The sequence below is a fragment of the Phodopus roborovskii genome, unplaced genomic scaffold, assembly GCF_943737965.1.
Source record: "Phodopus roborovskii unplaced genomic scaffold, PHOROB, whole genome shotgun sequence".
NCBI lineage: Eukaryota > Metazoa > Chordata > Mammalia > Rodentia > Cricetidae > Phodopus > Phodopus roborovskii.
This window is the reverse complement of record NW_026126517.1, coordinates 3,676,943-3,965,300: the sequence shown is the minus strand read 5'-3', so window position 1 is coordinate 3,965,300 and position 288,358 is coordinate 3,676,943. Positions and strand designations below refer to the sequence as shown.

At 39.7% G+C, this 288,358-nt stretch overlaps 1 protein-coding gene across 1 annotated transcript; it reads right to left on the bottom strand.

Moving 5' to 3' along the window:
* Positions 1 to 53,940: 53,940 nt before the first annotated feature.
* On the bottom strand, positions 53,941 to 243,172 carry Npsr1 (neuropeptide S receptor 1). The gene is made up of 9 exons (XM_051196923.1): positions 243,004 to 243,172; positions 207,574 to 207,706; positions 106,010 to 106,113; positions 80,939 to 81,032; positions 78,973 to 79,174; positions 66,667 to 66,743; positions 58,762 to 58,848; positions 55,202 to 55,382; positions 53,941 to 54,271 (listed from the first exon to the last, which is right to left on the bottom strand). Exons 1-9 carry the CDS (start codon positions 243,124 to 243,126, stop codon positions 54,181 to 54,183), a joined length of 1,092 nt encoding a protein of 363 aa, XP_051052880.1. The 5' UTR covers positions 243,127 to 243,172; the 3' UTR covers positions 53,941 to 54,180.
* Between the last annotated feature and the right edge of the window lie 45,186 nt (positions 243,173 to 288,358).

Here is a 288,358-nt window from a genome sequence, read left to right as displayed (position 1 = left end):
TATAATCTGACTCATACTTCAAATTACACCAAATAACCCATATTCTTCCCTAGTTCTTGAGAACTTCAACTCTTGTTTGATTGACCATTTTGCTTAAAACTTAGCATGTAACCATATATAAGATTTAATTTTCCTAGCTGCATGTATGACATTTTTCTTGTGAAGCTACCAAACATTTACCAAAGCAAGTGCATTACCAATCATCTGGAATAGGTGACTGGCAGGTGAGGCATGGATATTCTAGTGTCAGAATTCTGGTTTTTGACCACCAAAGGCTTAAGCCCTAATCTGAGGCATGCAGGTGCTTACAGCTCTGAGTCCCAAGAGCTACAAACAGACTTGTGGTCCCAGGCTCTAAAGGACTGGGAGTTATGGATTCAGATATTTAGGCTAGAGGCTTGTTCTGAGCTGTGATCGCCAGTGGCTTGGCAGTTCACACCCAGTGTAACATCTCAGCTCTTAGCAGGATGGCATCATTGCCAATTCTTCTACCATAACTCAGTGCCATTGCCACTGCTACTGTGTGGCTATTGCCTCCTTCTCATGTCACCAGCACAGCTTATGGCAACTCAAGACAAAAATCACAAGGTACACAAGAAAAAAAAAACATGCAGAAGAAGCCCAGAGTGACATAGTATACCCACAGGAAGCTGGGGAGGCTGGTTGATGTCAAAAGTAAACCAAATGAAGAATTGCTATCTACACCAATCCCGTTAAACCAATCACTTGGTCTTATGAAAGGACTAACTATAGTCCCTTTGCACTGCACCTGTCACAGTCTTCCACTGGTTCACCTGGGCCTGAGTGAGACAATCTAGAGGGAGCAAAGTCACCTGGAGTTCATGGAAGCTTGTCTTATAGGGATGCCTTCCAAATCTGGGATGGGTTTCCTAACTGAAGCCAGACCTGGGAGTTTGTATCAATAGTGATGCTTGAAATAATCCCCTAGGCCTGCTGTGATGTTCTCAAAGTGATCATAAAGTGTTCAGAGCAGCTCATTCCCTGGGGTAGTCTGTATTTTGTTTGGCTGGCAGCTCCTGCTTTACAGGGCCAGGCTTCAGACACCTGGTGTTCAAACAGTTGAGTGACTTGTTCCCAACAGTCCAAACTGTCCAAAGGACAACAATCAAGGGGCGTATATGCATCCAAGAAGTGCCACGGGAATGGCATTTTTATTAATAGTGATTTAACAGAGCTTAGCTGTGCCTAACTTCCTGCCAAATGCCCCTAGGAAGAGTTGGAACATTCTAATCTGACAGGAGAACAATTAAATGAACCACTTCATGTCTATACTCAGATTCGGCAGAATATTCACTCTATATGGTGTCAGGCAATCCCAATCCCTTCTAACCACTTGTATCTATTACTCTATCTATTATAATTTTTCCAGAAACTCTTTGAAGTATATGTGCACATTGTGTATAGGTATATTTATGTAAAAGCACATGCATTGTAAAGATAATGCAATGCAATTTTCATAACCTGAAGGATAACACCCACATTGCCCACCAACATCCCTTTGCCCCTGACTTGAACATGTTGAAAGCAGCATTTTCTGCTTAATATAAATGGAATCCTATATAGTTTGTATTATTTGAAAGTAATTATTTTATCCATAAATATTTTAGCATGTGTCTCTAATAAGCAAGAACTTTAATAGAACTTCAACAATTCTTCTATATAACCTGTTTTTTTTTAAGAGAAAGGTTGTTGGGCCAGCACAATACCTCATTACCTTCTGATGTGAGAATACAGCTGGGAGGACTACACTGTCCCCAGCTGTGATAGCAGTCTTTTGCTCCTGTCTGCCCCTTTGTTAGGTTTCCACACAACCACTTCAATGGTGAGGAGATTCAGGAACAAATGTCTCTGCTCATAATTGTACTGGTGACTTACACTTCTCACATGCTGAGTGGACCCTGGGGTAGTTATAGAATGTCCTCCCTGGGAAATCAGAAGGGCTGGAGTCAGGAGAAGCTTGACTACCTCAGCCACTTCCAGTGAGTTTGAACCTGCCTGCTCTGCTGTCCCCAGAGACACAGTCATAGAGGGAGGAAGAATTTATCCTTTGTGAAAGTTAAGGATTCCAAGATGACATCTTCATTGTTAACCCAGATAAAATTAGAGCTGAAAGGTTGTGAGGGGGTGAGAGCTCAGGCCTGCCTCTGCAATAAGTGCTGTCTTAGGACTTGGTAAAAGCCCTGGATTCCTCCTTGTGCTGCCTGATGCTCACGATTAGCTGGCCTGCCAAGAATGCATAGATTCCTCTAAAAGAGCTTGTGTTAAGCAGTCTGTCTTGTTAAACAAATCAGTCATCATGCCATGGACAGAACAGTTCTCTAACAAGGGCAGGGCTACTTAATATCAACTCCTAGACCAGAGAACTTTCTATCAGATAAAGAGCTCCCTTTTTGCCTTGAAGAAATTTCCCCAAACTTCTAGAATATAATCTTATTTATAGTCACACGTGTACCTAAATTACAGTACATTGCATATATTCTTTAAAACTGTCATCTAATGGACACACACACACACACACACACACACACACACACACACAGGCACGCACGCATCAAGGGTTAGCTTAAAATAAGTATAATTTGGGAAGCATTCCCTTGTCTTCCTTAGCTCAGCAGCTTTAAGTGTTTGCCTCACAGATGTTTGACTAGAGAACCCCCACAGCTGCTTTCAGGACATCTTTGGTGAAATGTGTGTCAGGGGGTGTGCAAAACTCATTCACCTCTTAGAGACTTTAAGTCCATGTTACACAAACCCTCTGCCCCCAGCCTGGAAGTATACAAAGCTCTCATCTATCAGCACTATTCTGAACCCACAAATGGAATCTCTTTTGTGTCAGTCAATTCGTGGAACTCTGACCTGCTGGTTTCACTGAAAGTGCAATGCACTGTTGCTGTGTTAGCTACTTGACTGAAATCCCAAGAGGAAAGTCAAAAGTCCCTGGGCTCACAGTACAACATCCTCCTGGAACCCAGCTCCCTTTACTTTAGGAGATGATGTTGGAAACCTGCTTCCTCAAAGAATGCATCAATGTAATACATTAAGTTATTATGAAAGAAAACTGTTAAGAGGGGTATCTCAGTTGCTTAAGTGACAGATGTTACATGCTTCTCCTGTATCTAACTATAGCAAGAGTTGCTTGAGAGGCAGAAGTCCAGGTGACTTCCCTAAGGCAAGTGGGGCCAGTGGCTGCACCAGGACTGTTAACAGGTACTTTTGTGTACAGTGGGGTCTATGAATGAATGGTTGCAGCTGCTGAAGATTCCTTTGGTGACACAGCCTTGACTTCAGCACTGCGGTTTTCCCAGAAACTCCAGGAGCTGTCAGTGAAGCAGCCACTTCCCTGGGATTCTCCAGCTTTCATCAGCAGGCTATGGCTTCTCTTGAGAAAACTGGTTTACCTGCAGATGGCCAGAGGAGACAAGAAACCAGTTCCTGACTCCTGGGAGAAATTTTGGTCTACTTAGGTGAACTACCACAGCTGCAGTGGCAGCTCAAACCATGGCTTTGGTTCAAGAGTCTGTGTTTCAGTCACAGATACTCTGGTTTGGAAGTCACTTGGGCTCTGTCTCATTTAGATGACCCAACTCACACCAGCTCTAGATCACCTAGGATCAGCCCCCAGTCTAGTCAGGAAGTAGTTGCTCCCCTGCTTGCCCATGGCAGCTGGTATGCTGTGTAACCAGCTGCATGAATAGCAGTTCTCTTATGTTTGGGGAGCAGTCTGGGGAGACCACCTTCCTACCTGTGTCATCACTCCTTTGTGCTGTAGTCTACCATGGCGGGATGAAGGGGACTGGCAATAGAAGGAGTGGACAACCATTACCAGATTTAGTGTCAGCTGGCTGCTAGAAGATTGTGAAAGAATTTTAGGAAAGTGAAATCACAGACTCAAGAGGCCTCCTACTTTGAAGAATTAGAGCAATGTTGAGGATAGAGACAATGGAGCTCTTTCGGAGTCACAGAAGGTAAAGGGCCATGAAGGGTTCCAACTACAGAATTGGTTGCTGCAATAGTTCAGAAAAGCTATTGAGAAATACAAATCCATAATACCCAAGATCTATATAGCACTGAGGGTTCCCAGATCCAAGGCTTGCAGCTGGTGAACTCAGAGAGTGGCACTTTGCCTATTCTCAATGTCCATCCAAACCAGTTGTTCTCAGCCTTTCTAATGCTGTGACCCTTTAATATAGCTCATCATGTTGTAGTGATCCTCAGGCACAAAATTAATTTCATTGCTACATCATAACTGTGATTTTGGTACTCCTGTGAATCATAATGTAAGTATCTGATATTCAGGATATCTGGTATGTGACCCCTGTGAAAGGGTCATTCACTTCCCAAAGGGGTTATGACCCTTAGTTTGAGAACCATTGATCTAAAGGTATATGAACTTCACTCCCTACATCTTAAGCCAGCCAGCTTGGGAACTCTGTGCACTGTGCTTCAGTGTTGGCCCAGTAATCCCTGGTAATGATACTGGTTTGTCTTGTTTTGATTTCTGCATGGAACTGAGCAGAAGGGCCTATGGTGGAATGGGTAGCACTGAGAATCAGGAGTGCTAAGAGCTGTGAGCACAGACAGCTGCTGACACTTATGAAGCTACACTTGGTCTTTTCTTAATCTCTATTCAAGCCATCAGCAAAGGCCTTATTACCACACAAGGATTCCTTATTTCTTAATACTATTATATGACAGGTTAGGTTGCACACATGAATTTTAGGGCATACTATTATTTAGATCACAGCAAGGGAACAAACAACTTGACCAATGTCACTAAGTAAATGATGAAGGGAGATGAGAACCTGAATATTTGCCTTCAAAGTCTAAGCCCAGGATTCTTGAGACACCTCCCCAGCATCCTCTCTGATGACTGTATCTGTGATGAGGGAGGTTTCACTCATTTGGAAAGTTCCATTACACTTTTGAGAGGTCTGTAGTTATAACTAAGTGATTTATACTGAGATGAATTATGTGCCTTTGAAACACCGATAATTTGTTCCTCATCTACTTTCAGGGGGCTGTGCAGGAGAAACTGAATCTCTTTCCAATGTGGAAAAAGTCCTGTGATCTTGAATCCAAGATGACCAGTATTTAAATTACACTCACACTTCTAAGATTTATGTCTATGTCACATGTGCTAGTTCTGAAGGTCTGTTAATTAACTAAACAATGATTACAGAAGGGAATTCTTCATTAGATGTCATGGCAGACAAATGGGTTTTGTTAATTATGAATTCTTTTTATAAAATGAATATATGCCAATTTAGAAGAAAAAGAAAGCCCCTCTTTCCCACATAATGTGGGGTTAATGAACCTGTCAGTCATGTGAACGTGTCTCAGGCTGCCCATTAGGAGTACTCCCAGCACAATCACAATGCCAGGAGGTAAATTTTGGAGTATCTCATGCTCAGATCTATTCCATTTCTTGTGCCACTTACAATTTCTAGGTGATGTCACAGGTGTATGTGTGCACTGGTCACCTAAAGAGCAATTCTTACAATGGTGTGCTTCACCCTCAGCCAATTCCCTGACTTGTATGTGTAATCATTGCTCTGAATACTTTCTCTTAGTTCTTTCTCACATGTCTACAAGTAGTCTCAAATACTCTACATTCAGCATGTTCTCCTATTAGCTATGGCATTTATTTTTATTTATTATTTTCCTTAAATTTCTGCTATCACAAAAATCTGAAAATATTTATGTTTGAAAGAGCAATGCCACAGGCTGTTGAGCTTCGAGAGATAAAATAGTAATGGCAAATGTTACAGACTGTCCTGAAGAAACAGCATCCCTCATGCTTTGGGCCTGGGGGTGTGTCTCTCACAGTAGGCTGACTCCTAATTCTTTCAATATTGATTAGTCTGGCACAGGAAGACAGAAAGCCACCAAGAAAGTTGTAAAGCATCGGAGAAGGTAAGTCTTCGATGCCCACCTTCACTGTGCCTTTCCTGAGACTGTAGGTATAAACAGGAAGCAGTGCTGCTCCAGGTGCAAAGCATAACATACAGGCTCACATTTTAAGGGTCACATCCTCTTCAGGCAACACTCCTGAGTCGGATGCATCTTCCTGTATTAGTGGAATCTTCTGATTGAAGCTGAAACTCCACTTTACTATTCACACAATACATTTTCACCTGTCTTCTTAAGTTCTTTTTTTTTTTTTTTTCAAAAATTTTCTTGTTTAGTCTTTGAAAACTTCACACATGTATAATATGCTCCAACTGGGGGCAGCAACTCCTCCCAAAATAAAACATGAAACATTTCTGATGTGCCCTCTTGTGTTTCTATTCAATGATCTAGTGGGTTTAAGTGCTGCTCACCTGTGCACCGATGTGGGGCTGTCCGCTGGGGCACGTACAATCAATAGTGGTAGTTGAATAGGAATGCCCTCCCCAAAGGCTCATATGTTTTCATATGTTTGAAAGTTTGGTTGTTAGGTAGTGGTGCTACTTGATAGGGATTAGGAGTTATGGCCTTGTTGGAGGAAGTGTGTCACTGGGGATGGGTTTTGAGGTTTCAATTGATCAAGCCAGACCCAATGTCTGTTCTTACTGCTGCCTACAGATCTGGACATAGAATTTCCAGCTACTCTCTAGAACCATGTCTGCCTTTATGCAACCATGTTCCACCATAAAATACACTAAACCTCTAAACTTTAAGCAAGGCCCAATTAAATGCTTTCCTTTATAAGAGTCACCATGGCTGTGTTGTCTCTTCACAGCAACAGAACATTGACTAAGGCATATCCTCTCCCCCAGCAGCTATCAACTTCCAACAGCTCCTCATTTAGGGGTGGGACTGTGTGAAGTCTTCCCGAAACTATTCTACAGTTTTGGCTGGTTTTATCTTGTGTAGACTTGTGCAGGTAACCACAGCTGCTGTGAGTTCATGGTGTGAAAGCCACACCATATCCCAAAGACAGCACTTCATAGCAATCCTCCCCATCCTCTGGCTCTTACATTCTTTCTGCCCCATCTTCATGATGGTCTTTGAGCCTTGGATGGGAGAGAAAGATTTAGATATAGATGTCTCATCTATGGATGAGCACTCACAATAACTTATTCTCAGCTTTGTAACTTTATTGCATTTAAATAAATGCAACTCATTTCTTCATTTGAAGACCCTTAATATCACCTTAATTTATTGTGTTTTTTCACACAATTATAAATTTTATCAGCCGTACTTTAAAAATATGTCCTGAATTCTACAACTGTACTTGAAATGTTGTTGTCTTGATAGGAAGCCTTAGTTCCAACTTTCAATAAACCGTCTTTGATTTCTTTATGCTCCCTTGTTTCCAGAAGAAGGGAAAAGCAACACTTATAGCCAGGTTCTTCCCAGGAGTCATTGGTGGACACAAAAATAGACAAGACCAGTCTGTGATTGCAATAGATCAAAACAAAATCAATAAGATGCAAGAACACACGAGATTGTACCTCATCCTAGCCTGGTTAACATGCACAACTTCTGCTTCTTTCTGTAAATCACAGAATTAGCCTCCTTTTACTATCATATGTGTGAGAAGAATTATTATTATACTTAGCCAGTGGCTAGCCTGACAGTGTCTAATCCAGAGCAAATGCAAGGGCCTTCTTCCTAAACTACAATACATAGCACTAATTTCTGTAGCAAGCCCTTTCCTATAACCGTTTACTGAAATGACACCTCCCCCTTATCCGTGCTGCAAAAGACAACAAAACCAACTGTAGATGGGTGGTATTCAGCTAGAGGATGCTGGTCCCCTCTGTAGAATTACCTCTATGTAGAAGCACATGGATCCTTCTGAAGTGATATATTGTATCACTATTCAATTTAACTATCCTATCAGCTGCTGGTCTTACATAGAGCAAACCCCTCAAAGCCTAAGCTCTGGCCATGGCCTGTGGGATGCTGTGTGATAGTCATCTAACACAGAGATCCCATTTCCAGCAACATGATCCTCTGGTTCATCCACACTAGATGCAGGGCTTTCATCGTAGTTTTGTAAACACAATGAACATCTTACTCTTCTAGGGTTTCTAAAATTATTTTATCCTAAATTTGTATTGCTCCTTCCTACAGATAAGACTTTCTTTCTGATATCCTTTAGGTATTTGTTCAAATATTACTTCATCAGACACACTTCCCCTGACATTTTACATAAAATAGAACCCTTGTGATTACATTTACCCCTCTTATGACATCTTTTCTTCTTCGGGGAATATTAACTTGTACTGTTTGAATCATCAGTGTCCACTACAGACACATAAGTAGAGAAACTGTTTCCTGGACTGAAATAGCTGTGAAGTGGGAAGTGGAACCTGGATAGTAGAATATGTCTGTTGGGGAAAGGCATTGGTTATATATGTTTCTGTTTCAGCCACATCCTTTCCTTCCTAGTCTGCAACATATGGAGAAGCCACTGCTGTATTCTCCTGCCACCACAGATGGAGATGTTCCTGCTGACTTGCCTCCCCAACCATCATGAATTGAAACCCTCTGAAAGTGTGAGCCAATCAAACCTACCTTCTCATATGTTCTTTTGGTCAGCATTTGGTCGAAGCACTGTAAAAAGTAACTAGTACAAGAACCACATACTTTTGACCTCAAGTTCTTTACTAAAAAATACAGAATACAGAAAAGTGTCTTTCCCCCACTGGTGCACCCTTACTAAAACAGCGCATGACACATATTCAGTATGTGTATGTTTGACAAATGATGGTGTAAATGAATAAATGAAAGAATATGGAGATGGAAATGTGAACCAATGAGGTCAACGGACACTGGGAAAGGAACATATCTTTTCTTCTTCAGTCACAAGCTAGTGTCTGACTTACCTGCCTGGTGAAGAAACTTCAGCTAAGCCTGAGGCCAATTACTGAAAGCAGGAGGTGAAAGGAGATCTTGAGAGAAAACCTGAGTGGTTGGATCAGAGCTCCTGGGTGCAGCCAGGAGCAGGACAGCTCTACTGAGCTGTAACTGAGTCAACACATTCTATTGTTTTTAATGATTTTGAGTTGGGTCTCTGCTACTTGCAGAAGGAGACCTGACTAATAAAGATGACCTCTTTGGCTTATCTGTTAGCTTTTATAGTATTTCAGGAGCTTCCATATGACAGCATAGAACATTACAGCATACCCTTTCCTCCTCCTTAGGGGCTCTGAGATTTCATACTTCTCTGTTTCACAGCCCAAGATGGTATTTTGTCCTTGGCTTAGAGACCATAATGTTGATGGAGCAGGTTTGTTTGATGCCTTGCTTCCTGGGCAAACTTCAAGCTCCACTTCAGGTTCACTGTGTGTGTATGCTAGAATGTTCTCCTTTCCTGTTTCAGTTACTTTGTTTCTGTGAAAGGATGTTGTCACCTGCAAGACTGTCCTATATTCTATAGAGAAGTAGAATCAGTGTGCTGTATCCTTATCTGCCAGAACAAACTTACATAGTGTCTTAGTTAGAGTTTTTATTGCTGTGAAGAGACACCATGATTATGGCAATTCTTACAAAAGATGACATTTAATTGAGGTGGCAGCTTACCGTTTCAGATGTTTAGTCCATCATTATCACGGCAGGGAACATGGAGGCATGCGGGCAGACTTAGTGCTGGCTACCTCTTGATCAGAAGGCAGCAGGAAGGAGACATTGGCAAGTACTCTGAGTGTAGGAAACAACAAAGCAACAAAGCCTACCCCATAGACAAACTTCCTCCAACAATGCCATATTGACTCTTACAAGGCCATAGTTCCCAATAGTGCCACTTCCTATGAGATTACAGGGGCCTTAGAAGCCTTGAAAAGACATGCTAGTGTCTTCCCTGGCCTGCCTTGGCCCTTCCGTGTGTGTGTGTGTGTGTGTGTGTGTGTGTGTGTGTGTAAGTTCAGAGGCATTATTCAGAGGCATTGTCAAGTGAGTCCTCATGCAAATCATGGGACTTTGGAAAAGACTAGCAGTATATTTGTCCAAGGAATTTGATCCATTTGCAGCAGGATAGGTGACATATATAAGTTCTATAACTACCACTGCCTGCCTAGGGCAAGACCTGTTCATGACAGCCCCACAATCTGTTGAGGCCCTCTTGAGGGGAGCACCCTAACCAAAGCTCCCATCCATGAGATTGGCCACAACCAGCACCAAAACAGTTATCAACCTAGGTGCCACTGGCACTGGCAAATTCTATATTCTCTACCTTTGACAAGGTTCACCATTTGCTAAATCACTCCCAGTGGGAATATGTCAGCATTGCTGACTGTGCTTTAACACTCTTACTACACAGGGCTAGGGAACAACTGGGCAAACAGTCCACCAGCAAACAAACACAACTGTAACTGGGAACAGCTTAAGCTACAGTGATAGACTTGCAGGGAGCTAGAACCTGCCTGGTGTCCAGGATGTCTGACGTAGACATCCGGCTTTATTCCAGTGCTTGCCATTCCAATTTCCTGCACCATTATCCTGTGGGCCCTGAGACTACTTGATGTGCACACACAACTAAATGTGCCTCTTCAGAGGTATTCCAGAATGGTAAGCCACTCCAGTGTGTCCTAGTACACACTGTGTCCCCAGTATACTGTAATGAGAAAGAAGGAAGAGCACACTTTAACCCCAAGCTACAACAGGAAAAGTGACCTGCACCCTTCAGCATTCCATTTCGTGTTGCTGGGGCAACAGCTATAGGAACATTGGCTGTCATGGTCAGCAATAAAAATTTGAGAGACTTTCATATACAAGAGGACCAGGACTTAGAGGTATTAGAGGACTCCATATCCAGACTAGAGAAGCAAGTTGACTCCTTAGCAGAAGTGGCTCTACAAATCACAGAGGCTTAGATCTTTTCTTTACTTTTTTTGTTTTTCTTATTGTTTTTTATTTTACATGCCGATCCCAGTTCCTTCTCCCTCCCTCCCTTTCTCCTTCTCTCTCTCCCTTCCTCCTTCCCTCCCTCCCTTCCTCCCTCCCTCTTACCCTTTCTCCCCCCTCACATGCATCCTGACCACCCTCCCCTCCCATCCCCCACCCCAATTCCACATGTAGGGCAATGCCATCCAGGGGGGCATTCAAATCTGTCAAGTCATTTGAAGTAGGGACTAGGACTTCTCTCCTGTCTCTAGGTTAAGGGATTATCCCTCCATGGGGGATGTGTTCGCAAGGTCCTTTTGTGCACCAGGAATACATCCTGGTTCCACTGTCCGAGGTCCCTTAGACTGCTCAGTCCTTCTAGCTGAGACCCATATTTAGGGGTTCTGAGTTATTCCAATGCTGGATTCCCAGCTATCAGTCCAGGGGCCCGTTGTTCAGGTCAGCTGTCTCTATGTGATTCTACAACCTGGTGTTGTCCTCTCTGTCTGCATCTGGATTCTAGTTCGACTCAGTGTTCAGTGTTTAATTATGGGTGTTTGCTTCTGTTTCTAACTGGTACTAGATGAGGGCTCCATGATGGTGGATAAGTTAGTTGTTGGTCTCACTATCAGGGAAGGGCATTTATGGCAGCCTTTCCACGGTTCTCAGATTGTTAGTTGGAGTCAGTCTTGTAGGTATCTGGACATTTCTTTAGGTTCAGTTTTCTCTTCAATCCTATAATGGCTTCCTCTTTTATGTCCTCTCTCTCTCTCTCTCTCTCTCTCTCTCTCTCTCTCTCTTGTCTTCTACTCCTACCCTGACTCAATCTTCCTAGTCCCACATGCTTTCCTCTCCTCCCCTTCTCTTTTTCCTACTTCTCTCTCCATTCACTGCCCCCCCCCAATTCCCATGTGCTCTGGGGGACTTGTCCCTTCCCCCTTCTGTGAGGGACCTTTTATGAATCTGGTCTGTTAAACCCAGTTGAGACATAACTTCTGTTAGTTCTTTTGTTTCTTTGTTGAGTTTCTGATTGGTGGTCCTGTCTAGTGTTGAGAGTGGTGTGTTGAAGTCTCCCACTATAAGTGTGTGAGGTTTTATGTGAGGTTTGAGTTTTAGTAGCATTTCTTTTACGAATGTGGGTACCTTTGTATTTGCATCATAGATGTTTAGAATTGAGACTTTGTGTTGATGGATTTCTCCTGCGATGAATACGAATTGACTGTCTTCATCTCTTTTGATTAATTTGGTTTGAAGTCTAACTTGTTAGATATTAGGATAGCCACATCTGCTTGCTTCTTGGTTCCATTTGATTGGAAGATCTTTTCCCAGCCCTTTACCCTGAGGCAATGCCTATCTTTGAAGCTTGGATGTGTTTCTTGTATGCAGCAGAAGAATGGATTCTGTCTTCGTATCCATTCTGTTAGCCTGTGTCTCTTTATACGTGAGTTAAGATCATTAATGTTGAGGGAAAGTAAAAGGACCATAGATTGTTAATGCTTGTTTGTTTTAGATTTGTTGTTGTCAGTGGCATTGTGAATATAATTGTCTTGCTTTACCCTTGGGTTCTGATGAAGTGAGATTATCTATTGCCTATGTTGTTGTGAGTGTAGTTAAATTTCCTTGGGTTGGAGTTTTCCTTCCAGAACTTTCTGTAGTGCTGGATTTGTAATACGTATTGTGAAAATCTGGCTTTGTCATTAAATATTTTGATTTCACCATCTATAGTGATTGAGAGTTTTTCTGGGCATAGTGGCCTGGGCTGGCATCCGTGGACTCTTAGTCCTTGTAGAATATCTACCCAGGACCTGTAAAGTGAAATCTCAAAGAAAGAGAAGAATGTAGATCAAATGATTGGTATCAGACTATTCACCTGGTCCCCATGGCTGACCACCTTACTGTTAGCAGTAGCCAGATTATTGATATTTACCCTGATCAGGCTAATGGTAGAACCTCAACTGCATAACTAAATCATAGAATACACTCAGGAAGCAAATGTCAGTGTGTCCTAGCTAAGTTTTCATAGCTTCAGTTCAAGCTGGTTTCTTCAAACTGCTTCCTTCTGTGACTCTCCCCTGCAGTTGCCAAACAAGATGCCAGGAAGTGGCTTCTTTATTTTAAAAAGGCCATGTTCTAGAGACTCTGCTATATCCAGGTCTCTGAGCACTTGACTGTGATTTTAGCTGAATGGAAAACAGACTTTCAGTGGTCTGCAACCTGTGTCTGAGTGGTCTTCTCCAGTAAGCTCCCTATAACAAAAATGTATTCAGCCCATCTCCAAACGTCCTCGTAACCCTTCACCCTCAATGGCGATCTAAGGTCCAAAGTCTGGAGCCTCTTTGGAGACTCAAGGAAATCTGTTAACTGTAAGGCTTGCAAAATCAGAATAAAAAAGCACACCACATGCTTACAGCACACAGTGTCACAGGATATACGTTATTGTTTCTAAAGGGAGTAAAGGCATGGTGAGGAAATACTGGACCAAAGAAAGACTCAGTTCATGCAGGGCAAACTTCAAATCCTATATCTTTGTGTAATGTGAAAGCATTCTTCAGATCTCCAACTCCTAGCTTTGATGACAGCAATACAATTCTCTCTCTTAGGCCAGTTTCATACCTTCAGAGCAGATCTCCTTGCCAGGTATCCCACAGCTTTGGCATAGCCAACATTTACATCTCCACGGCTATCCAGGTTTCACCTTCACAGCTTCGGGTAATGGTTTCTCTGGGTCTCCGTGAAAGGACTCCCCTGCCAAATGCCTAACCTCACCAGCTTTCCTTCCCTTTGGAAGGAAATTTCATAACCTGTTTCCCGTATCCTTGATCTTAAATCTAGAACCTTGTGGCCTAAGCTGCCAAGTTATTCTGCTTGCTGTTACTGAAATCTGGCCTCATTCTTGAAGTACAATTACATACACTTTTTATTATTGTTTGTGCCTAGAAAACTTCTCAAACCTTGTCCTTTCACAGGTAGCATGATTGCCCTTAATTCTATTTAATATCATGCTTTTCTTTAAATTTCTCATCTCCTTGAGCACACACTTGGCTCCAATATGACATTTCCTGGCTATCTTTTGTTGGAAGGTTTTTGCTGACTAATAGAAATTGCAGCTCCCCATGGCTTAGCAGCTTATCTCAGTAGCTCAGCAACATGGGACTCTTTCCCTCCCCAGCAGAACTTCCTCCTCTCTACCTTCCCTTATCTGGACAATATTTCTGGGCCTGGAGGACCGACACTATCTAAAAGATGTCTCTAAACCAGATGCCCGATTCATCATTAGCATGACTGTTGGCACAGGGAAGACTTATGCTAGGAGCTCTGTTATAGGACCCTACTGCCACACACAGTCTTGTGACAGCAGCATGCCACATAATGCAAATTAGGGTCTGTCCCCAGGTTCCCCAGTCCTATTTATTCCTTATACTTTGGAACAAAATTGAGCTGGTTCACTGAAGTCTGTCTCCATTCCTGCTCACAGCTGTCTTGAACCCTGCTTCTGGCTTCTGCTCCTTCCACCCTCATGGACCAACACAGGTAATGGTCTGGAAGAAGAAGCAGAGCCACACTCTTTCTTCTCAAACTACATTTTGTGTTTCTTTTTGCCCACTTTCTCTTTTTTCTTGTAGCTCTTCATAAGAGTGATCACTAATAACCACATGGCATAGTCAGTAACAGACTTTCTTGAAATCTCTCCTGTAGAGAACATTAATCCAAAATTCTTCAACTTATCCTCTAGCAAAATTTTGGGACAAGGGGAAAAAATAACCATATGTTTTGCCAAAACAGTACAACAATAATGTCTAGGCCACTTGCTAGTATTTTCCCCCTCTGAATCCTCTTGAGATGGGCCAGTATAGTTCACGTTGCCTTCAGCACTACTCTCTTTCATGATCCTTCTTGTATGGTTCATTAAGTTCTGCTTAAAATGTTTAACTACTTTTTTATTCCAAAGTCTTTCATATTCTTCCAAACAGCAGCATAATCAGGATTGTACAACATCTCACTCTCTGGCATCAATGTCTGTCTTAGTTACTGTTCTATGACTGTGAAGAACTTATGGGAATCATTCTCATTCAAATCACTACACACAGGTTCTTAGCCCCACAATGGTTCCAAGTATGAGTTTCATCTTGTGGGACAGTGTGGGAAGCCACACTGGCTTCGTCAGGCTTTGCCACGTCAGCTTGTTTACTGCTTTTGTATCCTAATCGTCTGCACATGAGCATATGGCATTATCCTAATATGGCTGCTCATCTATCCCGATGGGGTGATGCATAATCGTCCGATGAGACCTAAGCCAATCAGATGGCGTTGCACGTCCACATCATCATGAGTATGTAAGCTTGGCGCTCTGTAGGGTCGGGGTCCTTCTCTCTTTCAGCTTGGAGCTCCCAATAAAGTGTGCTTGAGAAGAATCATGTTGTTGTCGTTCTTCCTGCTGGTGGGACAGGCACAACAGGACAGGATTTTAATCCAATCAGAAAGTGGTCTACTACTCAGTGATGTCCATACCACTATTGCACATGTGGGCTTGTCTTGCTGGCCTGTTATTACTGTAACTTCCAGTGTTCACAGCTGAGTAAGTGTGATAACCACTTTTCTCCTACAGAAGCATGTATAGCACACATAGCACATTATCCTCCCATTTGTTTTGCTGTTGCTTTGTATGCTTTTAATGACTGTTGATTGCAGCATTCTTTCAGATTTTTCCTCATGACTGTTACCTTTATAACAGTAGCCAGAGAGATGCTTGCCCATGCCAGTGGCCCAGACAATCATACAGGAAAACATGTGGAAATTTCCTGGGCAAAGAGGATAGAGATTATTCTCTGGTGTGGTTGTCTAGTTAATTAGACTGTGAAACCCTCAACACCTTGCTCCTGTCAAGTGACAGGAAATAGATGACCTATTTAGAGAACTGTCTTCTTCCTCCCTCTCTCTTCCCTCTGTGCTTTCCTTTCTCTGCCTATTTTTCCTCCAAGTGTTTTGAGGAAGGAACACACACACACACACATACACACACACACACACACACAGAGGGAGAGAGAGAGAGAGAAAGAGAGAGAGAGAGAGGGAGGGAGGGAGGGAAGGAGAGAGAGAGAGAGAGAGAGAGAGAGAGAGAGAGAGAGAGAGAGAGAGAGAGAGGAGAAAAGAAAAAGAAACAGCAGAAGACCTAATTTCTCAAGCAACTGTTTTCTGGAAATTCAAAGCCCTTTGATCCACTTTCCAATAGCCTTCTCCCCGCCCTACCTCTCTTTTCTCCCCTCCCCTTCCCTCCCTCCTTCATTCTCCTCCTCCCTCTCTTCTCATTGCACATGGCTGACAGATTGATAAGTAACATTTTATGTTTTAAAGTCCCAATCACAAAGCCTTTTGTCTGATTTTTCCCTATTTGGTTTAGGTGACCACACCCTCCTCAACTGCCAAGATTTTAGTTTGTTCATTTATAATAGGAACTAGATGAATAGTGAAGTTGGAGGCAGGAAACCATTTTCTGGGTAGTAAAGCCTGCAGACTGTGATAGGAAAGCCATGGCTGAGAGCTGGGCTGGTATCATGTGGTAACACCTCTGATGCCCTGCTTTTGAGCCAGTTGCTTGTCTCTGAGTCCTGGGTTGATCATTCATATGATGGGGGTGGCAATTGGTATAAAGTTTCATAAACCTAAAATATCTTCTGTAAAGACTAAATCTAGACTGACACGCTTCTGTTATCTATCTCTAGCTAAATATATAAAAGAGAGATAGAAAGAGATAGCCATAGGAAGCTTTTATAATAAAACATAAAATGCAATCTATTTCTGTTCACTTGTCAGTCACCTTTCTCTGATACACACATTCACAAGACACTGATGAGGGTCCAAGGACACAGCAGACTTCTCTACAAGAGACTTTTTAACTGTCCTTCAACTCTCCACCTAAAGACTCTCCCTTTGAAAATAAACTTTTAATTTTAGAAAAGCACTGGACTTATGGAGTAAGTATGAGGAGGGCACAGCATCCCCATGTTCCCATGTGCCCACTTCTCATCACCTGCATCTTACTTGTTGTAGTTTGCTTGCCAGAACTCATGAACCAATAGTGATGATGTTATTGACTGAAAGTTCTCTCTATGTTCTTATTTATTGATGTTTCCTTTATATTCATCAGGATATCCTCTTATCTTTTGTTGTCATGTACTGAATTTTGTCCTCTGTATCTATTAAAAAGAAAATATGTTGATTTATCTGGGAGTGGGAATACTTGCTTATACAAGGAATCTGGGGTTTACTGGAGTAGGGTGGTCCTTATTCCAGTGTTACTGGTGTCCTCTAGGATGAGGGAAATGAGAACACAGATACACACAATCATGTCCTAAAGTGTCACAGACAGAGGAAAATGTAGAGACAGAAGCAGATGCCAAGGGATATCTACAGAAACAGTGCGGCAAGAGGCCCAAGATGGTCCTTCCATAGACACTTCCCAGGGGCCTGGGCCTTCTGCAACAGCATCAGACCTGGATGATGACAATACACCTTTGTGCTTTAAGTACTTGGTTTGTGGTGAGTGTCTGTGGCAGCCTAAGGAATACATGCAGTAATTGTGTTTCCAGAGTTTTCCCTGGGTTGCCAGGACTGTGGGTGGGGTAGTGTCTTAGCTTGTTCTGGGATGAAGAGATAGTGATTGGATAGGGGTCCTTCCTCAGTGGAATTCATCAAATTGCTTACTGAGACTATGTAAGTATTTGTATACATGCTGAGGTTCACTTAAATTTTTTTCTTCAGAAGTACTTTTCATCTGGGCAGATCTTTAGAACTTTGTGTCAGTGACAGTTTAACCAATCATGATCCTAAGAACTAAAATTTATTCTTCTATATTAGCTAACGTACATTTTATGTTAAAAAGTGGCCAGCTCAAACCCAACTCAAAGTGATTTAAAGGACTTGATTACCCTAGATATTTTTGAAGCAATCAGACCAATTTCTGGCATGGTTGCAACATAGAGAACCCAGTTCTTACTGTCTGCTGAACTCCATCTACAGTCAGCTGAGCATTTTCAGGTGTTAGTCTGGACTTTCAATGCCCAGTGTCCCCATGAACTATGGTTTGGATAAAGTTTTATTGTGCCTTCCAGCTTTTCTTGCGCTGGAAGCTTGGTCCCAAGTGTGATGGTACTGAGATGGTGGGACCAAAAAGAGATGACAGGAAGCACATACCTGAGTGGCAAGCAGCACATTCAAACTTCAGGGGAAGTCCCAGATTCACAGTATCCTGTTCTCACGGGAACTAACCCAGCCCCGTAGGGCCTGGCCTATTCCAGAGAGAGCATTGATCAGTTCACAGGATAGAGCATCTGTGACCTCAAACCTTATGCTTTCACCGGAATAGAGCCAGTGCTACACCTTTGAACCTCCAGAACACCAAGCCAGATTAAACTCTTTCTTATTTTGATTTTTGAGACATGGTTTCTCTGTGGTACAGTCCTAGCTGTCCTAGAACTAGCTTTGTAGACCAGGCTGGCCTCGAACTCACAGAGATCTGCCTGCCTCTGCTTCCCGAGTGCTGGGATTAAGGGTGAGCACCACCATCATCCTTGAACTCTTCCTTTATAAAACATGTGACATGGACTATTTTAGACTATGAAATGGACTAGAATATTGTGATTCTGTCACAGAAGCAAGGAGCCATTTCTAGTGGCTTCTCCTTTGCAACCTGTCCCCTTCATATGTTCCCAGACAGAATTAAAGAAGAGAATGAAGAATATTGCTGTTGGCAACAAATATAATTTTAGTGACTGAAGTGAGAAGTTTTCCTTCGCAGGCCCAGTTCTTTAGAGCAGGTTGTGTTGTTACTCTAGCCTGAGGAAGCAGGGTGGTGATGGACTCTGCCATAGGCAGACAATGGCTTTAATATGTTTGGCTAAAGTCTGTTTTCATACTTCCCTTTAAGGCCCTCTATGGTTATAGTCACTCTGTTTCCAATAAACCATACTTAGGCTCTTACCTGTTCTTTATCCATTCATTTTAGAGAAGGCCAGTTTCATATTGAGCGTGCGTGTGTGCATGCTTGTGCGTGCACGCACACACACACACACACACACACACACACACACACACACAGTCACACAGAGGAGACTCTTAGGAGAAGGAACATTTCTTTTCAGGTTTTAATCTAGAAAAGAGACCATATTGGGTACCTGGTCTAATTCAATAGACTCTGGCTTAAAATTCCTGGCCCAGGCATATGGAGGTCGTCTCACACAGTGTCATGGAAATCCTTCCTCAAGTACTTAGCATAATATGATTTTTACTTTTGTTGTTAACTTACTATTGTATTTTTCTCCTCTTCTAGTCTATGAACTCCCTAAGGGGAGAGGGCATGCTTTCTTTGCTCAGCTTTTGATTTTAGAGTTTCTGGAGTTCCAGGGCCAACATTATTGCAGTTTGAGAAGTATTCAACAACCAAGTTAAAGGAAGTGTGTGTTTGTGTGTGTGTGTGTGTGTGTGTGTGTGTGTCTGTGTCTGTGTGTCTGTGTATTGGAGGGAAGATAACTTGTGTGAAGAGTCACCATGACCACGGCAACTCTTATAAGGAAACCATTACCTGGGGTCGCTCACTTACTGTCTCAGAGGTTCAGTCCACTATCATGGCAAGGAGCATGGCACTGTGTAGGCAGACAGGGTGCTGGAGAGGTAGTAGAGATGCTTACAGCTGATAGGTAATAGGAAGTAGACTGTGATACTGTGATATGGAATGAAGCTTAAGCAAAAGGGTCCTCAAAGCCTGCCCCCCACAGTGATGTGAATCCATTTCATCAAGACTACACTTCCCAGTAGTGCAACTCTATGAGCTTATGGAGGCCAATTACATTGAAAGCATTAAAAGCCCGTTCCTTCCTTTTTCTGAGAAAACACAGGGTGGCAAAGCTACCTGCCTCAAACCTTGGTGACCTGGGTTGGCTCTCCTGACAAAACTGTGACATGGCCAAGTTGAAGGATTTCATTGTTGGCTAGAGAATAATGTCTGTACTCCAACAGATAAATGCAACAAATATTATTTCCTACTCTAGTTTCTAGACTCCAGAGTCCAGAGAATACACTACTATCGGATATGCAGTAACTGTCTCTCTAATAGTAAAAGAGGAAGAAGAAAAAAGCTTCATTTAATGTCCACACTGTACCCTGTATGAGGAATTGGAAGATACAATTTAAGAATGTTGGGCAGACAAACCAGTGTATAAAAGATGAAATCTCTTGTCCCGCTTATAAATGATGAGGTGAAATCTGATGCATGAGTCTTTTGCTCACAGTTTTCCTGACTCCAGCCTGTCAGACACATATCCGGGGCAAGGGCAACTTCAGGTTACAATAGTCTTTCAGGGTAGTAAAGCAGGGAGGGAAACAAGACATGTTTGTGAGGGACTGAGTCACTGGCATGTTCTCATTTCACAGACAATTCGTTAGTTCTACCAGGCAAAAATAGGAGCATCACCACAATTTTGAGCCAAATTTAAAGCGAAATTTATTATAAAGTGGTCAGGATGAGGGACATTGACTAGGTCCAGTATGGGGTTCCTAGAAAATGGCAACAGCTATGTGTTAGCTAGTTGTTTATAAAGGCTATATACTTCCCATCTTCAACCAACTGGGAGCAAGCATACATCCAGATATACTTCCTGCCCATGTGCCTTCTCCCTACATCTGATTAAGCATATTTGTTTGGGTCAACTAACTTGTTTAGGGAAGTGAAAACATGTGGCTTGTTATCTTATATGAACAACAGGCTCCAGTATCTTAGAAAGTGTCTGTCTTTGAGCAAGAGGTTTAGTGGTTAGTGGCATGTTAGTTATACGGATTTTTCAGGCACCATAATTAAAACTTAAAGCACAATTTTGACTTTCACAACTTTGTGTCCTTTCCCCTGACACTGCACCAAAGACAGGAAGGTACACAAAGCTCCTGTTCATCATGCTCTGTCTGTGCCTCTCCCAGATTCTCTGGGAGAGCTCTTGGTGCTTGCCCATGCAACTTCAGCCTTCAGTAGCTTGGGGCTGGAGATCTTTCCCATAGTGTACATTCTAATGCTTTGTCCTCAGCTTGGTGCTACTGGGAGGTGGCAGAAACTTTCAGAGGTATGGCCTACCTAGTGGGAGGTCTACAGGTCATTGGGGGTGTACAGGTAGAATGTATTGTGGAACCTGTTTGTTCCTATTCTCTTTCATGTTCCTGTCATGAGCTGCACAGCTCTGCTGGGCCACTTACATTTACCTTGATTTGCCGTCTTGCTGCAGGCCCAAAGAAATGTGACCATCAGTTATGGACAAATACCTTCCAAATGATGAATCTGAATAAAACCTTTTCCTCTGTAAGTTGATCTGTCTCAGTGTATGTTAAGGAGACAGAAAACATAGAATAACAACCCCTCCTGTCCACCAGTCCATTACTTATGCTTTTCTGAATGATAGGGAAGGAAGGGATGTTGTGGAATGTTATTTTAACTATGTAAAAATGTGTTACATTTGTTTATGCTGAGGAATATTGCTTTAACTATGTGAAGGTATATTATTACATTTGGTGTTGCTGCCTTTGTTAATGTTGTAAGATGTGTTATATTTGTTTAATTATGTAAAGATTTGTTGCTGTTTTGCCTTGCCTGCCTAAGGCACCTGGCTGGTCTAATAAAAATCTGAGCCCCCAGTAGCTAGGCAGGAGACAGAAAGGCAGGGCTGGCAGGCAGAGAAAATAAACAGAAGGAGAAATGTAGGCTCAAGAAGAATGAGAGAAGAGACCAAGGGAGAAAGAAAGGGGCATGTCCAGGGCCAGAAGCCAGGCAGCCTGCCAGCCAGCCAGATAGCAGAAGTAGTGAAAGTAGACCAGAAAGAAAGGAAGAAAGTAAAAAGAAGATAAAGAAAGAAGGAAAGAAAGAAAGGAAGGAAGGAAGGTAAAAAGGTCCAATGTAAAATGTAGATAGAAGAAACGTTAAAACAATAGCTAAGATAAGGCTGAGCATTCAGAACTAATAATAAGCCTCCCACTCATGATTTGGGTGCTAGTTGCACCTTTATGACACCTTGTGATCTGTCACCACTATGGATTTGAGAGGGGCCTTGGTGAGAGCATATAGGTAAGACACATTCAGCTGGCCACCGTGGAGGGGGAAACCACTGGGAAATGCTCCAGGCAGACTCACTGCACACCCCCTGTACTCCAGAAGAAAGAACAGCTGACACTCAGCCACAGCCTGGCTGGGCTCTGGCATGAGTCTCTAAGGCATCCCTGGAAGTCTCCCTAGAAGAATGTTGCCCTTCCTCTCCATCATGTTGATGTTGGTCTTAGTTTCCCTGCTCATGCCTTCTTTTTTTCTGACCACTATACATTTGTCTCAAATGTACATCCAGGACCTTGGCCTCCTCCTCACCCCCTGTTAAAAACCAAAGTCTATGCATTCACTTGATACTGTGAAATGAGGGTTTGTTCACAGAATTGAGCCATACAATCCAGGAGTCCTAATGAAGAGAATGTTGTGAAGTGAATATAAGTGAACACACTGCAGGAGTGAGGCAGGGACTGTTTGTGTCTGGGGACTGTGTTCCTGGAAGCATGCTGAGTTGTAGATAAGCCATGTTGCAGCTCTGTGGTCACAAATTTATCAGGATTTGCCCCTTAGCATTCACAAAAGAGAGCTTTATTAGAAGTGTTATGTAAACAAGTTCATTATGGAACATCTAGGAAACAGAAAGGAATTATGAAGACACCTCTATTAATATCATTCCATACCAGTGAACATATGTGTGTCTGACTGTGCATTACAAAATAAGATTCTGTTATTTATCATATACCACAATACAGAGTTCTATTTTTTGTAACCCTTAGCTTTCTGTTAAATCAGTTTTTCTTGTTGGCCGGTGGTCCTACTTGTGTCTATCAGGACTTTCCAAATCCGGCTGTATTCCATAGTTACCTGGCAGCTAAATAATACCATCTTCCTGCTGCTTCAGAAGACATCTGCCCAACTGTGGCCCATCTTTAGATTCAGTACAACTGTAAGCAGTGGGAAGTGGCCCGGGGCACAGGACCACCTCAATACGTCACAATGAGGACAGGACATAGAAATAGTTTGGGCAGTTTAGCAGGGACAGCAAATGAACAATTGCAATTCCCCTCCTTGGTCAGAAGTAGGACATAACTTGAGTTCTATCCTGGCTGATGGTGCTGTCAGGAGGAGGCCCTGATCCTTTATCTCCTCCTAAATGAGCAACTTCACCTGAAGACTATGTGTGGAGGTGTGGCTGAAACACCAGACAAGAATCCCTTATGGAGAACAGCTTTGGAACCATGGAGGAAATTTGCCTCATCAGTTCTCCATTTTTAGCCCATGTCCTAAGCAATCGAAAGGTCTCTGTTCTTGATGGGGCAATGTTATAGCATCCTTCCAGGCCACTGTGGGTGAATATCAGTGCTCTCCTGAGGCCTATAGAGTGGAAGCTATTTCTTCCTGGTCAAAAGTATGAGAGCTGATATACTCTAATGATTGAAGCTGTGCATACCATGTTCTCTTCAATTCCCAGTAAACCAGCTGAGCCTGTCAGGCACCTGGCTAGGAGACCACCCCTCAAGAGGTGAATCACAGAAAGGGAAACTAAGGAGATGAAGTAATAATTATTCTCTAAACGATACAATGTACTTTTCTCTCACCCCTACCCCACTATGTATCCCTGGCAGGCTTCTGCTTTTCCAAATTACCCAGAAAAGCACAACTGTTTTTCCATCCTTTTCTCCAAATTCTTTCCCTAGGCTTGCTTTTCTAATTCTCTGGACTTTCGTACTCTAGGTCTGAAGCTACCCAACACTTGAATCGCATGGGTGCTTACAAATTGTACTTTTTCTCTTTTTCTTCTCAGTCTCCCTCGTACTAACAGCTGCCAAGATTTACAGCTTGTCTGGCCTACATTTTTTGTGCTCCAGTATTAGGAAAATTATCTCCAAGCTCGTTTTCAAGTCTGAGGACTCAAAGAGGGAGCCCCACTTTTTCTAATAGCATATGGTGATCAACATAGAGTTTATGATAACAACATGGTGGAGCCAGCTATGCTGTCTTCTGAAGCTCACGTTGAAGAGAAATAACTGAGTTGGATTCTCAAGCAATCATGAGATGAGAAGGAGGCTCATGGTAAAGAAGATATGCTGTAGAATATGCTGTGAAGATGTGTCACTCAGACTGGTTTAGTAAAAGGCTGAATGATTGATAGCTAGCCAGGATTTGGGGGCTATAGAGGACACTGGGAAGAAGTAGGTGGAGGTGCCAGAGAGACGCCATAAGATATGGAAGAAAGAAGGATGGACAGTACAGAGATGAGATAAATGAGTCTCAGGGTAGCACATAGATTAATAGAAATGGGATAATTGAAGTTATAAGAGCTAGATAAAAACAAGCCTAAACCATTGACTGAGCTTTTGTAATTAACAATACATCTCCTTGTTGTGATTTTGAAGCTGGCGACAGCGAAAGACTCCTTACAAACTTGCTATGCTTGTGTCCAGTGTGATGCTGATTAGTTCCATATACCTCAGTTAATTTTATCTCAACATCTATTTGCTCATGTGATAAATTAAGTGCTGATATTTTTGCAGATCATGGAAACCATAAGCTGGGTAAGCAGTCAGTGAACCTGACAAAGATGTTGAACTGCCCATGGGCATGGGCAATGTTGTATTTCTCTGCCCACTTCCTTCTCTACTCCCCTAAAAATTGTTACAAAACATATAATGGGCCTTGCTATCTGTAATGCTCCTTGAAGAACCTACAGAACTTCTGAGGAAAACAATGGGTGATCAGAACACTGGCTATTTAAATAAGATTTGACATTCCCAAGATGCCTTGCTTTTTGTTTCTTAGTCATTTACTGGTCCATTTGACAAGTTCATACCATAGAAATTCTATAATAAAAGGCTATTGTGCTTCTTCAGACAAAATTGAGCTTGTCATTGCTATGGGTGACCAGAAGAGCTTTGTCTTTTCAGTCGACCGTGGTAGCATCACTGTCCCTGCTGGTCCTTATTCTCCATTAACAATAGCAGCTGGGCACTGCTAAAGGCATTATTTGGTATAGATGGAGGACACAGGGGACCCTTACTTGTGCAAGAAGCTTAATTTCTTGTTTTAACTTGGGGGCCTTTAAGCCAGTGTGGAGTGTAGGTTAGATAGTTATGGGGTGTAGGTTACATAGCTGTGGAGTGTAGGGTAGATAATTATGGAGCTAGGGTAGATATGGGGTATAGGGTAGATAGTTATGGGGTGTACAGGAGATAGGTATGGGCATAGGATAGATAGTTATGGGCTGTAGGAGCTCTCTTTCAGAGGCATTTGTACTTCCAGTTCATTTGTTCCTTTGGATTTGCATATTGTGCACAGGAAGCACCTGCTCTCTTCAAAGGATGCTACCCTTAGAATAGGACTTCTGAAACTTTAGTGGATGTGGGACCCAATGCAGGGATCTCATTAGTGTGCAAGGTTTGTTACAGCCTGAGAGTACATTTGTAATGAGCCTCCAAGGGAGATTAGTCAATGTTCCTGATACATGGACAATGTTTTCAGGGCTGGGGCTCATCCAGTCACTCTGACCTTTAATTGCTTATTCATGGGACTAAGCATGAATTACATTGTCAAGAGTTGCGCTCATTCATTCATTTATTCATTCACCCAAAAAATATGCAAAAAGATACATTACTGTAGAGAAAGGAGGATGCCATGGGGATGAAGATGGAAGTCCTGCCTGTAGCTGTAGGGAGTACATGTTGGCAATTAAATAGATAATTAAGGCACAGTGTGTCAAGCCAGATAAAAAGATGGCAGAGGGAGTAGTACCCAGGACTGAATTTTTACCAAGGCCTCTAATGCTGAGAGAGGAGCCAGAAGAACAGAGGAAAATCAGGCCTAATAATCTGCTTATCCCTGAAGGCAGCATCACCCAAAGTGTGGGTTGATTAGCTACAATCTGCTCCCACTCTGCTCCCCATGGAACATGGGTCTCGGTAGGTCAGAGGCAGACAGAGTGCTTTCACCTGCCTCTTTATAATTCCTCTCCTACTCTGTCTCCCCTATTCATCATTCCCAGGGTTTCTAGAAACCGTCACGAGGAGTTCCATGACTAGGTAGCTAAAGTCCTTTCAATTTTCATGTGTTTCAAGCAATGAGACAAAATAGTCCAGTCTTCTGCTGAACTGTCCATTGGACAATCCACCTTTGATTTGGGTTCTTGTGTAATTTCAAGCATCCAATCTGGGGACAATATGAGTGACACTTCCTCAACTCAACATCCTCTTTTAGGCTGTCTCCCTATGTTTGCTTTCATGCTCCCAGAAACAGCCCTTTAATAGGAAAGATTTTAGGGTAGTCAGATTTCAGATATGACACCACTCTACTCAACAAATTAATCAGCTTAATTACTACTAGAAAATCCTGGTAGGCAACATTATTGCTTCTATAATATGCATGAGCCAAACCAGGCACAGACAAACACTATCACTTCCCTAATGCCACCTTGCTGGTTGTGGCTAGAATGCCTACAGACCCTCAATGAAAATGTTTAGTACTCTATCAAATTCAGTCTTGGGACTTGTGTTTCTTGGAAGTTCACTCACAACTCAGTGAAAAGAAGTCTAGGGGCATTTGGACCTTTACCAGCTCTTAACAATGGGCTTGCTTGGTAGAAGTTGTAGTTTTAGCTTCTCATTTGTCATCTGATGGCCTGGGCACAAATTCTGGTTGCTGTGCTCAGGGGAAGTTAACTGATGTGGAACAGGTTGTGCTTTCTGCTGCTTCCTATAGTGCCCTCTTCCTGCTCCTTTTCCGGGTGTGTTGGAAGCTCTAGATGTTGGTCTTGGCCTGAATCACTTCCATGAAGCCATTCACAACATTAACATCTGTCCATCTATCATATTGTTTTCTGACTAAGTTGTCAACTGGGGACTTTAGCTCTAGGAATACATTTGACCTTTTGATGTTAACTTGAGGTAAATCTGGCTTGTTCTGGCTTAGATGAAATAACCTTTGCCATGATGACTTTGGAAGCTCTTCTGACCCATACCACAAGAATCTTCAGGTCTTTCTGATACCTAGGACCACAATGGGGAAGTGTTGTCTTCCTTCCTCAGTCTCAGCTTATTCCAGAAGGGCACTGGTATAAACTAAAGCCTCTATAAATTCCCAGGGAACTTATGATTTGTGATGCCACCTGTCTCTTGGCTTTTTATTCCATTGAGTGAATTCAGTCTAGGGATGTATTAGCTACTTTTTTTAAAAAAAATAACTGCTCTGATAAAACCATGACCAAAGCAACTTACAGAATGAAGGCTTTATTTGGGCATACAGTTCCAGGGGGGTGAGAGTCTATCTCCATAACAGCAGGGAAGCCTGGAAGCAAGCACTAGGCATGGCAGCAGAAGTAGCTGAGAACACATAACAGAAACTACAGTCAGGAAATGGAAAAGACAATCTGTGGGTGGATAATTTAATCACAAAGCCATGCTCCACACCTGTTGACTTGCATCCTCCAGCAAGGCCACACTTCCTAAGCATCCTCCCAAATAGCAACACCTTTTAAGAATTACATATTGAAGTGCCTGAACATAAAGCAAACATCTCAAATACCTCAAAAGTCACCTTGAATGTTTATCATGTCCTCCTCGGTCTGTACTCATAACTCAGGATTCAGCCATGTTCCTTAGTATCCCCCAAGTCTGTCACTCATCATGCATGCAAGCATTCATATTGTGTACTTTTCATAGACATAGAAAAAATACAGCACAGAAAAGAACAACTTAATGGTTCATAGTCCTATACTTTATAAATATCATAGTAATTTCTACAATTTGGGCTCTCAGTCCACAATTGATTCCTAAAATGAAGTCTGAAGAAAGCTGCTAAATAAGATAATTTCCCTCTTAGCTCCCCATTTATTCAATAAGAATTTATTTTATAGTGCTCCAAAAGCTTGGCCAGGATATTTGTGGTTTGGAGTTTTGAGAAATGTACAGTCTAGCAGAAGGCGACCACATGAGGAGGTAAGTGTTGAAGAAGTCCCAGGTCTGTGCAGGCTGTAGAGAAGTCAGTTCTGTCCCCAGGGCCAGAGCTGCTTCACACAGATGGCATTTTCAAACCTAAGGCTTGAAGACACATGCTTAGCAGGTAGATCAGGAGGAGAAATTTTGTGTACAGAGCTCTTATGTTCAGGCACATGGAGGCATGCATTCATTGGGGAGATAGCACTAGGGAGGCAAAGACAGGTGGATCTCAGTGAGTTCTGGGTGAGTCTGATCTACAAAGTGAGTTCTAGGACAACTAGGACTGTAACACAGAGAAATCATGTCTAGGAAAGCCAAAGCCAAAAAGGGGAAGTGGACATGCTAGCAAATGTTTAGTGGCCTTTCACCATGACTGACATCAAGATACAATGCAATGGTGTTGGATACAGGTTGGAAAGAGATGGAGTGACTGGTCCCCAGAGTTGATAGAAGCCAATTGCTACCCCGGTAACCACAAGGTATCCAAGAAACTTCAGAGTCAGGGTAATGACTTTGTGCCTAGAAAGTGACTTTGGTTTTGTGTTTTACTGTCATCTCCTCAGAACTTTTAGTAGTAGTCTGGTAGAGGAAACAGCCTTCAGAGTCCTGAGACTTTTGCCTCCAGGGTGACAGAAGCTGAGGAGTATTTCTAAAAGTGGGAAGTGCAGTGACAAGTTTGAAAATTTATAAAGGAAAACTGTTCTGAAAGCAATAAGGTAGGGAAGTGTAAGGTGAGATGACTGTTTGGAAGCCTCTACAGCAATTTGGTAGTTGATAAATTTATGAGCTGAGGCAGGCTGTGTGAGGCTGAGGAACGGGCAGAGGTTTTAATGGGATCTGAAGTCATCAAATCTGCATTTCAGAGCAACTGGTTTGTTTAAAGCATTCTCAATAACAGGGCCTGTGTTTTCTCCCTTTGAATTATTTTCTTGTTTTACTTGAATTGTTGCATTGTCTAATCCATGCTTCAGTGAGTTTTGCTCCACCCAGACATGCAAGATGCTTTCTCGCCAATGCTTTCCAGACGGTATGGTTCATCAATGCTGTTGCATTAAGGTAACCCTGGTTTGGAAGATGGTGGGATGGATCATCTTCCCAGGGCCATAGTGGATCTCACTTCCTGGGGAACTTGGCCCATGAGTAGGCTATGCAGGCAAAGTTTCTCCAGCATTTCTTGTGTGTGTTGTTTCCTTTTTATACATACCTGTGAGAGGCATATTGTGCATGGGACTGCTCTCTGTTCTAGGTCATTCTGCCTAGCTCTTTGGTGTCTGGAGACCAGGCACCTATTTCTTCATTAGTGTTAATTTTGACAGAAACAGATAAAGCAGTCCTGCTGCTTAATAGACACAGAGGGGTCTCCCCAAACATGGATTAAACCCAAATTTAAATGAGTTCATGGGAACTGGGTCAAGGAAAACAACAACAAAACCACATGGCAGATGCTGCCCTGTGCTCACAGTTGCCTGAAACCTCTGTGGAGGTTGGCCCAGTCTTGTGCCCCTCCTCCTCTTCCTATTTTCATCACACTGAACATATCATCTTTTCATAGTATCCATATGCTAGACAAATGTGGACAATGATGTCCCAATGGTGGGTGCTGCAAAGATTCATACTGTATGCCAGTGTAGCTATGTAGCCAGATCCCAGTCTCTGCTGTTTTGGGAGTTGGCAGGGTATGCACACCGGCATTCAGGCATGTACTTAGAGAGCTCAAAGGGCTTTGTGTTGTGTGGCTATGCCATGGCTATGCCATGTGTTCCGTGGCCGCATAAGGACTTCATATGCATGTTCAAGCTTTCCCTTTTAAGTGATCACCTCCTACCTGTTTGCCCCTTCTTCTTCCTCCTTCTCCTCCCTTCCCTTTGTCCCCCACCCCTTCCCCTCTTCCAGCTCTGTTTCCTGGTTAGCCAGCACCTATCCTCCAATAAACTCCATATGGTTTCTTGAGTTTCATGGTTCATGTTTCACAGCCACAGACATAATTGAAGAAAAATAACCTTTGTGGAGTGATGTCACTTCTCATGAGTGAAGAATGCTGACACTTTCCAACTTCTTTATTCCATTTGTGTCAGAGTTCCTAAGGTGAGGCTGTGAGACAGTGATAGGCTAGATGGTCTAAGGCACTCTGTGAGATGGGAGAGGCCCTGAAAATCCCCTAAACTGCATACACAGTAGAAGAAGAATGGTTTCTACATCTCTCCTCATGTGCTCCTCCAGACATTACCAAGAGAACAAAAACTTCCCAAACCCACTTTTTTTGCTCAGGACTCCTAGCTCTGGAATAAAAGAAACTCATCTTGGGGTAGGTGAGTAAATGTTTCTCAGCTCCCACTCACTGCATGTTCAGATATGCAGATTCCCATGCTATTAACATCAAAGATTTGAAACTTTTGATTAACAAATGGACTTGCCCCATTTCAGATAGGTATGTGTCAGTTGTTCAATTCCTATGCAGACTCTGGATTGCCTCCTTTTTATAAAGTATTGCTGACTGAAAGCCACACTGTCTTGATTGTATTCTGAAACATGGGCTGGAAACTGCATGGCAAAGCCATTGCTGAACAGGTGGACTATTTGTTTTATAATCCCTTGACTCGGCTTATTGAAAGAGTCATATTTCTGTTAATGTCCTGAATAACCTTTTCCATATTTCCAGAGGAGATCAATCATCCTTGTTGCTCCTGGCGTAACAGGGAAATCTTTAGGAAGAAAGATGACTCCACTTCTCAACTGACTCATTTGGGTCATGGGTACTTGTATGTGTCTCTTCACTGGGACATGGACACTGCCCCCATATCTGCATTGATTAAGCTAATGGATTAAGTGGCTGTCCCCTTCAGCTTCTTCTGTTTCCCAAATTGTGTCTCTGTGTGTATGTGTTCTTGAACCTAGAGACAAGAGATCAGCCTTGGATTTCTTTTTCCTCAGGATTCATCCACAATTTTTTTTGAGATAAGATCTCTTGCTGAGACCTGGGGCTTGCTGATTAGATTGGGATGGCTGGTCAGTGAATTCTGGGGATCTACATGTCTGGCTTTTAACAAAGGTGCTTGGGATTGAACTCAACTTCTCATGTTTGCATGAGGTTGGCAAGCTTTGTTGCCATGGACTGACCCAATTGGGGGTCTCCTCCATGGGAGAATGAGGGCTTCAGTAATCAGGTCAGTAAGGATTAGGTGAGTGACAGGCACAAGACAAAGAGATGGGGTTTGAATCTGCTGCAAGTTTACTTCAGTGAGAGCATCAGATAAATATACATAATTTAGGAACTAAGATTTGACCCCATGCCAGGTTATATATAGTAGCATCTGATGAGTGGTTACATGTTGACAACTTATCTTGAAACTAAAAGAACAGAGCAGGAAGTACCCTCTGGCCTCCAGACAGTGGTTAATAGGCTCCCATATGAGGACAATTTTATTCTTAGAATCCTGCAAAGCTGACTCCTATGTAAAAATGCAGAAGTTTGTAAAGCTTAATATTTTTTGTGGCCAGTCAGGACAATTTGGCTGTTTTAAAGCCCCTTCTATCAATCTTTGGGGGAGGTGAGTATATAATTTTTGCAACTGCCTTGTTAAACTAATTTGGTCCCTTTTTGTCAATAAGCACCAAGGAGTCCTTGCTCTAGCTAATCTGTCCATAAAGTTAAGTGTGTAATACACTTTCTCTTCATCTGTATTTACCTATCTATTTCCCTGATCATCATATACTCCTGAGTCTTTATGGAGTTTCTGTTTACTGGAGGCTTCCACCATCATCTTCTGAGTGAGTAATGCTTTCTACCATAAATCATAGTAGTAGGAATTCCTAGACTGTTCTTCCTAACTCCTGGTGAACTCCCTGGCTCTTTTCCCTACGAGTCTCTGAACTTTTATCCTTTCATTATCTACTATCCACCAAGACTTGGCAAGAACCTGTTATATTAATTATAGCCATAAAAATCAAGAAAGATAAGGTATAGAACCCAAATCCACAGAATTTGATCAGCGTATTGGAACAAAGCTTAGAGGCAGGATGCCAGGGACCTTTGGCAGACTAAGTTCCGCAGAACACATGCCTCTGGTCCGAAAACATGGTTTCTACCATGTCACACAGACTCCACCGGAGTTGGTGTGGCACTTTGTACCAACTTAACTATCTCTGAACTTCACCCAAGGTAATTTCATTAAAGGCATAGGAAGGAGGTGTTTGAAGAGTCTGTTGCTACTGGCTGGGTTTTTTTTTTTTTTTTTTGAGGCATTATATGTTTTATGTTATCTTAAGTGGGGTCCACATCTCCTAGTCTTGTCACCTAGTATTTTGTCATCCTTTCCAGGGTGTGGCTTATGAATATGTTTTCTTACTTGGCCTTTTTCCATTTTTCTCTGCTTTGGGGGTTATACACAAAGCCTCTTGCCATTACAGCTCTGCCATAACGTCTACTTTACTTAAGGGAATCAGTCTTGATGATCATAGTTATGGGTTCCTAACTCACATCATGTCTTCTTTATGGGCTCCTGTACTCAGGAGGGTCTCATACACAGTTCTGCATCTCAAAATATAAGCAATCGGTTTTCTTCCCAGGTGACAATGAGGATAGCTTTTGTTCTCCCTTTCCTGGCAAAAGACAAAGAAAACTCACTTTCCACTAGTGTGGTGTTCTTGAGGAAACTCATTCATTACCTGGACTGGAAGCCTCTTCAGTCTGATGTGAGTTTGGCTGCAGTAAACATCTCCTCTACAGTAATCTCTAAGCCTCTGCGTATTCTGAAAAATATGTCAAGCATTTCCCTGTTTTAATTGACTTTCTCTCAAAGTGCAAAACTTCTCAAGGGCCACCATTTATTCATACCTTCTCCCATAGTTTGTAGTTTTAGCCATCTGATAGTTTAGTTAGGAAAGAGAAAAGCCAGTCTAACCACTTTCTAGGGGATTTCTACTGCAGTCTGATGATAGAATGTAGAAAAGAACTTGGTGTTATTGCATCCAAGCAGTAACTCATGTGATATGGGTCCAATAAAAGGCTGTTATTATAATGGTTGATTAGAACACTGTTCAGGAAATGGAAACTACCAAACAGCTGTAGGATCCATGATACCTTTTGTAGTTGTGTTCCTCCAAACTGCCCCCCTCTTCCTTTCTCTTCTCACATTTGTGCTTTACACACTGCCCTATTGTCTTGTCTCCACCAGCTGACCTCCTCTGCTTACTCATGAGTCCTGATGACTTAAGGGTTGAGAGGATTCATTGTGCTCACTCCCATTTGAATTCCCTGTTCCTGTTAATCGACTAGGTCTGTTAGTCATAGTTTGCTGACTAGTCTGTGGATGGGTACCCATCTACCTGATCTGCTTTGTCCAGGAGGTGCTCTACCACATGGCATTGGGTCACCAGCAGTGGTAGCACAGTGCCACTCAAAATATATTTTGTGCTTGGCTATGACAGGGCCATTGAGCACTTTTTCTGCCTCACAATTATTCTGACTCTTTCTTATTTATTTTCAAATAAAGGCAAGGACAAGAAGGTTGGTTCGTAGTGGATGTGGACTTTGGGAGCTAGAAATGGGAGAGGACACACATGTCCCTTAAGAAAAAACAAATGTATGTGAAGAACAAAGAAGAGCCTGCCAATTAGAGTGTGGAGCATGTGAGAAATGTCATCCAGAACTGGTTCTCTGTCACCTCTACCAATCTTGCTTAGAGGGGACTGTCTGGCTGGCCTTCCATGCTTGGACAGAGAAGGAGGAGTGTGATTCTTTTTGCTTTGCACCTGCTCAGGAAGCTAGAGGTGGGTTTGGGGAAGTAGCAAATAGAATCTGGGATATAGTGGAGCAAAGGGAAAAATCTCCAGAGATCAAGAAAAGAGGCACATGAAATGAAAATACGCTTTTTGTGGAAAAGTTATTTTTTTTACAGCTAGAGGTTTACTTTTGCTTCTGATAAAAATGTTTCCTCATTCCTAACTTAGGAGGAAATAGACTGATTATTTTTAATGTGGGAAATAGAATTAAGCATGCTCAATGCTGAGGATGCTCAGTGCAGACATACTGTCTCTGTTTTGGTCTTGTCTGTCCACTGGGTGAATCAAGACTTCTAGGTCTTTGGCTGTCAGTCAGGGAAGTCAACTGTTATACTGTGATTTGGATGTGTGATTTGTTCAATAAAACTTTACAGTGAAATCCATGTTCCAATGTAACTATCCTAAGGAGCTCTTAAGGGATGATAAGTCTTTGAGAATGAGTAGACTCTTCTTGAGGAATAAGCTGTCATTTTGGTAGGACTATGCTGGATTAGTTACCACTGGCTGTTACAAAAGGAATTAACTTTCTTTGCATCCTCCCTCGCTTCCATGTTTGTTACATCTCCCACATGAGAAGCAAAGGCTGGCGACCTGCTCTTGAACCTCCAGAACTGTGAATTAAAAAGAATAATCTCTGCAGAAAAAAATCTCAGTATAAAGTATCCTGTCTTAGTTGTTTTGTTATAGTAATAAAAGATAAATTATGACACATTACAGCAGACCACTTCCAGAAGTTCAGTGGCTTACCAAAAAAAAAAAAAAAAATCTTTGTTAACCATGTCTCTAATAGGAGTAATGTTAGAGAAGTGGGTTCTGTTATACACAATTTTTTAGACATTTGGTGTCTTCCTGTCTATGAGATTTCTAATGCTACTACCCTCTCTATTTAGCTTGTAAACATGAAAGAAATACTCATGAGGAGTTTGGGGGCACATTTGAGGGTGCACCTCACTTCCCACATTCATTTGCCAAAACTCAACCCATGCATGTAGCTGTTATTCCAGTCATATGACTTTAGGTAATTGAAAGACAGGCTGAAAAATTATAATACAAATGTCACTAGAAGAGAAGTAGAATGCAGTTGGTGGTAAATAGTAGATACCAGGTATGAGGAAGGCCAGACCAGATTATTGCCCATAGACTCTCTTAATTGCAAATATAAATGGTATTTGCTGATGGTAAAGGTGTTATTTTAATTCTCTCCTATAATATATTATATCACTCATTCAAAAATCTCAAGGGTGAAAAGAGAATTTATTTTTTTAATATCTCGATTCTGATATTTTGTTCATAGTCTGGGAAAATTAGGAAAAAATACATAGGAATGAGTTGAAAAAGAAAATCAGGGTTGATCTTGGACATCAATTTTCTTTGAACTTCAAACCACATGGGGAAAAGGGAATGTTAATTTGGACTTTACTATCTTTGTACTTTAATCATTGAACTGTGTTTTTTCCAAGAAAATTTGTGATGGGGAGTAGTTTATCCTCAAATTGGGGTTTCTTCTAATTGGTATTTCATTGCTGAAGACTCGTAATGTTGTCACTGAATTTCATTGTACAAATATAGGAGTCTATATTTAGAGTAGCTGTGTGATCTATCACCCAAAACAGAATGGTTTTGACAAACGAAAGCATTTATCAATAGTTATATAGGGACAATAGGTACAGAGAGTGACTATTTTGGATGAACTGAGATGTATACTCACTCTAGAAATAATGGACAACCTGGAAGGATGTAATTAGAGAAGAACAATAGAATGGGAAATAGATTAAACTTGTAAAAGACTTGACCAATCAAAATTTCTTATCCACATAAGACTTCTCTGGATAACTTCAAACTTCTGTAGCAATGGTCACCAAAGGACCCCCCCCCCCCACACACACACACAAAGTAAGTGGATTAAGGTATATCCAGTCAGGAAATCAGAAGCAAAGGCCAGCATTTCAGATTGAAGACTCTCAATGTGGGATTGTTTGCCCACTAGATAGACAGCTGAAATTTCAAAGAGGAATGTTGCACAGAAATTAACTATAAAGGTGCAGTGCTTGGCTCTGGAGGAGTGCCAGGAGATGGGAAACAGAATGTCCAACCTGGAACTGTGAATCTCCTCTCTGAGGCCACACTCCTGGCTGATCACAGATGTATGGATAATATACTGTTCAAGCTTGTTATTGGTGGGCACCTTCTCCCTTCCTGAAGTTTCTTTTCATTGTAGAGTTGTTACATTCCCATTGTACATTTGTCTACCAATGACCTGGAGGAGGTGAAATGGATTAACATGTGTCCTGAATTTGGGAATAGTAAATTGGCATGCTTGGCTCTGCCACCCCCTTCCCTTGGGAGCAAGCTCCATGTACAAAGTCAATGCTTCCCACTGACTCTTCAATGCAAACCTTACCTTTGAATTCCTTTAACTACTATGTGTGAGCACTTCCTCTTTCCTGGCCACTGTTCTGACCTTGGGGACATCAGATTGAGTAGAAAAGATAGTGATGCTTGTGTTATAGGAGATACAGACAAGGAGCAATACACATAGACAATGAAAAATCATGTTAAATAGAGAAAAAATGAAATAAACAGAAGTGATTTCTATTCTCAGCCCCACAATGTGGAAGGAGAGAACCAATCCCATGAGGTTGTCTTTTACCCTGTACATACTAGCATGTGTGAATACACATGCACCTAGTATTTATTATTTAATTCCAAAGTAGGATATTCTAAATAATATTCTCACATTTTATGTTTAAATAAAAATTGTAAAAAGGCTTTAAAAAAAAAAAACAAAATCAGAAGATTGTTGTGGGGGATCAAGATGGCCAAGGTGGCAGCGGCAAAATTAAGCAATGTAGTTGAGAAGAGTCTCCTGAAGAAAACACAGACATTGGACAGGTGGTTTTCTGGGAGAATTATGTCTGAAAAAGACCGGTGTGTATGTTCAGTGTATGTGATGAATGGAAGGAAGTGACAGAGTCCACAGGAAGAAGGGAAGTCTAGAAGGACAGGGACAGGCCCACAGGCCCACACCATGATAAAGCATAGCTGACCAGTGTTCAGGACTGAAATAGCCATAGGTTTCTGAGGTGAATCCTCATAACTATTCATCTTCCGGTTCTGATCAATCTCTTGTTTCCAGTCCTGAACAGTTACTGAACAGCTAGCACAGGCACAGCCTATGGGCCCAGGTAACATCCAGGTCTCTCATTTGAGCAAAGCTGTCAACTGTGTTCATACTTAGCACCTTAAGGAACTTTGTGAGTATGCGGAGGGACTCTCGACTTATTCACCTCCCTACATGAGCCTCATATCCAAAACAACAAAAATTACAGCAGTAGCTGAATAGCTGTAACAAATGAGCTTGTTGGATTTGTTTTGCTTTCTGCCAAAGGAGCATTCAGAATCTGCTGCTCAACCCTCACCGGGGAAGACTTGGAGCCTTTCAAAGGGTCTGTGAAGGGGCAGGCATTTGCAAAGCAATAAGCTCTTACCGGCCATTTTCATTTTCATCCTCACCATGTAAATTTTTTTTTTCTGGTGGAATTTTCCAGGAGTTATTTGGCATGTCACAGAAAAATAGATTAAGTTTGGAAGCAAATTGAAGACCTCTCCTTTCGAGCTACACATTCAAGTGAGTCATGATTCTCTTTATATATTTCCATCAAAATAACATATTACGACAGATTGAATGCAATAGTGTGGGAATCCAGCTGTCATCTATTAAGCCAAACTTAAAGAGATTTGCTGAAAGTTAGAACATGTCACTCTTTGCACTAAATATTGTTTGAAAATGAAGTTGCTTTTCATATAAGGCAGATTTATGTTAACATAGAAGTTTGTTTTACTTATAAATAATTCATAAACATTACATTTTTCCACAATTTTAGTTTTTAATAAATTATCAACACATATAATTCACATAAACAAAAATGGGGGCTTGTTTGGTATTTAGTGGTTCTGAAATGTGGGGATGAGTGACTTGGAAGATTTGGATGCAGAGCCCCATGTCATGCTATGAGTTATCTTCCAGGAGGCTGTCTTCAAACTCTATTTCCTTGTTGTAAGACATCACATAAGCACTCAGCCATCTCACAGCTTTCTTGTCTTTGGGGCATCTACACATGTACAAAAGCAACTTTAGATTAAGGTCTACCATCAAGGAAAAATACATTTTTCAGGTGCAAGGGGGGAATCTTGCTCAATATAATCAGGTACTCTACCCCCAACTCACATCCCTAACCCTCCCTCCACAAAATGCACTTTTGTCTACAGGTATCTGGAGAATTGTTGGAGATAGGATGTTGCACTGTTATAAGAACATATCCATGATGAGAATGGACAAGGAAACCCTGTGGGTAGGAGCAACCTGCAGTGAGGAGACTGGCCTCTACCACCCAGGACATTTGATAACTAGCTCCCAAGCATCAGCCTACTAAAGAGCTGTGGCTGAGTTATTCACCTGAGCTGGACAGTACAGCCATAGATATATGTGCTCTACTCAAAATCCAATGAAATAAAACTTCTTGACTGGTACCCAGAAACCTTCATGTTTTCCACTTCTAGAGTGATTTTTGAAGCAGTCAGGATTGGGACCTTTAGATCAGCCTTTTAAAACTCTGTCAAATAGTTATGGACATGTGGGATTTGTTATTTGTTATTTGCAGATAGTATTACTCCCTGCCATCTACTGCAGGATTTGGTGATTAGGTCTCTTGGGTTAGGGAGGCTGTATGTCCCATGTTCCCTATTCACAATAACCCTTCCTGAGGGGGCAACATGCTCCCTATTGCTCAGGGATATTATGTCAACAGTCTATGATTATTCTGCTCTACCTTCAGGGTGAGGAAGTATGGAGTAAATGGGAGTAAGGAAAGAGAGATCTCTTGGATAGGCCTGGACAGGAGTGTATAGCAGCACATACCACAGGGATGCAGGCCACTGTATAGAGCAAGGAAAGAACAAAATATGGGTACCGATGTCTGCTGAACTAACTCATAAGGATCTGTGGAGAATCCTGGTTGCTTCTGTCAACTTTGAAAAATGTTGGCATCAGGGTGCATTTGTGTTTGCTTGTGCAGGCCAGAGTTGTCATTTGTATTTCCTTGACTGTTACTTACCTTAGCTTTCTCTTGGATTGAGCTTGGTGAGTGAGCTCCAAATATCCTCCAGTCTCTATCACCTCAAAGCTAGGATTAGTAGCATATACCATCATGGCAAGCTTTTTAGATGGCTGCTGGGGACTCAATCTTAAGTCCTCATGTTTGCAGGGCACATATATAATTGTTATACATGAGCTTGAAAAGCAATGTCTACTTTTAACAGTCAACACCCTACCCATTTAATTATAGCATTTGACTTCTCCAGGTCATTGATTTTTGATTAATTTTTAATCATTTGAGGAGTTCACACTATATGTTTTGATAATACTCACACATACCCTTAACTCCTTCCATGTCTATGGTGGTTTGAATGAGAATAGTCCATAGAGGCTCATATATTTGAAAACTTGATCACTAGGAAATGGCACTGTTTTAAAGGATTAGGAGGTGTGGCCTTATTGGAAGGTATGCCCTTGTTGGAGCAAGTGTGTCACTGGGGGGGGGTAGGAAATGATTTTAAGAACCTAAGACAAGCCCAGTGGCTCTCTCTTCCTGTTGCCTAAAGGTCCAAATGTACAACTCTCAGTTACTTCTCTAGCACTATCTGCCTGCATGTTGCTGTGCTTCCCATAATGATAATGGGCTAAATCTCTGAAACTGTAAATAAGCCCTAAATAAATGTTTTCTCTTATAAGAGTTTCCTTTTGGTCCCTGCTCCAAATGACATGATGAACTTTGAAGACTCCACATGGAAGGCCTAACCCTCCCTGGGGAGCAAAAAAGGAGATTGGATGAGGATAGACATGTAAAAAAAAACTTGTTTCAAATTTAAATTAAAAATTATAAAAAAGAGTTACCTTCATCCTCCCTTCCCTACCCACTTGATTTTGTCTCTTTTCCCTTTTTTCAGATCCATAAAATATGGTTTGTGCTACCCATATAGTCTTGGATGTGTGGCCTTGTACTGGAGTGTGGTCAATTTACCAGTGTCAATATTCTTAAAGAAAATGGACTCTTCCTCTCCTAGTAGCTATAAATTATAAAAGCTTCTCTGATGAGGGTTAATAGATACACTGATTTATAAATATAATGATAAGTCAATAGGAGACAGTTTAATACCACAGACATTTAGCAAAGTATTAGATTCTCTCCTAGGACATGTGACCTGCTTAGTTATAGGCTATTAGCCTTCAAAGCAGTTCAAGGGTGTGGATTCCAACTTAAGCAGTGGGCTTTAAACACAACCAAAATGTAATTTCCTACTCCCATGATTTTATGTCACTGTTGTTCTAGTTGACATGTCTGGGCAGGATATTCACTACAATAACTTGCATAATTCACATATGGGTAAGTGCGATGATAACTTTCCTCCCTCTGGTAGCATCCATAACCCCATCTAGCACCATGAAATTTAACCAGTACAGATGAAGTTTCTAGGTCAATACTAACTTGATCTCTTTATGTTCTATGAATCAAGCATGTGTCATCTTCAGCAATAGAGTCTTTCCAGTAAGTTCTGGAAGGTATCCAAGAATGACAATAGCCTGTAATGTTTGGGGGTCAATGGAACCATTGGCAACAATCCTAAAAGAGGTAACCCATTACTGGTACTGGATTTTTCTTTTATTTTCTAGTCTTTTGTGTCTAATAGGAGCATTGTCACCCAATTATAATATAGCTTTTTATATATGTATCTCTCTGCATGTATATGTATATACACATACATTTCTATAGTAGTAATTTCCATATGAATTTTAGAAGAAACTATTTGTGCAAATTAGTGCTTAGCTGCATGTATACACGTGTAAAAGAATGCGTGGTACCTGTAGAGATCAGAAGTGTTGTATCCCCTGGAACTGGAGGTATGAATAACTGTGAATCACACATGGGTACTGAACTAAAACCGGATCCTCTGTAAGAACAACCAGTATTCTTAACCACTGAGTCATCTCTATAGTATCTCTACCCCATGCCTTTTTTGAAAGATATTTTTTGATAGTTATCCTTTTGCATAGCCCATCCTTTACCCTTGTCACCCCATTTAACCCTTTCTATTTTATCATTCCCTTTAACATTTTAGGCCACTGTGTTCTATCTTTCTTCCTTTGAAAGCCATGATAACTTAAACAATACTAGACCTGCGTGGGTATTTCAAATGAAAGACACGTTTGAATATTCATAGCTAAAATGCACAACTGAGAGAAAATCTGAAACATGCAGTATTTATCCTTTCATATATGGTGGCCTCATGCAGAATTATTATTCTCTATATTCAGATCTGTCCATTTGCCTGTGAGTTTCATAATTTCAGTTTTCTTGAGGGCTGGATATTATCCATTGTGTAAATGTACCACTCCTACACTGATGGACATCTGAGTCATTTCTGTCTTCTGGCTATTGTGAATAAAGAAGCAGTGAATATGGATGAGCAGGTATCTCTATAATAGCATACAGAGCCCAAGAGTATACCTAGACCACGTGATAGGTCTGTAGCTTTGGAGGGACCTTGACACTGATTTCCAATGGGCACTGATTTTCTTGGAGTCTGTACCAGTTGGCACACCCACCAGCAGTGGATAAAAAATCCCCTTTCCCCACAGGGACACCAGTATCTGTTGTCATTAAGGTTTTTGATCTTATCCATTTTGAATGGGGTAAGGTGAAATCTCAAAGTAGTTTTAATTTGCATGTCCTTGATGGCTAAGGATGCTGAACATTAAAAAACGGTTCTCTTTTATTTATATTTCATTTTTGAGAACTCTTTATTTAGTTTCATGTCCTAGTTTTTAATTGGGCTGCTTGTTTTTTCTTTTTTCTTCTTTTGATGTTTAGTGTATTAAATTCTTTGTATATTCTAGATAATCCCATGCCGAATGTATGATTGATAAGGACTTTTTCTCATTCTGTATTCTTACTCTTTGCTAGAATGACAGTGTCCTTTGCTATACAGAAGATATTAATTTCATGTAGTAAATTTATTATTGTTGGGCTTGATGTCTGTGATACCTGGGTCCTATAGAGAAAGTCCTCTCCCATGCTAATAAGTTTAAGTGTATTTGCTAGTTTATTTTTTAAATTATTTACCTAATAGATCTTACGTTGAAGATCTTGATCCACCTGGTGTAGAATTTTGTGCAGAGTGAGAGATAAGGTAAGGTTCCATTCTTCTGCATATAGCCATACAGTTTTACTAGCACCATTTGTTGAAGATGTCTTTTCTCCAGTGTATATTTTTGGCCACTTTGTAAAAAAATCAGGTGTCTTTAGTCTTATGTGTGATGCCTCAATTCTACACTATTAATTGATCAATGTGTCTGTTTTTATGAATGTATTATGCTGTTTTTCTTATTAGAACTCTTTAGTATAACTTGAAATCTTGAAAGGTTGTTGTTGATACCTCTAGAAGTTATTTGTTTATTTATTTAATTTTTAGTATCTTTTGGTTATTGTGGTATTTTGTATTTCCATATGAAGTTTAATATTTTTTTAATTGCTGTGAAAAAATATATTGGAATTTTTATAGATATTGAACCTGTAGATTCTTTTGGCAAGATGGCCATTTTCACAATATTAATCCCACTGATCCATGAGCAAGGGGTCTTCTCATCATCTTTTGATGTCTTTTTCAAATTGCTTTTTCAATGTATTAAGGTTTTCAATGTACATTCTTTCACTTCTTTGGTAGATTTACTCTAGTATATTTTATTTTATTTTCTGGGTCAATTATATGTAGTATTGTTTTCTAGATTTCCTTCTCGCTATGTTTGTCACTATGTTGTCCACTTCTGGTGGAGTCTTTAGGGTCTTTTATGTACAAAATCATATAATATTCAAATAAAGATATCTTGACTTCTCCCTTTTCAATTTGTAGCCCTTTTATCTCCTTCACTTGTATATTGCTCTATTTAATACTTGAAGCACTATACCAAACAGAACTAAATTAAATCTGATTTAAGTGCAAATGCTTTTTCTCCATTTATGCTTTTCTCTACTTATGATGATGTTGGTAGTGGGTGTCCTGTACATTGTCTTTATTATGGTGGGATATGTCTTCTGTTCCCCTAAATTCTCCAGGAATTTTTATCATGAATGGATGTGGGATTTTGTTGAAGGATTTTTGTACATTTAGTGAGATTAATTTGATAATCACATGGCATCATAAATAAACTGGCTTAGTCTATTTATGAAGTGATCTACATCTATGGTTTACATATGTTAAGCCATCGTTACATATTTGAGATGAAGCTGACTTGATTGTTATAGAGGATCTTTTGGATGTGTCATTGGATATGACTTATTAGTGTTTTATTTAGATTTTTGCAACTATGTTAATCAGAGCTATTAGACTTTAATATTATTTTCTTGTTGGATCTTTGTTTGGTTTGAGTATCAGTGTGATACTGGTTTCATAAAAACAATTGGAAAAGTTTGTTCATTTTCCATTTTGCAAAATTGTTTGTGTTAGTTCTTTGAAGGTCTGATAGAATTCTGACTTAAATTGATCTGCCTTTGAGGAATTTTTAGTTTGGAGATTTTTAGTTATTGCTTTTATCTTATTCAATGTTAAGAGTCTATGTAAATTATTTACTTCGTCATTATTTACAACTTAAGTTTTGTATATTGTATATATCTAGAAATCCCTTCATGTCTTTTAATATTTTCAGTTTGATGAGAAACAGATTTTTAAAGTATATCTTTATGATTTGGTTTTCCGCAGTGTCATTTTTAGTAATTCCCCTTTCACCATTAATTTTATTAATTTTGATTTCCTCTCTTTTCCTTTTGGTTAATTTGAATAAAAATTTGTTAATCTTTACAAACCTTTACAAACAACCTTTTGTTTTATTGATTCTTTGTATTTCATTTTATTCTATTTATATTTCAATAATTTCACCTAATTTTTTGTTAATTAAATTTACTTATTTATTTTTCATCCTGACCACAAATTCCTCTCCTCCTTTTCTCCTATTCCGACTTTCCACCTCTTCACCCCCATCCATTTCTCCTCTATTCTGTTATGAAAGGGCAGACCTCCCAAGAAAATCAACAAACATGGCATATCAAGTTGTAGTAACACTAAACACCTTCCTTTGTGTTAAGGTTGGGTAAGGCAACCCAGTTTGAGGAATTGTTTCCCAAAGGCAAGCCAAAGCGTTAAGGACAGTTCCTGCTCCCATTATTAGGGGTACCACACATAAATCAAGCTACACAACTGTCACATACATGTAGAGGGTCTAGGTCAGTCCCATGCAGGCTCCCTTGGCTGCCAGTTCAGACTCTATGAGTTCCTATTAGCTGGGTTAGTTGATTCTGTGAAAATTTTTTTTCTATATCTTTGATCCCCCCCCCCCCAGCTGGTTCAATCTTTCTTTCCTCTCTTCAGCAAAATTCCTTAAGCTAAGCCTAATGTTTGGCTATGGGTCTCTGTATCTGTTTTCATCAGTTACTGGATTAAAGTCTCTCTGACACAATTGGGGTATTCACCAATATATGACTATAACAGAACATTGTTAGACATCTGTCTTAGTTAGGGTTTACTTTTGCTGTGAAGAGACACCATGGTTATGACAACTCTTATAAAGAAAATAATTAATTGAGGGTGGCTCACTTATAGCTTCAGAGGTTCAGTCCCTTATGATCATGAAGGGGAGCATGGCAGCATGCAGGCAGATATGGTGCTGGAGCTGAGAGTCCTATATCTTGCACACAGCAGGAAGTCAATTGACTGTTGCATTGAGGGAGGCTTGAGAAAAAGACCTCAAAGCCCACCCTTACAAAGATACACTTTCTTCAACAAGGCCACACCTCATAATAGCGCCACTCCCTTTGGGGGCCATTTCCTTCAAATCTCCACAGCATTATTATGTTGATTTTTTTTCTCCAATAGTGTTTGGTTTTATTCTAGGTCTCTGGGCCATCCATCCTCTGGGTCTGGCACTCCAGGCATGGTCAGAGGTAGGCTCACTCTCATGGTGTCAGGCTGGACCAGTCATTGGTTGGTCACTCCCACAATCTCTGAGCCACCCTTATCCAATCACATCTCATGTGCAGGACAGACTTTAGGTCAAAGATTATGAGGTTGGGTTGGTTTCCCAATCCCTCCACTGGAAGTCTTGCCTGGTGATAGGAGATGGCCATTTCAGGCTATGTATTTGCTATTGCTAGAAGTCTCAGCTGGGGTCAACCTAGTAGATTTCTGGGAGTTTCCTTTGAACCTGGTTTCTACCTGGCCCTCACTAGTCACCCGTTTACAATCATCTCTTTCAGTCCTTTTTCCTACCACTCATCCCAAACTAGATCCCTCATGTTTCCATACATACTCACCCCTAGACAACCCTTTAAATATCTTCTATTTCCCATTCCCAGGAAGATCCTAGTGTTCCCCCTTGAGCCCTCCTTGTTACCTTGCCTCTCTTGAGTCTGTGGATGGTAGCATGATTACCCTTAACAACTAATATTCACTTATATGTGAGTACATAGCATACTTGTCTTTCTGTGTCTGGTTACATTGCTCAGGATATATTTTTTTTCTTTCCCTAGTTGCATCCATTTACCTTCAAATTTCCTGATGTCATTGTTTTTAACAGCTGAGTAATACACAGTTGTATAAATATACCACATTTGCTTTACTCATTCTTTAGTTGTGGGACTTCTAGTTTCTGGCTGTTATGAATAAAGCTGCTATGAACATAGTTGAGCAAGTGTCGTTGTGGAGTGATTGAACATCCTTTGGGTATATGCCTATGAGTGATATAGCTGACTCAGGAAATAGATAGATTTCTAGTTTTCTAAGAAACTGCCATATTGATTACCATAGTAGCTGTACAAGTTTGCACTCCCAACCAGCAATGGAGGGCTGTCAATTACATTTTTGATCTTAGCCATTATGACAGGTATAAGATGGAATCTCAGAATCATCTTGATTTGTATTTCCCTGATGGCTAAGGGTGGTGAATATTTCTTTAAGTGTTTCTTGGCCATTTGATATTCTTCTGTTTAGAATGTATCCCATATTTTAATTAGATAATTTAGTTTTTTGATATCTAGTTTCTTGAGTTATTTATTTTGATATTAGTCCTGTGTCAGATGTGAATCTGGTGAAATCCTTTTCTATTCTGTAGTCTGTCATTTTGCTTTTGTCCTATTGACCGCATCCTTTGCTTTATAAAAGTTTTTCAGTTTCATAAGGTCCCATTTATTAATTGTTAATTTTAGTGTCTGTAATTCTGGTGTACTATTCAGGAAGTTATCTCTTGTGCCAATGCATTCAAGGCTATTTCCTGCTTTCTCTTCTACTAGGTTCAGTGTAACTGGATTTATGTTGTGGTCTTTTATCTATTGAACTTGAGTTTTGTGCAGGGTGATAGATATGGAACTATTTGCATTCTTCTACATTTAGTCTATATTTAGTTATGCCAGTGCCATTTGTTAATGATGCTTTGTTTTTTCCATTTATAATTTTGGTTTCTTAGTCAAAAATCAAGTGTCCATAGGGGTGTGTGTGTGTGTGTGTGTGTGTGTGTCAGAAGCCATGCTGTCACTCCTGGGAACAGTGTATAAATATTTTATGAATGAAACTCCTTATTGCAAGGCCCTTACAGGAACCCCATCCACCTGGATGGTACCTGTGGAAGTGATGCTGCATACCTTTGTACTGATCCCAGGGAACTCATGGGCTCTAACTTTAGCTATGCTTATTCTTATAGTAATTGATAGTTTTGCTTTGTCAGTTGTGATTGTAGCTGAGTTTACTGGGAACAAAAGCTGATACTTTTTTTTTAAGTTTCCTTAAAAATAATTAAGCCTCTCACAGAAACAGTTCCTCTTATTGCCCCTGGATGCCTTTGCAGTCACCCTAAGTAAGCAGCAGGAACCCACTAAGGTTAATTATTCTTGCTTGTTTAACTATCCTAAAGAAAAATAACTATATTCCAAAGAACTTAAGAACATATGAAACAGATTCTTAAAAGATGACATTAAAAATTTGTAGGGACACATAAGGAGAAGATAAAGGATGTGAAAGGTTAGACATCTCTCTGGTGCTAGGACATGAATTGCTAGATATTTTTTCAAGTAAAACTTATAGTTACCTTGGATGTAAAAAGTACATAAAGAAACTGAGAAATAGAAACTTTGTCCAAATAGGTAATCATTCCTATTTTGAGAATTTATATTTATAAAGAATAGGTTGTTGTCCACATAAAAATGATACATAGATTATTTAGAAATTGACTTACACCTGAAAATTATGTGCTAGGTATGAAATCATGCTAGGTATGAAATCATACAGTCAGTTGATTACAAAATATAAAAGTTGCCCATTTTTAAGGACTAATAATAAAGTTTGAATCTCTCTCTCTCTCTCTGTAACTGTGTTTTGCTTCTGGCTAAGTCACAGTATGAATAAGATGTGCCTGGATAGATATAAATGTTTGGCTTGCAATAAAAAAAAATAATAAGGGTAAAGGTCAGTGATGTCAAAGGAGTGGGGAAGAGGAAAAGAAACTACAATGGGTAAATGTTAATGATTGGAAAATGATCAAAGAGAAATGTTTTGCAATTGCTCAAGCTTGAATGCATTAGAACTTGTATAAACAACAACAGAACTGCTTCAGTTATTTGATGTCATCTGTTTGAAAGACATCTAGTCAGACTTTATTTTTTGCCAACTTTGCACCTCTGTCCTGTGGCTCAGAATCCCGCTGGAGCTGGGCTCTGGCACAGGTGGATTTATGTTTGGGTCTTCAATTCAATTCCATTTATTCATATACCAGTACCACATTGTTTCTGTTATTTCAGCTCTGTGGTAAAGCTTAAAATCAGGGATGGTGATACCTTTGGAAGTTCTTTATGGTACAGTATTATTTTAGTTAGCCTGGGTTTTTGTTTTCCATCTGAAGTTGAGTATTGTTCTTCCAAGGCCTGAGTGTTAGAATTTTGGTGAGGATTGTATTGAATCTATAGATCTCTTTTAGTAAGACGACTATTTTTACTATGTTACTCCTACTGATCCATCATCATGATGTCTTCTCTGATTTCTTTCTTCAAACACTTGAAGTTCTTGTCACATAGGTTTTTTTAATCTTTTGAGATATTTTATATTGTATGTAACTATTGTGAAGACTGTTGTTTCCTTGATTTCTTTCTCAGCCCATTTAGTATTTTTATATAAGAGGGATACTGCTTTTTCTTTTTGAGTTAATCTTGTATCCAGCCAATTCACTAAATGTGTTTATTAGCAATAGGTGTAACATAATAGAATTTTGGGGGTTGCTTATGTACACTGTCATATCATCTGCAAATAGAAATTTGACTTCTTCATTTACAATTTATATTTCCTTCACCTCCATTATTTATTTATTTATTTTTATTTATTTATTTTTATATTAAATTCTTGTTTTATTTTTATTTTACATATCAATCACAGTTCCCTCTCCCCCCTCCTTCCCTCCGTCTCTCCCTCTCTCCCCCCTCATATGCACCCCAACCACTCTCCCCATCCAACCTTCCCACTCCACATGTAGGGTGATGCCCTCCAGGAGGGGTCATCTAAATCTGTTAAGTCACTTGGAGTAGGGACTAGGACTTCTCTCCTGTCTCTAGGTTAAGGGAGTATCCCGCCATGAGGGATGTGCACGCAAAATTCTTTTGTGCAACAAGAATACATCCTGGTTCCATTGTATGATGTCCCTTAGACTGCTCAGACCTTCTAGCTGGGACCCATGTTCAGGAGGTCTGAGTCAGTCCTATACTGGATTTCCAGATGGGGGGCCTGTTAGCTCCTCCTTATTAAGGTAAGCTGTCTCTATGTGTTTCTGCAGCCTGATCTTGTCCTCCCTTTCTGTATCTGGATTCCAGTTCTGCTCAGTGTTTAGTTGTGGGTGTTTGCTTCTGTTTCCATCAGCTACTAGATGAGGGCTCCATGATGGTGGATAAGTTAGTCGTTGATCTCATTATGAGGGAAGGGCATTTATGGTTGCTTTTCCCACTTTTGCTCAAATTATTAGTTGGGGTCTGTCTGGTAGGTCTGTGGACATTTCTTTAGGTTCAGTTTTCTCTTCAAACCAATAATGGCTCCCTCTTTTATGCGCTGTCTCTGTCTGTCTCTCTCTCTGTCTGTCTGTCTTTCTCTCTCTTCTATTCTTCCCCTGACTCAATCTTCCTACCACGTGCTTTCCTCTCCTCCCCTTCTCTTTCTCCTAGTTCCCTCTCCACTCACTGCCCACCCCACACTCCCCATATACGCTGGAAAACTTGTACCTTCCCCCTTCTGTGAGGGACTTATATGAATCCCTTAAAATCTTCCTTATATCCTACTTTCTCTGGTGGTGTCAATTATAGGCTGGTGATCCTTTAATCTATGTCTAAAATCCATATATGAGCGAGTACATACCATGCTCCTCTTTTTGAGACTGGGTTACCTCATTCAGGATGGTTTCTTCTAGTTCCATCCACTTGCCTGTGGATTTCAAGGTTCCATTGTTTTTTGTTTGTTTGTTTGTTTTTTCGTAGAGTAGTTTTCCATTGTGTAAATGTGCCACATCTTTTTTATCCATACTTCAGTTGAGGGGCATCTAGGTTGCCTTCAGGTTCTTGCTATTACAAATAATGCTGCTATGTACACAGTTGAACAGATGTCTTTGTTGCATGGATGTGGATCATTTGGGTGTATGTCGAATAGGGGAATTGCTGGGTCCTGTGGTAGACTGACTCCCATTTTCCTGAGGAACTGCCAGGTAGTGAACATGTGGTACTTAGGCAAGTTTCAAGAGTAGGTTGGGTAGACAGTGTGAGTTTGGGGTCCTGAACTAGAGAGGGTGAGTGGAGGACTGGCTGAAGAGATGAATGGAGTTAGTGGTATGAATCTAGCATTTCTGCTTGGAGAATAATGACCCTCAGTCCATGAGATGGGTGTGGTTAGAGGGAGAGACTCTAGGGTTCCAGCCAAAAATGGAGCTCAGGTTAGTGATATTAGTCTGTGGTCCCTTCCTGAAGGGGAAAGGGTAGAAGGAGAGTCTAAAGGCAGGCACAGGGCATGTGGTCCACAGGGAAGTGGAACGGGGAGATGGTTTGTCCAGCCTATTCTTGAATTTTGCCTGCTTGCAATTATTGGAATTAAGTGAGATAAAAATTTTCATTATAATAGTGCATTTTGTATTCCATTTTCTCATATTTCTGACACTCCTTCAAAGCATACATCCTGAGGCTATGTTTTTTAAATGCAGAGAAATTTAGAATTATTTTCCATCTAATTAAACTAAAACACTTACCATTATGAGTTGTCTCTGTTTAGCTCTGCCTACTGTTAGCCTTGATGTTTGATTCATCTTTGCCTGTGGAGTATAGTACCTTTCTTTTAGTTAATGTTTCCATGGCCTCTCTGGGTTCATTGTTTTATTTTCAAATTTGTTGAATCCTTATGCTTTGGGCATTTCATCATCATCATTATTATTATCATCATCATTGCTATTTTATAAGGAACAGATAATTGTACATTTAAAATACCTGACATGACTTTTTTATTACCAAACAGAGAATTTATTTTCATTTCCTGTAGTTGTTAAATTTGGACGAAAATCCATCATCTTACTCTTTCCTTTCTATCTGTCCTACCTGTTCTATAATCTTCTTATAATTCCTGTATTCATTACAACCAAGATGTGTAATCAAACAATGTGTTCCTTGACATGGAGATGTATAAAGAAGTTATGGTTTTCTGCACTCTAGAGTAAAGAGAATGCAATCCTGAACTTAGAAGAAACACAGGGAACCTACAAAACACCAACTTAAGTGAAATGAGCCAGGTACAGAAAAGCAAATGTCTCTTTATATCACTTGAATACATTTTCACAAAGAAAATATTGGCTACCCAAGGCTGAAGAGATGCTGGGGTGGGGTGGGATGGTGAATAGGGAGAGGAAAAGGATTTTCTCTTTCTGCACCCTTTCTCTCCTTCAGACAGGGATGGCCTCCCGCTCTATATAGATGAAAATGGTTTTTAATCCTGATTCTCATGCCTCTATCTTCCAAGTGCTGGGCTTGCAGGGGTCTGCCACTAAGTCAAGCTTTATCCTTTTTTAATGTAGAAGTTATATATTGCTTCTGTTCTTTTAGCAGTCATCCTGAAAGCTTTATGCATACTCTTGATATATCAATGTGTAATCCAAATCTACATTCTATGCTTATTTAAAATAATTCAAGGAGCTTGAAATACTTTCACTGTATTTAATCACCTTTAGGTTCATAAGCAATGGTGTTAGGAACTTTTGGTTACCCATGTGACCTTTTTTTTTTTTTTTTTAGCAATCTCTGAGAAGACTTACATTCTGTACGGATGGAATTGCATGTTGAAAACGTTAACTGTTCCAGCCCTATTGTGGATAATCAATTCCTAAATGAGGCATAGCTGTTTCATATTTCTCCAAGCAAGAAGGTTGGCAGCTTGGTAAGGCCATCACCTTTTACGGGAATGGAGGTTGCCAGGGTATAAAGAATGTTGATAGAGCTGCATACACAATGAGCTATACTCAAATGATGACTGGAACAAAACAAAACAATATACAAAACCAGGCTCAGGCTGTCAGCAGCAGGTCTGTGGTTTGCTTGAAATGTCAACTAAAACACAAGACTAGAATTAGTTTATTTTCTGACTCAAAAATATTTTTCATATTCTTGTTTTCTCATCAAATGGAGGCCTACATCCATTTTAAATCCATACTGTGAATGTAGAAGGAAGAGACAAGGTCATTGCTGAATGTTTCTATGCAGAGTTGTTGGAATGAGACTGGGGAGAAATCCTGAGATATCTGTTAGACTAGTTCAAAGGTGCTTTATTCTCATTATTATCACGGTGGAAAGTCATTCACAAGGTACTAGGGCATTGGGGAAGGGGCAGGGTGGCCTGTGGGAGCCTTTAATTTCTTGATAAAATTAAACCTTAATTATACTGTGTTGAAATGTGCAAATATGCCCTGAAAGAGGAGACCCTTTAACCACATTGAATTTATTTCAGTAAAAGCAGAGACATTTTCTGTAATGTGACTGAATATATTAAAGACAGCTACTCTGTTAACCTAAACCTTTACCTGTCCCTGAAGCTGTGCAATAATGTATACACACATTCTTAACATCTTAGTGTAGAAAGTGGACACTTTCATTTTATATACCATGGTGTTGCCTTTTTCTAGTCCCATGGAGCATCAAAGGCTACAGATAGCAATGTTGTGGCTTACATAGTAATTTTCTATATAGCATCACACTCCTTCCTGGTTGGGTTGTTATATTAGTTTCTGAGTTCTTGTGGTAAGGATAAAAGTTACACCTCCAAAATGCAAATGACTCAACCTTGAGTCACTAAAGTGTTAGTCTTGAAAGGGAAGAAGCCTAGCAGCATTTTCTGCAGGTCTAATTTAATCCATCACAGTCTTCAGACCTTAACACCCTCTGCTCCAGTGTTATTTTGGCCCCATGTTACAAATAGAGGAGTGACGCCCAGAGACAGGAGATGATTCACCCAAGGTCATAAGACGATGACTAACATGCTTAAACTGTCTCCCAAGTTTGGAAAACAATGTCAATGAAGATTTCAGACTCTATATCAATGTAAAACAAATTCTGCATAAATGGCAACTTCCTTCAGGAATCTGTCCCATTGTCTTCTGATCTCCAGGCTGCTCTGTGGATGAAAGGTACACAACAGCTACCTCACAGTCCACAGACAGCACAGTGGCTTCACTGCACTCTCTTTTTAACTTTAAGGATCAATTGATGGATGGTGTAGACATGTGACATGTCCTGAAGACCAGAACCTGACAGAGATTGAGAGCACCTATCAAGAGCTGGGGCCTTCTGTTTTGTTAGCCAGGACACCTGCCAGATTCTGCTTGTTAATTGGCTCCTTCCCAGGCAGCTATTTCGGCAATAGTCCAGTGAGTCCTCTGTGGCACATCTTGATTTAAAGGGAAATGTTGAAAAGTACATCTAAGCCACTCAGAGCTTCTGCCTGCTCATGTTTAGCTGATTGGAGGAAGAGTGAAGCAGCCTTCAAAATTGTTGGGTGGACAGAAAGGTAAATTATTCTGGCTCCTCAAACTTAGGGAATGACTTTTTTGAGAGACACTTGATAAAGTGTCTGATTTCTGCCCAAAGAGGTGCTTTCCATAATGTCAGATGAAACTGACCTTAAGCAGGCGGTCTCTGAGCTGATGCAATAATGAGGAATGGGGTGTTGTTAAAATAGACTGAATGTATTAATGAGTCTATCCAGTAGTCAGCCAAAAGGACAAGAAAAGATTTAAACTCTGGAAGGGAGGATTTTGCCAAGGAGATTTCAATGTCACAGACTGTATGAGAATCTAAATATAGAATGCTCATGCGCATCACAGGGCTGTGGGTGGAGATGTACACACAGTCAAATGATGCCATTTCCACTTCTGGCAAAATCTGAAGAAAATTTGACTAGAAAACATTTAGTCATATTTCATTTGAGTTATACTTATAAATACTGAATTGCAGACCTGTCAAAATAAGCCCCACCAGCACTTTCTTGCAGAGGTGTCAGATAGACAAAGGCTATGGCACACAGGCAGCAAAGAACTTTCAAGAACATTATGTTGGGAAAGCCACAAAGTTAACTTCCCAGCTGAGGAATATTGTGAGAGTGACAGTGGACATACATGTCCCTGAGGTGTGTGTAAAGGATCCCATAGCAGCCCGAATGTTGAATACAGGGAGGGAAAAAGTCTTCACATGGCCTCCAAGAGTCTCAGAATCCACATCTCTGCACTCTGTGGGATTCATGGTCAAGGGTCTATCATTATTTGGTGTGATCTTTCTGCTGGTGAGAATGTGCCTACATGGTGACCTTGTTCAGCAGAAAGCTAAGCTCACCCTTTCAGAAATCACAATTCTATAGGCTTCGGAGCTTGCTCTTGCCAACCCCTTTTGCACATAAGGATGTATACAGTACCAGGCTCTGCAAATGAATTGCTTGGCACTTCAGAGGCAAATCTCTCATCTATACCCATAAAATTTCCAATACAAAACTGATGGAAAGATGTCTAATCTTTGTTAAGTCTTGTATTTACTTTCAAAACTATAATTAGATGACTCAGGGATAGCCTTCCCATATCTTTCTGCTTGTCTGTGTTATCAGTTCACACGGACCAAGGACTACTGTGGTGCAGATGCTGAGCTGTGGGAAGAAGGGTTGGGAGAAGTGTTTTTTCTAGCTGACATAAAGGGGTGATGGGTTCATGTTGGCTAGTGCTTGCATTGCAGCTGGTATGCTCTCACTTTGGAAGTTTGCCTCATGCATCTGCTGGGTGATGCAGGAGTGGGGCTGGGCTGGCTCAGGATTCATGCACATCCACTAACTGGTAATGGAGCTCCAGGAGGGCTGAATGTGCTCAGCCCAGCAACACTGCTTCAGGGTTTAGATGAATTCTGGCTTGGAGAGAATCTGCATCTCTTGCCTCTCGCTTCTTTCCCGGTATGTCATTCTGGGGTCTTGTGATCTCTGCTCCCTAGCAAATGTCAGAATAAAGAAGCAGAGAAAACTCATTTACCCTGATGAAAAGGCAGCAGAGATGCTAAAAGGTAACAGGTAAGAAAGGTCATTAAAGAACAGACACCTGTTAAGCAATAACAACTGAACCTCTTCCTCCACCACTTGTCATTACAGCCCAGTGGACAGAGACATCATCTGCTTTCTGATGTTCATAGCCCAAGTTCACACGTGGCTCTCTAGAAGAAGAACCTGAACCTTAGCTGCTGTCAGTAAGTGAAGACTTAAACCAATGTTTCTCAACCTGTTGGTTGTGACCCCTTTGGGAGTCTCATATCAGATATTTATGTTATGATTCGTAATAGCAGCAAAATTACAGTTATGAAGCAGTGATGGAATAAGTTTATGGTTGGTGGTCACCACACCAAGAGGAATTGTACTAAAGGGTAGAAGCATTAGGAAGGTTGAGAACCACTGCCTTAAACTATCCTATTATTATTCTCTGTGCTATGAGTTTCTCTGTTTACTCCATATCTATGAGAACAGATGAAAAAGGGCAGAATGATAGTAGTTGTCAGGGGATTAAATTTCAGTTCTGCTACTAATGATCAATATAAGTTCAATGATGTTACTCAGTCTTGTGAGCCTAACTTTGTAAAATTTTACCTCTGAAGTACTAAAAACATTCCACATCATATGCTCAGCAGACTTATGCTGAAGCAGTTCAAGTGCAGAAGCTTCCATCAAAATCAAGGGTTTGTACATGTGTAGCACTGCTGTGGCCTGAGCCTGAATTTGAACTCATCAAAGTAGCTGGGAGTTCCTAACCTTTGAGTACCTCATCTATGAAATGGGAGTTCTGTAGCCCACTGATGAAATTTGGGAAGACAACAAGAATTAGATGTAAAAAACTGCTGGTGTGTTGGGCATAAACAAGTACACAGCTTACTTGCAGGGGAAGCAGACGGAGTTGCTGAAGATGCAGTAGATGAGGGGATTGATGGCACTGTTCAGGGCTGGTAGGTTCTGGATGATCACGGAGGCATAGAAGCGCTCCTTGGTGTCCGGAAGGAGGTTGAAATTGTCCAGCATGTCAAAAAGGAAGTATGGGCTCCAGCAGCAGACGAAAGCTATGGAGAGGAGAGCCATTAGCACCATCGTGGCCATACCTGAAGCATTGCTCTTGGCTGGCCAGACTAGGATTTTAACCAGGAAGTTCTTTGGCACTACAGCTCTCTCAGAAATACTGGCCTGGGTGTGCTTTTGTGATCAGTCTTGTGTGTTTACATGACTATTGTGTTTGCTTAAACATGTGTATGGAGACAACATTCCTGGGTTGAGGTTTCATAGATCCCCTCTATTTAGAAAGGGAGCTCAGATTTCCACTGGTGAGGACTTAGTGAAGAAAGTCTGGGATTTGTTAGGTACAGCCAGAGCCTCCCACCCCACAGTGCTTATGAAAAATGATCAAGACTCTTTAGAAATCCCCTGAAACAAACAGAATAGGATGGAATCTGACCACATTGATTACTAGTCCTAGTACATAAAGCAGGAAAAAGTGAAGCTGGTATTTTAAAAGTATGGACCATAAATGAGATCATTATGATCTCATTTCTTTTCTATGTCTAAGTTAACCTCTCCTAAAAGTACTCACCCAATACTCTTGTCCAAATCACTGTATGTGAGTTCAACATCTCAAAAGATAGAAATGGAATGTGGGAATCTCAATTGTGATGATCAGTTTATGTGTCATCTTGCCAAGGATCCAAGTTGCCCAGACATTGGTTAAATATTACTCTAGATAGGTCTGAGGATGTTTCTGAGAGAGATTTTTGCCTTCTGCTGGTGAATAGGCCTTATATGGTCTATTGACGGTATAAATTTAACAAGAATGACCTATGACAATTCATTTTCTCTGCTTGATTTTCTTTGAGAAGCAAGTGTGGAACAATGGCCCAGCAGGAACATAAAGAGTCAATTTTATTCCAACCTTTGGGTTCAGATCTGGACTTGAATTTACATTAGTGGCTAGCCCAGGTTTCCAACTCCACCATGGAGCTTGAGATTTCTTGGCCATCATGAGTCAGTCTGTCTGTCTGTCTGTCTGTCTATCTATCTATCTATCTATATATCTATCTACCTATCTATCTACCTACCTACATATCTGTCTGTCTATTATCTATCAGTCTCATAGAGCTATCTATCACCTATTTATCTGCCATTTCTCTGGATAATACGGGCTACTTGTACACAAACCTGCTCCCTTTCTGACTTGTTACCTCATTGTAACTTTATTTCCCTGACTCTTTCTTCCCCTGAGTTTTTCCCAGAGTAGGAGTCCAGCACCCATGGACATCTACATGTAGGGACAACTATGATCCATTATCATTTGATAGGAATTCAGGAACTTGATTTCAAATTTGGAAATTAGTATTAATTTGTAATTTCCTCCTATAAATGTTGTTGATGTCTTAAATGGGAGTTATTAAAAAACTAGGATTACCTTCTTCTTGCACTCTGGGTGGTTAATCCCATTACTGGAACAGTTCTTATGCACCAAGGACAACATTGCTTCTACACGTTTGTGTGTGTGTGTGTGTGTGTGTGTGTGTGTGTGTGTGTGTTTTGCAGAAATGTCAGTCCTCCTACATGTTAGAGATTCTTGCTCAATGATTCAGTATTGTATCATACATGTTTTGAATGGTCAACTTGGCATTTATGTATCAGAGGATCCTGCATATAGTTACTGTAGTTTAGAGAGCTAACCAGCTAACCATTTTTAATAGGCACACCTGGATATTTTTAATAAATGTTGAAACTTTCAGCAATACAGTTCCCTTGTAGACAGGTTTTGTTTAATTTGAAGCCTTCCCAGGGTTTCTTTGCCTACTTAGAAAATCAGGTTAGCAACAGTAAACCTGCTTATATTTGTGTGTCTCCAAGAAAATATCTCTATCTGTTGTCACTTGTAGCTATACAGGTCTGATTTCTTTATTACTTTTCCAGTGTAGTTGTGCCCATATAGTTACATATAAAAATTGCTATTGCTCTATTGCTATTGCTCTATCGTAAGGTTTTTTTTTTTAAATTTCATTTACTCTAGCTAATTATTAGAACAATATGCTGACTTTAAAAAATGTAGTAGTTAGTATTATTGATACTTACCATTTTAGGGTGGTAAAAGGGTGTTACAAAAATATTTGTTATAGATAGGCCATTTCATTATGACAGCATGCTGACCTTCCTATGGGCACCCCTGCCTGCACACTGAAAAGACCTCATATGGCTTGAATACAATTTATGATTACATGGGGAATACACTAGCTCGAGAATTCATGTTTGAGCATTCATTTCCTCTCTCATCATCCAGAAAAATGGGCATCTGTGATTCCAGTTGTGAAGGCAAGGAATCTTTAATCTCCTCTAAAAGCCTCCGAAATAGTTCTTAGAGCCTTGGTGAGCTGTGAATATATCTGTAGCTCAGTCAGCAGATACTCTGATGACCGAATAAAGCTGAGTGTGGTCTATTTGGCATTTTGTATTTTAGAAAGGGAAGAAGAGCTATTCTTGTGATTTGACACACAGCTAGGGCCTTCTTGGGGACTTCTCGGTGCTTCTAAAGAAGCAGAATTGGGGTATATCAGTTAAATAAAAAGAAAACAGTACAAATTCTTTTCCTTCTCCTGTATCTGCATCTGTTTGTTCATTACACAAATATTAACTCAGCAGTGAATGTGTAACCTAATTTTAGGCTTTGGGATAACATGAGTAACTTAAAGGCAAGTCATTGACCTCATAGATTTATAATTGTGTCAAGAAAGGTAGACTTAATAAAGAAAAATATATATTCTCTATATTAAGATACATCTCAATAAAACTCTATTTATGAACAGGGAAGAATCACCAAGTTGGATTGCAACTAGGGAAGAGTTATTTGGAAAAAGTCCGGTCAGGTAAGCCAAAGGAGGCATCAATGTTGGGGAACAAAATAAGAGGAAGTAAGCTATGCATCTACCTGACCATCTTTGACAGATAGCAGTGCAAACTGATTTTATGGATTCTAAGTGTAGGAAGAAAAGAACAGACGACAAGAAAGGTGAGGGATTTAGCCTGAGGTTATAAGGGATGTATTATTGACTCTGAAACTAAATATCCTGAAGAAAAAGAATGAACATCTACTTCTCCTTATTTGTGGGGGAGACAGTGCCTTAAATGGAGCAACTTAGTCGATGTTGACTTGTTTATAATCTCCAGGTAGTTCCATCCTAATCAGATCTTCTCTGAGTGATCCAGCCCATGATTTGGGGGGGGGGCAACTATATTCACAGAGAGAGATATTAGGAGCCAATTATTGGCTCTTGGCAGCCTGACATGCTGTGAATCCTGTACCTTTCATTCCAATGAAAGGTAGAAATGCCTGCACCCATTCCTTCTCTGCATGGCCTGCTCACTGCCAGCTTGTCTGCAGAATGATGTACAAATTTGTAACACAGGAGGGACATTGCTTACCAAGGATAATGACTATGCTATACTTGATGGCCTTGATTTTTGCTTTTGAGATGAGCCCTCGGTTGTAGCTGCTGCATAGTTTGCCATCTGTAAATAGAAAAAGGGGTCAGTAAAACAGACAAGATAATTTCTGTCAACAGGAGGACTGAAAGTTAGACTTGAAGACTTGCTTACATCCTGCTCCTCTGGGACAGCTTTAAACTAAGATGGCTCAGCGATGGCTGCTAGGAGATGTTCAATTTTCAAACTATTGCAAATGTCCTGGATGCCCAACTTCTCTTAGAAGGTAAGGTCAGATTACCTGAATCAGCCATAGCTGGAATTAGATCACAGAGCTACAATGGGTGGATCCTGCTTGTTGAGGGCTACTCTAAGGCTTGAGGGTTGCTGTGACACCCATGTAGTCACTTTAGCTAGAATGGCTTCTTCAGACCAATTCACTGATCTCCCCATAAAACTCTGCTTTCTGTAAAGCTCAAATCTATCGCTGGACACAGCCATATCTGAACCTGCACATAAACTCTAATGGTATGACTGTCATCTGAGGGGTAGATAGTCAAGGGCTGATTATGAGAAGCTGTGGAGAGGGGCTTTGCCATAATTCAAGTCCAATGGGTTGAATAAATCAACACCTGCTTTTACAATCAAGAGTAGTTATTAAAAACTAAGGTTGATGCGCCGAAAGTGCAGCAGACCTAAAGAGAACAGAGGAGGGGATTGGGAGATGGAACTTGGGCCACAGGACCCTTTGCCTGAAGCACTTGTTACTCTCAGAGATCCCCATCTCACAGGACTTGGAACCTTCACACAAACACTCAGGGAATAAGCATTGGAAAACTTGAGAAAGTTGCCTAAACTTCCCAGCCTTGGTTTCCTAATTTCGTAGATAAAATAAAAATGTATTCCGGGTGTCAAGCTCTAGGCGGACATGCCAGTCACCTTGCCACTTGGAATTAATTACGTTTTCATAGTGCTTTGGGATGAATGTGAGGTGTCTTTGTAGAAAAAAAAAACTGACAGTATTACTATCCTAGAGAGTCTATTATACAATGGTGTTGCCATAGACTGCAGGAAATTATCAGGGTGAGATTATCTCCACAGGGGCAGGGAAAGATGATAAGCAGATCAAATTATGTCCTTTCAAAGTGTCCCCACATGCTGGCCCAAGGTAACAGCTGGTCCCTAAACAGTGTGGCTTTGAAAACTTAATTTGTCTTTGAGAAAGTTTTTGAGAATGACATTTGTGCTCTGAGATCTTTTAAAACTGAAAATCTCAACACTTTCCACAGGGTGACTGGATGACAATATCATCAACTCCCTGCCCTCTGGATCTCCCAATGAGATCAGTGAAAATCATCTTTAATGTGACCACTCCAGGAAATGCAAAGCCTCCAGCTCCAAAGACAGCTCTTCAAAGAGAGCTGAGTTACAGAATACAGGTAATTCCCTTTTATTGGGAGATAAAAGGATTATTTCTACTCAGGACTTGGCACTCACTGAGCTGTTACTGAAAGCGGTGAAATTCAGCTGTCACTGAATGAATGGCTTGAGAAGCTGGGAGGCAGAGGGCTCATTAGATCTGAAGCGGGAAAAAGCATGCTTGCTAATACTGCTTTAGTTCCAGGGTGCAACTATAGTGGGGTCATGCCAGAGATTTGGTCTTCAAAGGGTCAACTCCAGTTTTCAAGTTTTCCAAGGATTCGGGCTTTTTTCAGAGTTAGCAGGATCTTGTTATTTTTTATTTGTTTGTGTAGTTATATAATTATTTTTCTCCTTTTTCTTTGAAGTTTTATTTTTATCATTTTAATGTATGAGTACTTTGCCTGCATGTGTATCTGCAAGCCAGAAGAGGGTCATCAGATCCCATTATAAATAGTTGTGAGCTAACATGTGGTTGCTGGGAATTGAACTCGGGACCTCTGGAAGAGCAGCCAGTATTCTTAACTGCTGAGCCATCTCTCCAGTCTCTAATTATATAATTATTATTGTGGAGAACAGAATACGAATGCCACGATGAATGTATGGAGGTCAGGGGACATGTTTGTGGAGTTGGATGTCTCCTTCCACCTGTATTTGGACTCTAGGAACTGACTCAGGCTTGAGCAGAAGGCACCTTTATCCACTGAGCCATCTTGCTGGCACAGGATCCCATTCTCCATGGGGGCTCAAACCATGGATCTGGGGCCTTGTCCTCTGGAACTTTAACCACTATGCTACAGAAATGCCACATACTAGAGAAACACCACCCTCTGGAACTTTGAATTGAGGTGAATTTCATTCCTGTTTCATAGGGAGACTACCCCCTAAACATACATCTACACCCCTCTGTAAGGACCTGGAATGTGCAGGTGGTTTGTTTGAAACAAAGAAGTCTATCTGGAAATATTTTATGACAAGTTTCACATGGAATTTTATGTACTTTCAGGTTCATTTTTTAAAATGCATTTTGAAGATTTTAGAACTTATAATTAATTTTGATCAATAAGAACTTTTCATCCACAAATAAAACCCAGCTGCCCCTGTAGCTTCTCAGTTAACTGCTTTTGTCTCATTAGGCCTGCTTTGCTCATCTTGGGGATGGTCCATCCCATTCCCAGGATCCCTCTGGGGCTAGTTTTTCTGGCAAACTCAAGAGTACATTGCAGAATATCCCAGTCTTCCCCAGCTACCACTTTCCCAGGCTACCACTTTGTCTTGACCAGGTCTAGATTATTGCTGCTGCTCAGGGAAACCCTTGCCACCCCCATACCCCCACTGCCAGCCACCCATATGGAAGCCCTGGCTTGGGCAACATCTGTGCAACAGCTGCAGCCCCTTTAGAACCACCTCTGTGAACTCTCTGAAGATGCTCTTGTCCATGTGCAGCTGCTCTGCTCTCTGCTTGAAGACTCTCGGTCTTCAATCAGTCAGTTCCTTGGTTGAAGATGGGTCAGCATCACTGACTGACCTGGGGCTACCTGTTCTCAACCTTCTGCTACTGGGACTGGAGCAATGGCTTTACTCTCTGTGCTGTCTCAGCAGGAGCCTGAGCAGAGCTGGCAAATCTTCCAGGACTTCTTTTGGCATTTTGAGATTCACATCCAGTTCCCCAATCCCTGTCACTACAAGTAAGGAGTGTAATTGTGCCAGAATATTCCATTTGACCCCAAACTTACATAGCTCCTTGACCATAAAGCAGTGGGAGAACCCCCTGTCCCTTTCTAGTATTGGGGTGTGCCTGCTCAACCCATTAGCTTGCCTATCTGATGCCTTTTCAAAGTTTACTTCTATCTATCTATCTATCTATCTATCTATCTGTCTGTCTGTCTGTCTGTCTGTCTGTCTGTCTGTCTATCTATCTATCATCTATCTATCTACCTATCTATCTATCTATCTATCTATCTATCTATCTATCTATCTATCTATCTCTTATCTCAGTGCTAACAGGAGGTAATAGCAGTGTCTGAATAAGTGTCAACAAATTCACAGGTTAGTTGTTTTTGTACTTTGCCCTCCAGTTTAGCAAAAATCTCCAGTTCCAAGGGATTCATGCCCTCTTCCAACCTTCCTGGGTACCAAGCATGTTCACAGTGCATAACAAACATGTGGGGAAGTACTCATTCACATAAAATAAAAATTAACAAATATTTAAATCCTTCAGTTTTGTTAAGGGTACTCATGCTTTAGAGTTTATATAGCTGCTAGAGTTTCCCTTCCCCTAGCAGACATTGATACTGTACATGTAATGCTGTCTTAACAGAAACAAAAAACACAAGTCTGAGCAGGCAGGCAGCCAGTGTCACGAAGCTGGGATGCTGGTGATCTGTTTGCTGGATGAAGCCACATGTTGAGCCTGGCCAGGAGATCTGTGAGTCCACTCTGTCAGAGCCCAGGAGATGAGGGTGGTATACTGAGTGCTAATAGTGTATTAGTTTGATTGTTACTGTATTGATTTGTTACTAGCCATGTTCAGGAAGGAACTATAGAAAAAGAAATGAGCTTCGATTGGAGTTGGTTGACTTAACAAGGACAATAAAGGAGTTAGAGAAAGTCTTCAAATTTCTTTTGGAGAGCTGTAAATACCAACTGCTTCTGGCCTACACTGGACATATTTCTTGTTTGGCCTATTCTGTAGTGAAAATACAAAGCAACCTTGAATCAGCTGGGTGCCCTTTCTAAATGTGCAGATCCAATCAAGAATAGCCCATCTTCCAAATGAAGCTATTAACACTGAGACATTTTAACCAGAAAATACCCTTTGAAGATTTGTCATTGAGGCAAAGCTCAGACCAAGGGCATGGCTTCCCACTTGTTGCTTCAGAGGCCTCAGGATGGTCTCCACTGAGTGGAGGGGTAGAGACTAGGAAGGGAAGAAAAGCAAGGTTTAGATCTGGGCTTTGGGAAATTGGCCATGGTTACCAGCCTGTGAGACAGACTAGAAGCAAACAAACCAGCAACACGATGCAAGTGTGAGGAATGTTACTGCCAAGCAAACAGAAAACCATAAGATTCTTGTACAAGCCAGTCGTTAGATTTATCAGATCATTTCTAATTTGGCCAATTCTGTGAGTGGACAGTTGTGTCTACTTGAGAATTAAACCCACACTTCCCTAATTATTGATGGAGCTGTGAGTCTGGCTTTCCTTTCTGACAAATGTCTCTTCATGTTTTGCTGAGTTTTGACATGTGATTGTCTTTAAAACCCCCTTTAAAATTGATCTTTAGGCGTTCTCCATACATTCTCTGTGTTCAGCTTTTTCTGGGCCACTCCTAGAATGTGCAGATTGGATTTTACAATGCTGACACTGTCAAACGAATGCATTTCACTTGCAATTTAATGTAGCATGTCTTGTCTTAAAAATCTTTTCCAGCATCATAAAGATATTATCTAACTTTTGATTAAAAGTGAACAAAAATATTTTTACATATAAGACCCATTTCTCTGGAGTTATGTTTGTCTATTGATTGAAGGTTTTGATTTCTTTCCCAGTGATCTTCTGACCTATGTCAAATCCTTATGTATGTATAGATTTGTTTGGGGCCACATTATTTCCTACTGTTATCTATTTTATGTCAATGATATTCTTCTAGCAGCTCTGACTTTGTAATACACTTATGTTTGGCACAGGAAAAAAAAAACATATCTACTTTGTTGGATTTTCTTGGCTCTTGAACTTTTCTATCTGTCTTAAAAATATCTACCAGACTCAATAAAATGTTTTAATTCTTCTTTGATAGAAATTGTATTAGTTTACAGATCGGCCAAGTCAAGCCAGCATATTAATGCTATGGAATCTCCTCGATAGATAGAAATTTCCACAGTATTAATTTTCTCATCTCTTTGTATTTTTTTCTCTCAAGCATTTTGTTAGAAATGGGTAAAAGGGCAGTTTATCCTCAGCTACTGAAGAAGCTGGTGTTGAGAGCACTTCATGGGCTCAAGGTAAAGCTGTCAAGCCATGAAGCAGAACTTTAACCTACTTCCTGGCCGGATGCTTGTTTTCCTCTACCTCACTCTGCCTCATAAAACTTGAAACATGCAGCTTGATAGAGTATTGACCACATCACTCCAGCAAAGCCATGATGGTGAGACCCAGTTCTCATTTGTCATTTTCATGGCTTTACCTTCCCAGCCTCCTATCCTTTGCAGTAAATGCCCTTACCTAAGATATAGCTCCTCCTAGACTTCAAACACATGCTGCCTTGTGAGAGATAATGTTTGTGGTCTATGACATCTGCTTGTGGGAAAGCCTTTGGGTCATTTATAAAACAGTTCCTTTTCTTTTTTTATTGAGTCAGCCTTTTGGTGGAAACAGTAAACACACTTGCAAGAAGAAAGGCTCCACACTCAGGGTGACTTGGGCTTGACAGTGTTTACAAAGTGAGCTTCTGTTCTCACTAGTCTTAGCCAATGTACCTTGTTGATGAGCAATAACCCTGGCATGTCAGCTTCTCTGGAGACCCCATTACATGCCAGCTCCTGAGAGGGTTGGCTGTTCTGTCACATGGGATGTTGAGGAAAGTCCATTGATGAGTAAAATGCAGACAGGATAAAATACTCTGGGGATGGCAGCTAGACTCATTTTGGACGGAGGTCACAGGTAGTGACAAGCGAAACACAGGTGTAATGGAGACTCAAAATTATACTAAGTAGTGAAAACTGACAATAGCCATTTGTAATTTAGGACAAGGCAATGGTGTGACTATTAATAGATGCACATCTCTAAGTGGCTTTGCATAGATTTAGTCTTGGAGGTTGGGAAAGTCTAATGTTGTGATTAAAAAAATACAAGAGAGGTGAGATATAAGGGACTCTACAGAGAAAGGAGCTAGCCCACAGTGATGGGGAGGCCTGCTGAAGATCACCGCAGATATCTGGCTATGTGTGTCTTGCTCCTCTTTCTAACTGGTGAACTCATGGAAAATGAGGTAAGTGTCACCATAGCTCACTGGGTGAGAAGTGTGGGCAGTAGAAGAGCTGTTGGGGGGAGGAAGGGAGGGTGAGAGCTCAGGAGGATAGGCAGGGAAGAGAAGACCAGCCTTCTGCAATGGGCAGAAATCACAGGACAGAGGATTGAAACCTGGAAGAACAACAGGACCCTAGGTACCTTAACCAAACCAGACTCTGAACCTTCAAATAGAGAACAGATGATTTAGAAATAGACCAGCGAGGCGGCTCCATTGGAGTGGTGTGGATGACATTCTGGGCTAAAGACCTAGAGTTTGGTTTATTAATAAATATGTTTTTTTTTGTGGGGATGGGTTAATTTGAGCTTTTTGAAAAGTTATTTATCCATCTCTTGCTATAGTTTCATTCCTCGTGAGTGGTGGACTGGCTTAAGGGGAAAATGTGGGTAGTCTCATCAGTCCTATGCCCTTGAGTCCTGGTCATGTCACCATGTGCTACATATAGAAGTTACAAGACACTTGCTTTCAAGCCTGTCTTTTATCTGCAAACTACCACCCTGGAAAGTTGGGCAGTGATTAGAGTGGTAACAAATGGAAAGGATGCCCAGTGGCCAACAGAAGATTCTCTGTTTCTCCATTTGTCCCATTTGTGTCACTGGGACATGGGCCTGAGATTTGTGCCCATTGCCCTATACTGCCTCCAGCATGCAGGAGAGAGAACACAGCAGAACACGAACACCCCTGTTGTAAGATGGAGATTCACATACCAATCTAAATCTCTAGAGAAAGAGACACATATGCTCACACCCAATAAACCTTGTGGATCCTCTTGTATGTCTCATATCACATGGGGAAAGAAACTTCCAAAATGATAAACCAAGCTCCATCTATGGCTGGTGCAGACTTACAGTGCTGAAATCCAAACAAAGATTAGAAAGAATATAACGTAGCTACTCATTTAGCTCACAGGACCCCAGGAAAGTCACGTGACTTTGTAAGGCGACATAGCTCACAGTGACAGTTCTAGAGCAGAAACCAAGTTCTTTCAAAGTTTTGTACAGTACTATGTGGTCCTTGTCTGAGTGTAGATGGTGTGTGTGTGTGTGTGTGTGTGTGTGTGTGTGTGTGTGTGTGTGCTTCAAAGCCTGCTTCAAGGGACTGTTCTTGTACAGTTGAACAAGCACAAAGTGCCCTCTACCTACTCCCATGCTTGTTTGGTTTTATTTTTTTGCATTTTATTTATATATTTATTCTCTTTCTACCATGTGAATTCTGGGTGTTGCACTCAGGTCCTCAAGCTTGGGAACAGTGCCTCTACATTCTCAACCATCTTGCCAGCCTCTTCCCCTAGTTTTCAGAGAGGCCAAATGGAAGACAGGGCTCTCTAGGAAGATTTGGTACAGGGAGCTCTGTTGTTGTGTCCTGCTACAACCAAGCAAATTTGTAGATCCAGGTAGTCCCAGCTTGTACTACTAGAGGAGAAGTTCTGCAGGAGAGTTGAGAGAATCAGGACCTTACCTGAGCAGTTAGAAATCACTGTCTCATGGGCTTTGCTTTTAATCCAAATAGTTCGGATCACAAGGCCATAGATGACACTGCAGAAGAACAATACAGAACATTAATATTGATGATAAGTCCCTAGTGTGAGGATCCCGAGGGTCTACCACTCCCATTCCCCATGGGAAAAGGTGCATCGCAGGGATCTCAACCATCCCTGCCATCTGTGCTTGCTACCCTGAGGGATGGATGATGAGGGTGAGTTGGATGGAGCTGCTAGTGTCCTAAATGAAGAGATGAAAACCTGGAGGAGTTAAATAATCTAGATATTCAGCAGTATAGTTATAATTCAAACAGCACAGCCTTTGGAGGAAGAAGACCTAGGAATATGTATGGAGCATGTATTCATAACTATGTATATGTTATTTGGTTTTAGTTATATTTTACATTTTCTTTTATTTAATTTTATATAACAAAGTCCAATTAAATGAAAACAAACATTTATACACAATATTTGGGAATTTGGGCGTCGTTCTTTCCAAACTACTTCCTGCTGGTAAGGGGCGCTGTCATGGGGGATTCGAAGAAGTTTCAGATATCCTGGCTGTAGTCTGTAGGGCTGTTTTGTCCGGCTGTTTTGAATGTAGGATTAGCTTGTACTCTTGTTTCAGGCGGTTTGGTGTGATCAAACCACATTAGTCTGGAAGGAATTCACATCTTTTCATTTTCTGTGGAAACAAAAATAGAAATCCTTTTCCCCAGTAACTTGTCCTTCAACTTAAATTTTGGAGTCAAAGCATTTTTTTAATTTAATTTATTGTTTTACATGTCGATCCCAGTTCCCTTTCCCTCTCTCCCTCCCTCCCTCCCCCCAGCCTTCCCTCCCTCCTTCCCTCCCTTTTACCCTCTCTGCCCTCTCACATGCACTCTAAACACCCTCCCCTCCCATCCCCCACCCCAATTCTATATGTAGGGGAATGCCATCCAGTTGGGGTCATGTAGATCTGACAGGTCCTGTGAAGTAGGGACTAGGGCTTCTCTCCTGTCTCTAGGTTAAGGCAGTTATCCCTCCATGGGGGATATGTTCGCAAAGTCCTTTTGTGCACCAGGGATACATCCTGGCTCCACTGTCTGAGGTCCCTTAGACTGCTCAGTCCTTCTGGCTGAGACCCATATTCAGGGGGGCCTGAGTCAGTCCCATGCTGGCTTCCCAGCTATCAGTCGAGTGGCCGTTAGCTCCTCCTTGTTCAGGTAAGCTGTCTCTATGTGCTTCTGCTGCGTGGTCTTTTCCTCTCCATCTCCAAAATACACAAAGAACTCAAGAAACTAGACAACAAAACACCAAATAACCCTATTAAAAAATGGGGTACAGAACTGAAGAAAGAATTCTCAATTGAGGAAATCAAAAAGGCTGAAAGAAAATGCTCCACATCCTTAGCTATCAGGGAAATGCAAATCAAAACAACTTTGAGATACCATCTTACCCCTGCCAGAATGGCTAAAATTAGAAACACCAGTGATGACTTATGTTGGAGAGGATGTGGAGAAAGTGGAACACTCATCCACTGCTGGTGGGAGTGCAAACTCATACAGCCATTTTGGAGATCAGTAAGGAAAATGGGAATTAGTTTACCACAGGACCCGGCAATCCCACTCTTAGGCATATACCCAAAGGATTCGCATCCATGCAACAAAGACATCTGTTCAACTATGTTCATAGCAGCACTATTTGTAATAGCAAGAACCTGGAAGCAACCTAGATGCCCCTCAATTGAAGAATGGTTAATGAAGATGTGGCACATCTACACAATGGAATACTACTCTGCAGAAAAAAATAATGGTATCTTGAAATTCGCAGGCAAGTGGATGGCACTTGAAGAAACCATCCTGAATGAGGTAACCCAGTCACAAAAAGAGGAACACAGTATGTACTCACTCATATATGGATTTTAGACCTAGATCAAATGATCACCAGCCTATAATTCACATCACCAGACAAACTAGGATACAAGGTGTATTCTAAGAGATTCATATAAAGTCCCTCACAGAACTGGGAAGGGACAAGTCCCCCAGAGCTCAGGTGAAGTGGGGGAGGACAGCAAATGGAAAGAGAAGTAGGAGAAAATGAGGGGGAGGAAAGGAAAACCTGTGGGACCAGGAAGATTGAGCCTGGTTAGGAATAGAAGATAGGAAAGAGAGAAAGAGAGAGAGAGAGACAGAGACAGAGACAGAGGCAGAGACAGAGAACATAAAAGAGGGAGCCAATATTGGTTTGAAGATAAAATTGAACACAAAGAAAGGTCGAGAGAATTACAAGACTGCTCCCAACTAACAATCTCAGCTTCCGTGGACAGGCTATCATAAATGCCCTTCCTGGAGAGTGAGATCAACAACTAACTTCTCCATGGAGCCCTCAACTAATGCCTGTTGAAAATAGGAGCAAATACCCATACATAAACACTGAGTCGAACTAGAACCCAGAAGTATATTTTACATTTTCAAGTGAACATGTGTAGAGGGGAGGTACGTGGAGGCCTGTGCTTGACATCAGAAGTCATCCACCATATTTCTCTTCTGCTTTTTCAATGAAGGTGTGTTTCTTAACTCCAGATTAAGACATGGTTTGTTTTGATGGCCAGATTGCTTTTGGGATCACCTGTCTCTGCCTTAGAATTTCCAAGGCTGGATTTACAGAGGGAGCTTGAAAATGCTAGGAAAATGTCCATTATGTAGCCCAGGCTTGCTTCAAGCTCATAGTCCTCCAGAAAACAACTGCTAAAGGGCAGGGTTACAGGAATATGCCACCAACCCCCCTCACTATAGGACAGCCTCTGTGTCCCTCTATTGTATTAGTGCTGTAGTGTGATCTTGCCTTACACTACAGGAGGCAAGCAGGATCTATTACTTGCCTCAGCTTAGCTTGTTGCAGTCCCTGAGGTTACATAGAATGGAATGACTATTTAACTGTATATTTCTTAAGGCAAGGCTGACTAATCCTGAAGCCCCAGTGAAATTAATTCTTCAAATTATGAGGGATCTTGGGAAAATCTTTCCCCAATTGTGCCCCTGGGGACCTTCCACACCTACTTAGTCCCTTGATGACCACTTTACCCAAATGCAGCTGTGGGCTTGTCCAGGCCCCAACAGGGAGACACTATAGTTTGGAGATGTACATTGTTTTAATGCACCAAGTTTGTGATAATTTGCTATACAGTAATTGATAACCAACACTCAGAGCCTAAGTTAAGATGCTGTAACACAAACCTCTTGAAATTTTGAGTGTCAAATGGGATCATATTTAAAGAGCTAAGCATGCAAAGTGGACTTCTGAGTCTAATTTTCCTTCTTTTTCCCTCTCCTGGTTTTTCCACATTTCCACCACACCCACTTCTTCAGTGATGAGGCCTGTGCCAGCAGAATGTTAATAACATACACACATCAGCAATTTTTGTATTTCCTATCTCCTTTTATAAATACAAAAAAATTCAACTCTTCTCAATGTTATTTGACACTTAAAGTTTACTGAATACTTCAACTAAAAACGTTGAGAAAACACTGCCATATTTTTAAACTGCATAATCTTTTCTCCTGAGAATTTGAGTTAAAAAACAAAAACAACCCCAAAAAACATAGTTCCAATTTGTAGTAGCTGACAAAGCACTAATGGATTCTAATGGGCTTTAGACTATAACTTAATGGCTATGTTAAAACTTGGTTTTTTGTTTTTATATTCTTGCTCTGGGAGTGCCTGTTAGTGCCCCAGGGAACCTCAGACCTTGGTGGGTGTTCTCTCCTTTATACTCCCATCTAGAAACTTTCCTGTAGGAGGATATATATATATATATATATATACCCCATTAAGGAAAACCATGAGAAAAGGTTAGCAGTGAGGCTTTTCTTTGGTCTAAATGGAACATGTTTTATATCAGAACTCACTTCCCACATAAAGGAGACACAAGGTGTATTGGTTACCTTTCTAGTTGTTACTAAAGATGTGGTAAGAAATAGCCTCAGGGAAGAAGAGCAGATTTGGGCTCTCTGTTTAAGGAGAAGGCGTGGAGACCAGAATAGTTCCCAGCTATGTCAGCTGTCTGCTCACATTTGGATATTTAAAGATGGAGCAGGAGATAGGGTTGGGTTCTTAATCTTAAGAATCCCCACTTTATCCCCTCTAATGTCCACTTCCCCCAGTCGAGGTTCATCTGCCAAAGGTTCCACAAAGAACAGGAGACTCTATGAGCCTGTAGGGGACATTGTGCATGCAAACCATAGCACAAGGTAAGGTCATGACAACCATGAGACATTAATGCTACCTGGCAATGATCACAGTATTTAACTCATTGCTAATTCAAATGTTATTGATAATTAGTTATATACATGGTGTAAAAGTTAAGAAAGATCTTATGCATTAAGGACTTGGGTCTAATTGGCCCCTCTTCTACTTATGGGCAATCAGAGGAGCACAAAGCCAGGCCATCCCTGACAGCCGGGTAAATGGAACCACTGTGTTTGTATGTTGGTCATTTACTGTTCCAGGCAAGCTGATTCTTAGGAGCAACACTCACTGATCAGAAATGTCTTCTTTGCATTTTCCTCATTTTTTCTCAACTCTTCCATCTAGTTGGTGAGAAAAGCTACGGGCTGTCCCTTCAAAACATCTCCAAAAGCTACACCTTCCTTTCTGTCTCTTCACCATTAGTACAAATCCTTGAAATCCCTCCTTTTTTTCTTTTAGGAAAAGTTCTTTTACTGTGGTAGAATATATACATATTACATTTTATTCCTTCTAATTAAATTGTTCTGTAGCAATAGGTGTAGTCAAAGTGATATGCCATTGTCACCACCACTTGTCTGTAGATCTTGTCATCTCTGATGTCTTAGTTGCTGTTCTATTGCTGCGAAGAGACATCATGACTAAGGCAACTCATAAAGAGAAGCATTTAACTGGGGGCTTGCTTACAGATTTAGAGGGCTAGTCCATGATCATCATGGTGGGAAGCAGACATACATGGCAATGGAGTAGAAGCTTTACATCCTGATTCACAGACAGCAGTCAGAGAGAAAAACACTGCCCAGAGTGGGCTTTTGCAACCTCAAAATTCACTCCCCAGTGACACATATCCTCCAACAAGGACACTCTCCCTAATCCTTCCCAAAGAGTTCCACTAACTGGCACCAAACATTCAGACACATGAGCCTATGCCTTTCTCATTCAAACCACAACCTCTGTCAAATGAAAGAAGTTGATGTTTCATTTAGTCCATATGCTCTAGAAATAGATGAACCTTCTATTTTCTTTTCCAGCAATATCATAATCTTTAAATGCCTCTATTCTACTGCTGTAGCCAGATCCTACAGCCCCATTAGTGATGATTATGTAGGATAGATGACTGGTCTCTAGCTTGCCTCTTGGCCCCACCTGACAAGCCTGTTTCCATGAGAGGCTATCACTGTCAGGGCATCAAATCTTCCCACTATTTCCTCATTTCATTACACCCTTCTGCCTCTTTCCTCATTGTTTCTTGACATATGTCCTGGGTTTCTCAGACAATGGGAGCAGGCCAAGCAAATGAGTATGGGCCCTCCTTTCCTGAATAGTGGACTCTGGTAAGAATGAGTTCCAGGATTTTCTACCCGTCCTTGTTTTGTTTCTGGCTTACCTTTTCTTTTTGTCTGTTTATAGTCCATCATTAGCTACATGCTACTTTGCAGGGAAATACTTCTTGCCCTATTCTTTCACAGTAAGCTTATTTTTCATGGAATGCCCTGTTGGAAGAGCACAAGCTGTGTAGAGCCGTGTCTATGGCAGTCTGGTGCTGAAGGTCACAAAGCACAGACAGAAATGTCAGTCTTTGATATTTTGAATACAGCTACTCCTGTGTCTTGGATTTCAGTAACTTTCTCAGGAGACTTAAGCTTCTTGAAAACATGATCACTGAAGGATTTCTCTGCCTGAGAGCACCCCTGCCCTGTAACTATTTACTTCCTGACCTTATAGAAGGCAACCAGAACAGCCCATTCTTCTTTACTCAACTCAGAGGCATTTTACAATTGTGGATGTTCTAGTAGGCCCCTCTCTGGACAATGCCAGGGATAGACCATGTGCCTTCATTCTGAGTCAGAATGATTAGCAGCATCAGAAGCAGGGTTTGTGCCTTCACAGTTTGATTCTGTACTAAAATATATAAACTCTGTGCTCCCAGGGAAGCAGCAAACTGAAATGGCTGCTTACACTTTTAGAAATTTGGATTTAGTTCAATATATAATTTGTTTACATTTGTGCAAACAGATGAAAGAAAGGAACACATATACATATTCTTGTCTATGTATAATAAAGTCCTGGAATGGCACAGATCAACAGTATGCATGTGTGCTTCTGAGGACAAGGGGTTGGCTAGAAGAAGATCTCTACTTTTTATTTCACACCCACATGTGCTTGTGAGAAATGTAGAAGGAATGTACTATCTTTCCTATAAAAGGGGTATATAAGACAAAATTCCATTTAAATGTATTGTGAAGAGGCCACTTGGCAGAAATTCTAATCCCTCCTGTCCAAGGATTCATTTGGTGATCTGAATTTTATTTTACATACCAACTGTACAATTTTGAATTAACCAATAGTGTAAGAATGTAAGGCTGAACTCTGACCACTGAAAGTGATGTACAGGACACCATTTCTTTTAGGAATAAAAACCTAGTGGTTCCTCACTGGCTGTGCTTCTCTGCTAGATTTGATGCAGTTAAGCACCCTCTGCAGAAACAAAACTTATTATCTTGTCAAAACACTTTGGTTTGTGTGCCCATTTCCATCATTTTCCAGACTCATTTTAACTTGCTGAACACTAAATGCATGGTCTTGTTTGTTAATACTGAGCAGCAGTCCCAGCTATGGTGTGGAGTAGAGATTTAAAAGACGTGCACAATGGATAGGAAGTTTTTGTACTAGCCTGGAGAAAGAAGTAACCATCATGCCAGTGTTGCTCACTTGTCCTTGATTTGGTCACCCTGTTTGGAATGACCTGATGCAAGGGAGAAGAGAATATACCCAGGAGAACCCTTGTCATTTACCTCAGGGATGTAGAGTTGGGGAAGAAGTCATGGTTCTTACTTCATGTCTCAGCATTCTACCATGGTGCTAAGCAGTGTGTGGTGAGCCTGCTGAGCCTGTCTCTCCATAAAGCACTCCATATCTCATCAGCCCATCTCTTAATATGGTTCTGGGAACCATATAATGACAATCTACGCCAATTGTATTATCTTTTTGTTTCATATAAGTTTGTATTTTATGATTTCTTATATGAGGTATGATAAGAAAAATGTAAAGCCCCCACTTTATGGATGGTAAAGCTAGGGTTCCACATGCTGGACATGTCAGAGAGATTAAAACTAAGGTCTATATGCTCAGGAAGCTGCGAGTATAGAAAAAGAAGCTCATATTCTGTGTATTAAAAATGTTAACCTCTCATATGCAAAATCCCAATTTCTGTCACCAATAACATTTTGTGGTTAGCGCTGGTGGCTATTTCCATACACAGGTAGAGAATGTCAGAGCTGAACCACAGCCTGAGCCATTAACCATCATGTGGTATAACTGTCTCACCAACGGAACACCTAGGCTTCTCTTTGAGATGCATAAGAACTACCTGTGCCAATGTAGTTCTAGACTTCCTCCTGGTGTGTTCAACACACAGATCTACAGACCTTCTGTAGATCCTATGGAACTGCCCACCTTAACTGGTCTTAACACTCACCATATTATTTCTGTTATGTAGTGTGATGGCTGATCCTGATTGTCAACTTGGTAATATCCAGAATCACCTAAGAGATGGCCTCTGGGCATGCTTGTTGGGATTGTTTTAAGGAGGCTAGTAGAGATGGAAATACTGGTCTACTGTGGGTAGAAACATTCCCTGGGCTTAGATCTTTGGCTGTATGAGATGAACATGAAATGAGCATAAGCATTCACCACTCTCTGCCTTTGTAAAACATTTATTTTATTTTGTGTTTATGGGTATGGGTGTGGTTCTGCTTGTGCACCTGTGTATGTATCACACATGTCTGATGCTCAAGGAGGCCAGAAGAGGGCCTAGTGCTACAGATGGTTATAAGCCCCATGTCGGTGCTGGGAATTGTACCTTTCCAATTGTGACCATGGCTCTCTTCTGTCTACAGCTTTGTCTCTGGGAGAGTAAATGATAGGGAGGTGAAAAATCAATTAGGTCATAAGAAATTAAACATAGTGAAATCAGAACAATTACACCAAGGCAAACAGCCTTGCTGCAACAATTAGACAGCTCCAGCAAATAGACTTTGAAACCACAGGAGTTGTTTTGACCCAGAAAAGCAGAGTGTTGCCTTTGCTGTCAGTCATGGTGACATCAAGCCTGGGGAACTGATTTAGTCAATGATGGAACTTCGACATCTTTATTCATGCATAGCTCTCCAGAGAGTTCACTGCAGGTGACATGCTGTCTAGCCTTTTCTTTCCTTCTTTCCTTCCATATACACTAACAGATGGTTTAATGTACAACCCAAACTGATGTAGGCACAAAATAATCTGAAATTTTCATGTTAGGAGCATACATGTGAAGTGTATATGAGAAATTTTCATGTTAGGAGCATACATGTGAAGTGTATGTGAGAAATTTTCATGTTAGAAGCATACATGTGAAGTTGTGTGTTGTGTGTGTTGTGTGTGTGTGTGTGTGAGAGAGAGAGAGAGAGACAGAGACAGAGAGGGAGAGGGAGAGAAGGGGAGAGAAACAGACAGACAGTGAGACTGACAGACAGAGACAGAGATAACAGAGACCATGACACACATGTGTCACATGTAGTGCAGATTGCTATTGGATCTGCATTGCTCACTTATTCCAACATTTACCAGATGTTCACTGTATACCAGACTGGGGACTAAGAGAACAAAAGATAACAATCTGCATTCATTAGATGCTGCCAATTACATTACCCCAAACCTCTAAAGATGACTAGAAGAAAGTGAGAATGATGCTGGAGAAGTAGAGATTCTTTGTCTGGGCAGAGACAACTCTCCAATGAATTTGTTGGAGAGGAGAAATGAAGGCCGTGAAGGAGTTTGGACTAAGCAAGACAGGCTGATCCCAGAATTGCCATGTGTTGTGTGGAATGGTTCTCTGGGGCACAAGGTTGACAGAAGTGGGGTGTGCCCTGAAAATGGTTATTACGGGGGAGCAGAAGACACAAGGTAGGCACAGTAGCGTTCTGGTGTGGCCAATGCCAAGTCCTTCAGAGCACATTAAAAATGAAAAAGCCTGTTTGTAAAAGAACATCTCTAAGGGTGTAAAATGTAGAAAATGAAACCTTCACACATAACTGAGTAGTACAATATATTTTGCTTGAAAAACACAAAAGCGGAACAAAGCATGTTTTCACCTTACTTGTAATGAAGGAAATGCAGTCTAAAAAAAAAAAAGAACAGTTAAATGTGGTGGCTCACTTCTGTACTCCCACCACTTGTGAGGCTGAAGTAGGCGATGCAATGAGTCCTAGGTTGGCCTGGGCTCTGTAATGAGTTGGGGATCATCTGCGTACAGTGGCATTTTCTCAAAGTTCCCCTTGTTATCTTGGAGGCTTCACCCCAGCATCTGGTATCCATGTACCCAAAGTTTCTGGGATGTTATAGTGGAAATTCTATCCAACCTTTTGTGTACACACACACACACACACACACACACACACACACACACACACAAACAGAGGGTATCTAGCCAGTTCAGTTTGTGCTGGAGGATGCCTTGCCTTCAAGACAGAGAAGCCAAGTTTTGGTCTAGAAAGTAACAAAGCTGGTGGCTGACCCTCTGACTTCCTGTCAGGCAGGAAATGCTTCCAAGAAGCTCAAGGACATGGGAGGTCACCAACAGCCAAGAAGCAAAAGTGATTCTTATGGGGTCCCTGGGGTGATGAGAGCTGAAACTATTTCCCAAACAAATTCAGTCTTTGGAAGCACACTAAAAAACTACTAGTTAAGCAGCAGGCAGGCTGGAAGAGCAGTCCTAGTGCAAAAGCAGCCTAATGAATGTGGGGAAGAAATTTCAAAGGCTCAGATTTCCTGGCAAAACTGCCAGGCAAGGGCCACCCAGAGCTGAAGAGCTGTACAGGTCTGCTCCTGCAGACTCCTGCCTGGTAAGAAGAGAGCTGGAGGAGTGGCTTGGTGAAGGAAGGGAAGTCAATCAGTAGTGAAGCCCCACCCAAGTCCAGCCCCTGGAATCTGCACCTGTTACTGAGCTCTGCTGGATTCTCCTAAAAGCTTTTGTGCTTTTGTGCCCAGCCTCTCTCCTTTCACTCAGTTTCTTCCAAAACAGTTGCTAAGACTTACCTTTGGTGGTCACATAGAATTAGACCTTCATCTTTCCACCTCATCTTCTCTCATCCAAATTGGTGGAGAGGACGGCAGGAAGTTGAAAAAGCTGTGAATGCTTTTAATTTGTCAGTTCAGCAGAGATGACTGGACAGCTACTGACCTCAAATGAGCTAGTGACCTGGCTGTCCCATCACTGCCACTGCCCCCTTTAACTTCCTTTTGCTGTGAGACATGCCTTGAGAAAATGTCAGAGCTGGATGGTGATTCCTTGCATTCCTCTCAGCCTTAAGGTGCCAGGAGACTAAAGATGAGCACTAGCACAAAGCAGGCCCTTTCCCATAATGTCAGGAGACACTTAGGAATAGCCAAACCAATTGATAAGTAAAACAGATACACATTAAAGCAATGCGGTCAGTTTTCCTAACTTCCAGTTTCCTAACTTACAAATAAAGCAGTGGCACTACCTTGCTCTGGGCTGGGAGAAGAGCCAAGAGCCTCCACATTGTCCAATCTATAGAATGATGGGTGCGTGCACCAAAATCCCTAAAAGTGAGCCATCTTTGCCCTGGAAATCTGCTATATGAGTTCCTAGGCAACAATCAGGGATGCATTCCAAATTTTAATTAGAGGAAATTTATTTTTTATTATTTCCACTATCTGTGTACTACCACAACCCAAAGGCTGACCTTCTTTTCCTATGGCTTGATGTGGCTCATCCTGGTAGGTAGGGAACACTCAAAAAATGCAGGACTACCATGGTCCTTATGCGCATGGGCCATGGGAGTTCTCTCTATGAACCCCATCCCCACAGGTAGGTGATGGGAGGTAGATGACAGGTAGGTCATTCTGTATATATGTTTCTCATACTGGTTAATGAATAAAGCACTGTTGGCCAATAGGAAAGGAAGATAGGAGGGACTAGGAGACAAGGAGGAAATAGGAAGTAGTAAGGAGGAGTCAAGATGGAGAGACTGGGGAGACAAGATGCTGGCCCCTTTCCCCGGTAAGAAGACCACGTGGAAATACATAGAAATGGGTTAATAATTAAGATAGAGCTAGCCGATAAGAAACTAGTAACTGGCCAACAGCATTATATCAAATACAGAGTCTCAGTGTGTTAATTGGGGCTAGAGCAACGGCGGGACAAGACCAGGCGGTGGGTGGAAAAACCCATACTCTTACAGGTAGGGCAATTGTTTCTCTGGCATCTTACTGGGTGAACAGGCTTCTATGGTCATGTATGGTCTCAGGACCAAGGGACTATCCGGTTACTTAATTGCAAAAATCTTTTGCAGTAAACTTCCTCCTCCTTCATCTTCTAGCCAAGGAGAGGAGGTCATTATTTATTTCCTTCTTCCTGGAAGATGCTGTCTGCCTGCTTACTTATTGCCTCCACCCCATTTCTAGCCTTTGGTCACCAAAGAACTTGCTTCCTCTTTTACATTTTCCTTCTCTTCCTGGAGTCCTTTAGCAATGATGTTCAAGAAGTGTTAGTGAGATCAAATCCCAATGCCCATCTACTCAAGCGTGCACTAATATACTATTGCAGTCTTTGTTCAATTAGTTTTAAGTATGTCTGTCTCTTATTTCTAATATCCCTAAAGCTAAAATTTGTGTTTGAAAGGTTATATAATATAGGAGAAGGAACAGGATGTGTAATCAGACAGACCAGGATTTCAATCATGTGTGGTTAAGTTCCTTAACCACTCTGATCTTGAACTATCCTTTTCATAAAATGGAAGTAATTTTTCTCACAGGATGGCTCTGTGAAAGATAGGATCAACCACTTGTCACTTTGCATGTGTCTGAGCACGCCCTCTATAAATGTTCTCCTTTCTTAAACTCTGCTGCCAAAGACCTGGGCTTAGCCCATGTTAGGTAGCATTAGATAGAATCCTAACAAGCTCCCACAAGGACTTGGGAACAGTGACTGATCTGAAGATGCAAAGAAGAAAACTGCCCTGGCAGGGTTCAGCCCGCTGGCCTCTCACCTGATAATTGTCAGTGGGATGAAGTACACCAGAAAGGCCACAATGGTCATGTATGGGGTCCAGTAGGAGTCATCAGGCCACAGTGCCCAGCACTGCACCTCACCATTTGAGAGTGTCCTTTTCCCAAAAATGATCAGTGTGGGGATGGAGAACAGGAACGAGAGGCTCCAGGCTATGCCAATGAGGACTTTGGCTTGCTTCTCTGCTTAAAGAAAAGAGAAAGACATCTGGGCACCTAGGAACACACTTGGGGAGCACACAGGGCCCGCTATAGAGACTGATTCTGAGAACCACTGGGGCCTGTCAGTGGTCCTAGAAGGCTGTGACCCTTCTGCTGCAGAATATGGCTCCCACACAGGGATGCAGGCCCACCTGCATCTCATTATACACAGCTCCAAGAAAATTCTTCTTTCAATCTCATTTAACTGGCTGGTACAATTTCCTCTCCCCATGTTTAATCTTCCAATTCTTTAATTAGCAGTCAAAATGAACACTTCTGTGTGTCTCCTAATTATTTCTTTGTTTCTTGATCTATGTTCATGCCTTTTCTATTTTTTCAGTTGATGTTCTTAAGTCCTTGACAAAATTGTCATACAAAAGATATTAGCTCTTTGTCTTTTTTTTTTTTTTAGGTGCAAATTTCCACTTGTTCTTTTGACGGTGTTCATGATTTTTATTTGTATAAATTGCTTAAGACCTTGATGAAGTGACAAATGATTTCCTTTATTGCTTCTGCTTTCAGTTTAATTCCTAGAAAGACCGAAGGTTTGTTATTATGTTCTCCTAGTCCTTCACGTTTGAATGACTGGCTTTCCATCCCAACGTGTTCTGTTTTTAATTAGCTGTGACATGGGGAATTAATGTTTTCAACTGACTATAGAGCTCCCTCCCTCCTTCCCTTCTTCCCTCCCTCCCTCCCTCCCACCCACCCATCCTCCCTCTCTTTCTTTCTCTCTCTCACTTTCACTCTCTATTTTCTCTCTCTACATTCATTGGGATGAATTTAAATGCATTATTTATTTTATCCTGTTAAGCTTATGTCACGTTTAAAAGATATGTTATTTCTCCCTTTCTTTCCAGTGAAATTTCAGTTTCTATGAGTATATGAGAAAGATAGGAACCCATGAGACAAGTCCTGCCTGTGTGCAGAGCAGAGCAGAGCAAAGCAGAGCAGAGCAGAGCAGAGCAGAGCAGAGCAGAGCAGAGCAGAGCAGAGCAGAGCAGAGCTAGCTGGTCCTATACAGTGCTTATCGCCACCAACCACTGATGGTTCCTGGGACCTCACAGTCTCTTCATCAGCAGCATCTTCAAATTACTCCCCTCCCCTCTATCCTTCCCATCTGGCCAGAGACTGCAGAAGATAGGAGCTGGTTGTGGTTGAACTTTCACGATGCTGATGCCTCCATACCTCAGGAACTCCCAGCTTCCTGAGCTCTGCCTCCCCTCCTGCACTGTGCACTGGACACCAGCAAGCAATACTCCCAGCACCACCCAATACCGTGAGCTTCAGCTGGGGGGTGGGTGTTATGTGCCATCTGCTTCTTTCTTTCAGGGATCCTGGATGAAGGAGAAGTTCCTTTCTTTTCAATAAATTAAAACTACTTTTCCAGTTTTGTAGGTTTGAGGCAAGGAGGGCCAGGTGTTTGTTTCTTGGCAATGAATAATGTGAAGAGACAACATTAGGGTGTGCTTATTGGCAGGGCTGTAAGGACTAGGTAGAAGCACTTCCCAGTAGTGAACAGCCACAGCACAGCGCCACCAAGGGTTCTCTTATGAGGCCAAAATCAGGTAGCATTCCCCAATAATTTTGGACAATCAGACCCATTAGGCAGTGAAGGAAGAGAAAAACAACAAAGAAGGGAAAGAGAAGAAGGGCGTGGTTGGAACAGAGAACCATATTGATAAGAAATCAATAAAAATAATCGCATCCCCCAGAAAGGACCTTTATGAAAGAATGCTTGCTTACCTCCTTGAAGAAACTTCATGGGATAGACGATGGCATGGTATCTGTCTATGCTGAGGGACACTAGGACGTAGGTAGAGGCATACAGCATGACAACCTATGGACAGGAACCAGAGGACACGTGTGACTTCACATGGGAGAGGACATGCATACGCATAGTGTTCTTGCTATTTAGAAACCAGGGAACTGAACCAAGATTCCAGTGAGGTTTGAGGGAGAGAGGCACTGTCTGGCCCTGCCTGCTAGAAGCAGATCCGAGCTTTGTGGCTGGATTTTGAATTGCTACTAGTGATGGGGTGAAAATGGTCATAGCTCCCTGCATGCATTCACTGGCTTCTTGGAAATCTCATATTCCCAGGATCAGTCTCTCTTGACATTTGCATGGTACATTTATCTGTAATTGAATTTTAAAGCTAACCTAATTTTCTCTGCCACAATTGACATTCCAGAACCATTAGAAAGAAAAGTTCATTTGCTTTTTATCAGTGAGAGTAGTTGAGAGGTGGAGTCCACATGCTGGCCTTTTGTCCTAACATCACCCTCAGAGAGCTCAGTCCTTCTTCCAGGGCTCTAGCAGAGCAAATGAAATCATCTCACACACATTGTATCTCAAACAACAGAGTTGGCTAGCTCCTGTGCTGCAACAGTCATGGTGCTGTACATGAAAATGATGGTTACAAGGGTGTCCCATCATGCAATATAAAAATTACACACTGGGTCATAAGAAGTCAGGGTCCATCTGTGACATTCTTTATTTTGATCTCTATAGCATAACCACAACTGCATCCCAGTATTAATGTTTCAGGGAGAGGGTTGTAAACAATGATCAGAGATGGATGACCCCTCCCCTGAGGGACATAAATGAAATGCTCCTGTATAAAAAATAAGTAAGGGAGTAACTGAAAGAGTTTGATTAAGATTAAAGAAAAAAGTCAACCCAATGCCTCCTTGGAGAGAACGGGTGTTTCTGTGTAAACCATGGATTTTGAATGGCTCGGGCTGACCACACAGTGCTGAGAAGGTGACACCAAAAGATAGGCAGGGGACAGGGCAGCAGGGAAGATCATGGTGGAAAGTTTCTGAGCTGTCTCCAGTGAGGTGATGACACTCTAGTTCAGAATCTGGGGCAGGAGGAAAAGTCACCGGAAATAGATTTTCAGGGCTTCAGGCAATATTAATAAAGATGAGACGAACGCTGAGACACAGACAAAAAGAGGATTTAAGTTTGGAGATGAAACATCTTCAAACATCTATGGGGGGGGCAGCAAAGTAAAATAAGCATGTCTAAATACATTGCAAATTATCACGCTTCTCCATAAAAAAGTAAATGCCAAAGAATATGCTCAGGGTTTTGAAATAAAAGTTGTGATCCAAAAATTTTGTAAATTTCATTTCAGTGCCAATGTACAGAATAGCTTTTTTTGGATATGTAAAAGGAAGGAAATATAACATCCCACATCCTCCTCCAAAGTCCTCATGAGGAAACACTGAATAAGAATAGTTTCAAAATTAAGAAGAAAAGCAATAAAATAACAATGCCATGTAAAGAAGGCATCAAAACACAGATTGTTTACTAGAGAGTAATGCATTGATAGGGACATCCAGGGAAGAATCTTGGGAAATGTGTGGGGAGAGATTAGAAGAGAGGTATTATTATTAAGTCCCCACTTTGATATTTAGTTTTCTGCCTACCTTTGAGAGAGATATGTCTAAAGATGAAAGGCAAGTTATAATGAAGTGAACTTAAAATTGAGAAAAACAAATTCCTCTGTCTTCAGTGGCTACAGTGGCAAATAGCTACAGGCTTGGTGGCTTAAACATCAGTTTATTCCTTCACAGTTCTGGAGACCAGAAGTCTAAAATAATTCTACTAGCCCCATACCAAGGTATTTTTCAGGGCCTTGTCACTTCTGCAGACTTTATGCAAGACTCCTTCTCCATTGGCTGAGCTTCGGGTAACTGCCAGCACCCTACTTTTGTGTTCAATGCAACCCTTTTCCTGGTACTCTTCTGCTTGTGTGTCAGATCTTTATTTTACTCTTATGATTAAATTTTAGGATTTCCTAAACTAATTTAGGATAATCCCACATTTCAAACCCTTTTTTTCATCACATATGGTGGGTAACATGCATAGGTCAGGGTTAGGGTGCAGATATCCTGGGAGAATAGTTTTTTTCAGCTTCCCACAGTTTAAAACTACAGATGAAACAAATACTCATAGAGAAAATTTCAAAGAGAACAGTGACAATGAGGTACTGGAATAATAGTAGACACACTATTTTCCATTATAAATATAAATGGCTTGATCTCGTTCATCACAACAAAGCTATTTAAAACAAAAACCTTCCCCATGGTCTAACTGTGTTCTATACATAATAGACACACACATACTCAAAAACACAAATAACACTGAAACTTAAAATTAGAGGACTGGTCTGGGGCATATCATACAACTAATGCAATTTAAAAGGCCTCTATTAAAATACTGCATGATACCAATCAAATTCAAAGCTAACTGCATTCCATGTGACAAAGTGATAAAAGATATAAAGCCATACTGTCAGTAGAAAACTGATAAAATTAGATGTAATAAGTGGTGTAACACTAAATATATGTAAAAAAATATTCAAGGTTTACAGGCAAAACAGCCTATAAAATGTAAATAGGAAAATTGAGCTCTGTAGTACAGAATGCAAAAATCTCTAGACAACATACAAAAGTTTGGTCAGATACTAAATTACCAATAAAGGGAAATTCTCAGTAGAATCCAAAAAGTTGGCCATATTCAACTCACATATCTCAAGCAAGTGATGAAGCTGAAATAAGTAACATTTAAAAACTTCCACTCAGAAACTTAAACATCTTCATAATTAACTCAAGCAAAGAAGGAAATCACAGTACAATTATAGTCAATTCATAAATGTCAACAATGGGAACGCTACACACCAACAGCATATGGGGTGCCATTCAGAGAGCAGATGGCAGTCTGAGGACAAGTCTGCCTTTCCACAACCCCACTCCCATCTCTGACAGACATGACCCAGGGAATGTGAAATGCAAGAAAATTCTGCAAAGGGGAGTGAGACTTAATTGCTGGAGGCAGAGTGATTTTATTCAGAAAAATGCCAGATTGTGTTAATGTAAACTACTATTCTTGGGATGGCTTTACAATCGTGCATTTTATGTTTTAGAGAATGTTTGGGCTATGAAATTCTGACACATAACTCCTGAAATTAATATCTGGCATTGGTGGGGTATTAAACTGATTGATCACTCTTGATATGTTACCAATAACTAAGGTCCAGTCTTTGTCACTACATTCTGTGGGCTGATAGTGACATGATGGCACATATCCAGATGAGCATCACTGATCTAGCAATGCCCTATGTGTGTCTAGTCATTTTCTTAAAAAAAAAATCTGGAACCACTGATTTATTCTTTGACATACAGCTTTGTCCTTTTGAGTCTGTGACATGGCTTAAGTCACATGGTATTTAGCTGACCAGATTGGCTCCTTTTGTGTAAATATGTGATTTACTATTCTTTCCCATGCTTTAGCAGGTTATTTTTCTGTACTTTAGAAAAAATATTCATCGTAGTTTTTAAGGATATGACATGCTTTGTTCATCCATTGAATTGTTGATGGACATCTTGGGTAGTACCAGGTTTTGGTGATTATTATTAGAGATGCTAAAACTATATTTATGCAGGTTTTTGTGTGCACACAAGTTGTCCACACACATGCGCAAATATCTATGATCATAATTGTCCAACTGTGTAGTGAGATTATGCTTAATTTTATAAGAATCTTTCAAATTGGTTTTCATTTTTATTTCTAGCAACAGTGAGTGCAAGTTCTTGATAATATATATCCTTATCAATGTTTGGTATTGTTAATTTCTCTTAAAGCTGGCCATTGCATAATACAGGAGTACCTTGTTGTTCTGATTTGCAGTTCCCTAATGAGATGCATGTTTGCCATCTTTAATGATGTTCCTATTTTTCTCTATTTTAAGAGAGTTGTTTTTATATTGTTGTCTTTTAACTTTTCCAGTTATCCCATAATAGTTTTATAGTATTACATGTATGTTTGTGACCTTGACTACTGAGCCATCAATCTAGCCTCTCCCTCTGGCATTCTTACCTGTATGGAGCATCTACTTGCCACATAGGAAGTGATTTCATCTATCCTCTTCCTGGAAACTTAATTGCTCTGCATAAGGACATTTTGGTCACCTGCTCATCCCCCAAGGACAGAGGTTACCTCCTCTATCTTCTGGCTGGTACTCAAAATACGGCATGCCAGGACTGTCATGGAACATCTGCCGGCTTCTTTAATCAGAAGCTATACCTCCAGTGCCTGAACCTCCCAGGCCCTCTGGTTTAGCAGTGCCTGGGGTAGTTGCCTCTCAGATCAGAGTACATTCCCTATCAATCCTACAGTTCACTTTCCTCTGTACTAATCAACACAGCACCTGCTGGGCAGGTAAGAGACTGTGGCTTTCCCTAACTGAACTGGAACTGCCTCAGCTACCCGACTCACAAATCAACACCAACTGACCACAGGACTGTATATCCTATCTATTCCAAGCCCAGCAAAACCAGAATAACAACAACAACAAAAATACAGATCCAAATACTAATTCAACACAGATGATCCCGAAACTCTTATCAAGGTACAACACAGTTTGATTGAAGAGCATGAAAGTCTATCTCAAACTAGCCAGGAAAGTTCTTTCATGTCATGATGTTGGAAGGCACTATGGGGATTGTTGGGAAGAAAACACATCAGTGGTTGTATTCAGCACTGGACCCTGCATGCTGCAATACTGACTTGCTAGGTAATATGTGCCTACCAGTACAATAGTGGCTCAAAAGTTATGGGGATTATTAACCACTTTCTTACTGGATTTGATGTTTGATGTCTGCTCAACAGAAGGAGATTCATGTCTCAAACTGTAATCCTGGTCAAAAGGCCATGCCTGTGGACCACATAAACTCCAGGCTAGAATCTGCTATTGTTATTTTTTGTTAAAGGCTATAGTATTAAATCCCCTGACAAATATTTGTGCTTATATATGCAAATGTAGGCTGCTCTCAACCTTGGTCAGTGAAGCTTTTTTTTTTTTTTTTTTTTTTTTTTTTTTTGCATTGGGCAGCAATCAATGGAGTGATGCATGACTTTTACAGTATTGACAATAAGAGACTTTGTGCTCAGCCCCAAGAGGCCGTCTATGTCATCCCCTCAGCTAGCCCCCATCCAAGCCTGAGGGAAGGTCTTGTAAAAGGAGGAGAATGAAAGTTAGGCCTAGGGGGAAGGGGAAGAGTGCTGCAAAGTGCTGTCTTTTGGATGTAATATGGCTATCATGTCATCAGCAGACTTACCTATACAAGATCTGATAAATCAGTCAAGTCCCACATAGACATGGCAGATGATCTCAAGGACCCACTGCTTACTGAGGATTATTTACAAGAGATAGTTTCTAGGATAGGAAGGGTCATTCTTTTCAAATGTGTGATCCCTGATGGGGTTCCAACACTCCACATATGTATATGGGAGATAAGAAATAAAGTCCATCTCTCTGTTTTCAACAGGAAACAAATCTTTCTTTTTTATATAAATTTCTATTCTTTTCCATATTTTTGTTAATAATTTTAATTTATTTTATATCCTGGGCACAGTGTCCATTCCCTCCTTTCCTTCTGTTCCCTCCTCCTACTCCCCTGTAACCCCCCAAGCACTCTTCCTACATCTCCCTTGAGAAAATGGCAGGACTTTCATGGGTGTAAACAAAGCATGGCACACCAAGATGAGGTGAGATTCACCAAGCTCTTCCCCGCACCCCAGGCATCAAGACTGGGCAGCACAATCCAGCATGAAGAATAGGTTCCCAAACCCCAGCTCAAGTTCCAGGGACAGGTCCTGTCCTGTACAGGATCCTGGTTCATGTCACTGATGAACTCCACAACAGGCCAAGTTACAAGGCTGTCACACACATGCAGAGGGCCTAGTTTGGTCCTGTGCAGACTCACTAGATGTGGGTCCAGAGTCTGTAGACTCTCATAAGCTTAGTTCAGCTATCTCTGATAACAATGCACTAATCTGTTTAAATCAAATGGCTAGTTCAGGTACCCTCTCTACCTTTAGTAGGAGTCTTAGCTGGGATCATCCTGTGGATTCTTTGGAGTTTCCTTCATACCAGGCTTCTCTCTTATTCTGAAATGCCCCCATCAAGATATCACTTTCATCACTCTCCCCTTCATTCTGGCCACCAGGACACCCAAGCCAATCCCCCCATGTTACTAGTCCCTATTTCACCCCTTACCCCTAGTTTACCCATGAAATATCTTTATTTCTTCTTCTCAGGAAAATATATGCATCCATTGTTCCATCCTCCTTGTTACCTAGCCTCTCTGGGGCCGTGGATTGTAGCCTGGTTATCCTTTATTTTATACCTAATATCCATTTATGAGGAGAACATACCATGTTTACCTTTCTGGATCTGGTTTACCTCACTCAGGATGATTTTTTTCTACTTCCATTCGTTTGCCTGTAAAATTCACAAAGGATCACATTTTCTTTATCCATTATTGCATTGTAAGGCATCTTGGTTATTTCCAGGATCTGTCTATTATGAATTATGCTGCTATGAACCTACCAAGTGTTCTTGTGGTATTATTGAACATCCTTCGGGTATATGTTCAAGATTGGTATAGCTGGGTTGTGAGGCAGATTGATTCCCAATTTTCTAAGAAACTGCCAAATTGATTTCTAAAGAGGCTCAGCAAATTTGCATTTTCACCAGCAGTGGAGGAGTATTCCCTTTATTTCATATCCTCTCCAATGTAAGCTGTTATTAGTGTTATTGGCCTTAGCTATTCTGACAGGTGTAATATGGAATCTTGGAGATGTTTGGTTTACATTTCCCTGATGGCAAAGGAGATTGAACAATATTTTAAGTGTATGTGGGCCATTTGAGATTCTTCTGTTGAGAAGTCTATGTTTAGATTTATATCCCTTGTTTTAATTGGATTATTTGGTATTTTAATGTCTAATTTCTTGGGTTCTATAGATATTTTGGAGTTCACTCCTCTGTCAGATGTAGCATTGGTGAAGATCTTTCAGGGAACATATCTTATCTTTAAAGACAGGTACCACCTTAGAGTAAAAAGATGGATAAAAATACTTCAGTTGAATGGTACCATGAAGTAAGCAGGCATCACTATCCTGCTTACTATCCTGACAGAACAGACTTCAAACTAAAAGTAATTGAAGAGATACAGCTAGACACATCATTCTAATCAAAAGAAGAGTTAACCAAGAAAACGTTGCTATAACTAACAACAAGCATAAAAAGAAAAAGGTCATGTGCCAACATCCATTCACAAGAGACTCAAAGCAAATAAAAAGAGAATAAACAAAACCAAGAGAATGAATCACCTCTCCAGTGAAAATGTTAAACAACTGAAGAAAGACATAGAGAAAAGCGGAGAGTATCTCATGCTTGTGCATTGGTAGAATTAATATTGTAAAAATGACCATTTTACCAAAAGCTATTTAGAGATTCCCAGTCATATATCTCCATATAATTTTTCACAAACTAGAAATATCTATCCTAAAATTAATATTCTTTTCAGATTGCCATTCCAGACCTTACAATGTAGTATGCACTATGTACTTATTTACATATATAGTATATACCATACTATATATATGTGTATATATATATATATATACATATATATAGTGCCTTCTGAATATTGAATTATTTTTGTAGCTTTGAAATACATTCCATTTGTGTAAGATGCACAATCCTCTATGTGTTATGAAAATTGTTGCACTAGAATCTTTTTGATTTTCTTGCATTTATGCTAATAAGGGCTATTGGTCTCTTGGCTTTGTTTCTTGCAGTCCTTAGCTTTGGCATGAAGATGATTCCAGTTTTGTAACATGAATTTGAATGTGTTCCCCACTTTCCAAAATTTTGGAAGACTTTGAGCTAGACGGGTGCTAATTCTTTTAAAAATATCTTGGAGAATAAATCAATAAAGACATCTGGGCCTGGGCTTTTCTTGGTAGGGAGTTGTTTGATTACTATCCAATCTGGTATTCATTACTGCTCTCTTTAACTTTATATTAATTGATTATTTCACTTTTTTGTAGCTTGTGCTTTTCTAGGAGTTTATCAGCTTCTTTCATGTGATCTGATTTGTTGGCATATACTGATTAATAGTTGTCTCAGAATTGCTGGTATTTCTGTGATGTTAGTTTTAATGTTTTCTCTGTAACTTCTAATTTTTGATTTGAATTTCTACTTTTATAAGTGAAAATTTGAATTTAGTTTGTCCTTTCACAAAAATGCAACGTGGTTTCATTGATCTTTCTTACATATTGTTTACTCTCTTGTTTCCCTCTCCCTATTCTCTCTTTTAGCTTGAGTCCTTCATTGTGCTGTTTGGATTGTTTTTGTTCCTTTCTTCACTCCTTGAGGCATGAAGCCAGGGTATGATTTTGTTTCTCTCTTCTTTCTTAGTATAATTTATTGTTGCTAACACTCTCCTCACTGGTTTTAAAATGACCTTATATATGTATCCAATGCATTTTAATTCATTTCAAAACCTTTAAACTTTCCTTTGAAATTTTAAAAATCCATAGGTTATTTTGAAATTTTTGCTTATTACCGATTGCCTTCTAGTTTCCTACAAGTGCATCTGGGAAAGTTGTGTGGTTTCATTTAGATTTTTAATTTATTAAGACTTGGCTTATCATGCCTGTTCTTTGAAAGTGGTTAATTTTGTGATTGTTTTCACACTGCTAATGAAATTTTTCTTTTAAGTTTTGCCTTTCTCTTCTCAGATTTCTGTATGATCCAGTTTTAGCATTCTGAATGTTTATTACTATTTACCACTCAGCAAAAACAACAACAACAACAACAACAAAACAAACAAACAAAAAGGCTTATGTACTTCAGTTCACCAGCCATTTTTAAAATAGCTTATCTAAACCCTTCATGTGACTCACTCACTGGCTGGAAAAAATCAGGAATCATCTCATGCCTTGTAATGTTTCCTATAAATGAGACATTCTCTCTTGTTTTTACATATTTCATATTTTTATGAAAACAAGCAGTTCTAAAGTCACCAAAGTTTTGTTATTACTTCTTTAGTTATGTATTGAAATTGACAAGCAACACTTTTGTAAATGTATGGTTCACAGCAAGCTATAATGCCTGCGTGCACCAAGGGTTGCCTAAAGCAAGATGTTAGTGAGTCTTTTATCACATGCTTATTTTTTGTGGTAAGAGTGCATCAACTCCAGTCTCTTAACAATTGCCCAGTACGCAAATGCAAATTACTTTGTCAACTTTGGGCATTATGACATGCAATAATAGCTCTCTTGAGCTTATTCCTGGAGATGTAATGTCGTGACCTTTGACTAGTATCTTTCTAGTGTTTTCATTCTGTATAATCTGCTAAGAACTTCGTTCTGTTTACATGGTCTTAACATAAGAGAGATCATATTATATATTTCTATGCCTGGACTTTTCCACTTAAGGTTCAGATGGTAAGCTTTCTTTCCTTTTAAATTCTGAATAATACTTTACTGAGTGTGTGTGTGTGTGCGCATGTGCACATGTGTGTGTTTTTGTTATACAGATGTGTTTGTGTATATGAGTATATGTGTGTGCGTGTGTGTGTAGCAATATGTGTACATGCATGTGTGAGTATATTGTGTGTAGCGGCGGGCCAGTGGCGCAATGGATAACGCGTCTGACTACGGATCGCGTCTGACTATGAGTATATTGTGTGTGTGTGCGTGCGTGTGTGTGCGTGTGTGTGTGCACATGTGCACGTGTCACATTAATTTACCCACCCATTTCATGATGAATTCTTAGGATGTTCCATGCATGGGCTGTCAATAATGCTGCAATGGGCATATGAGGATCAGTATTTGTTTGGCATATCAGTTTCATGTGCTTAGAATATACATTTAGAAATAGTATTGCTAGATCATATACTAGTATTCCTTTTCATTGTTTCTGAAATTCCCACAGTGGTCTCACATTTTACCATCCCTGCTAATACCTGGGCATTAGAGGCACCAGTGTTGTCTCTTTCCTATGCCCTTGCCAACCTTTGTTAGGTTTTGCCTTTAATAACAGCCATCCTTATCTAAAAGGTCTAAGGTTATATATTACTACAGTTTCTATTTGCATTTCCTGATGATTAGGGAGGCTGAGTGTTTTTTAATACCTATTGGCTATTTTTATGCTTCCTTTTGAGAAATGACTATTCATGTCCTTTGGGTTTTACTGATTTTTTTTCGACTGTATTAGTCAGATTTTCATTGCTACCATGAAATGTCCAACACTGACTAACTTTTTAAAGGTCTGTTGAGCAGAGCTTGGGTTTTGACAAGGACTCCATAACTGATGGCCAATGGTGGAGCATGGGTACGAGGACTGGGTGCGAGGGCGGGGGTGCGAGGGCGGGGGGAAAGGGGGTGCGAGGGCGGGGGTAAGGGGTGCGAGGGCGGGGGGTAAGGGGGTGCGAGGGCGGGGGTAAGGGGGTGCGAGGGCAGGAGCGCAAGGAGGACCACAGGTGGAACAGGAAATAAGAATGGGACCTGTTTTTGCCTTTGTCACAGGAGCTACCTTCCAAGAGCACACTTCTAGCAACTAGGGACTTTTCACTGAGCTGGCCCCAGCTCTTACAGGTTCTGGCACTTCCAATATCCCCTCCTTCATGGCTCAATTCTTAGTCACATAAATCCTGGAAGGACACAATCAATCAGACTAGACATAAGCTGTAGCATCTGTTATTGGCTTGCTTTGAGTCCTTATATACTTCCGTAATACTTTTTTCTTTTAAGATTTATTTTTATTTTATGTGTATGTTTTGCTATGCTGGATGACTGTATGGATCCTACATACGTGCAGGCCCCATGGAAAACAGAAATGGGTGTTTTACTCCCTGGAACTTGAGGTAGAGACAGCTATGAGCTACTGGGTGGATGCTAGGAACTGAACCATCTCTAGCTCCTGATAATAATACTTTTCTTCCTTCCTTCCTTCCTTCCTTCCTTTTTAAATCAGAATTTGGTTTATGAATATTCTCCCACCTTATAGGTTGTTGCCTCACTTTATTATTTCTTTTCATAGGCAGACACGTTTCCTAGGTTGATATGTCCCCATGTATCTGTTTTTCTTTTGTTACTTTTGCTTTTAAGATCATATTGAAAAATTTCTTGCCTAGACAAATCCCTTGAGAGTTCTGTTTTACATTTTATTTTGGTAGTTTTACAATTTTAAGTCTTGTGTCTAAATTTTTAATGTATTTTGAGCTTACTTGTGTATTTTATGTAAGAAAATGACTGATTTCGCACTTGGAGTTCCTGCAGGCAAGATCCTTGACCCCCAAATCCGGGCCCCTGCCAAAGAACGAGGTCTCAGCTGGAGAGCACCAGTTTCCAGTGAGATCCCACTACCCTGCAAAACCTTCTCAAGTTCCAGTCCAGCCGTCGTCCTCTTCTGCCGGCTATTGGCCAGAGAGAAGCCTCCTAGAGAGCTTGGACCACACAGAGATACAGACATTGAATCTTTGATCCACATAAGCCCATCTGGGAAGGACCATAGAGAGAGGGAAGAGACACCACCAACACCTACAGGAAGAAACTATGGGAAGAAGGCAATACAAGAGAACACCTAACAACAGAAAGACAAACATGACACCACCAGAATCTAGGGAATCTACACCAACTAGAATGGAACACAACAACAAAGCAGAGGAAGCAGAAGGGTACGACTTAAAAATCACCATCATAAAAATGATAGAGGCCCTCAAAGAAGATATGAGAAAATCCCTTAAAGAAATAGAGGAAAAAACAAACAAAAAAGTGGAAGAAATGAACAAATTCCTTAAGGAAAGTACAGAAAGCCAAGAAAAAACAATTAACCAGGTGAAGGAAACGGTTCAAGATTTGAAAACCGAAATTGAGAAAATAAAGGCAACACAAATGGAAGGAAAGCTGGAAATTGAAAAGCTGGGCAAAAAATCGGAAACCACGGACACAAGCATAACCAATAGAATTCAAGAGATGGAAGAGAGAATCTCAGGCGCAGAAGATAAACTAGAAGAAATAGATTCATCGACCAAAGAAAACCATAAATCCAACAAATCCTTAACACACAATATCCAGGAAATGTGGGACACCATGAAAAGGCCAAACCTAAGAATAATAGGCATAGAGGAAGGTGAGGAAGCCCAGCTCAAAGGTGCTGAAAACATATTCAACAAAATCATCGAGGAAAACTTTCCAAATCTGAAGAAGGACATGCCCATGAAAGTACAAGAAGCATACCGAACCCCAAATAGGCTGGACCAAAGAAAAAAGACCCCTCGACATATAATAATCAAAACACCTAGCATACAGAATAAAGAAAAAATATTAAGAGCAGCGAAGGAAAAAGGACAGGTAACATATAAAGGCAGACCTATCAAAATTACACCTGACTTCTCCATGGAAACCCTCAAGGCCAGAAGGTCCTGGATAGATGTTCTAAAAGTATTAAGAGAACACGGATGCCAGCCTAGGCTACTATATCCAGCAAAACTCTCAGTCAATATAGATGGAGAGAACAAGATATTCAATGACAAAACCAGATTTTCCCAATATGTATCTACAAATCCAGCCCTACAGAAAGTATTGGAAGGAAAATTCCAACCCAAGGAAGGTAACTACGCCCACAAAAATGTAGGCAACAGATAATCCAACTACACCAGAAACCTAGGGTGAAGCAGAACAAATATATTCACAATACCACTGCCAACAACAAACCTAAATCAAACAACCATCAACAATCAATGGTCCTTACTCACCCTCAACATTAATGGTCTTAACTCACCTATAAAAAGACACAGATTAACAGAATGGATACGAAGACAGAATCCATCCTTCTGCTGCATACAAGAAACACATCTTAGCTCCAAAGATAGACATTACCTCAGGGTAAAGGGTTGGGAAAAGATTTTCCAATCAAATGGAAATAAGAAGCAAGCAGGCGTAGCTATCCTAATATCTAACAAGCTAGACTTCAAACCAAAACTAGTCAAAAGAGATGAAGACGGTCATTTCATATTCATCTCAGGAGAAATCCATCAACACAAAGTCTCAATTCTGAACATCTATGCCCCTAATACAAAGCCACCCACATTCGTAAAAGAAACACTACTAAAACTCAAAGCTCATATAAAACCTCACACACTTATAGTGGGAGACTTCAATACACCACTCTCAACACTAGACAGGACCACAAATCAGAAACTCAACAAAGAAACAAAAGAATTAACAGAAGTTATGTCTCAACTGGGGCTAACAGACATCTATAGAACATTCCATCCAAAGACAAAAGAATATACCTTCTTCTCTGCTCCACATGGAACCTTCTCTAAAATCGACCACATACTAGGAGACATAACAAACCTCAACAGATACAAGAGAATAGAAATAGTCCCCTGTATCTTATCGGACCACCATGCTTTAAAATTGGAATTCAACAACAATACAAATAGCAGAAAACCTGCAAACTCATGGAAACTTAACAATGTGCAATTGCACCACTCCTGGGTCAAAGAAGAAATAAAGAAAGAAATTAAAGACTTTCTAATATTCAACGAGAATGAGGATACAACATACCCGAACTTATGGGACACCTTGAAAGCAGTGCTATGAGGGAAGTTCATTGCACTAAGTGCCCATATGAAGAAAACAGAGGATAGTCACATAAATGAATTAACAGCGCAACTGAAAACCTTAGAACAGAGAGAAGCGAATTCACCCCGCAGGAGCAGACGCCAGGAAATAATCAACTTGAGGACTGAAATCAACAAAATAGAAACAATACAAAAAATCAATGCAACAAAGAGTTGGTTTTTTGAGAAAATCAACAAGATTGATAAACCTTTATCCAAATTAACGAAAAAGCAGAGACAGAACATGCAAATTAACAAAATCAGAAACGAAATGGGGAACATAACAACAGACACAGTGGAAATCCAGACAATTTTCAGGTCATACTTCGAAAATCTGTATTCCACAAAAATTGAAAATTCAAAGGAAATGGACAAGTTTCTGGATAACTATCACTTACCAAAATTAAATCAAGAACAGACAAACAACTTAAATAGACCTATAACCCGAAATGAAATAGAAGCAGTCATCGAAAGCCTTCCAACGAAAAAAAGTCCAGGGCCAGATGGATTCAGTGCAGAATTCTACCAGACTCAAGGAAGAACTAATACCACTACTCCTCAAACTGTTCCACAAGATAGAAACAGAAGGTTTATTGCCAATCTCTTTTTATGAGGCCACAATAACTTTGGTACCCAAACCTCACAAAGACACAACTAAGAAAGAAAACTACAGACCAATATCCCTGATGAACATCGATGCAAACATACTCAATAAAATAATGGCAAACCGAATTCAAAAATACATCAGAGAAATCATCCACCATGATCAAGTAGGCTTCATACCTGGATTGCAGGGATGGTTTAACATACGAAAATCTATCAACGTGATCCACCATATAAACAAATTGAAAAAGAAAAACCATATGATTATCTCCCTAGATGCAGAAAAAGCCTTCGATAAAATTCAACACCCTTTCATGATAAAGGTATTAGAGAGGTCAGGGATAACAGGAACATACCTAAACATAATAAGAGCAATATACAGCAAACCAACTGCCAACATCAAACTGAATGGAGAGAAACTTAAGCCAATTCCTCTAAAATCGGGAACAAGACAAGGCTGTCCTCTCTCTCCATATCTCTTCAATATCGTACTAGAAGTTCTAGCTAATGCTATAAGACAACAAAAGGAGATCAAGGGCATCCAAATTGGAAAGGAAGAAGTCAAACTGTCTCTATTTGCAGATGATATGATAGTTTACATAAGCGACCCAATAAACTCTACCAGGGAACTCCTACAGCTGATAAACACCTTCAGCAAACTAGCAGGAAACAAGATAAACTCAAAAAAATCAGTAGCCCTATTTTTTTCAGACGACAAAGAGGCAGAGAAAGAAATCAGAGAAACATCACCCTTTACAATAGCCACAAGCAACATAAAGTATCTTGGTGTAACGCTTACCAAACAAGTAAAAGATCTATATAATAAGAACTTTGTGACTCTAAAGAAAGAAATTAAAGAAGATACCAGAAAATGGAAAGATCTCCCATGCTCTTGGATAGGTAGGATAAACATAGTAAAAATGGCAATCTTACCAAAAGCAATCTACAGATTCAATGCAATCCCCATTAAAATCCCACCACAATTCTTCACTGACCTTGAAAGGATAATAATCAACTTTATATGGAAAAACAAAAGACCCAGGATAGCCAAAACAACCCTATACAATAAAAGAACATCAGGAGGCATCACCATTCCTGACTTTAAGCTCTACTACAGAGCTATAGTTCTGAAAACAGCCTGGTATTGGCATAAAAATAGACAGGTAGACCAATGGAATCGAATTGAAAATCCTGATATTAATCCACGCACCTATGAACACCTGATTTTCGACAAAACAGCTAAAATTATACAATGGGGCAAAGACAGCATCTTCAACAAATGGTGCTGGCACAATTGGATGAGAGTGTGTAGAAGACTGCAGATAGACCCATGTCTGTCGCCATGCACAAAACTCAAGTCCAAATGGATCAAAGACCTCAACATCAATCCAGCCACATTGAACCTCTTAGAAGAGAAAGTAGGAGGTACCCTTGAACAAATTGGTATAGGAGACCGCTTCTTGAACATAACTCCAGGGGCACAGACACTGAAAGAAACAATTAATAAATGGGACCTCTTCAAACTTAGAAGCTTCTGTAAGGCAAAGGACACAGTTGACAAGACCAAACGGCAGCTCACTGACTGGGAAAAGATTTTCACTAATCCTATATCCGACAAAGGGCTGATCTCCAAAATATACAAAGAACTCAAGAAACTAGTCAACAAAACACCAAATAACCCTATTAAAAAATGGGGTACAGAACTGAAGAAAGAATTCTCAATGGAGGAAATCAAAAAGGCTGAAAGACACTTAAGAAAATGCTCCACATCCTTAGCTATCAGGGAAATGCAAATCAAAACAACTTTGAGATACCATCTTACCCCTGCCAGAATGGCTAAAATTAGAAACACCAGTGATGACTTATGTTGGAGAGGATGTGGAGAAAGTGGAACACTCCTCCACTGCTGGTGGGAGTGCAAACTCATACAGCCACTTTAGAGATCAGTATGGCGGTTCCTCAGGAAAATGGGAATTACTTTACCACAGGACCCGGCAATCCCCCTCTTAGGCATATACCCAAAGGATTCACATCAATGCAACAAAGACATCTGTTCAACTATGTTCATAGCAGCACTATTTGTAATAGCAAGAACCTGGAAGCAACCTAGATGCCCTTCAATTGAAGAATGGTTAATGAAGATGTGGCACATCTACACAATGGAATACTACTCTGCAGAAAAAAATAATGGTATCTTGAAATTCGCAGGCAAGTGGATGGTACTTGAAGAAACCATCCTGAATGAGGTAACCCAGTCACAAAAAGAGGAACACAGTATGTACTCACTCATATATGGATTTTAGACCTAGATCAAATGATCACCAGCCTATAATTCACATCACCAGAGGAACTAGGATACAAGTTGTATTCTAAGAGATTCATATAAAGTCCCTCACAGAACTGGGAAGGGACAAGTCCCCCAGACCTCAGGTATAGTGGGGGAGGACAGCTAATGGAGAGAGAAGTAGGAGAAAATGAGAGGGAGGAGAGGAAGGCATGTGCGACCAGGAGGATTGAGCCTGGTTAGGAATGGAAAATAGGAAAGAGAGAGAGAGACAGAGACAGAGAGAGAGAACATAAAAGAGGGAGCCAATATTGGTTTGAAGATAAAGTTGAACACAAAGAAAGGTCGAGGGAACTACAAGACTGCTCCCAACTAACAATCTCAGCTTCCGTGGAAAGGCTATCATAAATGCCCTTCCCGGAGAGTGAGATCAACAACTAACTTCTCCATGGAGTCCTCAACTAATGCCTGTTGAAAACAGGAGCAAACACCCATACATAAACACTGAGTCAAACTAGAACCCAGAAGCAGATAGAGAGGACAAGACCATGCGGTAGAAGTACATAGAGACAGCTTACCTGAACAAGGAGGAGCTAAGGGCCACTAGACTGATAGCTGGGAAGCCAACAGGGGTCTGACTCGGACCCCCCTGAATGTGGGTCTCAGCCAGAAGGTCTGAGCAGTCTAAGAGACCTCAGACAGTGGAGCCAGGATGTATCCCTGGTGCACAAAAGGACTTTGCAAACATATCCCCCATGGAGGGATAACTGCCTTATTCTAGAGATAGGAGAGAAGCCCTAGTCCCTACTTCACAGGACCTGTCAGATCTACATGACCCCAACTGGATGGCATTCCCCTACATATTGTATTGTGGTGGGGGGTTGGGAGGGGAGGGTGTTTAGAGTGCATGGGAGAGGGTAGAGAGGGCAAAAGGGAGGGAAGGAGGGAGGGAGGACTTGGGGGGAGGGAGGGAGGGAGGGAGAGGGAACTGGGATCGACATGTAAAATAAAAAAAAAAAAAAAAAAAAAAAAAACGCTTTGACTCCAAAATTTAAGTTGAAGAACAAGTTACTGGGGAAAAGTATTTCTATTTTTGTTTCCACAGAAAATGAAAAGATGTGGATTCCTTCCAGACTAATGTGGTTTGATCACACCAGACCGCCTGAAACAGAGTACAAGCTGATCCTACATTCCAAACAGCTGGACAAAACAGCCCTACAGACTACAGCTAGGATATCTGAATCTTCTTCGAATCCCCCAAGACAGCGCCCCTTACCAGCAGGAAGTAGTTTGGAAAGAACGACGCCCAAATTCCCAAATATTGTGTATAAATGTTTGTTTTCATTTAATTGGACTTTGTTATATAAAATTAAATAAAAAATACTCTATATGCATAAAAAAAAAAGAAAATGACTGATTTCATTCTTCTTCACATACATCCACTTTTCCCAGTGTCATTCTCTGTAGAGCATTAACCTTTCCCCTTTGTGTATTCCTGGCATCATTCCTGAAAATCAGTTGAACACAAATGCATTGATTTTGATAATTTCTACTTGGTTCTACTGGTCTATACACCTGGTATTACTGAAGCACAGTGTATGTATTTTGGTTCTTAAAGCTACATATGAAATTTTTAAAAACTCAAATGTAATGTTGTCATATACCCATTCCTTTCCTCTCTCTTCTCTCTCCTCCTCCCTCTTCATTCTCTCCTAAATTCATGGCTTCCTCTTCTTTAACCACTGTAGTCATGTATATGTGTTATATGTATATATACACACACATATGTATATACTATATACTATATATATACTTGTATATAGTATATACATATGTGTGTATAATATATTACATATGTGTGTAATATACTATATATGTATATATGTAATATTATATGTGTATATGTAATATAATATATATTACACACATATATAATAACCTATTCATATAACTTTCTGAGTCAGTTCAATGCTGCCTGTATATATATGCTCCCAGGGATGCCTACTTCTTATTGAATAACCAATTAGGGAGCACATCACTGGGGAAGAATGATTCTCCCTCTCACAGCAGTTGTCAATTGCTTGTAGATATTCATTGAGGGTGGGATTCCCATTGGAATTCCTTCATCTATGGTGTGATGTCAACTATTGTTGGAAAATTCCAGGTCTTTTTCAGGTAGTCATGTGGCTCAAATTTCATGGGTGTAACTTCCCTGTCTTAGGTATAATGCAGAATCTCACATTAGACTACCTGGTTCTCTGTTTCTACCTATCTTCCTGCTTCCTCTTCGAAAATGTGTATGAGCCTTAGTTGTAGAGGTTGTTTTGCAGATGTATCAATTGGGGCTGGGAACCCACAGTCAATGTTCTCTGCATTTGATTAGTTAAGCATTTCTATAATAGTTTCTTTATGACAGAAAAGAAATTTCTTTGATGAGGCACACTTATTAGTGGTATAAGGATAAGTATTTAGAGTGTAGTCAGGCTATTACACTGACTTAGCAAAGTTGCAACACTTGGTTCTCATCTCAGGTCTATGACCTCACTAGCCACAGGTCATTGGCTAGGCTTATAATACAATGCATAATTTCTCTTTTGTTGAGAAGACTTTAAATGCATTTAGACAGCCATTGGTAACCCCTAAGATGAAAATGCCACTATTACACCAATGTGCAAATGTTGCCAGCACAGTCCTTGGTGTAGCTGATATGCTTGACAGAAGAGTAGGACTACAGAATGTTTTTCTTCTTTGGCAAATTGCATAACACCTCCTGAAACTATGAGAGCCAATCATCAGGGATGAGGTTTCCAGCTTAGTTACACACACACACACACACACACACACACACACACACACACCACCACCACCACCACCACCACCTGTGAAGACATTTCCCACAACCTCACCAGCATTTCTTTTCAGTTGTTTTCTTAATATTCGCCATTCTTCCTGGAGTGAGATGAAATCTCAAGGTTTCCCTAATTGCATTTCCATAATTGCTAAGAATGATGAATACTTTCTAAGGTATTTATTAGTCATTTTAATTTCTTCTTTTGAGAACATTCTATTCAGCCCATTGTTTAAACACAGAAGACTAGATGAGACATCCAGTTCCCAGTCCTTCAAACAGGAGTTGCTGTTGTTAAATTAGCTGAACCAAATCCTGTAAGCCAATCTAATAAATCCCATTTCATACACACACACATTTATATATACATATACATATGTACATATATATACACATATATGTACATATGTATATATATATGTACATATGTATATATTAATTTATTCTTTCAGATCTGTTCCTCTAGAGAACTTTTAAGCTTATGTGAAAAATGTTGTGGGGGCTTTGTTTAGGATTGTACATTGCCCTTTGTAGAATTGTCATTTTCACAGTATTAATTCCAGGAGACCATGAGCATAGCCTCTTTCTTCCATTTTCTAGTGTCTTTCTTTTTCTTCATTTAAAGTTTTTACTATAAAGGGCTTTTACCTCTTTTGTTAGCATTATTATTAGATACCTTCTGAAGCTACTGTGAATGTTTTGTACACAATCTATTTCCAGCATGTTTGCATTGCTGTAGAGAAAGGCTATTTATTGACTTTTGTAAGTTGATTCTGTATCCCATCATTTTGATGAACAAGTTGATAGTTTCTAAAAGTTTTCTGATGAAAATTTTGGTATTTTTGTGTTTAATATATCATTTGAACACAGGGATAGTTTGAATAGTTCTTTTCCTACTTGTATCCATTTAATTTTCTTCTCTTTTCTTATTGCTTTAGCCAGTGCTTCAAGCATTATATTGAAAATGAGGAGTGACAATTAGTGGACAGCCATGTCTCATTATGGATTTTAACGGCACTATTTCGGGGTTTTATTCATTAAGATGCTTTTGTCTGTGGGTTTGCCATATACAGCCCTTATGATGTTGAGCTATATTTCTTCTAGCCCTACTCTGTTGAGGACTTTTATCAAGAAGGTATGTTGGATATGTTGTCAAATGATTTTTCTGCATCTATTGATCTGGCCATGACTTTTTGTCTTTAAGTCCATTATATGATTTATCAAATCTTTTGACTTATGTACATTGAACCATCCCCAAATCTCTGAAATAAAGCTAAGTTTATCATGATGCATAATCTTTTTCTATGTGCCTGCATGAAATTAGCAAGTTTAAAATCTTAGATCAGACATACAAAGAAAGAAGTCTGCATGGCCAGGTCTCATCACAAAAACACAAACAATGAAAAAGACCAAGACAGTATAGATCCCTCAAATCTATCATTCCTACAGAAATTTCTCCAATGAGAATTACCTAAACAAATTAGATGAAGCAGAACTCAAAAGAACAAGCATAAATTTCATCAGATAATTCAAGTAATTAAAAGAAGACACAAATAGTTTAAAGCTTAAATAGAATAGTAATAAATGTCCAAGGGATTCCCGAGAAAATACAAATATGTAAAGGAATGAATTGATAAAGGAAATCCATGATTAGACAACTGAATTCAATAAAGAGATAGAAATACCAAAGAGAACGCAAATGGAAACGAAGATGGAACTCAAAAACTCAGTAACCAAAATGGGGGACATAGCACCTGAACCAGCCATCTTCTTTACAAGGCAAGGCCTTGACCTACAGTTTGTCCTGCCTGTACAGTATTCTAGAACTGCACCCCAGTAGAATTGAATTATCACCAAATAGATCAGAGAGACCAACTAATGATGGGAACACACAGGGAGTCCTGCAGGAGGGGGAGGAAGGGTCTGATAAACCAGAGGGATCATGGACACCATGAGAACATGGCCCACAGAATCATCAACTGAGCAGGGCTTTGGGGCTCACAGAGACCAGGAAGCCTATAAGGGTCTGACCTATGTCCCTCTACATGTATGTTATGGCTGAGTAGCTTGATGTTCTTGTGGAATTATCAACAGAAGGAGTGGAGGGTGGGGGGCTGTCTCTGATTCTTTGGTCGACTTGCCTCTTACTGTGTTGTCTTGTTCAGCCTTGATGTGCTGGTATGTGCCTGGTGTGATAGTAGCTTCTGATGCCATGTTTGGTTGGTGTCCCTGGGATGCCTGTTATTTTCAGAGGGCAGGCAGAGGGTGGGGTGGGTCTGGAGGAGAGGGAAGGTGGAGGGGAGAAAGAGGAAACTGTGCTTGGGATGTAATATATGAGAGAAGAATTTTTAGAAGTGTCACAGAAAATAGAATTAGAAAGAGAGAGATTCAAAGAATTTTAAAAACAGTTTTTCTGGCAGCTTATTTGACATAAAAGTGATTAGACTCAGTGTGGACACCCTTCTCCCTGCCTCTCATACTCTTTAACAGCTATTGTGAGTGCTTCACAGGTAAGATTGTGGGTGCTGTCTCCAAGAAGCTTTGGTGGTTTGCAGGGTCTTTATTCTTAATTAAATATTGTTTTTAAATATTAAAAAGGAGAAATAGTATTGAGTTACTTTTTTCCTATTCCTTATTTCTTGAACACTTCAGACTGAAGAGAGGATTAAGTGAAGATACTCCAGAAAGACTAATGAAGCCATGACTACTGAAACATTAAGTACAGTCAAAGACACAAACAACAAAACAAAATAGAAACACTTTTCAATAATATTAATGGCTTCAACTCTTCAATCTTAAAACACAAGCTAGTTGAATGGCTTGAGAAACGAAATCTGTCTTCATATTGTCAAGAAGAAACTCATCCTACTTGAAAGACAGGTACCACCTGAAAGTGAAATGATAGTTTAAAAAGTATTCCAAGGGAATGGGACTGGGCTGCAGGCAGATGTTGCTGTTCTAATATTTAACAAAATAGACATTAATCTAAAAGTAACCAGGAAAAAATACAGATTGTCAGTTTATTCTAATCAAGGGGACAGTTATCCAAGATACACACACACACACACACAAACACACACACACACACACACACACGTCAAACTCTGGTGCATCCAATTTCATAAAAGTGCAATATTGGAATTAAAAATACAGATTAACACTAACCCAATAATTGTAGGTGACATTATCAAGTATTTTCCAAATCAAGCAGTGTGATGAATGATAAAAGCAGCTTTTATCTCCTTTTTCAATGTTGATTCTTCTATTCAGGGTCTTTGTAATTCTATATGTATTGTAGTTGTGGCTCCTATTCATGTGAGGAATGTGGTTGGAATTCTACTTAGATTACATCTGTAAAATATTTAAAGCAGTTTGAGAAAAAAAAACTTTTTCTGATCCATGGGTGTTAACTAATTTTCAATTTACTTGTGTCTTATTGAACTTCCTTTTTCTTTAACTTACTTATTGCAGATTAGTTTGTAGACATGACATATTTATTCAAACATATTCCTCGGTGTTTTATTGTATTATTGTAGTTATTATAAGTACAGTGGTTTTCATATTTGTTTTTCTCAGTAGTTTTGTATGTAGATATGTTCTATAGTTTTGTGTTTTGATTTTATATTCTGCAAATTTTTGGCTTTATTTATAAATTCTATCTTTCTGGCAGGCTCCTTAGTGGCATTTTTACTTCTTCATCTCTAATTTGGAAGCTTTTATTTCTTTACTTTGGCAGCCTTTCCAGTTGAGTAGAAATGACAAGGATGGCATCCTTGTCTGTTGCTGATCTTAGAGAATGAACATTGTACCATCATTATTGTTGAGTGTGGTGTTAGCTGTGGCCCTGCCACACACAACACTTCTTGTGTTGTGCTGTTTTCTTCCTATTTCTAATTTATGGGACTTTTTTTTTTCAATCATGAAAAGATGTTGACTAAGTCTGATGTCTCAGTTAAGGGCAATTGCTTTGGGCCATCCCCATTTCTTCCTGACAATTGTACAGTTCAAGGAATGTGTCAGAGATTCTTAAGGCTCCTATTAGTGCATTGCTACTCTGCTTATGTTTTAGAATTTGTTTCATTTATTGTTTTCCTCAACAGAAATTATTTTTGACAAATACCCAGAGGTTTTACAATGGAAAAGTTCTGAGTGAGTCTTGAAAGCCCAGTTGTTCAAATGACTACCAGACACTTGGAATAATGGCAACTCATTGGGAAAAAGGTTTGCAAGGCTCTATCCATGATCTACTCTCTCGATGACTAGCAGACTTTTTGTTTTCCTGTGAAGGAAATCTGTTTACTTTCAAGTAAACACAGGAAGATGCTGCATGATGGGAATACTGAGGCCTAGAAAAGCACAAAGCTGACTTTTACTCCAGTCAGCTGGTCTCTCTTGTAAGTGCTTCTTGGTTGTTGCAAGCCTTTGGTTAATCTCCAGAACCCTACAAAACTTCATTCTAGCCACTTTCCAACATTTTCTTGTTGCCATCATAGGAGAGAATCATTGGCGTTTTCCTGCCAAGATGGTTCTTATATACAATTATTTAGTACTTGTTAAAAATATAATTGGAAGAAGTGTTTCTGGTATGGATGTTTATTGGTCACAGTTTAAGTTGGTAAATAAGGAAAACAGCATGGATTACAAATGCACTTTTGGAAAGCATGATGGTATGTGCAGTGGCCAGTGTCCAACAGGTCCCCAGTAAACTTTTTTTCCTGTTTACTCTCTCTCTAGTGGTTCCCTTCTTCCACACAATAAATCAGAGTTGACTTATATGCCCAAAAGAAAAAAAATTACAGCGGCCATAGTGTATAACTATTGAGACTATTTCATGAAATACATTGGTACTTCTACCTTGGCCACTAGGACAATTTGTTCTTGGGAAATCAGGCTGTTGAATTGTGAGGATACTATTGAGTACCCATGCACAGGCCCGTTGGAAAGAAAGTGCTCAGAGCACCCAAAGGTTGCTTGAGTGGCCACGTTGGAAATGAATGTCTGGTCCCAGATCTGCCCTACAAAGGCCCAATGCCATGAATCATGTGATGGATCCTTGTAGTTAGCTTACATCAAGGCCAGACAACCTATTCCTAAATTTTCAACTAAAGGAACCATGAAAAAATAAATACAACATATTGCTTTATGTAACTAAGTCTTATTATAATTTGCACTTTATTAATCCATTGCTATTGTAGTAATACAATAATTAAAACCAGCTCTCTTCACAAAAATATTCTCAACAAGAAGGTAGAAGACAGTTTTCATATAAGTATTCCATGTTGATGACTGTATCCCTGGCATGTTCAAATGATCTGTAACAAATTCATTCTAACAAAATATTATCCTTCTGCAATGACTCCTTTTAAAGTTATATTCAGAGCACAAAGAATATTAACATCACAACTGTTCTCATTTGTTTCCCGACAATGAAACACATGTTACCAAGACCCAAATGTAATAAAATGAAGGAAACCATAATCTTACTTCTGACTATATACAGATATCCTAAAATCCCTAACAAGTGGACTCTAAGAGGGCAATGTTTTCCAGATGTGCTGTTATACTTCCGTAAAGCTGATTTCCATACCTGCAAATAGCGGACTACTCTGCAGACCAGGTCGGGGGCCATGAAATCTCCTGTAAATCGCCAAATGATGTCTGTCAGGATGTTGATCAGTCCTGTGAAGGAGTCTAACAAAAACAAGTACTTCAGTCTCTCCAGAATGTGTGGATAAACTGCAGTGAAAACAAATTCCTGGGGTGGTTTTACTTTCTCTTAGCATAGCAGATGACTGCAGAGGAAAAGGGAAGCAGGAGAGGAGTGCCTTGTCTTTAAATACCAGAGTTTGTTTTCACCTAGAGAGGATTTTAACTGAGGAGGAATCAATAGTCCCAGGAGAGGGGCTTCCACACTAATACAAGTGCTGTGAGACAACTCAGAAGAAGACAAAACTGAAGACAGCAAGTGCTTACAGGATTTATCTCTGTCTTACACAGGGCAAACCATCATATCTTTGTCTAACATGGCTGAAGACAGACTTCTGCAAGTTTTGAAACTTGGTTTGTGTCATAGAATATTTTCCTTTGAAAATAAACTTTATTTCCAGAAAGTTAGCACATGAATATTGTATTTACATTATTTAGTCCCCCTGTCCTGTCCAACTCTCTTTATTTGCTTACCTACCAAATTCATTGCCTCTTTTTAATTCTTACTGTTTTAGGAGCACACACACATCCTACTTAGTGCATTTAGTGTTGTTTGGATATATATGTATAGACATGGTAACCTAACAGAGGCCTCATCCCTAGGGAAAACTTATTTTTCTCTCAGCAGCCATTTATTGCTACAGTGTTGTAGAATTAATATGCCTTCTTAGTGATAAATCGTTCCACACAATTGGAGATTAGTTAAGAGAAAGCTCTTTAATAATAGATTGACCCCCACCCCCGCGCTCGTGCAGCCTGAGACAGACTGGGGTGGGGGGTTAGGGTAGAGCTGGCCCTATGGTTATAAGAGTGGGAGAGTTGTCCCTGACCGGAGTAAATCTAATACACAGGAAAGCAGGCCCTGCAGGCCACCAGGGCAGCATAGTAGAACCAACCTTGCTAGCAGAGCTGTGTGTGAGCCAGCCCCAAAGTTGTGCGCATGGGAGAGATGTCCATTACCCATCTATCATGTGGCAGCATGGGCTGGGAAGAGTTGCCCCTCCACCTCCCCCACCATGCCATCCACATCTGACAGAGACAGCTGGCCCATCCTCATAACAGCAGGAGCGCGGGCCCTATTAGCACAGGTATGGGTGAGACAGCCCCAAAGTTGTAAACATGAGAGAGCTATCCCCAGATCTTATCTGGTGGACCAAAGCTACAGCTGCCCAGGCCCTATCGTAGGGTTATGACTTGGCCTGCCCCAATATCCATCCCATCTATGACTTTCTGGAGCATGGTAAGGAACATGACCTGCAGACCCAAAACTGCAGGATCTCCATAACCCAGAGCAACAACAAGAAACCCAGCATCCATAACGTAATAGAAACCAGGGTCCTCAAAGGAGACCAATGACTCTTTAAAATGAATGCTTGCAAGTATATGGACAAGGAAGTTTATAGAGTGACTCATTGTGTTACACAGCATCTTTCATGATGAGAATTTTAATTTTTTCCCCTTTTCTCTTAAATGTTGTTATATGTGGGGGGTGGCATGCAGGGTTTGAGGGAAGACAGGAAGGAATGGGGGAAATGAATGGGATCAAGATACATGATGTAAAAGACACACAGAATATTCATTTTTAAATATGGTAAAAAAATCATAGCACATACAGCTCTGGCTAATACTCAGAGGAGTTGACCTTGAACAGAAAGTTCTACTAGCTTACATAGGCCTTAGATTCACACATTCACCACACTATCATCTTTATGTCTCTTTCAGGTCCAGGCCCCTCAGATTTTACACTTAAACAGAGTTTGGCACTTAGACAGATGGGATATTCACATAGCAAATTTATTTCCATAATTACTGAAGTGCATCAGAATTGCTCTTTTCAAATAGTTGTTATCCAGGTTTATTCTGCTCACTTGACAGAATTATGCTTTGTCTGATAGGACACAGGGGACTTAATGGGAGACAAGGACTTATTGGTAGTTGTGAACCTGAGCTGCCTCCTTATGCTGATGGTAGAGCAATATTCTTTGGTATAAGAATGGGCCTAATGGTCAAAGTTATCTCCTTTTGTTATGGGATGGAGTCTAATTATAAGTCAATCTTGGTAAATAAAAATTACCAGAAACTGCTGGGCGTTGGTGGCACACTCCTTTAATCCCAGCACTCAGTGGGAGGGAGAGGTAGGCATATCTCTATGAGTTTTAGGCCAGCGTGGTCTACAGAGTGAGTTCCAGGACAGGCTCCAAAGCAATGCAGAGAAAACATGTCTCAAAAAAACAAAACACCACCAACAACAAATTACCAGAAAACTTTGCAACACCACACTTCCATTATTCTACAAAATACTCTTTCTTATAGTTTCTAACAAGCCTGACTAGTAATGATCATTGCAGGTAACACTCCTTTAGCTAAACTCTTTGTATAATTTAATGTTTCCTAAGCAAGTGTGGTGGTTTTAAAGATAATGGCCCCTAAGTTAGTGACACTGTTAGGAGGTGTGGCCTTGTTGGAGGATGTGTGTCAGTGTGTCACTGTGGGGGATATGCTTTGAGGTCTCTTTTGCTCATACTTTCCTCAGTGTGACTTTTAGTCAACATCCTGTTGCCTTTGAGTCAAGATGATGTGGAATTCTCAACTCCAGCACCATGTCTGCCTGCATGCCACCATGGTCCCCATAATGATGATAATGGGCTGAAGCTGTAAGTGAGCCACCCCAATTAAATGTTTGCACTTATAAGAGTTTCTGTGGTCATGGTTTCTCTTCACAGTAATAGAATCCACAACTGAGACATCAAGTTTATGAGTAAATCCTTTATAGCATTAATTTTACTTCCTCGAGTTTTTCTGCATCACTAGCTCTTTATCTAGGTGTGGTAAAATACTTGAAGAATTTTCACTTAAACCCAAGACTTCACAAATGCCTGGAATGTGCTCTAACACTGAGCTCCATACCAGGTACTAATTTACTTTATGTTAAAATATATTAGCTGTTTAAAACAATGGGTCTCATCATTTCATTTTCAGACTTGTATATGCTATATTTAATATTCATACCTGTTACCATCTCCTGTCACATCCCTCTATGAAGTTTATTTACATTTTACAGTTTCTTATTTAACTTATCATTATATGGTCATACCCTCTTCAAATACAGACTTGATATATGAGAGAAAACATGGTATTTGACTTTTTGAGTCTGGCTTATTTTACTTAACAGGACTATTTCTGGATCCATACATATTCCTATAGATGATGTTTTTTATGGATAGACTTATACTGGCATATATAATATGTACATGCATCATACTAAAAAAAAATCCAGTTATCCATTGATAAGCACAAAGCTTTTGCCATAATGGGCTTTGTGCATAGTGTCACCATAACATCTGCTTATCTCTTCCATATGCTAACTTTGATTCCTTTAGGTATATACTTAAGGCTGGCAAAGCGGGTTATATTATGGTTTTAGTGTTCTTCTTTCATTTACATGGTATTAAAATATCTTAACAAAGAACAACTTAGTAGAGGAAGGGTTGATTTGGCGTCAATTCCATGTTCAGCCTATCTTTGAGAGGCAATCAAGGTAGAATTCATGCAGCAAGTCTAGTCATATCCACAGTCAAGAGAAGAGAAAGCATGAACACAGGTCTGCTCTCTTTCAGCTTCTGCTCAGCTGGTTTTCTCCACTCTTATACCCACTCTTATACAGAGCCTAGCCCATGAAAAGAATCCTCCTACATTCAGGGTGGGTCTTCCCTCCCCACTCTTAACCATCCACACAATTCTCCATAGGTGCTCACAAGTCTACCTGACAATTCCCCATCCTACACTCCCTTATCAAGTGGTTCTAGGCTATGGCAAGCTGTCTTATAAAACCAATGATCCCTGTGGAATGGGGGAAGGATGGGATGGGAAGGTGGTGGTGGGGCATGGGAGCGAGGGAGAAAGGAAGGGAGGAAGAGAGGATGGGAGCGAGGGAGGGAGAGGGAACTGAGATCGATATGTAAAATAAGAAAAAAATAAGAAAAAAAACTAATGATCACATTTAGCTTTTTGAGGACTTCCACATTGATTTCCTTAACAGTGGAACTAATTCATATTCCCAGCCAAAGAGTATAAGGGTCTCCTCTTCTTGAATCTTGGCAGCATTTATTTTATTCTCTCTCTCCCCCCCCCTCTCTGTCTCTCCACCCCTCTTGTTTTCTTTCGGTTTTTTGAGACAGCGTTTCTCTTTGTAGCCTGGAACTCTCTCTCTAAATCAGGCTGTCCTCCTGGGAGTGCATCACCACTGCCCCACTTAAAGGGTCCCTTTTCCTTGACTATTGGGAGAATTTATTCTCTTTTGGTTTGCACTTCCTTCCTTCCTTCCTTCCTTTCTTCCTTCCTTTCTTCCTTCCTTCCGTCCTTCCTTCTTTCCTTCCTTCCTCTTTCTTTTTAATTAATTTGTTATTTGACTACTTCATAAATGTTTATAATGTACTTTAACCCCTGTGCTTCCCTCCTCAAACTTTCTCAGATCTTCTATCCATTCCCGTTTCATGACTTTTGGTTTTATTCTGTAACTCATTTAAGCAGGATCATATATGTGACAATTGGATTAAAACCACCTATTGGAGTATGTCTGGGACTTCATTGGGTGTACCATAGAGACAATGACTTCCCCTATCTTTTAATTTAACAGTAGTAAATAGGTCAACAGTAAGGGGTAGGGACACTTGAGCTCCACCTTCATCCTTGCTTGACTGTAGATTGGGCCATTGTTCTTTTTATGCAATACAAACATCCATGGTTGCTGTGAGATTATGATTGGAATGCCTTGTCTTGCCCAGAAGATGCTACTTCCCAGTCCTCATCCTTATTTTCAGTTTTATGATCATTCCAACCCCTGTTCTGCAATGTTCCCCGAGTCTTGGAGAGGGTGTTATAAATGTCTTTTCAGGGCTGAGCACTCATTCATCACTTATACTCAGCACTGGAAAGAGAGGATTTTCTGATTAAGGCTAATAGTAAAGTTTATCTATTGGTACAAACATAAATATTCAGAGAGCAGTGTCACATTGTATCAGTTTAGCTAACCAGCTAAACAGCATTATTCAGTTCTTTCCAGAACCTATGGTCTCTGCTGCAATGGGTTATTGACCAGGTTTCCAGTACCTCAAATCCAATCAGAAAACAATTTGAATTTGTCATTCTCATAACTGTAGAGCCACCATTACAAAATTGGGCCCATCCTATATGGCACATTGGTCTTATACCTCATGGGATTAACACCTGAGTAGGGCAATTGATGGCATTTCCACCCCCAGAAACCTGCATAGCACCTCCAGGGACTATAAATCGCAAGCATATGGGAAGGAGGACAATGGGAGCTCCATTTCACTTGTTTTCTCTCTATTACACAGGTGAGGTATATTAGGTCTTGTCATCTAGTTCTGGTGGGACACCAAAAGAAAATGGTAGGAAATGGAGGATGGCCCAGCTTTTTGGAGTACTCAGTTCCAAGCACCCATGTACCCATGGGTAGACTCGCTCATAGCTGTCCATAATTCAGTTCCAGAGGGCAGGGGACCCTCCTCTGAACCCTGTGGTCACCAGGCACATATATGTTATACACACTTAAACACACAAATAAATCATTTTTTTTTGAAGGAAAGGTAAGAGCCTTTATTGTTTAGAGGGCGTCCTTAACCAGACACCTAAAAGAAGGTGTCCCATCTCTGTCACTGGGCCTTTGTTCAATAACTCAGTAAGGTTTCTGGCAAAATGCTTTGCCCAGATAATGCATTTGTTCATCATTTTACTGTTGCTTCCTGTTTTATTTTATTTAGTTGTGTTTTTACTGTTTTGTCTGTTTTCTTTATGATAACTTTTTTGTTGGGGAAGACAGACTCTTAAAATACTTTTCATTATTTTTAAAGAACGGTATCTTGAGAATAAGTAGTTACTTGGCATCAAATTGCTCTTGGGCACTTTCTGTCCTGGAAGAGCTGTGCAATAGCCACCCAGGGGGCAGTGCACACCTTCTCTGCCCCTCACCTTCTCTGACCTCTGAGCTGGTCAACCCCACTCACCACCCACTCAGACTTTCATGTGGGAACTGCTTAGAAACCTGGCTTCATAGCGCAGGCAGGGAGCATATGACTGGGCTCATGAACACAGAACTCAGTTCAAATCATGTACCTCAGAGCAGATGCTCTTGAAGAGTCCTGGGATGGACTTCTAAAGCAATATAGAATAAAGAGAGTGCCTCTAAAGGACAGGATGATACCCTTTGGAATGCATCTCATGGGATTAGATACCTCTCTCTGGTATGTGTCTTAGAACCAAGAGGTAGAGGGATGACAGCCTTAGTTAACCTCATTCATGCTGGCACAACTGTGAGCCTCTGAGTATCATGCCTGTCTTTCTGTTTGCCATTTTATTTCTCTGTAGGTGACAACCATAAGAAATATCGAAGACAAGTACTTAGGTACTGCAGAGAATTGCTGCAGTCTGGGAGACTATAAATCCTTTGGCCATTTTGAACTGTAAGAGATATCCTTTTCCTTTCCTTCCCTCTCTATTTTCATTTCCCTTCCTTCCTTTCATACTTCTTCCCTCCCTCCCTTCTTTCTTCCTCCCTTTGTCCCTCCCCCATTTCCTTTTCTTTTCCCTCTTTCCCTCCCCTTTTCCTTCCTTTTCCCCTCTCCCTCCCTCTGTCCCTTAGTCCCTCCCTCTCTTCTCCTCTGTCTCTCTCTCTCTCTCTCTCTCTCTCTCTCTCTCTCTCTCTCTCTCTCTGTGTGTGTGTGTGTGTGTGTGTGTGTGTGTGTGTGTGTGTGTGTGTGTGTGGTATATGAATGTGTACAGATCCATGTGCCCATAGGAGCCAGAGGGGTCTATCAGGTACCCTCCTTAATCACTCTTTACTTCGTTTCCTTGAGAAAGATCTCTGACTGACTGAACTAAGCTTGCCATTTTTGGCCATTTTTGGCCATAACTAGCCAGCCAGCCTCAAGAATCCTCATCACTATTCTTCACATAGCAACATCTAGCTGTTTACATGGATTGTAGTGGTTCAAATTCAGGTTCTCATGCTTGCTCAGCAAGTGGTTTTACCCATTGAGACATCTCCCAATTATATGCCTCTATGAGAACAGTTGCTACTGATCAGGGCAGGCTTATGAAACACCTAAGAATTGTGGGCTGTGACCAACCAAATGGAAGCTAAAAGGAGCTTCTCCTAAGAAGAATGGGTGTGCTAAATGGGTGGAATAGATGGTGGACTTATTTGGATATTCTCTGTTGATTTACTTTTTCCCTAGTTGAAAAATAATGGAAAAATACTGATGCTTCTGTAGATCTAAGTGGCTATATGAACAATTATAGTGTATTCTGGTAAAATCTATTTCTCCCCTGGAGCTTAATTTTAAATAAGCCTGTTTCTGGTACTGTGGTAGCTATGGAACTGTGCTATAGCATTTGCTAGTTGCTATTAAGCAAATGGTGCTACCTCTGATCAGTAAAAGCTATTTAGTTACCTTAGTAATTGAGTACATTGCAAGTAAAATGCTCCTAAAAGGTAATTAATAGAACCTTGGGAACAAAGGGTATACTTTTAAAGACCTAATCATGTGTATGGATTGCCCATTTCCTCCAATTTATTACATAAAGATACTAGAAAATAGTGATAGACAGAAAATCACAACAGATTATACTGGGCATTTTTGCTTCCTTATGGGCATCTTGTAGATGTAAATGTGGGTTCTAAAACAAAGGCAAAAATATGGGTAGAGTGGAGAGAAGTAAAGGGTGATGCCACAGTTTGGTGAAACCCAAAGGATAGGAAAGGTCAGATAGGTAATAGTATCGTAGGGATGGTGGCTCTGAGTGAGGAAAGGAATGACAAAGAGGAGGAAGTCTAAATGGCATGGTGTCTATATATAGTGACATCAGTTTGCTGTTTCTAAAGTTTAAAATAGAACTTCAATCCTCTCTAAACAGAGGCGATAGTAAACACTGTGTTATAGGTAGATTCATTTCCATATTGGGGAAAGAATCAGTTTTGTAGGTGAAGGCCAGCTACTGGAATTGATATTGGACTAGATGGAGACTGTGTAGAACTCCAAGAAACAGATCATTCATCTCATGTTTGTAAGCAGAAGTGAGGATGTGGAAAAGGGTGTATACTTGGATAAACTTTATGTGGTGAAATGAAGATTTAGTAAGTGACCATTAATGTTTGTAACATTACTTCCATCAGTATCATGGGTAGATGAGAGTGCCTTCAAATTAATTCTGAGAATGCCAGAGGATAAACTCATTAAGATGGAACATCAATGAGTTTGGGCTTTCCGAGGACATTAGACAATTTCCCAGCAGTGCTATCACTGATGTAACTGTATTGATATCTACCATTTTTTTAGTTTCTTATATTTTCATGTACTTCCTCTGTTCAGTTTCTTCCTGTCATAACTGATCTTTTCATTTCGTTTTTCTGTCTGCTACTATCATGGTTTGAAATGTATAGCTTTAATTTTTCTTGATTTGCTTTCATCTAGGATTGTATTCATTTTTTTCTATAAAGTATAAGCTGCTATGGCCAAGTCACTCACTGTTAAGGTATTTGGGTTTTACATGCATTATAAAATGTACTGTTACAATTTTATTATAAAATTACCCTTTACAGTTGTTATTTAAAAATATGAAAAATGGTCCCCTGTCTGCAGCCTATCAGATACCTAGTCTACTGTTCTGCTCAGCACAAGCATTATGTAGAGCCTGACCCTCAACTCCAGATAGATTCCCTAAACTTATTTCCCTGCCCACCTGTCTGATAGCCATCTCACACACTGCTTTGCTTAGCACATGAAGTCTGACCCAAAAGTGATGGACCACCTTTAGAACTTGGAAAGGCCTCTAAAACCTTCTCAGTATTGACAGACACAATCTTCAAAGGCTGTAGTAGGTTTACTCCTAAGCTCAGAAGTCGTACCTATCCCCAACTGAGCAGAGACCATGTCTGACATCCCAGTTGCACACCAACACAGAGTAGCCCCAATACTGAACACTAAGTACCATTTAGCTTGCCCACAGCTTAACAAGATGAGGGTAATACCAAACAAGGCTCCAAACAACCACCCAACAAAGGCATTAGAGCCAGATGAAGACACTACCAATGACATAACTCCAGATGCCTAGGTTCCACTTCAAAAATAAATAAGTAAATAAACAAACAAATAAAAGAAGCAGGAATAAACAAAACAATATATTTTTTTCCAAAAATTCAGCACTCCATTCACCCCATGTAATTTCCATTGGGAAAAACAGCTAAGCTTGTGTGCAAAACAGTGATTTCAAAATAGCTGTTACATGTTCAAGAAACCAGAGAAGAAATGAACAAATGGCTGAAGAAGGTCTGTGAAAACACAGGCACTTGAATAAACTCACAGAGCTCCACTTGCCTATGCCTCCCAAGTGCTGGTATCAAAGGTATGTGCCACCATGCCTGGCCACAAACCCAGTCTTAAGAAATTCAGAAAAATTGAAATAGCACTGTGCATACTCTGACCACAAAGGAATAAAGTGGATATCAATAATAGAAATGACAAAAAGTACACAAAATCATGGAAACAAAGCAGTACACTTTTTACTGAAGATTGGATCAAGGGAAGAATCATGAAGGGAACTTAAAACATTCTTAGAACTGAAAGAAAAAGAAAACACAACTACCAAAATCTAAAGGACATATGAAGGTATCCTAAGAAAGTATTTATAATACTAATTATCTACATAAAAAGAAAGATATCATATTGATAATTTAATGCTGTACCTGGAAGCCTAAGGAAAACAAGAACAAACAACATACAAAAAAAGAGTAGATAAGAGAAAATAATAAAAATCAAGACTGAAACTAATATAATGGAAATTAAAAATATGTAAAGATAGAATGAAATAAAGGGTTGGTTCCTTGAAAAGATTAACAAGATTGATAAATCTTTGGCCAAATTAATCAAAAGATAGGAGAGAAAAATAAATCAAAAGAAAAGCAGATGGCCCAAATTAATAAAATTTGAGATGAAAAGGGAGACAATATAATATATATGAAGGCAATTTAGAGAGTTGTAAGGACATAATTAAAAACCCCATTCTTCACTAAACTAAACTAGGAAAGATGGATGGATTTATAAATATGATTTGTTAAATCAAGATGAAGTAAAGGATTTAAGTAGATTCATAACAAAAAATGAGAAAAAACAGTAATTAAAGATTCTTAAACCTCTGCCCCTGCCCCCCACCAGCTGCAACACTCTGGAAAAGCAGGCATTGCCCCTCCCCCCACCCCCCCCCACCCCCCACCCTGCCTCCCCCGGGCAGCACAATAGAGTCAACCCTGCTGGTGAAGGCATGGGTGAGACAGTTTATGTTTTGTTTGTTTTTAGGATTTCAACATTTTATTTAACTTCTACTTTATCTTTCTTTGAGACCTGATAGTCTCTCCTCTACTTAATTAAATTTTGATAAAACTTTGCTAGGAGCTGTTCATTTGACTTCCTACAATTTTCATTTCAATTTTTATTTCATTTTGGTGCTCTTTTCCCAGAGAGTCTATCTCTTTATTAAATTCTGTTTTCATATTTTGAATTGTGTTCTCTCTTTCATTCAAGATGGTAGTCAGCTCTACAGTGGTGTATCTACCACATACCTTTCCCAATGTCTTCTTTGGGGGACCATGTATCTCTCTCATAGGATTCTCCTTTTGTCCTAACTTCTCTGGGGGTGTGAATTATAGGCTGGTGATCTTTTGCTCTTTGTCTAAAATCCATATATGAGTAAGTACATACCATATTTGTCTTTTTGTGACTCGGTTACTTCAGTTAGGGTAATTTCTTCTAGTTCCATCCATTTGCCTGCCAATTTCAAGATTCTATTTTTTCCCTGCTGATTAATACTCCACTGTATAAAAGTACATTTTCTTTATCCATTCTTCAGTTGAGGGGTATTTAGGTTGTTTCTAGGTTCTAGCTACTACAAATACTGCTGGTATGAACATAGTTGAACAGATGTCTTTGTTGCATTAATGTGCATCTTTTGGGTGTATGCCTAAAAGTGTAATTGCTGGATTTTGTGGTAGACTGATTCCTACTTTCCTAAGGAATACTGATTTCCAAAATGGCTATATAAGTTTGGACTTCCACCAGTGGAGGAGTGTTTCCCTTTCTCCACATCCTCTCCAGCATAAACTGTCATTGGTGTTTTTGATTTTAGCCATTCTGATGGGTGTAAGTTAGTATCTCAGAGTTGTATTGATTTGCATTTCCCTGATAGCTAAGTATGTTGAGCATTTTAAGTGTCTTTCAGCCATTTTGGATTCCTCTATTGAGACTATTCTATTTAGTTCTGTATCCCACTTTTTAATTGTTAACTAGCTTCTTGAGTTCTTTGTATATTTTGGAGATCAGCCCTCTGCCAGATGTGGGGTTGGTAAAGATCTTTTCCCAATCTGTTGGCTTTCATTTTTGTCTTGTTGACTGGGTCCTTTGCCTTACAGAATCTTCTCAGTTCCAGGAGGTCCCATTTATTAATTGTAGATCTCAGTGTCTGTACTACTGGTGTTATGTTCAGGAAGCAGTATCCTGTACTAATTCCTTCAAGGGTACCTCCCACTTTCTCTTCTAAGAGGTTCAGTGTGGCTGGATTTATGTTGAGGTTTTTGATCCATTTGGACTTAAGTTTTGTACATGGTGATAGATATGGACCTATCTGCAATCTATACACCAGCATCCGGTTATTCCAGCACCATTTGTTGAAGATGTTTTCTTGTATCCATTGTATAGTTATAGCTACTTTGTCAAAAATCAGGTGTTCAAAGGTGTGTGGGTTATTATCAGGGTTTTCAATTTGATTCCATTGGTCTACCTGTCTATTTTTGTGCCAATACCAAGCTGTTTTCAGACTGTAGCTCTATATTAGAGGTTGAAGTCAGGCATGGTGAATCCTCAGGAAGTTCAGTCATTGTCCAGGGTTATTTTGACTATCCTGGGTCTTTTGTTTTTCCATATAGTTGAGTATTGTCCTTTCAAGGTCTGTGAAGAATTGTGCTGGGATTTTGATATGGATTGCATTGAATCTGTAGATGGCTTTTGGCAAGATTGCTATTTTTACTGGATGATCTTACCTATCCAAGAGCATGGAAGAGCTTTCCATTTTCTGGTATGTTCTTTATTTTCTTTCTTTAAAGACATAAAGTTATTTCTATATAGGTCTTTCACTTGTTAGGTTAGCATTACCCCAATATATTTTATGTTGTTTGTGGCTATTGTAAAGGGTAATTTTTCTCTGATTTCTTTCTCAGCACCTACAATCTGTAGATTATAGGGCTATTGATTTTTTTTTTTTTTAGTTAATATTGTATCTTGTCACTTTGCTGAAGGTGTTTATCAGCTGTAAGAGTCCCTGGTTGAGCTTTTTGTGTCACTTATGTAAGGTATCATATCATCTGCAAATAGTGTAAGTTTGAATTCTTCCTTTCCAATTTGTATCCCCTTGATCTTCTTTAGTTGTCTTATTGCTCTAGCTAGAACTTCAAGGACAATATTGAAGAGATATGGTCTTATCCTTGATTTTAGAAGAATCACATTGAGTTTCTCTCCATTTAGTGTTTGATGTTGGCTGTTGGTTTATTGTATGTTGCTTTTATTATGCTTAGGTATGTTCCTGTTATCCCTGATCTCTCTAAGACCTTTATCATGAGTGGGGGGGGGTGTTGATTTTTGTCAAAGGCTTTTTCAGCATCTAGTGAGATGATCATGTGGTTTTTCTTTTTCAGTTTGTTTATATGGTAGATTAAATTGATAGATTTTCTTATGTTGAACTATCCCTGAATCCCTTGGATGAAGCCTCCTTAGTCAGGGTGGATGATTTCTCTGATGTGTTCTTGGATTTGATTTGCCTTTATTTTATTGAATATTTTTGCATCAATGTTCAGGGGATATTGGTCTGTAGTTCCCTTTCTTAGTTGTGTCTTTGTGTGGCTTGGATTCCAGTGTAATTGTAGCCTTGTAAAAAGAGTTTGGCAATGACCCTTCTGCTTGTATTATGTGGAAAAATTTAAGGAGTATTGGTATTCACTGTTCTTTGAATTGTTGGTAGAATTCTGCACTGAAGCCCTGTGGCTCTGTGTTTATTTTGGTTGGGAGGCTTTTGATGACTGCTTCTATTTCATTAGGGGTTATGTCTATTTAAATAGCTTATCTGTTCTTTATTTAATTTTGGTAAGTGATCTCTATCCAGAAAATTGTTCATTTCCTTTAGATTTTCAAATTCTGTGGAGTATAGGTTTTTAATGTATGCCCTGAAGACTCTCTGGATTTCTTCAGGGTGGGAAAACTTTAAGACGTAGAAGTTGTGGGCAACTCCAAGGAAACACTGTGTTCCAAGACATTGGTCTGAGTGATGTTTTTCTCTCCAGTTGGCCTACAAGATGCTGTTATGCCTTTTGTCTTGAACAGTTTCTGAGTAGATGTCTAGGCAAATCTTATCTTTGCTTGCTTGTTTGTTTGTTTTGTGCTATTCATTACATATGGTGCCCAAGTGGCTAAGAACTTCCATTTAAAATTTAACAAAAGCTTAAAAAAGGGTTTTACAAACAAAAGAACAGAGACAAGCAAGGTGCATTTTTCTCTGTTGGGTTCTGTTTTGCTAAAGACAGATTTGAGCGGCTCCTGAGGTTTCCTGACTCAGCATAAGCGGCAAAAACCCGCACGGCTTTTAAGAAACTCTGCTAACAATTCATTGGTGTGTATGAGAGCTGGCAATGGCAGTGACCACATCTCCAAGCTGGCAACATGCTGCTAGATTGCAGCGCAGACCAAGACAATGAGCACAGTTCTCACTGCTGGCAGTAAAGGTACCAGCCGCCATCTTTGATAGACTGCGGCTACACAGCTATGACTTTCATTTTAGCAATGTTGTTGTTTACCAGATAAAAGACTCATGGCCAGAAAAAGATAAAGATTTACAGTAAAGACAGATTCACATTTTAAAAAAAGTGCTAAAGGTTTACAGTGTATTCTAAAAGAGACGTAGGCTTGGGAGAGAAAAAAAAATGGTTTTAAAAAGACAGAGAACAGCTGGTTATAGGGTGGCACACACCTTTAATCCCAGCACTGGGGAGACAGAGGCAAGCAGATCTCTGTGATTTCCAAGTAAACCTTGTATGCAGAGTGAGTTCCAGGACAGATAAGAGTTACACAGAGAAACACTGTCTCAAAAAATAGAAAAGAAATAAAATAATAAAAAAGCCACAGATGGAGAGAATCTGGATACTGTACGGTATTATATTGTCTTTATATCGTTTGACTGCTGAGGAAACAACTGTTAAAGAAATACTGCTGGATAAATTCAATTTATATATTTTAAAAATTCTCTGACTTCAAAATTTAAGTCTAAGGATAAGCTACTGGGGAAAAGGATTTCTAGTTTTGTTTCCACAGAAAATGAAAAGCTGTGGATTCCTTCCAGACCAATGTGGTTTGAGCAAGCCAGACCCTCCTGAAACAGAGTACCAGGTGATCCTACATTCAAAACAGCTGGACAAAGCATCCTTACAGACTACAGCCAGGTTTTCTGCATTTCTTAGGATTCTCCAATGACAGCGCCCCCTATCAGCAGGAAGCAGTTTGGAAAGAACGACGCCCAAATTCCAAAATATTGTTTATAAATGTTTGTTTTCATTTAAATGGGGTTGGTTATAAATGGTTAATGACAACAACCAGTCTCTTTTTAAAGGTAAAAAGGGAATTATCGTATAGATATAAATATCTATATTGTGTTGGAATGGATTTTCATTTATTGATACAATTTAAGGTCAATTTTGTGATGTGTACATTTCTCCTTTTGTGTAGGTATTGTGTTTATATAGCTCATTTAAAAATGTAACGTATAATTTAGTACAGATTTTAGATAGTTACCTATAATAGTCAAAACTTATAGCTAGGTGAGTTATGTTTTCTAGATATGTGGAGATGTATTTGAGATAAATAGGCATTCTTCAAACCGTTCAAAGACCTACATAATATGGCATTTAAAATGGTTTAGGGTTTTTCTTGACAATGAGGCATAATTGCTCCTGGCAACACCACCTGCGTCAGAAAGGAAGATAGACATTGAAGAAACTCATTTTGGAGTTTACTTCCAACATGACAAGATTAGCCATTTGGACAAGATACTGTTCTTGTCTGGACTGTTTGACTTTATGCTGTATAAACTGGACATTCAGGACCCACAGGAAAGTGACTGCTGATTCAAGATAGACATTGCTACAGAGTTCCTGCTTCATGGAAGAGTCTGCCAGACAGTCTGCAGGACACAGAGAAAAGTGAATGACAAACTGCCAATACAAGAAGACAGTTTAAAGTTTCCTGCTTTGCTGAAGAGTCTGCCAGACACACTATGGCCTATGGGCTGAAGATGGAAGATTACAGAAGAACTTCGGGTGACTGCCCAGGTGAGTTGTCTCTGTCATTTCTAGAGTTTATATATAATCCTTCTGTGGTCTTTGAAGGAGTTGAAGACAGATAGTTATGGTTATAGTTTTCCTTAGTTAGGCTTAAAGATAAGTTACATATAGGACTTCACACTCACAAAGATAGGATAGATGATGAAATATTTTCTTAAATCTTACTAAATGTTAATAAACTAAATATTGTTAACTGTGATTCTTATTTTATAACTGTTATGTGATATATTTTGCTATCTTAAGGTTAAAACCATTCTTTTTATTTAGACAGAAAAGAGCAGATGATGGGAGATATCATTCTGTAAATATGTTTCTCATACTGGTTAATGGATAAAGCACTGTTGGCCAATAGGAAAGCAAGATAGGCGGGACTAGGAGACAAGGAGGATTCGGGAAGTAGTAAGGAGGACTCAAGATGGGGAGACTGGGGAGATGAGACACCTGCCCCATTTCCCGGTAAGATGAGACCACTTGGAAATACATAGATCAACAGAAATGGGCTAATACTTAAGACAGAGCTAGCCAATAAGGAACCAGTACCTGGCCAACAGCATTATATCTGATACAGAGTCTCTGTATATTAATTGGGGCTGGCATGGCAGCGCGACAAGACCAGCGGCAGGCGGAAAAACCCTACTCCTTACACTGTATTGCTTTGAAACCTGTCCTGGAATTAGCTCTGTAGACCAGGCTGGTCTTGAAGTCACAGAGATCTGCCTGCCTCTGCCTCTCGAGTGCTGAGACTAAAGGCATGGAGGCATGGTCTACCAGTGCCAGGCTTGGTTTTTTTTTTTTTTTTTTTTTTTTTTTTTGTGATACTTTCCTATATCTTCACTTAGCTGCTTTTAAATTTTTGATTTGTCTTTCCCAGAATTTTGATTTAGTTTTGCTTGTTCATTTTAAAGCAATTATTCTGCTTCTGGTTATTTAAAGATTTGGGGTTTATGATTTGAATCCAATCATTGATTTTTTTTAGCATTCTAGCAATTATGCAAATAGTTCCCTGACTCATTTTTACTTCATTCTCTCTCCTCCCTCTTCTTCTAATTCTTTGGGGGTTTTGTTTGTTTGTTTGTTTTGTTTATTGTTATTGTTCATTGAGGTTTATTTAGAGGAATTTGTATTGAACTACTTTAATTTCTTCTTTGCTTATTTCTTTGTTTCTTTGCTCCTTCCTCCCTCCCTCCCTCCCTGCCTTCCTGTTTTTGTTTTTTCAAGGCAGGGTTTCTCTGTGTTGCTTTGGCTGTCTTGGAGCTCACCCTGTAGACTAGGCTGACTTCCCACAGAGCTTTGATTGCCTCTGCCTTCTGACTGCTAGGATTAAAGTTATGTGTTAATACCACTCATCTCAAGTTTCCTTCTTTTAGCATTTGCTTAAATTGTTTATTACAGGAATGTTCAAATGAAGTTTATTTTTTAATGTAAGTAAAGTGTAGTTTTAAATTGTGTAGAAAGCCAACTCTCAAGCTAATTTATGTGTTTTCTTCTTTTTCTTTCTTTTCCATCATTTAAAAATTATTTCTTGAAAAATTTTTCATGTATTATGTTTGACCCAGGTTTTACCCTCTACTATTTCCAATTATGTTCTCTCTCAACAAAAAACTCCAAGAAGCACACACAGAAATAAACCCATAAAATAACCAATAAGACAAAACAAACAAACAAAACCACCAAATAAGTCAAAATGAGACAAAATAAAGGATATTGTGTCAGCCAACTACCTGTGGGCATGAGGCCTGTCCCTGAAGATTTTTAATTTTTGCTTTTGCTTCCCTAAGCCAAAAGATGGTTCCTCAGATTAATTTTGTGAAGTCTTAGAGTTTTTCTCCAATTTCCACTTCCCTGTCAACCAAAATGACTATGCTGTTACCTGATGTCCCTCTCTCCTAGAATGGTTCCCTGTGTTTACTATGCGTATTTGCCAAGCCATCAGACAGCTTTTGTTTTAAAGTCACATTAGGAATGAAAAAATATTGGGGCTGGAGAGATGACTCGGTTGTAAAGTGGTATTGCTCTGTGCAGAGAACCCCAGTGATTCTCAGTGTGCCACATCACGTAGCTCACGGCTGCCTGCAATTTCAGTTAGGGCAGTCAGTATACTCTTCCAGCTTCTGCTCATCCTCACATGTGTGTACATGCACACATATACATTAACATGCATGTACATTTAAAGGAAGTGGGAAAACCAGCACAATAAGTTCCTTGACAATGGCAAAATTAGTATGAAGAAACTGATGGAAACTGATGTTAGTATAAGGCTATAGCTAAATAACATTGCTTATTTTACAAGCATTTGTTCATGTATTATTTGTATGTATGTCTCTCTGTTCCCCTCTCTCCCCTCCCTCTTTCCATCCTTCTTTCACCCTCTGCCCCCCTCTCTGAATCTCTCTCTCTCTCTCTCTCTCTCTCTCTCTCTCTCTCTCTCTCTCTCTCTCTGTGTGTGTGTGTGTGTGGGTGTGTGTGTGTGTGTCTGGGTGTCTGTGGAAGACAGAAAAGAGCATGGTATTCTCTGAAGCTGGAGTGACAAGTGGGCCTGGGAACTAAATTCCAATCTTCTGCAAGAATTGCAAGTGGTTTGAACTGTTGATCTGTCACTTCAGGCCCCCTTTTTCCACTTCTTGATGTCTATGTATTTAGCCTCACATATGATCACAACATTAACCCCATAATCAGGATGCAGAAATGTTCCATAGCTTAACAGAATTTCCCACATTAGCTATACAGAGCAGCCTGGAATGATGCTCCTTTTGTAAACTGCTTGCTGTTATAAGCCTGTGGACCAGAGTTCCACCCCTAGAACCGATAAAAAAAATGTTAAGCCCAATGATGCATGTTGTAATACCCTTGCTGGGGAGAGAGGCAGAATCCTAGAGTTCTCTGGCCACCAGCCTCACTGAATCTGTGAGCTTCAAGCCAGTGAAGTCCTTGCCTCAAAAACAAAATCCAGGTAAACATGTCTGATGTTGTCCTACACACTACACACACACAAACACATGAGTGAATATGAGAGATAAAGATAGTATTTTTGCTTAAAACTGGGCATGTTAATAAAAGAACATGTTAAAAAAAGAATATGAAAGGCTAAATATTAGGTGATAAAGAAGGACTGAATCCAGGTAATGAATATGAGTTATGAAAGAGAATACAAGACTAATTGTGCTTTTAATTCTAATTCTGTCTTGGATTTTTTTCTTTATCTTGTGGATAAGTGCATAAAAATATAGTTGGCAGTGAAAGTGTAAACTCCAATGTGGAGCTCCACAGCTTCAGAATGGCAAGTCTAACAGTGTATAAGTTCATTAATGTATGTAGACATTGGGCCTAGTTATTTTGAAGTGTGATTTTTTTCCAGATTTTTTAAAATAATAAAGTATATATTGAAAATAGGCACAGTTCGTCAAAGATGTTCAAATGAAGTGTTGAATTAATCTATTCAGGAGTTTAGCAAAGCTGGGTTTGTTGTCTGTAAAGTATTTGTTAGTCAGCCACAAGCTTTGGATTTCTCCATGCATGCTTTGTTAGGGTGGGAGCGGTTTGCTTACACCAGGTGGGTGTTCCAATGCCTACTCTGCAGACAGCTGCATCAGTAGTAGAGTGACCCTGCTGCAGACTGGGACTCCAAGCTCAAAGGATGGTGGAATTGTCCCTTGAATTCTCTCAGCTCTGTATGTCTGTGTGGCTGGCCACCATGGGTGGGATAGCCTTAGCTTTGCAAACCCTTCTCCCATGAAAATCAAACTCCTACTTTGGATCCCACCATGGATTTTGCATATGATAGAACTTGAAGATTTCTAATGGTATTAGTTTTGCCACTTTTCTATGTATTCACAAGAGGTGAGGTTACTGCCTTTGTATTCTTATTATTCTTTCCTGGTGCTGGGGACTGGACACAGTGTTTGGTCCCAAATGGCTAAGGTTTTAATTGGGAGAATTATACAGAAGGGCAGGCTCTCATGCTTTGACAAAAATGTACACCAACCTTTTCCTAAACACCTGCATGTAGTATTCTATAACAATTATTCAATTTTGCTACTTTCATTTGGAAGCAGCTATAGACAAGTATAGACTGATTGGATATGGCTGTGTCCCAAGAAGGTTCTAAAAATCAGTTGCAGGCTGTATTTGGCTGGCACACTGTGGATTTCCACACCTGATTTGCAGCAAAAACTCCAAATGCCCTGTGCTGGCTTCTGGAAGACTCTAGCCTTCTTCAGTCAGATCTTTTCTCATCCCACTGTAATTTTATTCTATCACAGAAACCTTTCAGCCAGCATACTAATGTTAGCATCTGGTTAATTGATAAAAACATTGTTTATTGAGGCATACACACAAGCATATTAATACAAAATATAAGTGTACATTTGCTTGTCATTTCTTTAGCACAAGGCTAGGACTTTAATTGAGTTTTATTCCTCATCATTTTTGCATCAAACTTACCCATAATGTATCTTTTATGACCTCCAATCTTGGTTTCTTGAAATTAGAACAAGGAGTTGAGATACAAGCAAAGCAAACTGATGCAAAATCTTATTGGTGGGATTTTTATAATCCCCCCTCATCTTTTATAGCTGGATCTCTTGAGCTTAATTCTGCAGCCTTTTTAGTGACTCACTAAAAAATGTCAAGACTTTGCAAAGTATCTATCTTAATTTTCACAGAAACATCAGTTCTTTAATGTTAGCTAAATTGCCTACTTTTAATAATGAGTATGATTGGCAGAAACCAGTTTGGGAGTAAACATCTCTGGCTAACAAAAGGCAAGAAGTAGATGCAGAAACAGGCAGGCTCATTAGGGACCAGGCTGCTAGTCATACACTTGGTTAGTAAGGGTATTTGCTGAAAGAATGGGAGTATCTGCACTTGGAGAGGTCAATGGGGGTGGCCATTGGAATTCCCTTCGTGTCCCCCAGCATGTCCAGCTCTTCATTTTGCCATGCTCTTCATTCACCCTCTTTGTAGGCCCAGGAAGCTCTTTATGAACTCTCTCTGTGAGCATCTTCTATTGAGGTTCAATGTTGCTTACCTCTTTGCCTACTGAGCCTGGTTAGATTGTCCTCACCCTCTGTGCTTCTCCCATCCTCCTTCAATAGTACCTATGATACATTAATGCATTTTTTTCTTAATATTTCAGAATCCACTATTCTGCCTGTTACAAAGTAACAGCTTTGTAAAATTCGATGGAATGAATGGGAACATTAGTACTTGATTACTGCATAGGTGATTTCACCGGGCAGATTAAGCAATATCAACCATTTCCTTCACTATAGATTGAAATAATGATTACAGAGTCTAGATGCTGGAAAGCAGAAACTGATTTGAAATTTTAATCCTCAATCAGAATTGTAAAAATATGCTCCTTGGACTCTAAGATCTCTACAGAATTGGCTCTTCGGAGCAACCTTGATCAGATGTGCAGAAAGTTTTTTGACGTTTCTGATTAACAGATGATACTTTTGGATCAACCATGGTGTTCTAGTAAAAAGTACTCTGATTTTCCTGGAGGGGAAGAAAAGAGTAGCAGTGATTTGTCTTCAGAATGTGTAGCTTTCTGGGGTCAACCCAATGCCATGAGTACTGGTTTAAGTCAGGAGTGGAGAGAGATGTAGTAAGTCAGAATAGCTTATTTGTCGGTGACTGTTCATGGCCATTCATTTTGTATTGCCAAGGGTACTTTTTCCTTTTACCTCCCCCACTTTTGACTACCAAATACTTGAAGACATTATGAATGGACTAGCATTTTATAATTCATGTGACAGTTTATTTAACAATAGATCTTGCACTGTCTAACTTCATGGCAGGTACCTAATTGCCCCATCACATTTTTTTTCTCAAAAATAAGTTCTTATTTCACTGTTTTGGGCTTATTCTCACAGTATTAACATGAGTCTGGCATTGTGCCCTTCACCAAGATGAAGTACCAGCTGAGCTTAATAGTCTAAACTGTCAACTCCTTGGCTCTTTATTAATTCAGGGAAGTGGCCTGCACCTCAGACATTACTGCTCAATTAGGAAAGAAATCATCATACCAATTATCATTAGCACAGGTTCTTCATAGGAATCTTTGTTCTGAGACTTTCAGATCATCTCAGTGAGTAACAAATGCTACCATCATTTCCCTTTCCCCACTAGAAATGCTTTCCAACAAACAAAAATCACATATTTAACTGAAGAAACATCATTCCTTCTCAAAATTATTTTCCTTATATTTCTTGTGTTCAAAAAGGAACTATCTCATTAAGTAAGGTTGACAGCCTGTCGGGGCTGGTGGCTGTTGCTGGATGCTGAAATCTCATCCTAGTGTGTGCAAGCATCGAATTACTAAAAACAAATGACTCCTTAAGATAAGGCATGGCCTTGTCACTATTGCTCCTCTTCACTCTCAGTGGAAATATATGAGGAAGAATGCTATATATTGATAATCCCATAATTTCTCTCAGATTGATTAAGGGTGAATGGAGAAAATGGGACAATTTGCTTCCTTTTAATGAAATTTTGTTTCCTAAGTAAGGAGACTTTACATAAAAAGGTGTGTGGAGTGTTCTGGAACTCAATTGAGAGAGAAGACACTTCCAGTGTAGTTGTGTTGGCTCTCATGTCACCTTATGGCCTCTACACATGCTTGTGCACATAGCAGTGATATAGACATGCCTCTCCAGATCCCTCTTTAAAGAAGTCTAGGTAGTTGTGAACTACATGGTTGGTAGTGTCTTAGCTTTTGGGTCCTTGGTACTCTACCTTGGGTTTCTGCTTGAGATGATGCAGTACACAATCTCTGCCAAGAACTAAACGAACCAGAGGTGCAAATGTCCAGTCATTGCCACCCCATAGGAAAATACTCTAGTGAACTGGTGAAGACAAAGTTGACATCATGAGATTATGTGCTTTCCTGTCAATCCTGCATTGTGTTTCACAGGTGCCACTTTTACCAAGGGGCCATGTGCACCCAATTCTCTTTCAGGAGTTGCTTCTAAAGAATGCAGTATGCAACTCCAGCCAGCAAAGCAGATTGGTGCCTTGCTCAGGCTTCATCAGAGAGTCTTCATCCTGTTGCAAATGGTAACAAATATAGACAACAGCCAGACATGATGCAGAACATGAGAGCCCTGAACACTCAGCTCTAAATGAAATTTATGCATCAAATTCCTCCCCTCAGAGCACAGGGAACCCTTCAGAAGAGGAAGTTTAAAATATAAAAAGCCAGAGGAGAAGGAGGACACCAAGAAAACAAGGCCTTGTAAATCAACAGGATTGGTGCACATATGAACTCACACAGACTGAGCGTGCACAGGGCCTGCACAAAAATTAGTTTTCCTTACTGGAAAAACAAAATACTCTTAAAGGTAGACCACATTCTACCTTTGAATTTGAAAACAAATTCAATGGTCTCTTTGTAGGTTCCTTATCTCATAATGTATGTGAGGGACACACAAACACACAAACACACATACACACACACACACACACATTTTGGCTTCCAGTTTAATGTTTTTATGGGGATTCTTGAGTGTGTGGATGAGTGACCTTTGTGTTTATATCTGTTTCTTGTATTTTTTCTTTGGCTGCTTTACTTCTGTTGTTTGTTTGGTCCTATTATTTTGTGTATTGATTTTTGTATTATAATATATTAATTATATTCCTATTAGAAGTCTCTCCTTCCTTCCTTCTTCCCTTTTTTTTTTTTTGAGACGGGGTTTCTCTGTGTGAACTTGGTCATCCTGGAACAAACTCTGTGAACCAGGCTGGCCTTGAACTCATAGAGAGGTCCTCCTGCCTCTGTCTACCAAGTTCTGGGTCTTCTTATTTTCTAATGAGAGACAGAAAGGAATAGATCTGTATGGGAAGGAAAGTGGGGTGGAATTGGGAGACATTGAGGGAGGGGAGTCTATAATCAGTATATATGAGAAAAAAATTGTTTTCAATAAAAGGAGATAAAAAAAAAACTTACTATGCACCAGGAGATAAGGCAGGAAGGGATAGGGTCATTTTAGGGGTGTCATCGTGCTCTTCTGATGCACATGCTGAGATCTTAGCAAACATCTATTAGCTCAACATTTGAAGTGTTAAGAATGTTCTCAGAATGATAGGGAGTACTATGTCATAAGGTTTGCAGTGCACGGGTGTTGGCCATGTAGTCCAGTGCCTTGCGCACCATGCTTCTGGTTTTATGGAGTTCTGTAAGAGTCACAGATTTACTTCCTGTAGTGATATTTCCGAGCACGCTCCACTGTGCTCCATAGAATCAGTGTTCTTTATCAGGAGACATCTCCCTGGGCATTTCCCTCAGGACCACAGCAAATGCTTGTCTGATTAACTTTGACCATATTTTAAACTGCTAGGAAAACACAGAATACAACATGGCTTAGCTGCAGTGACTGCATGGCCTCTATGCCTAATTTGGTTCTTTGATTTATCCCTCTGTGGTAAAGGTTTATTATTTTTGAGACACAGCTATTTAATTTTATGTTTTCCATTTGACTGTAAATGTCCTCACCTGGACAGGCTGAATATGCAGAATGGCATTTGCCTGTGGAGTTCTGAATTCCAGCTCTGCCACAGTATAGCTGTACAGTCCTGGGCATGTTGTTGACCTCACCAGATCCTCCATCCTTTTTATGACTGAATAATAAAACTACTTGAATTATGAGGCTGCTAGAGAGGTTAAATGAGATAATGCGTGTAAAGGGCTTAGTACAACACTCAGCACACAAATCTTAGATGCTTTTTACAGTGCTTGTGCAACGAGCAGAACTAAGTACTAGGTAGATTATTGCATGCACACTGTTTGATGGGAGGGTGTGTCTTACCAGAAGTCTTGGGTTCCTAGGCAACCTATAGAAGAGGGTTCTCTGAAAAGCAACTGGTGAATGGGAAGTAGAAGCTTTGTTAAACTAGATCTACAATGACAACCTCTCTTACTTCTTAGACTACATGGTAGTTCACCTAATTTATTTGATAACAAATAGAAGAATAAATAGTGGTTAAGTCAATGGATGGCTGAATGAAACCAAACCCCATGAGAATAAAACACAAGAAAGACTAGTTGCTGTGGTGGTCTGGGGCTGGACCAAAATTAATTAGCAGGGGTGGCAATTCTTTCTTAGGCTAGAAGGTTTTGTACATTGCAAGAAATTTGTCATTCCCAACTTCACTTACTAAATGTTAGAAGCAGCTGCCTTGTCTCTGTCTTTCTGATAACTTCCAGTTCCCCACTCATCTGGAAGGTCTCCAGTTAAGATCAATGAAACTATTCAGAGGTCAATTGAGACCTAATATCCTTAGAATAGTCCTAATTTCTAGCAGTCATGTTTGTAGCTGTGGCTCTTACATTTAAACTTGTCCTTAACTACGTGGCTCTGTGGCTATTGATGTTTCTAGGACTGGGCAGCAAAAAAGCACAAGGTAGGCCTGAGCCCCTAATTACTAGAAAGTAAAGAATTACCCAGAGGATGCTTAGAAATATTTCAAAAGGAATTGGGGTCAAATCATGACACTCTTCCTGACCAACTTGCAATCTGTGTTCCAAATTAAATGAGAGTAGCAAATTATAATCTGTTGGAAAAAAATAAGAAACAGGGTTCCCACATGGATAAAAATACATAGATGGAAGACAATGGGAATTCTCTCATATATTAGATGAGCCAAATAATAAACACAGAAGGAATGTTATAGCACATCAGAACTTGGAAATCTTTCTAGCATTTATTTTGCATGCCAAGAACTGAAAGTGAAAGTTTGAGTAACTAAGTGATTATGCAATTTCATAACTAATTGCAAGTGGACAACAGTATAGTAGCCAAAAAGCCTGTTGATAACATCACTGCGACAGTGCAAAGAGACCTCCTGGTATACAGTTTTAGAGTCCATCACCTAAGTCTAATGAGCAGGAAGTATAATAGAAGTAATTGAGGGACAGTTTACAGAACATCTGCCTGTACTATTAAAACTATGTTGTGAAGCAGACCAAAAGTTTAGCACATAAAAGAGACTAAAGGAAGAAGGCAACTGAAGTTTTCCATTACTCTGAAACTATACCAAAATGCTAAAGCTTTCCTGGTTGGGAGGTTGCATTGATATCATTGCTCAGCTCAAACAAGGGGAGCTGGTGTGTTTCAGTGGTTCTCAGTTCTTCTCAGTACTAAAGATATGGGCAAGGTGCTATAAAAGAAAAGGTAATGTTATATCGGAGAGTTCATAACTGTTCAGTCATTCCTTCACATTCAGACAGTAGAGGCTTTCCTGGCAAGCTACTATGCAAGGGTGTGTTCATTGTTACCCAGAAAGCTTTGGAGTGTGGGCTGATATCTACTGCCATAAGACATTGCACCTTCACACTCTGAGGTGATGGGAATGTCTGAGATCCAGAGATACAGATGACTTAATGGCAATTACAACACCTGGCACCTGTGTTGTCACCACGCTTTAAACATCACTGAAAGAAGCTGAGTTAGAAGCATTAATGTAATTGCTACCCAAGCTCTATGAGGTTATTCTAGACTTTGCTTTGCAGCTGAAGACACTGCCACAGACACACACAAACACACACACACACACACACACACACACACACACACACACAGTGTGAATAACCTGCAGATGCTCACCTCAGAGAAAAGGTAACTCAAAGACATTCAGGAGGTTTCTGGGGGGCAGGGATTCCCTTCATGACTGTTCTAGTTGGCCTGCCCAGAGCATCTGAGCAATAAGACTTTACTTTCAATGTAATGACTGGAAAAAGAACAGGAGCTGAGAAATCATATTTCCTAGAAGTATTTGAGGGACCACACTCAGTTTGGGGATGAAGCGCATCGTCTGTGCAGCATGGAGAATGTAGTCCACGCTCAGCAAGGACATCAGAAGTCAGGAGCAAATTCAGACAGGAGAGAGAATAGCTGAGCCAAACCACAGGAACAGATGAACACTTGGGAATTAGGGCCATCATAGAGTACTAGTAAGCAGAGAGAGGAAGCAATGTCTAGCAGAAAAGGGGGAAATTGGTGGTCACTCAAGAAACAAGAGCTTTAGAAATAGGAGTGTCACATAGAACAAACAATCTAGACTTGGTTCCTCAGACAGTCTTGCTTATTATCTCTATGAGCTTCATCTTTCCAGATGACTCTCATTTATCTTCATCAGGAAGTCGGCCAGATGAGTAGGACAGGACTTGCAACCAGCCTCCAAGACAAAGTCCCTTAAACTGTTACACCACGTGAGCCACCACATTCCACAGCAGACACATCAGCTTCAAGGAACAGTGAAGGCCAGACAAGGCCATGGACTTTTCATCACTGCAGCTACCCCAAGAAAGCAACTACTATTTCAGCTTCTGCTTTTCTTTCTCTTTGCTGCACTGAAGTTAGGGCTGTATCCATACTAAATAACTACTCTTTCTCTGGCCTGCATTCTGAGTCCCTTAGCCTCTTATGGCCATTATGAGGATAATTTGAGGCAAGCATATAAAGTACATGGCTCTATGACAGTCACAAAGGAGGTTCTAAATACATAGCCCCTGATGTGCGCATCTCCACAGAATAGAACCGAAGCTGCGATTATTTCATCATCTATCAAAAGCCACAGATGGTTCAGCGTGATTGAATGGGTTGGTAAAAGCCTTGTCAGAAAACCTGGCCATATGAGCTCCATCCCAGATCCCACATGGTACCAACAAGTTGTCCTCTAACTCTACACATATACCATGGTATGTGTGTGCCTTTCTCAAATAGATTGATCAATCAATCAGTCAATCAATCATCAATTAATCAATATAATTTTTAAAAATGTGGAGCCACAAAAATAGTAAGTGGTAGAACCAGGATCAGAACTCAGGTTCTGTTTCCTTCCTGCACATATCTTTTGTGTAGCTTTCAAATTAAGGATAGACCTTAAATATTTCATTGACTAAAAAAATAGTAAAGAAAAGAAATACAACTCTGATTACATGGACATTATAAGAAACTCAGATTTTAATTTCCACAGTTTCTCTGTCCATAGCTAGGTTGGTTCACTCACATATGGACCATGACTTTTCTGGCTTTATTGGCTCAGTTAAATAGAGGGGAATGAGGTTGTATCATTTCATAGTCAGGTCTTCACAAAGCAAAAGTTGCCTACCTTTGCTGCAGACTTTTGACCCTGCTTGTTCTGCTATTCTCAAAGGCTTCTGGATGTGGATTGGTCTTGACATAGTCAAATCTTCTACCATTCTTGGGAAATTAGGAAATTACCTTGCAGGTTGCATTGAAGTGTTCCCTGTTGGCTTAAGCAGGAGAGTTTTCAAGGCTCCAGATGGGAACTGATTTCTTTCATTCATCTTATCAAAAATCCAATCTCACTCTCTTTCATGTTCAAGAGGATTTGATTAATTAGGAGGCGAGGGGAGGGAAATGACAGTCTCTGTGGCTGAGCTGCACTAGCTGCTGCAATTTTGGCTTCTCTCTCCCTTGCCTGACAGGCCCTCAGTGCTCCTAGCCTGTTTAATCATGGTGCTGTTGGAAGCTGAGTGCATAAACTCCACTTCAGCCTTCCATCTGTGCTGGATCACTCCATGACTTTGAGAAAGATTTTTACCTCACATCTCAGTGTTAGTTCCCATAGGCCTACAAGGTGAGTAATGAGCATGCCTATGGCTCTATATAATTTGCAGAAGGATTCCATTTTCCTTCCAAAAGATTGGCTCAATGAGGATTCATTAAATGTTAACGATCATGGTATGTTTGTACAGTTTCTTTCTTTTGTATTTGTTTGCTTGTTTTGTTTTTGGTTTTGGTTTTAGAACAGATGAAAGAATCCAGCACCATTGGTGTGGAGAAAGCAACTGATTGTCACACACTGGAACGCTACTCCAGAAGGACAATACATAGTGGGCATTATAGCAAAATTATTGGATGTTGTAAACACTATGTTGATTCAAAGAAGCCTGTTGTAAAATGTAAAAGCACACAAACTAAACTATGAACACACATACATATATGTATATAGTCCAAAAGGAGTGAGGCTGTCTGAAGTGCCTCACTTTGAAGTCATCTTTGGTGGGGTGAGGGCTGGTGGCAGACATTGTTTAGGTATATTGGAATGGAGGAAGCCTTGAGTCAATATATAGAGTGGATGAAGTCCAGAGTGAGTGTGTGTTAGTGACATGGCATGATCCAAGGGCTGTGAGCCTCAGGCCCATGGGAAACAGGCAAAGCCTATTCTCTGGGTCGGCATCAGAAAGCCAAAGCCTTCTGGTCCAAGTACTGGTTTTGAGGAACAATTGACTAGTGTATAAAAATATAGCAAGGGCAGCTTCCTTCTCTGAGATGTTTATACCTGGAGACTGCTCTCCTACAGAGACCTCCTATAGATTAGCAAGTCCTCCCACCTTATGCTGTGTAATAAACATGTTAAAGGTCTCAGTTGTTGGTGTGGTTCCATCAGAGAATACACACAGCTAACCCCAGCTTTTCTGTACATGTATCTGTGTGTCTGTCCTTCCCTCATCTCCTTACCAACCTTAGTCAGGTTCCGAGGACCAAGTCATACTGGACGAAGCAGGGGTAGGGCTTGAGAGAATTTGATAATGTTGTTTCCTGGATGATGGTAACAGCATGCACACTACTTGATAAAAATCTGGCTATAAACTTATACTTCATGATTCAACAAAAATAATGAAACCTAGGAATACAGAGTGTTAGATACTACCGAGTTACTCAGCCTCTTTCTCAGAAGTAACCACTTTCATCCCCTTACCACCTACTCAAGGACACAAAAGCAGGGACTGAAGTGGAGGGACTTGAGTCTTTTTTCATCTTAGATACCATATGTTTTGATTTATCATCCAATGTCTAGCTAGCCCCAAAATAGCCACAAACCTCAGAAAAAGGACAGAGTCACAGACGAAATGAAAGGAGCCCAGAATTTGGTACCCATGGACTAGGGAGGATTTCAGTTTCTGTTTAAGGAGCAACCAAAGAGTGTTTACATGCTTCCTGACATACATACACATTCCCAAGGTCTGCTCTCACCCGGAGGAGCCACCACATGCTTTCTCCACATTCGAAACTCAGAGGGTCTCCTTGGGCAGCCCTGGTTCCCAGACACTTCTGTTCTGGGAAAGAATTCACCTGTTTGAGATTTAAAAATTACAATCTTTCCTTTAAGATCATTTTAATCATCACCATGAATCAGCAGCATCCTGGAATAATGCAATGATTTATTCTTTTTTTTTCTAGTAGTACATGTACATTGTATGTAAATGTGTGCACATGTATGTGCAGATGTACATGTGCAGGCTGAGGGTAAAAGTCTTGAGTTTCTTATTCTATAACTCTCCATCTTATTGTCTTGAAACAGGGTTTTAACTGTATTTACTCTCACTATTTCTGCAGACTGGCTGGCCAAGCAGCTTCCAAGATCCTACCGTCTCTACATCTTCAACACTAGTGTTTCAAGCACATATGGCTATGCCAAGCTTCTATGTGAGAGCTGACTTTTCTCAGCACCTTTCCATGGAAATGGGATATTGGAATTGAGAACCCATACAAAGCTAGAAGACAAGTGTGCATGATTGTCTTTTTGTCTTGCTATCTTTCTCATTGATGACATCATTCTTCTGTATTGGACAGACCAAATGTTCCCCACACCCATCCATTCCATCATGTTCTCATGATGTTCTGTCATTTTCCTGCTTCATATCCCTTCATTCAACCCTCATCAGACCACAGCTCTTGCTTACTGACTGTTACTTTGGCTCAAGCTCCTGGGCAAGATGAAGTCAATTAAGCCACCAAGATGGATGACCCACACGGCCACCAGCCTCTCGAGGGAAATGGAACATTGTGCACTTCTGAGAAGACACCTGACCCTTATCTCAGCAGAGCAGCCTGACCATAGCAGTCTGTTATCTCAACCCCAAAAGTTCTTCCTAAGAATATAGCTTGCAGCATCTCCTTTCTCCCCTAATGCCCTCCTGCCACTCTCCCACCATACTTAAAATATTCAAAGTCCCTTTGTGGGGCTGCTATCCCTTCTCCAGGAGACAGCCCAGCAGGTTGTGCTTCAATAAATCTTTGCTCTTGAGCCTCGGTGAGGCTCTGGTGGTCTTGTTTTCTCATAACCTTTACACTGACTATTTGCTTTCGGATAGTAAGGCATACACTAGGTGTACAGAAGAAAAGTCCATTCTTGCCTTTATCTTTCTCATATTTTAGTACTAAACAGAATCATGTACAATGATGAATATCAGTTTACATGATATGTGCCCATAGAGGAGGCAGCTGATCAGCTTGGCTAGAGGAGAAACTTGTGTGGACCAGCAGGTTTCACAGTGTCTGTGAACTTTGTGTCTAAAGGATGAGCGAGGCTGCACTAGTTCAGGTCAAACATGGGATATAGGTCATAAAAGGTTCCCTTGAGTTCACTTATTTTTAAAATTAGATTGTGAAAAACTCATGGGTAAGATTTTTTAATTAGGCTTCTGCATATCCTTGCCTCAAATACTGGATCAAAGCTGAGCCCTAGATTAGTTTAGGTAGAAATAAAGGACAAAGGGAAAACTCAAGATAACTTGTCTTAAAAGCCCAAATGTTAGGCACTGAACAGTTCCATTTTTAAAATGTAAATGACTTGTCATACTTGAAGAAAAAAAGGAAACTTCACAAGGATATGAAATTCAGCTTTAATTGTAAGTTATTATAGTGAAGACCAAATTGTCAGCTCTGTACTTTCTGCACCAATCAGTTACCATCCCTGGTCATCAGTGTAAGCTCCTTGAGCCACACTAGTGGCCAGGCCCCTCCCCCAAGGACACAGAACACTCTAACTTCCTGACTGCTGGATCCTGCCCTCATCCTAGTCCTACAGAGTAAAAAGCCTGATCTTTGTTCCTGAAATTCCACCAATCACCATCACATAAAGCTTCACCCTGAAAAGTTCCACCTCCTTCCCCAAGAATTTCTATAGAAGCCCTGCCATCTGTTCATTTCTTTGCTGCTTCTCTACAGAGCAGAGACAGCTACTCTCCTGTTTTTTCCTTCTGAATAAATCTCTTGTGTGATGTTTGTTGTGCGGTGTGTCTTTGTGGTATCCCTTGGCCCTTAACTACCAGGATCCCTTTCCATTGGAGCAGTGATACCCACAACTAGCCTTCCTCTCAGAACTAGAATCATTTTGTATGAGGGGCCAGTCTGTGACACAAATCCTATCTGAATTGTTTGTTTCCTAATCTCTCTATGATCTTAGTTGAGTTCTTAGACATCTCAGGGCTTACTTGCTACCATAGAAAGTTGAAACCGCTACACTTACTTTGTTAAGATATAACTTAGTAATACCTGGGGTCTCCAGATAGCTTATCTGTGGAGGAGGAGGCTGCTAAATAACATACTTTTTTAGATCATAAAAAACTCTCAGTCATGAAAACTCTATTTTCTCATTAGTTCTCCAACCCCAACATTTCTTTCTTGCACTTTCTTCTATGGAATTTTAGGAGGGGAGTTTTACGAAGAGAGAGCCTAAGACAGAGAAAACAATTCTGAACATCTGAGACTTTGGAGAGTTACAAAGATAGAAAGAGAAGAATTTTAGGACATTTTCTTGTATTTTGAGTTTTGTGAAATTTTCCACAACTTCATCTTAAGACTTAATACTAAAACTGAGGCCTCTTTGGGGCACAGCCCAGGGCGGAGGCTTCTTCCAGGGAGACTAAGCTCTGCTTGGTTTGCACACTGCAGATGAAGGGCTAGGCATTGTCTATTTGGAAACACAGAAGACCCAGGGACATGGTGCTTTTATTGACACCTGCAAAGCCCATCCATCAGTAGATCAAAGCCCAGCTCGGGGACTCTAATTGGTAATATTTGGAGCTTCTAAGTAGCTACTAAAAGGAGGGGTTACCCCAACACTGGATGCAATCCATCAAATATCCCTAGAACATTTATATGTGATAAGCAGTTGGGGACAGGAATGTGATGCCTATGTTGTATCTTTTATATTGGCCTGTCTATAATTCTGTAAGGACTCACTTGGCTCTCTGCTACTTCCCCCCCCCCACACACACACTCTGAAGTAAGACTTCCCTTAACCTGTCTACCAGTAACACCTCATCAACTGAAGGAACTCTAAAGCCTGAGCAAATCTAACTGATGAAATCATTCTCTAGAGCTAATGACTAAAGCACTTCTCCCAACTACACTTCTATTTTAATGGGGCGTCCAGCCTTGACCCAGGAGTGACAGTACTGAAGGCAGCATGCAATGGGGAGAGAAACATAGTAGGCGGTGGATCCCCTAAGGTCACACAGTAAGGTGAGAAAGCTTCCTCCTGTTCTTGAGTCTCCCTGAAACTTTGGTTTGTTTGATCACCCAAGAGACTCTTGCACTGTATGGCCTGGCCTGCGTGTGAAAACCGTGATAGGGAGACCCACCACAGTTCTCCTCCACTGCTAGGAGCTAATGAAAGCTAGCAGCTTGGAGGAAGCTTGATCAATAGGTATTATGCAAATTCCTTGAGCAACAACATTCCTCTCCATTACTGGGCTAACTGTCCCAGTAAAGAGTCTGCCTTAATTCTGAGAGTTTTATTTGTCCTGTTGTCAGAGTAAAACTCAGGGTCTGAGTTATGCCTGTATGAAAGCATAAAAGGTAGATGACTGGCAGAGGCCAGTTCCTTTCCCCCTGAATTAAAGGCACGTCCTCCATGAGCTGGCAAAAGCTCCAACCCTATCTACATCAATTATGCTCCCTGGCTGAGAGCCTTGCTGTGTAGGACCAGGCAGTAAACATGCCCAGCACCATAATGGCCCTCATTTGTGATATGGTCCTGACAGAAAAAGGGTGCTGAAGAAGTGGTACCAAGGTCCCTTCCCTTAACAGCTTCCTACATGTTTTTCTGGCTCAGTAATCTTGGAATCTAACTATTCATTATGTTTTATAGTCATGCAAGAAAAATAATGTTCTTAATTTTCTAAAATCAAATTAATTGCTAGTATTAACTTATACTTTGGTGGATATAAAAAACTAATTGAATTTAATAAAGTTTTCCTCCACATTTGTGTATTTGTATTAATCTTTGAGCCCTAGAATACAGAGTAAAGAGATATATATGTGTGTGTGTGTGTGATTTGTGAGTATGCACACACACACACTTGAGTGTGCATACATGCAGGTGTGTACAAGTTGGCATGTGAGCCTGGCATCTCATCCCTGGTGTTAGCTTTCATCACTGATATATAATGAGGCACCTCTTGTCCCCTCTTGCTGGTATCTGTCATCAGATCAAAATAGCACTTACCTCCTCTTTCTAGTTGAGAATATTTTCAGGCAATGGGTGAGGGGAGTGAAGGGTGAGGGGTGAGGTGTGGCTCTACTTTAAACACATTCCTCTGATCCATCTTTGAGAAGCAGAATAGTAGTAGCCTGGTGAGGCTGCTCCCTCTTCTTCTCACACTCCATCATCTTCTCTCACCTTCCATTCCAGACAAAGGAGGCACCATGCTTCACTCACATTCTGGACTGTCCCTTGACAAAGTGGATGGAGCTCTTTTTCATTTTTTAATGATGAGAAATGATGTATTTAGAATTATCTGTGGCACTCAGTTCACATGGTTTCAGTTTTGTTGGAAACATCCAAAGCATCAAAATTAAGAGCTAGGGAAATCTGTGCCTTTTTCTTGCCATCAAGTCTCTGCAGGATGTTGACCTTGCACATCAGCATCTGAGCTTACTTATAGCATGTTTGGCCAGGAGCTTCTTGGCTTTGACCTCTACTCTGTGCTCTTTTCTGTGTTCTCTGTGGCTGACTCAGTGACCAGAGCAACTTGTTGATGGCAGAATGGCCAAGTGTGTTTCTCTCCTGATGGAATTTGGACTGCTTCTGAGACACGGTGTTTTGGGCCAATGGTGGTGTGCTGATTTCCTTTTGTAATGCGGTGTCATCTTTCATTGCTGGCTTGGGCTTTGGAACAGGAGGAAAGTCCATTTCTGCTATCAGCACCATCTTGTTTCAAAGGCCTGTGAATTTTGATGTTTTCCAAATGCAGTCTCTTGCTCTTTCAGAGTTGACTCTGGGGCACTGTGGGCTCAAGATATCTTTCTTAGCAGTCCTTTGTATTTACAGTAGCTGCCTGCTTGCATGCCCTGTACCTTGCCCATCCTTAGGCCTCCATGATTTGCTTTTGTCTTCACACTTAAGTTATGGGAGACTACACAATGAAAATCAGTCTGTCCTGTTTTCTATGGTTCTTCAATTTGGGTGAATTTTAACAGTGAAAAGAGCTCATGATGCTGATTCTAAAAGGAGGTTGCCATAGCTGTAAAAATGCTAACTTGAAGGGTGGTTCATTGGTCAAATAGAAAAAAATAATATAGCTAAGATAGGTTTTCAAAAATTGCCTGCTGTTTTAGGAATTCCTAAGAACATTAGGCCCTGGAAAAATGATTTGAGCTTCTATCCATCTTCTCATATTTCTCAAGGTTGGCACCTAAATGGGCTGATTCTAGATGCATTAGAGAGAAGTAATCCACTGCACCAGTGGGTATTTCAAGGAGGGAACTCTCAAGTGTGTTTGGAAAATCTTTCAGGGTCACAAAAACCCTGTATTTATCAGGTCAAAACTATTTTAATAATAATAGCAATAATTTATCTACATTTTTTTACTTTCTATCTCTCATGAGTATACAGTGGCTTTTATAAAATTCTTCTATGATTGCAAACATCTGTGCACCCAGAAACCAGATATATAAAAATTCCATTCAGTTGAAACACTAGGTAAATGAGACAATGTTTTATTTTAAATGACATTTCTAAACTTTAGATAAAAATAAGTTTGATGAGATTGAAAAGTATATTTAATCAAGATAATGTTTTTTTTTTTTTTTGGTGTGAGCCTCACCTTTAATTCCCAAGCCCCATCTTCAGATATATTTTAAAAAGAACAAAATTAAACTTTTAGAAACAGTGGGAGGTTATATAGTAGGTAAAGTTAGAATGTCAATGACCATGTTATTTAGAAGATTGGAGTCTGATAAAAATTAGCAAATTTGAGATTGATCAGATGAAATTACCCAGAGTCCACAAAGAACAATAAAAAGGTATATAATATAAAAGAAATCATAACAAAACCATTAAAATTCTAAAAAAAGAGATATCATAAAACAATAACAAATAAAACATAAAATTTTTAAAATTAGAAAAAACACTACTTGAGATAAGCCTTGGTATAATACATTGGTTCAAAATGCAGTTCACCAGGAAGAGAGACATTCTAAGTTGGTTAAATAAAAATGAATGAAATGATAGGAAGTAAAAAAAAATTATATTTTTTAGTAGGCTCAAAAGTTAATAAGTTTGGAGACAATTTGATCTACACTGTAAACAAACTTTAGGGAGAAAAAATATTTTCAAATCTGGAACAGTACCTATTATTATTTATTAAATAATGACAGGATTTAGTTTAAATTTTCAAAGTAGGCAAATTATTTTAAAAAGTAGCAAAAATACAACTCAACAAGTTTAGAGCATTTGAAAACCAAAACTAAAAATACTTGTAAGTAACAAATTGGTCAAAAATACAAAAATAAACAAAAGTTGAGTCAAAATGAGGTGATACAAAAGTAATGTGTTAAGACTACTGAGTTCAAACTAAAAAGTTTGAGGATGCTTGTAATCTCTACATGCATGTATTGTTAAAGAAAAAACAGAAAAACGGTAAAAACACCTAATTGAAGAAGAACACACTATGTTCAGAACATGGAGAAATCAAGCTAGTGCTCACCTGGGAGCTTCATCTACACTGGCTAGCTTTTAGGTACTATCTCTTTCACTCAGCCAATAACCACTCAAGTTACAATAACTACTGACCTGGCAAGGTGTACCCATTGACACAATAGTGGCACAAATGTTGTTGAAATAACAACCAATTTCTGAATCCTTCTAACCCACTCCATGAGATAGAACCCATACCTGTTGTTGTTAACAGGTCCAGGAACCTGTAGCTAAATCAGCCTATGCCCTATGAGAGAACCCAATACCATTATTCCACTAAATGTACATAGTATTAAAATGTTCTTCAATGAATATTTGTTATACACATGAATCAGTTTTTAACTCTCATCAAAAAAGCTTCTAGCTAGAGATTAATGTAGAGACCTTCAACTGGTCAATGGGCACACAGTAAATAAAATACAGTGGAATGATCAGCCTCAAACGGGATGTACATATCAGATACTTTCCCCCAAAAACTCAGGAATCTTTGAGGAAAAGGAACAAGAAAGATTGTTAGAGCCAGATGTAGTGAGTAACATGAAGGTAACAGTGTTTGCTGGGACACATTAAAATCACAGTGCTTATGACAACGGACACAACTTTCAGTATGGAGATGAGGGCATGAAGGAGGAACTATTAGAATTTGGTAGCTTCTGGGAGGGGACAAGTCAATTTTCTTTAATGGTCTGGTATATCTACAGCGCCACAGGGCAGGTTCCACCTCCAAGAGTATTTAGTCAACAAAAAATGGGCTAGATGTGAGGAGGGGAGAACTCAAATTTCAGTAGGTGAGGACATGACAGGGTAGAAAGGGAGAATATGGAAGAATTTGAGAGAGGGAAATGAATATGATCAAAGCACATTGTCTGAAATTCTCAAAGAATTAATTTTTTTTTAAGTTCAAGGAAATGGAAGTAATGTTACCAAAAGTAGCACAGTAGGAAATTCCAGGGCTCCATTTTTTTCAGAAACGAAAAGCTGGGAGAAAGAAGTAAACAAATGAATGAAAAAAAAAAAAAAATCAACAACGAACCTGCTTTATGAGATATAGTCAAGAACTGACAACCAAGGTAAAGTTTACCGAAAAGTTGAAGATGCCAGCCACATCGTGGTAAGAGGATGTTCAAGCACCCTAAATTGCTCACTTTGACTGTCTCCCCAGATCACTACTGCTACAGGTGGCTGCTAACACAGAGGGGTAAATACAGACACTATTCTCAAAGAGGCATGGCTGTGTTTCAGCCTGGATGGAATGGCTTGAGCATGGCAGGTGGGTACCAGATACTAACTAATCACTTAATTGACTGGATTTGCTGTACCTTTAGCTTTCTTTTCTGCTTTTGTTCTGTGGTCTGGGCTGTTGAGTGCATGTGTGACCATATTTGTGCATTATTTCTTTACAATAATCTCAACAGAGCATTTTCTTCATTTCCCTCCCACCCCAGACACTCTCTTCTGCTCCGTATTGTCTGTCTGACCCCTTCTCTTTGATTCTACTTAAGAATCTGTTTCCTTGCTGAATTTTTCCTTCTCTGCATCACTGAGCTTTACAACCCGTTGGCCAGTTTTCTTAGATTCTGCTTTGATTTCCTTCCTTCATTCATCTGCTCCAGTCCTGTACGTATTCACCAGACCTTTTAAAGCAGAATTCTAAAATATTTGTTGTAGCATTCAGCTATTTTTCCCTCCTTGGTTTTTTTCTTGTTTGGAGGAATTGAGACCTTGTAGAACTGACACAGTGCCTTTTCTCTCTGGTTTTGTGTTTATTCACTTATTTTGGTAAGTGTTAGAATGGTTGTGTCCTCCAGGTGTTTCCCTGTTCTCTTGGTTTTATTATGTGTAACTTTTCTCAATGAATTGCCTCTGCTGGGGGTCAGTACTGATAGAAACAGTGATCTAACAACAAGCTGCCCTGCAGCATAAAACAAAATACTTGTGGGCTTCAGCTACAGTTCCTGATTCAATGATTCAATTCAAGGTGGAAGGGCCAGGAGACAGCTCAGAAAAAATAATTTATAGACTTTTACAGCTATTAAAACTATTTTATTAAAATATGCTAAATTATTAAAATATTTAATATTTCTATTAAAAATAAAAAGTGGGGGAAAGAATAAAGTAGAAATGAGAGGAAATGTATGCTCTGTTGGTATGAAAATAGCTGATAAACAAAGAGTAAATGCAAAAATGAATTATACCTATCAAGGTAAAATACTGGCTATATCAGGACAACTAAACATTTGATAGACAAAGGTGGGCAAGGATCTTTTCATAAGAAGAGTGGAAAGACATTTAAGCCAGAGGTTTTGGATAATGCCAAAGAAACAGCTTTTTCAGACAACAAGGCAGATTCATGTACCAACCCCAGTGACTATGACAGCATGTTAGCTCTAGTCAGACAAAATCCCAACAGAGAGGTGGGTGAGGTGGGCACATAACCCCGCTACTAGATAAGGAGCTATTAGTACTTAACAGCTGTTGAGAAGGGACAGTTTATTTATTTTAAAGATGAGACCCATGGTAGTTCACCAAATTATGGAGCAGGACCCAGTCCCAAAACTAGCTGTCCAACATCAACTGGATTAGTTTGTTTAGAAGGGAAAAAGCAATCTCAAAATTGGATGGGGAAGAAAGGGAGGGTGGAGAGTTTGTTAAGGGGAGAAGTTGAGGTGAGAGAATGTTAAAAATACATGGTAAGAAATTCTTAAAGAATTCATAAAATATTTTTTAATGGAGAGAAAATAAAAAAGAAAATTAAGTAGAAACTATAACATCAGTCAGCATATCTTCCTAGCTGGGATGGATGTAGCTTCCCCTACTCTACATTGTCTTTTATAGCTGGATTTGTAAGTGGGAAGATGGCTGCTAGTCTCAATACCACAAGCAAGTTAGCCAGGGCGTCCTCCCTACTGAGAGTAATTTTTGTGTCAGATGCACCTTTTTGTAGGTATATCACTGTTTTGAGCATGGGATGCCTCTGTGCCTACCTGCCAGCTGTAGCTCTTCTTTTCCTGTTCTGAGTAACCAGGCTTCCCCAATCTGCTTCTTTTGGTGTGTGGTTCTGCAGAGGTGAGTGTAGGGGGGCTGTGTCTACCTTTGCTGCAGGGGTGTTTTTGGTGTGTGGTTCTGCAGAGGTGAGTGTAGGGAGGCTGTGTCTACCTTTGCTGCAGGGGTGGTTTTGGTGTGAGGTTCTGTAGAGGTGAGTGTAGGGGGGGCTGTGACTACCTTTGCTGCAGGGGTGTTTTTGGTGTGTGGTTCTGCAGAGGTGAGTGTAGGGGGGGCTGTGACTACCTTTGCTGCAGGGGTGTTTTTGGTGTGTGGTTCTGCAGAGGTGAGTGTAGGGGGGGCTGTGACTACCTTTGCTGCAGGGGTGTTTTTGGTGTGAGGTTCTGCAGAGGTGAGTGTAGGGAGGCTGTGTCTACCTTTGCTGCAGGGGTGTTTTTGGTGTGAGGTTCTGCAGAGGTGAGTGTAGGGGGGCTGTGTCTACCTTTGCTGTGGGATTTTCTCTTTTGACTCAGATCCAGGCTGTTTTGTTGTGCAGTGTCCTGTAATCTATGCCTGAAATCAGTCATGTTTCCACACGATACTGAGCCATTCAGCCCATGTCTTGTGCTACCATGCTATTGCTCACCTGGACGGCACTTGGGTCCATAGATTCTCCAGGCTCCACAGTGATAGTAGCATGCTTACATCATTCCCTTAGTGAAACTCAGCTTAGAGCCACCATGCCACACTTCAAGTGGAATCTCCTTGCCAGTGGCATGACACTCCTGGCCCAGGTCCCTTTTCACCCATCCCACTGGGCCTGGTTCCATTGACATCTGGGGCCAGCTAGATGATAGCTCACTCCAGGAAACACCACAGTTATCATGCCCCAAGGCCCACTGAAGGGCCAGAGCTGAGATCCAGCTGCTCATGTGTTGGAATTTGCAGCTCTCAGCTCAGCTTACTTCTTTCTGCTACATCAAACATCTGTTTCTCCACATTTTCAAGGCATCCCCTCATTCCTCTATATATATCTTCTGCTAGTCTTACTCTTACTCTCCTTCTGTTCTATTTGTCTGTGGATAGTCTATGTGCTCTCTCTCTCTCTCTCTCTCTCTCTCTCTCTCTCTCTCTTCCTCTCTCTCCTCTTCCTTCCTCAGGTTATATAGAGATAGCATATAATCAGGCATCATGCAGCAATTAGTTCAACCTTTCCACTTAAAAAGCAGAGAAGGGTGCTATGGAGAAGTCAGGATTCAACTGGAGATTTATATAAGATTAAAATAAAAAAATAAAAATGAAGTTAAAGGACAGTGTCTCACTTAGAATTTCTGCTGCAATGACAAAGCACAGGGATCAAAGCAACTTGTGGAGGAAATGGTTTATTTTAGTTTATGAGATTGTGATGGATATCATCATCTATCACTTAGGGAATAGCAACTCAAACAGGACAGGAACTTGAAGGCAAGAGTTGATGCAGAGGCCATGAAAAAATATTATTTATTGGTTTGCTCCTCTTGGCTTGGTCAGCCTTCTTTCTTACTGCAGCCAGGATCACCAGCTCAAAAATGGCACTGCCTACAGTTGGCTGGGTCCTTCCATATGAATTACTAGTTAAGAAAATACCCTCCAGGCCCTCCTGCAGCCTGATATTTTGGAGGCATTTTCCCAATTGTTAGTCTCTCTTCCCATATGACTCTAGCTTATGTCAACTTAACATAAAACTAACCAGAACAGAAAAAAAGTAGTTTCTGTGGATGATGGTAAAAAGGCAGATAGTACTAATATCAGATAAAATAGAACTTAATATAAATATTATGAGTCAAATGGGGATATCCTATAATAAAATGTTCATTCATAAGGAAGCTATAATATATATGTATATAAGGAATCAAGCAGCAACACTCCAAAATATAAAGAATAGATTAACAGGATTAAATGGGAAAATATTTATGTAGTGATAATTGCAATCTTAATTTTCTACCCCCAGCAATGTGCATCTCTTCTGCACAAATATCACCATGGAAACAACAGTCATATATAGTACTATTCATATCAACTGGACAGGCAGAAATTTATGTTGTAAGTCTACTCAGTGATAGAAGATACAGTACACATTGAACATTGTTCAATATCAAAAATATGTAAGGTCAAAAACTAATTTCAATATATATTAATAATTGAAATCATATAAAGTATTTCCTCCAGCCATAGTAGACTGCATATACAAATCAATGAAAATGGAAAAATAAAAATTTCACAAATATATGAAATAAAACATCACATTCATAGAAAACAATGAATCAAAGATAAAGCTACCTTTAAAAAATATACACAAAAACACCATTTGCAAACATTTCTGCAGTGATTTGAATAAAAGTGGACCCCATAGGCTCATAAGGAGTGGCACTATTGGGAGGTGTGTTCTCACTGGAGTAGTTGTGGCCTTGTTGGGAGAAGTGTGTCACTGAGAGTGAACTTTAAGATCTGAGATGCTCCAGCCAGGATCAATCTCTTTCTCTTCCTCTTCCTCTTTCTCTTCCTCTTCATCTTCCTTTTCATCTTCCTCTTCCTCTTTCTCTTTCTCTTTCTGATGCTGCTGATCCATATATAGAACTTTCAGTTCCTTCTTCAGCACCATGTCTGCCTGCATGCCACCATGCTTCCCACCATGGACTAAATCTGTGAAATTGTAAGCCAGCCCCAATGTTTTCCTTAATAAGAGTTGCAGTGGTCATGGTGTCTTTTCATAGTAATAGAACCCCTAAGATAGAAGTTTGTACCAAGGACTGAGGTATTGTGGTAACAGGTGGACCATGTTTTTGCTTGGAAAAAATATGGGTTTTGGATTAGAAAATGTTGAAATGACTTAAACATGCCTTAATGGGCTACACTGTAGGAGCATGTAAATAAGTGATGCTGAAGGTGATTTGAACTGTGAAAGCCCAACTCAAGAGGTTTCAGAGGAGAAAAATGTTAGTATATGACCTAGAGACTATTCTTGCAATATTCTGGTGAATAGTACAACTGCTTTCTGTCCTTGTCCAGAAGAAGGCTAAAATGAAGAGCATTGTATATTGATTGAGTATACAGAGGAGATTTTAAAACAGCCCAGTGTGGACTGTGTTGTGTCATTATTACTGAATATATATATATATATATATATATATATATATATATATATATATATTCTGAGTAAGGAAGTTACAAAATGTATAATTGGAAGAGAAAAGGGGCCCTAGGAATTGGGAATGGAGTGAGTGGAGCTAAATCCTGAATCCCGTGTTCAAAGAGATAAAACAGATTAAAGAAAACCCTGATGTTAAATGGAATAAAGCAAGTGGTGACCTTAGGGCAAAATTAAACACAGCTAAACTTCCAACTTGTGAAAAGAAATTAAAGAAAATCTTAGAGCTGTGTATAGTGGTTTACACATTTAATCCCAGCACTCTGGAGGCAGAGGCAGGAGGAATTCTGATTCTGAAGGAGTTTGGGGTCTATAGGCCAAGTTTCAGGACAGCCAAGCTTGGACAGTGAGGGAATCCAATAGAAACAGAATGCTGGTGAAGATATAATTGAATGAATGAGACATGGTTTGGCCCCAGAAAGCAGCAGAACTTGGCATCTTTGACATGTGGTTCTGGACTCAGTGTTAAGGATTAAAGAAATGGATTATGGAATAACCCTGCACAACTAAGGAAAGCCACTAAGGCCAGGCATATGTCAGAGGTGTTCCTGAATGGAGTCTAGAGAAGCCATTATTTGAAGTAGTGGAAGTGAAGCCTGAGTTGCCTTGGAGATACCAAAATGTTGGAGATGCCAGAGCTCTGGGATACCTGTCAAGAAAACCTTTTAACAAGAAGAAGGACCAGCCCAAGAGAAAAAGTGTGTTGCAGTCAACAGAGCTGAAAGGAGTTGGAGGTTTGAAGAACATTTTGACATCAGACATGGAGATGCAGAGTTTGGATTTTGCCTAGTAGGTTTTCAGTTGCTTTCTTCCAGTATTTCCTTGCTATGCTTCCTTCCCTGGTCTGGACTGGTAATGTGTATCCTATGCCAATATATGTTGGAAGCATGTGATCTGTCTTTTCATTTTGATTTTATAGAGGGCTGCATTTAAGATATTGCTTTGAATCTCTAAAGAGATTTTGAATTTTGCACTTTTAAAAGGATTGGAACTGATAGACTATGGGGACTTTTAAATTTGGAATGAATTGGGATTTTTTTTTTGTTTTTTTGTTTTTTGTTTTTGTTTTGCATTATGAAATGGCTCCAAGGCTGTGGAGGCCATGGAGTGGAATGTGGTAGTTTGAATGAAAATGTCCCCCACAGAATCATAGGGAGTGCCACTATTAGGAGGTGAGACTTTCTTGGAGTGGCTTTCTTGCAGGAAATATATCACTAAGGGTGGGCTTTGAGGTTTCAGATGCTCAATCCAGGCCCAGTCTCTTTCACTTCCTCTGGCCTGCCAATCTGCATGTAGAACTCTCAGGTTTTTCTCTAGCACCAAGTCTGCCTGCATGCTATCATGCTTCCCACCATAATGGTAATGACTAAACTTCTGTAACTATAGTCCAGCCCTAATTAAATGTGTTACTTTGTAAGATTTGCTGTGTTTCTGGTGACTCTTCTCAGCAACTAAGACAATATCTTTCAAATAGGTTGCAAAGTTGTTGATGTATGGAGGGAGATCAGTGGTAATGAGTGTCACAGTACATATAAAGAAGTCATGAGCCATTAAGATAACGTTGCAATTTTGGGAAACATTAAAAGAAAAGCAACATAACCAAAAATACCAGAAGTTATAAAACATAAATTGCATAGAAAATTAGCCAAATCAAAAGTTAGTGGTGTGGTAAGAATCAACAAAATTTATAACATTTCTCTTCGATGACAGAGAGAGAAAGAACAGATTTAAGCTATTAAAAACCAGAAATGAAAGTAAGGGAATTACAATAAAATATAAAGAAATAAGAATTACAATGGAATACCATGGAAAATACACATCAATAAGTTAGAAAATTTAGAGAAAAGAAACTCCTAGAAAAATAACAACTGCTAAACTAACTCACAAAAATTAAGAGACTTAACTGGTAGTAATAATAAAAATAAAAGCAAAAATTTGGAACCAGAAAGCTTTAGTCATGAATACTATCAAACAGTCAAAGAATTGTTACTAATGTTTTCCAGATAGTAACAGAAAATAGAATGTTGAATATCTTTGACTCATTCTTTAGGGATAGCTGGTAACTAGATACCAAAGTCAGATAAAATGTCACCCCAAAGATATATACCAATATCAGGTATAATATAGATTCAAAAATCTTTAAGGAAAATTCACAATCCAAACTCAGCAGCATAATAATGAGATTATATATGAACTTAATTGGAAATCAAGTCAGATAGTTTATCACATAAATAGAATGAGGGGAGAGAAAAATTGTCTCATATAATCACATTGAGCGGCAAGGTAACTATATAACTCTCTTTTTTCTCTCTCTCTAATATATATATAAATATATATATATATATATTAATATATATATTTATATATATACATATATATGTGTATATATATATTTATATATATAACTATATAACTATATAACTGCAACCTGCACTTCCTTAAAATTATCACTCAGCACACTAAGAACAGAAAGATAACTCAACATAAAAAGAACCATGTGTGAAAGTTCACATTCAGTAGAAAATAATTCATATTTATTATCAAAAGTTTGTAGCTCCCTACCCCCACCAAGATTTAAGAGAGAATGCCCATGTGGTTTGAATGAGTAATGTCCCTCAGGTATGTGAGCTCTTGGTTTCCTCACTGGTGGCATTTTTGGGAAAGTTGTAAGACCTTCAGGTTGTGGAGTCTTGTTAGAAGTATTGCTTCACTGAGGGTGGGTTTTGAGGATTTGTGGTCTTGCCCTACTTCCTGTTTTATCTGCTTGCTATGTTTTAGCTTCTTGTTCTGGTTACCGGCTGCCATGCTTCCCCTCCAGTATAGACTCTCCTTCTGGAAAGTAAGTTGAAATAACCTCTTCTACAAACATCTTTTGGTCATGCTATTTTATCACTGCAAGAAAAGAGTAACTAGCACATCCACCTTCAATGTTGACACAGAGTTTCTAGTCAAAACAATTAGGCAAGCGAATAGATAAGTAAGTGGCACCCAAATTAATATTCATACAGATATCATCTTGAGTGTGAAAATTTTAAATACTTTATCAAAATTTATCAGCACTAATAATATATTCTGTAAGGTTGCAGGATAGAAAGAAAACACATGATATATATATATATATATATATATATATATATATATTTCTGAATGCTAGTAACAATCTGAATAAAAAAACAAGCTTATCTGCACAACTGCAAAAAAAAAAAAAAACCCAAAACACATAGAAACAACTTTAACATAAAGAAATTACTCTGAAAATGACAAAACATTACTTAAAAAAATATTAATGACAGCCTAAATAAGTTTAAATATTTTATCTATGGATTTGGAGATTTTAATACTATTTTGAAGACAGTACTTCCTAAATGGATCTAAATTCAATGTAAAGGGTATAAAGATTCAAATGACCTTTTTAGATATTTACAGCTGGTGAAAGTGTTGAGAATAAGTGTTTGTTGAGTGCTCAGTTCTTAAACTGAACACGCCCTCCAAGGCCTGGAGAACACTGAAGAAGAGGAGGTGAAAAGAGCGTGGCAGCCAGGAGATGGGAAGAACTGCTCTGTACTTTAACTTCTGACTGTTTCATGGCTATTACATCATGGACACACAGCAGCTGTGGATACCAGTATATGATTAGTCCTTCAGCATTCCATCATCAATGGGAAAGAATGCAGGAGGGCTCACTCCTCCCTGGAGAGCCTTAAATGTTAATGGTTCCTGGGTAAGGGGGCATTGTACAGGAATGGTGCAGCTGTTGGTAAATTGTCTATGCTCCACATCTACTCAAACAATGCCACACTTCCTAATCACTCTCAAGAAATGCAGCTCCTTGATGACCAGACATTCAAGTATATGACCTATTCATGCATTCTTATTCAAAGCAGCACAGGGTGCAATATGGTCCCTATGTCTTTATGTCTTTGAATTGATGCACAGATGGCTTTTGGTAGCATAGGTACTTCCCCAATTGATAATGAGCTGGCTTATGTGACTTACTTCGGTGAATAGAGTGTAGACATGAAAAGTTCTTGAAACAAATGTCTATGATTTAATTCACCTCCCACACATGTTCTATTATCCTGGAGACAACAAGCCTTATTGCTCTCCTGCAATCAAAATTAGAGGGCTACTGAATACACTCAAATCAGAACCAGAAACTTGCAAATAACCCAACCTAGCCAGTCTCCAGCTGACTTTTATGTCATAGACAGAATTACATGTTTGTTCTATAACCAACTGAGTTTTGGGTTAATTTATTATTATTGTTGTTGTTGTTGTCACTTATCCCAAAACGGAGGTGAATAGATGAGATCAAGAGAGCCAGGGAGGGTGGAGAGGCTATTTATTACCTTTTGAGGATTGCAAGGCTCTGACTGAGTGAAGTCACATGCTCTGCCATGTTTTGAAATAGTCTCTCTCAATGTTGGTATGACAATTGTCTGAGAGTGCAGATGGCTTGGGCAGAAGCAGGGCACATAGAAGATGCAAATAAGAGGTCAGTGTAAGAATTTTTGTAGGTGGCATAGCACAAGGAGGTGTTGGCCAAAACTGTCAGTACTCTGGATATTTGAAAGTAATGACTGGTTTTACTGATAGATTAGAAATACTGAGTGAAAAGTCAAAGATGCGTATAAGTTTTTAGCTGAAAGCTAGAATGATTTGACTTTGACTGATATGTGTACTCCATTTCTTGGCTGACTTGGCATCTAGTACTGTTGGCCTACTGTGCATGAAAGACAAAAATTTGGGAACTTTATAGTAGGCTAGAAGTTTTCGGTGAAAGGAGTCAGCTAGAAGACTGAGGAATGTGTGAGAGACAGACTCTTCTTTTGAGTGGGCTGTGGCTGAGGGAGGAGTGCTAGCTGCATTGTCTATCAGAGCTGCCCAGGCCTTCGGGACTGACTGCTTTGTGGCAGAAATGGAGACATGCATTCTGGGATCTTTTCTAGGGGACTTTTGAATCACTTGTCTTAGCCAGAGTTGATTCATTTTTGTGGCGCTGGCTTCGTTCTAAGTCTCTACTCTTTGAACTCTTTCCACATGTGAGGGAACCACCAATTCAAGCACTAAGTCCTCTAACTCCTGTGTGATTCTGATTCCTTGATCAAATCTAGTCCAGATTAGACAAGAAAGAAAGGATGAAGAATGAGTAAGTCTGGAGGGAGATGATCAAGAACTCATAAATTGAAATCCTCCTTCCTTCCTTCCCTCCCTTCCTCCCTCCTCTCTTCCCCCCTCTCTCTGTGGTGTGCTGAGACTTAGCAGGGTTGCATACTGATGTTGAAGGTTTAGGAAACTGTTGTATAAAATCACTAAGGAAACAGTGTGTCTCTTTGGGGGAAAAAACAAAAAACCTTAGACATCTACACTATGACAAGCCAGGAAGAGGATGTGAAACAAAGGAAGGAGACAAGAAAGAAGGGACCAAAAAAGCAGGCAAGCAGCCTAAAGAGCATATTGTTCTGAAATGTGAGCTAGGAAAGGCCCGTAGGGAGAAAGGAGGGATCAGTGGCACCAAAGTTGGCCGAGATACATTGAGAACTGTCCATGTGTTATGCTGACTGAAAACACAGAGACAGAAAACTGTGGCAACTTATGTTTTACCATCATATAAGACAATCATTCTTTAGTGATCTTTCTCATCTTTTTTAATTTTAAGATTATTTACTTATTTTTATATATTCATGTATATGCTTGAGTGTGCACACATATCCTAGTGAAAGCCAGAAGAGGGAACCAGATCCTCTGGAACTGGAGTTATAGACAGTTGAGAGCTGCCTGATGTGGGTGCTGGAAACTGAACCCTGGATCTCTGAAAGAGCAGCAAGCATTCTTAACTGCTGAGCCATCTCTCTAGCCTCTCATCATTTTATTCTTAACATAAGGTTATACTTTTTTATTTAGGCAGAGCTGATAGTGCACATATCGTTTTCTGACTTGATTTACCCACAAAATTACAATTAACTATATTTACATGGTCTGTAGTATTTTTGATCATTTACATGTGTTATTTAACTATTTAACTATTCTCTCTGTAAGTTGAAGTTGTTTGCAGTTTTTGGCTACTGTACATAGTTGCGTGATCTGTTTAACATAAGTTTTGACAGCAGGTTTAGATTTCGATGATTTCCTTGGAATAGATCATGAACCCTTTAGCTACTGCTTAAAAGAAATGCATATGTTTTAATCAGTGCCAGCCTTTTGTAAGCTACCTCATAAGCACACTCTATGGCTTCTCTAGAGTCCAGCAGGCTGCACTAGATCCCAGCAGGCTGCTCTCCCAATTTTAGACCTCTTTTCCCAGTAGTTACTCAATTGGCTCTTTGGAGGAACTAGGAAAGCCAGCACAGGGTGTGGCCTCCCAAATGGATTTATTTATTTATTTATTTATTTATTTATTTATTTATTTATTTATTCCTTTATCAAAACTGGAAAGAAGTATGCTCTATTATGATAACCAAGAGGCCTTTGCCAAGAATGACATGTTAATCTTCCTTTTGGTCTGCATTTTCAACATGGTACTTTTTCTAAGCCTCTGTGGACTTTCCTGTGGAGCATGGTGCTTGCTCTTGTACAGACATCTGTGCATTCCAACAGCATAATTCATGGAACATCTCTGAGAGCCATGGAATTGGTCTAGGGGTGGTGGGAGGGTAGTCAGAGGAATAGGGAATTGGGAATCTCAGTGGTTTCACTCATAGTCTTTTGTATTTATCTATTTTACACACATTTCTTCTTCTGAACACAAAACCTCAAGTATCCTTCCAAAAAGTAGCTCTTCATCTTCATCCCCCTATTCTAGTAACTAATGTCCCATGCTGAGGTGATCAGAGTCAACCATTCAATGACCACAGCTATTGACTACTGAGGTCTGAGGATCCAGTAAGCTCAGTATTGCTATAATCTTTTGTGCAGAGATCCTGAGGGAGAAAAATACCAGAGAAACAAATGTGGCCACTCAAGAGGATGTAGCTAGCATGGGAATGGAGTAAAGTGGGAGGAGATGACAGAGAACCCATATGTAGGTAAACATGGCTTTTAAGAAATTACTAAAAACTTGCACACTCTTTAGACCCTTTTCTGAGAAAATCTCAGAGAAGACTCTTCCCAACTCTGCATAAAATAAATTAATTAATGTCAGATCTGAGAAAAATCTCTACTATATGCTTAAGAGGGACTTCTAGCCAAGGCCCCTTTTCTATTTGAGACCTAAAAAGATACAATTTTCCCAAAAGTGGTAGAAGAATTATTTTCAGATTAATGGAATTAAAAAAAATTTAATTCATACAGGTATCTCTTGTAGGCTAAGTAATAATTAAGATTTAGTTGTAGACTTGCAGCCTGGTCTATTAGCATGTAAGGCAAGTAGAACTCTAAGAGAACACTCTGGAATGTGATCTAATAAGAAAACCCCTGTAGCTGCTCAGCTCTGATTTAGTCACCATCACTCCTCCTCTCATGTCAATCATCACCAGCAGATGCTTTATTAACCTGTGTATATTTACTGTCATTGTTTAGTTACAATAGCATCCTCAGCTTTCAGGCATCAGAATCATCTGAGAACTTCACCAAAGTATAATGCTCAGTGTCAGTCCCAGACAATCTGATGCAATGGGCTAGAACAACCGCCTCAGGCATCCATAACTTAAAAGTTTGTCATTTGAGTGTAATGTTAAGCCAAGGTTGATGACCATTGGTAGATTTGGGGTAATTGTAGATTGTTACTATCCTTTAGATGACAATTATCCCTACCACCCAAGTAATTTCCTCCTCCACTCTGGTTCCCTTCCAGTTAGTTCTTCATGCCATTTCTGGAGAATATTCATGAAAACCTACCTTGTCTCATCCTGCAACTCTTGTGATTATGACTCTGGTGATTCTAGAAATTTCTTGAATGACAACTAAATGGTCTGCCTCACTCTTATCTCAGCACCATCCCTGTCTCTCCCTACTCTGAATTTTCTTATAGCAGAAACCACAGTCTTAGGCATAACAGAGTGAAAGTCCATTTTCTTGAAAGTCATTTAATTTCTTTCTATACAATACAATGAATTATACATGGATATTTTGTGACTTCATGATGAGTCCATAAAAGCAAAACTAATGGTACAAATTAAATAGAAATTATAGTGTATTTTGCCATGAAACTAATCTCTACACAGTATAGTGATGCATCTCTATAGAAACACTGATCAAGAGTTATGAATGGTGCTATTATCCCTATAGAGTCCACATTTGTATAGAGGTGTGATTATGAGACCTTCTCCTCACAAAAGCCTATTGTCTAAATTCTGCAAAGAAAATGATTTCTTAAAATTTCCAGCTTTTGTTTCGCTGTATATGCTGTTTTCAATTGTTGATGATGCTTCGGCTCTGTGTGGGTTTGTTTGAAGACACCTGTCACCACTGCTTCTAATCACCATATTCTCCATTTCTCAACCCTAATCTAAGGAACAAAATTTGGATTGGCTCATTTCCTAAATCATCTACTTTCCAAATGCTGTAATTGTTAACATTCATATTTTTAGATAAAGTAATAATTCACCTTCTTTATCGAGAGTCCCCAAACTATTAATTTCCTTTTTTATAGTCATCAATTTCAGCCACAAACCCCACAGTCAAATGTGCTAATATATACACAGAGGGACATCTGGCAGAGCTACGACCACTGAGTGGTCAGTTAGGCTCACTTGCTAGTTTTTGATGTGTTCTCTCCACTACAACCTGCTGGCATGGATCAGGCAAAACTAACCTTAGTTAGGCCAAACCATATATAGTGTCATGGTATTGTTAGTTTTTTTTTTTTTTTTTTTTTTACTCTTTTTGCTTTTGGGGGAATCCCACCACCTAGCTCCCAAATAAGTAAGTTGGAGTCTTACTCCTACTTAAGAATGCCTGGACTTATCTTGGCTTATTTCTAGCCAGCTTTTCTTAAAATTTCCCATCTACCTTTTGCCTATCACCTTTTTCCTTTTCTTACTTTTGTATATCTTACTTTCACTCTTAGTCTGTGGCACCTTTTGCCTATCACCTTTTTCCTTTTCTTACTTTTGTATATCTTACTTTCACTCTTAGTCTGTGGCTGGCAGTGTGGCTGTGTGGCTGGCTCCTAGTGTCTTTCTCTGCTTCTTTTCTTGCTTCTTCATTCCCTTTCTATTTATCCTCTCTGCCTGCCATCCCTACACCTATCATTTTTCCTGCCTTGCTATTTATTAAACCACTCAGGTGCTTTAGATAGGAAGAGTAACACAGCTTCATAGAGTTAGACAAATGCAACACATATTTGTATCATTAAATAAATGTTCCATAGCATAAACAAATGTACCACATCTTAAAATAATATTCTACAACATCATGGACTTCTACTTTGGAAAACAATGTACTCCAAAAAAAAGTTGAGGGGTTTTCTGTGGTTCCTGGATGGTGGATTAATGAAGAAAGCAAGTTTTTCCCATGTAGTTACCTACATGGAGTATGACCCTGTATCAAAGTAGACATTTGACTTTCTTAAACTGTTCATGGTACTGTCCTCCAAATGATAGCACTCATATCTCTCTCTCTCTCTCTCTCTCTCTCTCTCTCTCTCTCTCTCTCTCTCTCTCTCTCTCCTCTTCTCTCTCTTTGGTGATGGGATTTGAAATTGAACCCTAGGCTTTGCTCACCCTCAGCAGCTAAGCCAAGCTCTTTCTCTATGTCTTGATAAATCAACTATTTGATGGCTAGGAAGAACACGCCCGCCTTGTCAATAACTTTCCTATTAGCTCTTGGCTTAGTCAGGCTCACACTCAGCCCTGTCCTAAACACACACCTAGTGAGCTGAAGCTCAGTCTGGGATCTGTTCCAGGTTGGAATTTTAGGATCATGTATGATTTCTGGACACTGAGATTGTCCAGTGTCACTTGTAATTTTAGGGTACCACATTACTTTGTGCCACGCTGCTCTTTTCTTTCTGCACATTCCAATCCCATTCCATGGTCTATGGTCTCTTTCTTATTTGGCTACATAAAAACTGCTATTTGTCCTTTAAAGTTTACCTCTGCATTGTTGACCCTTACCCACTGCCTAGCCCTGATCCAAAGTTGGGAAGCATCATGTCCAATGTCTGTGGTATTGGAAGCTGCAACATGTTTGCCTGCTATTTGTAACCAGATGTTTTTGTCCAGGATTTACTCACCCTGGAAGTCAAAGTATCTTGTATTATACTCTTCTTCTGAAACCAGATCTAACTTCAAAATACCACTCTTCCTGCTTTGCAAACACTAATATTCTAGGCATGTACCTATGGCTGGACATCATTCTTTTCATGGTCAATTTCAGTTTTATTGCATGAGTAATACATATTAGTTAATGATTAAATAAGCTATGATCCAAAGGTTAGTATTTTTAAACATTTTTTTAATAATTTCACATAGTATTTAATAAGAATGGACAGATGTATTTATTATACTACTGATTTCCTGAAACCTACTTTCTTTACTTATTGGAAAATAAATTGATCCATTGATATTCTATTTTCATTTAGTTTATCTGTAGTAAGAGTGAAAATTGAAAATGTGCTTGCTGGTGAGTTAAATTTGCATTTTCATCTTAGCTATTTTTACATTTGTGGTGATTTTTTATTATGTATTTATCTGTATTGATTGATGTACTAGAAGCCCTTATTTTGGTGTGCATAGTATCTATCAAATGGGCAGACATTGCATATATTGTAAATACTTGAACTAATTTATAATTTTATTTAAATATTTTATCTATATAGCTTAAATTCCATGAGTTTTATGTGTTCTAGCTCAAATGAGAGTCTTGGTGATTTTTACACTGGCATTATACTTAGGAAAATTCTTCTCCATTCTTAACTTTTCTGAAGATAATGCTATGGCAGGGTTGTTCTGTTTTAGCATATTTCTCATCTCCCTTTTTTCTTTGTTCGTTCCTTTAGTAGATGTTTATTAGGACTGTGATGTGTTCCATCAGCCATGCTTTGGGTTCTGGGGGGGGGGAAGGAAAATAAAGATGATCTAGTTTCTGTTTGCATTGATCATCAGGTTGACTAGGAAACCAGATGAGAAACAAAACCAATCAAATGCAGATTGTAATGTCACAAGATGACATGTGCTATGCCATAGTGTCACGGGGAGAAGTCAGAGAGCAGAAGAGGGGTGTGACAGAGCAGAGCATGGCTTTCCTGCAGAGCCATCCTGGTGACTTCTAACTAGTGGGTACACCTGCTGACTCAGAACCAACTGTATTAGACTCCAGTTTTAGGCACACAATTCTTCTAGGCACAATGAGTAGGTTTTTAACCATTTGTAGTCTCTGCCTGCTTTTCATGTCTGAATCCCTGTCTAACATCTGGTAGCTATAGATAACAGCTTATAAAGAGCTCTAGTGGCTGATAGTATTTGGAGGAGGGAAAACACCCTTGGGAAGACCTGCTCCATGAAGAGGTAGAGGAAGCAGCATTCTCAGATAACAGAGGTTAGTGTATTCCAGAAAGCCTGAGTGTCAATCATCCAGGATGCACAGGTTTACTACTATTTACTCCAAACAGCTTTTTGACCCTAGTCATTTCCCATGCACTTTTTTTATATTGTAAATTCCTATGTGTATTTGATTTGCTTCTGACCTTTCATTCTGCTCCCTTTCCAGAAATGTTGAATTTTCAATGCTAGAATTTTTAAAATCATTCAATAAACATCTGCAGCTTTCTTTACATGCTGCTACAATTATTTCAGAATTTACTCATCTGCATTTTGTAATTTAACTGGTACAGAAATTCATCCACTTTATTATATTTTCTAATTGGTTATGCTAGTTTGTGCAAAAGGTAATTGCCTTTTATATTTGCTTGTTTAATAATAGGCTTCTTTAATCAGACCTCTTATTAGCCTATGTGGCTTTTCCAAAACAATCATGCATTTTCCTCTGACATAGTCACATCATGGAAATCTTCACTGCCCTCATTTCCCCACTGACCCCTCTCACAGTGCTCTCTTATGGGATAGCACTGGCTAACTCCGACTCGTTCTCTGTCACATACTTTCTCTGTGTGGTTATTGATCCGTTGTTTCCTCTTTCCAGAAAGTAATCAATTTTTCATTATCTAAGTTCTTTCAGACTTCACAGACAGAAGTAAGTTTGTTGGGGTTAAGCTAATATTTGGGACGGAGTTCACACTCACTCATGTCAGAATTACACATCAGTGATTTATGTGAGCTGTCCTTTCATCATTGTCCACTGAGCCATGAGATTGTTACTGAGTACCTTCACCAACACAGGCTAACAAAAAGCAAATGATATATCTGGGAAAGACTACATGGATACATGTATGGCAGAATGAAACAGAACAGTACAAACACATGGTATTGGGTCATTTTCCTGGGTTTGCTATGGAGCCAGAGTTCTGCATGTAAAATCATCAAGAGAGTAGTTCAGAAAACACATTCTTCTTCCATCTGCTTTTGCAATTTGGACTTTATTAATACTGAAATAATAATTTTCTTTTAGGAAATGAATAAAATTGGTGTGGGAAAGGTGGCTCTATGACTAAGAGTAATTACTGCTTCATCAAAGGACCAGAGTTCAGATCCCAGCTCCCACATTGTGTGGCTCACAAGTGCCTTTTACTCCAGCTCCAAAGGTCTAATAACCCCCTTCTGATCTCCATATGTTCCAGCACACACTTAAACAAAATAAATCATAATAAAAAGATGAATAAGATAAGCACTAAAGATGATTCTAGCCAATTGGAGTTCCCTGCTTATGAGAAAATTGTAAAAATCTGTCTTTGTAACTCCATTATCTAATTTTTCCTTCCAAGATTTGTTCTTATTCATTTTTTAGGAAACCCTAATCAAGATGTACCATTTTCCTTTTAAAATAGCTTGTCTCTGACAGTGTTTTTTAGCATTAGAGCAAACCTTGAAGAAGAATGAAGAGGTCTGTACAGGTATGACCTTCACCATCAGCACCCAACCTGTGCCAAGTGAACTGTGACTGGAGAAGACCCATGCACCATCACCACACTGCTGAGAATGGTACATTGCTAGACCCCAGAATATGCAGTGTTTTCAAGGCTCAGTCCCAGTATTCTATGTCTATGGGTTTTGAAGGCTGTGTAATCACATGCATCCTCTTCTGCTGTATTATGCAGAATAGTTTTACCCTGATTCTGCTAATTTACCTTTCCCTTGCTCTTAGCACTATCTATTGCCATGAAGAAACACCATGACTAATATTAACTTGGGGATAAAGGACTTATTCTGTTTATACTTTCTTATCACACTTCATCATAGAAAGAGGGCAAGGTAGGAACTCAAGCAGGATAAGAACTTGGAGGCAAAACCTGATGCAGAGACCATGGAGGGATGATTATTACTGTCTTGATCCTCATTGCTTGCTCAGTCTTCTTTCTTATAGCTCCCAGGACCACCCTTCCCAGGATGACAGCACCCACAATGGGATGGGTTTTCCCAATTCAATCACTAAGAAAATGCCCTACAATCTTATCTACAACCAAATCTGGCAGCATTTTCTCAGTTGGGGTGCCCTCCTCTGAGATGACTCCAGTTTATGTGCAGTTGATACAAAAATAGCCATTATGTACCACTCTGGTGACCACCAGATCTTTCCATTGTCTTCATATAGTTGCTGAGGTGGTTTGAATGAACTCATTGGTTTGAAAGTTTGGTCACCATAGAGTGGCATTATTTGAAAAGAATAGGAGGTGTGGCCTTGTTGGAGAAGTATGTCACTAAAAACTTTCAGGTTTTCAAAAGATCAAGCTAAGTTTAGACTTTCTCTTCCTGCTGCCTATGGATCCAGGTATAGAACTCTCAGCTATTTCTCCAGCACCATATTTGCCTGATTCCACTATCCTACCCACCATGATAACAATGGACTGAAGCTCTAAAACTGTAAGCAAGTTCCTTTATAAGACTTGCCATGGTCATGGTGTATCTTCACAGCAATAGAAAACTAACTAAGATAGTGCCTTCACTAGAATAGAGTCATATCATTTCTAGATTTTTCCCTGGCTTATTTCACTTTACTTATACAGAATAGCTCTATTTCCCTAATTCTTCCTCTGTGTTGTTTCATGACATTTTAGGTGCTGAATAATACTCCTTTATCTATAGTACAATGATTTATTTCTCCATTCACTTATGAAAGGGCATTTTTATTTATTGTTTCTAAACTTGGGCAGCTATGAATAAAATTACTTAAATACAGGGTTTTATGAGTACATGAATTTCCATTTATGTTTGACAAATTCCAAAGTATGTGATAGCTAACTAGTCATATGGCAAGAGTATCCTAAATTGCCTTCCAAAGTGACTGCTCTGAGTACAGTACTACCGGCAACTAGTAAGAAAAATCAGTTTCTTCCCATCTTCTCCAGCCTTTGGTTTTCTCAGTTGTTCTGGGTTTGGGCCATTCAGCTAGGTATATAGGGTATCTCACATTCTTGGCTTATGTTTCCCTGTAAGTCACATGGAACATCTGTTGTCTTCATGTTGTCACTGGGGAGGTATCTGTGTTCTTCTGTCCATTTCAAATCAGATTCTTCACTTCCTTATTGTTCTCCTCTTCTACCATTGAGTTTTGAGATTCTGTGTTTATCTTGCACAATAGACTTTTATTGATGTGCCTTTGGCAAGTATTTTCTACATGTCTGACTTCCCTCACTGAGAAGCTGGCAATAGTATCTTGCCTGGAGCAAAAAGCAGTCTCTACTAGCCTCCACCCACATTCTGGTGTCCTTCCTGAGCTCCAGGTTCCAATGGAAGTTGTGTGAAGACTATGATTGGGAACACTGACTCTGGAGTCTGTTAATTGGGGCATGAACCCCAGCGTCACTGTTTATGAAGTGGACTAGTCTCCTACTATTCAGAACCCTCAGTGGTGATAAACCAAGCTCACCATATGGTTGTCAGAATGACCCAATCCCAGGGGCATTGATGCAAGCAACAGGACCTAGGGAACTCCACGTGCATGCTGTGTGTAAAATGAGGTGTACTGTGATGTCTATTTTCAGCTCTAGTGCATTAAGCTTCACTCTTGGAGCTCTTTCTCTTCTTGGAAAATGATGTGGAAGCCAACAGAGCACTGTGCCAAGAGCTCAGTGTACTGAGGAGGCTTTAGAGAAACTTGCCACTTTTGTTCCCTTGTTTGCACATGCTACTATTTTAATTCAGATAATTACCTCACCTGACCCCACAGGAAACAGATGTTCAGGGACTTGGATGTAGTCACTTCTGTCCACTACAGACAGGAGATTTGTGTACACTGTGGTACTAGCTGTGCATTCTTTACATATAACCAAGTAGCAATAACACTCCTTATTGTTAACATAGTATAACCTGGACATTAATGCTAAATATTTTGCATATACAAAATATTTAGTAATTGTATAATATAGCTTCCTCATTTAAAAAGCAAAGGAACTGAAGCTTATGAAATTAAGTAATTCATTTGATAACCAACTGTTTAGGTGTAGGGATGGGGTCTGACCAAGAATTTATAACTCTATGCAGCAAACTATTATATGCTCATGGAAAAGTGCTCTTTCTACTTCAGAAGTTTTTACATATTCTTTCAAAACTTCCTAGCAATGATATCTTTGACACAGAGAGAATTGAAAGTGAGCTTCCTGAGCCCAGCCCTAGGACATAGACATGTGTCCTATCCCTTTCTAAGCATGCATTGTCCTTACAGATGTCTCAAACTGTATTGGAAGAGACTTTCTGGATCCTGAAAGGACATAGTACAACATGTCAGAAGTAAAGTTATGGGGACTTATGGGTAGAACTGGGGGGGGGGATTTAGGTCTAGCTTTGAACAAAGGTTGTTAACTTGACATGAGTTTTTTTCAAACATTTTCCAACATTTTCAGGTATATTTTTTGGCACCACTTCCCATGGCTGAATAGTTGAGGAGTTACCCTTTATGTGAGATAACATGGATTTTAAGATCCAGGCAGAAGCAGCGATAAGCCAAGAAATTCAATATTTAATTGCATGTTTGGAAAAATCCACTAACGATTTAGGCTTGGGTGACATTGAGGAAAAAGGGCAATGCCAAAGTTTGTTTGATTGAATTTGCTGTTTGGCAACTTCATATATGTAGATAATGCATTTTGTCTCTTGTCAGATCCCCCTTTACATCCCACTTCCCCACCCTTTCTCGACTCTTTCTCACTGCTGTCATCCCCACTCCCCGTATAAGACCCTTTCCTATGTTCTTATCTTTTTGCTTTGTTCAGTGACTCACTGACTTAAGCCAGATAATCTGTATGACCACAGATTTGGAATTATCCCTAGAGCCTGGTGGGCTCACTATTGGGTCCACAACTGAAGATAGTAACAAAAGACTAAGTTGTCACCTGAGATGTAGATGGGCTTCATATCAACCATGTGGATATATTCTCCCTCCAATACCTGTAGAAATTAAGGTATCTTCTTTGTGAGGTTGCTAAAAAAATAAAACAGGGATTGGCACACAGTAGCAGTTGTCTTCATTATTTTAATTATTGCCATTGTTGTTGTTATAAATCATAATTGGTAAGAATTCTAATTAGACCATGAGAAAATTTATCTGATAAAGAATTCCAGTGAAGATGTGAACAAGAATACCAATGGATTGTACCTATTTCATTTGTTTGTAAGTGGGTACTCCCCCCTTTCTGCATAGGAAACCATACTTTGTTCAAATCCTTAGACACTCAGAGTCCTTAGACAGAACCTGATAAAATGATGATTGTGTCTGCACAGGTGCTCCAGTCTGCTAGATGGTGTTCAGAGCAGGTCCTAGGGGAAACAAACCTTGATGTCCAAGGTCATGCTGGTTATTATTTGGCAATGGAACATCAGTTTATCATTGTAAGTCACTGGGGTCAAATGAAAATGTCCTAAAAATAGTAACTGTGCTGTGCCTGGCTGTTCTGCTATTCCCAAGAGCTCCTCATTCAAGAGGAAACAGGAGCTTGACAGTGTAATTCCTTCTTGAGACACACTCTGGCCTTGGGCAGAGGTGTCTGGGGATTCCCAGCACCTGGATGGGAGAACAGGCTCTAACTCAATGTGCCCATGGGTTTCAAAGGGAACAGTGCCCCAGTTTTGCTTTGAAAATGTAAATTTAAACTTGGTGACTGTGTTTGCATTTGGCTGGAGTTGACTACAGTTAGACAAGCTGGAGGAGGGAGCACAGACTTCTGGCAGAATTGCCTCCCTTGTCTCCCTGTCCTATAGACTCTTGCTTATCCTTTAAAGCTGGTAGGAGGCATAGTTTCTTCTTGGACTTGCCAACTCCTCGCAGATGGATCTAATGGCTGAAACATCTCCATCTGTATTGATGCTGGCAGACTGCAAGGTAATTATCTGCAGCATGACTCCCATTCCACTCACCATCCAACCTCTTCCCCTCAGAGCTGTTGTATCCTCCCATGTCTACTCATTTCAGCTGCCATTGTTTGGCTTACTTCCATGCACTGGATTTGCATCAATTGCCTTGCCCCTCACAGTGGCTGCTGCATTCCTGTTCCTACATTTGAACACAAAAATACACCCTATCCTGATCTAAGTCTTTTACAAGCAATTTCTCTTAAACCTAGAAAATCCAAGTTGGTCCTAAACAAAAGAGCATAAAATGGAAACACCAACTGTGACAAATCTTTTCATGAAGTCATAATAGTTTCTGACATCAACTACAGAGGTTTCCTAACTTCATTTTCTATTTGTATGAACATATACATGTCTTCCAAAAGCAGAATTACACTGTTACAGTGTTTTCCCTTTGTTTTGTGACAGTCTTACATCTTGTTATCCTGTACCTTAATTCTGTCTGTATTGTTCTATGTTAGTTCCTTGTAGATATAGGTCATTTTTCTATATACAACTTTAGTATTGTTCTTATTTCGATTCCTTTGGCATTGTAATGTAAATGTCATTGTAAATTGCATCCTTGTTTGGAAGACATTATATCCATCACTAGATCTTTGGGAAATTACCAGTAGAGTTGTTGAGTCAAGCACACACACACACACACACACACACACACATGCACGCACGCACGCACACACACACGCACGCACGCACACACACACACACACACACACACACTTATGTATATCCTTTTTTGCTGGTATACTATTCTACATTTATTGTCAGAATCTAATCACATGTATTGATTATTTATGCTTGCCTGCATCTCAATAATTCAAGACCTCTATACTTTGATGTCTGTGACGTTAGCCCTTTCATTCTGTTCCCATTCTTTTGATTGTAAAATTAAGTCAACATTAATGCCATGGTCTTTAAAACACTTATATAGGCATGTGCCATTTGCTAATCATGACACAGGAAAGGTAACACTATACTATCATATAAAATCTCTGGACTGCAAACTATGCTATTAAAAATGTGAATGTCAAATGCTCACTTATAGAATGGGAAAACATTTTCACCAACCCCATATCTGACAGAGGGTTTATCTCCAAAATTTACAGAAAATCAAGAAGCTAGACATCAAACTACCAAATAATCTAAATAAAAGTTGAAATAAAGATCTAAACAGAATTCTCAACAGAACAATATCAAATGGCAGAAAGATACCTAAGGAAATGGTCAACATCCTTAGTCATCAGAGAAACACATATCAAAACCACTCTGAGATTTCATCTTATATTATCAGAATGGCTGTGATCAAAAACATATGCTGGAGAGGATGTGGAGAAAGGAGAACACTCCTCCATTGCTGGTGGGAATGCAAACTTGTACAGCCACTATTGAAATCAGTATGGAAATTTTTCAGAAAATTAAGGATCAACCTACCTCAAGACACTGCAATACCAATTTTGGGCATATACTCAAAGGAGGCACATTCACACCACAAGGACATTTTCTCAACTATGTTCATAGCAAAATTATTTGTAATAGCTAGATCTTGGAAACAACCTAGATGCCCCTCAACTGAAGAATGTATAAAGAAAATGTGGTACATTTACACAATGGAGTGCTATTCAGTGGTAAGAAACAATGACATCATAAAATTTGTAGGCAAATGGACAGAACTAGAAAAAAAATAATCTTAAGTGAGGTTACCCAGAAGCAAAAAGACAAATATAGTACATACTTATTCATAAGTGGATACCAGGCATAAAGCAAAAGACACCCAGTGTAAAATTCACAACCCTAGAGAAACTAGAACCCTCTTCCAGAAACAGATAGAAGTAGATGCAGAAATCCACAACTAATCATTGACCTGAGCTCCTGGAATACAATCAAAGTGAGGGAGGAGCAATAATATGAACAGTGGAGTCAAGACTATGATGGGGAAACCCACAGAATCAGCTGACCCAAGCTAGTGAGAGATCACTGACTCAGGTTTTACAAATGGAGAAACTGCATAACACTGAATTAGACTCCCTTAATATAGATGACAGTGGTGCAGCTGGAATAATATATGAGGTCACTGGCAGTGGGTCCAAGTTCCAACACTAATGCACAAACTGACTTAGTGGAGCCCATTCAATATGGAGAGATACCTTGCTCAGCCTAGACACAGGAGTGTTGGGGGTGGAGGTGCCTTGGTCCTGCCTCAATGAGATAATGGGACATACTTGGTAGACTTCCTAGCAGAGCCCTTACTCTCTTTGAGGAGCAGTTGGGAGGTGGTGTGAGGGGAGTCGGGGGGGGGGGAGTGGAAGGATAGGAGGGAGGGGTAACTGGGATTCGGATATAAAAGATAAGTTAATAAAAAATATACTGTGAGTGCCTTTCCACTATGTTTCCATGTTTGGTTTCTCAAAGCATTGCAATGGCAGGGCTGCCAATAACTATTTTGTTCTTCCTTGAACTTTGGAAATAGGCTTAGTGAGATGACTCAGTAGGTAAAGTACATGCCACATAAATGCGAGTACCTGAATCTGAATGTCAAGCATCCACACAGAAGATGGATGTGTCAGAGTATATCGGCAACCCCAGTATTGGGATGCAGAGATAGAATTGTCACTAGAGTTCTGTGGTCAATCAGAGTACCAAAGTAAATCAATTTCAGGTTCAGTGAGAGACCCTGTCTCAAAAATAAGGAGGAGCTGGACTGGGAAGACACTTGTGGTTGATCCCTAGCATCTACATGAGAATATATGCATGCACCTACATAAACACACACACACACACACACACACACGCACGCACACACACACACACACACACACACACACACACACACACACTGCACGCACATGTGTGCATTAGCACACATGCAATGGCCAGGGGCCAATGCTTTGGAAATATTTTCTCTATCCTTCATAGTTTCAATGCTTAGAAAAGAATTGAAATAAAGTATTTGGAGTGAATGTATAAAGTACTTCAGACAGGTGGAACTGGCAGGTAACCTCTATTCCATCATGTATTTAAAATAGTTAAGATGGCAGACCACCCAGCCTTCTTCCCGGCCACTGTGATACTCACAGAGAGTTCTGTTCTAACCTTCTTCTGTGTTTCTTGTACTTCCTCTTGCTTCTCTTCCCAGAACACCTTTCCAGTCCTGTGTCCTCTTCCACTGCTTCCACCATCTTTTATGATTTCTATTAACCATTTTCATGACCTTCTGGGGGGAACGTCTCAGACATAGTGTTAGCAGTAACTGATTGGTCACCTCTAGGTCATTGTGTCCTTCTGTTGTTTCTGCCCCAACTGTCCATCACCCTTGCTTTTCCCACACAATCCATACCCCTTATTTTTTTGTTACTTTTTATGACATCATTCTGTGCTAACATAGACCCTCAAGCTATCTTTCCTACTTTCATCCACATTAAGCCATACTATTGTAGTCTGTCCCTAAATCAGATTATTGACAGACACACTCTGGGAAAAGCACCCCAAGGCTCTACTCCTTGTAACCTGTGTTCTTCCATAGTGCCTGGCTTTGTGCCAGGAGTCATAATGCTAGGCTATGTGGAATGAAACTTGCCCACACCTTCTGGAAACTTCAGAGTCAGAAACCCCTTTGTTCTGGACAATGACAGCTCTTTACATCAGGGCCTTTGTCATGCTATGCATTCCCTAATGTAGTTCCTCTCTACACCCCAAGTCTAGGTCTCTCTCTTCAGGGACATGACAACTAATAGAAAATTCTCTTTTCCTTTTATTTATAACATGTTCCTGTCTATGCTATATTACATCTTTAGAAAATATCCCCTTATCCCCTAGAGAGATCGAATACACACACACACACACACACACACACACACACACACGCCACACACACACACTCTCTCTCTCAGAGATGTCTTTGTCTTTTGAACTTTTCAGATTTGATTTCCATTTCATTGTTATGAAATTTGTTTCTAAATTTCTTAGGCTTATGATGCCTTCATTGCTTTTCTCAAAAAAAAAAAAAAAATCTGGATTTCTTTTCAGAAACTAAAAAGACAATGAATTCCTCTCCTCCCTGCTGTGTTCACTGTTTCCCATGATGCATCTGGATGCAGATCAGTGTAGGCAATGCCAGGTTACCCCCAAGTTTCATATGTGTCTTTATCAAAGGGAAGTCTTTATCCTCTCATCTGCTTGATTCTTTAGGACTGTGAATTGCTCTACACACACCCACACATACACACACATAGCATATATACTTGTATCATATACATCTCCTAACACTTAATAGTACTTAAAAGAACTCTCAGTGTACACATTTAGCTGTGTATTCATGGTAATGAGCACAGCATTATGCCCAGTGATTTCCCCTGTAGCCTGCATGTTTTCTCTGTAGGACTTGTAGAGAGTCTTTAATCTGCTGCTTCATAGCTTGGAATTGTCTGAGGCTTAGTTCTTCTGTCTGATGGGTCAGATTTCATCAGATTCCAATATCTGTCTTCTTTTGTCTGGCTGCCTGTATTTGCAGATTGAATTTAGGTGTGGCATTGAGGGCTTTTGGGCTTGGTGTTTCTTAATGCAGCGCCATCTGCTTCATAATTAGTGCCAGTTTCTCTCTGAGTCTGACATTAGATGTCTGTCACTGTGGTTTGCCATAGTAATGAGAATTTTCATTTTTCCTTCACATTTTGAAAGTGAGAAAATGGGACATGTTGCAAGCAGGGCTGTCAGCCAGGCATGAGGCTGGACTAGAAGTCCAGCAACGTTTTGCCTGAGAGAATGGGAACAGTCTGCCTGTGGTTTAGGGATATATCCTGGCAACAATTAACCATTTAAAATGCTCACTAAAATGAACATGTATGGGATATAAATTTATTTAGGAAGTTGCTAGTTGTTGAAAAATCCTTCCTCATTTTCCATAATATTTCTGAGACTCCTCACCAGTATGTGGAGTTAGAATGTCATTGTCATCTAGGGAGAGCAAGCTATGGTTTTTCTTAGGAGGGATCTTTAGTATGTCACTTGCTAAAGCCATAAACCATCCAGTAGTGCATTGGCCTCCTGCCTTCTAACATACAAGAGAGGAGAACCCTGTTGACAAATTATTTCCTCACCATTAGCTTCCCACTGAAAAGAGAGGAAGAAGCTCCCCTCCCCTTCCTCCTTCTTGAGGCATAGCATACACACATGCACATGCACACATGCGTGCTGAGAGTGTTGACCATCACTGGGACCGCTCAGGAAGCAGTTAGACTACCATTCCATCCTTGGTGTGTACATACTTCACAGACAGCTAGTAGGTATTAATTACTCATTCCTGGCATGGTGCATTGGTTTGTGTCCGTGCAACTAAATACCTGAGCCTGTGTGACTTGCAAAGAAAGGAGTCTTGTTGTAGCTCATATTTCTAGAGGTAAGATCATGCTACCTCATCTGGCAAAGGTCTCATGCTGTGCCACAACATGGAAGAATGGCCTTGCATAGTGGGCACACATGTGACAAGAACAAGAGGAAGAGGCCACATGATGAGAGAGGAAATGTTTAGGGAAGAGCCAGGGTTGTTCTTTGACAACTGGCTCTTGAAATATTAGCTCCACTTCTGAAAGCCCTAAGCATTCTATGAAACAAATATTATTCATTTCACACAGGGGGTAGGGGGTCATTTCTTTCGTCTTCCATGTTACCATATCTCTTAATAATATTACCTGTTACTGTCATTACACTGTGGAGTAAACTTCCAGGAAATAAATCGTTGGAGAACATGCTATTGTCAGTATAAAACCCACAATCTCCCTTAAAGGGGATAACAGACAGTTTATTCTGGAGCTAAATATGAGTGGCACTGGCATGAGAACATAGATTTAGGTAATTCCAAATTATTATTTTTCTACATGGAAGCTATTTCATGAAGCATTTATGGTAACGGATCGAAGGGAGGCATAAATTAGGTTCCTGGAAATATTATAAGGTAATACTGCAAATGCAGAGAAGCCTTTGCTATAGGCCTCAGTAGCTATGTGGTGGTGTCCTTAGTCTTTTGGCTGGTGGACACTAGGATTTTGTAAACGTATTCTGAAGATTTTTATCTACTGGTGATAGAATGTTAGGTACAACAGAAAGGTGGGCAAGAAATGGCCATTTACAGAAAGGTGGGCAAGAAATGGCTATTTAAAGGCTAAAGATAGTCCATGATAAATTGTTATCAGGCTGTGGACCTGTAACATATCAACCCATCCACATCATTAAAGTCCTTATAAGTCAATCAGCCTTGCAGATGTTTCTGCTCTTCCATAGTGTCAGAGCCCCAAAACCCAGTTACATACACAGCAAGCACATCCCATCCTCGTCCCCATCTTCCACCCCTGATATTGAACACCTTCTCATCTAACAGACTGGACTTGTAAAAATGGAATCTGATGTCTAGAAACTTTTGTTCAAGTCATGACTCTGTCCTTTGTGGATACTAGATATTTTGTGGATGTAACTTGAGTTTTGCATTCTCATGTGTGATATGAGTAAGGCCATGCCTGTGAGGTATTCAGATCTCAGCTCCATTCTACAGACCAGAAGAGCTTAAATGGATGTTACCACATTCTCACATCTATGCAGAGGATTAATGCTAGATTTTAGTATCTTTCTTTCATTCTGTGTTCCCCTGGCCTCACCTGCTTCTTCTCTGGGTCACATGGAGGTTCAGCAAAGAGTCTCTAACTATCTTATTCTATTCTAATAATAATGGCTTTTGTTTATTTTAACATTTTATTATAATTTAATATGTGTTCATAATTAATACAAATATTTTAATTTTATTACTTGTATTATTGGTTCTCAGTATGTAACCCCGGCTAGCCTCAAGTCTCTAATTCAGCAGTCCCAACCTACCAAATGCTAGTAATACACTACCACACCTGCTATTCATAATTTTAATTTTAAAGTGATAAAATTCTATGAATATTAGCTATCCCTTCAGAGATCCTATATTATTTGACAATCTTATTGGGCCAGAGAAGTATTGGCTCTGATAATAAATGGAAAGGCAGCATCTGCCATGCTTGTCGATACACACAGTTTCCTGAGTGGGACAGATGAGTCTTAAAAAGATGCTTCAGCACTGGCACTCCTGTCTGCCAGGCCAGAGTCTGATTACTGATTGTTGGCCCAGTTCTACTCCCCAGTCATTCTGTGATTTTTCTAACCATGTGGGCTGTTGGGAGACCTCTAGGACTTTGGGGTTTGTCTCTTTGGGTACGTGCAGTGGGAACTTCAGCAGGTAGAGTTCTGGGTCTTTCTGGGTTTGTAAACTTTCTGGGTCTTAGGGGGTCCTCATTTGGATCCTTTTCTTAACAAGCCCACCCTCAGAAGACCAAGTCCTCAATCTTACTAATATGTCTCCCTCATCTAACCTTCATTCAGGAACAGATTCTGAGAACCCCTTCATAGTGGAATGTGTGCAACTGGGAACATTTGCTGCATGTCCTCATCCTGGAAGTTCTGAATCTGAGCCAAATCAATGTGCCCTGTCAGCTAGGATTCCCAACTGTAGAGAATTGACAAGAGAGGGAATGTGTCCTTGGTGCTGGAAACTAAGCATGTGGGGGGGTGTGCAATGGATTTCTTTAGCCCTAAGAGAAGACTTGTTCCCAGGGCAACAGCTATGAGATTCAGAGTAAAAGCTGCCTTGACACCTTAATGTCAGTTCAGAGTAAGCAAAGAGAATGCCAAGTCAGACTTGAGCATCCAGATACAGAATATGACATGAGGTCCCTAAAGTGGATATTCTAGGCCAAGAATGAAGATCCCAGTGTCTGCATAGTCAGTGTGGAAAAGGGATGGGATTTCCTCTTTTAGGCATTTGGAAGGATGAGAGGTGAAGGCAGAGGTGTCCTTGGAAATTATAACATTCTAACTTCTCTAGGACTTATGTGGCAGGCATAGTGGTAAGTATCTTTCTTTATGACTTAGTATTTTGTCCTTATGAAAAAGTAACCACTTTCTTCATAGATGAGGTAGCTAAAGCAAAAAGAATTAAGTAATTCATTTGCAATATCTTTTAATAGAAACCAGGAGAGGCAGAATCACACCCAGAACATGTCTCAATCTGCCTCCAGAATTCTCCTCCTCCTCCTACTCCTACTCCTCCTTCTCCTCTTCCTCTTTCTCCTCCTCCTCCTTCTCCTCCTCCTCCTTCTCCTTCTCCCTCCTCCACCTTTTTCTCCTCCTCCTTCTGCAAAAGCTAGAGTAGGAAATGAGTGACATTGACCATGAGGGCTGGTGATGTTTCCCTCATTTCATTGGGTTTTAGCCATGCAACTGTCAATGGATGAAAGCCAGTACCTCCATTATGGTCCTCTACAGGGCCAAGCTGCATAGTTATCCACCATGGAGTAGAAACTGTCATCTCCAGTGCGGTCTGCACCTAGTGGGCTCAGAGGGACAGGCTGTCTGTCTGCTGTAGATAAAGCAGAGTCTCTGTGAGCAAGTCTGTCTGTACATTTCCAATCTGGAGACTCCCACTGTGCAGCCTCCAAGGCCACTTACACTTCTGTCTTTGAATTTAACTGACACAATTGCACTCATGCTGATTTTGCCTTCACTTAGTTTTCTTTTCATGTTAGGGCACCCCAGGATTACATAAGCAAAAGCCTTCCTTAGTAAACTTGGAGCTTCTCTTCTGGATGGAAACGCAGAAAAAGCCTTCCCATATAGAGGCCCCCAAAACCCAAATGTCTCTGGGCTGTGAATGCGAGCATCCTATATTTTGGAGTAATACATTAGGTGATGTTTATGGTACCTACCACAGTAAGCAAGCTCTGACTGTCATCAGTCTGTGACTAGGCTTTTTGATATATGATGCCAGGATTCTCCAACTTGCTTAGATGTTTGTTATACCTGGCTACTTTATGACCTACTTGGGCCCGACTGGCTGTAAAAAGATGATTTCTTTGGGAAAAGTTTCTGGAACCATATTCCCACCTGCAAACTTCAAGAGGGTTTCCTTGCGTTAGCATCAACTTTTACATGCTTGTGTGGTGTTCTTTCTTTATCTGATGGCTCTCAAGCTGTCCAAATTCAGAGACTATATATGTGCTCTATTCTAAGACATGAGCCAGACAGAGGACGACCTGCCACACACAGAATACCTACTCTGATAGCCAGCATCCATTATATACTTCTTTCCACCAGGCATCCTCAGTTGATCTTCCTTCAGGTAGAGGGAGCACAATATTGCATCACATTTGTGGCATTCTGAATACACATCTTCCTTTGAATTGTAGCAGCCTGGGTGGTTAGGGTAGAGCTTTTCTTCTGCTGCCCAGAGAAGGAAGGTTGAGAGCCTGGAACGGTTCATCATAGGTGTTCCCGATGTTCTCCTGCCTTTGAAATAACACTAATCTTCCTCCACTGGGCTCCTAGCACCCACTTCAATCCTCCATGCATGTCTGGAGGCATAGGGAGACCTGCCTGTGCAGATCAGCCTCAAGCTTGATCTGCTTCATTCCTGAGGTTTGTTCAGTAACTGTAGGCACACCCTTGGATGGATAACCCTGGGGATCGGTTTGTCCAGTAATTGTAGGCACACCCTTGGATGGATAACCCTGGGGATCTTAACAGGTAAGACTTGGAAGGCTCAGCTTGGAGCTCACAGCCCAGCTGTGATAATGACATTTCTTCTCTTCAAGTTTATCTTCCAGATAACTCTTACCTTTGGTAACTCAGGGAATCTTGTAGGGGCTCTGTTGTATGCTGTCAAGTCCTTTCATGACAGTAGTTCTCAACCTGTGAGTTGTGACCCCTTTGGGTCACAACTTTTTCACAGGGGTTGCATACCAGATAGCTTGCATATCAGATATTTACATTATGATTCATCACAGTAGAAAAATTACAGTTATGAAGTAGAAATGAAAATAATTTTATGGTTTGGGGTCCCGCAACACAAGGAACTGTATTAAATACCATACATTAGAATGTCTGAGAACATCTGTGTTGTGGAGGACTTTTATGGCCCTCTCTAAAGAGTGCTGCCATTAGTTTGACTTGTTATTAACACATGTTCTAATGTGCTCACCTAGGTTTTCATAACTGTAGCTAAGTAGGGACATATTGCTTAAATCCCAGCAGTGTAGTTAGTCATTGTGAGCCACACTTCATGTTAATTGCATCCCATTGCAGTTTCCTTTCTTTAATCTTGGTCACTGATGGAACTGCATTTGACCAATGGAAAGAAGCAGAAGAGACACTTTAAAAAATTTCACAGCCTGGGTCACAGAAATGCTTGCAATATCTACTTGGTATTCTTAGAACACATGTCCACCCAGCAAGGAAACTGTACAAAGAACAATCAAGAGAGATTAAGGGATGTGTCTGCCCATTCTTGCTAAGCTCCCAGCACCACTGGACAAAGATAAGCAATTATGTCAGGTCTTATTTAAAATTTTAAGCCCCAGAAGCACAAAAGGCAATAAAACCAGCCACAAGCATGGAGATTATTTTGTTCCAATAATGACTGGAACTAGGGAGTTTTAACATTCTCTAAATGCATCCATTGGCTCTTGAATCTTGTCTAGTGGCCTGTTTGTGGTGGACCATGAAATTTTGATCCTGGTTCTTGGGGTACTTGGAACAATGATGCCCAGCTTCCTAGACAATAGGGAGATTTCCCATTCCCTAGTTACAGAGGGTGTTTGTTTATCTGAGACTCTAAGTGATTGACCAGCAACCTTTGAATCTCTGTGAAGGAGGGAATTCCCTCAGCTCTAACTGTTGCATGTGTTCCCCTATTATGTGGTACAGAGCTGTGGTTCCTATCTCTGCCCTACTTAAAGCCTGTTCTCCATTTCTGATATGAAGAAATTTTACTTCCTGCTTATGTGACAAATTATTTACTTTTTAGATTTCTAATTTAGACTTGGTCTAAAAACAAGTTCCAAAGGAGGAATCCTGGAGGCTGCTCAGTCTGGCATTTTATCTTGAATTCCCCATCTTCTGTCTAGGATATTTTGAGGGCATTTCCCCTGTATGATAGGACTATGCTAGCAAAATCATGAATATGTTAGCAGATTTTTAAAAGATGTAGAATCATTCTGAAACCTAGGACTATTAAATTCACAGTTGTAGTCTATGTTGGCAATGGGGTTGATGTGACAATTTGATTTCTGTTCAGTATTGATGTTAGTGGTGATTACGATGGCTGTTAAACCCTGGCTGTGGTGCTTATTACCAATTATCAGAGGTTATGTCCCCAAAGTCCCACCACTCACCCCCTTGACACCCCAGACAGCAACTTCTGGGGACAGGCAGTTCACATGAATCATCAGATAAGTGTAGAGAGGTGTTTTTCTTCTGTTTAGAATTTAATAAAACTAGCAGATGGAAAGCAAGCTCTACCATTTGGCATGGGAGTCAGTGTACTGAAATACAGCCTTTTGACAGACACTCAGATGAACATAAGGCTACTAGGAAAAGTAAATGAAGAAAAATAATTATGGAAAGAAGGACATCAGAGACAGTAGTGAGGTGGTTGCATGAGCTCATTGAGAGACAAATAAAGGCATTTTCTTAGGAGTAATTAACTCCAGCCCTAGAGTCCACATGTGGAACATTAGCTCTTGAGCTTAAACATGTCTCTTCTTAGGTTGTTTATACCATTGTTTAAAGCAACATCCATACCCCCATATTCTGCCTCAGCCTATTCCAAGGAAAGTGCCCTTAACTTTGTCAACCACCAGAGCACTTTATAGGCTGTCAATGTCATTCTGTGTACATCAAAGTAACAGTACTATTAGAGCTAATAGCATACTAATTATATTATCACCTACTTCACTAAATCTAGCATATGGAAAGCTGAGCAGATCTCTGGGAGATATGAGTCTAGCATCTGTAGTCAGATTAGTAAATGAGTTTTACTACCATACATCAGACCTCTGCTTTGTGCCAAGGGCAGAGAGCTATGGTAACAAAGAACAAATGAAGGGATCTTATATAGAAGAAATGAAAACAAACATTGTGAAAACTGAACTGCTTGAAGAAAGACAAATAACTGGAATTGAAGAGATGAAATGGAGAGCAGTCTATGTTGGTATTGGGAAAATGCTGGTACCCAGGCTCTGCCCTCAGGAATTGTGATTGAGCCAGCTGGACAAGTTAGATCCCAGCCCTTTTCAAATTCCCTGCTAATTCTAGTGAGCAGTGGGCATAAGGAGTGCTATGTGATGGGGTCTTAGTCAATATTTCCAGGTAGCTGTGGGACATGGAAAGGATAAGGCCTCAAGAAGTCTGAGCCCAAAGGACTGTGGCAGAGAATAAAAGCTACCTTTTCTCACACAGATCGTGTGCTACCATATATACCATATGCATATCATATGTTACCCACCATATGCATTTTCTCATTGTTTGTCAACCCTGCTGCTGAAGAAAGCTGAATTGGGAGCACTGAGGAAATGTTGAGGTCTTATGAAGTAAATTAGAATTTTTAGTGTTGATATTGAACGTACAGTGTGTGTACACATGTGTTCTACATATACATGTGCCCATTTGTACATATGTGTATGTGTACTTTGTATGCGTATATATGTGTTTGTGTGTATGTTAGTGCATTTGTATGTGTATATGTGTTTGTGTGTTATTGCATGCTTGTATATGTGTGAATGAATGTATATGTTTGTATATTTGTGTGTGTATGTATGTGTGTGTATGTATGTATGTATGTTTCTGTTTGGTTATGTGTTTGTGTGAGCATGTGGACCACAGTGAAGCCATAGGAAGTGACTGATGCCATCTTAGCTTGTGCAGTGCATGTTATAATGCTCAGATGACATGGCTAATGATGTATCTCTCAGAACCATACCCATCATTAAGTGACATGACTGTACTAATGAATCTATTCTTTTGGAACCCCAGGAAAACTTATGAGCCATTTTTCTGAGAACACCAGAAAGGCCCCCTCATTTATCTTTTTTGTGAACATTATCCATCACTTGTGACCTATATCTTTCAGAAAATCCCTTCTGAAAAGTCTTTTATCAGAATATAATTTTAGTATCTGTGAAGCCCTCTTAGCACTTATTTTTATTGATTTTTTCCTTATGATCTTTCCTTTTCTATGCCATTTCAGTTTACAATTTTGATTTATTCTCCCTACTCTTCATATATGCCCCTGAGCAAATGACTGTTTCCATGACCACCCCTTTCTCAGCTGTACCTAGGAGCACTGTTGATGTGCACTAGCCCACAAACTAGAAATTCCCATTTTAGTCAGGCTGCCTTCCTTGCTAGAATGAAGGACATTGTTCCAAACTTTGGATTGCCTTATTCTTTACAAGTCAATCTAGAAACTTTAAAGGGAAGTCCAGTCACCAACTATGGTTTCTAGAGACAGACAACATAGACAGTGTGTCCTCCCCACTTCCTCCACTTTCTCTCTCTCCCAGGAAGATGAGATACCTTATAGTGATATAGGAAAGGAATCATATACATATGATGACAATAAAATATGACAAAGAACCATTAACAATCACTCCCCAAGAAACTTAGAAAACATGGAGTTTAATTGGAAAATAGCTCTGTAGACATCCCTGCAAAGGAGTAGGAAAGGCCTTGGGTGCAGGGAAGTAGAGACCATGGAGGACTCTGGCAGAGACAACTGGTGACCTGACACCCGAGTTCATAAGGTGCAAGTACTTGAAGTGTCGACAGCCACTATTCCAGCTCATCTGATGCAGCGCCTCAAAAGGTGGCCACCTACAGTTTCTGTACAGTACAAGAATATTTGGAAGTACCAGGAAATCATTGGCTTTCTTAGAAACAGTGCAGAAAGAGCAGGACTCTGACATGTGCCATCTGCTTCCTGAAGACTTGAGTGACTTCCCAGCCACAATTTACCAGGGCCTGAGGTTAGGTCACATCTCAACAAGTCTGGGCATACTCCCTGTTCACTATGAGGAACAATCTACTATAGTCATACTCTGGCTTTAAATGAGTTATTTATCAGATATGTGAAAAATGTGAAAGAAAAAAATTAACAAGCAGCAGATAGAAAACCATCAACCTACATTAGCTAGCAGAAATGACGGTGACTTTGGATTGGGAGTGCAAGTTGAAATGCTATCATCACATTGAGCACTAGCACCATCACTTGGAAACAACTATTAAGTCCTGAGTGAGAGACCTCTAGGTTGCAAAACATTGCTTCTATGATGTTCTGTGTTCATGTTTCCACTTTATACACCAAGAATAAAAAGCATCAGGGATGATTAACCTAGCTTTGCTCAAGGATGTTAAGATTTTAACCCTCAGCTGCTTAAGGTGTCCCCAGCACAGGAAGTTTTGGAAAACACTTGGAATAAACATGTTGACCTTCTGCTTCTAGGGCAAAATGGCTCACCTCTCTTAATTAAACTTAAGCATGTAGCAATCTATCAATATAATGTAATGTATATCACACCCTACAATGCTGCATGGGTTTCTAATAGTCTGCATAAGATAATTATAAGACCATTGGATGTAGTTCATCATCCCAGGCAGAAACAGAGGAAAAAAGTTGATGGCTCTCAGAGCCCCTCATCACATGCTTGCATGCTGTTGAATCTCTGCAGTCTTTGCCAGGCTCCTGTTCCACAAAGTGGTTGGATGTATATGCCTGTCATTTAGCACAAAATTCGCAATAATAGATGCTCTGTATATTTTTTATTAACTTAATGAGTGTATAGTCATTATGATAACTGATGAAGTATTTGAAGAAAAAATATTATGTAACCTGATTTAGTGCACTTTTCTTTCTTGATCTGTGGCAGACATTTAATACCATCACTTATTCCTTCTTACTAGACAGCACCATAGATTGTTAGTCATTTTCAATGATACATTTGTTGATGTCTGTATTGGTACCTTTATATTCATAAATAGCAGAATTGGTTCCCTTTCTATTGCTATAATAAGATACTCTGGCAAAGGAAATTTAAAAGATAAAGGGATTTTTTTTTGCCTCACAGTACAACAGTACAAGGTACGGTCTACCAGGGTGAGGCAGTCAAGGAAGAGTCAAAGGTGGGAGAGGAAGGTTTGGAAGGCAAGAATGGAAAGGATAAATAGTGTAATTATATTTTAGTTAAAATAAATGTTTTGTTTCCTTTAAACAACAACAACAAAAGACCCAGAGAGGAGAAATGAATGCTCACTTTCTCCTTTTTATATAGTCCATAATTACAACCCAGGGAATGGTACCACTGAACTTAGGTCTCTCCATCTCAATTACTCTAACCATGACATGCCAATAAATATGCCTAGATGCCCATATCCTATGTTATTCCAGATTTAAACAATATTATCCATCACAGTATCCATCCATCCATCCATCCATCCATCCATCCATCCATCCATCCATCCATCCGAGCCCCTGTCTTATATTCCTCTCTAGTACTGGGATTAAAGGTGTGTACCACCACTGCCTGGCCACTATGGCTGTGACTAGTTTTTCAATCTGATCTTCAAACTTTATTAGATAACACACAAAATATCACCATGTGCTACAGCTATATCTTTACTGATATCCTCCCAAACTATCTTCCTCAGTATTTTCCAGAAGCTTCCATGGAATTTCCTGCAGTTCCTCTTTTTAGAAGAGACCTTTTGAGGAAGTTAGAACAAGATTCTGATTGTTCCATTGATTGATGGCTTAGTTAATAAAGAAAGACCACAGCTTCAAACTGGACTACTGTGTTAGGTAGGGCTGAGTGGTAATTTGCTGAGCTTCCTGTACCCCATGCCTTTCACATAGGTTGCTATGGAATCCTCCCCTTTGCTCTCTGTTGTTTTCTCCATCTGTCTGGGAATGGTTCCCAATTGTTTCAAGAAGATTTTCCAGATAATTCTACATTACACTGTTCCTTTATTCCAATTTGCTGCATGTATTGTTGTGTCATTAATATCAGCATTGATTATATTCTGACCCAATCTTCTTAAATTCTTTTAACCATATAGATAATAATAAATTATTGATTTACATGTCCACTTTTTATTTTTAAAATATTCTTCTATAGTGTTTCCATCCCTTGTTGTGCTTATTCATTTCATCAACAAATATTTTTTTGTATGTGTACTATTTCATATTGGAAGAATAAAACAAAATCCCTGTTTTACATTGTTCATATGTAGACAACTATAAATTCCATAAATAAACTAGTTAGAGCAGAATAGAGTTTGGTGGATATTGTAGGAAAGAATAGAAAGAAAGATACAAGAAATTTGGGAATATTGAGATCTTACACTCACAGAGTTTACTGATTAGATTGGTCATTACATGTTCCATAAAACTGATATTTGAGCAAAGTTTTGAAGGAGATAGGAAAGGAAGCCAGGAAGATTATCTAGTGGAAAGGAATTCTTTGGATAGGAACAGGTGCATATGCAGAGATTCTGAGTCAGAAATGTGCCTGGCTTGATGAAAAATAGCAAGGGATCCTTTGGGTGGAGCAGAGTGGGTAGAGTGGTGGACGTGAAAGCGGTGTGAAGGCAAATCCATATCCTATGGCTTTGAAGCTTTGATAAGTTTTCCAAATTTTATTCTGTGTAGCCTGCAGAGCCCTCAGAGGGATGTACAGGACTTGCTTTACTTTTCATTTGAAAAGTATCTTCCTGGTTGATAAATTGAGATTTGTTCAAAGGTGAGCAAACCTTTTCTTGAAAGGGTCAGAAAGTCAATATTTTAGCTTTCTCAAATCAAGCACATTCTTTGTTAGCTACTTTTCTTATTGTTGTAACAAAATATTTGGCAGAAACAACTTAATGGATGAATATTTATTATGGTTCAGTGCTAGGGGACATGGGCTCATCATGACAAGGAAAGTGTTATGACAGAAATTGGACAGTCAGTAGCAGTGGAAGCATGCAGCTAGTTGCTCCCAGGTGAGGAACCGGAGAGCTTGGGCCAGTGGGACAGGGTAAACCATAATCTTCACACTTTCAACCCAATGATTCACCCCTGTAGATAATGCCTTCTGTACCAAATATCCTACAACCTTCCCATGGCATCAATCACTGGGAAAAATTTGTTCACATATGTGTGCCTGTTGGGGACATATCAGAGTCAAATGATAACATTCTATTTATTATATTCCATTCATATCAGGGGCTGATATAAAGAGATGCTTTATCAAGCATTTAATTCCTGGAGTCCACAAAGAGGCTCACAGCAGTTTACAATTCTACTTCCAGGAGATCTGAAACCCTACTCTGCCCTCAGGAAGCACCAGAGATGCATGTGATATTCAGATATACACATGCAAAATGCCTATACACATTAAATAAATCAGTAACCCACTAGGGCAAACATTAAATCTTGCAACGACATTATCATATGAGCTCCAATAGGCTTGGATAGCTCCAACCCTACAACCATGTTGCTTGAGTCACACAGTGGGGTCTCTCTGCTCACTGTGTGCAGCTTTCATTGTGGATGATCTGCATTCATGGGAATTCCAAACATTTGAATCTCCAGTGTGATTTATACTTTAACTTCACAGAGTCACAGATGGGGTCCTTACTGAATCTTCACAGGGACATCCCTGCTACATGTTCAGTGGCTTCATTGGATGTTTTCTGGAACCTTAGCACTATCCTCCATCACCTAATAACTTTTGCATTCTGCATGCTAAATCAGTATGTCACGAATGATGCCAAGTTCTATGTCCATTTTAAAATATTATCTGGACTCCTGCATACCACAACTGCTCTGGTATCTTGAGTGGCTATGTAGCTGAACCTGGGAAATAATTTCCCGAGTTGATTATGACTTCCCTGGGTATTCCATTCCATATCTGTTTTAGTCTAATTAACATTTTAAATTCACACTCATAATGCTGTTTTGAAATTCCTTCTGTTAAATTAACTACTCTGTTACTTTTTAACTTAACTCACCCTTAAATTTCAGAATATGAATATGGTATAACTTGAAACTTTTTTTTTTTAGAAAATAACATAAATAATTTATATACCGATCCCTTATGGTACCTGTAAGCACAGCCTTAACTGTTCATCTTTGTATATGCGTTTTTGATCCTCTGGATATCCATCACAATGGCCTGTAAAGCTCTGCTTACATAATTTTAGAGCTTCTCAAGTCACCAGCTCCAAGTCTTTCACATTCTTCCTACAAACACATTCCTAAGACCCATAAGCTACAGCCTTTTTACACTATTGAACTTCTCAGTACTGATTTTCTGTGTTACTTTTCTCAACACTATGAGAAAACATTGTACAGAAATAACTTATGGGAGCGATGATTTTATTTGCTTCTGTTTTGGAGTGCATAGTCTACCATATGAGGTTAGTCATAGCAGTGGGAGTAGGTCAGGTCAGTCATTGGCCGCAGAAGTATGTGGCCTGGCTTATTCACATATTGGAGGATCACGGCATCCAGGTGAAGAGTGCGATAGTTTATAACCCTTTAAGATCCAGGTTTAATGATCCATTTCTACCAGCTATGTGTCCTACATGTAACAAAGGTTTTTTTTTTTTTTTTTTTTTTTTTTTTAAACCCTCACCCCCACTACCATCAAATGTTCCATATGTGAACCTATAGGGACATTTCTGTACCAAATTAAAATACTATGCCATATCTAATGAACAATGCTCAGGTTAATACAAAAAAAACTATAGACAAAAAATACATAAGTGAGGCTGATTGTGATTCAATACAACTTTATTCATTATGGCTTCATTGGCTTGTGGATCAGAATTTTCTATTCCAGCCCAGGCTTTAAGAAGGAAAACATGGAAACAGGAAGATCTATAGTATAGATGTCATCTAAGAAAGAATTGGCATGCCTTACATCAAAATTATATATGCCAACATATCTATGTTTTGTAGTTTTTTTCTCAGAATTTTCATAGTGAAGTGTTGCTTTCAGTTAAGTTGGGAAAACCTTGTCTGAAGAAGAATGTGAATTTATTGTGTGTGTGCGTGTGTGTGTGTTCAGATAAAAAGTCAATATAATATTTCTTCCAGAAAAGAAGTTTTGGATATGCTAGACAAGCAGTTGGATATATTACTCTGTAGTATTATTAATTTGTTTGGCTTAAATGTATGTTACATGAACACATTGTAAACATGCCTGTTGATTCATTAACTTTTGAAACAATGATCAAATTGCAGAAAAATCTAAGGGATTAAGGAAGCTCCAGTGAAATCAGTGTGGAGGGAAAGGCTGATGATCGATCATGCCTTACATTTGTCTGTATACCAAAAAGCCACACTTCCATAGCCTTAGAGACATTAAGTCAAAGAGAGTTGAATCAAAAGTCAATGGAATTTACAAAATCCTTATTAAAAAGCTAAGAACAGACAATACTTTTCTATGCTACAAGTGGTTGGCAGCATTCACTGGAATGAAATCACTAGTTGCTAAGCCAAGGGCACAATTGCAGAGCATGAAATTGCATCTGCATATAGTATATTAAGTTGCTCTCCTGAGCATCCCAAATGTACAATGTTAAGAGCTTATGGAGTTGAAGGCAGACTGCCAGATTCTCACCAGTGTCTGCAACCTATGCTTGGTCATACTGGTCTCTTCAGAGGAAAGTGACCACCTGCACCCCTGGTTCCCTGTGCCTGGAGAAACGAGATGGGATGGTGGGTGCCAGGTGCAAAAGGTGCCAACCAGTTGGGAGTTCTGGACAGTCAGTTTGCTCTTTCCATCTCATTAACTTCCCTGAACTTGAAAGTGTTTACCTCACAAAGCTGGTATAGGACAGAATGAGAAAGTCTGTGAACATGCTGTTTAGCCCTCACCACTCACCAACTTGCAGAAACATAGATGAGAGAAACACAGTCTATTTGATCCCTTTAAGTTAAATAGAATAAGATAAATTTATAACTTAATATGTGTGACTCTTTTTAGACTGTGCTAGGATGTTTTAATCTTCAAGAGCCTCAAGAAATGGGAGTTGGAGACGTGGTTCAGAGGTTAAAAGTACTTGTGCTCTTGCAGAAGACCTTGGTTTGGTTCCCAGCACCTTTAGTGGAAGGATCACAACCACATATAAATCCTGTTCTAGGGAATTTGATGCCCTATTTTGGCTTCTGATTGCATTATTCATATGAGGTGCATTTAATGATAAGCAGAGACACGTGCATACACATGAACTTAAATAATATATATGATTTCCAAGAGGCTTCAAGCTCTGAGAAATTCTCTCTTCAGTTCTTGAATCCAGGCCCTGAGTGTTCAGTGGCCCCAATACTGAAGCTCTGTGGAGCTTTCTTCTAACCACAAGATGTTGAATGGTAGCAATTCTACATATTCCCTGTTAGCACTCAGAATGCATCCCTATCAATTTTGTTAAACATATACACTTCTAATTTAAATACTCATGATCTCTTCAAATTCCCTGTGTTGTGAGGAAAGTTGGATCTCTCTCTTGGCTGCAGCCTCCATGTAACCTTATCCTTTATTTACACTGATGGTACAATAATGAACATGTAACTCAAGTGAGGTCAGGGAAGCCTTTACAACACTTGGAAAAGTGCTAGACAGGTCTCCTTCCTATTCTGAGAGAGCTTCTGGAAGCCATACACTTTCCTGTGCATATGGATAAGAGTTGTCCAGCAGTTACTAATAAGAACCCCATAGGGACTGAATTGTGTCTCTCTAAAATGTGTATTTTGGAGTCTTCTTTGACCCCCAAATATTAAAGAGGTAATTAACGTGAAAGAAGCCATAGGGGGTCAGCTCAAGTCCAACAATATTGGTGTCTGTATGTGAAGAGTAGATACGACACCCATGCACAGTGGGCAAAACAATGAGACTCAGATGGGAGAGGTTAGAAGCTACACAGCACAGAGAGGCGACAGATGAACTGAACTCTACAAACAACCCCATTTTGAGCTTCCATCTTCCAGGACTGTAAGAAAAATTTCAGCTTTGTAAACCATCCTGTCTATGTTTTTGTTTTAATAGGGGCTCCAACAAACTTATATGGTATCTTCTGCCAGGAAACTGAGCAAAGCTAAGGATGAGCCTCCTCTCTGCTTCCTTACATGACTAAATTGTCCAAGTGAACCAAGCTCAAAGCTTGGCCCATTCTATCACAAAACTTCTATGAGGAAAATGAAATGGTACATTTTATTTTCTGAGCAAGAATAGCATCAAACATGGACTCTAAGCTACTAGAATCATTCATCATAGTTGGTACTTAGTGACATTCGTTAAATGACTCAGCTTTGAATTGTGGAATTACAGTGCAACTTGGAAAACTGAGTGAAGCAGTCAAACAACAGAAATGCAGAAGTCACATTTTATGTTTCATTAAACCAGTCATAGTCCCTCTACTTGGATCAGAAATCACATACTTCTATTATTGTGTGAGAAAGTTAATTCATGAAGGTGGTCTCCACTCCTTGCGGCAAGAAGTTGTTACTTTATCAGGCTTATGAAAATGCAAAAGTTCCCTTCAACTTTTACAGCTTGAATTTTGCAATTTAGAAGTGTAAGTTTCTTAGACTAGCTAGGTTGCTTTTTTGCCTTTCTGAAGATGATGGAGATAGCTTCTCCATTTTAGAGAGGAGAAGGTAAAGTATTGCCAGAAAAGGGCCTTATAAGAACCATACAGTGTGCTAATACTAAAACAGAGCCAAGGAACAAAGAGGTGAAATATTTCTAAAGAATAAAATGTTTTATTGGGAGAAGAATTTGGTATTTCCAGAATGATAGGATGATATATTTTTTTTCTGCTTGAGAAAAATTGGTTTTCATCATTAACATAACCACTTCTTCCTAAGTAGAAGATGCCAGTGTACTATGCAAGTACTCCAAGGAGTGTCTAAATCTATGGTTTACACATGTATTCAGATACATGTGTAACAATTGAACATTTTGTGGAACAAACATTGTTATATGATAGGTTTTCTAGCATTAAATAAGTAGAAAAGAACATAGACATAGACTTGTCAGACAAATGTATATATATTCCAGAAAACTTTAGTTGAGGGAACATGTTTAAATTTTAGGCAACATCTATTTTGCATTCTTTTATATTTGGGGAGTATTCTGGCATTATAGAATAAGAGGAAAATGACAGGATAATAAGGCATTTGATAAGTTGTGAAAAGGGAATTACTAAGAAGCTGACATTTAAAAAAAGACTAGAAAATATAAAAAATGAATGTTTTGAAATTTGTCATAGGCAAAGCCAATTTTAAAATACTTAAGAGACAAGATATGTAGAAGTGATGTTGCAAGACGGCAGAATAGGGGGTCAACCATTTGCATTTTCCTGACAAATACAAGGTTTTTCAGCTATACAAAAACCAAACCACTATTGTGGGCACCCTTGAATGCAGATGATTAATCCTAGTGTATCCCATGACACATAAGGACCCAATGGTGTGCTTATGAGTTTAGACCTAGAAACCTTTGTAGTCTCCAATAGGCTTGCCTATGACATCATTGACATACAGGGCTGTCTGCTGATGACTTCCTTCTCTGCAGTGGAACCCCAAACAGCCCTATAACTTGTCTTATTCTCTGTTCAGCCATTTTCCCTTCTTAGCTTTGTCTACACAGACTCACAAAGAGACCTACCCACTTCTGCCAATATGGCAAGAGTTTCAGTGTCTATTCCACAGCAAACCTGAAGTGGCTGACTCTAGGCACCAGTCCTTTCCTGCTATTGTACCATGCATGGAACACCTGTGCAATATATACAGAAAAGTGTGACTGCTGTGGCTCACAGCAGCTTCTAAGTAGTCCCTTACTCATGGCTCTAGATAGAGAGCAGCTGTCATATATGAGCATCTTATTCACATAGGAAATCATTGGGACTCTTCTACTGATGCCAGTTTATATTTGCAGAGATCATTACCATGAAAAATTATGGTTTAACTTTGAGACTTGATTTTGGCCTTTCCTTGCTATCTGGGAGCAATTCTGTCCACGAAAAGTTCCTTTGGGAGATGTACCTCTTTGAATACCCTTAGGAGGATAATCAACCTCTGTAGCTCAGTGTGTCCTCCAGTGACCCTGGGTTTTGTACTTGAACCCTTCCATTATTAGGTTGAGAATAGTTCTGCTCACCTGGGTATCAGAAGTTCATGGACGTAGATACTATGATCTCATACTTATGGTGGATTTTGAGATGATCCTATAAATTTGTTACATACCTTCTTCCATGAAGCCTGAGTACAGGCCTACTCATGCAAGAACCCACCAGGAAACATGCCTATCTGTTACCCCACACAAAGGCCTAGAGGTTTCTATCTCTGGGGGACCATGAAACAGACATGCTTTAGTTTCTGCCCATTTTATCCATCGGCAAAGGCAACGCAGATGGACTAGAAACCCATCAAGGAATATAATGGAGTCTTCCTAAAGACCTTGAAACCACAGCTATTTGTGCACCTGAGGAGAGATCTCCTTACACCCAGGTCCTCACACGGTAAGCAGACATACATGCAGCAAACACTCAGACACATAAAATAAAATAAGGAAAATGAAATTATAAAAGACATGAACACAGGGAGGAGATATGATGGAGTGAAAAATGTCTCCAGAGAGAATAAGAGAATAAGAAAGGGATGGGATATCATATATCGTTAAAATGCAAAGAATAAACAAAAATGTTTTAAAATATAACTGCATATTCCAAGCTTAAAATGTGTTTACTTTTTTATTATTTTATTTATTTAGGGGTGCGTAGGTAAGGGACAACTTAGAGGAATTGGTTTCCATCTTCTACCATATGGTACCAGTTACCAATCTCAGATTACCACCAGGTTTGACAACAGGCACATTTCCCCAATGAGTCATCTCACTAGTCCCATCAAAATATTTTCAATCTATCCAAAGGATGTTTTTTTTTATTAGAAACTGTTAAATAAAATCTCTTGTGAATAAAAAACAAGTTATTAAAACTATCAACTGGTTATTGTGTGAAGGAGAACACTTAGAAAATTAAAACAATAGCATTGAATTTTAAAAAATGTATAGAGATAAATTGTTTCCACTGTTTTAAGTGATAATGGTTAATGATAAAAGTCTTCATGATGCATAAATGCATTTAGTATGGTATCCAAATGCATGGTGTCCCCCAGGGGAGCTGCGGCACTTCCATCCGCTTGATCTCTGTTCTCCCTGTAAATGCCTCACTTCCTCTGCCCTCTACTTGTGCAGAGTAACAAAGGTGGAGAGTTCCTAGCTTTGTGCTTTGTTAGTAAATTGCTCTGAGGCTAATTTCCTTTCACAGTATTTGAAGGTCTGGCCCTCCCAGAAGGAGGAGATTATTTGAGTGTATGCCAAAAAAAAAAAAAAAAATGTGTTTTCCTTCTTTCCTTTGTTGCACACTCAATGGGAGTGTGCCTCTTCAGTGCTCCCCTTATTGCATTTGAATAAAACAGACAAGCAAGCCTTGAAGATGATAAATGACTAATACATTTTAATTGGCATGTTAGCTCATAAAATAAAAACAGTCATTAAATTCATCCACAAAATTGTTAGAATGGCTGTGCTAAAAATTGCAGGATGTGCCAAAATAGCAGCTGTTTTCCTTATAAGTTCAAGATTAAGCTTCAAGCCAAGATTCCAAGCAGATTCTCGTTGACCTAGGTGGCCTAGAAGGCCATTTGCCAGTTTGGAAGGCAGATGAGTGTCTTTCTTTGGTGTAATAAGCACTCTTTCATTAATCACCTCTAAATATGTTACAATGAATGTCCACAAAGATTTCATTAGAAAGATGCTCACTGAATAATTGCTGATAGACTTAAGTTGGGATGAAATAATAAATAGTTAGCAGTATAGGAAGTGTTCAGTATAATGGTACAAGCCTTCAGTGTACAATGCATAGAGAATATGCCAAGTGAAGCTGGCAGTGTAAGAGGTCGGAAGAGGACAGCATGGCTGTGATAATGTGAAATACACTTGGGTTCTCGTCCTTATTCCCGGGCTGAAGCTCCCAAAGTCCTTTTAATCTTTAAAGAGAAAAGTATCTTTTGGAATGTGGATGAATTGGCTGATGACTGTCAGCCTCTGACAGTTCCAGAAGCAGGGCTGCTCACTGGAAAGACCAAAGCAGGATTAATGAAGACTTGGATTGTGCACTCCTTCTCTCAACCTCTGGGAGGGACCATTGCTGAAGATTAAATGATAAGTGATTCAACTGACCATGCCTCCTCAAAACCACATGCAGACAGTGTGGGGAGCTTCCAGACACCCAAGCCTATGGGGATTCTTAGGGTAGACCTCTGGGGAAGGCATAGAAGCTCTGCTTCCTCCCCTACACTTTGTCTTGTGCATGTTTTCATCTAGCTGTTCATTTGCATCTCTTTAACTTTTTCTTGCAATAATCCAGTGAACATGCTTCCCCATGTTCTGCGAGCTACTATAGCTAGCAAATGGAATCTGAGAAGGGGGCCTGGGAAGTTGGGGGCATAAATCTTTCCCAGAAGCACAAGAGAAACACACAGGCTTCCACAGCATCTGAAGTTGTGGGGAAAAGTCCTCAGCCTGGGGTATGGTCTCCAGGTAGTCTTGGGTTTACATTGGATTAGAGGATACCCACAAAGTCTGTTGGAAATCGATAGCTTTCTTTCAGTGGAGACAATTCATCACATCTTTTTGCCAACAGCTGTCTTCTGTGCTCACTGCTATGTAAGAGTGATGGAAAGTTTTTCCTGCACAATGGCACTCTGAGAGAAGCCTCACAAAGGGGTTAGCAGACAGACATTCACTGCCTGGATGCCTTAGTTCTTCAAGTGGGAGTACTGAAAAAGAGCCGTGACCAGAGGCACAACAATATCTCTCTCTCTCTCTCTCTCTCTCTCTCTCATTCATAAGGGAAAAAAACCCTCATCTTTTTCTGGCCAACCAGCTTGCATTTGAAGTGAAGTAAATAAAAGCATTGACTAGTTTTTCCTCAGTTAGATATAGCAAGTGAAGTTCATGGAAAAGTCAATAGGTGGGAATCCTACATAAAGGACAGGCAGATAATTGTCATCAATCTTTCTCTTCTTCCTTTTGGCTTCTATGGACTGAAATTTGGGCATGATAGCAGGAATTCTAGTATCTGTCTTGAGCCAATAGCCATCTGTTCAATGAACTAACCTTGAGGACATAGTATGTAAGATGTCTAGGTCTTATCTGAGAAAAAAGTAAATCCATGTAAATTTAAGTAAGCCTCCATTATCTACAGCTTATGTATGTGTGGCTGAATCTATCTCTAATTGATTTACCAGTTAAGTGAATAAAAGACATAATGGAGATGAGAATATTCTTTGCAGAATTATCCAAAGCTTTTGGTCTGTGTGTAGGATGCTGTTTAGTAGATGTGGGTGCTCACAGAGCAGTTTAACGGGCCTTACCACAATACGACTGCTTATACTTACTTACCCCCTTGGAAGAGTCACTAATAATGTTTCTGAAAATACTTCTTTAAATATTCTGTCATTGATTATATCACCTGAATTGGCTGATTTAATAATGTAAGGGCAAAAAGGAGGCTCCATTGTGTATCCAATAATTGGGTTTATTAAATAAGAAATAATAGGTAGAATGGTAGACAGATTTACTCGTTTTTAATATTAGGTTCAAGAGAATACATACAGGTATCGGGTAGGGTATCTACCTAATTACTTTAAAAGGATAATGGGGATGGCCTTCTGTTTATGTTTCTCTTATTGGTTGATGAATAAAACACTGCTGGGCCAATGGCCAATGAGGCAGGAAGATAAGTGGGTCTAGAAGAAAAGGAGAATCCTGGGAAAGGTAGGGAGGAGACAGCCAGTTTGGATTCTGTTGGAGGAGTAACACCATGCTGGGCATTTCCAGGTAAGCCACAACCTCATGGCAATACACAGATTGATAGAAATGGGTTAAGAATTAAAACAGAGATAGCCAATAAGAAGTCCAAGATATTGACCAACACTTTCATAATTAATATAGCACCCATCTGTGTGTTTACTTGGGGCTGAGGTAGCTATGGGACCAGGCTTGTGGGAAAGGGTGCTTGTTACACAAAGCAGTGATGGTTCTAAAGAAATATCAATGAGCCATTAGCAGACAAGATGCAGGTAAGGCAGGCCACCAGGGCATGCTGCAGCACCTTCCAGTTTGTTCTCAGGATAAGAGTACATCTCCTTGGGGTAATGAAATTCCCCAGGGAAGGATTTATACTCACTAAGTTCTTGGTGGAAGATCTGTCCTTATGTAGATGAGAGATATGTAAGGAAAGTCTGCCGAGTATTTTCTGATTTTCAACAGCCTTCAGTTCAAAATAATCAATACAACCAGGCTAGGCATTTGGAAGTGGCATGTCCTGAACTCATTCAGGACTTAACTTATATGTTATATAAGAAAGTGTGTAGGTCCCCACAATCACACTAGGATCCAGAGATAAACCTGTGTCAAGTCCCAAGTTGAGAGCAGAATGAATGATAGGGCCTGTGGGGAGGTCAGGGTCTTTGGAAGAACTTGTTCTTCAGCATTTTCAGGAATCATTCACAGATGGCATTCCTGAGTAACAGTGCCTCTCTTTGGACTGGGTACCCCATACATGACAACTCCCTCAGTCCTCACCACAAACCTAAAGGGTGCTCCCACTTTTGCTATTAGCAAACCAATTGACCTGGTTAGAATTTTTTTTTTGTTAACATGACCGAGTTTCCTCTGATTAATGATTGATGTGGGATGGTGGGTGCTATCACTCCTGCCCAAGTGGGCATGGGTAAGTATAAGAAAGCAGATGAGCAAGCTATCAATAACAACCCAGTAAGGAGCTATCGTCCATGGTTTCCGCCTCAGTTCCTGCTTCCAGTTTCTTGACTTGAGTCCTTGCCTTGGTTTCCTTTAATGTTGGGCTGTGATTCAGACCGGTGAGCCAATGATCCCATTCATCCTCATTGTTTTTTGTCATGATGTTTTAGAAAGCATTAAAAGGTAACTCGAACATAAATATTCATAGAAATGCTTACTTCTCCAAGGCATGAGTAAACTTGCTTGCAATTCTAACCAAGTTAATCAACTCAAGGTGCTGGCAAGTCAAAAGACGCTATAAAAGAATGAGCTTGTGAACATTTTTGTATATAATTGTTTATAGAGGAATGCATTCTTTAAAACAATAGTGTCTCCAGTTACCTCCAGGTAAATTAGCAATGAAAATGCTTCCAGGCCCAAGCCTCTCCAGTTTTGAGAAAACAAAAACTTTCTACAAAGAAAACTGTCTGTATGTCCCAGTGTGCCTTACAATGGATATGAATTTGAAGGAGGAAATATTTTTAAAGGTTTATTTCCACTTACATGTAGTACGTCTTTATATATGTATACTTCATTTGTAGAAGTGCCCACATTTCAGAAGAAGGCATTGAGTTCCCTGGAGCTGAAGTTACAGGAGGTTATATGCCATGGCTGTAAATACTGGGAAGTGAACTAGGGTCCTCTGTGAGAGCAGCAAGTTCTCTTAACAACTGAGGCATCTCTCAGGTCCAAAGTCAGGAAATTTTCACAAGTGTGAAAACTGTCTTCTGTGGCTTCTGCACTTCTTCACCCCTTTCTCTGGGGCATATAGTAGTTAATAAACAGGACTGAAACCCAAGCTGTGTTCTCCCCAATCCCGAGCCTTAAATACTTGAAGAATCTCTCTATCTAAAGGGGTGGGTAAGTCATAGGTACAAGAGATAATGAAACTCAGGTTACCTGATAGAGAGCTAGGAATCTGGTGAAGCAAGATTGTATAAATTTCTACCCTAGCCATCATACTCCTATCATGCTTCTCATTCTAGAGACTCAGAAATCCCATCTATGTACTTGGAAATTACAAATCCAAATTATGGGATGCGTGTTTACAGAAGATATGCAGAGAAATGTCTCCAGCAACACGTACTTCAGCCAGTGAGACTAGGCTTAGGAGGTACTGGGGTATATAGGAACTTCCTGTGTCCTATCCTCCATGAGTAGTCCCCTTCCCCTTGACAGACAACCGTGACATTCACTGTGCAGGCTGGAAATCCTGACAGCTGCTCAGCTATAGATATTTTAGCTGAGTCATTGTACTTTCAAATTTTGAGATTTCTATACTTAGCTCTTACATCCCTCTGCCCCTGGTTACTCTTATGTTCTATCTTGACTAAACCCACTCATTTGTTAAATGTGTTGGCACCAGCCTCTCAATTTTGCAACATCCATTTCTATTATTCTACAGTAGTTTGTGCACCATGGATCACCCACCTACACCTCTGCACACTGGGAAGGTGAAGTGTGAGTGATTGAGAGCGCAGAAATGGAAAAGGGAGAACCTGAGTTTGAATCTCTTGTCTCCCACTCACTGTATGACCCAGGGCAAGCTCTCTTTGCACATTAATTTCCCTTACTATAAATATAGGAGAAGAATGGATGAGGAACAATTACACCAAACTTACTTGATAAAGCCTTAACTAATCATATTATTTTATAGAGAAATATAAATGTTAAGCCACTAGTGCTGAAATAGTCCCTAAAAGAACCATATACAACAAGGCCTCTAGTACCAGGCATGAGAAATCCCCTTTAAAGTGTTGCTGAAGGTAGTCAAAGTAACTTCCCAAACAAGATAAACTACTCACGTAACTCATGGTTGCCTTTCAGGAGCTGAGGGTGGCCATCTCCTATTACTGAAGATATCACTTACTGAGAACACAGGACTCAAATGAATCAGCCTTGTTTCCAGAAAATACTGTGCACAGTACAAGGGAGGGAATTAATTAAACAGTTCTACCTAGTTGCAATAGCTATGCACCATAGAGATTACCATCTTGGTAAGATAAAAAAAAAAAGTGCAAAAAGTGGTACTCACATGTCTACTATTAATAGGAGAGAAACTACACCTGGTACTGGAAACCTGGGGCTAGTGAGGTCATGGCTTTGGAGGAATCTACTGTAGCAGGAAAAAGAAGTTATCAACTTGAAAGAGGGATTCATGGTAGGGTACATGGAAGGGGCTGGAGAGAGGAAAACAAGGGGGAAAGTGATGTGTTTCTATTTCAATTTAAACATCAAGAAACCAAAACTGGATTAGATCAATGCTAGGCCATGAAATAAAATGTATAAGACAGATCCTTATCCATAATAACTACTCCACACAATCCACTTTTCACTGTTCTGTTCTTGTTTGCTGTTGCCATGTCCTTCCACTCCACCTAGCACCTGTTGTACTGGGATCACTGGATCCCACCACCTTTCCAGTATTCATCCGGAAATCTTGCTTCCACACCACAGTCTTACTTTCTTCCAGCACTACTGTTTGGCTGCCCTCACTAACTTCACGTGATAGCTGTATGGAGGCTACATTTTCGCTGGCCATTCACTGCTTCCATCTCACTGTTTAGCCTTGCTCATATGGCCTAATACTTGTGGGACACGCTGTACAACAAGGTTAGTCACCTGCCCTAACCATGCTTTCTGCTGTCAGTAAAACCTGCTCACAGGAAAATTAAGTTCCTCATTTCCTGCACGTGGATGGTTTTCATCAATCCCCTGATTAGGGACAGAAGACCACATATGCTCAGGGTAAGGGCAAAGATTGCTTATTTCTTGCTACAGGACCTATCTTCTAGGACCTCTGTTCTCTCAAGCTGTGTTCCATCATATCTGAACCATATGTAATTCTCTGACTCACTTGGCTTTTTTCATTCCTAATAGAATTAGCATCTGCAAAACCACCCCCAAATTCTTGTGCTGAAGCTCTACCTCCCAATTTTGCTTCATTGAGGACCACATCTTTACAGAAATAATAAAGGTTAAACAGGGTAACATGGGTAGGTACTTCAAGAAAAGACACAGAAGAGCTCAGTGATACTTGCTAATTTTGAGGAAAGGTCATCTGAGGACACAATAAATAGCCATCTGCAAGCCTGGAATGCAGCCCTGCTCAGAACCTGACCTTGGTGCTGGGCAAACTCACATTCTTAAAACCATCTAGACTACAGTGCTTTTGTTTGGGCAGCCCCTGCTGTAGTTAGCGTCAACTCCATGTAAACTTGTCATCTCAGAAGAAAGTCTTAACTGGAGGGATTGCCTAGATCAGATTGGCCTGTGGCCATATATTGGGATGCAAGAATTTTGATTATTAGTAGATGTAGAAGAGTTCATTCCACTGTTGGTGGTAGGGGTGGAGTAACATTCTCTTGGAAAGTGGCCCTGAGCTATATAACAAAGTCAGCTAAGCATGAGCCCAAGAGCAAACAACCCAGCAAGAAGCAATCCTCATAGTTTCTGCTTCAAATTCATGCTTGAGTTCCTGTCCTGACTTCTCTCTGTGATGGATGGTTTTACCTAGTAACAGAGAGAAGTATCTATATCAGTGTCCGTGGTGGTTAGAATAAGGAGTATATTCCATAAGCTCAGGCACTGGAACATTTCACCCCCAGCAGCAGCTGTGTTTGGGGAAGTTATAGGACTTTGAGGAGGTGGAGGCTTGCTGTAATAAGTTCATCACTGGGGATGAGATTTTAGTTTTTATAGTTTTCTGTTTTGGTGAACAGATAGTGTGCCGAAGAAGGAACTGAGAGTTCTATATCTCCACTCATAGGCAGCAGGAAGAAAGAGAGACACTGGTCCAGGCTTGAGCATCTGAAACCTCAAGCCTACCCCCTGTGACACACTTCCTTCAACAAAGCCACTCCTACTTCAACAAGGTGATATCAATAGTGCCACTCTCCGGTGACCAAGCATTCAAATCTAAGTGACTATGGAAGGGGTCTTTTTTATTCAAATCACCACTTTCTATTCCATGGTACTCAGAGACTTGTAGCAATATTATAGTGTAAAAGAGCATTCAATCCAATTTGAAAAGTCCCCATACTCTGTAAGAGTCTCAACTCTGTTTAAAAGTCCAAAGTTCAAAATCTCTTTGGGTATTCAAGACAGTATCTTTACTGTAACCCCTATAAAATCAAAATGAAATATCAGATTATGTATTTCCAATATGCAATGGCAAAGGTTGTACATTACCATTCTAAAAGTGAGAAGGGGTAACATAGCTTGAAAATATTGGGCCAAAGCAAGATTGAAAACCAACTGGACAAATTCCAAACTCTGCAGCTCCAGGTCCAATCTCAAAGTGCTTCTCAGATCTCCAAGTCCTTTCAGTTTTGTTGACTACGATACACTTCTTTCTTTTGTGATTTTCCCATCCCCTATTAGCAGCTTTCCTTGACAGGTATCCCACAGCTCTGGCATCTCTAATGTCTTGGAGTTACCAAGGAAATCCAGGCTTCACCTTCACAGGTTCATACAGAGGCCTTTCTGGGTTTTCATGAAGGGACAATCCTGGTACAGGTGTGGCCTCTGAATTTCCTTAGTCATAGAGGGAAATTACACAACTTCCTTAGATCCTTGATTCTGAAGCCACAACTGCAAGACTGAAATTGTCAAGTTCTGATGCTTTCTGGAGCTTGAACATAGATTCCTAATTCACATATATTTTCAACTGCTTTCTGTTCTTGATAGTTTCCTTTACTGCCTAAGTTTGATTTTCCTGGAACTCACAATAGCGTCAAATTCAGAGATCCACTTACCTTTAACTTCCTAGTGCTGGGATTAAAGGCATGTGCCACCATACCTTGCCCTAAGCTTTTCTTAATTCCTTTTTACAATTTGGAAGCTTAGCAGGGTGGGGATCTTGCTGTTAGGACACCACTCCCTTTATCCCATTTTCTTTAAACTTTTTATCTCTTTGAGCATTGGACTTAGATCCATTACCTTTCTTGGTACTCCATTTCTCCTCAAACTGTACATTTTTTTTTCCTTGCCCAGCTTGCTCCCTCTCATTATAGATCTTCATAGACATGACCAGCCACAAATTACCAAGCAGCGCAGTCAACACTAAGCTGTCTTTAAATCTGTTCTGTCAAAGCTATTAATCCATAACTCTTCAATTTAGCCTCAGTCAGGTTTTTTTTTTTTTTTTTTTGGGCAAGGGCAGAAAGCAGTCACATTCTTCACCAAAATATCACAAGAATGTTCTCTAGGACACATGCTAATATTCACTAATATTCTTCTCCTCTGAAACCTCTTGATCCAGGCCCACTCAAATCATCCTCAGCATCATTGTCTTCCATGCTTTTACTAATATAACCTATTAACCCATGCTTAAAGCATTCAATTGCTTTCCTAATTCGGAGTCCCAAAGTTCACATTCCTTTAAACAAAAGCACAGTCTTGCCTATCACAGCAGTACCTACTTCTGGTACCAACTTCTGTCAAAGGGTTTCTAGTGCTGTGAAGAGGAACCTTGACCACAACAATTCTTATAAAGGAAAAAATTGATAGACGCTGCTGTATATTTCAGAAGTTTAGTCCATGGTCATGGTGAGAAGCACACTGGCATGCTGTCAGCTATGGTGCTGGAGAAAGAACTGAAAGTTCTACATCCAGAGCCACAGGAAGCAGGAAGAGAGAGAGAGAGACACTGAACCTGGTTTGAATCCCCAAAGCCCATCCCCAGTGACACAATCTCTCTAGCAAAACCATACCTGCTCCAACAAGGTGACACCTCCTTATGGTGCTACTCCTGGTGACTAAACATTCAAGCCTTTGAATTTATGGAGGCCATTCCTATTCAAACTGCCCCCCAGCAGCTTCTCTCTCTGCTTTTGTCTTATAGTTGAGGACGTGACCTTTCAGCTTCCTGCTTCTACCATTGTACCCCTCTTGCTGCTATGATGGACTCTGATCCCTCTGGAACCATAAGTCCAAATAAAGTCTTCTTCCTGTAAGTTGCCCAGATCATAGTGTTTTCCTACAGCAACAGAGAAGTAACTAATACAGCCCCTTCAATTAAGATGTTCTCCTTGATGCTAGGAGGAAATCACCTATAAATTACAGCTATACTTTTGCTGCTTGTTCTTTGCATGAGTATCCTAATATTAGCATCTTTAAGTTAGAACAGTTCACTGTGATGAGCCTCTGCTCCAGGTCCAGTGTCTTAGAGTTTTCTCCATTATGTAGAGAAACCCAACACACAGAGTTCCAGCCAACATCCCAGTGCTCAACATATGTTAGCTGATCTGGACTTTTTAAGTTAGATGGTCATGAGGTCATCCTGAAGTCTTTCACTGTTGTTTGCAGCAATTTTTCCTTTACATTTTTTTATTTCTACTGTTAGGGTCACAAAGCACAGAATGTTTCAGGTTCATTTTTAAAAATTACAATTACAAACACTGGATAGATCCTACCATATCAAGGTCAATATGGACCAAAGATTTTTAAATTTTCTCAAATAAACTGTGCAAACCATTGAAAATATTAAACTCCTCTATCCCTGTCCTCCATTCCTCACAAGCTAATCAAACAGCTTAATATTGGCCCTCGTGGGCTGCAGATGCTATTCTTATATGTGTGTCAGACTTTCATAATGACACAAGCTTTTCAAATTCTTAATTTTAATATATGTAGTTATTACCAAATTACCCTCAGGCCAAATATGGTCATCATGTGTAGTGTGCATTCTTTTTGATCAGCATAGTCTTTGAGAAAAATTGGGTCTGAATGCCTTAGGCGGGTACTCGCTGCAGTCAGATGGGCCTCCTCTGTGTCTGTCTCACTCATTTTCATTGCCTGATGAACCCCTGAAGGCATCTGAGATCAAAACCTCTGCTTTGCATCTGCAGGATATATTTTGTAAATAAACTGCATAAAGAATAATTCTGAGTGTGTATGTGATGAATTGTTTCAAGAGGAATACAGTTTTGAATTTACAAGCAAAGTTGTTGATAAATAGATTAGGCTGGAATTAGAAGCCTTCTTATCTTCCTCTGTGCTCCTCCAAAGAAAATATCAAGACAAAGATAAGGGTACAAGAATCTCTTAAGAATACAAGAACTGTGAATATACAAGCATTTAATGTAACTGTAGAGTTTTGTGTTTATCATGGTCTGTTTGTTGATTCTACTGTGACAAAATGCCTGAGGTTGGATAATTTATAAAGGATAGAGATACTTATTTCCTCACAGTCTAGGAACAGTTGATAACATCTGGTCATAGCCTTCTTACTAAATCATAGTGAAGGACAGAGAATGAAAGAGGAAGGGAGGAGAAAGATAGAGACAAACAGATACAAACACACATGAAAGAGAGACAGACTGACAGAGAAAGACACACACAGGAGGGAGGGAGGGAGGGAGGGAAGGAGGGAGAGAGAGAGAGAGAGAAAGAACTCATCTGTGAAGGTGGAGCCAATGTGGCTCAGTCACCACTGGGTGGTTCCACATTGATGGAACTGGGCATTAATCAACACTGTGGACCAAAACAAACAAACAAAAAACAAAAAAAAGTATCATTTTTCTCAGATCTTAAAACTGATTATCCTTATTGCATGGGAAATAAATTCATTTCACTAAAAAGAAACACTACAATCTAAGCAGGTAAGATAGGGCATGTGTCTTCCTGCAGCAGCAGGTCCCCCAACAGTGTGGTGAACTTGTGAAATCAACATAGGCAACATATGTCCAATGGTGATGAAATCATCAGTAGATACTCTAATTCCAAAATTAAGAAATAGGGAAAAAGAAATGAGTAACATACTCATGTAAGTCCAAACCAAGCAGGACAAATCATAGTACAGTTAGAATTATCTGGTGTTTATTGTCCCTTGAGTGGGAAATCTGTCCCCTTAAGTATAGAATTGTACAGCAGACCCCATGCTTAGAATCGTGTGCCAGACTGGATTGTATACTAGCAGGCCTACATACAATTCTGGGGTCTTTTATGAGGTATGACTTCACTGGGAATTAGCCTAGTGGGCACTAACTGTTTTGCCTCTAACTCTGGGATATTAGGTATTTTTAATTACTTACTTACTCTCTGTAGCTTGAATGTCCCCCAAAACCCATGTGCTGGTGAAGGGTTGATCCCACCCCTGTGGTTCTCATTTGAGGTGGCAGAATCTTTAGGAGTCAGAGTCCCTTGGGGGGATAGTGATACTCTATTTCCTCCTCTACCTCTCTTTGTCCTGGCCTTTGGGAGGAGAGCATGTCTTTGGTTACATGCTCCCATCATAATTTTCTGTCTCATCAGAGTCCTAAAGGAAACACAGCCCGGTCACAAATGGACTGAAGCCTATGAAATCATAAGTCAAAGCAAACATTTTCTTTTTATAGGGTAATTTGTCTATTTTGTCACAGGAATGTAAAGGAAAGTTTGCCAGTACTGATTCAATATCCTTTTCTCTTTAAATAAATTCTAACTTTCTGTATATTTGATTTAATAATGTATCCTCTATGAACAGATTATAACTGGTAATTTTTAATATATATATATGTATATATATACATATATATTATGATGAACTTGTTATCTTAATTTGATTATTAAGTCTATAAAATGCAACTATTGATATAGGTAATCTTCTGGTCTAACAATGTTAATATTTTTAACTCCTTTCTTAACTAACCTCCTTTAGAGTAAATGTATATAACACAATGTGTTATGTAAAACTTTATATATTTTGCACTTGTTAAGGACTACATTTTGAAAAACTCTTTTATATTAAAAATTATTTTTATATGATGTATTATTTACCCTCATGTCTGAGCTCTCTTTAGTACTGATGGATATCTAGTAATAAAATGTGAAGGTTGTTATAATTATTACAGGTTATAGTATTGGGTATAAACTGACAGGTTAAGATTGTTTAAAATAATACCACATAATATACTCATGGCTAGAACCATGTAGCTCACAATTTAAAATAATTCAGAAGAGTTTCATTTTTTGCCATGAAAATTTTAAGCATAAATGTGAATCCATATGTTTGCTAGTGTATTCCTCACTGTAACTGGCTCTGATGCTATTTCTTTAGATAGAAACTTATTTCCTTTTTATAAAAAGGCTAATACCTATTGTCTTTGAAATCTAAATGGTATGATTTGGTGAGAGTAAAAAATAAAGAAAATAAAATACAAAGAAAACAAAGAAAAATATGGAAATCTTTGACATCTGATAATAGACATTTAGTTTTTAAAGAGTACAAATAAGACCCAGGTTTGGAACAACACAGAACTGAGAAAGTCTAGCAGCATCTGGCAGTTGTGAGAACATAAAGTTCTCAATTTTAAAGTATTTGATTTTCAACAATCTCATTATGTTTCTTAAAATGTTCACTAAAAGACTTTAGCACAAAAATTCATGTTTCTACAGGTTGTCTTAAAGAAAACAAAAGAAGAGATGTATGCTCATTTATGGCCTGCATGCAATAAAGTCATGTGATCTGATAAAAATGAAGTATCTATGAGAATGAACTCAGGGTTCAGGGGAGACCTGGAGGGATCAGGGGTGACAGGCAGCCAGAGACAAAAATAGCAGGGATTCATGGCTAGGGAAGTATGGAGGAGCCACTGGGGCATGGCTAGGAGCATGCACTTTTTTTTTGTGAATGGAGTTCTTCAATGATGGTTGCATTGTTGCATTTGAGTATGTCCTCCACCTTTACTAATGTCTTCTCACCTTTGCTAATAAAGGCTCAGAGGTCAGGCTCCTTATTTATGGGACCCTTTAAATAGCTTCCGTAATTTGTGACATTTTAGAACCCTGTACCTCAATCTTAGACTTTGGAAACATTCCACTAGTTCAACCCCCCCCCTTTTTTTTTTACTTGCAACACTTCTGATGTGATGCTTTAAAACTATCGAAATATAAAAGCATTCTCTATGATACCATGATAAATTAATTACAGATAAATCAGATAATTAATTAAAACAAGACATGCATTTTTCCCTACTAGGAGACAGATGACAAAATTTCAATTATTCCTTTGTCATTTGTGGGAAAGACTTAAATTTCAGGTTGAATCCGTTCTACCTCTCAGTTTTTATACTGTAAAGGAATAAACAATTCTTTACTGTAGATTACAAAATTACAACCAAAGCAATACAACAGAAGGTTGTTTTGGGGTCTTTTGCATTTTAGCTTTTGTTGTATGGCACTCAGAATGAAAGGACTTCTATTATTTGGACAGACTTCAGGAATATTCTTCAATCACATGCCCCACCTTCTTGACTCAAGGTCTCTTTAATTTCTCATATCATTTTAATGGTGGCACTGGTTTTCACAACTCAAGTATTACTATTCAAGCATCCAGACTTAGTGTAAATTGTTAGAGAATGAAGTTGGGGGTGGGTGGCCTTAAGTTGATTTCATTTCTTTTCCTATTCTATAATAAAATACTCAGAAAAAAGTAATGTAGGGAAGATGATTTCTTTAGTTCACAGTTCCAGCTCTCATGGGAGGAAAGCAAAGGCAGCAGAAGCTTGAAGAAAATGGTCACTTTGCCTCCATGGTCAACAAACAGAGGGTATCTGGGCATTGGTGAACCATGTCTTTAGTTCCAGCACTCAGGAAGCAGAGGCAGGTGGATCTCTGTGCATTTGAGGACAGCCTTGTCTACAGAGATAGTTCCAGGACAGGCTTCAAAACTACATAGAAAAACCCTGTCTCAAAAAAAAAAAAAAAAAAAAAAAAAAAAAAACAAAAACAAAAACAAAACTATTCCTTCACAGGCAAGAATAGAATAGAAGCTTGTTACATAGTGATTTTCTTTTAATTGAAACATACCCCCTTGCAGGTGGAAGAAGGTTCACATGACTCAAGAAGGAACAATCTTAGGTGTCCCTGAGAACTGAAAATAACAATGCACAAGGCCCCGGGAGCATTCAACAAGTACTGGAAAGAAAAGCCTGTCTGATGTGGGAAGGCAGAGGCTGGATTGCTGAGCCAGAGGCCAGCCTGATCTAACCATTGAAAGCAGAAAGTTGTTGAAGATATAATTGAAAAGGGGGGGCATGTTCTAGCCCCAGTAAGCAGCAAAATTTGACAGCTTTGTCCACATGGTTCTGGAGTTAACGATAGAATATAGAGGTTATAGAATCTTCCTCTGTGACTAAGGAACGCCTTTGAAGCCAGGAGTGTCACGAGTGTCCCCGAATTAAGTCCTGGTGAGGCCATTGTGTGAAGCTGTGAAACTGAAGTCTAAATTTCTTTGGAGAACCCAAGACATTGGAGATGCCTGCTAAGGAGAGCTGCTAACAGGAAGTGGAACAAGCCCAAACAAAACAAGTAAGTTGCTTGCAACAAAGGTGAAAGGAGCTGGAGATCTGAAGAGCACTTTGGCATCAGACATGGAGCTGCAGAATTGCAGTTTGCCAAGCTGGTTTGTGGTCTTCCTCTGGTTCAATATTTCCTCACTATACTCCCTTCCCTATGTTTTGGAATGGTAATGTATATCTTGTGCCACTGTATATTGGAAGTATGTGATCTTTTCTTTTTTGTATTGTTTTATAGGGGATTATGGTTAAGAGAGTACATGATTCTCAGAACAGACTAAACATTGTTGAGACTGTGATATACTATGGGGACGCTAGAAGTTGGACAAACTGTATTTGTCATTACAATGTTACAAGCTTATGGGGGCCAGGGAGTAGAATATTATAGTTTGAATGTAATTGGCCCCCATAAGCACATAGGGAGTAGCACTATTAGGGGGTGTGGCTTTGTTGTATTGTGACCTTGTTGGAAGTGTGTCACTGTGAAGACAGGCTTTGAGGTCTCATATATGCTCAAGATATGCCCAGTGAGACAGAATAGTTCTTGTTGCCTTAAGGCTGCAGGAGTCTCAGCTTCTCCAGCACTATGTCTGCATGCATGCTGCCATGTCCCACCATGATGAAAATGGACTGAACCTCTGAAAATGTAAGCTGCCCCAATTAAATGATTTCCTTTAAAAAATTTGCCATGGTCATGATGTCTCTTCATAACATTAGAAACCCTAACTAAGTCAGGCAGTGGTTGTGCACATCTTTATTCACAGCACCCGGGAGACAGAGGCAGGCAGATCTCTATGAGTTTGAGAACAGCCTGGTCTACAAAGTGAGTTTCAGAACAGCTGGAATTGTTACACAGAGAAACCCTGTATTGAAAAACAAAAACAAACAAGCAAAAAGAAACCCTAACTAAGCCAACACCCTACTTCAAGGCTCAGCGATCTTCTCTGGTGTGGGGAGAGTAAAAAATGTAAGAGTCACAGGTAGGGGATGACTTTAAGAAAGCAAGATTTTTTTGGACACAGCAAGACAATTGCACATATGAACTCACAGTGATTGTAAAAGCATGCAAATGCAGGTCAAAAAAATAATCCCAGCATGGAAAAGAGAAAGTGAGTACGAAATCCCATCTCTAGCTGAGGCAATATTGTCATTTGATAGCTTCTGGGAGAGGCAGAGCCATAGTTTCATTCAATTATGTGACCCCTAACAGGTTAACCACACTCTCTAGGGGCATTTCTAAGAGCAGCTGACTAATACAAACTGGAATCAGTGGGTTTAAAAAGAGACTGAGAAAGAGAAAGAAAACAAGATAGAGAAAGGAATGAAAGAGTTAGAAATAGAGATGATAGAAATGGAGATTATATATATATATATATATATATATATATATATATATATATACACACACACACACACACATACACACCTGTGTGTGTGTGTGTGTGTGTGTGTGTGTGTGAAGAGATGATAGAGCTACAAATGATAGAGATAGCAAGGTGGATATCTATTTTTTCTCTCTCTCTCTATATATATAGGTATAATAGAGGTATTGTTAGATAGATAGAACATAAAGATGGGTAGGTAGGGATGTGTTGGAGTGATTGTAGGAGGAGAATGAATATGATTAGAATACATTGCATGGATTTTTATAAGATTAAATGAAGCATTATTAAAGAAATACAATGTACACCAGGTTTTTTTTAAGACAAAGAAAATAGCATTTTATTTCCAATACTGTGATTCAAAATTAAATCCCCAAGAAGTCCACTGCCATTGTTGCAGCTGAGACAGTAAACAGCACATGTTGAGATGTGCTAGCAGCCCCTGTAGAGATTTACCATCTTTCCTTCCTCACACGACAATTTTTTCTTTTACATTTCTTGTATAACTTGACCAAAATTAAACTATTGTGACACCCATCTTTCTAGAATTGCCCTGAACTCCATACCTGGTTTTGCATGGACTCTGTGAGCCTCATTTGGCATTCCTCTGTCCCGCCTATGAAGCAGTGCTCTTCCCTCATCGCTCCTTCTGTCCCCTTTGAACAGTTTTCCTACCACTGTGACCTCTACCTGGGACCTTCCTTTCAAAGTGCATTTCTGCCTTGGCCTATTTTTCCCTCCCTCTTCCAATTTTGCTGTGTTTACACTCCCTGTACTCGGTATTTCCAACACCTATATTTGATCTTTCAGATCCCGGATATCAGCTTATTTTTATGCTACCTCCAGCAGAGGTGTTCATATCATTTGTATTTTAAAAGCAATGTCCATAGACTTTAATCTTCAAAGGACTGGAGATGTCACATTTTATTAGTAAATATAGATTATTGTGGTTGGTTTTCTAGGAAGGGTGTATTCCTCATGCTCTTAAAATGCGATGTTAAGATCAAATGACCTTAGTGTACTATAGAGGCTATTGTGCATAGGAAGGATAGAGCCCTATAGATTCTTTGTGGTGATACTGAAAGTGGCATTTTCATGTTGCTAACGTAAGAAGTTGTTTTCATAATGGAATCTTATGGACATGTAAATGTGCTGAACTTGTTAGAGGAAATGTTGCAACCTGGCATTTATTTCCCTATAGAAATTATTAACAGACATGCTAATTCATAGGAATTTTGCGCGCAGCTTATTTCTCTTCCACTGGTATAGTCACTTACCTGTGATGGCCAATTGAGTCACAAAGAAGGTCATTCTGGACTTTCTTTTCCTTCTCCACGTAGAGAACAGCACAACAGAGTTTCCCACAATGGTGAAAATAAACAGGACCCACAGGGTTATAAGCTGTTCTGTCTGCAAGAAACAAAGCAGCTTGAAACAGAGCAGGTAAAGGGCCAGGTGTTTCTCAGGAAGGATGGTAAAGGCACCTGCACTTGGAATTGAACATGGTTTTCTGGATCCTTCATTACTCCCTTCCCTACCCCAGCCCTGGGAAACTTGACTCCTTTTTATAAGCAGTGGAGTAAATTGATGCAAACAAAAATTCTTCTTTGACCAAGTAATTTTAACTCTGTGTGAAAAAGAACACTTCAGTCACACAGATGTGAAAAGAAAGTGTTTAAAGATAATAAGCTAGACAAGTAAACCAAATTCTTCAATTTGGTGAACTATTGTTTAGCTATCAAAGGTAAAGTGATGAAGACTTGGTAGTTACATTAAAAATACTCGTAGTACAATACTTAAGTGGCAAAACATAATAAAATTGCATATTGGGTATGATTACAACTTTGCAAAATTATACACATAGGGAAAGAAATAAAGAGCACTAAAATGTTAACAGTGGTTATTTTAGGTAGTATGATTATGGGTTATCTCTCTCTTTTTCCTTTGACAAATTTCATAAGATGGTAATATTAAGTTCTGCTGAATAATGTATAATTAATAAAAAGAAGAGCAGGGATGCCACTCACTTAAAATGCCAAGTCCCACAGAAGGTATTTTTCGTGATTACTTCAAATGGAACTTTTTATCTGCTTGACATACATAGCACAGAATAAACAGGTAGACTGCAATAGGCTAGGCTCAAGGTGAGATATAGTGCAAGGCTTGCGAGGAAAGAATGTGGGCCCAAAGGAATCAATTGGAAGACAGAAAGCAAAACCAAAACAGCCCACATGGTCCTCCAGGTGAGATCATTTTAAGAGTGGACCAGAGCAGTATTGCAGCCTAAGAGTATAAGAATCCCAAGTACCAATTAAATTCTGTGTGACAGGTAACTAGGTTCTGGAACTCTGTTGCTTGGCCAAGCATGAGTCTGAGATGTTGAAGGCAAGCGTTTCTATCAATGTGATTAGCCTCCACTGTCAGTTGATTTTAAGTGAAGGGGATTTTCCTCCCCAATGTGGGCAGACCTTGTGCAGTGAGTGCAATGGGATCATGTACTAACAAACTGATAAAGATATCACTTCATCAGTGTATTTAGTATATCTAACACATTAATCATCATGGTAGCCTAGTCAACTTTAACTGTGTTGTAAACACTCACATTAAGTCACTGTCCTACACAATTATCTAACATAAAATCTATTTTATGAGTAAGTGTTAAGTATCATAGACTTTTTAAAAAATCATAGCAAACAATTGTTTCCTTTCATGACAGTGTGGCTCACTGGTCACCATGCTTCCTGTTCCCACCCAGCATCATAAAGGAGAATCAAACTGCACATTACTAGCTGAGGGAAACAATTTCATATTCAAAATTCAAATCCATTTATAGAGCTGGGGATTTGGCTCAATGGTTAAGTGCTTGCTTAGCCTTGACAGCTGTGGGTTGTAGCCTTAGAACCACACACACACACACACACACACACACACACACACACACAAATGTATTGAGTGCATGTTTTTTTTTAATATTCCTATAAAGTAAAAACCTCATGAGTTGAAACATCAACAAGCTCCCCCACCCCACCCCATACACCTTATAATCCTGTCACAGAAGAACCTTAGCTGGTATTCTCTGTGCATGCCAAGCTAATACCATTTCCTGCTTAACATAGAAATTAATTCTTAGTTATGTGATAACAGAACTTTTTAAAGAATCTAGGACAATACAGACCATATCCTTTTTGGCTGCCTTTCCATTTTAAAAAGTCCATATTCCAAGGTAAATACATTAAAATATTTTTTACTGTTGATTAATACACAAAACATTAGGTTCATTATGACATTTTCAAATGAAATGTATTTTTTGTTGAGTCCTCTCCTCCCATCCCCTCCATTTCCCTGACCCCACATTTACCCCTCCTTCCCCAGGCACCTGCTTCCCATTGTCATGTCTGTCACCATGCACAAAACTCAAGTCCAAATGGATCAAACACCTCAACATCAATCCAGCCACATTGAACCTCTTAAAAGAGAAAGTAGGAGGTACCCTTAAACAAATTGGTATAGGAGACCGCTTCCTGAACATAACTCCAGGAGCACAGACACTGAGAGAAACAATTAATAAATGGGACCTCTTCAAACTTAGAAGCTTCTGTAAGGCAAAGGACAAAGTCGACAAGACTAAACTTGGAAAAGATTTTCACCGATCCTGTATCCGACAAAGCGCTAATCTCCAAAATATACAAAGAACTCAAGAAACTAGTCAACAAAACACCAAATAACCCTATTAAAAAATGTGGTATATAACTGAAGAAAGAATACTCAATAGAGTAAATCAAAAAGGCTGAAAGACACTTAAGAAAGTGCTCCACATCCTTAGCTATCAGGGAAATGCAAATCAAAACAACTTTGAGATACCATCTTACTCCTGCCAGAATGGCTAAAATTAGAAACACCAATGATGATACTCATGCTGGAGAGGATATGGAGAAAGGGGAACACTCCTCCACTGCTGGTGGGAGTGCAAACTCGTACAGCCATTTTGGGGATCAGTATGGCAGTTCCTCAGGAAAATGAGAATTAGTTTACCACAGGACCCGGCAATCCCCCTCTTAGGCATATACCCAAATGATCCACATCCATGCAACAAAGACATCTGTTCAACTATGTTTATAGCAGCTCTATTTGTAATAGCAAGAACCTGGAAGCAACCTAGATGCCCCTCAATTGAAGAATGGATAATGAAGATGTGGCACATCTACACAATAGAATACTACTCTGCAGGAAAAAATAATGGTATCTTGAAATTCGCAGGCAAGTGGATGGTACTTGAAGAAACCATCCTGAATGAGGTAATCCAGTCACAAAAAGAGGAACATAGTATGTACTCACTCATATATGGATTTTAGACCGAGATCAAAGGATCACTAGCCTATAATTCACACCAGCAGAGGAACAAGGATACAAGGTGTATTCTAAGAGAGTCATATAAAGTCCCTCACAGAACCGGGAAGGGACAAGTCCCCCAGAGCACAGGGGAAGTGGGGGGTGCAGTGAATGGAGAAAGAAGTAGGAGAAAGCGAGGGGGAGGAGAGGAAAACATGTGGGACTAGGAAGATTGAGCCCGGTTAGGAATAGAAGATAGGAGAGAGGTAGAGAGAGACAGACAGACAGACAGACAGACAGAGAGAGAGAGAGAGAGAACATAAAAGAGGGTACCAATATTGATTTGAAGATAAAATTGAACACAAAGAAAGGTCTAGAGACCTATAAGACTGGAGCCAACTAACAATTTGAGCTTCCGGGGAAAGGCTACCATAAATGCCCTTCCCCGATAGTGAGATCAACAAGTAACTTATCCATGGAGCCCTCATTTAATACCTGTTGTAAACAGGAGCAAACACCCATACATGAACACTGAGTCGAACTAGAACTCAGATGCAGACGGAGAGGACAACACCAGGCGGCAGAAACACATAGAGACAGTTTACCTGAACAAGGAGGAGCTAACAGCCACCAGACTAATAGCTGGGAAGCCAGCATGGGACTGACTCAGGCCCCCCTGAATATGAGTCTCAGCCAGAAGGACTGAGCAGTCTAAGGGACCTCAGACAGTGGAACCAGGATGCATCGCTGGTGCACAAAAGGACCTTGCGGACACATCCCCCATGGAGGGATAACTGCCTTAACCTAGAGACAGGAGAGAAGCCTTAGTCCCTACTTCACATGACCTGTCAGATCTACATGACCCCAACTGGATGACATTCCCCTACATATGGAATTGGGGTGGGGGGATGGGAGGGGAGGGTGGTTAGGGTGCATGTGAGAGGGCAGAGAGGGTAAAAGTGAGGGAGGGAGGGAGGGGAGGAGGGAGGGAGAGGGAACTGTGATCGACATGTAAAATAATAAATTAAATAAAAATAAATAAAGAAAGAAAGAACACTCCAAGTTTTAATTAGAAAAAAAGAAAATATTTAGTAAAATCTTTTCTTGGGGATAATTGGACAGAATGACAGATAAGATTGCTTCAGCTATAAAAGAGGTTGCTTTCAAATTGTCTAAGTTAGGGTTACTTCAACTGGAAAGAAACACTATGACCAAAGCAACTTGGGGCAGAACCAGTTTATTCATCTTATGCTTGCACACAGTTCATCATCAAAGGCCAGACAGGAATGACAACAGGGCAGAAACTTGGAAGCAGGAGCTGATGTAGAGGCTTTGGAGAGGTACTGCTTACTGGAATGGTTAGTATTGCTTGAGCACTCTGATTTTATTGAACCATCCCCCCCCCCCCCGCCACTTCCAGTCCAAGAATAACACCACTCACAATGGTCTGGGCTTTTCACCACCAGTCACTAAATAGGAATACCACTTTGCCTGTATTGTGTCTGAGGGCTGTTCTGTAATAAATATTATAAAAAAAAAACTTACTTTATATATAGCAAGGTAAACTATACTGGGATGCTTTTCTATTGTTTTTCAATTCATTTATTTGTGTATCTAATAATTAAAACTTTATTATAAAGAATTTGCAAATAAAGTCTGTTACACATTGAAATTAGGTAGATCCAAAGCCCAAATACCTTAATGAACTTCTATCCAGTTAGAGTGGCCATTCAGAAGCAGGGAGGCTTCACATGGGATTTTACATTCTCACTGTAATAATATACTTTCTTATGGTTTTGGTTTTTTATGCTTTTTCTAAAATAAATGTTCTCATTATTTAGCCCTAGAATTCAGTATGTAGATCATGCGGTCTTGACCCATAGAGATCTGCCTGTCTCCACCATTCCAATGCTGGGGCTAAAGGCATGCCCCACCACTCCCAGAGTTAGGATAATGTAGTTTTAAACAGAACAACAAGGAATGGTTTCAGGATACAGAGTCCCCCTATCCAGAATATTTTTTAAAAATTACTTTTCCTAAGTTGGTCAGTGCAAGAAATGTACTCAGTGACTAGTTGTGTCTAGTTCCTTTCCAGTCACTGACTGTGGAATTAAAAAGAAGGCCCAGATTTACAGCTACTGCATCAAAGGAACAACACATGCTAGATTCTTTAGGAGTGCAAAACATGGTTCTTGCTACTTAGTACACAGAGAGATGAATTCACATATTCACAACAGTTGGTAGAGTTAAAACTAGAAAAGAAAAAGCTTTTGATTTTATTAATGGCTTATGTGTCCCTTTCTTGACGGCCTTTTTAGATTTTACTCACATATATTTCAGTATAGACAAATCAGATTCTAGTTAAATATAATTTTATTATAGTGAATATTCTGCCAATGCTTTGAGGAGTACATTATAAACATACATGGAAGAACAAATACACAGTATTATATTGTGTGTGTATTAGCTTGTTAATTACCATAGACAACATATTGAACAATTTTCTTGTTTTACTCAGAAGGAGAAGCAGCTAAATAAGAGTGATATTTTCACATAATTTAATAATATATTTCACTTAAAAATAGAATGATGGGAAGTAAAAGATGGTTCCGTGGGTAAATGCATTTGTTGCCAAGTCTAGGGACCTGACTTAGATTTCTGTGATCTACGTGGTAGACTCCAACAAACTGTTTATATTCTCTACTCAAGTGCTGCGATATATCATGTAATACATAAATACATGCATACATTGCATGAATATCCAGATACATACATCCACTAATGTATCAAAGTAGATTAATGGAGGGTAGGGAGATGGCTCAGTGGATTTTGTGCTTTTTGTGAAAATATGAGGATGTAAGTCATGATTCCTAGAACACAGGTAAAAGCTAGACACAGTGGTACATGTCTATAATCTTAGCTCTGGGAAGGCAGAGAGATCCCTGGAGTTCACTGGTCAGAAAATGACAGTGAACTTATAGTTTTTTGAGACAAATTATCTTGCTAAACCCAGAGATCATCATTTGGTATAGGCTAGAGACACCACACACTGGAGTAAACCAAGTTGTTCCTTACATGGATGATTCACCACTACTCACGAGAATTCAGAAGGGGATGGGAAAAATTGTAAGATCCAGATATGGTGGACAACTTCAAGGGGATAGTGTTTTCCTTGACACAGCAGGACATTTGCAAATGTTCACTCATAGGAGCTGTGACCTTGTATATAAAACCTACTCAAATTCAAGCCAGACAAAATTCGAGCATGCAAAGGAGTGGCGCATGAAATCCCACCATTATTTGAAAGCAACTGACATTTTATAGCTATCAGGAGTGTGTGTGTGGGGGGGGGGTCAGTTTTCTTTAAAGATATGACCTCTATAGGTTATCCACATGTCAGGGCAGGCTTTACTCTTAAGATTAATCAGACAATGGGGCTTATAAATAGAAATCTCAAAGTTGGGTTGGCAGGGAGTGGAGGGTAAAGGTTATGAGTGGAGTTAGGGGAGGAATGCAAATATGTTCAAAGCACATTGCATGAAATTTTCAATAATTTAATACAAATGTTAAAATGTAATGTGAAGAAAGATAATGATGTCAACGTCTGGCATAGAACACACACACACAAGTAAAATAAGATGTTGAGATGCTTATAAGGTTGTGGGAGTGAAAGGGACCTCAGACAGTGGAGCCAGGATGTATCCCTGGTGAACAAAAGGACCTTGCGAACACATCCCCCATGGAGGGATAACTGCCTTAACCTAGAGACAGGAGAGAAATCCTAGTCCCTACTTCACATGACCTGTCAGATGTACATGACCCTAACTGGATGGCATTCCCCTACATATGGAATTGGGGTGGGGGGATGGGAGGGTAGTGTGGTTAGCGTGCATGTGAGAGGGCAGAGAGGGTAAAAGGGAGGGAAGGAGGGAGGGAAGGAAGGAGGGAGGGAGAGAAGGAGGGAGGGAGAGGGAACTGGGATCGACATGTAAAATAATAAATTAAATTAAAAAAAATGCTTTGACTCCAAAATTTAAGTTGAAGGACAAGTTACTGGGGAAAAGGATTTCTATATTTGTTTCCACAGAAAATGAAAAGATGTGGATTCCTTCCAGACTAATGTGGTTTGATCAAGCCAGACCGCCTAAAACAGAGTACGAGGTGATCCTACATTCAAAACAGCTGGACAAAGCAGCCTTACAGACTACGCCAGGATTTCTGAATCTTCTTCGAATCCCCCATGACAGCGCCCCTTATCAGCAGGAAGTAGTTTGGAAAGAACAACGCCCAAATTCCCAAATATTGTGTATAAATGTTTGTTTTCATTTAATTGGACTTTGTTATATAAAATAAATTAAAATAATAATAATAAAAAAATTAAAGTCCCTCACAGAAGTGGGAAGGGACAAGTCCCCCAGAACACAGGGGAAGTGGGGGGGCAGTGAATAGAGAGAGAAGTAGGAGAAGGGAGGGGGAGATGAAGAAAACATGTGCGACTAGGAAGATGAGCCAGGATAGGAATAGAAGACAGGAGAGAGAGAGAGAGAACATAATAGAGGGAGCCAATATTGGTTTGAAGATAAAATTGAACACAAAGAAAAGGTCTAGAGACCTACAAGACTGCAGCCAACTAACAATCTGAGCATCCCATAAATGCCCCAGGCTACCATAAATGCCCTTCCTGGATAGTGAGATCAACAACTAAAAAAAAAAAAAGTTGTGGGAGTGAATGAAGCACACTGGGAAATTAGTTGGGTGGGGTCCAATTATCTTACTCACTCCTAAGCATAACAGAATTTTGTCCCTTTGGTTGCCATATTAAATCCTAAGCCTCCTTGCCAGTTTACAGAGATGAAAGAAAGTTCTTAGGAAATTCCTCAAGTCTCTACCCTTGTCAGAATTCCAGGATAAATCTAGCACTTCTGTGAATCCTAGAGTGTATCAGGCAATATTTCAGGTCTCCAACATAGATTTACAGATGGAGACCTGAGCTTCTGGATAGATCAGGGTCTTAGAACCATGGCACTATGAAAGTAAAGGAGGGCAGATGCTGGTAGTAGAGGGGAAAAGGGAGGCTGAATTGAGTGGGAGGACCACTGGGCTGACCTTTGCTATTCTGGAAGCTACAGATAACCTACAACTTCCAATATGATTGTCATTTCCTGCTGTCAAGTCATGGGCCTTGTCTCTTGCCCCTCTGCTCATCGAAGAGGCTATGTCTGGATGACAGCTATTTCCAATGTGATCTTCCTATGAACAGCATCAAGAAAGCCCAGGGAGGTAAAGCTTTATCATGAAAAGGACTGTTTGGTCTCTAATAGGGAAATTCTGTTTTGTTAGAGAAACGACGCTTTGAGCTAGACAAACAAACCTCTGCCAGAAGCTAATCCAGCAAGGGGTCCTTCCATGAATCATACTGACACTTCCCACTCAGCAAATGGTGTTCTGGTAGTGGGAGCATAAACAATAGATTTGATCATAAAGAACTTATCTTTTATAATAGATCAACTTGGATAATGCTGTAAGAAAGATCTGTTGATTTTGCTTGGAAAGTGCATTCGTGGAGCTGACTGACATAGATGCAGCAGAGAGCCAGGGAAGGGGCCAAGTATTTATGCTCTGAGTATAGTCCCTGTATACTGTACTGTCAGGAAGGATGGTGAGGGAGGTCTCCATGCTTCAGGAAAGAGTGAAGGAGACCCTGGGAAGGTGGTATAATATGTAAAGTCAAATGGGGCCACAGAATACTCTTGCTCAGCCCTGGGAGTAGTTGTAGGGGTTAACAGATTCATACAGTGCTGTGATACCAGGGCTATCTTTCTGCAAGGTTTTCCTGTAGTTACCTTCATGCACCATGTGTTCTGAACATGCTAAGCTATCAGGGAAGCCCACAATCTCTCATAAACAATTCTTGTCTGTGATCTATGGTCATGACTATAAGGAATTGTGTATGTTGGAGGCCTTTCAAAAGTATTTCTCGAAGTTAGGGTTATGACTTAGATAACTTCATAATATCATTTTCTTAGGATGATCCTTTTATGGACATTTACAAAATAGTTATATAAACTGAACTTTGTGCCCTCAAAGTGCCATGGTTTGAATAGTAAATTATAAGCTAACCCTAGTCTGAGTGTGGCACAGTATGGGCTTCAAATGATAGACCCCAGAGTGCATCAGCATTTAATAATTAGTTTGTCTCAAGACTCTAGAGTTGGGTCATGTTTGATGATGGAAGGCCCTTGGAAATCCCTCAGGAGCTGAACTTACTCAACACTGGAACACATTTATTTCAATCCTAGTGTAAGAAGGAGGTGGGTCACCAATAACCACATCCATTATACCATCCATATGGTCACTGTACACATCTTGAATACCCTTGAATAATCCAGTGAGGTTGTTAGTCTGAGTCATCCTTATTGATCTCTGACTACCTTAAATGCCCTTCCCCGATGAGACTGATGACTATCTTATATGCCATCCTGGAGCCTTCATCTAGTAGCTGATGGAAGCAGAAGCAGACACCCACAGCAAAACACTAACCCATACTCCTGGAATCTAGTTGCAGAGGGGGAAGAGTGATGAGCAAAAGGGTAAAGAACAGGCTGGAGAAACCCACAGAAACTGCTGACCTCAACAAGGGGGGCTCATGGACTCCAGTCTGGTAGCTTGGAAACCAGCATAGGACTGATCCAGACTACCGGAGCATGGGTTAGTTAGGAGGACTGGGCAGTCTGTGGGGCCTCTGGTAATGGATCAATATTTATCCCTAGTATTTGAATGGCCTTTAGGAGCCCATTCCACATAGAGGGAGAGTCTAGGCCCTGCTACGAATGACATGATAGACTTCCATGGGGAGTCTTCAGAATGATATGATAGACTTTGAAGACTCCCCATGGAAGGCCTCACCCTCCCTGGGGAGCAGAAAGGGGATGGGATAGGAGTTGGTGGGGAGAACAGAGGAGGGCAGGAGGGTAGGGGAACTGGGATAAAATGTAAAACAATCTTGCTTCAAATTTAAATTTAAAAAAATGATCAGAAGGAAAGAAAGATCCAGCATGGACCCTGTACTGCCTGCACTGCTGTTTGTGCCTATATGGGAAAGGACACAGAACCCACGAGTTCTTGACAGTTCCACTTTCCTTATGTGTACATGAACTTCTTTCCCCATATTTGTTGACATACCACAAAAGTTACCCGAGGTCAAGGTGAAATGCTGTTGACAAATGTATAAAACTGTGTGGGAGGTAAGGCTTCCTGATTATTCCTGTGCTCATCATAACAGGGGAAAGAGAGCTTTGCATCAATCTGCTATGACCCTTCCAGGAAAATCTTGTCCTCCAGAAATGAGGAGGTAGAGAGAAGGCTGGACTTCCCTGCTCCAACAACAGAGAAAGTGATCTGAATCTCACTTAAGTTCTGGGAAGAAAGTGCAGAACTTTAATCTGTAAGAAATGGCGATGCTTCCAAGATACATTGTCAAGAAATGAAACAGGAAGTCAGGAGTTCAAGGCTGTGCAGATGGCCTGCTTGAGACAATAATCCAAAGGCATGGGTTGCAGCACCACCAATTATGACTGACTAAGGACTGCCATGCAAAGGTGTGATGTTTGCTACGATGATTAGATTTGAAGAAGCTGACGGGAGCATCTTGAGGGATCTCTCATAATAACAAAAATTCCATCAACACACATTATTAAAATCATAAGATATTGCTTCAGTTGTGTTTTCTAAGAGACAGCGTGACCACAGCTACTCTTATAAAAAACAAAACAAACAAACAAACAAACAAATAAAAACCAAAACACACTTAATGGGGGTGGCTCGCTTACAGTTTGAGAGGTTGAGTCCATTACCATCATGACCAGGAGCATTTTGCCATGCAGTCAGATATGGTGCTGGGGGAGTAACTGAGAGTCCTACATTTTGCAGGCAACAAGGAGTCTGTGACATTGAGAGAAGCCTTAGCAAAAGACCTCAAAGCCCACCTCCACAGGAACACACTTTCTCCAAGAAGGCCACACCCATTACAGCAAAGCCACACCTACTAATAGCACCTCTCCCTATGAGATTATGAGGACTAATACATTCAAACTATCAGAGATATGCTAACAAAAAGAAGACACTAAAATCGCTCATGTCCAAATGAGGTGTCAGAATTAGCCTCTTAATAGCCACATTTCTTGCCATTATTCTTATATCACAGTAGACTGAACTGGGAACTTCCTGCCATTTGATATATTCCCTCATTTAACCTTCTTAGCAGCCAAATAAGGGAGTCTTCTTCTCAAGTTTATAGATGAGACCACTGAAAAGCAAACCTATTTTCAAGTGAAGTCTGACTAAGTTACTTTACTTGCTCTGCCATTTAGACTGTAATAACAGAAAACCACCTCCTCTGATCTATTTAGTAGCTACTTGCCTTCTAATATTAAAACTCATTAAAAGCTATTAAACTGACCCTTTATTTGAGGTTCATGGAATTTCAGGTTTTTTAAAATCATAGATCCTCAAACATCTATTATATGTATCAAATTCCAACAAAATCAATCCCTACATGTGAAAGGTTGAAATCAAAGAAGTAATAGAATCTGATGATATTGCAGAATTACTAATTAACCTACACATGAGTTTTTCACATTGTTTGAGGATGGAAATAAGCATTTCCAGTGCCCTCACAAAGACAGGAACTATAGCTTATCAAATATTTATAGACTTTGGTCTACCTGTCTGCATTTTCCTTCCTTACAGCACTGGGATTTCATATTTGGGTTTTCAAGTAGGTTCTGGAAATCCCAACTCAGTACCTCATGCTTGTAGAGCAAGTACTTTATCAACCAAGCGATGTCTCCAGAAAAAACTTGAATATTCTTTATGCTTCATGATTTTGCCTGTTTTTGATTGCTATAGCAAAGTACCTGATACTGGGTAATGCATAAAATCATTCATTTACCCAAAGCCTTGGTGATTCAGAAACATGATATATGATCTGCATCTCCTTGCCTCTGGTGAAGGCTCTTTGCTACATAACAATTTGGCAGGCACCCCTCTGGAGGGAACATTGATAAGAGGAGAAATCACATGGTAAGACAATAAGCAAGCATGATTTATGAGCAAGGCCATGGCAACCAATTATCTCCAACAATCCCTTCCAGTCACCACTGTAATTAAGCTATTGTAGCTTAACCACCTGCCACAAGGTCCTACTTCATTCAGGTTCAGCCACTACAACATCACCACTCTGGAGACCAAGTCTGCTTATTTACCTTTTGGGGAGACATCCATGACATGTTTCATTTGTAGACTCTTACTTACCTGTTCGGTTTATATGAATGGTTGTGGGGTTTTAACATAGCATAGTATTACTCTAATAGTATATTTCAAGTTATAATTATTTTATTTTTAGTGTGACTATGAGTATTCACATATGCACAAGTCTCTCTTTCTCCCTCCCCTCTCTGTTGTTTGTGTGTGTATGAGAGAGAGACAGAGAGAGAGACAGAGAAACAGAGAGTTGTGCATGCATGTGGAGGCCCAGAGTTGATGTTGGATGCATTATGCATTCTTTGATCATTCTCCTTTGATTTTTTTTTAAACTGAAGCAGAACCTCCCACTGAACCTGGAGCTCTTCAGCCTGTCCTCTGTTTCTACCTGAAAACTGCTGGGATTACAGGTGGTTACAGAATTTGTCGAGTTTTTTTTCATGGTTTCTGATGCTTGCAAGCACGCGTTTTATCCACTATTGAGTCATTTCCTCAGGCATCCAGTTGGTCTATCCCATGCATTTCACATGGCTTGCAGCTGTTAGAGACAGGGCTGCCCTGCTCCTCCTCTGGCACATGTTTATAAGGATGCAGATGGTGGAGCATGAGAAGCCACATGAACCCTTGGCTAGATGATGTCAAAGTACAGCTTCAGTCTTCTGAAACATTTTATCGCTTGCTGTATTTAAAATTTTCTTTTGGAAATGGCATATTTTATTTATTTTTTTCCAAATTGACAAACAGTGACTTATATGACAGTAATCCACTTTATATATATTATTGAAGCTATTCAACTTAGAAATTATTTACTTTTCATTCCTCCCAAGCCTCCAAGTTATGCTGAAGTAGTTTGTGAGCATTGTTCCTCAGATTCTTAATAAAATTTTTACATATCTTCCTAGCAGTTATTTTTGGCAGGTGTATTAAAGTATCATAAACCAAGAATTATTTAGCTATTAATTATGTTTTTGCAAGATGATGATTCTGATTTACTTAATTTCTGGCTGTAGCATTGTCAGCTTTATGTAGCAAGTTTAGGGCAGGTCTGAACCCTCTGGGGTAGATGAAATTCTCCTGTCTCTGCACAGCAGCTGATGATGGGGGAGGGCAATGTGTTCTGTTTATGTGCAGAACAGCCTTGCTTCTGATGTTTGTTTTTTGTTATTGCCTTTGCAGCAACTCATTTTTCTAGTTATATGTTTGATATTTTGTTCTTTCCTTCAATATTTTTGAGGCTTAGACACAAAGTTATTAGGTTGGGTCTTCTTTCATTGTTAATCTTCTTGACATTTTTATATTAAAAGGTTTAACAATAAGAGTCAGGTAAATTGACTTCTATTATGGTTTCCTGCCCATGTTTCCTATGACCTCTGACATGACTAGGTGATTGTGTGAACCTCTTGATTTTCTGCATCTCTCTTCTGCCTGTATCCTTCATATTTAGTTTCCCTCCTTTACTATAAATTTTAAGAGAATTTATTGAGTCTTCTTCTATCTTACCTACCAAGTTATCTTTTCGCTCTAGATTTCTGAATAGTATTTTCATGTTAAAACAATATTTTTTTTCTGAACTCATCCATGTCCTCTTTTTAATGCTGTGTCCATTCAGGCTTGCTGAGAATATAGATGAGTTTCTAAGGCTTTCCTATTTCCTTCAGGAAATCAGTTTTGTAGAGGAAAGCATTTTGATACCTCAAGCAATTTCCTTTCATGAAAATCATTTAATTATGTACATACCCAAAGATTTTCTCAGGCTATGTGGAGGGCCAGAGGGGTGACTTATTTCTACCCATGTCTATAAGTTCTTTGATCTCCTTTGATCTCTTCCAACCTCAGGTAAAGAAGAAAGGGAAGTTAGATTGCTTGTGATGTTTTCTCTCTATCAGGGAAGGTGTTAACTTCATCTTCTTCTCCTCTTCCTTTTCTTTTCTTTTGTTTGGAGTGAAAATATGGCTGTGATGACACCGGTGAGCATTCTATTGCTGAGCATACCCACAGCCCCAGCCCCAGCCCCAATTTCCTCTTAATTTTGAGACACTGAATTGCCCAGGCTAGATTCAGGTAGGTTTTGAACTTGCCAGCCTCCTTTCTCATTTCCAAAGTAGCTGAGTTCAGAAGCTTGTGCCTTCCATCTGGTTTCCTATTTTCTACTTTTGATGTAGAATGCATTTGAATTGTATTTACTCTGATGGTCTTCCACAAGCAAATCAACAGAGGAGGGAAACTGAACAAGAGAACTCGGTTTCTCACTACTGAAAGTCAATGTTATCTTTCCAGATTAAATCTCTTTCTTTCATGTTCCCCTTCCCCCACATGAAGCCCTGCCTGTGGTGAGTGCAGACAGCTCTCAGCTCCAGAAAAGTCGACAGTGATGGGTATAAATGGTACACTGCTTGTACGGCAAATGAACAACTACAGTGGTGCCATAGAAAGACACATTTACAGAAGTTAATTTTCTGTATATTGGGACTATAGTGGAGGTCAGCTTTCTGTATATACTAGCAGTACATTCCAAACTCAGGAATCCTATTTCTGGATAGGCTTGGGACTCATATCTGCTCTGCTAGGAGTACCCAACTAAAGTATAATCAACGACTAGTTTTCCAAGTCAGTGAAAAGCAAACCATCTGTCAGGAGTGGTGGGAAGTCAGTGTAACCTTGGACTGGACTTGCTTTAGAGTTGGAGTTTGGATTTGCAGGTACAAATGCTTTGTAAACAGATTGAGGTTTCTTTTCCTCTGGGTTGAATGGACAGATCCTGTGCAAATAGTCTGTACAGGTCCTTCTCATCTGAGGTTTTAGATGTTGCTTTTGGGAAACTTCCAGATGGAGGACGTACCGTATTATAGATTCTTGGGCTCTTCCTAAGTGTTGATGTTTATTTATTTATAAGTTCATACCGCATCTATTAATTGTTCATTCTGTATCAAATGCCTAAAGTATTGATGCTACAAGGATTAATAAAACACGAGACAAATGTAGCCAGTCACGTTTAATCCTGCCATCAAATAAAAATTTGAAAAGACTTATGTTTTGCTAATTTTTCATGCTAGTCTCTCTCTCTCTCTCTCTTTCTCTCTCTCTCTCTAGGCTAATATGAGGATTTGCTGAGTTATGATATCAGGACTTGAATAAAGGGGGTTGGTCACAGGAGCAGCACCTCACACACAGGTGAGTGGAGTGGTGGAACCTGACTGAATCCAAAGGCTTTGCTCCATGTACAGGTGAGACACATTGTAGGCAAGGAACTCTCTGACTTCAATTTCCTTATATCCAGAATAAAGATAAAAATGCAATCGATCTGAGACTATGGTGTGTGGCTGAGATGATGACAGTGGAGAGATGTAGCTTACTGCTGGATGCACAGTGCCTAAGATGGGTCACTCTACCTTTGCACACGGTGCTCAAATTCTCCCTGTTCACCCTGTCACTTGTACCTATCTGTTGTTCTGTCATCTAAGTTTAGCAGTATCTCAGCCTGTGATCCTATCTCCACCCCATCCTAATGGTGTCCAAAACTGTTCTTGACCTTCACAGAATATAGTTGAGGACTAAATGCCCCCTAGTGGTCATATAAAGCAAAATTCAAGGCAGATGCCTAACAACTGAGTTGAACTAATACTTGAATTTGTAATTTTTTTCTTTTTAAATAGTTTTACATTGATTTTTCTACTACCTATTTGTGCATCTGTGTGTGATTGTGTGAGTGTGTGTTGGCACTCATGTACTTCATGATGTGCATGTGTAGGGAAGAGGACAACCAAGGAGGTCAGCCCTTGTCTGCCATGTGATTTCCTGCATAGAACAAGGTACTGTTTCCTACAGAGGCTCATTTAGGGCCTAAATTTAGAATTTTCATTGTCGAAAGCCAGAGTGCTTTCAGGGCCCTGATTGTTGACTTAAGACCAATTGGCCTTGAAACTCAAGACAATTATCTATTGTGGCAATGGCAGTGGCCTGTGTGGGAGCCATGGGATACTCTAGCTCAATGTTGAAGAGGTGAATCCCAAGGACCTGTGATGAATGTCATCTCAGCCAGAACTGACACAGGACTGACACTTTCTTCATTGCTACTTAATGTGTGAGGGCCTAGTTCATCATGAACTGTGCCACTTCTGGGCTGGTAAACCTAGATCCTGGTGGTCCCAACCAGGCTGAGCAAATCAGGGGAAGCAAGCTAGTAAGCAGCACTCCTCCATGGCCTACCTATCAGTTCTTGTCTGCAGCTTCCTGCCCATCTTGAGTTCCCACCCTTGTTCAGTTGCTGCCCTGGCTTCCCTCACTGATAGACTGTTATCTGGAAGTATAGTTTAAATCAACATTTTCCTTCCCAACTTGCTTTTTGGTCATGGTTTTTTAATCATAATGATAGAAACCTTCTGTGGCCCACAGAAGGTGTTAATAAACATGTTAAATAAATAAATAGATGACAAATGCAGAGAAGTTCATTTGTAATGGAAAGTAACTCAGGAAATCTAAAACATTTAGTCTCTCTATTTGACACTATGTGTCAGGCTTGTCAGGAGTGGAAGTCACAATTTATCCAGAAGCATTTGGAATACTCTTTCCTAAGTAAGGCCTAGAAAGTAGAAAATAAAAGCTTAATGTATACTTATTTGCCAGTTGTAAGGTGAATGGCATCTCGGCTTATCACATATGGTATATAGCAATGTATTCTCTGTTGTCAGATGCCAGGCTCTCAGCACCCTTGGAGAAACCTTCCATGTTGGTGACTTACCCAGAACATAGCCACTGTGGCCTCTCTGGGCTCAGTCTTGTAAATAAGGAAAAGCAGTGGAGATAAGTAGGTCTGGCTTATAAATGCTGCAGCCTAGATTCTGATACAGCTTTACTAGTGGAAACATTCATGCTATACTTGCCCATTTGGAGGATTTCTGTCACATCTTGGGCAGAGATTGACATAAAATGATGTCTTTGCCTCATCACTTTACATTATACCTTCATGTTGAAAACCATCATCACCTTAGTTCTGATCCAAAGCTTGTTGGAGGAAGCCTTAGGCCAATGCTGATTACACAGTTTGCACACTGGAGGAAAGTTTGGCTTTCACATGACAGTAATCGCCAATGTGACAGAAGGATTCACCTACTCATCTTCTCTGAGTGAGGGTTAGGGAACTGTTGCGCCCTCACATTTTCATGGTTTCTTTTGTGGATGCTGTTATTTGTGTGATGTGGAAGACTGTATTTCAGGCACAAGAAGGAGTAAACTATCTGTTACTTTCCAAGTCAGGGAATAAAATTGCAGATAAAGGTTCAATGATAAATTTATAAAGCCTCAGTTCTTAGCAAGACTTCCCTGTTACGGAGACCTGTCTGGCTTTTACTGTTCATATCAACCCAGTACTGAACCCTCAGGAAAGCCTGTCGTTTAGACTGGCTGGGAATACCAGACATATGAATTCTTAATTCCACTGTAACAGAGATTACCATGTGAGACAGACTGCAAAGTTTTGATCCCTAAAGATGCTGAAGTAGACACAGATAACTTGCCTTTCTGTTAAGCTCTAGGGACTTCTGGCAGTTACTGAACAGTTAGGAATCTCGCACTTAGAACTTTCTCCTCCTGTATTGCTTTAGAAGCTCCGCCAAGTAATCAGTAGCAGCCTGGCTGACACGAGGCCCACAGATAGGAATGTCCCTGCAGAGAAGGCCTCCTTCATTCTTCTCGAAAGCCATCTTTTGATGATGTGGTTTTGAAAAGCCTTATCATTTGTTTGTTTGTTCTGGATAACTGACTTCCCTTCAGCAACCCAGCTGATACCTTTGCAATTACAATTAGAACACTGTCACCCCAGATGATTTTCTGTATTCACCTTTCCAGCTGTTTTTCCTAGGTCTAGAGGAGGGTTTCTACATTGCAATATCTATATCATCTTCATACTTACATTCTTTGAGAAAAAATACTCTATAGTTATACATAAATGGGTGTTTAATTAAAGTGTTGTTCTATGGGAGGCTTTTTATGATTCTTTCCCAGACATCCAGAACAAGGGCAGAGAAAGCACCTCTGAGACACCTGGCTTTGTCTGGAGACTGGCAGAGCAAGATGGCAGAAGACCTTCTGCATGAAGAATGAAGGGCTGGCTAGGATAGGAGTCCGAGATAAAAACATGGCCTCCATAGTATGGCAGAACTTTGGATTGGGCTGTGTAGAGTAGTTGTGGACTGAGTCATTCTATAAACTACTGAGGACTGAACCAGGGGAGGTATTCACTGTGGGGGACACTTGGCTGTATAACCGTGTAGTTATACAGAAATGACGCTTAGAATGAAAATGGAAACCTGTCTCAGAAATAGTGTAGCTGTGGACATGTTTCAATTAACCTACAGTTATATGCGGTCTACACCACAGAGTTTGTAATCAAATGGTGAGGGCAGAAATTGGTAAAGTAACATTTTTAAGGAAGAAACGTTTGTGAATGAGCTGTTATAGAATCTATAGAATCCCAAATAAGGAACTTGTGGCAAGGTGGTCATGGTTGGTTAGAACACAGCAGTGAAGACAGGTTGAGGAAAGTGCACTTTGGGAGGCAGGACCCTGGCTGTCCAGATACACAAGAAGGTCAGCGAGTGGAGGAAGACTAAAAACTAGGACCAGAGCTGAATCCTAAAAACCAGGTCTCAGAAAGGGGCATGGTCTGCACTAGGTCTTGTCCCTAGAAAGGAGAATTGCTTTTCAGAGAAAAGACTGCCCATCTGAGTCTTCCTCAGTGGCAGTACCATCTTCACAGATGGCAGAATTAAACACGTGCTTCTTCCCATGAGGACCAGGCAGGAAAGCTATTCAGTCAACCCCAGATAACCACTTAAAATGTGTTTCTTAGTTTAGCCTCAAGAACATGTTCACTGACAGCATGTACATTTTCGCCTGTGCGGGGACAAATAGTCAACTGCTCTGGAGTGTTTAATCAGCAGTGCCGAGAGCCATAGGCCAGGTTTTAGTGGCTATGCTAATTTCTCATTCCCAAATTATTCTCAAGTCAGTAATGATGTGGAGCATGGAGCTATGCTCATGTTACTATGAGATTCAGTGTCCTGGTTGCCAGGAAACTCTAGATTCACCAGCAACAGAAGTACCAATGTTCCACATGCACCTCAAGAGAGACCCTTGTGACTCTTTCTTGGCACACTAGAGAATATCCTTATTAACCAAAAATGAGGTGGATTGGAAGCTTTGAAACAATTAAATTATGAGGTTCCATTTGAATTCCCACAATGCATCAAGCCACAGCTGTTAGAAATCATCTGAAAACCTATTGTGCTTTGAGTCTATGGAGTAATTAATATTTGCTGAATAAACAAACGAAGTGTCTGCTATGTACCAAGAACTGGGATTAACATTTAAATTGCTATTTAAGCTCTAGACTCTTGAGATAATAAAAAACTAACATTTGGATAAATCAGGTCCAAATCTCTACAATCTAGTAAAAGTCAAAACATTCAGCCCTTCATATCTCACATAGAATTTCTTTCAGCATTTTTCCTGCCACAGTCCACCTGTGCTTAAACATGTTATAAAATGGTGTAATCTTGGCACATAACCCTTGCCCATCTTCCTGTGTGCCTTAACTCATCCCTAGATTACTTAAGCAGGTGAATGCAAATTCTGTATAAATGATTGTTACACTGTATTTCTTGGAGAATAACTAACGGCAAGAAAACAGACCCTTATGTGTTCAGAGCAGATATTTCTGTTATTAATTTTAGGGGTTTGGAGGTGGATGCAGAATCCACAGGTATGGAGCTCCAACTTTAATTACTGTAAAACAAAAATGAAAACATGATGAGGCATGTAATTGATAAAGCTATCCCATCCCATCTGATATCATCCCACCTCAGACTCTGATATTTCAAGCTCATTCAGAAGGCTCAAAAACAAACAGCTAAAACAAACAAACCTTAAAACGGGGTTTGCTGACAAGTGGGAGGACAGAGGCAGATTCAAGGGCCAGAATGTGAGGCTGAGAGTCCTGGAAAATGAGAAGAGGCACAGGAAAGAGGTAAGGATGTGTAAGAGGATGTAGAAATACCATCCTGAATCACAAAGACCAAAAGCTTCACTCTTCACGCAGCTAAGCTGTATTACTGTTCATCTAATTGTGATGGGCTAATGAGTTATTGTTCAGCCAGTTCAGCAGCTGTTCATGTGCCTTGGTTTCCATTTACCTCTCACTTCCCTAGCTGCACTCCTGGGTTCCTTATGTATAATCAGAGACTTGCAAAATTTCCTTGCCAAGGGTCAGATACATTTCATTCAGCTTCAAATTGAATGTATTGCATCTTTTTGATATCTACATACCCAGCTGCCTGTTTGTCTCTAACTGTCCAAGTCTTGGATTTTGATGGAGCCCTCGTTACTTCAGTAGAAGCCAGTGCTCTGGACTGGGTTTCTCCTGCCACCCTATGCACAACTCTATACGATCCATCTCCTTATCCTTGTTACTAGACATGGAAGTCCAGCACTTTGAGTGGCTCATCCATAGACGATGATGACAGAAGATGGCAGAATGTTGGAAAACCAGATTTTTTTTTTGAGAGGGAGAGAGAGAGAATACCCTTTGAAAGGAATAGGTACTTCACAGTTCTTAAACCTAATGACTACCAAGAACTCAACATGGAACTGAAATATAAAAAAAGGGCGATAATTCATAAGAAATTAGAAAGAAACAAAAAGTGAGAAAACTAGTATGGCTCACTGAAATATTCCTGCTTAATCCTCCACACCAGGAACCACACAGCACAGCAGTCAGACAACTTAGCTGCATGAAGAATGCAGTTAATTTTGTGATGCTGGATGGTTTCCCTGTATCCTCCTGTATATCCTCGCCCCTGCAATAATTACAGCCTAATAATTTAAAAATAACATGTATCTCCTACAATACCATGTTGGTAAGGAGGTGCAGAGATGCTGAGAACATCTGTGTGGTCATGGGAGCTGTATGATGAAACCTTCTGTGATGTATAATCTCGGTTGTTAACTGCATGTGAAATCAACACAAGCTACTGGGCACCCTATAAGGAATTTTCTTGATCAAAGTATTCAAAGCAAGAAGACCACCCTAAATGTAGATGGCACCAGATCAAGGACATGCACAGAAGAAACTTTATATTTTGCCTGCTTGCCCTTACTCTCGCAGGAAAGTTCATTTATCCTGTTATTAAGTCTAAACCCAGCAATTCCTTAGGGATTCCCCAGGCCTCCAGGACCAGAGTTTGAGGAGTGGGACACCAGCCTTTTGGACCAAATAACTATTGATCCTTGGCCTTTCCAGTGTGAGGAAACCATGTTGGACTTCTGGACTACTCATACCAAAGCCACACCAATAAATCATTCTCTCTCTCTCTCTCTCTCTCTCTCTCTCTCTCTCTCTCTCTCTCTCTCTCTCTGTGTGTGTGTGTGTGTGTGTGTGTGTGTGTGATTCAGTTGTTTTCTTTTAGAGAACCTTAATACCCAATTTGACATACTTTGCTATCACAAAGGCCCCTGTATTCAGAAGACTTTTAGCACCTTCCTCAAGGGAAGGGGATGCTGGCAGCAAGGCTGTTAACTACATAGTAATTTTCTTTACTCTGTCAACTTGGGTTTTTTTCAATGTTTATTACTGGATTTTTATTGCTTAGGCTACAAATAACATTTTCCTACATTCTTTAAACCTTGCACTTAATATATTTGTTCATGATTCTATTAGAAATTGTGTTGGCTCCAAGTACTTTATTTATTAAAACCTTCACCTTGTTGCATTTGTCACATAACTATCACATATACTATGAGTCATAAGATTCCACATATACTTTAATTTTTATTTTCTGTTTTTTGTTTTCTTTAAAAATTTTTTAGGCTTGGGTAGTCTTTTTTATGCCCAATGTTCATTCTATCGATTTTGAAAAAAAAATTCAGTTCCATACTTTTGGGTATAAGATCTATCATATGTTCTCCCAACCCTCTCTATTTTTATTAGCCAAATATTCATTCCTTTCTCTATTTTGGCAATTTTGTATTATTAAGTTCACATATGTCCCGCTATTTCAGGAAGGCCATTTTTCATTATTGATCTTCATCTTGTTGTCCTGACCCCTTACTTCTAAGTGTGGATTGCTGTTCAGTGGTCACTGGTGGGGTGTTCCTCTGTCCCTTGTCCATCCCTGCTCAACCTCTGAACTTTCCTTGTTGAATTCTTTCCTTCTTTCAGGGTGTTCCCTGTCCCATAGACCCCTCTATTACGTGTGATCCACCCACCTTAGAGAACACTAGGCCTGCTGAGTCAGGCAAGAACCCTCAAAGGAGCCTGAGTTCAGGGCATGTCCTAGAATAATGCCATGTCTATTCCTTTTAAAAAACATTTGAATTCTTTTGTTACTACAAACCAATTTGTCTCTCCCTCCAACCTTCCCTCCTTTGAACTTCCTCATTTCTCCCCACTCCTCTCCTGACTTAGGATTATAGAAGTAAATGTTGGGTGAAACATCCATTACTATGTCCCTGACAGTCTATAATAATCAGAGATCCTATCACTATGTTACAGTGTGGGGCTGACATTGAAAACAAACACTAGAACATGATGATTTGGGCTTGCATGTTAATTTAGCCTAACCTAACTTAAACACGATCAGTGACAGAACAAATCAAATGATCAATGGAAGGAACAAACTGTTTGGCAGAATTAGCATTCTAGAAATTAGTTTTGTGTTTTATTATGGGTTAATAGTTTCTGTGTTCTTGAATTTCCTTTTAATGTTTATTCAGTTTAAGCAAAAACTCCTCAAAGGTGCTAAATGTGTTGGAAAGGCAATCAAATATATTCTTGTCCAAAGAGCATCTTCTTCTGTATGGATTGCTTTTTAGAGTCTATGGTAGCAGATGATCAGAGGGAAGACACATTTGAGCACACACAATATTCTTTTCAATTATTTATTACCTTATAATTTATTAGGTGAACAATATTTTTGAGCAAACACAGTGTGTAGTGAGGTAGTCCTTCTGTAGCACTGACCACGCCCATTAGGGGGTGGAGCGATGGGCGGAGGTGACCTGAGGAAGGAGGTCGGAGGGGGCCAGGAAGGCGCTCTCTCTTGCTGGCGTGACTTGGACAGGAGAGGATCGGGTTGAATTTCCTGGTGTTCATCTGTCTAGGTTGTAAGTTATTTCTCCCTGAATAAACATCTATTCGGCCTATTTGTTTATCCTGATCCTTATTTACCGCAATAACAGTGGTTCAATATCTGTATGTTAATGGAATTCCCAGTTCTACTGGAAACCTTTCATGTGTTTCAGAAACCTGGGCAACTCAAGCACCAGATTAACAGAAGAGTTTTGTCTTCTCTTAGAAACTTCAAGACTCTCCTAATTAACTTATTAACTTGCTAGTTAAAGACACTGTTGAGCTTCTAATCCTTCTGTGTCCACCTCCCAAATACTGGGATTATGGGTGTGCACCAGCACACCCAATTTATACAGCATTGGGGAATCTTACCAGGGTTTTACATATGCTAGGCAAGCATTCTAACTGTAGTGAGATAGTCCTTCTGTGGCACTGACCACGCCCATTGGGGGTGGAGCGATGGGCAGAAGTGACCTGTGGAAGGAAGTCGGGGGTGGGGTGGGGGGGGGGAGAGCCAGGAGAAAGCTCTCTTGCTGGCATGACTCTGACAGGAGAGGATCGGGTTGAATTTCCTGGTGTTCATCTGTCTAGGTTGTAAGTTATTTCTCCCTGAATAAACATCTATTCGGCCTATTTGTTTATCCTGATCCTTATTTAACTGCGATATTCTAACCACTGAGATATACCCAATCTGATTCTTTAAAATAGACCTGCTGTGACTAATGTCTAGAAAGCTCATGTTGTGAGCAGCTTATCTTCAGTAACTTAAGGCTTCTTTTGAAATGAAACTCATCTTGGAAATTTAGGAAACAAGTTGTAGGGCAAGACCCTGGAGATACTGAATCAGTTTATTCAAGACAGTTTAAATGCTAGTACTTGCAAGTGGCTGGTTGAGGAAAAGGGTTTAAATAACTGAAATGGGGATTAAAGTAAATGTGGTAGGAGTTAACGAAGCATGCAAGGTGTAAGTAAAATGTCATGAGTAGGGAGGGAAGGATGCCAGGGGACATTGTCTAAGGAAAGGCTTGAGGGGGAAATGAGGAGGCCTTTCCTGACTTCATGGTGTTTGGTCAAGGGTATACTAAATTCTTACTCCTCCCCTGCTATTTATTGCTCCCTAGAGAGGAAGTTTCTCAATTTCCAAAAGGCTGAATTGAAGAGGGAAGGAGTTCCATGAAATCTCTCTGTGTTTGTGGTAGGCATATGAGTGGTCTTAGTGGGCAAAAAGTCTGAGCACTCACAGAACTGTAAAGAATAGTAGAACCCAGATGGATATGTGGAGAATCTGGGAGCCTGGTATCTCTGAGTTCTGAGATGCACAGCTGTTAAAGGCTGAGAACATGGTAAGCTATAAAGGACCTGAGAAGTCTGTGCTTGAGGAAACACCCCAACTTCTACTACCGACCATCTGCTCTGGGCTTGTTGAGGCTTTCTCAGAGACTATTCCTCAGGACCCCGCCTTGTCCCCTAAAACAATGCTGAGCCTAGGAGAACTGCCACCTTTAAGCCTTCCCCGATGCAGGACATCATGTCAGTGTTGTAAAGCCTGGACGACAGCCCTGCAAAGTAGTCAGAGTGCACAGCATGAGACTGGCTACCCTAAGAAGCTGGGAGCCACATTTTCTTGGTTGATTTCAGCTTGTGTTTTGGGGAGACTTTTAAAAAATCTTAGGGAGCTATGATGGAAAAGTGAGTCACTGCTTTGCTCACTTTTCCCCTATAGTTATTTAAACTTTTAATATTTGCAATGGGGATCATCTTTTTCTTGTCACTTAGGATCACACAAACCATGCTGTACCTATTGTTGTCTAGGTAACAGGAAGAAGACACTGGTCATATTCAGGATCTGCACTGCTAAAGTGAAAAACTCCTGATATGACCTTTTCACTCTGTACTTCATTCTCAAGGCCTCAGTCTCACAATACAACATCTCCATTTCATTTTGTATTTATACCAACAAAATTTTTAGCTTAAAAGGAAAGAATGTTTATTTATAATAAAAACCACTTAAGCAAAAATGCTTTTGTCTTTTCTCATATATTGGAAACTTGAAGGCAGGTTGCTCTTGCCCCTGATCTCTGAAATTTCTGTACTTTTCCTCTTTTGGTCACAGAATGGCTGGTGCAGTTTCATACACTATATTTGAACTCAAGGTAGAAAGATGGGGAAGTGAAAATCCACTACTCTTTCTATTTTTTCAGATAAAAAGAGAAACCTTTATTTCATACCTCAGAGGCTTTCCTACCCATTTTCTCATTGTGACAGGCTTCAGCATGGATAGCAAGGCAGACTCCAGAGTCATCCTAGCAGCCATTTCCAAAAGCTTGTTCCTTCCAGTATCCTTCCCCCTACTCATGCACGCCACAAGATCACAGAATCAACATCCATTTTTACCCTCACTGCATACGGTATTGTGAAAATTCTGAGGAATTGTACATACTAAAGTCTTCATGTAGAGCACAGTGAGGAACACCCTGAGAAAACCTCCAAAGTCTCCCGGGAATTCTGTGTCAAGTGGCTTTCAGCACAGCAAAGGCCACGAGGGAACCATTCACTCTGTAGACTTTTAGGTACAGCTGTTCAGATGGGGAACATAGTCAGAGACAAGTGACATTCCTGCCTTTGAGGAACATTATTTCAAGAAGCTGAGAGGTGACATAGGACATGCACAATATGCAATATCACAAATGTGTTCTGAGGAGAAAAAAAACCAGTGAGCTACTTGGAATAGAATGGAAAATGCTCTTGTTCAAGGAGCACCAAGGAGACAGAGGAGGTAGTGTTTGAGCAATGCCCTGTGGCCCTGTGACACTTATTAGACCACGCCTACTGCCTAGCTCACTCTCTTATTAGCTCTGTGCTAATGTATCCTTTCTGAGCTGTGCTTCCACTACAAAACTTGTGACTTTAAATAAAGTTTGGTTTGTGAAAAATTACATGTGATATTAATCTATATAAAATTTGTATTAAGGTATAATGTATGCAAAGGCAATTTCACTCCTTTAATGTGTAAGTTTTGTGTAAGCTGTGTAAGTTTTGACATGTGTACAATCTCTGCAACCAAAATCAAGAAAAATTTCATCATCCAGGGAGATTTTCCTGTGCCCTTTTAAGGCAAGCCTCTCTCCCCAACTCCTAATCATGACAATCACTTGTTTTCTACTGTGGAAAGTTTGTTGTATGTAATTTGCAGATTAGCTCCTCCCTCAACATATCAAATAAGCTTCTTATAGTAGATGGGAATTAACACAAGGAACCAACACTGGATGACGTGTAGAAAGTGAGAGACTTTGGAGCACTCAGTGCTGAATGGGATGTCTTCATCAAACCCCTCTGGTCAAGGCTGAAGAAGAGGCAAAAATATTGTAAGAGCCAGAGGTGACAGATGACTCCAAAGAAACTGTGTCTTCCAGATATAAGATTGAAGCATGTATGAACTCACAGACACAGTAGGAGCACACGGAGGACCTGCAGAAGTTCAAGTCAAATGGGATCCCAGCCCTGAGAGGGGGACATAGGCATGGGCTCCAAGAAGCTCTCTGTAATTGATACCCACTAGCAAAGGGAAAAATAGTTGTATTTTTCAAATGGAGTGCCACGCAGTAACAATCTGGGTATCAACCATGGAATTTTTATGGAGTTTTTATTTTATTTTTCTGTGTTTTTGCACCTTTGTCTTCCCTATTTGTTTTGACCTTAGTTTTTGTTTTATTGTTGGATTTTTTGTTTGTTTGTATCTTGCTTTTATTTAATAAGAAAATTGAGTGGATAAAGAGGTGGGTAGGATCTAGAAGTTGGAGGAGGTAAATGTTTTATATGAAAAATTAAATTATTTAAGGAACAAAAGGAAAATGGTGTCAGATAAATGAAATTATTATATCAAGTAGCATTTTTGAAACTGGGTCTGTCTAACTAGAGAGTTCACTCATGATGCTGTGTATATAGGAACATTGATTCATTTTTCATTGCTGAGTAATTTTCACAGGCTTTACCACAGTTGGTTTATTCATTTTCCATTTTGAGAATTTTTTTTAATCTCCCTAGTTTTTGGCAATCAAATGGAGGCAATTACAGGAATGCATATGTTCTGTTTTCCTTGGGAAAGCGCTAGAAATGGAGTTTTTATCTTATCTAGTAAATGCATGATTAACTTTATATAAAGAACATGGCCAGTTTTTCAAAAATATCTTCATCTTTATCATTCCATCAGCACACTCCACATCCTTACCAGTACTTGGTGTTTTCAGTATTTTAGTGTGACCCTCCCTGGTCAGCACATAGTGTCATTCCTCTTATGACCTTCCTTTTCCATTCCTGAGTGATGATGGCATTTTGCTGTTTGCTTCATGTACTTTCCTTGTATTTTGTTTGGTGATGTCTCTATTCAAATATTTTGTCATTATTTTTTAAACCATTGATCTTTGTTTTATTGTTTTAAATATTCTCTACATGTCCTATATATAAATACTTTATTATGTTAATGAAGTTTGAAATATTTTCTAATCCCTTAGGATTTACCATCTTGATTTCACTGAAGCCCATTTTATCTAAGCTCTTCTGTGTGGTTGAGTTTTTGGTGCTGACTGGAAGAAACCCTTGCCTAATCTAATGCCATGAAGGCATGTTTCTCTGTATTTTGCATTAGGGTTCTCACTTAGGTATATGCTACATTTGGAACTGGTTTTTCAGGCTGAACACATGGTGCAGGTTTGCTTTTTCACGTGGCTGCCCACTGCTCAGACACATTTGGTTTACCCCTGTTCTCTACTGAATTTTCTTTTCATCTTGATCAGAATGCAAGGCAAACACATATGTGGGCTGATTTCTGTGCTCTCTTCCCCACAAGGCTTCTTTAATCTACACTATAGTTTATAACTGTAAATAAACTATACTGTTTTTGTTTTCTTTTCTTTCCCATACAATCTTTAGAAGCAGCTTTTCCATTTAAACCCACACCTTATTTTCTTCCCCCATCTCTTCCATCCTGACTCCCAAGGGCCAAACTACTGTAATCTCCCCTGATGCCTGTGGCTTCTTCCTCTCCAATCGCACCCTCCCAGTGAGTGGCTGAGCATGCAGCTCTCATACCTGCATGCATTCTCCCTGGATCTCAATGTTGTCCTGATTAAATGTTCCAAAATACAGTCTTAACTCTTAACAGGTTTTTCTAATAAAACATCATAGATTTCTTCTTGTTTGGAAGAAAAAGCAAGGTATTACTAGTATGAACAACAACATGAGCCAAGTTCCTACCCCTCTCTCCTCTTCTTAGACTCAGCTTCCTAGGTGGGCCACTGGCTTTCTCTGGAGTCCTTCTGGACCATAAACGTTTGACCCTTCTAAGCATCTTGCTTTGCATTATCTAACTAACTGCATCTTTTTCCACACTTACTTTGTGCTCACAACAGCTTGAGATCCTACTTCCTTTTTGATTTTATGATGTTTAATTTATTTAGAAGTCTCTGCTTTTAACTTCTCTCAGTCTTCATTTTCACATCTGGTTAGAAAAAGTGAATGCCATTTTAACATCTCTAAGAGCATAAAGGAATTTGAGTGCAGTAAAAGGAAGTCATTTGCAAACTGTAAAATGCTAAGACTGAGAGATTCATCATGTTCAGGTAGGCATCAATATTGCTTGTGTGGGGGAGACAAGAACTGGAACTATTCTTTATAATTTTATTATGACCTTGAGTAAATTTGCTATATGGTAGCTTAGAAACTCTTACATTTTTCCACAATGGTGGCCCATTCACTTCTGAGAAAGATAGAACTTCTCATTTTGGCAAAGAGCCCTCCATGGAGTGGCCATTGAGCTAATAACAGAATAATAAGAAATGCTGTCTTCCCTAGATACCTGTATCTTATTCCAAATGTTTGGAGGTTTAATTAAAAATGAAATGGAGATTTAAAAAAAGTGATGTATACCATCATACAATGACACACACCAGTGATCATCATCTGAGAACACACACTTAATACTGATGACAAGCACTGTGGTGTGCTCTAGAGTCTTCTGGTGTCAACAAGCTTCTTCCACACAGATAATGGCAACACCTCATAGATCAGTAAGTAGTATCAGGAAATAGTAAAAGGATTATATTCTGAGACTATAGTTGCTAAAATTAAACTCTGTTCTAAGCCACTTGATGCTCTTAAAACTTTAAGCACTTTCTCCCTTAAATTTCACAATAGTCCTTGAAGGGTCATCACTAACGCTTCAGTCAGATGGGGAAACCAAGGCTAGAGGAGGTGTGAACAGACCAATCACACAGCCACTGGGAATGTGTGAAGTAAGTCTCCTGCAGGTCAGCCCAAGGACTCATACTCGCAGCTTCTTTGCTTTAGCACTAAAATGCAGGAGAAAACTTGAGAGCCCAGCTTTATCTGGTGATGAGTCAGTTACCTCTCTCTGCAGTGAGACGGCAGAAGCACAGAGAAACTAGATCTTACTGAAAAAGCAAAGTGTCCTTCTCATTCAATTGAGTGTGTAGCTGGGACAACCAACACAGTCCACTGCATAAACAGGAAGTTATTTCCAGGATGGTTATGTGATACCTGAAGCACAAATTGATGTGCTTCTTCCCTCTAGGGCTCACATATCCCTTTCTCTTGGTACATAACCTTAATTGTACCCATACCCCCCAAAACAGTACTGAATATCTGAATATGTCATGGAGAAGATTGCAAGCAGCTTTACGGGAAACACACACACACTGTCTTTGATCCTTTAGATCACAGAGCCTTGCTTATGAGTTGGAAGAACACAGGAGGAGTAATTTTCCCACCACAGAAAGGAGGCTGAAGAGACAGAAATGCTGGCTGGTATGTAGTGTGAGATGTGAGGAGACATGGAGGGAAAAAATAATTGCATTGCTTCTCTTCCTTGGACAGAGAACTGGATGAGGAAGTGCCTGATGGGTGAAAAGACCACAGGATAAAAGAACTGGGAGCAGCCCATGATCTCTGAATTCCCCAGAGGGCATGGAGATACACATTTAAGATGAAAATGGGAGAAACAGGAACAGAGACAGGAACACTGTTTCCTGCATTCTCTAGCTGGTTGGGGAAGGTACCAAGTTTCCATTTCTTATAAGGTTGTGTAAATTTAGCTAGCAAATAGAAAAGGACCCCAGAACCTGAAGGAACAGTCACACTGCTCCCTCTCTGAAAGCGGGGTTTAATTGAATTCACCAGACCCAAGATAAATGATCAATAGGTATTTATTAGGGAAGCACTTACAAGATAAGAGTAAATAACTACCTTCCTGCTCCAGAAGATTCAGTCTCTGCCATTCTGATGTTCTTCACAACCCAATAGAGCACAAGCCAGCCCCTCCTTTACCTTATAATGGGTCATGTCCACATTTGAAACCATGTCCAAAGGGTGTGGTCATCATCACAAGTTCACTGTCAAGGCAAAATGCCACTACCTCTCCACAGCAGAAGCCCAACAGGCGACCAGAAGGATGTGTGCTCTGGAGGGTCTACAAAGCTTCTTTTCAGTTAATACCCTCTTGTCCATTTGGTAGCTGGATGGATGCTCCCACCACAGTCATGTTTATCACACAAAAAGAGGTATCCCTTGACTTAGAGGATTTCCCTAAGCCAGGGACTGAGAAGATGCTCCCTAGGATGAAAATCTCTCCAAGCTTACCTGGAGACTAAGTTTACTTTGAATTAACCAAGGCAATGCTTCTTGATTTGTTAATAATGCAGAGAAATTTAACAAAAGACATTCTCTTCATGCACTAATAGATAGCTGGTCAATTGCACGTCATCCTTATGTAGTTATCAGTAATACCAGTATCTTACAGGAGATAAAATTAGACTGATTGCATGCATGATTGAGCCCACCCAGAGTGGGGGATCCCACCAGTGACGTAATAGGGCTGAATAGCAGAAGCAAACAGCAAGGAGCAGAACTTTAATAGACATTTGCCTGAGTAGTGCTAAGTCAGACTTCCCCTTAGGGACAGCTGTAGTATGCAACTGAGAGAAACCAATTAAAAGGGAATTTAAAATGCACGAGAGGCTCCTGGGCAGGCAATGAGGCCACCACAGCTTATAGGCTATACAATAGGTGAAAAGGGGTTATCAAGGGAGCTGACAAGTTAACAGGAGGTATTGAAGTAAGAGCTACCCAAGGTGGAGATGTTGATACAGGGCAGGCAGAAAGGGTCTTAGAAATGAGCTGTTCCACTTTTCAGAGCTCCCGTATGCAGAAGTTTAAGTGAAGTCATTGTTGACTCATGGTGTAGATAATTGGGACACTATGAATTAAAGTTTGTGTTGGTTAAAAGAGGAGGGAAGATAGTGTTTTAAAAAACTGGCAGTAAGACAACAGGACATGAAGGGTGGGCACATACAGTAAGCAACTGTGTCTCATCACCCTCATGCACTTAGAGCCACCATTTACATGCAAACAATCGTTAGACTAATTGCATATCATTTGCAATTATGCACTGAAGGAGGTTTGATGGAAGATCATGATTAGGTAACACTTAGCATTCTTAGTTCACACTTCCCCCCTCACCTATGAGTAATAAGACTGAGTTTCATTTGCATTATTTTATAATTTAACTAATTTCCTGATTCAGACATAGTTCCCTCCCACTTTCTTTAAATTAGATTTCTCATCATTCACTAAGTTCTAGAAACAATGCCAACAAATTCACCTGTAAGATGAAAAACGTTTGTGTGAGGTGTTTTGCCTTTGTCTTGTTTTTGGACAGGGCTATGTATATTTTAATGACTTGAATATTTGAAAACTGGTAGGGTCTCAAAGCTCAGATAATTTCTCTATCCTACTGGGACTTCTCATCCACAGGAAGATAAATTGGATGTGATATCTGAGGAAGATGAAATTGGAAACAGAAGCACACCAAGACCTTGATTGAAAACCTTTAGACTACAACTGCATGTCTACACATAAGCACTGGGGAGGACAGATATGCAGGTAGGTAAGAGGGAAACTCATGCCTGACTGCTTTTCTGAGTTTGTGAGAATCTGACATGTTTAAGACAATGCAGCAGGGCAGGACAGTGAGAACTGAGAACAGGAATGCTAAGGAGCCCCAGGGATATGGGTTAAGAGGATTGAAACAATGGGGGCTATTATGGGGTGGGTGGAATTCCCCAGGACTTATGCTGGTGTTGGAGATCAGATCCTATTAACAGACTCTTATGGTTCTAGCCATGGGAACCCATGACTGACTTTAGTCCTATTGGCTTTGAAATGGAGTAGGCATTGGGTGAATGTGTTCTTTCCCTTGGGGAGTATAGTTGGAATGAGGATGAAAAGTAGGATGAATGGTGTCTCACCAGAAACCCCCATTTCTTCTAAGGATAAACCCAATGTCATGTTGCTAATTCCATTGAATATGGAGGACTGGAGTAGAATGCCATGCTTTATTTGTGCTCTGTTTATCAAACATGCCTAGCAAAGTGTTGGGTCCAGGAGAGAATGTGAAACCAAATAAGAAGCTCAGAGTCTGTAACACATTCACCCAATAAATACTCCAGCAGAAGTCTGACCCAACAGACACTCTAACAGAAATCTGACCCAACAGATACTCAGGCAGAAATCTGAGCCATCTTCCTGAAGCAATAAGTAATCCGAGAACCCAAGGAAGCTCAGGAGTGGCAGTCTTTCTGGAGGAAGCATCCCCTGCTCACCCTTAAAGAACAGGCAGAATTTAGAGAACTGAGATAAAGATGGAAGCCAAGTGCTTATGCTGTGAGTCTGGGAATGACAAGAGCTGCTTCACGGAGGGCACACAGCAAGGCTCTTGGCACAAAGTTGAAAAAGTGGGATGTACAGAGACTGCTATTGGTGATATTTCAGCCACTTTGACTTCTGTCACCAGTGCTACTTTATGTTTCTTTTACTGCATTTCACAGAGGCAATATTAATTAAGGGGACACACATAAGAAGCAGTAAATAAGGTACATTTTTGACATTTTACCTTAGAATTGTGTTGTATAAAAGGAAGCAAGGCTAGCAAGGGTTAACTAGTACTCAAAGGCAGCTACAGAACAAAGTTCCACTAAGACTGAGACAGGGTTTTCAAGGCTTTCCTCCTGATTTTCGTGTATCTGAAAATTGCCGCTTTAATCAATGCATTATTTTTCACAATGAAGCAGAGTCCTGAATGTTCCTGGTTTTCAATGGACATAACTCCTTTCTGTTTCTCTTTGTGCACTAGCCACAAGCTTAACTGCAGGAACTGGACAGAGGATGCAATTCTCCAGTGTCTAGTGACAAAGACATCACTGGGACAGAGGGTGTAACAGTAGTAGAGAGCTAGGACACAGGGATTTGTTTCTATATTCACAACACCCCTTAGGTGAGATTCAAGATGGTAAATGAGCCCTCAGTGGAGAATGCTTATCACCCCAGTCTCTGAACAATGGCCTTATTGTTGGTTATTACCTCTTTGGGGAGGGCCAGTCTCTTCAGCATGCTTGTTGTCATGTGCCATAAACATCAAAGGCAAGTTGGCAGTGGCCCTGCAGAGCCCAAGCTTCCTGGCTACACAAAGCCTGCTGGTAGCCACTTGGAGAGTGGGCTGGTAGGCTGGTGTCAGAAAAGGCAGCATTCAAACTCTAGTCAGTGGTGAGAATCTGGAGCATTAGAGCATCTGTCCTCTCTCTCTCTCTCTCTCTCTCTCTCTCTCTCTCTCTCTCTCTCTCTCTCTGTGTGTGTGTGTGTGTGTGTGTATGTGTTGAGTCTGAGGGACTGGGTTCCCTATAGCTATCCCATCCCGGAGTAATTTACTACAGCACTCTGCCCTTGAGGAACAAAATGACTGACTTGTTGGATAGCCCCCAGCTGAAAATTTTACTCTAAAAGTTGGGAGTGGGGAAAGAATCTATAGAGTAGAGAGGGTGGGTGTCATGGTCATCGTAAGTCCAACTGTAAAACCCTAATCATTTCTAGAACACCAGAGAATTAGCAACAATCGAAGCAACAGCACAGCAATGCTGGAGTTCATTTGGAGAGTCTTCCTTTGGACAAGAAGGACAGGCAGAAGCCAGTGACTTAGGGTGGTGACTAAGGGTACTCAATGTGAGTCACATTAGGCAGGATGGGTATGAAGTGGCCCCACCACCAAGTGTTTGCAAGTGTGAAGCAGAAAGCTCATGTTTTCTAGACACATGATTTGTTCCTGTCCTCTAGATGTTTTTATAAAAAAGAAGACAGTGTCAGCTTTAATGAGAAAGTTATCGTCCTTTGATAATATGGAAGTGAAGCTTGCCAGACGCTGATTCTTTTGATTTATTCTAGGCAGCAACCCGTTGCAAATATTACCACCACCAACTCATCAAAGAATTTGTTTCTCACTATTGTTCACTGAGCAGATACAGCAAAGACAGAGTGGTCCTCCCTGCCTTCCACTCTCTGTCTCCTGGTGTTAGCTACTGCCCCTAGGGATGTGGGTTCCCAGTGCTCTGATGATGAACAACAAAGCAAGCAAACAAAAATTACTAAACTTAACAGCTAAATAAATTGACATGTTTACCATGAGAAAAAATACCCAGTTTTAGAAAATTTACAATTTTTGCTAGAAATAGATGCTCCACACACTACTCTGGCATTAACTACAATGCTCTCAGCCAGTGAAACAGAGTGAATCTATCATTGAAAAGTGTTACTGACAAGGCACAAGTTTTCACAGAAACAGCAAAACATCTGCATTTTGAAGGAGCCACAGTGCTGAGCTTTGAAAGCTACAATGTTCAAACTATTTAAACTCATCGTGTTGGGGGATTCCTCCTTCTGTAATTTAAGAAAGGAAGGAAGAGAGGGAGGAGGAAGGAAGGCAGGAAAGAAGGAAGGAAGAAAGAAAGAAAGAAAGAAAGGAAGAAAGAAAAAGGAAGGAAGAAAGGAAGAGAAGGAAAAGGAGAGAAAATAAAAACTATTCCCAGTAGCATCTATGACACTCACAGCCCTTTCTGGTCCCACCTGTTCTGTCCGTTAGAGCCAGGACACTTACCTTAAAGGAGGAATAGAAGGACCCCCCCTCCTCCACCGCCAGCACTTCAGTGAAAGTGACAATTTCAGTGCAAGCTACCGTCTGGTTGGCATGTGAGTTGCCCTCTGTGAGGTTGGCTGGCATGGCTCAGGCAGGGTCGAGTCGCACTGCCCTTGTACCTGCAGCCGAGTGAGAGTCTGGTTAGCCTCCTGAGTGCCGGGGCAGCAGCTGCTGATCGATGGCTCAGCACCTCTTCTGCCTCTCAAGGCTTCTGGCTATTGCTCACCGGAGCGGAGGCACAGAGCCCTCCCTGAGCCCACCTCATTGAAGAGTTCTGCCTGACGACAAGAAGATCCACGTGCTGCTCTCTCCTCTGCAGTTATGATCCAGCTGCCAACCTAGCCCTCACTATCCTACATACCTGCCCTCGGCAGCCTCATCCTAAGGATATCCCTCAGGGCCTTGCTCCTGTCCCCTGGAAGGGCTTTCCTGACTCTGTAGTATACCCCAATCTTTGCCCCTGCTCCCACTAAGCAGTAATTGGGATGTTTAGCTGGTCCATTAATTCAGGTCATGTTAGTACATCCGAAATCAGTCATTAATGCTTTTGTTTCCTCTGAGATTGCTCTCTGACTTAGAATTCTCACCCAGTCATTCATTTGGCAATGTACACTTTACTTCACTAAAGGCAAGCAGCACACAGTACCCATGCCTCTACTGCGGTTTTCACAAGGCAGCGCACACTAGGAAGCATGGGTCTGTTTGTCAGTAAGCCACACTCTCTCATAATATGATAGGGAGTTCCTGTGTGAACTCATCTACTCCAGTACTCATGGTAAGTGTGGAAACCAGATAGTGGCTGAATCCTTAGTTCTATAGAGAGTGCTAGGCAAACAAACAAACATATCCTTTCAATAACAAACTTACAAAACACAATAATGTGTTCTTTTATTTGATTTGTAAAATGGCCGTGGGATAGGCAGATAAATAGCTCTTTCGTTCTTATTTTGCCCTAGAAGAGATTAACACCAGGAGGAAAGATGATCTTCCCAGTGTCTCACAGGCCAGGCACAAATCTAAGCCATAAACCTGATACCGTACACTCACAGCCAGTCTGTGAGCCACACAAGCCAACTATTAGTCTACTACCTTTGGTAACCATTGTAGGTTCTCCATCATGAAATAACACGGCGCCTGAAATTCCCTAGGAAAGTTTTGGGGTGATCAGAGGACTGGAGATGGGAAGACATTAGGTCCACAAGTGAACGGTGTCAACAGGACAGATCTGGGTAAGTTTGCAGTCTTAGCGAAAGGTCAAAATTAAGCAATGACTCAGTGACAGAACACTTCCCCTGCAAATGGACAGGGGAAGATGCTCAACCTCATTAACAACCAGGCAAAGCAGTTTATGCAGGTGTTTAACCCACAAGCACAATGAAACCAAGAGATGACAATCCCAAAATGTTGGCAAGATTAAAGGGAAATAAAAAGATCTATATATTTTTATTCTGTTGCGATTTAGTTGGCATGGTTACTTCAGAGAGAAGAATGTCAGGAAGCTGGATCACATGCTCCAATGAATGATTCCTCTTATACAGTTATTATTCAAATGTCTTAACTTTGGGGATGTTTGTTACACTGCACTTTAAAAATGTGCATTTTTGCCATAGTGCATGCCTTTAATCCCAGCACTTAGGAGGGGGATAGATCTCTGTGAGTTCAAGGCTACCCTGGCCTACTAAACTGCACAGAGAAATCCTGTCTCAAAAGAAAGTGTATTTTCCTATAAGAAGTTTTCATTTCAATAGTCTTTTTATTTAAAATAGATTTTTTCCATACACTATATCTAATTGTGGTTTCCCCTCCTCCAACTTTCTCTTTTCCTCTCTCATAAGAAAATTACCTCTTTCATTAGAAAAAAATAGGCAACCAAGAAGAACAACAAACAAGAATAGGACAGAACAAACAAAGAAAGGGGAAAAAACAGCCAAAGGAAAATTAAAAGACACAGATACACAGTTACTCACACACACACACACACGCACACACACACACACACACACACACACACACACACATTTGCACATAAAGAAACTGCATGAAAATACAAAATTAAAAACCATAGTATATAAACAAAAAATTATAAGACTAAAAATGTCTGACAACGCATTATGAATTAGGAGACAAAGTAACCTCCAAAATACCATCTAGTTCATTCTCTGTTGTCCATTGACTGTGGGGGATAGGGCTTACCATCAAGTGTGGTTTGTATACCTAGTGAGAGTCTGTTGGAGAAAATTAATTTCTCCTTGGTGTCCATTGTCAGTTGGAGATAGCTTCTGGGTTAGGGATGAGGAATTGTGTTTGCTTTTCCTCTCAGCATTGGGACTCCATCCGTCATGCTGTGCGGGCTGGCTGCCAATATCTCTCTGAGTTCATATGTGTATCAGTACTGTTATATTCAAAACACCTTTTTCTTTGGTGTCATTCTCAGTGACTTCACCCCACTTCCCCCTGACGGGAGATATTTTATGGAGATGTTTTTTGTTTTTTAGGACTGAGTGTTATAAGGTCTCTCATTCTCTACACATTGTCCAGCTGTGAATTTCTGATTTCTTCCCATATACTGCAGGAGGAAACGTCTCTGATGATGTCTGAGTTAGACCCTGATCTATGAGTATAGCAGAATGTCGTTAGGAATCATTTCATTGCTACATTCCTTTAGCAGAACAGTAGTATTTGTTTTTCCCCTAGGTCCTTGGCCTATCTAGTCTCAGATTCTTGCTCACCAAGCCTATCATATCTGCAATGGGTAACATCTCATAGGGTGGGCTTTAAATGTAATCAGATAATAGTGGCTAGCTACTCCCATAACAATTTTTGTGGTACAACTGTACCAGCATATCTTGCAGGCAGGTAACAATTGTAGATCAAAGGATCTGTAGCTGGCTTGGTGTTTAATCTTCTCCTCTGATGTTACGTGAAGTATTTTCTAGTACCACAAACAATATTCAACAGGGAGAAGGTTATAAGCAGACACCGACTTGACTTCTGCATGTCCAATTAATTATGTAGATGTTGTCAAAAACATTTCTTAAAAAAATTCATGAGAAATGTCTGAGAGAAAAAAGAAACTGGTTAGTTCATGGAGTAATGCGAATAATAGGAGTGAAAACGGCAATTGTCATGGACAGTAGGTGGATGGTGAGGGACTTCCCTACATGTTCGGGTAGACCATTGCTTGACTTTTGACTTCTCAAGAAAAACACCTATACACATGTGCAAAGCGACATTTCAAAAGAACCTTCTGTAATACTGTTAAACATATTGGCAATACTCTAAACAGTCACAAAAGAATGAGACATTTGAAGGTAGAAACTACCCACAGGCCTCTCAGTTGAGTGAATAAATTTCTATGTAGTTATCCAATGAAATACTATGTAGCAATGTGAATGATTGGCACCGTAATTTAAATTTACAAGTACAGTATTAAGCAAAATTGTGAAAGTGTTTGTCTCATTTTTGTAAAGCATAGCTATAATTACACAAACACATTGGAACACTGCAGTTTCGGTTTCAGGCAAGGTAACAAACATGCTATAATATTTGTCAGTCTCCCTGAGCTACTGGGTATCTAGAGAGTTGGTCAGATTTTTTGCTGGGCATGTGTATAAGTGTGGTTACAGATTAGATTAACATTTGAATTAGGAGACTCAGTAAAACAGGTGCCTTCCTATGGGCAGCCTTCAGTTACTCAGTTGAAAGCCTGAATACCACACAGGCTGGTTTTCCTGTGAAAGAGGGACTCTTGACTTGTAGAGACTGGATGGTGCTCTAGTCTCTCCATTGCAATTGAATCAGACTATGTTCACAAGCCAATTTGATTTACAACATGGGTCTTGAGCCTATTGATTTTGCTTCTTTGAAGAATGTTGATTAAAACATGTGGCTTTCAGTTCTTCACCTGAACTCCTCCCAAGATCCCACAGAAAATTATAGAGATGCAGAAAAATGCAGAATATAGGTTAAAAATCATGTCAGTATGTAAAATGGCTTAAGTGATAATTAAGGAAATTCTGCGTGTTGGTCAGGCTCTGGAGAATAAGGACAATCATATTCCTTATTTGATACTTGGCTGATGGGAATGAAAATTAGTTCACACACTACAGAAGTCAGAACAGAAGTTCCCCTGAAACAAAACCAACCAAAACTCCCATGTGATCCAGCTCTGCCACTCTGGTTATAGACTCAGAAGAAGCACAATTGTTGTACTACAGAGGTGCCTTCACATACGTGTTTATTGCTGCATTGCTTACATTAGCAAGTCATAAAATCAGTCTGAATGTTCATTGCCAGCTGAATGGATAAAGAATGCTATACCCACACAATGGAGCTTAATTCAGTAACAAAGAGGACTGAAATAATGTCATATACAGGAAAATGGATGGAACTGGAGACCATTGTGATTCCAGAGATAAGTTAAATTCAGAAAGGCAAGCATTTTCTCTTATGTACTATTTAGATATGGAGAGCACATACAAGTGAAGGGTGTGGGGATATGGAAGGGGAAAGCAGAGAAATGGACAAGAAAGCATAATTGGAATGAATGTGATCAAAGTACAGTGCATGGTGCATCAACCTGCCATGATGAAATTCATTGCATGTGAATTTAATACATGTTCATTAAAGAGCAATCATAGTCTACTAGGGATGGCAATTGGAAATGATACTTTGGAAAATGGCTTGGCAGTGTTATCAAATGCTGAACATATGTACACTCTATGACCCAGCAGTTTCTATGCTAGGAAAATACCCAGCACAAATGAGCACATATGTCAGCCAGAAAATCTAACAACAAATCCAGCAGTTCTGTTAATAATTGCCCATAACTAGAAAGAACTCAATTACCTAAGAACAGCAAAGTGCTAAATAGCTGTGGCACATTCACATAATCAAAAGTATACCGCAATGAAAATGAATTATTTTGGGGGCTTATATTATCCACTGCCTTGATTGGGATAATAGTTGCATGATGATATTCTACCTGTGAAAACAAGTAGAGATTCACACATTTAGAGTTTCTGCATGCATGTTAGCCAAGTTCATAAACCAGAATGCTGGAGGGAGCCAGAAGCTTCCTGAGACTATTTTTGATGGGGGTAGATGTCAGAGTGAGAAAGGACTACCGAGAACAGACAAAGGATAGGATAAGGAGCAGGAGATATGCAGAGAGTTTTGTGGCTCGACCCTGTTTATACTATATTCATACTCAATTCTGTACATGCCATATTGACAAAGTGGGTGAGCCTTAAGTCACAACACAGCAGAAAAACAACAGTAGTAACATGGTGCCAGGCCTGAGGGTAGCAGGTGCATGTCCAGTGGGAATGGTTGGGCGCAACACACAAATAGGAAACCAGGTATCTAATATTCTTTTTGCTCAGCTGTATTAGTCTGAAATCAAGGAATCCGTCCATTGTCGGGGTCTCACTTGAGACGTCATATGTAGGTTCCCTCGTTCTGTTGGCAGAACTCTCCTGAGCACAGAATTCATCCATGTGTTCTTCAAAGTTGCCTCAGAAATGGGATAGGTTGGCATGATGGAGACAGTGGTCTTAAAGGTTCTTATACATGACACACACACCCGATGGTTTTTCTTCATCTGATTGCTTTGAGTATCTCAGTGTGCCTAGTTGCCATCCAGAGGACCCACCCTCTCTGCTGCTGTTGAGATATGAAGAATTTTCACACTATGCCTTTTCAGTTTTCTTCAACTGGAGCAAGCAGGCCAATCTGTGTTTGGGGACACAGGCCATCACAGCCACACATGTGGTAGAATTTCAGCAGTCTTTCTTACTGCCTACAACTGTGGTAGAGTTTAAGCAGTCTTTCTTACTGCCTGCTTCTCCCACCTCTCCACAGATGTGGACCTCAAAGCATCAGGGAGATTAGTTCTGGATTCACTCAAGATATGTATGAGAAGAGGACAAACCAACTCCCCTCCATATCCAGGCAGGAAACTCAGGCTGGGAGAATTTTAGTAATTTTCTTTTCTTTTTCTTTTTAATTCCATAATTTTATGTAGGTCTTTTTATTTTATTTTATTTTATTTAAATTTGAAACAAACTTGTTTTATATGTCAATCCCAGTTCCCAAACACTCCCATCTTCCCCTGTTCCCCCCATGGACCCCTATCCCATCCCCTTTCTCTTCCCCAGGGAATGCCAGGCTATCCATTGGGAGTCTTCAAAGTCTGTCATATCACTTGGGGCAGGGCCTAGGCCCTCTATGATGTGTCTAGGATGAGGGAGTATCCCTCTATGTGGAATGTGCTCCCAAAGTCCATTCTTATATTAGGCACAAATGCTGATCCATTACCAGAGACCCCATAGACTGCCTAGTCTTTCTAACTAACACCTACATTCAGGAGCCTGGGTCAGTCCTATGCTGGTTTCAAGCTATCAGACTGGGATCCATGAACAGTCCATCATTGTTCAAGTCAGCAATTTCTGTGGGTTTCTCCAGCCTGGTCTTGACTCCTTTACTCATCCATCCTCCCTCTCTGCAACTGGACTCCAGGAGTTCAGCTCAGTGTTTAGCTGTGGGTGTCTGCTTCTGCTTCCATCAGCTACTAGATGAGGGCTCTAATTTTCTCAAGTTCACATATACCCTGGGTCATCTTGATTCTGATCCTGGAACTCTGCTTCTATGGTCATGCTTTGAGCTCACAAGGAAGATTGGTATCAATGCAGATAATGTTGTTTCCTGTAATCAAAGAAGAAATTAATTGTGTCACTGGTTAAAGAGACATAGAAGGAAGCTGGGTTTCAAAGGTATCCATCACACAATTCATGCAGAAAAATCATGAAATTCATTGTTTCTATGGATTTGATGCTCTACTTTAATCTAGACCCTAAGCTGTGTAAAGCAATATGGTTCTTCTTCACAGAAAATAAGCCATTGGAACATAACTTTTCTTTGCAGTTGGTGAGCAGAGTTCTTATGCAAAAGGGCTAAGTCCTCTTAGGCTTAGGTAATGATGGTATTTAGCAGAGTAGCCTTCATCCTATGCTTCTAATGAGGACCCATCTGTGGCTGCCCCTGGGCCCAATGTCCAGGCAATAGCTTAGAGATCTTCTGTGTAGCAACATGTACTGGGGTTGTGTGTTACTGAGCAGCACAGCATGCAGAGACTCTGGGCTAATGGAGTCTCAGGCTTAGTGTATGACTGTGAGAAAGTAAGACCACATAGTGGAAAAAAATTGAAACAAGTGTCAGGTCAGGAGTACCCATATTCAGCAGAGGGGATAACACATGGTACATTCCAGGCATCAGATATCACAGGGGCAGCTAACTCCCACACTCCACACTGTTCCTTGTGGCTCATAATTGATAGGTTTTGAATAGGATAAGACTAGAGGCAGAGGTATAATTACACATACTTGGAATAGTGAGTTCATTTATAAAAATAAGTAGTTTGAAATAAAAAACTAAAACATTTTGAATATGGAGAAACAATAATGAGCTAAAGGGGAGATAAAAACTCTCAGAATACATAAACAGTTATAGAGTTATGAGAAGAACAAGAGAAAAACGATTAAAGAATCTTCCCAGTAGGAAATAATGTGTGAATATCTGGATAATGAGTCCCAGTGGGAGAGAAAAAAATAATTGTAGAGAGTTAGGGAAAATATTTGTGAAAGAATTTGATTTTTGTATTCACAAGATGTGTCTAAATTTAGAATGCAAAACCTTAGGCATATCTAACAAAAGAGAAGAAGTATCTAGGTTGAAAAGAATGGTAAAGGTTTATCACTTCAGGGGGTGTGACTTAATTTTATATAGGGTTAAATTCTAGCCCATTTTATTTATGGATTTGATGAAACTGAAGTCATAATTAAGATTTCCAGGAGAAGCTGATGAAATTACAAAAAAAATGTATGTACAAAACTCTCCACAAGATTTATAAAATGAAGAACATGGATGAAAAGCTTAAGATACTTCCAGGTTTTCTTAGAAAGCTATGAAAGCCAAAATAATGTTGTGATGACATAGGATGGGTAAATTGGTCATTAGAACAAAACATCAGGATGTAGAAATAAAACCTCATCTGTGCAATCACCTGAGTGTTAACAGGTACCCAAAGAATCTGTGGGTGGGGACTGTCTTTACAACTGCACTAAACAAGCTGTGTGCATATAGAAAGAAATATGAATCTGTGCTCTATCTCACACTTGACCAACAAACTCTTAAATGTGGGTCTTAGGCTCAAGGCTATGTTTTGATGAAACCACCCAAGAATCGTTTCATATCATTAACGAGGAATAGGTTTCCCTGTATTGATCAAGAGCCAGTCATTATAAATGGAAAATTAATAAGCTAGGTTTTACTGAAGTGAAAATGCTATGCATGCTAAAAGAAATTTGATTATGTCTTTTAATAAAATAAAAGATGTTATAGTGTATAGGCATAGACAGAAGCAAATACTTATTAGATCATACATTAAGGACATACAAGTAGCAATATTAAAAATAAAAATTAAAATGGCTAAAAAAGATTCCATGCAGTTGATTGACAAATGATTATATATGAATTCTCCAAAGGACGTGAAAATCAACAGAAAATATTCTATAGTATGAGGAATCAGTTGCTGACAAGAATTTAGTGTTCAGAACACAGAACCATGGGTTGGAAAGGAGGTGAAATCAACGAATCCCCACATAATGCTGGCACAAGAAAAGCAGTCATGTTCATGGTGAGGAAGTTTCAGCTGTTTGTATAAAACAGGGTATAAACTACCCAGTAACCTATAAGTGCCACTGAAGGTCCACAATAAAATCTTCAAAAGAATTTTTATCAGGTTTATCTATGATTGTCCCATGGAGTAAGGGAAATGAGAAAATAATGTGGATGTAGTTACACAATAGAACACTTTGCCAAAACGAAAAGGAAAATAATGGCAATGCATGGAATATATTTTTGTTTGTTTCACAATCAGTATGCTGAGTGAAAACAGACATTTTTTAAAAAGAATAATTATTATTTATTATTATTAATTAATTCCTGGAAAAAGCAAAATTCATCTAGTGGCTGTACCTGTGGGCATGATGATGGAACTAGAAATGGGGATGTTTATTGGAGCCTGGGCCATACAGCTGTAAGTATTTGTCACAAATCATTTGAATCGTGTAATTAAGATTTCCATGTGTTATTACATGTAGTTTTTTAAACCTGGATTAAAAATGCCAAAATATCAGTCTGCATTTTTTGATGCTATTCACACTGCAGTATTTGAGTCAAGTATACAATATATTCTGAATTCTTATGGACAGCACCCTTGGAGCTGTGGAATAGTTTTGGGGCCCACAAACCACGAAGATACCTGCAATTAATAACACCATCCTAAGAAACTGGTGGGCACCAGTCAGGACTTCAATCTAAGAGAGTAGCCAACTTTTCCCCTCTGTAACGAGGCAATTTCTCTAGAGTCTGTTTCACTATTATGTTTTTAGAAGAATACTTGTCTGAATTTCATAGGACCCTAGTTGGACTTGGAAATTCTAGAACAAATGAAGATTTTTGAGACTGTGGGATGAAAATAAATATCATTTGTTTTGATTAGGACAAGAATTTGAGGCAAGGCTGTGAATGCTGTGGTTGGAGTATGCCCTTAGAATGAATGTGCTGGTCCCAATATACAATACAGGAGGTATTGGGGTCATAAGAATCCTGTCCTCGTGAATGAATTAATACCATCTTTCCGGAGTGAGTTTTCACTCTCTCAGGACTGGGCTAGCTGCTGCAACACTTTATAGTCATGAAATGAGTCACTCTAACCAGCTCAAGGCCTTCATTAAAGTCACCACCTGGCATTGAATTTCTCAGCTTTTAGAGTCATGAATCAGAATAAATTTCACTAAAAAATTAATTACCCACTCTCAAATTTATCAACAGAAAATAGACCAAGATGGACACATTTCCAAAACTCGTTTGTAGTGTTCTGTGTGCAGGTGCTATGTAAGTGTAGGTGACTATGGATGTTGGTGCCAGAAGACAAGCTCATGTGTCATATCCCAGTCACCATCCTTGATCTTTGAGATAAAGCTTCTCATTATCCTGGAGCTCATCAAGTAGGCTAAACTTGGTGCCCAGTGAGCCTTAGGGAACCACCTGTCCAACTACCTGTGCTAGGATAAGAATTATACCACCATGCCTAGTCCCCTTTAAAAACATGGATTCCAAAGATCAAGCTCAGATTCTCATTCTTGCAAGCAAGCACTTTACTAAGTGAACTACTACTTTAGCCACTCTTTAAGTCTTGATCTTTTCTCACTCATGAAGCCTAGAATATTACATTATATGCACTTCTAGGATTCTGATGAATACATCCAAGAATACAGGGAAATAACAATTATTAAAATGTTGCCATAGCTCAAAATTATTATAACCACTAATTCCCATCAGGAATGGCTCTTTACAGCTTTGAGGACAGATTCCTGGTTTGGGAAATTACTTCTTGTTTTTGAATTTTCTTTTGTGGACTTCCAGCTCTCAAGTAATGCCACAGAGACTTTTTATTAAATATAAAAGCTTGGCCTTAGCTTATACTTGTTCACAACTAGCTCTTATAACTTAAATTAACACATTCATATTAACCTACTTTTGGCCCCATGACTCATTACTGTTCTGCCATAATGTATGTCTGCCTCCCTTCATGTCTCACTTGCTAAATCCTATGTACTTAGATTCTAACCCTCAGTTGCTCTCTCTCCCTGGAAGTCCCATCTAACCTCTCCTGGCTAGCTGCTGGCCATTCAGCTCTTTATAAAATAAATCAGAAGGTGCCTTAGGCAAGACACATCTTTACAGTTTATGCAAAGATTATCATACAACACTTTTTTGTGAATTAGACCAGCAAGCATCTCATGACCAAAATGGACTTATTTAATCTTAACCAAGTCCACTTGCTTTATCTCCTTGATAGCCTTACTTTGTCCATTACAATACTCAAAATAATGACTTGAAAATATTTGCACTTGCAAAAGAACCCTCCATTATTTTTGACTGTTGTTCTTGTATCTAGCACAGCACTTGTCTTACATCCCTTACATCCAGTCAGTGTGAAATTGATAGTCATTGAATGAGTGAACCTGGCAGAGTGCAAGTGCATGAGTTAGTGTTGTGTAAGAATAACCTTAAACTATCACTAATATAACATCTACAGTTAAAACAAATCATTAGAAAACATTAGGAATTTATTAGTTATTAACTTCTAAAAACTTCTTAAAAAAGTGTAGTAATGGTGCAATTAAGAATCTTAATAACAAAATAGATAATATTGTTGGTAAAGGGGATCAGATCAAGGTGAGTCCAAAAGTATCTCTCACAGAGATTTCCCAGTGGTGGAATCATGTAGTTAAAGGAGAAGCCTAGCATCATTGGCATAGCCACACTAAACCCCACCAGCAGAAGGTTAATAAATGTTTTATAATTATGTAATCATTATATCGGTGTTTTCCATTGATACAGGGGCCTATATATAAAGCTCTATGTTCAGTGTTTCTGACTTAGTAGAGCAAGGGTTTTCAATCCTCGCCACACACTAGAGTTGCCCAGTGTCACAGTTTGAATGAGAATGGCCCCCATAGGATCACCAAGAAGTGGCAAGGGTTTTGTTGGAGGAAGTGTGTCACAGTTGGTGGGCTTGGGTTTTTAAAGAGCCCATTCCAAGCTCAGAATCTTTCTCTTCCTTCTGCCTGCCAATCCAGATGTAGAACTCTTAGATACTCCAGCAGCAACATGTCTGCCTACATGACACCATGCTCCCAAACATGACATTGGACTAAACCTCTAAAACTGTAACCAAGCCCCAACTAAATGCTTTCTTTTATAAGATTTACCATGGTCATGGTGTTGTTTCACAGCAATAGGAACCTGACTAAGAAGATATCATGCTTGGACATGATGAAGAACCACTGATAACTCCCTGGAAATTTCTGCAGGCTGAAAGTGGACACTAGATTTTCAATGCTCTTTGGATGTTTCTAATGGGCACACACTGAGGATTCCTGAGTTTCTAGGCACATAAAGCATTTGCCTTTATAAAAGAAATGGTAGACAAATTCTTCCTCTTTCTTTGTTGCCTACCATTGCACCAATAAATGCCCAGGATCCTTCATTTCAGGATCCTTCTCCTCCTGTGGTATTAATCAATTTTTAGTTTAGACAAAGATATATCAAGTGGCCCAACATCTTCTTCCCCACTGCTTTTGTCCCTCTTCAATCTCTGGTAGCTTCTGAGATATGTGTGGTGCCCTGGCCTGCAGATATCATGGAGACCCTGTCTTAGTTAAGGATTCTATTGCTGTGAAGAGATGCCATGACCATGGAAACTCTTACAAAGAAAAATATTTAATTATAGTGGTTTACAATTTAGGGATCCTGTCCATTATCATTATGGTGGGATATGGTGGCATGCAGGCAGACATGGTGCAGGAGAGGTAGCTCAGAGATCAACATCTTGCACAGATAACAGGAAGTGAACTCAGACACTAGGGGTGGCTTGAGCATAGGTGACTCCTACAATGACCCACTTCCTCCAACAAGGCCACATCTACTCCAACAACACTATACATCTTAATAGTGCTGTTCCCTTTGTGGGGCATTTTCTTTCTAACCACATCCCAATCCCTAGTCCCCAAAGGCTTATAGACATATTATAATGCAAAATTGCATTCAGTCCAACTTCAAAAGTCCCATAGTCTATAGCAGTCTCATACTTATTTAGCAGGTTTAAAGTTCAAAATCTCTTCTGAGATTCATGCAATCACTTAACTGTAATCCCCTGTAAAATCAAAATAAAAATGCAGATCAAATATTTTCAACCTATAATGGCATAGGATATATATCACCATTCCAAAACACATGGAAGAGAACAGAGTGAGGAAATACTGGATCAAACCAAGACTGAAAACAAGCTGGAAAAACTCCAAATTCTGCATCTCAATATCTGATGTGAAAACACTCCAGATCTCCAACTCTTTTCATCTTTGTTGACTAAAACACACTTCTTTCCCTTGAGCTGGTTCACCAACTTTCTGTCTTCACCAGATTTCTCTTTTTGGATGATTTCCTTCACTGCCCAAGTTTGGCTATTCTGGAACTTGCTCTGTAGACTAGCTTGGCTCAAAGATCCACCAGCCTCTGCCTTGCCATTTCTAGGATTAATTTATGCATTACTACACTTAGCTCTAAGCTTTTCTCTAATTCCTTTTTGCAAGTTGGAAACTTTGAGCTGGGTTGAATCTTGGTCTAATGTCACCATTCTCTTTATGTCATTTCTTAATCTGTTTACCTCCTTGAATACTGGACTTAGCTCCATTTCACTTTCTGGTGTTCTCCTCAAGTATTTTTTCTTGCTCAGTTTGCTTCCTTTGATTATATAATCTTCATTAGAGTTAACAGTAGTAAACACACAGCAGAGTCTATACTAGGCTGTTTTAAGATTTTGTTTGCCAAGGGAATTAATCCAAAATTCTTCACTTTAGCCTTAGGCAAACTTTTTGGACAAGGGCAAATACTAGCCACATTTTAAATCAAAGTATTGCAAAAATGATCTCCAGGTCACATATTAATATTGTTCTCCTCTGAAACCTCTTGATGCGGGGACCTACAATTTAATTCTCATTCCAAATCACTCTTCCATGCTCCTACTAGTATGGACCATTAAGCATCAATTAAAGTGTTCAACTGCTTTTCTAATCCATAGTCTCAAGGTCCATATTCCTTCAAACAAAAGCATGATTAGGCCTATCATACACCAGGTATACTATGGGTATCAATTTCTGTTTTAGGGTCTCTATTGCTGTGAAGAGACATAAGGGCCATGGCAAATCTTACAAAGAAAACAATTTCATTGCAGTGGTTCCTTTATAGTTTAGTTCAATCCATTATCATCATGGTGGGACATGGGAGTATGAAGACAGATACAGTGAAAAAGAGGTAGCAGGCAACAAGAAGTAAACTCAGAAACAGGGTGGCTTGAGCATATATGAAATCTCAAAGCCTACCTCCACAGTGATACATTTCCTTCAACAAGACCACACCCACTACAACAAAGCCACACCTCTTATTAGTGCCATTCCCTTCAGGGGTCCATTTTCTTTCAAACCACCACAGACCCCAAAACCTTAACTCCTACAAGTCTCCTCTTCAACAGCATCGCAGATAACACAAAATTAACCTGGTGCTGCTCCGAAGTACATCAGAAGTCAGAAGGTTTCCGTCTGTGGTACTTAGGGCCATTTATTGTTCTTTTGTCATGTTAAAGGGAAAGACCTCATATGCTTTGGTATAAATTACAGGAAGAAATTTGAAGTTTGTGTTTTATTGATCATCATTTTGGTGCATCTCTGTAGGGAAGACTACGCTGCTCTATTAGAAGCTAAAAGTTCAAAGGATTCTCATTGATGTTATTTCAATGAGTCAGAAATTTGAGGACTTCAAATTCATGACTGGCTCCAGAAAACAGTTCTTAGTTGTGATATTGGTACTTCCCATAATGTTTCCTGTGACCTGAGCTGTCCATTGTCCAGGTGCATCTTTGGCCCTGCTACTCCTTGCCCAGGAGCCTCTGGGTTGTTTTCTTAGTCTCTTATCTTTCCTTTCCCTTTCTTTTAACTAAGAAGAGTACTTTTCTGAATCCTAAGGGTACTAGGAGATGTAAGTAAATAATACTTAGCTGTCATATGTAATTATCTCCTTTCTTTCCTTCTTACTTGCTGTCTTTTGTATGTTCTCAATGCTTTTGTCAAGGCTTGTCATTAAGTCCTCATCTTCTTAATAGAAGAAACTTCCCCTTTCTATATTCTTCTCCATTGAACTTTCTAATTTTTATTATTGTTTTGTTTTGCCTTCTTGTTTAGAAAGAGTCACTTTTTCTTTCTGGCCTTGTATTCATTGGGTAATAAACCAAAGGCTGACTTTGAACTCTGACCCTCCTACTTTACTTTCCAAGTGCTAGGGTTACAGGTATGATCCACCACATCTTGTTTGATCTTTATTCAGTATTTACAGGTCTATGAGATTATAATTAAATATGAAGGTTAAGAATCAAAACTTCGATGGCCAGTGTTGATTGTCACCTTAACAATACCTGACATCAACTATAACCCAAGCAGTTGAGTACCCTTGTGAGGGATTCTCTTGACTGGATCATTTGAGGTGGGGAAACAAACCCTAGAACTGGACCACATTTTTTGGCCCACATTAAAGAACATGGAAGAAGGAAATTTTTGATTTTTGCTTGCTTACCCTCACTTTCGATGTCAAGTTCATCTCTCCAGTTGTTGAGCCATTCTTTTCTTGGTATTAGGATTACTTCTTTGGAATTCTAGATAGACTGAAGCCCAGCAGCTCTCCTGGAATCCTGTGGGTGTTGATTTTTCCATATGAAGACAGGCATTGTTGGACACATCACAATGAGCTACTCTAATAAACCATTCCTTTTATGTGTGTGCTTGTATGTGAGCTGGTGTGTGTATGTCTTAATTCTATCAGTTCTATTTTTTAGAGAAACCTAACGAGCACAACACTTTCCCCTTTCTAGCAATTATTCCCCATGTGACTTATATCAGGCCAATGGATGCTACTGTGAGGGTAAGTAGCCACAATAATCAGGTTGGGTGTGAAGCCTCTGAGCTCCATTTCTGTATCTAATAAATGGCTAAACTCTTTTGACTCCACTGATACCTGGAAACATAATACGGTGTAAACAAAGTTTGGTTAAGATTCTGTTACTTCAGTTGTGTAGTTTGGTCTATTTGTGGGACTTCTAGGAGTGGGAGGGATCAGGGCTTTTGGAAACTTATTCCCCATACTGCATTGCCTGGCCCAACCTTAATACAAAGAGAGGAGCTTAGGCCTATCTCAACATGATATGACATGCTTTGTTGATGCCCATGGGCGGTCTGTCTCTTTCTGAACAAAAACAGAATGGAGTGGATTGGGTGGGGCAGAAGGGAGGTTGTGGGTTGGGGTTGGAAGGAGAGAAAGAAGGGAAGCCTGTCAGGATATAAAATAAAAGAAAAAATGATTTAATAACAAATGATTTTGTTACTCATTTCCATGGTGGAACTTGTCCCCACCTGTCTCCGCTCCTATATATGCCCTGTTAAATATCCATCCACTGAAATGAATTGCCCAGCTACACCTGAGAGCAGGTACTCACATACCAACTCTCAGAAAAAGCCTCCAAGCCCAGTCTCCCTCTTGTGCACACCTAATTCCTGTAGCATTTTGTCTTCTAGCCCTTATAGTCCTTAATATGTATACAGGCTTCAGCATAATTCTCCTTTGTGCAATTGTACTCTTTCCTCATTGTAGTTATCCATTTCCCCACTCCTGCAGTGATTATTTTCACTAAAACCTCTTCTTATCTAAATTATAAGTTACTTAGGCTCCTCAAGAATACTTTAACATAATACATGCTATGTTGGGCTGAGACATGTCATTGGATAAAAATTAACTCATTTACTAAGAAACTGGTACATGAGGACTGCGCCATGTTATCTGCTTCCAAAGAACCCTTGATGACCAGATTCCGGTTTGGTTGAAAGAAATAGGAACGATAAAGGACAAAACTGTAGCATCATCTCCTTCCCCAAACAAAACAAAACAAAAGGATGATGATGAGATGCCATTCTGCAAATATGTTTCTTTTATTGATTAATGAATAAGTACTATTGGTCAATAAAGAAGCAATATAGGTGGGACAAGGAGAGGTGAACGATTCTGGGAAACATAGGACAGAGTCATAATGTGATCCTAGGAGAAGAGGACATGAGTCTGGAGTTCTTGGTAAGATAAGACCATGTAGAAATACATATATTCGTAATTATGGCTTAATAATCAAGATAGAGCTAGCCATAAGAAGCTCTAGACACTGGCCAACAGCAATATAACTAATATAGCATCTCTGTTTGTTATTTAGGACCGATGTGGCTGTGGGACCAGGCTGATGGGAAAGTGCTTGTAACAAATTGGTGCCTACAATGTGGGTACTAAGAGCTTTTACTTAAAACTTGACAAAAGCCTAAAAATGGATTGTGAAAACAAAAGAACAGAGACAAGCAATGCTTCTTGGTAGCAGAGTTTTTCTCAGGTGGGCTGTTTTGCTAGAGACAAGTAGAGACTTGCTCAGCTACTTTAAGGGAGTCTTCCTGACTCAGCATGAGAGGCAAAACCCTGCAGGACTCTTTTAAGAGGCCCTGCTAACAACTGAATGGTGCATACGAGCAGTTTGCAGTGGCAGTGACCACATTTCCAAGCTGGCAGCATAGACCATGGCAGTGAGTATAGCTCTCAGTGCTGGTGGTAAACATACCCCTGCCATCTTGGAAAGATGGTGGCTAAAATAGCCACAGCTTTAATTTTAGCAAAGTTGTTTAGCAGGTAAAAGACATGTGGCTAGAAAAAAGGTAGAGATATATAGTAACAACAGATGAAGTACAATCAGAAAGGTTTACAGTATGTATAAAAATATATATAGGCTTGTAAGAGAAATGAAAACAGGATAAAGTGTTTAAAAAAAAAAGAAGAAGAAATAAGTAGTTGGGTGTTGTGGCACACACATTTAATCCCAGAACTGGGAGGCAGAGGCAAGCAGATCTCTGTGATTTTTAAGGTCAGCCTGATGTACAGAGTGAGTTCAAGGACAGAGAAACACTGTCTCAAAAAAGGAAAAAACAAAAAGATTAATAAAAATGCCACATGAAGATGGAAATTACACAGAGAGTCTGGATACTAAATGCTATTGTGTTGTCTTTGAATTGCTCAGTTTCTAAGGAAGGAACAACTGCTAAAACACACTTGTTTATCAATGCTGCTGAATTAATCTATATATATTTTAATTTTTTTGTTTCCACAGAAAAAGAAAAGCCATAGATTCCTTCCAGACTAATATGGTTTGATGAAGCAAGACCCCCTGAAACAATGTCCCAGGTGATCCAACATTCAAAACAGCTGGGAGAAGGCAGCTTTGCAGACCACTAAAGCCAGGATTTCTACATCTTCTTAGGAGCTCCATGACAGCGCCCCCTACCAGCAGGAAGCAGTTTGGAAAGAAGGACGACCAGACTCCCAAATGTTGTCTATAAATGTTGGTTTTCTTTTAAATGGGGTTGATTATAAATGGTTAATGATCACAATCAATCTCTTTTTGAAGGTAAAAATGGGATTATGGTATAGAAATGAATACATTGTTTTGGAATGGATTTTCATTTATTGATACAAATTTAAGGTCAAATTTATGATATGTATATTACTCCTCTTGTTTAGGTATTGTGTTTGTTTAGCTCATTTAAAAATGTAATGTATAATTAAGTATAGTTTGTGGATAGTTACCTATGATAGTCAAAGCTTATATTTAGGTTGGTTGGATTTTCTAGATATACAGAGTATATTTCAATTTAATAGGCATTCTTCAAACCTTTCAAAGACCTACAGAATATGGCATTTAAATGGTTTAGGGTTTCTCTTAACAGTGAGGCACAACTGCTCTTGGCAACACCAAGTGGGTCAGAAAGGAAGATGAACATCGAAGAAACTCATTATGGCATTGGCTTCCAATATAGCAAGACTATCCACTTGGGCAAGATGCTGTTCTTGTCAGACTGTTTGACCTTATGCTGTATAAACTGGACATTCAGGACCCACAGAAAAGTTACTGCTAAAACAAAATGGACAGTGCTACAGGGTTCCTGCTTCATGGAAAAGTCTGCCAGACATTCTGCGGGACACAGAGAAAAATGACTGACAAACTGCCAACACAGGTGGAACAGTTTGAGATTTCATGCTTTGCTGAGAAATCTGCCAAATACATTGTGGCCTATGGGCTGAAGATAGACGAGCCAATTTACAGAATTTTGGATGACTGTCCAGGTAGTGAGATATCTCTGTCATTTCGAGAGTATATATTATCCTTCTGTGGTCTTTGATGGAGTTGAAGTCAGATAGTTATGGTTATAATTTTCTTTAGTTAGGATTAAAGATAAGTTATATATAAGACTTTACACTCACAAAGATAGGATAGATGATGGAATTTTTTTTCAAATCTTGCTACATGTTAGTGGACTAAATATTGTTGACTACAATGATTATTTGATAAATATTTTGTTATATATTTTACTATGTTAAAGTTAAAACCCTTCTTTTTATTTAGACAGAAAAGAGGAGATGATGGGACATGTCATTATGTAAATATGTTTCTCTTATTGGTTAATGAATAAAGCACTGTTGGCCAATCGAGAAGCAAGATAGGTGGAGGATTCAGGGAAATGGAGGACAGAATCACTATGTGATCTCAGGAGGAGAGGACCCAAGTCTAGCATTCTTGGTAAGATAAGACCATGTAAAAATACACATAGTAATTATGAATTAAATTTAAGATAGCTAGTCAATAAGAGGCTCTAGCTAGTAACTGGCTAACAGTTTCATAATTAATATAGTGTCTCCGTGTGTTATTTGGGGCTGATGCAGCTGTGGGGCCAGGCTGGTAAAAAAAAAATGCCCATAACAGTGATAATGTCATCAAATGATTGATTTCTAAGTGTGTAGTTATTAGAATTAATGTTCTGAGACGGTAAAGTTCGAGATCAGAGATTGCAGATTAAAATTTGGTTTGCATATTTCATTACTTTGCATAAGAACTCGGTTTTTCTTTCTGTGGGAATAGTGGTAGGTATGGATTAGCTTCCATCTGAAGGATTTTGATCTTCTGATAACATAGTGTATCTTTGCCTGGGGAGATTAAGTTTCTCAGGGTCAAGGTGTGAATGTACCCCTTACCCCATGACCTTTCCCTTAAAGAAGCAGCTGGCAATGAAAGCTTGAAGAAACCATGACCCTGAACCTATTATTTAAGTAGGATGAATTGCTACTGCTATGCTTGGGCAGGTATTCTAAGAGCCTTTCTATGCTGTGTGAAAGCCCACTGGCTGAGGAGTTTCCATTACAGAAGAAAGAGATAAAGAAAAGCAAATTAGGGGTTTATTGCCATCTAAACAACCTACTGGATGCCAGACAGATGTCACATTTAATTTTCAGAATATTTGCTTAGCACAGATACACTTCTCTCCATTTTAAAGGTGCATAGACCTCTTGCTAGATCAGAGCTTTTTGCTTTTCAACTACACTGATGGAATCAGAAACATTTGCCCACTCTCCACACTGCTTACCCTTTTTTCCCTACTATTCTGATATGGTAATGTGGTTGTAGAGGCTTTAAGTTATTGTGAAGTAGAAGCCTATGCTCAGTAGTATTGGACAGAAAATTGCTTTGAATGCAAAGAAAAATTCTTCAGATCCTAAAGAATAATCAGGTGAGATGTTGCATGTGGTAATTACTTGTGTTAAGTGTGTGAGAGGGTGCACAGCTACAGTGATTAAGAGCCTTAATCTCTGAGCAAATGGAACAGTGTTCCTAAAAGAGAACACTAGACAAATACAGTTCGGTAAGCCATCCTTTAAAATTTTTAGTACATTTATTTTAGTGTGTGTGTGTGTGTGTGTGTGTGTGTGTGTGTGTGTGTGTGTGAGTGTGTGTGTGTGCCCATTTATGTCAAGCTAGAAGTCATAGGACCACCTGTAGAAGTCAGATCCTTAATTTCATCATCTGGTTCTTAGGAACTGAATCAGACTTGGGAGCAAGTCCTCTCTTTCCTTACCTGATGTGCCATCTTCCCATTACAGACCATTCTCAAATACATTCTACTGTTTATAACACTAAAATTTGCCTACTTGAAAGAAATACCTGAAAATGTCAAGACATAAGTTATACTGATTGCTAATATGTTCTCTGGTACTCTAATAAAATCATCCATATGTTCCACTTTGTATTGTGCTTTTTAATTTCAGTAATGTAGGTGTAAAATTTAATGGTTATTTTTAGCTTGGCCATTATGCTACTAAGTGATGTGTTCTGATGTATTCAATCATCTTTGTATTAACTGAAGTTTCTATAAGTATTTTCTCCATAGAATCGTTGCTGTCGCTTTCCCTGGAGCATTCCCTCCTCTGTGCTTGTACATCTGCTGTCTTCACAGTCTGAGTCCTGGGACACACAGTCTTTTTATTTTCTGATGTTTGTAATTAATAGAAGTGTTTAAGGCAATGAATTTTTTGTCTTACTATGTTTTTTAAACTATTTGCTAGGGCTTCTGATATATAATGTCCTTACTTCTGTTATTCCACGTAATATATATATATATATATGTACATATACATATATATATATATATATATATATTACTTTTGACATTTGTGAGTTCTTTCAAATATTTATAGATTTTTTCCACTGAATTTATTCTCATATTTTGGTTTCTATTTAAATTATAATTGAATACATGTTTACAACATTTTTAATTTTATTATTTTTATTTCTATATATTTTATACTCACAATTTATTTGTGTGTGTGTGTGTTGCACACACATTTGTGCAGGTGCTTAAGTGGACCAGAAAAGTGCTCTGTTTTCAGTAAAGCTGTAGTTTCAGGTGACTCCGGGCTACCTGATATGGGTGCTGAGAGCTGAACTCTGGTTCTATGGAACAGCAGCAAGCACTCTTGACTGCTGAGACATCTCTCTAAACACTTAAAACTTTCTGTATAACTTATTTTTTGAAGTTAACGTTGAGAATTCTATTTAAGAGGCAATTATTGCCTCATTCTATACACACATATAGATACAGAAAGGCTTCCTCAGGCATGCTGCTAGTGTATCCTATTGATTGTCCTGTATTCTCTTCCAATGAATAATATTTTTATCAATTCTTTAAGAATTTCATACATGCACAAAATGTGGTTTGCTTATATTCACCCCCACTTCTTCCAGATCTACCCTGAGTTCCCACCCTGTTCTCCATTCTTCATTCGTGCATATAACACTTTGTTCAGAGACTAAAATAGGTCTGTTCCTATTTTCACTGAAATTTTTTCTCCTTGTATTTTATGTATATATCTATCATTTTTATTTTGGATTATCAATTTACAAGCCATTCGTTTTCATAGTTAATGCATTATTTTCAACTTGTGTTTGACATTTTTAATATTATGATCTGTTATTGGTAAATAATTACTTTTGGTTGCAAACAACAGAGGACTTGGAATTGGGGGCATAAGTAGGTCACTTTCCCTCCCCTTACCACCATACCCTCCACAGAGCCAAGCTGCAGCAGGATGAGGGGGGGCGCTAAAACAGTTCTACAATGTCATTATTGGTTCAGGATCCTTCTGTCCTCTTGCTATGACATCCTTTGAGATTCATTCTGACTCCAAAGTCAGCATATGGTAGTGGGAAGGCAACCCACTGGTATCACACTTTCATCCCAGCCACCAAAAGAGGGAAGAATGCTGAGGTTCTAAGCAGCTCTCCTGAATGCCTCCTCAGACAGCTTTTCTTCACATTCTATTGGGAAGCAGTTGCTCATGTGGCTGGCATCTGTATCTGAATGAGGCTGAGAATATAGTTATGCCTCACAAAGTCAGACTTCTCTGAGGAAGTGAGTTGCATATAAACGCTGGTATCTGACATGGATACCTCTTCTTTTTTCATTATTATTCTTTAATTTCTTTTTACTGTGTATGACCTACGTGTGTGCATGTTTGTGTGTAAGAGCAGGGTTTCACATGTGGAGGTCAGAGGACAGTGTCAGTTGGTAGTCCTTGCTGTCCATCTAGTTTGGGATAGTCTCTCTTATTGTTCTTGCCTGCACATACCAGAATAGCTGGACCACTGGTTTCCAGGGATTCTCTGCCTCTGCATCCCATCTCCATAAGAGTCCCAGGATCTTTGACATGTGCTGTGATGTCTGGCCTTGTGTTGTTTCTAGTGCTCTGAACTAGGGTTTTCATTTTTGTGTTGAAAATACTTTGCAAAGTAACAATCACATTTATGTTGAGAACACACAATCTCATAGCCCAACTAACACTTCTTGAATATAATTTTATTTTATATTGTTGTCTAATGCAGATTTCTTTTTTGAAATCCTCCTGCTTCGGCTTCTTTAGATTGTCCTACTTATATGTACCACTACAACCAGAAGGAGGGTCTCTTTCTGTGAATAAGAGGCTGTTTATATTATTATCAAGTACTCTACATATTGTTGTCTTTATAGACTTCCTTGGTTTTACCTTTGTGTCTGACCCGATATTAGTTTTCAATGTGTTCTTAAACTTTTATGTTATTTTTCCATTGTTTAGTTAAATATTTAAACATTTTTTGTATTTTTTCATTTGTAACATATAAAACACTTTTATTTATTGGTTGATAATTCCATATATAAATACTGTTTTTACACCATTCTCCCTCATCTTCTATTCCTTCCAATCAATTCCTCCCATACCCTGTCCACTCCTCACATCCATACCTTTGTACTCTGTAAGTATAATTCTTACATATACATATATGTGTATGTATGTAATTTATAAATACACCCTGCTGATATAATTTAGTGTTTAAGGCTGACATCGTGGATTGGTCTCTGGAGAAGACTGATTTTCCCTCTTATTAAGCCTATAGCTGTTCTTCTATGGGCGAAGCCTTGTGAGATTTCCCTAAGCATGCTGGTATGTCACCTGGAGTTGTTATTTTTAGGCCCTGTTTATGCAACCATATGGCTGAGATTTCCCTGGTAGAGCTTCCCTATCACATATAGTAAACACTATCTCACAGGAGACCCCATTCCTCTGGCCCTTAGGACTTTTCTACCCTCTCATCCAGGATGTTCTCTGAGACTCAGGTTTAGGGATGGGGTTCTAGATGCATATGTCAAGACTGGTTCCCCAGCAGTCATCTTTCTCTGCACCTTGGCTGGTTTTAGAGTTCTATCTGTTGAAAAAAAGCCTGTTTTGTGGGTTGAAAAGCTACACTTACCTGTGAGTATGAGGATAAGTACTTAGAATGCTATTAGCAATCATACAGCTTAGGAAGGTGGAAGCAATATGCTCTCAAATTCAATCCATCTCAATAATATGGATATTGTACTGGTTTAGAAAAGCAACAGCAGTAAGCTCTCTGTTAGGACCATGTCCTCACCAGCTAGGTGGGCTAGGCTAGGTTTACAGTACCAGTATAAAATATGTACATACATAATCATTCCACATATTTAATACCCTTAAATAGTTTTATTAAAACTATGAGTATTCATTTGTTAACACTAGAAATGCATTATTTATTGGTCTTGCCTTGTGAAAAGTAGGAAAATAACTCACATGGGTTGTCTCTCATTGCACTCTGCCTACCACCCACCTTTCATAAACCTGAAACTGCTAAATCATACCTTGCAATTGTGCTTCATTTAAAAGGGCTAAAATCATATTCTCATGAGCATTGTACAAATGCTCATGACCTAGTTGACACTTTTATTGTCCTTTTGAAAGGTAGCATTATTGTTGCCATTCATGAGGTTTGGATTTGTACTTTTTCCCAGAAAATGAGGCTGAACTTCTTTTCATGTAATTAATAGCCAATTGTTTATCTTCTTTACATATTTATGTATTAAAATTGAGTTATTTGCTTTCCTACTTAGTTACTGGATTTGATAGTGATGTTGGTTCTCCTTTTGCTCATCGTAGAAAAGGCCTCAAATCTGGACAGACAGAATGCTTCCCTATTCTGGTATGGTCAGTGCTTCCTTCCTAAAAAGTGAAGGTTTATATTAGCAGAATCATTTAGATTGGGAATATGGAATGTGGGCAGGCATGTAGACAGCTGTAGCTTTGGGACTGTTTTGTTCACAGTTTTCCTCCTGTGCACATTTCTCTTGCATTTGTCAGCTTCAAAGAGTGATCCAAATGAGAGAATACTCTTGAAGTTCCATGCTGCTCTCCTAGTTCAGTGAGGATTAGCCACATTTGTAAGACAGTGTTAGAGAGAGTGGCTTCCAAGCATAACCAGATTTTGGAGCATGTAGGAAACCTTCTAAGCCATGAATGCTTGGTTCTACCTCTAAATTTTGCGATAGTCAGGAATTTGGCAGAAGAGTGGGGGGATTTTAAAGGCCTTATAGAAGAGGATAATGTGAAGCTGAGTTTGAAATGACAGAATTGACTGCTTTCCCAAGCACTGAGAGTAGGCAGCCTGTCTTCATGCATAGGTTGTCAACCAACTGTTCCTACCTGCTCTGTTGTCTGACAGCATGCAGATAAAGCTCTCAGACTGGTAATGTGTGCATAAGCACAAGTGAAACTTTGTAGTCCTGAAGCCAGCTGCTCTGTGAAAAATTAAGAAAAGGAACATTTGGATACTTACCCGTTTAACTAAGCTACTCCTTAAATACTGTCTACATTTATTGTTTCAATGGGTATAGTATTACCAACACTGTTCAGACTCATGTTCAGGTTACTTTAATAGGCTATACTTACTTTTCAGATTACCTTCCTGCTGTTTTCATGAACCTTCATCTCGAATCATGTAATTAAATGTACCTATAGGTTACTACCATTTAACCACAAATTTTCCCAGTCTCATCATAATTTCCAATTCCAAGATCCAGCACCACTGTCCATGCAGGCAGATGCAACTCCTTCAGGGAGAGAGCATAAGGGGCTGTAGCCAGTGTTCCTTGGCAACATATTCATCAGTACATGTAAAGAACTGAACTGCTGATGCAATTACAAAACAGGACAGGGAAATTAGTTACTGGTGAAGTGTGAGATGCCTGGGGAGTCTCAGATGGGATGCTATGGCTTTGATTAGTGGAAAACCATAGAGGAAAACAACGGTATATCCTCTGAGTCTGAATGAGCTGATTCCAGGACAGCTGAGAATCTCCAGTGTAAAGGTCTTTCAAAGTCCTCAGTGAATGTCAATGACTTCAATTTACATTTTCATATTTTCTTGAGAAGAAAATGTCTCTTAGTTACCTGGTAACATGATTTTATTCAAAATACTAGCTTTTCTTCTCCTCTCTTTATACCCTGCACATTTCTATCAGACCTGAGGTGTTATGCTCCATATTGTGGCAACAAAAATATCAATGTTCAGGTACAATTGCCAAAAAACATAATCACCAAAGCCAACCTGTAGCTTACATAAGAAAAAATTATTACTGAAAAAACAAACAAACAAAAAACAAATGCCTACTGGCTATGTCATTTGTTGGAACCCACATAAAATTAGCTAGAGGACTAAAAAACTAGATTAGCTTGTCTGAGCCCAACAGTGACTTGCTGTATGATATTGGAAAGATACTTAACTCATTTGTACTTTAGTTCTTTTGAAATAGTTTTTCTTTTTTTTTAGATTGCATATGTGTATGCATACCATGTATGTTCTTGATGTTCTCAGAGGTTAGAAGAAGCCCTTGATCTCCTAGGACAGAATTTTAGATGGTTGTGAGCTGCCATGCTGGCACTGGGAATTCAAATCAGGTCCTCTGTTATCTTAACTCTCTAGCTCCTGTAATTTATTTTCTTAATATATGAAATAGAAAAAATAGTATATAGATTTGCATATAATATACTTTAGAACAAGCAGTTATGGATGCTTCATAATTGGTAGTTATTAGTTAATTGTCAAATATTAGTGTTTAATAATTGTTAATAGTTATTTGTTAGTTTTTGTAATCTTGTTTAATCTTATTTTTCAATTTTCACATTTGCAATGAACCATTGTGTTATCTAGCTGGAAAAGAGAAACAAATCACATTTATGTAATATCTGTTATGTACTCAAAAAGAAAACCCTTCACATCTATGCATTAAAAATTCAAAGTATATAGTAACATTTTTTATTTACTGTGTGTTATTCCTGAATAGCTAATAATAAAGCTGAAGCCCATGAGAAGTTTGAAGTTAACCTAAAGACTCAGAGCTAGTGAAAATGGATACAAAATTCCAACTAATATATATATATATATATATATATATATATATACAAACTTTAAACTCAGATATAAGATGGACGCCATGTATGTTAGAATTAGGCAATCTATTTTGTCTTCCCAAATCCTTCTCAGATCACAAGTTTCTGTCAAACAAAGATCCTATTCTGTGGGGTCTGTCTTTGTAAGTGACTTGGCATTGTTCTCCAGAAGCTTTTAATACACTTTCTTTTTCTTTGATTTTAATATTTAGACTATGATATGCCATAGAAGGTTTATTTCTGGTAATGTATATTTGGAGTTCTATAGGTCCTATAGGTAAATATTACTAGGTTTTAAGGAAATTTTCTTGAAAATATTCTTTATGCCTTCACTATGGTTTTTTCCTTTTCCTATGCCTACAATCTGAAGGTCAGATAATTTTATGGTGTCTTGAGCTCCTCGATTATTTGTGCATATTCCCTTTCAAATCTATCTTTGGTCCTTAATGCATGATCTAATTCCTCCATCTCACTTCCATTTCTGACTACTTGATTTCTGCATCATCCATTCTATTGACAGGGGTTGCCACAATTGATTTGACTTGGCTTACCCAGTTTTGTTTTTGTTTTTGTTTTTTTTTTTGTTTCCAATATCACTTCAGGTTGGATGTTCTTCAGCGTCTCCACCTTTATTTTCGTGTGTTGAAAGACTGCTCCCATTTCATTGAGCTCTTTGTTTCTGTACTTTTCATGTTTATTTATAGCTTTGAATTGTTTGAGCACAACTATACCCATTCTTTTGAATTCTTTGGTAGTTCTTCTCAGTAATTTTTCACTAGGAGTCATTATGATGGGATCACACATTTGTGGAGGAACCTTGATATATGATATCTTTGTTTTGCATGTTGTATAATTGTTTAGGTTGGGACTTGAATACTTGGAGTTAGTTCATTGGCTTAAGTTTTCTGTCTTTTTTTTTTTTTGCTCCTTTTTATATATTTATATTTTTTGTTTGTTTTTTATTTTTTTATTTAATTTTATATAACAAAGTCCAATTAAATGAAAACAAACATTTATACACAATATTTGGGAATTTGGGCGTCGTTCTTTCCAAACTACTTCCTGCTGGTAAGGGGCGCTGTCTTGGGGGATTCGAAGAAGATTCAGATATCCTAGCTGTAGTCTGTAGGGCTGTTTTGTCCAGCTGTTTGGAATGTAGGATCAGCTTGTACTCTGTTTCAGGCAGTCTGGCGTGATCAAACCACATTAGTCTGGAAGGAATCCACATATTTTCATTTTCTGTGGAAACAAAAATAGAAATCCTTTCCCCAGTAACTTGTTCTTCAACTTAAATTTTAGAGTCAAAGCGTTTTTTTCTTTTTTTTTTTTAATTTATTATTTTACATGTCGATCCCAGTTCCCTCTCCCTCCCTCCCTCCCTCCCCTCCAGCCCTCCCTCCCTCCTTCCTTCCCTTTTGCCCTCTCAGCCCTCTCACATGCACTCTAAACACCCTCCCCTCCCAACCCCCCACCACAATACCATATGTAGGGGAATGCCATCCAGTTGGGGTCATGTAGATCTGACAAGTCCTGTGAAGTAGGGACTAGGGCTTCTCTCCTATCTCTAGAATAAGGCAGTTATCCGTCCATGGGGCATATGTTTGCAAAGTCCTTTTGTGCACCAGGGATACATCCTGGCTCCACTGTCTGAGGTCTCTTAGACTGCTCAGACCTTCTGGCTGAGACCCATATTCAGGGGGGTCCGAGTCAGTCCCCTGTTGGCTTCCCAGCTATCAGTCTAGTGGCCCTTAGCTCCTCCTTGTTCAGGTAAGGTGTCTCTATGTACTTCTACCGCATGGTCTTGTCCTCTCCATCTGCTTCTGGGTTCTAGTTCGACTCAGTGTTTATGTATGGGTGTTTGCTCCTATTTTCAACAGGCATTAGTTGAGGACTCCATGGAGAAGTTAGTTGTTGATCTCACTCTCCGGGAAGGGCATTTATGATAGCCTTTCCACGGGAGCTGAGATTGTTAGTTGGGAGCAGTCTTGTAGTTCCCTCGACCTTTCTTTGTGTTCAACTTTATCTTCAAACCAATATTGGCTCCCTCTTTTATGTTCTCTGTCTCTGTCTCTGTCTCTGTCTCTGTCTCTCTCTCTCTCTCTCTCTCTCTCTCTCTTTCCTATTTTCCATTCCTAACCAGGCTCAATCCTCCTGGTCGCACATGCTTTCCTCTCCTCCCCCTCATTTTCTCCTACTTCTCTCTCCATTAGCTGTCCTCCCCCACTTTACCTGAGGTCTGGGGTATTTGTCCCTTCCCAGTTCTGTGAGGGACATTATATGAATCTCTTAGAATACAACTTGTATCCTAGTTCCTCTGGTGATGTGAATTATAGGCTGGTGATCATTTGATCTAGTTCTAAAATCCATATAGGAGTGAGTACATACTGTGTTTTTCTTTTTGTGACTGGGTTACCTCATTCAGGATGGTTTCTTCAAGTGCCATCCACTTGCCTGTGAATTTCAAGATACCATTATTTTTTTCTGCAGAGTAGTATTCCATTGTGTAGATGTGCCACATCTTCATTAACCATTCTTCAATTGAGGGGCATCTAGGTTGCTTCCAGGGTCTTGATATTACAAATAGTGCTGCTATGAACATAGTTGAACAGATGTCTTTGTTGCATTGATGTGAATCCTTTGGGTATATGCCTAAGAGGGGGATTGCCGGGTCCTAATTCCCATTTTCCTGAGGAACCGCCATACTGATATCCAAAATGGCTGTATGAGTTTGCACTCCCACCAGCAGTGGAGGAGTGTTCCCCTTTCTCCACATCCTCTCCATCATAAGTCATCATTGGTGTTTCTAATTTTAGCCATTCTGGCAGGGGTAAGATGGTATCTCAAAGTTGTTTTGATTTGCATTTCCCTGACAGCTAAGGATGTGGAGCATTTTCTTAAGTGTCTTTCAGCCTTTTTGATTTCCTCCATTGAGAATTCGTTCTTCAGTTCTGTACCCCATTTTTTAATAGGGTTATTTGGTGTTTTGTTGACTAGTTTCTTGAGTTCTTTGTATATTTTGGAGATCAGCCCTTTGTCTGATATAGGATTAGTGAAAATCTTTTCCCAGTCAGTGGGCTGCTGTTTGGTCTTGTCAACTGTGTCCTTTGACTTACAGAAGCTTCTAAGTTTGAAGCGGTCCCATTTATTAATTGTTTCTTTCAGTGTCTGTGCCCCTGGAGTTATGTTCAAGAAGCGGTCTCCTATACCAATTTGTTCAAGGGTACCTCCTACTTTCTCTTCTAAGAGGTTCAATGTGGCTGGATTGATGTTGAGGTCTTTGATCCATTTGGACTTGAGTTTTGTGCATGGCGACAGACATGGGTCTATCTGCAGTCTTCTACACACCGTCATCCAATTGTGCCAGCACCATTTGTTGAAGATGCTGTCTTTGCCCCATTGTATAATTTTAGCTGTTTTGTCGAAAATCAGGTGTTCATAGGTGCGTGGATTAATATCAGGATTTTCAATTCGATTCCATTGGTCTTCCTGTCTATTTTTATGCCAATACCAGGCTGTTTTCAGAACTATAGCTCTGTAGTAGAGCTTAAAGTCATGAATTGTGATGCCTCCTGAAGTTCTTTTATTGTATAGGGTTGTTTTGGCTATCCTGGGTCTTTTGTTTTTCCATATAAAGTTGATTATTATCCTTTCAAGGTCGGTGAAGAATTGTGGTGGGATTTTAATGGGGATTGCATTGAATCTGTAGATTGCTTTTGGTAAGATTGCCATTTTTACTATGTTTATCCTACCTAACCAAGAACATGGGAGGTCTTTCCATTTTCTGGTATCTTCTTTAATTTCTTTCTTTAGAGTCACAAAGTTCTTATTATATAGATCTTTTACTTGTTTGGTAAGCGTTACACCAAGATACTTTATGTTGCTTGTGGCTATTATAAAGGGTGATGTTTCTCTGATTTCTTTCTCTGCCTCCTTGTCGTCTGAAAAAAATAGGGCTACTGATTTTTTTGAGTTTATCTTGTATCCTGCTAGTTTGCTGAAGGTGTTTATCAGCTGTAGGAGTTCCCTGGTAGAGTTTATTGGGTCGCTTATGTAAACTATCATATCATCTGCAAATAGAGACAGTTTGACTTCTTCCTTTACAATTTGGATGCCCTTGCTCTCCTTTTGTTGTCTTATAGCATTATCTAGAACGTCTAGTATGATATTGAAGAGATATGGACAGAGAGGACAGCCTTGTCTTGTTCCTGATTTTAGAGGAATTGGCTTAAGTTTCTCTCTATTCAGTTTGATGTTGGCAGTTGGTTTGCTGTATATTGCTCTTATTATGTTTAGGTATGTTCCTGTTATCCCTGACCTCTCTAATACCTTTATCATGAAAGGGTGTTTAATTTTATGTATTTTTTTATATTTTACACACCCATGCCAGTTCTCTCTTCCACTCTCCTTCCCATGTCCCCCAGCCCCCTTCAGTCACATTTCACAGGAAGGGTGTTGCCTTCCAGGAGGGATCATCAATATCTGTCAAGTCATTTGGAGTAGGGTCTAGGCCCTCCCTTCTGTCTCTAGGCTAAGAGAGTATCCCTCCTTGGGAAATGTGCTCCCAAAGTCCTTTTGTGCACCAGATATACATCCTGGTTCCCCTGTCAGAGGTCCCTTAGACTTCCTCGGCCTTCTAACTGAGACCCATGTTCAGACAGTCTGAGTGGTATAATGCTGGTTTCACTGCTATCAGTCTGGGGGTCCATGACCTCCCCCTTGTTCAGGTCAGCTGTCTCTGTGGGTTTCTGTAGCCTGGTCTTGACACCTTTTCTTATCACTCTTCCCTCTCTGCAACTTGATTCCAGGAGTTCAGCTCAGTGTTAAGCTGTGGGTATCTGCCTCTGTTTCCATCAGCTACTGATGAGGGCTCTATGATAGCATATAAGTTAGTAATCAATCTCATTATCAGGGAAAGGAATTTAAGGTAGCCTCTACATTGTTGCTCAGATTGTTAGTTGGAATCATACTTGTAAGTCTCTGGGCAATTCTCTAGAGTCAGTTTTCTCTTCAAATCTATAATGGCTCCCTCTATTATGGTAATGGTATCCCTCTTTTTTTCTTTTTTGCTCTCATCTATTTGTCCCCTGACTCAATCTTCCTGGTCTCCTGGTCCCACATGCTCTCCTCTTCTCCCCTTCTCTTTCTCCTAACTCCCTCTCCATCCACTGCCCCCACTTTGAATATGCCTAGGAAATCTTTTTCCTTTCCCATTCTGTGAGGGCCTTTGTATGAATCTCTTCAGTTCCTCCTCATATCCTAGTTTCTCTGGCAGTGTGAATTATATAGGCTGGAGATCCTTTACTGTATGACTAAAATCCATATGAGTGAGTATATGCCATGTTCTACTTTTTGAGCTGAACTCGAATCCAGATGCAGAGAGGGAGGAGTGATAAGAAAATGGGGGACAAGACCAGGCTACAGAAAGCCACAATTACCTCTGACCTGAATGAGGGGGAGCTAATGGACCCCCAGGCTATTAGATGGGAATCTGGCATTGGACTGACTCAGACCCCCTGAACATGGGTCCCAGTTAGAAGGCCAGGGCAGTCTGATAGTGGAACCAGGATGTATCCCTGGTGCACGAAGGAGGTTGAGAGAGGGGGGAGGTAAAGGGATCGATATGTAAAATGAGAAAAAAATAAAAAATTAAAAAAAAGAAATGTGGAAAGTTACCTGAAGAGGAGACTGTGCAGGTGTGGGGAAATTCCTATCCTGCTGCTGTGACATTGTTATGGTATGATGGAGTTAGGAGTCACTACATTTTAAGTAACATTCACCCATCCCTAACAGTAAGCTCAATAAATTCATTGGTTTCAAAAAAAAAAGAAAAAAGAAAAAAGAAAAAAAGAAACTCAAGAATTTTTAAGGGCCTCAATCATTTGAACTTGCTATCACAAATGTCACTGATCTCATCATAAAGATCTATCAATAGAAAAATTATTTGGAAATATTTGTTAGTGGAAATTACTTTTAATCCTGATGATAAGAAAATGATTTAACCTATAATACCCAAAAATTAATACATATCCCTTAATGTGCCAAAGCTAAGTCAATGAAGTACTTGCTGTGCAAACATAAAAAATTTAGGCAGTGTGAAAATTGATCCTTAAAATCTGCTATTTTGTAAAATTATTTAATTTCTTTTGTCACATGAAAATGAATTTAACATTATTGGCCAGCTAAATCCACAGCGGAGAGAAAATTAAATGAGCTAATGAATGTGAAAGTGATGGAAAGGTGTGATTGTGCATGGCAGTATAATATCTTTGAAAAAAATATCTGTGCCATTGTTATGGAAAAAATAGCACAAGGAGACTGGGAAGAGCAGAATGAATGGTATGTAAGAGTTTCCCACATTAGCTTCACTATTTTCATTGAGAAGTTAGAAATGGGAAAGATAATAGAAAGCATGGATCAGGTCAGGAGAGGAATTGGCTAGTAATGCAAAATGGGTGAACTTTTGAACAAAATAAACATATTTGAGACAGGATGGCATTTCCCACAATGTGAGTGAAATGAGTTTCTTTTACAGCTGACATCTGGTTGTGCACTTCGGTTAAAACTTCAAGTGTAAAAACTTAATTTTATTTTTCAAAATGTGTTCTAAGGAGCAACACATGCTGCAAATTAATGTGAGCTTCTTGTAACAGTTTGTGAAATTAGAAATCTATAAAAACACAGACAATATTCATGTATCTGTTGTACTAAAACCCTATGCTGTCTGCATATGAGCTGGTGACCCTCTCATGACTCTTTATTGACTGCTGCAATGGGTCTTAAATGATAAAATACTTGTCACCATTCTCCAAGTTCATACTACCTCAAGATGTTTGTTACAACTAAATTTTCCTAGGAAGGTAAGTCCAATAGTGCATACATATGTAGCTTCTATTTAAAATTGTATTAGAATTAAAGGAATTTATGCTTTCATAAAGCCACAATGGAATCCTAAAGCCCTGTTCAGATTGATAATATCTTTATATAGTATCCTTCCAGTGCCAAAACACAGGGCTACTTTTTCATGGTTATATGCTATGGAAGCATACATAGGAAGATGTGCTTTATCTAATTCTTGAACATAGTTATTTAAGAATTTACAGAAATGAGCCAAATAGCAAGTAATATTTATAATTAGGCTCAGAGGAGAGAGACAAGGAGGCAGGGAGGATGGGAGGGAAGGAAGGAGGGGGGAGGGAGAGGGAGAAAGAAAGAGAGAGAGGGGTGACTGCATTCTGAGGGTAGATTACCTACTTCCCTTTGAAAGAGATTTTACCTAGAATATTTCAAGAAACATTTTATCATTTCAGGTGAGAAATATTTGGGTTGAATTTTCTCTGTATAAATAATAAATGACCACATTGCCTAATGCTATCTTTAAGTATAGATGAAGTGCCATGAAGATGACGAGACTACAGACATTTTCGGCCAGCAGAGTTGTGGTAGTGAGATTAATAACTAACTCACATGCCTTCAGCCAGTAGCTGATGGAAACAGAAGCAGACACCCACAGCTTAACACTGAGCTGAACTCCTGGAATCCAATTGCAGAGATGGAGGAGTGATAAGAAAATGGGAGCAAGACCAGGCTACATAAACCCACAGAGACAGCTGACCTGAAAAAGGAGGAGCTCATGAACACCCAGACTGATAGCTGGGAAACCAGAGTTATACAGACTCAGACCTCCTGAACATGGGTCTCAAGTTATAAGGCCTGGACAATCTAAGGGACCTCTGACAGTGGATCCAGGATGTATTTCTGGTGCACATAAGGACTTTGGGAGCACATTCCCCATGGAGGAATACTCCCTTAGCCTAGAGGCAGTGAGGAGGGCCAAGACACTACTCTGAATGACTTGAGAGATTTTGTTGATTACTCCTGGAAGGCATCACCCTCCCTGTGTTGTGGGCTGGGGAATCAGATGGGAGGCAGCTTGGGGGGCATGGAGTGGAGAGGGAACTGGGATCAATTCAATATGTAAAATAAGAAAAATTATATATATATATACATATATATACAAAGAAAATAATTTTTATTAAAGGGACAACAAGTTGTTTCTTTCTGAAATATCATGATTTATGGGTTGGTTAAAGAAGGATGCCAAATTATCTATCATGAGAGAAAACTGTCTGATTATAAAATATTTGTACACACACAACCTATTTAGATCTCCCAAGTATAACTGAGATAATGAATCACTAAGAAAAGCCAGGGTACAGTGGGTGTGGGTATTAGCTTGAGAACATGTCAAGCACTTCTGAACACCAAGACACATACTCATGTGGTGACTTCAAGTTCCAGAATTGCAGCCAGGACTCTACTAAGTAGAGTTTTACACACAGAATTTTATTTTACCCTATGCAGTGTTATGGGGTCATTTTTTGTTCAGAGGAAATCAGCAACTACAGGCATTCAAGGATGCCTAGGTGATAAGCAGGAATTGAACCCAGGTTTGTCTGACATTCAAGTTCATACTTAAGTATGGCTCTAGGAAGAGGTAGCATTTATACACATGTTGTTGTCTCATTCTCTTTCCATGTTTTATATTTTCATTGGACTGGAAGCTTGGTGAAGCTAGGCAGTAAATCTGTTGGATTTTCAGCACATAATGGTGCTCAGAAAGTATACTGTCTCTCTTTAAGACTTATTTGAAACTGTTTTGGAAATAATGAATTCACCATTAATTAAGTTCATACTTAATTGGTTCATGCATAGATTCCTGTTATACATGCCTAAGAGTAACATCTGAAAAACTATTAAATTTATTCCTTTAACAAGAAAATATATGACACTGTTTTTGTGATTTAGTTGTTTCTTATTTTTCAGAAATAGAATGGTATCTCTTCTAATTGATTTCTTCTTAGAAACTATGTAATCCATATAAAGCCAGGATGATTTGTTATGTTTCAACTGAATATTTTTCCTGCTCATCCCCTTTAAGGGCCTCCTTGTTTCAATTAGGGTGAGAGATGGCAGGAGAGGAGTTTAGGGTTTAACAGGAACAGCACAACAACTATAGAGTCAGACAAACATGGTCCAGGAAGTGAGGGAGCATATTTCTGCATCAGAAAACTGGAAGAATTAGGTTTAGGCCTCACACTTTTCACCTCATGGGTTTTATTCCAAGTTTCTTCCCTTGTTTGGTCCCAAGTCCTTTTCACTCATAACTACAGACTGAGGGTTGAAATATTTCCAGATATTCCTGACGGTTGTGGCCTGACAAAGGGATTTTTCTAATGTCTCCCAGGTTCAAATCATCCTTCTATTATCACCTTTGGCTCCAGGACTAGGTGTCTGTGGACCTTGTTTTCCTTTCATCAGTGACTCATGTAGGTTTAACTGCTAGGAGGTAATGGAAGGAAGCTACAAGGTGGGAAAGGGAGAAAGGAGTTCCTGCTGTCATTCCTTTCCCTTTTGTTTCAACTTTAGCTCACTCTGCTGATGACAATAGGTATCCAATTTAGTTAAAACTAGCCTCCTATTATGGACAGCTATGACAGTAGAGTTGCCCATGCCTGAGGACCTGCTCTACAAGCTGTCTTATGTGAGGTCCCAAACATGAAGCTGTATACCTCGACCATCTGACAGTGGTACCCTTTTCTGAAAGGGTTGCCCTCTGTTTCTGAGGACCCTGTCTTTAAGCATCTAATAATCCCAGCCATTTCTCTTTGTCCTCTCAACTGGGATAAACTGCTTCTTCTTGTAACTGTAACTTCTGACACTACAATATCCCACAATCCAGATTGTCTTTTCTTAAGAACAGAATCTTGGCTTGGTGTTGGTGGCACATGCCTTTAATCCCAGCACTTGGAAGGTATAGGCAAGTGGATCTCTGTGAGTTTGAAGCCAGCCTGGTCTACAGAGTGAGTTCCAGGGCAGGCTCCAAAGCTTCACAGAGAAACACTGTCTTGAAAAAACCAAACAAACAACAAAAAATACCAAACAAAAAACAAACAAACAAACAAAAAACAGAACCATAATTTTTCTTTTTATTAACATAATTGATTGTTTGGGAATTTTATATCACGCACCACAATCTTGCTCACCTCCCAGTCCCTCCAAATCTGCCCCTCACACATGAAGCATGCCTATACTCTCCTGCCTAGCTATTGGCCATGCAGCTCTTTATTAACCCATTCACAGGGCTCCTTAGACAGAGACACATCTTTACAATGTGCAAAAAGATTATCCTACAACACTGGCTTTTTACCCTTGTCCCAGTAATATCTTGATATAGAAGACTTACTGGTGCTATTTGGGATGCATTCTCTTACTGGTTTATGCAAGTGGCTTCTGCAATGTTGTATACACCATGGTGGGAACTTGAGTTATTATTAGACAATGATTTCCAGGGCCTATTAGGTGCCACCTCTTCCCCATATAAAGATTGCATTGAAGCTCAGCCCAATTCTAGCCCAACTGAAGAATTTCCTCCTTCCACTGGAAATCCCCTTAGCTGAGTCCCAAATTAAAAAGGCAGAATCCATTGAGATCCAAAATAGGGTAAGTGTGATTCCTGTATGGATAAATAAATCAATTGCTTCTATTAATTTTCATAGAAGGCTAGTCTTGCCAGAGGAATGGTCATCATAAATTATGCCACAAGATGATTCTTTCACATAGCTTACTGCCTGCTTTCTCGCCTTTCTTTTCAAGGTGTATCTACTATTAGACTTCATTCATTTGTTCAGCAATTATTTTTCTGCAGAATCCATTACTGCCCATTGTTTTGATGTGTGAAAATATACAAATTAAACTTTCCTAGGGAAATTGTCCATTGGTATCAGATACATTCATGATGATCAGCCACCATCCACTAAAGGGGTATTTCTCATGTTACCATACCACCCTGTAGCTTTTATAAGCACATTCTATTCTTTGTAACTTAACTTCCCCAAGTCCACACTTAGACCATCTACCTACCAGTGACTATTTCACTGAGCATCGTGTTGTGTAATATTTTAAGATTCCTTTCCTTTTGAAAGCCTGAAAACTAGACCATTACCTGATTACATCATATTTTATTTATTCCTGTGTGGATAGATATGTGATTTGCTTATATATCTGAACCACAAGGAATGATGCATTATAAACACCCATTTTCTATTTCTTTGGGTAGAAATACAGACATGCCTTGCAGAATTGGGTGGAATTTTGTTTATAATTTTGTGAGGAATTACCAAATTGCTTTTCAATTAAATATGTCTTTTCATAGTCCCACTTAGAGTATGCAGGATGGCAATTTCTCCAGCTCTCCTCCACTCTTTGTTATTGTGTTTTGCATTGGTTTAATGGTAGACAACCTAATGGGCATTAGATGATATCTCTGTCATTATTAGTGAGGCTGAAACATATTTTCATGTACCTTTCAACATTTTTTTTGCATTGACTTTGAATATAGCCTATGTAGATCCCTTTCCAGTATTCAAGTCATATATTAGTGACTTTAGTAGTTCTCTGTATGCTGTGAATTATTTATTTCTTAAATGTCTTCTGCCCCCTGTTTGTTTTTCTTATCACCCAGCTGATACCACATTCTAATGAATACAAGCTTTAATTATCACCAAGTATGATTGATAATAGCTGGGCCATTGGTGTCACATCCAATAAATTTTTTCCAAATCTGATGAAGAATTGTGCCCTGGTTTCATTCTGAGTTTTGCTGAGTCAGATATTAAATCCCTTTGTGCTGATTGTGAACCGAGGGCCATACCTGGGCACTCAGATCCCTTTCCCAGTGCTATTGTTGCAAAGAGAGTTCTTTTTTCATTGAATAGTCTTTGCACACTTGTAAAAAAAAAGAACTTTTGATCAAAGAGAAGAGAACTTATTTCTGGGATCCATTCCATTGTCTTTATGTTTGTTTTCATACTAGCCCAATATGGTTTAAGTTATTGTTATTTTTATTAAGTGTTCAGATCAGAAAGCATGAGTCTTCTGGCTTTTTGATACTTTCTCAAGACTCTCTTGGCCCAAGTTTCCTCTTCTGCTATTTTGCTGTGTCCCTGTATTTTGTCTTTTCATGGTCATTCATTTCTAAGTGCTTTCTGATTTTCTGATTTATTCTTTAAGACACTTAGGAGCATACTATTTAACATTGAAAACTTTTAAAATTTAGTTTTACTTTTATTATTTCTATATTAATTGTGTTGTGTTTAGGAGAGGTACATTAATTTGTGGTCTAACATATATTGTATTCAAAAAACAAAAAAATGTCCTATATTTGGCAGGTTGTGGCTGTATATACAGAACAGTAGCAGTTGAAGAAGAGATCACACTATGTAATTTACTTATTCCTGTAAGGCAGACATGTGTTTGCTTACATGTTTGAGCTGTCACTAATGATGTGTTATAAACATGGATATACAAGTGTCTTCTTAAGACCTACTTTCCATTTATTTGGGTAGAAATGTGGAAGTTCCCTGAAGACTTGGATGGTTTCCTCTAAGAACATGAAGGTAACACCCTACTGTTTGAGACACTACATATTTCAGACATAGAATTGGAGGAATTGAGTTGGAACTTACTTAGAAGCCTCCTCTTTGAGAACTAACTCCAACAGTTTTGTATGCAAGCTGATTAGGGGAGGGAAACAATTAATAATCCTATCCATTTGTAAAACCTATGGGCCATAACAGTTACCAGCCTTCCAGCATATTCAGTGCTATTAGGGTGGTACTTACGTCTTGGTAGCTAACATCTGTCTAATTGGACTTGTGACCCACACAATAGGAATGAGTTTGTGTCTGGAACTTTAATGCTAGTCAACTACCACAACCAGTGGTTGATCAGGTAATAGACACTAGAAGAAAAACTACAACCACTACTTACTTAAACCAGTACAATGTTTCCATGCATTCTAAATACTTATCCTACTACTCACAGATAAATGCACCTCTCACTTTTCATCAAAGAGTCTTCTTTTTCCAGTAGACACAAACTATTAGAGAAAGTCATGTTGGCTAAAATACTACAAACAAAAGCTAGGGGTTCCCAACCCCAAATGATGCATTTACAACACAATTCCTATACCTAAGGGAACACTATAGAAGTAGGTGTGAGAAGATCTTAGGAACCAGAGGGTCAGGACATCTGTGGAAAAATAGCATCTTCTGTCTATGATAGGGACAGTGACTCAGGAAATCTAAAACCTGTGTTTTCCTCTTGACGATATCCTAATCTCTTTATCTGTCTTCATTTTCCTTTTATTTCTTCCTATTTGATTAGGTGGTTTCTCTATCTCCTCTTTGAGTTTAATGATCTTTTCTTTGGCTTTTAAGTCATTCTATAATTTAAAAAATTCAGTACTTGTACCTCTTGGCTGTGAGGTGCTTGTTTTCATCTGAAGTTTATTATTTTGTTAATGGCTTTTCTGTTTTCTTTACATCTTCCTTTAGTTCTTTGCAGTTTTAACAGCTGTTCTAAAATCTTTCCCTAGTAGAGACTCCATAAAGCTGTTGTCAGGAACTGTTTCTCATTATTTACATTTTATATTGAGTGTTCCACATTTTGAGTGTATGTTTCTTTGCTTACCTTGTCTATTTTTAAACTGGGGTCTATAAATCTAATAATTAAATGACTGCAGAAATCATATTCTCCCTCTTTCGACTTGATTTTTTAAATTTTGATATGGTTTTTGTTAATTACTCTTTCAGTAATTTTCAAAGGCTGACTGTGATAAAGCTTAGCCTTAAGTGAAAAATTAAGTCTTCTGAAATCCTTCCTGGGAATGCATGACCACTTTCTAATTATCTTCTTATAAACTTGTGGTTTTTAAAATATCTAAGTATTTAATGTCTAGTCTCCAAGAAAAGAAAAAATAAAACTGAAGAGATTACAAAAATTATGGTGTTTTGTCTTTCAGTCCCTTATAAATTGCTTTAATCTGGAGAGTAGGGACTTTGTCGATGGGGCACATTGACAGTCACACACACTTCTTTGCACACCTCTATAAGTAGAGCATCTATCAGAAGATCTCTGGTGTTTAGAGTACATATTTTTCAATCTGATGCTACAGGCATTATGAAGACTCCTGCAAGGAAATGTATTGAGCTACCTGTCATGGGAGCCAGGAGGATGGAATGTATAACTGCTATTGTGCAAAGAAATTGCTCAAAACTAAGCACTTTGCAGGCCAAGCCATTCCCTAAAGTTCTAAGACCTCAGAGACTCCCAAATCCCAAGTAGAAACATCAGACAGAATCTTCTAGGACAACCTTCAGTGTGGTTCCTGATTCAGCCTTTCCCAAATCACTGCCTTTTAAAAACTTACTACATGCTTCACGATTCTTCTTCTCCAAGTTTGGGATAATGTCTTAATACTTTTGTCAAGTTACAAACCCCAGTGTAAAAACATAATTAACCATCTGGAGCCACCATTACCTTTCAACATCATTCTGCCAACCATCTGTAGATAACCGCTCTTCATGTATTGAATTTATTTCTCATAAAGACAAGTTTCCCCTGATTCTGAGAATCACAAACACAATTATTACCATCTATCATCTGTTGACTTTCATTTTTGTTGCATTTTTAAATTTGATTTCTCTTTGTTGGGGAAATTTGCAAGTTTTCATTGGTTTTGTTGATTTAATTCTTATGATGAGATAAAGTGTTCATTTTTCCTGTTAAGGTTTAGGGTAGACACAGCTAGGAATGTTTAAATAAATGTTTAAATATGCTGTCCCAAACAAAGGGAAAATGCAATATTTATGGTGTATCTGTTTCTTTCTGTGAGGCAATGGGCCATGTTCCTGGTGGGATATGAGGAATCACTGCCAGGGGAGTTTTTGCAGGCTCCGAGAACATCTTTGCTTGTCTTTTTTCTCTTGTGTATACTGCAGACAGAAGTTGTTTGTAGTTTGCTGTTTAATCCTTCTCTACCTAAAGTAAGCTTTCAGACACTCCTGAAGGTACCCACAGTGTTCATCTCCAGAGAAACTCACCACTTCGAATTTGACCTAATGTTTGCTCACTGGGTTTCTTCAGTCTGAGCTCCTGTTACTCTACTGATTCCAGATTCTATGATGAAACTTCTAGGCTGAATCTCCCATCTAAGGCTGGCAGATTTCCCTCCTAGGACTATAAATGTGTTTTACTTTCTTAACTGTAAAGTACCACACCTTTCCTCCTAATCAGTTTGTAAGTTCAGTAAGTGCTGTTCACTTATCTTGCAGAATGTTCCACATAGTTCTGTATTTGTCTGATTATTTTCTTACAGACTTATTTCCTTAAAGTTATTCCTTGAAGTAGAAAACTAGGTTTAGAAGGTTAATTGATTATGTTAGACAATACAGGTAAGACTAGTTCATGGCTGATGCTAAACATATAATAGAGAATTACATCAGAAGCACTGTACTATAGGGTGGTAAGTGATTCCTGCTATCTTTTTTTTATTTTTTTTAAAATTTATTTTATATAACAAAGTCCATTTAAATGAAAACAAACATTAATAGACAATATTTGGGAATTTGGGCATTGTTCTTTCCAAACTACTTCCTGCTGGTAAGGGGCGCTGTCTTGGGGGATTCGAAGAAGATTCAGAAATCGTGGCTGTAGTATGTAAAGCTGCTATGTCCAGCTGTTTTGAATGTAGGATCATGTCGTATTCTGTTTCAGGCAGTCAGGTTTGATCAAACCATATTAGTCTGAAAGGAATCCACATCTTTTCATTTTCTGTGGAAACAAAAATAGAAATCCTTTTCCCCAGTAACTTGTCCTTTAACTTAAATTTTGGAGTCAAAGCATTTTTTTTATTTAATTTATTATGTTACATGTCAATCCCAGTTTCCTCTCCCTCCCTCTCTCCCTCCCTCCCTCCCTGGCTCACTCCCTCCCTACTTCCCTCCCTTTTACCCTCCTCTCTGCCCACTCCCATGCACTTTAACCACCCTCACCTCCCATCCCCCCACCCCAATTCCATATGTAGGGGAATGCCATCCAGTTGGGGTCATGTAGATCTGACAGGTCATGTGAAGTAGGTACTAGGGCTTCTCTCCTGTCTCTAGATTAAGGCAGTTATCCCTCCATGGGGGATGTGTTCGCAAAGTCCTTTTGTGCATTAGGGATACATCCTGGCTCCACTGTCTGAGGTCCCTTAGACTGCTCAGTCTTCTGGCTGAGATCCACATTCAGGGGGCCTGAATCAGTCCTATGCTGGCTTCCCAGCTATGAGTCTAGTGGCCTTTAGCACCTCCTTGTTCAGGTAAGCTGACTAAATGTGTTTCTGCAGCCTGGTCTTGTCCTCTCCATCTGCATCTGGGTTCTAGTTCGACTCAGGGTTTATGTATGGGTGTTTAATCCTGTTTCCAACAGGCATTAGTTGAGGGCTCCATGGATAAGTTAGTTGTTGATCTCACTCTCCGGGAAGGGCATTTATGATAGCCTTTCCAAAGAAGCTCAAATTGTTAGTTGTTAGCAGTCTTGTAGTTCTCTAGACCTTTCTTTGTGTTCAACTTTATCTTCAAACCAATATTGGCTTCCTATTTTATGTTCTCTCTCTCTCACTCTTTCTCTCTTTGTCTCTGTCTCTCTCTCTCTTTCCTGTCTTCTCTTCCTAACCAGGCTCAGTCTTCCTGGTCGTACATATTTTCCTTTCCTCCCCGTTTCCCCCTACTTCTCTCTCTATTCGGTAGCCCCCCCCACTTCCCCTGAGTTCTGGGGGACTTGTCCCTTCCCAGGTCTGTGAGGAACTTTATATGAATCTCTTAGAATACATCTTGTATCCTAGTTCCTCTGGTGGTGTGAATTATAGGCTGGTGATCCTTTGCTCTATGTCTAAAATCTATATATGAGTGAGTACATACTGTGTTCCTCTTTTTGTGACTGGGTTACCTCATTCAGGATGGTTTCTTCAAGTGTCATCCACTTGCCTGCGAGTTTCAAGATACCATTATTTTTTTTCTGCAGAGTAGTATTCCATTATGTAGATTTGCCACATCTTCATTAACCATTCTTCAATTGAGGGACATCTAGGTTGCTTCCAGGGTCTTGATATTACAAATCATGCTGCTATGAACATAGTTGAACAGATGTCTTTGTTGCATGGATGTGAATCCTTTGGGTATATGCCTAAAAGGGGGATTGCGGGGTCCTGTGGTAAACTAATTCCCATTTTCCTGAGGAACCACCATACTGATCTCAAAAATGGCTGTATGAGTTTGTACTCCCACCAGTAGTGGAGGAGTGTTCCCCTTTCTCCACATGCTCTCCAGCATAAGTCATCATTGGTGTTTCTAATTTTAGCCATTCTGGCAGGGGTAAGATGGTATCTCAAAGTTGTTTTGATTTGCATTTCCCTGATAGCTAAGGATGTGGAGCATTTTCTTAAGTGTCTTTCAGCCTTTTTGATTTCCTCTATTGAGAAATCTTTCTTCAGTTCTGTACCCCATTTTTAATAGGGTTATTTGGTGTTTTGTTGACTAGTTTCTTGAGTTCTTTGTATATTTTGGAGATCACCCTTTGTCGAATATAGGATTGGTGAAAATCTTTTCCCAGTCTGTGGGCTGCCGTTTGGTCTTGTCCACTGTGTCCTGTGCCTTACAGAAGCTTCTAAGTTTGAAGAGGTCTCACTTATTAATTGTTTCTCTCAGTGTCTGTGCCCCTGGAGTTATGTTTAGGAAGCGGTCTGCTATACCAATTTGTTCAATGGTACCTCCTCCTATTTTCTCTTCTAAGAGGTTCAATGTGGCTGGATTGATGTTGAGGTCTTTGATCCATTTGGACTTGAGTTTTGTACATTGAGACAGACATGGGTCTATCTGCAGTCTTCTACACACCGTCATCCAATTGTGCCAGCACCATTTGTTGAAGATGCTGTCTTTGTCCCATTGTATAATTTTAGCTTTTTGTCGAAAATCAGGTATTCATAGGTGTGTGGGTTAATATCAGGATTTTCAATTCGATTATATTGGTCTACCTGTCTATGTTTATGCCAATATCAGGCTGTTTTCAGAACTATAGCTCTGTAGTAGAGCTTAAAGTCAGGAATTGTGATGCCTCCTGAAGTTCTTTATTGTATAGGGTTGTTTTGGCTATCCTGGGTCTTTTGTTTTTCCATATAAAGTTGATTATTATCCTTTCAAGGTCAGTGAAGAATTGTGGTGGGATTTTAATGGGGATTGCATTGAATCTGTAGATTGCTTTTGGCAAGATTGCCATTTTAACTATGTATATCCTACCTATCCACCAGCATGGGAGATCATTCCTTTTTCTGGTATCTTCTTTAATATCTTTCTTTAGAGCAACAAAGTTCTTATTATATAGGTCTTTTACTTGTTTGGTAAGCGTTACACCCAGAAACTTATTTTGCTAGTGGCTATTGTAAAGGGTGATGTTTCTCTGATTTCTTTCTCTGTCTCTTTGTCATCTGAAAAAAGTAGGGCTACTGATTTTTTTTTTTTGAGTGTAACTTGTATCCTGCTAGTATGCTGAAGGTGTTTATCAGCTGTAGGAGTTTTCT

What these genes read in the sequence shown, in the direction of transcription:
- Npsr1 (XM_051196923.1), bottom strand. Translation starts at nt 243,126, where the DNA reads ATGCCAGCCAACCTCACAGAGGGCAACTCACATGCCAACCAGACGGTA. An exon ending in CATGAAGTTTCTTCAAGGAG is followed by an intron (nt 79,175 to 80,938) that starts GTAAGCAAGCAT and finishes TTCTTTAAGCAG; the next exon opens with AGAAGCAAGCCAAAGTCCTC. An exon ending in TCCGTCTGCTTCCCCTGCAA is followed by an intron (nt 54,272 to 55,201) that starts GTAAGCTGTGTA and finishes GACATTTGCTAG; the next exon opens with GGAGCAGAGATCACAAGACC.